The sequence below is a fragment of the Zeus faber genome (assembly GCF_960531495.2).
Source record: "Zeus faber genome assembly, chromosome: 4".
Classification (NCBI taxonomy): Eukaryota; Metazoa; Chordata; class Actinopteri; order Zeiformes; family Zeidae; genus Zeus; species Zeus faber.
In genome coordinates, this window is record NC_137191.1 from 776,877 (window position 1) to 1,065,234 (window position 288,358).

Sequence of the window (288,358 nt, forward strand, 5' to 3'; positions counted from 1 at the left end):
CTGCCATTTGGGGTTCGGGGGAGGCCGATAGCCACTGGCCCCCTTCTGTCAGGGCATGGCCGCAGGCCAGTTCCGTTCCATCAGGGAGAGTCACAATTAGTCCATCTGTAGAGCACAACACGCTGGCCCCCAATCGTATTAGTAGATCACGGCCCATGAGGTTAACGGGCACTTGGGGAGACATGACATACGGGTGGAGTAGTTTTTGATTCCCCAGTCTGGTTGATAATGGCTTGGTAACGGGCAGTTGTTGTCCTATCCCAGAGAAACCCACAACTTTCACGGTGTTGCGCGACATATGGTGAGGCGACAGAGGCCGGTTCAGAGTCGAATGGGTGGCCCCTGTGTCTACCAAGAACGGCAGTGATTCGCCTAGCACTTCCATCGAGAGCATGGGGTCTGCCTGGCCCCCCCTGCTGTTGGCTTTCTCTGTGGGGTGTGTCACTGCTGGTTCTCAGGGTCTTCCCATCCGTTGTCCCGGAGCGGGAAGGCTCCTGCCGGAGGGCCAGGCGCCCGATGTGGGTTGGGGGCCACTCGACCCCCTCGGTAAGGTCCTCTGGACCATCCGTCTCCGTCACTGCCCCTTCGTGGGCTCCGAACGTCCCTCCCTTTTTTTTTTTTCTTCTCGGTTCCCCATCGTCAGTGTCCTTTGTGTCGTCATAAATGCCTGTCAAAACTCCTCGAACAGTGACTTGCCGGCCTCCTGTTTTAATCCCTCCCATGGGGCGATATTTGCGACACGCCCCCTCACGGTCCGCAACTTCCCATTGTTGTTCCCGTGTCTCATTCCTAATTCTGTGTAACTCCGTTTGCTCCCACGTCACAGTGCATGCAGGGGCCCCTGGGGAAAAACCCCCGGCCGGCCTTGGTCCACACGGTGGACAGTCCTCGGCCCTCATCGGCGGAGTCCCTGTCCCACACCCGTCAGACCCCCTTTCGGCCCATTCTCTACCCCAATTTGGAATCTGCCCGAGTCTATTTCCAATATTGGATACATCCCACTGGGCAACGGAGGCGCAGTCGGAGCCGCTTCGGCCTTCTGCTGCAAAGAGGCCTCTACCTCCATTTTACTCTGTTTCTTATTCCTAATCTGATGATCCATCCCCTGCCAAAACATGGCCCACGAAAACCACTTGCGTCTGTGTCCCTCTTCCTTGTCTCTGACCTTATGCACCTTCTTTTGTGACAACCACAACTTGCCCTGGGCGGCCTCCTCCGCTTCTTCTACCGCTTTCTTATCCTCTTTTTCCTCTCTTTCCTCCTTTTCTTCCACTACACTGGCCCCAACGGCAATTTGTCATCTTGGTTTACTCCCTGACGCCGCAATGCAAGATTTAACTCGTCTTTCATGTCCTTCCTAGGTCCCCATTCCGTCTTTTTGGCCCCTTCCAGAGCCGTCAACAACAACTCCACTTGTACACTAATCGGTTTATATCCTGCCGTCGACATATTGTCAAACCTCACCTCTCTGTCCTCACTACCGAAAAACCAGGGGTGCTCTACACACACGCACACGCCTGTTTTATCGAAACAATTTTAACAGTATAACGGTATCCGTTGTCTGCCTGTAAAAGTATTTGTCCTGCTACAGTATAACGATTTCTGTTGTCCGCCTGTTTTATCGAAACAATTTTAACAGTATAACGGTATCTGTTGTCGGCCTGCCACAGTATAACGGTGTCTTTGTTGTCCGCCTGTAACAGTATAACGATGTCTGTTGTCCGCCTGTTCTATTTAAACAATTTTGACAGTATAACGGCATCTGTTGTCCGCCTGCTACAGTATAACGGTGTCTTTGTTGTCCGCCTGTAACAGTATAACGATGTCTGTTGTCCGCCTGTTCTATTTAAACAATTTTAACAGTATAACGGTATCTGTTGTCGGCCTGCCACAGTATAACGGTGTCTTTGTTGTCCGCCTGTAACAGTATAACGATGTCTGTTGTCCGCCTGTTCTATTTAAACAATTTTGACAGTATAACGGCATCTGTTGTCCGCCTGCTACAGTATAACGGTGTCTTTGTTGTCCGCCTGTAACAGTATAACGATGTCTGTTGTCCGCCTGTTCTATTTAAACAATTTTAACAGTATAACGGCATCTGTTGTCCGCCTGCTACAGTATAACGGTATCTAATGTCCGCCTGTAACAGTAAAATGATGTCTGTTGTCCGCCTGTCCTATTACCCGGCCGGGATTTGAGAGACCCCAAATTCTCCGTAACTCAGATCAAAAGGCCAAGTTCAGCCACACGTACGCGCTACGCCCATGCGCACATGCAGACGAGACCCCCCCCAATCCTCCGCAACGCGGACAAAAACGCCAAGTTCCTTGTACCCATATATGTTTTCATAAATGTCCTGTAAAACGGCTCATATACTTATCAATTAAATTTATAAACGTCCTGGGCAAGGCTCATAGATTTTTATCAATCGATTAGGGGGCAACTTTATAAACATCCTATAAAAGGCTCATAGATTTTATCAAGGTATCAGGTATCAGCCGGCTACCATTTCACCACATATGTACTAACCGCCACAAAATTCAAAATTCTTACACGTGATCAACAGATCATGTATGGACGTAATGCCCTATTTTGGGACCTAATCTGCAAGCTTCTACAGCTTTCTAGAGAAAACTGCGGCCGACTACTGGGGGTTCTATCCAAGTCCCACAAATAGTTTTTATACATGTCCGTGTGTTTCACAACCAGCGCACAGCATTGCATAAAAACGTACATTGCATACATTGCATCCACCTCAATCGTTGCTTAGCTTTAATTTCTCTCCCGGACCCCCTTTCACTTCCAACTCAAAATTTGACAAAGTCCAATTTGCACAGGTTCGATGTAACAGGCCAGTGCTTACCTTTAGATGTGGTCGACCAGAGTCATCCGTAGGCAAAGGTTCGGGGCAACTTTCGGTCCGTCAATCTCTAGAATCTCCTCGACATCCCGGACGAGCCCCCAAAACTGTTGGGAACGGGAAAACTGGATCCCTCCCAGGTTGGTTGATGTCGGGATATTCTTCAATAAGATGGAGACGGATGCGATGCAGAATGGATCCTTTATTGCCATAATGACAAAGACCAGGAGACAAGCTCAAAGCAAGAGCGACCAAGCGAGAGAGAGGGAATAGACACACTCCTATATAGTTCCTCCTAGGCCAGTCGTCATATAGGCTATTTGGCAAGTCGTCATAAAGGCTATTTCGATGAGAGATGTCATAAAGAGACATATTCTATGTTGGGCGCCATTTTAAGTAAAATGCCTTGTCATTTCTATCAGCCGCCATTTTGTGCGCTATACTACATCCAACAATGTCTTAAATAAAGTGATAGACAGTTGTGGTTTTACTTGTACAAGGTTCGGATCAGAGATTAGGTTTAGGGAGCACCTCTCTTGAGTCGAACAGTTTATTTTCAGGGAGTCAGCGAATATATGATCAGCTTGAACTCACAGGGGCAGAAAATAATTAGTCAGGCCAAGATAAGACAAGTTTTGAGGATGGGCAAGTGTGTGTGTGTGTGTGTGTGTGTGTGTGTAACATCGAGATGCCCCGCGCTGGGCACACGGTGCTACGAGTATGTGCACTTGGCACTCATGCCAGGTGGGTCTGCTGCGGTGGGGCGGCCTCCCCCTTGTGCGGGGCGTGGATGAGCATGGGGGTCCTGCCGGCTCGGGCGGGGTGTTGGTCTGCTGCCATGGGCCTGCGGTCCGTGCCTTGTGCCCATGGCCCGGGTTCTGTGCCGGCGGCTGCGTCGTGTTCCTGCACCTGGGGTTGGTTGTATGTGTGCGCCCCTGAGGTGCAGGGTCTCCTCGTGCTGCCTGGGACTGGGTCATGCTCCTCTGGGCTGGGTGTGGGGTTTGCTCCACGGCCCTCTGGCTTGTCTGGGGGCCCGGGGGTCTTCTCTGGCCGCAGGGCAGGGTACTCAGGGCTTCCTTGCAGCCGTAGGGTGTCTGTAAGCTGCGGAGTTCGGGGGGCTTCTGGGCTCCTTCCGCTGCTTGGAGGCGCCGTGACATAATACCGACCTTCTACACCAAAACCAACTGGGATAAGTCATGTACACTCACCGGTGGACATCTTACACACACACATACAGGCGGTCCCATCACACACGTACACACACACCTGCTTCGATTGCACCCCAGCACCATCCTGGTTGCATTCCTCTCCTTTCCTCCCTAATTTACTGCCATATTATGAAAGGAAGAGGCCATGTGACCAGTTGTAGTTCCAGTTTTCTTGGACCTCATTCACTGTTTTTCAATACATGTTGTCGTCCAATGTCCTTGTTTTTGTGTAATGTGTTTGTTTCTATGTTTATTTGTTTCACCCGTGGTGATTCTTCCCCTCTTGGAGTAGTGATCAGTTGCTTATAGACTCAAACATGATAAATATTTCTCTAAAGGGGGGGGTTGGTGGTGGTTCTCTATAACAAAAACTGTGCTCTTGTCATTCTATAGGTCATCCACAGGACAGAGTTATTGCCAGAAGTTCTTGATGATTTTAGAATTAATAAAGAGTTGCATTGCGGGTTGAAAACTTAAACTCATCTTGCAGACTAACTCTGTCCTGGATGCAATGGCATACAAATACTGTGTTCTTTCGCAGCATTCTGACAGCACAGGTTAAGAAAAATAAATATAATTAAGTGTGTGACTGGAAGCTACATGAAGTTGTGTTCTCCATTATGTGTGTGCATTATGTTTCTGTGATTACATGGATTTAGATATATTACAGGGAAAAGTGCAAAGTAATGGATAATATAGACCGAATCATTGAGGTTCTCCCCATTTCCCTCAAAATAGTACATCAGGAGAAATACCTTGTGACCCGATCATCTGCCTCGATGGATATCAAACCAAGGGGATGTACCTGTAACTACAGAGACTCAACTTATCAATATTATTATAGATGGTGTGAACGAAACTAATGATATTTTCACCAAATCCAAAGTGAATCAGAGATTCATGAATAAAGGGGTGTTCTTATGTGTCAGAAGCTTTGTTGAAACCAGCAATAATAAATGAAAGTGCTTCATTATTTATTTGTTTGGAGTCGTCTAATAGATCTAGAAGCAGGTGAATGTTTGTAGAATTATTTGGGCTTTTAACTTTCAATGCCTCCCTGACCTCGAATCGGCACAGAAACCAACAGAGGACGCGAGACAACTCCACTTTTTTCTTTCTTTAATTAGTAAATCAGAGAATCAAATGTGTTTGGTTGATAACCTTAAAATAAAAAACAAAAACAAGAGAACATAGTTTCCTGTTAGTCAACATGAAATGGTCACCACATTCTTTCCTCCCCTCTCATTCATCATGTCACTGTCTATTCTCCAAATGTACATATATCATTGATTACTTATCATTAATAGTTATTTTTTAAACTATTAATATTACATTTATCTTCAAAACATTTCAACTGTTTAGCACGTTCATCTTTCTGCCTCTTTTAAATACTAACCCTAACCCTAACCCTAATATCATTTGATGATGGCAAAGTTTCAAAGTTAGCAGCAGCGTTCCTCCACGTCACAAGTAGTTTGCTAATGAGTGTGAGGAAATGGAGATAATTAAAATCACATATTGCTTATTATTGTTGATAATATTGAAGTAATAGAAAACTCACTGCAAGGAGTGTATATAGTAGAATGTGCCAATCTTGAGGTTTCACACATCTGTCTCTGTCTGTATTTCTGTGTTGCCTCCAGAGCTCCAGCAGCTCTCTGTCTGTAAAGAGGAGTTTCCCACTGAGCAGCAGGAGTGGAGCCCCAGTCTGGTCAAGGTGGAGCCAGAGCCTCCACATATTAAAGAGGAAGAGGAGGAACTCCGTGTCGGTCAGGACGCTGGTATCTCCCAGTTCCCCTTCACTCCTGTCCCTGTGAAGAAGCCAGTAGCTCAGGTCCAGCTGCTGCCTTAGAAACAGCTGGTGCTGAGCAGCTCCTCTCTTCAGACACTTCTGAGACTGAATACAGTGATGAGGAGTGGAAGGTGACCAGACAACCTCAGTCAGGTAAGTTTTTTTTGTTTTTTTTTCTTTCTTTCTTCCCTCCAACCAAGCTGTCCTGTCCAGGTTGGCCTGACTAAGCTGTCCTGTCCTGGTTGGCTGGATGAAGGTTAGCAGGTAATATCTTCCCAATAGTTGATGCCCCATTTCATAACAAATAAACAGAAATATAGCTGCAGGCAGCCATGCACTGTCTCATTCCCTTGTTTTGACCCCTGCCTGCTCTACAATAAACCCCTGTCATATTCCCTACCGTGTGTCTGCAATTGGGTTCTTTCCCCTGACCATCCCATACGTGACAGGACAAACCGACCTGCAATTTACCCAGCGGACCTGGTTGTCAGGGATTTTTTTTCGTTCCTCACCCGGGGCCAATCTCAAGCCCCTTCCCCTAGCGGTAAGCCTGCTGGTTGCCGTTCCCCAGTCTCCGCAGCCTGCCGCTCCCCAGTCTCCGCTGCCGGGCAATTCCCAGTCTCTGCAGGCGAGCACTCCCCAGTCTCCGCTGCCGCGTGCTCCCCAGTGTCCGCTGCCAACCGCCTCACCCGAGGCCCAGTCTGTTCCCGCCACCGGTCCCGGTCTGCCAGCCACTGCCGCCGAGGTGCTGCCAGCCCCTGCAGCCAGCCCCTGCAGCCGCTGCCGCCGAGGTGCTGCCAGCCCCTGCAGCAGTCTCATCCAAGGTCCTGCCCATCCCTGCCCCCGCCTCATCCGAGGTCCAGCCCGGCTCTGCCCTGAGGCCGGGCAGACCCCCCCGACTTGTCCAGCTCCCGGTCTCACTCACCGTACTGTATACGCTGTGCAACACAGGATGCTCGTTAGTTCCATCATCATCCATCACAGAGTTCTGTAAAACCCGGTGTACTGAGATCAGACACACCACGGGGGACACACACATGACTCTACCAAAATAACAGACCTGGGGACTATCAACACGAAATACAGTTTTCAGAGTTCCGGTGCAACACAGCAACACTTCCTGCTCGTCTCCACCCGAGACACACTTGAGCCCTATCTTAACTTTTGATTGTGGGGGCACTGATCAAGCACACACCTTGAGCGACACAGATGCTGCGGTGATGCGATGTTGGAGAAATTCTACTCCGTGGTTGGGGAGGTTAATCTGCCCGCTACAAGGAAACAAAACTGAGAATATTAAATATATTTATTCTGCAGAATAAGGAGACCAAGTGTTTTGTACCAAAGAGAGGTTGTAGGCTATTGGTCAGATGTCATTTACAAGACTATGCCCCTCAATTGTCTCCCGGGGTGTTACCTTCAAACAGTGATTTCACAGGTACTTTCACGCAGCCTAATATCCCTTACAATGATCTTTCAAGCTCCCCTGGGGTTATCTTTATCTCCATACAAGGTATAATGAAGATTAAATGTGATCTGGTTATTTAATATTAGAATTGACATTGTAGAGAAAGAACAGTCTCTTTACATAAACTCTGGGGGGAGGAGGGCTCCTTAAAAACCCAGAACGCCCATCAACAGGAAAAGGCTATTTAAAAGGCATTTAAATAGTTGAACATATGCATTTTTCTCTCACAGCGACCAATATACACCAATGGAGTTCAGAGCGCAGCACACACTTTTACACCACGTATTGTGGGGAAGCCCCTCCAGAGTCATACCCTGCACAAATATACCAAATTGGATGATGTGAAGTGGCGCTCTACTCCCCCACTCCCTGCACTCCACCACTTCCGTTTCCTTCCAATCTCGTCTTTTGTCTTTTTTTTTGTTGCTGACTCCTCGGACCACAGTCCATGTCTGGACAGCCCTGAGTACCACCTTAAATATGGGCAAACTTTTATCCCATATGAATGTATTCATGTCCTGTATGCTGTGGTTATAATATGTGGTTGATTGTATTTGACATGTTATTTTGATAGATAAATTTCCCTCAGGACATGTCCTTCATACATTTAGACCCACTGCAGCAAAACCTGCTATCTCGCGCATTTCTAAAATCGGCTGGAGTAGCCAAATATCTTGAAAAAATGTTTCTTGAAAGAAAATGAGATTGTTCTCAGATTCGTGTTCCTTTGTGTTTTTTAAGTTTGAGTTATAAATAGTAGAAAAATGTTTAACCGTGGAGTTAAATATTCCCGTTAGATTACATGGGAAACACAGTTCACTTACTGAGACGCTGAATAGTGCTGAATAACGCCGATCGATCGTTTCCTTTAAAAAGACCGTCCAGGTCAAGATCATTCATCCATATTCCATGTGATGTGAAGTCACAATGTGAAACCGTTTTAATAAATTCAACCTTTAAATCATCCTAATTTTACACACAAACAGAGACGTGCAGGTGGCACGGAGGGGGCGTGTAGGAAGGAATAATATTGCGGCCCTGAATCTGACCAGTGCGATAGATCCAAGTCAGTGTTAGCAGCACGTGCTGGACCACATTTTCCACAATGATAGTCAGTTCTCCCACAGTGACGCTGAGAATGACACTCCTCATCTGTAATATTGTATATCTGTTCAATAAATGTCAGATATCAACTAACTTCACATTTACTGAAAGCGGGCTGTTTTATATTATTTTTTGGTCAAATGGATCGCTATGTAGTTGCAGCATTATGTACATTGTTGGGGACTCATTTTCTTAGTTCAAGCTAAATAGCGGAAGATTTGCAGTTGCCGGGCACGCCTCTGTGCGAGGTATATTAGTTATGAAATAATTTCAAGTCAATAAGTGGGATCTTGGCATAATGCAGACAGCTCGAAATTAACCCTCTTTTTCCATGATAAGCCTTTCTCAACATGCTAAATTCTTCGTGCCCTCTTGGACGTGTTTTATATAATCCACTTTTGTCTTTCATTTCCTCCTCTCTTAGGTTATCACAGAAAACATCATCCTACTCACAGAGGAAAGAAGCTACACCATTGTGAGCAGTGTGAGAAGAGCTTCAAGGCAAGGGCTTATTGAAAAATACATCAGCGTACACACACAGGAGAAAAACCTTACTCCTGTGAGCAGTGTGAGAAGAGCTTCAAGGCAAGGGCTTATTTAAAAAAACATCAGCGTACACACACAGGAGAAAAACCTTACTCCTGTGAGCAGTGTGAGAAGAGCTTCAAGACAAGGGCTTATTTAAAATTACATCAGCATAGCCACACAGAAGAGAAAGCTTACTCCTGTGAGCAGTGTGAGAAGAGCTTCAAGACAAGGGCTTGTTTAAAATTACATCAGCATAGCCAGACAGAAGAGAAAGCTTACTCCTGTGAGCAGTGTGAGAAGCGCTTCAAGACAAGGTCTGAATTAAAAAAACATCAGCATAGGCACACAGGAGTAAAAGCTTACTCCTGTGAGCAGTGTGAGAAGAGCTTCATGGCAAGGTCTGAATTAAAATTACATCAGCATAGCCACACAGAAGAGAAAGCTTACTCCTGTGAGCAGTGTGAGGAGCGCTTCAAGACAAGGGCTTGTTTAAAACAACATCAGCATAGGCACACAGGAGTGAAAGCTTACTCCTGTGAGCAGTGTGAGAAGCGCTTCAAGACAAGGGATGAATTAAAAAAACATCAGCATAGCCACACAGGAGTGAAAGCTTACTCCTGTGAGCAGTGTGAGAAGCGCTTCAAGACAAGGCCTGAATTAAAACAACATCAGCATAGGCACACAGGAGTGAAAGCTTACTCCTGTGAGCAGTGTGAGAAGAGCTTCAAGACAAGGGCTTATGTAAAAATACATAAGTGTAGGCACACGAGAGAAAGCTTTCTCCTGTGAGCAAAGATTCAAGATAAGGTTAACATTACATTTAGCAGACGGTTTTATCCAAAGTGACTTACAATTATTCAAACACGGACGGACGCAGCCATCAGGAGCAATTAGGGGTTAAGTGTCTTGCTCAAGGATACTACAGCATGCAAGCAGGAGGAGCCTGGGATCCAACCAGCAACGTTTAGATCACTAGATGACCAGCTCTACCTCCTGAGCTACCATCCCCACAAGGTCCCACTTGCTGTGAGGCAGCAATGCATTGCACTGCTGCCTCACAGCAAGAAGGTCCTAGGTTCGATTCCCGCCTGGGGCGCTTTTGGCACCGTGCTCCTGCGGGTTATCTCCCAAATAGGAGCCTTTCTGTGTGGAGTTTGCATGTTCTCCCCGTGCTCACATGGGGTTTCCTCCACCTCACGTCACTAAGGACCCCCACCAAAAACATGCACACATCATCGTCTGACCAGCAATGGACACTTATCACCTGGTCCCCGGGCACCTCTACTTATCCTGCCCACTGCTCCTGGCTGTGCCCCCAGAGGAAGGACAAGCCAGGATGGGTTAAATGCAGAGGAACCATTTCACCGGCCACCATCAAAGCATGTGTGTGTGTGTGTGTGCAAGCATGTGTTGTTGTGTGACAAATAAAGTCTGTTTCTTTCTTTCAGTGTGGGAAGAGCTTCAAGAAAAGGTCTTATTTAAAAAAAAACATCAGTGTAGTCTTCATAGTCAAAAATCTTCATCCTGTGAACAGTGCATTAAGATATTTTGTCAATTTGGGAATCTCAAAAGACATCATCTTACACACACAGGAGAGAAAACCCTACTCTTTTTTAACATTGTGGGAAAAGATTCAGTCAATCAGCCCATCGCAAGATTAATCATCGTACACACGCAGGAGATAAACCACACCTCTGTCAAGAGTGTGCCAAGAGCTTTACAACAAGGTTTAAATAAAAAGTACATCAGTGTATTCACACAAGAGAGACACCTTACTGTGATTCTGTCAAGAAGGCCGCTCCGAAGCCATCTGCAGTATTGTATACAAGAGGATTTTTAAATCAGTTCTAAAGGAAACTGCGTAACTACATGTACAGTAGCTACCATTGGGGTGATGTGCTCTCACTTTCTCATGCCTGCCGAACCCCTGCCTCATACTGAGAACCTTGTCCCCGGGACAGAGTCCTGAGTTGAGGTCCCACCATGATTTCCTTTTTGTTAAAGAGTCTGAATTGATGTGAATCCATGTCAAATCAGTCAGTTACAAGACCCCATTTAATGTATACATTTTCACGTGGCCATACAGCCACCTAATGACCAATGCATAGAAACTAGCAACCACTAAGTGCAATCTTAGTGGTAAATTTGTGCTTTGTAGTCAGACTAAGAATGACTGATGATGACTTTATGCCATTTATTATTAGTATTAGAAATTGTTTAATAGTTAATAATTAAAAATTGACTAAACAGTTAACTAGTCACAAATTGTTCCTGATGGAATGGCTTTGAAAGTTGACTGATGTCTGATGAGAATTTTATAAATTACTTTGCTATGTTGTGTACATGCATTACAAACTCCTTCCTATGTCATAACGCGAACCATGACCATATAAACTTGTGTGTGTAACACCCAACAATATGTCTAAATCTATGTAATCACATATGTACACACATAATGAAGAACACAACCTCATATATCCTCAGTAAGATATCTTTATTGCAGCAAAGTGTTAGTGTAGGAGCCATGAATTGGTTTGCTATTAATTGATTTATTATTATCAGGTTTATTGTATATGAATTTATTATGAATTATTATGATTATGTTTTGGGTTATATTTGGTCAATGAATGAATTTACTATCACGTGTGTGGGATGAATGATTGACAGGCATATGGGCGTCACTTTAAAAGGCACCAGCTGATCTCCTGCTGGTAATCAGAGTGAGAGGGGGTGTTTGGGGAACCCACACTTTCGTTGAGCGCTTTAGTTTGAACGCTTTAGTTTGAACGCTTTAGTTTGGTTTCGTTTATTTGTTTTCATCGCTGTATTATGAGTTAAAGGCACCGTTTATTTAAGTTTCCTTATGTTGATTTAATAAACACCCTTAAACGCATTCGTTGGATTCAGCGCATCAACATTTGTTTGTTTAGAAGCGCGTCGGACAATAGGCCCCTTATCATCGCCTCTCAGCGGCTTATTTAGTTCGTTTTGGAGTCGCATACAATTGTCAACGAAAACGTACGGTATTATCGACGGCATCAAGGCAACATCAGCAGAAGAAATCAAACACGGATCAAGCGGACAGGAATGAACGAAAGCCGGGCGGCGATACAGACAGAGGAACAGCTGACAACAAACTTTCCTGAGCCCACGGTCAAAGTCATCCTTGAAAGTCAGGTACAATTGTAAGCTGTTTAATGGAAGGAACACTGCATATATAGTCCATTGGGGACGAAGTAAATACCTGATCAAGGGTTGAGTTGACGCTCAGAGAGTTAAAGTTGGCTAAGATACTCTGCTGCAGCTAAATCAAAGGAATCTCCGCTTGTCTCTTTAACTCCGCTGGTCTCTTTAACTGCGCTGCTGCGCTGATGTGTGAATACCGAAAATGATGATTTCTGAATAAGTGTCCTTTCTCTGTGGAATGTGGATGTGTTGTTTAATGGCACAAATAGCCTAAATTGGAAAGGAAAAACGAGTGCACAGTTGGAACCTGAAAGTGTGGATGAACAGGCCAGGCCCGCATCAGCGGCATCAGTAATCATAATGCATGATGATGATGATGTGCACCCAAATGACAGTGTGTCAAATGTCGGGAGAAAATCTACTGCCTCCAAAGTTTCATCTGTCTCAAAAGTTTCATCTGCATGTTTGAAGGCTCAAGCTGACTTGGCAGCATTACAGATCAAACAGAAACTGTTAAAGGACAAACATGCGCTGGAAGCCGAGGAGGAAATGTTGCGAAAAAGGAAAGAGCAACAGCAACTGGATGAGGGGATTGCAGCACAAATGGCCAAATTAAATGTGTTGAAAACGCAAAGTGTCATTAGTGGAAAATCTTCGAAAGCAAAGCATGGGGATGGAATGACTTCTTATGTGGAAAAGGCACAAGGAAAACTACAAACCCTCAGTGCCAATGCAAATCCATTCACACCAAAAATGTCACAAAATCATGCAAACACAGGAACAAAGCCTAAAGACTCTCAGCTCATTCATTCAAAATCACAGCCTCTGACAGCTATGGGCTCGGATCCTAAGTCACGCCCACTTCAGCAAAGCTCTCATGAATATGCACCAATGCAATGTTCAAGATTCAAGATTTTTATTTGTCACATACATATACATACTTCCATACATATATGCAGTGAAATGTAATGCAACGCACCCGGTGATAGCACACATTATGTCATAGGAAAAAAAATAAAAAATAAAATAAAAAGTAGAAAATTCCTTTCTAATAGACCGACTAACTGACTCCTAAAACGTGTTAATTCTTTCTTTCAATCTTTCTTTCATTCAATCTTTCAATCTTTCTTTCATTCTTTCTTTCAATCTTTCAATCTTTCTTTAATTCTTTCTTTCATTCTTTCTTACTTTCAATTTTTCTATCTTTCAATATTTCTTCCAATCTTTCAATCTTTCTTTTGTTATTCTTTCAATCTTTCTTTCTTTCAATCTTTCTATCCATCTATCTTTCAATCTTTCTTTCATTCTTTCTTTCAATCTTTCCTTTTTCAAACTTTCTTGCAAACTTTCTTTCAATTGTTTAATCTTTCAATCTTTCTTTCATTCTTTCTTTCAGTCTTTCAATCTTTTTTTCATTCTTTCTTTCAATATTTCAATCTTTCAATCTTTCTTTCATTCTTTCTTTCAATCTTTCAATCTTTCTTTCATTCTTTCTTGCAATCTTTCTTTCAATTGTTTAATCTTTCAATCTTTCTTTCATTCTTTCCTTCAGTCTTTCAATCTTTTTTTCAATCTTTCTTTCATTCTTTCTTTCAATCGTTCTTTCTTTCGTTTAGTCTTTCTTTCAATCTTTCAATTTTTCAATCTTTCTTTCATTCTTTCTTTTAATCTTTCAATCTTTCTTTCAATCTTTCTTTCATTCTTTCTTTCAATCTTTCTTTCAATCATTCTTTCTTTCTTTTAGTCTTTCTTTCAATCTTTCAATTTTTCAATCTTTCTTTTAATCTTTCAATCTTTCTTTCATTGTTTCTTTCAATCTTTCTGTCCATCTTTCTTTCATTCTTTCTTTCAATCGTTCTTTCTTTCGTTTAGTCTTTCTTTCAATCTTTCAATTTTTCAATCTTTCTTTCATTCTTTCTTTTAATCTTTCAATCTTTCTTTCATTGTTTCTTTCAATCTTTCTTTCATTCTTTCTTTCATTCTTTCTTTCAATCATTCTTTCTTTCTTTTAGTCTTTCTTTCAATCTTTCAATTTTTCAATCTTTCTTTCATTCTTTCTTTTAATCTTTCAATCTTTCTTTCATTGTTTCTTTCAATCTTTCTGTCCATCTTAATTTCATTCTTTCCTTCAGTCTTTCATTCTTTCTTTCAATCTTTCTTTTTTCAATCATTCTTGCAATCATTCTTTCAATTGTTTAATCTTTCAATCTTTCTTTCATTCTTTCTTTCAGTCTTTCAATCTTTTTTTCAATCTTTCTTTCATTCTTTCTTTCAATCTTTCTGTCCGTCATTCTTTCTTTCAGTCTTTCTTTCAATCATTCAATCTTTCAATCTTTCCTTCTATCTTTCTTTCAATCTTTCTTTCATTCTTTCTTTCAATCTTTGTTTCATTCAATCTTTCTTTCAATCTTTCATTCAATCTTTCATTCAATCTTTCTTTCAATCTTTCTTTCAATCTTTCTTTCAATCTTTCTTTCATTCTTTATTTTAATCTTTCAATCTTTCTTTAATTGTTTCTTTCAATCTTTCTGTCTTTCAATATTTCTTTCAATCTTTCAATCTTTCTTTTTTTTTCAATCTTTCTTTCAATCTTTCTTTTATTCTATCTTTAAATCTTTGTTTTTTCAATCTTTCTTGCAATCTTTCTTTCAGTCTTTCAATCTGTCTTTCAAACTTTCAATCTTTCTTTCAATCTTTCAATCTTTCTTTCAATTTTTCTTTCAATCTTTCAGTCTTTCTTTCATTCTTTCTTTCAATCTTTCAATCTTTCAATCTTTCTTTCATTCTTTCTTTCAATCTTTCTTTCAATATTTCTTTCAATCTTTCTTTCTGTCAATCTTTCTATCCATCTTTCTTTCCATCTTTCTTTCATTCTTTCCTTCAGTCTTTCAATCTTTCTTTCAATTTTTCTTTCAATCTTTCTTTCATTCTTTCCTTCAATCTTTCAATCTTTCTTAGGGGATGGTAGCTCAGGAGGTAGAGCTGGTGGTCTAGTGATCCAAAGGTTGCTGGTTCGATCCCAGGCTCCTCCTGCTAGCATGCTGTAGTGTCCTTGAGCAAGAAACTTAACCCCTAATTGCTCCTGATGGCTGCGTCCGTCGGTGTTTGAACAATTGTAAGTCGCTTTGGTTAAAAGCGTCTGCTAAATGTAATAGAATAGAATTTCTTTCAATCTTTCTTTCAATATTTCTTTCAATCTTTTTTACTTTCAATCTTTCTTTCTTTAAATCTTTCTTTCATTCTTTATTTCAATATTTCAATCGTTCAATCTTTCATTCATTCTTTCTTTCAATCTTTCTTTCATTCTTTCTTTCAATCTTTCAATCTTTCTTTCAATCTTTCTTTCAATCTTTCTTTCTTTAAATCTTTCTTTCAATCTTTCTTTCAATCTTTCTTTCTTTAAATCTTTCTTTCAATCTTTCAATCTTTCTTTCATTCTTTCTTTCAATATTTCAATCTTTCAATCTTTCTTTCATTCTTTCTTTCAATCTTTCAATCTTTCTTTAATTGTTTCTTTCAATCTTTCTGTCTTTCAATATTTCTTTCAATCTTTCAATCTTTCTTTTTTTTTCAATCTTTCTTTCAATCTTTCTTTTATTCTATCTTTAAATCTTTGTTTTTTCAATCTTTCTTGCAATCTTTCTTTCAGTCTTTCAATCTTTCTTTTGTTATTCTTTCAATCTTTCTTTCTTTCAATCTTTCTTTCCATCTATCTTTCAATCTTTCTTTCATTCTTTCTTTCAATCTTTCTTTTTTCAATCTTTCTTGCAAACTTTCTTTCAATTGTTTAATCTTTCAATCTTTCTTTCATTCTTTCTTTCAGTCTTTCAATCTTTTTTTCAATATTTCTTTCAATCTTTCAATCTTTCTTTCTATCTTTCTTTCAATCTTTCTTTCATTCTTTATTTCAATCTTTGTTTCATTCTTTCTTTCAATCTTTCTTTCTTTCAATCTTTCTTTCAATCTTTCTTTTAATCTTTCAATCTTTCTTTCATTGTTTCTTTCAATCTTTCTGTCTTTCAATATTTCTTTCAATCTTTCTTTCTTTTTTCAATCTTTCTTTCAATCTGTCTTTTATTCTATCTTTAAATCTTTCTTTTTTTTCAATCTTTCTTGCAATCTTTCTTTCAGTCTTTCAATCTGTCTTTCAAACTTTCAATCGTTCTTTCAATCTTTCTTTCAATTTTTCTTTCAATCTTTCAGTCTTTCTTTCATTCTTTCTTTCAATCTTTCAATCTTTCAATCTTTCAATCTTTCTTTCAATATTTCTTTCAATCTTTCTTTCTGTCAATCTTTCTTTCCATCTTTCTTTCCATCTTTCTTTCATTCTTTCCTTCAGTCTTTCAATCTTTCTTTCAATCTTTCTTTCAATTTTTCTTTCAATCTTTCTTTCATTCTTTCCTTCAGTCTTTCAATCTTTCTTTCAATCTTTTTTACTTTCAATCTTTCTTTCTTTAAATCTTTCTTTCAAACTTTCAATCTTTATTTCAATCTTTCAATCTTTCTTTCATTCTTTCTTTCAATATTTCAATCTTTCAATCTTTCTTTCATTCTTTCTTTCAATATTTCTTTCATTCTTTCTTTCAATCTTTCTTACTTTCAATTTTTCTATCTTTCAATATTTCTTCCAATTGTTCAATCTTTCTTTCATTATTTCTTTCAAACTTTCTTTCTTTCAATCTTTCTTTCCATCTTTCTTTCAATCTTTCTTTCATTCTTTCTTTTAATCTTTCTTTTTTCAATCTTTCTTGCAATCTTTCTTTCAATTGTTTAATCATTCAATCTTTCTTTCATTCTTTCTTTTAATCTTTCAATATTTCTTTCATTATTTCTTTCAATCTTTCTGTCTTTCAATATTTCTTTCAATCTTTCATTCTTTTTTCAATCTTTCTTTCAATCTTTCTTTTTTCAATCTTTCTTTCAATCTTTCTTTCATTCTTTCTTTCAATCTTTCATTCTTTCTTTCAATCTTTCAATCTTTCTTTCAATCTTTCTTTCAATCCTTCTTTTTTTCAATCTTTTTTTCAATCTTTCTTTCATTCTTTCTTTCAATCTTTCAATCTTTCTTTCAATATTTCTTTCAATCTTTCTTTCTTTCAATCTGTCTTTCAATCTTTCTTTCAATCTTTCTTTTTCTCAATCTTTCTTTCATTCTTTTTTTTCATTCTTACTTTTAGTCTTTCAATCTTTCTTTAAATCTTTCATTCTTTATATCTTTCTTTCTTTCAATCTTTTTTTCAATCTTTCAATCTTTCAATCTTTCTTTAAATCTTTCTTTCAATCTTTCAATCTTTCAATTTATCTTTTTTTTCTTTCTTTCAATCTTTCTTACTTTCATTCTCTCTTTCTTTCAATCTTTCTTTCAAGCTTTCAATCTTTCTTTCCATCTTTCTTTCAATCGTTCTTTCTATCGTTCTTACTTTCAATCTTTCTTTCTTTCAATATATCTTACAATCTTTCTTTCTTACTTTCATTCTTTCTTACAATCTTTCTTTCATTCTTTCTTTCAATCTTTCTTTCATTCAATCTTTCAATCTATCTTTCAATATTTCTTTCTTCTAAGTTTTTCATTTTTTCTTTCAATCTTTCAATCTTTCTTTCATTCTTTCTTTCAATCTTCATAACTTTAAATCTTTCTTTCAATCTTTTATTTTTTCAATCTCTCTTTCTTACAATATTTCTTTCAATCTGTCAATTTTTCTTTCATTCTTTCATTTTTTCTTTCAATCGTTCTTTCATTCTTTCTTTCAATCTTTCTTTAAATATTTCAATCTTTCAATCTTTCTTTCAATCTTTCAATCTTTCTTTCATTATTTCTTTCAATATTTCAATCTTTCAATCTTTATTTCATTCTTTCTTTCAATCTTTCTGTCTTTCAATATTTCTTTCAAACTTTCAATCTTTCTTTCAATCTTTCAATCTTTCTTTCAATTTTTCTTTCAATCTTTCAATCTTTCTTTCATTCTTTCTTTCAATCTTTCAATCTTTCTTTCAATATTTCTTTCAACCTTTCTTTCTTTCAATCTTTCTTTCTTTCAATATTTCTTTCAATCTTTCAATCTTTCTTTAAATCTTTTATTCATTCTTTTTTTCAGTCTTTCAATCTTTCTTTAAATCTTTCTTTCAATCTTTCTTTCAATCTTTCATTCTTTCAATTTTTCTTTTTTTCAATCTTTCTTTCATTCTTTCTTTCAATCTTTCTTTCAATATTTCAATCTTTCAATCTTTCTTTCAATCTTTCAATCTGTCTTTCATTCTTTCTTTCAATATTTCAATCTTTCAATCTTTCTTTCATTCTTTCTTTCAATCTTTCAATCTTTCTTTCATTCTTTCTTTCAATCTTTCTTACTTTCAATTTTTCTATCTTTCAATATTTCTTCCAATCGTTCAATCTTTCTTTCATTATTTCTTTCAATCTTTCTTTTGTTATTTCTTTCAATCTTTCTTTCAATCTTTCGTTCATTCTTTCTTTCAATCTTTCTGTCTTTCAATATTTCTTTCAAACTTTCAATCTTTCTTTCATTCTTTCTTTCAATCTTTCAATCTTTCTTTCAATATTTCTTTCAACCTTTCTTTCTTTCAATCTTTCTTTCTTTCAATCTTTCTTTCAATCTTTCAATTTTTCTTTCAATCTTTCAATCTTTCTTTCATTCTTTCTTTCAATCTTTCAATCTTTCTTTCAATATTTCTTTCAACCTTTCTTTCTTTCAATCTTTCTTTCTTTCAATCTTTCAATCTTTCTTTAAATCTTTTATTCATTCTTTCAATCTATCTTTAAATCTTTCTTTCAATCTTTCAATCTTTCAATTTTTGTTTTTTCAATCTTTTTTTCAATCTTTCTTTCATTCTTTCTTTCAATCTTTCTTTAAATATTTCAATCTTTCTTTCAATCTTTCTTTCAATCTTTCAATCTGTCTTTCATTCTTTCTTTCAATATTTCAATCTTTCTTTCATTCTTTCAATCTTTCTTTCATTCTTTCTTTCAATCTTTCTTACTTTCAATTTTTCTATCTTTCAATATTTCTTCCAATCGTTCAATCTTTCTTTCATTATTTCTTTCAATCTTTCTTTTGTTATTTCTTTCAATCTTTCTTTCTTTCAATCTTTCTTTCCATCTTTCTTTCAATCTTTCTTTCAATCTTTCTTTTTTCAATCTTTCTTGCAATCTTTCTTTCAATTGTTTAATCTTTCAATCTTTCTTTCATTCTTTCTTTCAATATTTCTTTCAATCTTTCTTTAATTCTTTCATTCTTTCTTTCAAACTTTCAATCTTTCTTTCATTCTTACTTTCAGTCTTTCAATTTTTTTTTTAAATCTTTCTTTCAATCTTTCTTTCAATCTTTCAATCTTTAAATCTTTCAATTTTTCTTTTATTCTTTCTTTCAATCTTTCTTACTTTCAATCTTTCTTTCAATCTTTCTTACTTTCAAATTCTCTTTCTTTCAATATTTCTTTCAATCTTTCTTTCATTCTTTCTTTCAGTCTTTCTACCTTTCCTAAAATCTTTCTTTCAATATTTCATTCTTACTTCAAATCTTTCTTTCTTTCTTTTTTCAATCTTTCTTTCATTCTTTCTATAAATCTTTCTTTCTTTGAATCTTTCTTTCAATCTTTCTTTAAATCTTTTATTCATTCTTTCTTTCAGTCTTTCAATCTTTCTTTAAATCTTTCTTTCAATCTTTCTTTCAATCTTTAAATTTTTCTATCTTTTTTCAATCTTTCTTTCATTCTTTCTTTCATTCTTTCTTTCAATCTTTCAATCTTTCTTTCAATCTTTCTTTCAATCTTTCAATCTTTAAATCTTTCAATTTTTCTTTTATTCTTTCTTTCAATCTTTCTTACTTTCAATCTTTCTTTCAATCTTTCTTACTTTCAAATTCTCTTTCTTTCAATATTTCTTTCAATCTTTCTTTCATTCTTTCTTTCAGTCTTTCTACCTTTCCTAAAATCTTTCTTTCAATATTTCATTCTTACTTCAAATCTTTCTTTCTTTCTTTTTTCAATCTTTCTTTCATTCTTTCTATAAATCTTTCTTTCTTTCAATCTTTCTTTCAATCTTTCAATCTTTCTTTAATTCTTTTATTCATTCTTTCTTTCAGTCTTTCAATCTTTCTTTAAATCTTTCTTTCAATCTATCAATCTTTCAATTTTTCTTTCATTCTTTCTTTCAATCTTTATTACTTTCAATCTTTCTTTCAATTTTTCTTACTTTCATTCTCTCTTTCTTTCAATATTTCTTTCAATCTTTCAATCTTTCTTTCATTCTTTCTTTCAATCGTTCTTTCATTCTTTCTTTCAATCTTTCAGTCTTTCAACCTTTCTTAAAATCTTTCTTTCAATCTTTCTTTCATTCTTTCATTCTTTCTTTCAATCGTTCTTTCATTCTTTCTTTCAATCTTTCATTCTTTCTTTCAGTCTTTCAACCTTTCTTAAAATCTTTCTTTCAATCTTTCTTTCAAGCTTTCAATCTTTCTTTCAATCATTCAATCTTTCAATCTTTCTTTTAGTCTTTCTTTCAATCTTTCAATTTTTCAATCTTTCTTTCATTCTTTCTTTTAATCTTTCAATCTTTCTTTCATTGTTTCTTTCAATCTTTCTGTCTTTCAATATTTCTTTCAATCTTTCAATCTTTCTTTCTTTTTTCAATCTTTCTTTCAATCTTTCTTTTATTCTATCTTTAAATCTTTCTTTTTTTTCGATCTTTCTTTCAATCTTTCTTTCAATATTTCTTTCAATCTTTCTTTCTTTCAATCTTTCTTTCAATCTTTCATTCTTTTTTCAATCGTTCTTTCATTCTTTCTATAAATCTTTCTTTCTTTCAATCTTTCTTTTCTTTCAATCTTTCTTTCATTCTTTCCTTCAATCTTTCAATCTTTCTTTCAATCTTTCATTCATTCTTTCTTTCAATCTTTTTTACTTTCAATCTTTCTTTCTTTAAATCGTTCTCTCAATCTTTCTTTCAAACTTTCATTATTTATTTCAATATTTCAATCGTTCAATCTTTCTTTCATTCTTTCTTTCAATCTTTCTTTCAATCTTTCAATCTTTCTTTCAATATTTCTTTCAATCTTTCTTTCTTTAAATCTTTCTTTCAATCTTTCTTTCAAACTTTCAATCTTTATTTCAATCTTTCAATCTTTCAATCTTTCTTTCAATCTTTCTTTCAATCTTTCTTTCATTCTTTCTTTCAATATTTCAATCTTTCAACCTCTCTTTCATTCTTTCTTTCAATCTTTGAATCTTTCTTTAATTTTTTCTTTCAATCTTTCTTACTTTCAATTTTTCTATCTTTCAATATTTCTTCCAATCTTTCAATCTTTCTTTTGTTATTCTTTCAATCTTTCTTTCTTTCAATCTTTCTATCCATCTATCTATCAATCTTTTTTTCATTCTTTCTTTCAATCTTTCTTTTTTCAATCTTTCTTGCAAACTTTCTTTCAATTGTTTAATCTTTCAATCTTTCTTTCATTCTTTCTTTCAGTCTTTCAATCTTTTTTTCATTCTTTCTTTCAATATTTCAATCTTTCAATCTTTCTGTCATTCTTTCTGTCAATCTTTCAATCTTTCTTTCATTCTTTCTTTCAATCTTTCTTACTTTCAATTTTTCTATCTTTCAATATTTCTTCCAATCGTTCAATCTTTCTTTTATTATTTCTTTCAATCTTTCTTTCTTTCAATCTTTCTTTCCATCTTTCTTTCAATCTTTCTTTTATTCTTTCTTTCAATCTTTCAATCTTTCTTTCAATATTTCTTTCAATCTTTCTTTCTTTAAATCTTTCTTTCAATCTTTCTTTCAAACTTTCAATCTTTATTTCAATCTTTCAATCTTTCTTTCATTCTTTCTTTCAATATTTCAATTTTTCAATCTTTCTTTCATTCTTTCTTTTAATCTTTCAATCTTTCTTTCATTGTTTCTTTCAATCTTTCTGTCTTTCAATATTTCATTCAATCTTTCTTTCATTCCTTCTTTCAATCTTTCTTTCATTCCTTCTTTCAATCTTTCTTTTTTCAATATTTCTTTCAATCGTTCTTTCATTCTTTCTTTCAGTCTTTCAAAATTTGTTTCAAACTTTCAATCTTTCTTTCAATCTTTCAGTCGTTCAATCTTTCTTTCAATCTTTCAATCTTCAATCTTTCAATCTATCTTTCAGTCTTTCTTTCAATCATTCAATCTTTCAATCCTTCTTTCAATCTTTCTTTCTTTCAATCTTTCTTTCAATCTTTCTTTCATTCTTTCCTTCAGTCTTTCAATCTTTCTTTCAATCTTTCTTTCAATCTTTCTTTCTTTAAATCTTTCTTTCAATCTTTCTTTCAAACTTTCAATCTTTATTTCAATCTTTCAATCTTTCTTTCATTCTTTCTTTCAATATTTCAATCTTTCAACCTTTCTTTCATTCTTTCTTTCAATCTTTGAATCTTTCTTTAATTTTTTCTTTCAATCTTTCTTACTTTCAATTTTTCTATCTTTCAATATTTCTTCCAATCTTTCAATCTTTCTTTTGTTATTCTTTCAATCTTTCTTTCTTTCAATCTTTCTATCCATCTATCTATCAATCTTTTTTTCATTCTTTCTTTCAATCTTTCTTTTTTCAATCTTTCTTGCAAACTTTCTTTCAATTGTTTAATCTTTCAATCTTTCTTTCATTCTTTCTTTCAGTCTTTCAATCTTTTTTTCATTCTTTCTTTCAATATTTCTTTCAATCTTTTTTACTTTCAATCTTTCTTTCTTTAAATCTTTCTCTCAATCTTTCTTTCAAACTTTCATTATTTATTTCAATATTTCAATCGTTCAATCTTTCTTTCAATCTTTCTTTCAATCTTTCAATCTTTCTTTCAATATTTCTTTCAATCTTTCTTTCTTTAAATCTTTCTTTCAATCTTTCTTTCAAACTTTCAATCTTTATTTCAATCTTTCAATCTTTCAATCTTTCTTTCATTCTTTCTTTCAATATTTCAATTTTTCAATCTTTCTTTCATTCTTTCTTTTAATCTTTCAATCTTTCTTTCATTGTTTCTTTCAATCTTTCTGTCTTTCAATATTTCATTCAATCTTTCTTTCATTCCTTCTTTCAATCTTTCTTTAATTTTTTCTTTCAATCTTTCTTACTTTCAATTTTTCTATCTTTCAATATTTCTTCCAATCTTTCAATCTTTCTTTTGTTATTCTTTCAATCTTTCTTTCTTTCAATCTTTCTATCCATCTATCTATCAATCTTTTTTTCATTCTTTCTTTCAATCTTTCTTTTTTCAATCTTTCTTGCAAACTTTCTTTCAATTGTTTAATCTTTCAATCTTTCTTTCATTCTTTCTTTCAGTCTTTCAATCTTTTTTTCATTCTTTCTTTCAATATTTCAATCTTTCAATCTTTCTGTCATTCTTTCTGTCAATCTTTCAATCTTTCTTTCATTCTTTCTTTCAATCTTTCTTACTTTCAATTTTTCTATCTTTCAATATTTCTTCCAATCGTTCAATCTTTCTTTTATTATTTCTTTCAATCTTTCTTTCTTTCAATCTTTCTTTCCATCTTTCTTTCAATCTTTCTTTCATTCTTTCTTTCAATCTTTCTTTTTTCAATATTTCTTTCAATCTGTCAATTTTTCTTTCATTCTTTCATTCTTTCTTTCAATTGTTCTTTCTTTCAATCTTTCTTTAAATATTTCAATCTTTCAATCTTTCTTTCAATCTTTCTTTCAATCTTTCAGTCTTTCTTTCATTCTTTCTTTCAATATTTCAATCTTTCAATCTTTCTTTCATTCTTTCTTTCATTCTTTCTTTCAATCTTTCAATCTTTCTTTCATTCTTTCTTTCAATCTTTCAATCTTTCAATTTTTCTATCTTTCAATATTTCTTCCAATCGTTCAATCTTTCTTTCATTAATTCTTTCAATCTTTCTTTTGTTATATCTTTCAATCTTTCTTTCTTTCAATCTTTCTTTCCGTCTTTCTTTCAATCTTTCTTTCATTCTTTCTTTCAATCTTTCTTTCATTATTTCTTTCAGTCTTTCAATCTTTCTTTCAAACTTTCAATCTTTCTTTCAATCTTTCATTCATTCTTTCTTTCAATCTTTCAATCTTTCTTTCAATATTTCTTTCAATCTTTTTTACTTTCAATCTTTCTTTCTTTAAATCGTTCTCTCAATCTTTCTTTCAAACTTTCATTATTTATTTCAATATTTCAATCGTTCAATCTTTCTTTCATTCTTTCTTTCAATCTTTCTTTCAATCTTTCAATCTTTCTTTCAATATTTCTTTCAATCTTTCTTTCTTTAAATCTTTCTTTCAATCTTTCTTTCAAACTTTCAATCTTTATTTCAATCTTTCAATCTTTCAATCTTTCTTTCATTCTTTCTTTCAATATTTCAATTTTTCAATCTTTCATTCTTTCTTTTAATCTTTCAATCCTTCTTTCATTGTTTCTTTCAATCTTTCTGTCTTTCAATATTTCATTCAATCTTTCTTTCATTCCTTCTTTCAATCTTTGAATCTTTCTTTAATTTTTTCTTTCAATCTTTCTTACTTTCAATTTTTCTATCTTTCAATATTTCTTCCAATCTTTCTTTTGTTATTCTTTCAATCTTTCTTTCTTTCAATCTTTCTATCCATCTATCTATCAATCTTTTTTTCATTCTTTCTTTCAATCTTTCTTTTTTCAATCTTTCTTGCAAACTTTCTTTCAATTGTTTAATCTTTCATTCTTTCTTTCAGTCTTTCAATCTTTTTTTCATTCTTTCTTTCAATATTTCAATCTTTCTGTCATTCTTTCTGTCAATCTTTCAATCTTTCTTTCATTCTTTCTTTCAATCTTTCTTACTTTCAATTTTTCTATCTTTCAATATTTCTTCCAATCGTTCAACCTTTCTTTTATTATTTCTTTCAATCTTTCTTTCTTTCAATCTTTCTTTCATTCTTTCTTTCAATCTTTCTTTTTTCAATATTTCTTTCAATCTGTCAATTTTTCTTTCATTCTTTCATTCTTTCTTTCAATTGTTCTTTCATTCTTTCTTTCAATCTTTCTTTAAATATTTCAATATTTCAATCTTTCAATCTTTCTTTCATTTTTTCTTTCAATCTTTCAATCTTTCTTTCATTCTTTCTTTCAATCTTTCAATCTTTCAATTTTTCTATCTTTCAATATTTCTTCCAATCGTTCAATCTTTCTTTCATTATTTCTTTCAATCTTTCTTTTGTTATATCTTTTAATCTTTCTTTCTTTCAATCTTTCTTTCCATCTTTCTTTCAATCTTTCTTTCATTCTTTCTTTCAATCTTTCTTTCATTATTTCTTTGTCTTTCAATCTTTCTTTCAAACTTTCAATCTTTCTTTCAATCTTTCAGTCGTTCAATCTTTCTCTCATTCTATCTTTCAATATTTCAATCTTTCAATCTTTCTTTCATTCTTTCTTTCAATCTTTCTTTCATTCTTTCTTTCAATCTTTCTTACTTTCAATTTTTCTATCTTTCAATATTTCTTCCAATCTTTCAATCTTTCTTTTGTTATATCTTTCAATCTTTCTTTCTATAAATCTTTCTTTCATCTATCTTTCAATCTTTCTTTCATTCTTTCTTTCAGTCTTTCAATCTTTTTTTCAATCTATCTTTCAATCTTTCTTTCATTCTTTCTTTCAATCTTTCAATCTTGCTTTCATTCTTTCTTACTTTCAATTTTTCTATCTTTCAATATTTCTTCCAATCGTTCAATCTTTCTTTCATTATTTCTTTCAATCTTTCTTTCTTTCAATCTTTCTTTCCAACTTTCTTTCAATCTTTCTTTCATTCTTTCTTTCAATATTTCTTTTTTCAATCTTTCTTCCAATCTTTCTTTCAATTGTTTAATCTTTCATTCTTTCTTTCAATCTTTCAATCTTTCTTTAAATATTTCTTTCGATCTTTAATACTTTCAATCTTTTTTCAAACATTCAATCTTTCTTTCAATATTTCAATCTTTCAATCTTTCTGTCATTCTTTCTTTCAATCTTTCTTTCATTCATTCTTTCTATCTTTCTTACTTTCAATCTTTCTTTGTTTAAATCTCTCTTTCAAACTTTCTTTCAAACTTTCAATCATTATTTCAATCTTTCATTCTTTCCATTTTTCTTGCAATCTTTCTTTCAATTGTTTAATCTTTCAATGTTTCTTTCATTCTTTCTTTCAGTCTTTCAATCTTTTTTTCAATCTTTCTTTCATTCTTTCTTTCAATCTTTCTGTCCGTCATTCTTTCTTTCAGTCTTTCTTTCAATCATTCAATCATTCAATCTTTCTTTCTTTCAATCTTTCTTTCATTCTTTAATTCAATCTTTGTTTCTTTCAGTCTTTCAATCTTTCTTTAAATCTTTCTTTCAATCTTTCTTTCAATCTTTCAATCTTTCTTTCATTCTTTCTTTCAATATTTCAATCTTTCAATCTTTCTTTCATTCTTTCTTTAAATCTTTCAATCTTTCTTTCATTCTTTCTTTCAATCTATCTTACTTTCAATCTATCTTTCTTTCAATATTTCTTCCAATCGTTCAATCTTTCTTTCATTCTTTCTTTCAATCTTTCTTTTGTTATTTCTTTCAATCTTTCTTTGAATATTTCTTTCAATCTTTCTTTCTTTAAATCTTTCTTTCAATCTTTCTTTCAAACTTTCAATCATTATTTCAATCTTTCATTCTTTCCATTTTTCTTGCAATCTTTCTTTCAATTGTTTAATCTTTCAATGTTTCTTTCATTCTTTCTTTCAGTCTTTCAATCTTTTTTTCAATCTTTCTTTCATTCTTTCTTTCAATCTTTCTGTCCGTCATTCTTTCTTTCAGTCTTTCTTTCAATCATTCAATCATTCAATCTTTCTTTCTTTCAATATTTCTTTCATTCTTTATTTCAATCTTTGTTTCTTTCAGTCTTTCAATCTTTCTTTAAATCTTTCTTTCAATCTTTCTTTCAATCTTTCAATCTTTCTTTCATTCTTTCTTTCAATATTCCAATCTTTCAATCTTTCTTTCATTCTTTCTTTAAATCTTTCATTCTTTCTTTCATTTTTTCTTTTAATCTATCTTACTTTCAATCTATCTTTCTTTCAATATTTCTTCCAATCGTTCAATCTTTCTTTCATTCTTTCTTTCAATCTTTCTTTTGTTATTTCTTTCAATCTTTCTTTCAATATTTCTTTCAATCTTTCTTTCTTTAAATCTTTCTTTCAATCTTTCTTTCAAACTTTATTTCAATCTTTCAATCTTTTAACCTTTCTTTCAATCGTTCTTTAGATCTTTCAATCTTTCTTTCATTCTTTCAATCTATAAATCTTTCAATCTTTCTTTAATTCTTTTATTCATTCTTTCTTTCAGTCTTTCAATCTTTCTTTAAATCTTTCTTTCAATCTTTCAATCTTTCAATTTTTCTTTCATTCTTTCTTTCAATCTTTATTACTTTCAATCTTTCTTTCAATCTTTCAATCTTTCATTCTCTCTTTCTTTCAATATTTCTTTCAATCGTTCAATCTTTCTTTCATTCTTTCATTCTTTCTTTCAATCGTTCTTTCATTCTTTCTTTCAATTTTTCATTCTTTCTTTCAATCGTTCTTTCATTCTTTCTTTCAATTTTTCATTCTTTCTTTCAATCTTTCTTTCAATCTTTCTTTTATTCTTTCCTTCAGTCTTTCAATCTTTCTTTCAATCTTTCTTTTTTTCAATCTTTCTTTCAATCTTTCTTTCATTCTTTCTTTCAATCTTTCTTTCAATCTTTCAATCTTTCTTTCAATATTTCTTTCAATCTTTCTTACTTTCAATCTTTCTTTCTTTAAATCGTTCTTTCAATCTTTCTTTCAAACTTTCAATCATTATTTCAATCTTTTAATCTTTCAATCTTTCTTTCAATCTTTCAATCTTTCTTTCAATATTTCTTTCAATCTTTCTTTCTTTAAATCTTTCTTTCAATCTTTCTTTCAATCTTTCAATCTTTCAATCTTTCTTTCAATCTTTCAATCTTTCTTTCATTCTATCTTTCAATATTTCAATCTTTCAATCTTTCTTTCATTCTTTCTTTCAATCTTTCAATCTTTCAATTTTTCTATCTTTCAATATTTCTTCCAATCTTTCAATCTTTCTTTTGTTATTTCTTTCAATCTTTTTTTCTTTCAATCTTTCTTTCATCTATCTTTCAATCTTTCTTTCATTCTTTCTTTCAATCTTTCTTTTTTCAATCTTTCTTGCAATCTTTCTTTCAATTGTTTAATCTATCAATCTTTCTTTCATTCTTTCTTTCATTCTTTCTTTCAATATTTCAATCTTTCAATCTTTCTTTCATTCTTTCTTTCAATCTTTCAATCTTGCTTTCATTCTTTCTTACTTTCAATTTTTCTATCTTTCAATATTTCTTCCAATCGTTCTATCTTTCTTTCATTATTTCTTTCAATCTTTCTTTCTTTCAATCTTTCTTTCCAACTTTCTTTCAATCTTTCTTTCATTCTTTCTTTCAATATTTCTTTTTTCAATCTTTCTTGCAATCTTTCTTTCAATTGTTTAATCTTTCATTCTTTCATTCATTCATTCATTCTTTCTTTCAATCGTTCTTTCATTCTTTCTTTCAATCTTTCAATCTTTCTTTAAATATTTCTTTCGATCTTTAATACTTTCAATCTTTTTTCAAACATTCAATCTTTCTTTCAATATTTCAATCTTTCAATCTTTCTTTCATTCATTCTTTCAATCTTTCTTACTTTCAATTTTTCTATCTTTCATTATTTCTTTCAATCTTGCTTTCCATCTTTCTTGCAATCTTTCTTTCAATTGTTTAATCTTTCAATCTTTCTTTCATTCTTTCTTTCATTCTTTCTTTCAATATTTCAATCTTTCAATCTTTCTTTCATTCTTTCTTTCAATCTTTCAATCTTGCTTTCATTCTTTCTTACTTTCAATTTTTCTATCTTTCAATATTTCTTCCAATCGTTCTATCTTTCTTTCATTATTTCTTTCAATCTTTCTTTCTTTCAATCTTTCTTTCCAACTTTCTTTCAATCTTTCTTTCATTCTTTCTTTCAATATTTCTTTTTTCAATCTTTCTTGCAATCTTTCTTTCAATTGTTTAATCTTTCATTCTTTCATTCATTCATTCATTCTTTCTTTCAATCGTTCTTTCATTCTTTCTTTCAATCTTTCAATCTTTCTTTAAATATTTCTTTCGATCTTTAATACTTTCAATCTTTTTTCAAACATTCAATCTTTCTTTCAATATTTCAATCTTTCAATCTTTCAATCTTTCTTTCATTCATTCTTTCAATCTTTCTTACTTTCAATTTTTCTATCTTTCATTATTTCTTTCAATCTTGCTTTCCATCTTTCTTGCAATCTTTCTTTCAATTGTTTAATCTTTCAATGTTTCTTTCATTCTTTCTTTCAGTCTTTCAATCTTTTTTTCAATCTTTCTTTCATTCTTTCTTTCAATCTTTCTGTCCGTCATTCTTTCTTTCAATCTTTCTTTCAATCTTTCTTTCATCTATCTTTCAATCTTTCTTTCATTCTTTCTTTCAATCTTTCTTTTTTCAATCTTTCTTGCAATCTTTCTTTCAATTGTTTAATCTATCAATCTTTCTTTCATTCTTTCTTTCATTCTTTCTTTCAATATTTCAATCTTTCAATCTTTCTTTCATTCTTTCTTTCAATCTTTTAATCTTGCTTTCATTCTTTCTTACTTTCAATTTTTCTATCTTTCAATATTTCTTCCAATCGTTCTATCTTTCTTTCATTATTTCTTTCAATCTTTCTTTCTTTCAATCTTTCTTTCCAACTTTCTTTCAATCTTTCTTTCATTCTTTCTTTCAATATTTCTTTTTTCAATCTTTCTTGCAATCTTTCTTTCAATTGTTTAATCTTTCATTCTTTCATTCATTCATTCATTCATTCTTTCTTTCAATCGTTCTTTCATTCTTTCTTTCAATCTTTCAATCTTTCTTTAAATATTTCTTTCGATCTTTAATACTTTCAATCTTTTTTCAAACATTCAATCTTTCTTTCAATATTTCAATCTTTCAATCTTTCAATCTTTCTTTCATTCATTCTTTCAATCTTTCTTACTTTCAATTTTTCTATCTTTCATTATTTCTTTCAATCTTGCTTTCCATCTTTCTTGCAATCTTTCTTTCAATTGTTTAATCTTTCAATGTTTCTTTCATTCTTTCTTTCAGTCTTTCAATCTTTTTTTCAATCTTTCTTTCATTCTTTCTTTCAATCTTTCTTTCATTCTTTATTTCAATCTTTGTTTCATTCTTTCTTTCAATCTTTCTTTCAATCTTTCTTTCTTTCTTTCAATCTTTCTTTCAATCTTTCTTTCAAACTTTCAATCTTTATTTCAATCTTTCAATCTTTCTATTAATATTTCTTTCATTCTTTCTTGCAATCTTTCAATCTTTCTTTCAATCTTTCTTACTTTCAATCTTTCTTTCATTCTTTCTTTCAATCTTTCTTACTTTCAATTTTTCTATCTTTCAATATTTCTTCCAATCTTTCTTTTGTTATTTCTTTCAATCTTTTTTTCTTTCAATCTTTCTTTCATCTATCTTTCAATTGTTTAATCTATCAATCTTTCTTTCATTCATTCTTTCAGTCTTTCAATCCTTTTTTCAATCTTTCTTTCAATCTTTCAATCTTTCTTTCATTCTTTCTTTCAATATTTCAATCTTTCAATCTTTCTTTCATTCTTTCTTTCAATCTTTCAATCTTGCTTTCATTCTTTCTTACTTTCAATTTTTCTATCTTTCAATATTTCTTCCAATCGTTCTATCTTTCTTTCATTATTTCTTTCAATCTTTCTTTCTTTCAATCTTTCTTTCCAACTTTCTTGCAATCTTTCTTTCAATTGTTTAATCTTTCATTCTTTCTTTCATTCATTCATTCTTTCTTTCAATCGTTCTTTCATTCTTTCTTTCAATCTTTCAATCTTTCTTTAAATATTTCTTTCGATCTTTAATACTTTCAATCTTTTTTCAAACATTCAATCTTTTTTTTAATATTTCAATCTTTCAATCTTTCAATCTTTCTTTCATTCATTCCTTCAATCTTTCTTACTTTCAATTTTTCTATCTTTCATTATTTCTTTCAATCTTTCTTTTGTTATTTCTTTCAATCTTTATTTCTTTCAATCTTGCTTTCCATCTTTCTTGCAATCTTTCTTTCAATTGTTTAATCTTTCAATGTTTCTTTCTTTCAGTCTTTCAATCTTTTTTTCAATCTTTCTTTCATTCTTTCTTTCAATCTTTCTGTCCGTCATTCTTTCTTTCAGTCTTTCTTTCAATCTTTGTTTAATTCTTTCTTTCAATCTTTCTTTCAATCTTTCTTTCTTTCTTAAAACCTGCTATCAATCTTTCTTTCATTCTTTCAATCTTTCTTACTTTCAATTTTTCTATCTTTCATTTTTTCTTTCAATCTTTCGTTTGTTATTTCTTTCAATCTTTATTTCTTTCAATCTTACTTTCCATCGTTCTTGCAATCTTTCTTTCAATTGTTTAATCTTTCAATGTTTCTTTCATTCTTTCTTTCAGTCTTTCAATCTTTTTTTCTATCTTTCTTTCATTCTTTCTTTCAATCTTTCTGTCCGTCATTCTTTCTTTCAGTCTTTCTTTCAATCATTCAATCTTTCAATCTTTCTTTCTTTCAATCTTTCTTTCAATCTTTCTTTCATTCTTTATTTCAATCTTTGTTTCATTCTTTCTTTCAATCTTTCTATCAATCTTTCTTTCAATCTTTCTTTCTTTCTTTAAATCTTTCTTTCAATCTTTCTTTCAAACTTTCAATCTTTATTTCAATCTTTCAATCTTTCTTTCAATTTTTCTTTCAATCTTTCAATCTTTCTTTCATTCTTTCTTTCAATATTTCAATCTTTCAATATTTCTTTCATTCTTTCTTGCAATCTTTCAATCTTTATCTCATTCTTTCTTTCAATCTTTCTTACTTTCAATCTTTCTTTCAATCTGCCTTTCATTCTTTCTTTCAGTCTTTCAATCTTTCTTTAAATCTTTCTTTCAATCTTTCTTTCAAACTTTCAATCTTTCTTTCATTCTTTCTTTCAATCTTTCTTTCATTCTTTCTTTCAATCTTTCTGTCTGTCAATCTTTCTATCAATCTTTCTTTCTTTCTTTAAATCTTTCTTTCAATCTTTCTTTCAAACTTTCAATCTTTATTTCAATCTTTCAATCTTTCTTTCAATCTTTCTTTCAATCTTTCAATCTTTCTTTCATTCTTTCTTTCAATATTTCAATCTTTCAATATTTCTTTCATTCTTTCTTGCAATCTTTCAATCTTTCTTTCATTCTTTCTTTCAATCTTTCTTACTTTCAATCTTTCTTTCAATCTGCCTTTCATTCTTTCTTTCAGTCTTTCAATCTTTCTTTAAATCTTTCTTTCAATCTTTCTTTCAAACTTTCAATCTTTCTTTCATTCTTTCTTTCAATCTTTCTTTCATTCTTTCTTTCAATCTTTCTGTCTGTCAATCTTTCTTTCAGTCTTTCTTTCAGTCATTCAATCTTTCCTTCAATATTTATTTCTTTCAATCTTTCTTTCAATCTTTCTTTCATTCTTTCCTTCAGTCGTTCAATCATTCTTTCAATCTTTCTTTTTTTCAATCTTTCTTTCAATCTTTCTTTCATCCTTTCTTTCAATCTTTCGTTCAATATTTCTTTCAATCTTTCTTACTTTCAATCTTTCTTTCTTTCAATTGTTTAATCTTTCAATGTTTCTTTCATTCTTTCTTTCAGCCTTTCAATCTTTTTTCAATCTTTCTTTCATTCTTTCTTTCAATCTTTCTGTCCGTCATTCTTTCTTTCAGTCTTTCTTTCAATTATTCAATCTTTCAATCTTTCTTTCTTTCAATCTTTCTTTCAATCTTTCTTTCTTTCTTTAAATCTTTCTTTCAATCTTTCTTTCAAACTTTCAATCTTTATTTCAATCTTTCAATCTTTCTTTCAATCTTTCAATCTTTCTTTAATTCTTTCTTTCAATATTTCAATCTTTCAATATTTCTTTCATTCTTTCTTGCAATCTTTCAATCTTTCTTTCATTCTTTCTTTCAATTTTTCTTACTTTCAATCTTTCTTTCAATCTGCCTTTCATTCTTTCTTTCAGTCTTTCAATCTTTCTTTCATTCTTTCTTTCAATCTTTCTTTTGTTATTTCTTTCAATCTTTCTTTCTTTCCATCTTTCTTTCAATCTTTCTTTTATTCTTTCTTGCAATCTTTCTTTTTTCAATCTTTCTTGCAATCTTTCTTTCAATTGTTTAATCTTTCAATCTTTCTTTCATTCTTTCTTTCAATCTTTCTTTCAATCTTTCTGTCGGTCAATCTTTCTTTCAGTCTTTCTTTCAATCATTCAATCTTTCAATCTTTCCTTCAATATTTCTTTCTTTCAATCTTTCTTTCAATCTTTCTTTCATTCTTTTCTTCAGTCGTTCAATCTTTCTTTCAATCTTTCTTTTTTTCAATCTTTCTTTCAATCTTTCTTTCATCCTTTCTTTCAATCTTTCGTTCAATATTTCTTTCAATCTTTCTTACTTTCAATCTTTCTTTGTTTAAATCTTTCTTTCAATCTTTCTTTCATCCTTTCTTTCAATCTTTCGTTCAATATTTCTTTCAATCTTTCTTACTTTCAATCTGAGTCGAGCTAACTCTGAGTCGAGCTCTAGTGCTGAGGTTGCTGTGTAGTGTATCACTGCTCGTATTGTAGTATTGCAACTTGGACTACTGGATTGACTCTGTACATTTCACTGCTATTTGCTGATCTGCCAACAAGCTTGTGTTCCAGACACACCCCCTATTCAGGTAAGTCCTCTCTTATGTGGGCGTGCTCTTAGCCAGGTGCAACCCTAATCACACGAGCAGCTGTATTCTATCACCTATTTATGGTCCTGCCCTTCAAGCGTTGGCCCATTTGTAGTCGCTCTCTTGTGAAGACGCTCTGTGTAAAGACGCACGTCTACCTCTGCACGTCAACCGAAGCAAGGACACCGAACAAGGCAAACCTGCCTTCTTTCTCTCACTCCATACAAAGTGTGCTACTACCGCATCCCTACAACTTCAAGGTCACCCAGAAAGCGTCGTTATACCATACGCCGATGCAATCCGGGTAACCTCAGGTCCCTGCAGCAAACATCTTCTGCAAAGACCTCCTTCTCTGTTGGCTTGTGGAATTGTCGATCTGCAGTTAACAAGGCAGACTTCATTTCTGGTCATGCCAACCAACTCTCCTTAGAGCTCCTTGCTCTCACTGAGACATGGATTAAACCGGAAGATAGCGCAACCCCGGCTGCACTCTCCACTAACTACTCATTCTCCCACACATCCAGACCATCTGGCCGTGGTGGTGGGACTGGCCTGCTAATTTCCAACACATGGAAATTTAATCCACTGCTGCCTTTAAACAACTTTGCCTCCTTTGAATATCACGCCGTCTTGGTGACTGCTCCGGTGAAAGCCTATGTGGTCGTCATCTACCGTCCACCAGGACAACTAGGTGACTTCCTACATGAGCTTGACACCCTGCTGTCATCAATCCCTGAGCACGAGTGTCCCATGCTCGTCCTCGGAGACATGAACATTCACTTGGACAGTGCGAGCTCGGCTGACTTCCTGTCTTTGGTTCGCTCGTTCGACCTAAGACAGATCCCGACTCCACCGACTCACAAGGCTGGCAAAGAGCTTGATCTCATTCTTGCTCGGAGCTGTACCACCGACAACCTATGGGTCACTCCTCTTCATCTCTCTGACCACTTCTTCATCCACTTCAATGTCCAGCTACCAAAACAACCCCCCACCTCCCCACCCATGGTTACTATCCGCAGCAATCTCCGCAACTTGTCTCCCACCCACTTCTCCTCTGTGCTCTCCTCTTCTCTTCCACCCCATGGCACTTTCTCCTCTCTGCAGGTTAATGATGCCACTGACTCCCTCTGCTCCACCTTGAGCTCATGTCTGGATATCCTGTGTCCACTATCCACCAGACCTGCTCGTTCAACCCAGTCGCACCCTTGGCTGACTGACACCCTCCGGACAACGCGCACTGACCTCAGAGCAGCCGAGAGGAAATGGCACAAATCCAAAACAACTGAGGATCTTGCTAGCTACCAGACACTGCTGTCCTCCTTCTCTTCCGGCATCACTGCTGCCAAGAAGGCCTTCTTCAACGATACGATCAACGGTGCCACAGACACATGTACGTTATTCACCACCTTCAAGTCTCTGCTTTACCCTCCACCACCTCCCCCAGCTACTAACCTCACTGCTGACTGCCTTGCCTCCTTTTTTACTAACAAAGTGGCAGCCATCAGCAGCCAATTCACTAAACAACTTACTCACAACCTGTCTTCTCCAGCCCTAGGCTCACCGTTCCCTGGTTTCGCCCCCCTCGCTGAAAGTGAGGTATCTAAACTACTAACATGTAGCCGTCCTACTACCTGTCCGCTAGATCCGATCCCATCCAACCTCCTTCAAGCCATATCACCGACTATCACCCCGGCAATCACACATGTGATAAATTCTTCCCTAACTTCCGGCACTTTACCTTCCGCTTTCAAAGCGGCTCGGGTCGCACCACTGCTCAAAAAACCCTCACTCGATCCCAATCAAGTAGGAAACTATCGGCCGGTCTCTCTCCTCCCATTCCTTTCCAAAACCTTAGAGAGGGCGGTCTCTAGACAGGTTACAGAGTACCTGTCAAGGAACAACCTTCTTGATACACTTCAATCTGGCTTCAAAAGTGGTCACTCCACTTAAACAGCCCTGTTGTCTGTGACAGAGGCCTTAAAAACTGCTAGAGCTGCTGCCAAATCCTCGGTCCTCATTCTGCTAGACTTATCAGCTGCTTTTGACACTGTCAATCATTGCATACTCCTGTCCATACTCTCAAGCATGGGCATAACGGGCAGTGCACTTTCCTGGTTCGAATCTTACCTTACTGGGCGCTCGTTCAGTGTGACATGGCGAGGCCAGCTGTCTGTGCCTCACAACCTCACCACAGGGGTGCCCCAAGGCTCGGTGCTAGGACCCCTCCTCTTTGCCATATACACCACCTCACTGGGCCCGATCATCCGCTCACAAGGCTTTTCATATCACTGCTATGCGGATGATACTCAACTCTATCTGTCCTTCCCGCCCGACGACCCTACTGTCTCGACGCGGATCTCGGATTGTCTCGCTGACATATCCACATGGATGAAGGATTATCATCTTCAACTAAATCTGGCGAAAACGGAACTGCTGGTCTTCCCGGCCAAACAAGGTATTTATCACAACATTGATATTAAAATCGACTCTCTATCTCTTGTTCCTACCAAGGCTGCAAGGAATCTTGGTGTCATTATTGATGACCAACTGACATTCTCGGACCATGTTGCCGCCGTCTCCCGGTCCTGCCGCTTCGCACCAGCCAAAGAGGGCACATGTCACTCCGCTGCTCATCGAGCTCCACTGGTTACCTGTAGCCGCCCGCATCAAGTTCAAGTCTCTTATGCTGGCCTACAGAGTGATTGTTGGGAATGCTCCCGCCTACTTAAATGCTCTTGTAAGAGCACATGTTGCCCCCCGGATGCTGCCCTCGTCTAATGAGTGTCGCCTGGCTCTGCGGGCCATACAGCCACGGCAATCCAGGCTATTCTCATTTGTAGTTCCACGTTGGTGGAACGAGCTGCCAAAAATGACCAGAGCGGGGACCTCCCTCTCTGTCTTTAAGAAGCACCTGAAGACCCAGCTCTTCAGCGAGTACCTCCTGTCCTAACCTACAATTACTGAGCACCACCTTGCAGTATTTATTGTTACACCAATGTTGTTGTTACACTAATCTCTGTCGCAATGTAGCTGAATGTTATTCTCCCTTGTAAGTCGCTTTGGATAAAAGCGTCTGCTAAATGACTAAATGTAAATGTAAATGTAATCTTTCTTTGTTTAAATCTTTCTTTCAATCATTCTTTCAAACTTTCAATCATTATTTCAATCTTTCATTCTTTCCATCTTTCTTGCAATCTTTCTTTCAATTGTTTAATCTTTCAATGTTTCTTTCATTCTTTCTTTCAGTCTTTCAATCTTTTTTTCAATCTTTCTTTCATCCTTTCTTTCAATCTTTCTGTCCGTCATTCTTTCTTTCAGTCTTTCTTTCAATCATTCAATCTTTCAATCTTTCTTTCTTTCAATCTTTCTTTCAATCTTTCTTTCATTCTTTATTTCAATCTTTGTTTCATTCTTTTTTTCAATCTTTCTTTCAATCTTTCTATCAATCTTTCTTTAAATCTTTCTTTCAAACTTTCAATCTTTATTTCAATCTTTCAATCTTTCTTTCAATCATTCTTTCAATCTTTCTTTCTTACTTTCAATCTTTCTTTCATTCTTTCTTTCAATATTTCAATCTTTCAATATTTCTTTCATTCTTTCTTGCAATCTTTCAATCTTTCTTTCATTCTTTCTTTCAATCTTTCTTACTTTCAATCTTTCTTTCAATCTGCCTTTCATTCTTTCTTTCAGTCTTTCAATCTTTCTTTAAATCTTTCTTTAAATCTCTCTTTCAATCATTCTTTCAAACTTTCAATCTTTATTTCAATCTTTCAATCTTTCAATCTTTCTTTCAATCTTTCAATCTTTCTTTCATTCTTTCTTTCAATATTTCAATCTTTCAATCTTTCTTTCATTCTTTCTTTAAATCTTTCAATCTTTCTTTCATTCTTACTTTCAATCTATCTTACTTTCAATCTTTCTTTCTTTCAATATTTCTTCCAATTGTTCAATCTTTCTTTCATTCTTTCTTTCAATCTTTCTTTTGTTATTTCTTTCCATCTTTCTTTCAATCTTTCTTTTATTCTTTCTTTCAATCTTTCTTTTTTCAATCTTTCTTGCAATCTGTCTTTCAATTGTTTAATCTTTCAATATTTATTTTATTCTTTCTTTCAATCTTTCTTTCATTCTTTCTTTCAATCTTTCTGTCTGTCAATCTTTCTTTCAGTCTTTATTTCAATCATTCAATCTTTCAATCTTTCCTTCAATATTTCATTCTTTCAATCTTTCTTTCAATCTTTCTTTCATTCTTTCCTTCAGTCGTTCAATCTTTCTTTCAATCTTTCTTTTTTTCAATCTTTCTTTCAATCTTTCTTTCATCCTTTCTTTCAATCTTTCGTTCAATATTTCTTTCAATCTTTCTTACTTTCAATCTTTCTTTGTTTAAATCTTTCTTTCAATCTTTCTTTCAAACTTTCAATCATTATTTCAATCTTTCATTCTTTCAATCTTTCTTTCAATCTTTCTTTCAATCTTTCAATCTTTCTTTCATTCTTTCTTTCAATATTTCAATCTTTCAATCTTTCTTTCAATCTTTCTTTCAATCTTTCAATCTTTCTTTCAGTCTTTCTTTCAATCTTTCTTTCAAACTTTCAATCTTTATTTCAATCTTTCAATCTTTCAATCTTTCTTTCAATCTTTCTTTCATTCTTTCTTTCAATCTTTCAATCTTTCTTTCATTCTTTCTTTCAATATTTCAATCTTTCAATCTTTCTTTCATTCTTTCTTGCAATCTTTCAATCTTTCTTTCATTCTTTCTTTCAATCCTTCTTACTTTCAATCTTTCTTTCAATCTGCCTTTCATTCTTTCTTTCAGTCTTTCAATCTTTCTTTAAATCTTTCTTTCAATCTTTCTTTCAAACTTTCAATCTTTATTTCAATCTTTCAATCTTTCAATCTTTCTTTCAATCTTTCAATCTTTCTTTCATTCTTTCTTTCAATCTTTCAATCTTTCTTTCATTCTTTCTTTCAATCTATCTTACTTTCAATCTTTCTTTCTTTCAATATTGTTTCCAATCGTTCAATCTTTCTTTCAATCTTTCTTTTGTTATTTCTTTCAATCTTTCTTTCTTTCCATCTTTCTTTCAATCTTTCTTTTATTCTTTCTTTCAATCTTTCTTTTTTCAATCTTTCTTTCAATTGTTTAATCTTTCAATCTTTCTTTCATTCTTTCTTTCAATCTTTCTTTCATTCTTTCTTTCAATCTTTCTGTCCGTCAATCTTTCTTTCAGTCTTTCTTTCAATCATTCAATCTTTCAATCTTTCCTTCAATATTTCTTTCTTTCAATCTTTCTTTCAATCTTTATTTCATTCTTTCCATCAGTCTTTCAATCTTTCTTTCAATCTTTCTTTCAATCTTTCTTTTTTTCAATCTTTCTTTCAATATTTCTTTCAATCTTTCTTACTTTCAATCTTTCTTTCTTTAAATCTTTCTTTCAATCTTTCTTTCAAACTTTCAATCTTTATTTCAATCTTTCAATCTTTCAATCTTTCAATCTTTCTTTCAATCTTTCTTTCATCTTTCAATCTTTCTTTCATTCGTTCTTTCAATATTTCAATCTTTCAATCCTTCTTTCATTCTTTCTTACTTTCAATTTTTCTATCTTTATTTCTTTCAATCTTTCTTACTTTCAATTTTTCTATCTTTATTTCTTTCAATCTTTCTTTCCATCTATCTTTCAATCTTTCTTTCATTCTTTCTTTCAATCTTTCTTTTGTTATTTCTTTCAATCTTTCTTTCTTTCAATATTTATTTCATTCTTTCTTTCAATCTTTCTTTTTTCAATCTTTCTTTCATTCTTTCTGTCAATCTTTCTTTCCATCTTTCTTTCCATCTTTCTTTCATTCTTTCCTTCAGTCTTTCAATCTTTCTTTCAATCTTTCTTTCAATTTTTCTTTCAATCTTTCTTTCATTCTTTCCTTCAATCTTTCAATCTTTCTTTCAATCTTTTTTTCAATCTTTCATTCATTCTTTCTTTCAATCTTTCAATCTTTCTTTCAATATTTATTTCAATTTTTTTTACTTTCAATCTTTCTTTCTTTAAATCTTTCTCTCAATCTTTCTTTCAAACTTTCATTATTTATTTCAATATTTCAATCGTTCAATCTTTCTTTCATTCTTTCTTTCAATCTTTCTTTCAATCTTTCAATCTTTCTTTCAATATTTCTTTCAATCTTTCTTACTTTAAATCTTTCTTTCAATCTTTCTTTCAAACTTTCAATCTTTATTTCAATCTTTCAATCTTTCAATCTTTCTTTCATTCTTTCTTTCAATATTTCAATTTTTCAATCTTTCTTTCATTCTTTCTTTTAATCTTTCAATCTTTCTTTCAATATTTCAATTTTTCAATCTTTCTTTCATTCTTTCTTTTAATCTTTCAATCTTTCTTTCAATCTTTCTTTCATTGTTTCTTTCAATCTTTCTGTCTTTCAATATTTCATTCAATCTTTCTTTCATTCCTTCTTTCAATCTTTCTTTCATTCCTTCTTTCAATCTTTCTTTCAAATTTTCTTTCAATCTTTCTTTTTTCAATATTTCTTTCAATCTTTCTTTCATTCTTTCTTTCAGTCTTTCAAAATTTGTTTCAAACTTTCAATCTTTCTTTCAATCTTTCAGTCGTTCAATCTTTCTTTCAATCTTTCTTTGAATCTTTCAATCTTCAATCTTTCAATCTATCTTTCAGTCTTTCTTTCAATCATTCAATCTTTCAATCTTTCTTTCAATCTTTCTTTCTTTCAATCTTTCTTTCAATCTTTCTTTCATTCTTTCCTTCAGTCTTTCAATCTTTCTTTCAATCTTTCTTTCAATCTTTCTTTCAATCTTTCTTTCATTCTTTCTTTCAATCTTTCTTTCAATCTTTCAATCTTTCTTTCAACATTTCTTTCAATCTTTCTTACTTTCAATCTTTCTTTCTTAAAATCTTTCTTTCAATCGTTCTTTCAAACTTTCATTCATTATTTCAATCTTTCAATCTTTCAATCTTTCTTTCATTCTTTCTTTCAATCTTTCTTTCAATCTTTCAATCTTTCTTTCAATATTTCTTTCAAACTTTCAATCTTTATTTCAATCTTTCAATCTTTCAATCTTTCTTTCATTCTTTCTTTCAATATTTCAATCTTTCAACCTTTCTTTCATTCTTTCTTTCAATCTTTGAATCTTTCTTTAATTTTTTCTTTCAATCTTTCTTACTTTCAATTTTTCTATCTTTCAATATTTCTTCCAATCTTTCAATCTTTATTTTGTTATTCTTTCAATCTTTCTTTCTTTCAATCTTTCTATCCATCTATCTATCAATCTTTTTTTCATTCTTTCTTTCAATCTTTCTTTTTTCAATCTTTCTTGCAAACTTTCTTTCAATTGTTTAATCTTTCAATCTTTCTTTCATTCTTTCTTTCAGTCTTTCAATCTTTTTTTCATTCTTTCTTTCAATATTTCAATCTTTCAATCTTTCTGTCATTCTTTCTGTCAATCTTTCAATCTTTCTTTCATTCTTTCTTTCAATCTTTCTTACTTTCAATTTTTCTATCTTTCAATATTTCTTCCAATCGTTCAATCTTTCTTTTATTATTTCTTTCAATCTTTCTTTCTTTCAATCTTTCTTTCCATCTTTCTTTCAATCTTTCTTTCATTCTTTCTTTCAATCTTTCTTTTTTCAATATTTCTTTCAATCTGTCAATTTTTCTTTCATTCTTTCATTCTTTCTTTCAATTGTTCTTTCATTCTTTCTTTCAATCTTTCTTTAAATATTTCAATCTTTCAATCTTTCTTTCAATCTTTCAGTCTTTCTTTCATTCTTTCTTTCAATATTTCAATCTTTCAATCTTTCTTTCATTCTTTCTTTCAATCTTTCAATCTTTCTTTCATTCTTTCTTTCAATCTTTCAATCTTTCAATTTTTCTATCTTTCAATATTTCTTCCAATCGTTCAATCTTTCTTTCATTATTTCTTTCAATCTGTCTTTTGTTATATCTTTCAATCTTTCTTTCTTTCAATCTTTCTTTCCATCTTTCTTTCAATCTTTCTTTCATTCTTTCTTTCATTCTTTCTTTCAATCTTTCTTTCATTATTTCTTTCAGTCTTTCAATCTTTCTTTCAAACTTTCAATCTTTCTTTCAATCTTTCAGTCGTTCAATCTTTCTTTCAATCTTTCAATCTTCAATCTTTCAACCTATCTTTCAGTCTTTCAATCTTTCTTTCAAACTTTCAATATTTCTTTCAATCTTTCTTGCAAACTTTCTTTCAATTGTTTAATCTTTCAATCTTTCTTTCATTCTTTCTTTCAGTCTTTCAATCTTTTTTTCATTCTTTCTTTCAATATTTCAATCTTTCAATCTTTCTGTCATTCTTTCTGTCAATCTTTATTTCAATCTTTCTTTGAATCTTTCAATCTTCTTTAAAGAAATCGTTATTTCTTTCAATCTTTTAAATCTTTCTTTCAAAATTTCTTCCAATCGTTCAATCTTTCTTTCAATCTTTCTTTCAATCTTTCTTTCAATCTTTCTTTCAATCTTTCAATCATTCAATCTTTCAATCATTCAATCTTTCAATCATTCAATCTTTCAATCTTTCTTTCTTTCAATCTTTCTTTCAATCTTTCCTTCAGTCTTTCAATCTTTCTTTCAATCTTTCTTTCATTCTTTCTTTCAATCTTTCTTTCAATCTTTCAATCTTTCTTTCAATATGTCTTTCAATCTTTCTTACTTTCAATCTTTCTTTTTTAAATCTCTCTTTCAATCTTTCTTTCAAACTTTCATTCTTTATTTCAATCTTTCAATCTTTCAATCTTTCTTTCATTCTTTATTTCAATCTTTCAATCTTTCAATCTTTCTTTCATTCTTTCTTTCAATCTTTCTTTCAATCTTTCAATCTTTCTTTCAATATTTCTTTCAATCTTTCTATCTTTAAATCTTTCTTTCAATCTTTCTTTCAAACTTTCAATCTTTATTTCAATCTTTCTTTCAATATTTCAATCTTTCTTTCATTCTTTCTTTCAATCTTTCAATCTTTCTTTAATTCTTTCTTTCAATCTTTCTTACTTTCAATTTTTCTATCTTTCAATATTTCTTCCAATCTTTCAATCTTTCTTTTGTCATTCTTTCAATCTTTCTTTCTTTCAATCTTTCTATCCATCTATCTTTCAATCTTTCTTTCATTCTTTCTTTCAATCTTTCTTTTTTCAAACTTTCTTGCAAACTTTCTTTCAATATTTCAATCGTTCAATCTTTCTTTCATTCTTTCTTTCAATCTTTCTTTAAATATTTCAATCTTTCAATCTTTCTTTCAATCTTTCTTTCAATCTTTCAGTCTTTCATTCTTTCTTTCAATATTTCAATCTTTCTTTCATTCTTTCTTTCAATCTTTCAATCTTTCTTTCATTCTTTCTTTCAATCTTTCAATCTTTCAATTTTTCTATCTTTCAATATTTCTTCCAATCGTTCAATATTTCTTTCATTATTTCTTTCAATCTTTCTTTCTATATATCTTTCAATCTTTCTTTCTTTCAATCTTTCTTTCCATCTTTCTTTCAATCTTTCTTTCATTCTTTCTTTCAATCTTTCTTTCATTCTTTCTTTCAGTCTTTCATTATTTCTTTCAGTCTTTCAATCTTTCTTTCAAACTTTCAATCTTTCTTTCAATCTTTCAGTCGTTCAATCTTTCTTTCAATCTTTCTTTCAATCTTTCAATCTTCAATCTTTCAATCTATCTTTCAGTCTTTCAATCTTTCTTTCAAACTTTCAATATTTCTTTCAATCTTTCAGTCGTTCAATCTTTCTTTCAATCTTTCTTTCAATCTTTCAATCATTCAATCTTTCAATCTTTCTTTCTTTAAATCTTTCTTTCAATCTTTCTTTCATTCTTTCCTTCAGTCTTTCAATCTTTCTTTCAATCTTTCTTTCATTCTTTCTTTCAATCTTTCTTTCAATCTTTCAATCTTTCTTTCAATATGTCTTTCAATCTTTCTTACTTTCAATCTTTCTTTTTTTAAATCTTTCTTTCAATCTTTCTTTCAAACTTTCATTCTTTATTTCAATCTTTCAATCTTTCTTTCATTCTTTATTTCAATCTTTCAATCTTTCAATCTTTCTTTCATTCTTTCTTTCAATCTTTCTTTCAATCTTTCAATCTTTCTTTCAATATTTCTTTCAATCTTTCTTTCTTTAAATCTTTCTTTCAATCTTTCTTTCAAACTTTCAATCTTTATTTCAATCTTTCTTTCAATATTTCAATCTTTCTTTCATTCTTTCTTTCAATCTTTCAATCTTTCTTTATTTCTTTCTTTCAATCTTTCTTACTTTCAATTTTTCTATCTTTCAATATTTCTTCCAATCTTTCAATCTTTCTTTTGTTATTCTTTCAATCTTTCTTTCTTTCAATCTTTCTATCCATCTATCTTTCAATCTTTCTTTCATTCTTTCTTTCAATCTTTCTTTTTTCAAACTTTCTTGCAAACTTTCTTTCAATTGTTTAATCTTTCAATCTTTCTTTCATTCTTTCTTTCAGTCTTTCAATCTTTTTTTCATTCTTTCTTTCAATATTTCAATCTTTCAATCTTTCTTTCATTCTTTCTTTCAATCTTTCAATCTTTCTTTCATTCTTTCTTTCAATCTTTCTTACTTTCAATTTTTCTATCTTTCAAAATTTCTTCCAATCGTTCAATCTTTCTTTCATTATTTCTTTCAATCTTTCTTTCTTTCAATCTTTCTTTCCATCTTTCTTTCAATCTTTCTTTCATTCTTTCTTTCAATCTTTCAATCTTTCAATCTTTCAATCTTTCTTTCATTCTTTCTTTCAATCTTTCAATCTTTCTTTCAATATTTCTTTCAATCTTTCTTTCTTTCAATCTTTCTTTCCATCTTTCTTTCATTCTTTCCTTCAGTCTTTCAATCTTTCTTTCAATCTTTCTTTCAATCTTTCTTTTTTTCAATCTTTTTTTAAATCTTTCTTTCATTCTTTCTTTCAATCTTTCAATCTTTCTTTCAATCTATCTTTCTTTTTTCAATCTTTCTTTCATTCTTTCTATAAATCTTTCTTTCTTTCAATCTTTCTTTCAGTCTTTCAATCTTTCTTTAAATCTATCTTTTATTCTTTCTTTCAATCTTTCAATCTTTCTTTCATTCTTTCTTACAATCTTTCTTACTTTCAATTTTTCTATCTTTCAATATTTCTTCCAATCGTTCAATCTTTCTTTCATTATTTCTTTCAATCTTTCTTTCTTTCAATCTTTCTTTCCATCTTTCTTTCAATCTTTCTTTCATTCTTTCTTTCAATGTTTCTTTTTTCAATATTTCTTTCAATCAGTCAATTTTTCTTTCATTCTTTCTTTCAATCGTTCTTTCATTCTTTCTTTCAATCTTTCAATCTTTCTTTAAATATTTCAATCATTCAATCTTTCTTTCAATCTTTCTTTCAATCGTTCAATCTTTCTTTCATTCTTTCTTTAAATATTTCAATCTATCAATCTTTCTTTCATTCTTTCTTTCAATCTTTCAATCTTTCTTTCATTCTTTCTTTCAATCTTTCTTACTTTCAATTTTTCTCTTTCAATATTTCTTCCAATCGTTCAATCTTTCTTTCATTATTTCTTTCAATCTTTCTTTTATCTCTTTCAATCTTTCTTTCTTTCAATCTTTCTTTCCATCTTTCTTTCAATCTTTCTTTCATTCTTTCTTTCAATCTTTCTTGCAATCTTTCTTTCAATTGTTTAATCTTTCAATCTTTCTTTCATTCATTCTTTCATTCTTTCTTTCAATCTTTCTTTCAATCATTCTCTCTTTCTTTTAGTCTTTCTTTCAATCTTTCAATTTTTCAATCTTTCTTTCAATCTTTCTTTTAATCTTTCAATCTTTCTTTCATTGTTTCTTTCAATCTTTCTTTCATTCTTTCTTTCATTCTTTCTTTCAATCTTTCTTTCAATCGTTCTTTCTTTCTTTTAGTCTTTCTTTCAATCTTTCAATTTTTCAATCTTTCTTTCATTCTTTCTTTTAATCTTTCAATCTGTCTTTCATTCTTTCCTTCAGTCTTTCATTCTTTCTTTCAATCTTTCTTTTTTCAATCTTTCATGCAATCGTTCTTTCAATTGTTTAATCTTTCAATCTTTCTTTCATTCTTTCTTTCAGTCTTTCAATCTTTTTTCAATCTTTCTTTCATTCTTTCTTTCAATCTTTCTGTCCGTCATTCTTTGTTTCAGTCTTTCTTTCAATCTTTCATTCAATCTTTCTTTCAATCTTTCTTTCAATCTTTCTTTCAATCTTTCTTTCAATCGTTCTTTCATTCTTTATTTTAATCTTTCAATCTTTCTTTAATTGTTTCTTTCAATCCGTCTGTCTTTCAATATTTCTTTCAATCTTTCAATCTTTCTTTTTTTTTCAATCTTTCTTTCAATCTTTCTTTTATTCTATCTTTAAATCTTTCTGTTTTTTCAATCTTTCTTGCAATCTTTCTTTCAGTCTTTCAATCTGTCTTTCAAACTTTCAATCTTTCTTTCAATCTTTCAATCTTTCAATCTTTCTTTCAATTTTTCTTTCAATCTTTCAGTCTTTCTTTCATTCTTTCTTTCAATCTTTCAGTCTTTCAATCTTTCTTTCATTCTTTCTTTCAATCTTTCAATCTTTCTTTCAATATTTCTTTCAATCTTTCTTTCTGTCAATCTTTCTTTCCATCTTTCTTTCCATCTTTCTTTCATTCTTTCCTTCAGTCTTTCAATCTTTCTTTCAATCTTTCTTTCAATTTTTCTTTCAATCTTTCTTTCATTCTTTCCTTCAATCTTTCAATCTTTCTTTCAATCTTTCTTTCAATTTTTCATTCATTCCTTCTTTCAATCTTTCAATCTTTCTTTCTTTAAATCTTTCTTTCAATCTTTCTTTCAAACTTTCATTCTTTATTTCAATATTTCAATCGTTCAATCTTTCTTTCATTCTTTCTTTCAATCTTTCTTTCAATCTTTCAATCTTTCTTTCAATGTTTCTTTCAATCTTTCTTTCTTTAAATCTTTCTTTCAATCTTTCTTTCAAACTTTCAATCTTTATGTCAATCTTTCAATCTTTCTTTCATTCTTTCTTTCAATATTTCAATCTTTCAATCTTTCTTTCATTCTTTCTTTCAATCTTTCAATCTTTCTTTAATTCTTTCTTTCAATCTTTCTTTCTTTCAATTTTTCTATCTTTCAATATTTCTTCCAATCTTTCAATCTTTCTTTTGTTATTCTTTCAATCTTTCTTTCTTTCAATCTTTCTTTCCATCTATCTTTCAATCTTTCTTTCTTTCAATCTTTCTTTCCATCTATCTTTCAATCTTTCTTTCATTCTTTCTTTCAATCTTTCTTTTTTCAATCTTTCTTGCAAACTTACTTTCAATTGTTTAATCTTTCAATCTTTCTTTCATTCTTTCTTTCAGTCTTTCAATCTTTTTTTCAATCTTTCTTTCTATCTTTCAATCTTTCTTTCTATCTTTCTTTCAATCTTTCTTTCATTCTTTATTTCAATCTTTGTTTCATTCTTTCTTTCAATCTTTCTTTCTTTCAATCTTTCTTTCAATCTTTCTTTCAATCTTTCTTTCAATCTTTCTTTCAATCTTTCTTTCATTCTTTCTTTTAATCTTTCAATCTTTATTTCATTGTTTCTTTCAATCTTTCTGTCTTTCAATATTTCTTTCAATCTTTCAATCTTTCTTTCTTGTTTCAATCTTTCTTTCAATCTTTCTTTTATTCTATCTTTAAATCTTTCTTTTTTTTCAATCTTTCTTGCAATCTTTCTTTCAGTCTTTCAATCTGTCTTTCAAACTTTCAATCGTTCTTTCAATCTTTCAATCTTTCAATCTTTCTTTCAATTTTTCTTTCAATCTTTCAGTCTTTCTTTCATTCTTTCTTTCAATCTTTCAATCTTTCAATCTTTCTTTCATTCTTTCTTTCAATCTTTCAATCTTTCTTTCAATATTTCTTTCAATCTTTCTTTCTGTCAATCTTTCTTTCCATCTTTCTTTCCATCTTTCTTTCATTCTTTCCTTCAGTCTTTCAATCTTTCTTTCAATCTTTCTTTCAATTTTTCTTTCAATCTTTCTTTCATTCTTTCCTTCAGTCTTTCAATCTTTCTTTCAATCTTTTTTACTTTCAATCTTTCTTTAAATCTTTCTTTCAATCTTTCTTTCAAACTTTCATTCTTTATTTCAATATTTCAATCGTTCAATCTTTCTTTCATTCTTTCTTTCAATCTTTCTTTCAATCTTTCAATCTTTCTTTCAATATTTCTTTCAATCTTTCTTTCTTTAAATCTTTCTTTCAATCTTTCTTTCAAACTTTCAATCTTTATTTCAATCTTTCAATCTTTCAATCTTTCTTTCATTCTTTCTTTCAATATTTCAATCTTTCAATCTTTCTTTCATTCTTTCTTTCAATATTTCTTTCATTCTTTCTTTCAATCTTTCTTACTTTCAATTTTTCTGTTTCAATATTTCTTCCAATCGTTCAATCTTTCTTTCATTATTTCTTTCAAACTTTCTTTCTATCAATCTTTCTTTCCATCTTTCTTTCAATCTTTCTTTCATTCTTTCTTTCAATCTTTCTTTTTTCAATCTTTCTTGCAATCTTTCTTTCAATTGTTTAATCTTTCAATCTTTCTTTCATTCTTTCTTTTAATCTTTCAATCTTTCTTTCATTATTTCTTTCAATCTTTCTGTCTTTCAATATTTCTTTCAATCTTTCAATCTTTCTTTCTTTTTTCAATCTTTCTTTCAATCTTTCTTTTTTCAATCTTTTTTTCAATCTTTCTTTCATTCTTTCTTTCAATCTTTCATTCTTTCTTTCAATCTTTCAATCTTTCTTTCAATCTTTCTTTCAATCTTTCTTTTTTTCTATCTTTTTTTCAATCTTTCTTTCATTCTTTCTTTCAATCTTTCAATCTTTCTTTCAATATTTCTTTCAATCTTTCTTTCTTTCAATCTGTCTTTCAATCTTTCTTTCAATCTTTCTTTTTCTCAATCTTTCTTTCATTCTTTTTTTTCATTCTTACTTTTAGTCTTTCAATCTTTCTTTAAATCTTTCATTCTTTATATCGTTCTTTCTTTCAATCTTTCTTTCAATCTTTCTTTCAATCTTTCAATCTTTCTTTAAATCTTTCTTTCAATCTTTCTTTAAATCTTTCAATCTTTCAATTTTTCTTTCATTCTTTCTTTCAATCTTTCTTACTTTCATTCTCTCTTTCTTTCAATATTTCTTTCAAGCTTTCAATCTTTCTTTCATTCTTTCTTTCAATCGTTCTTTCATTCTTTCAATCTTTCATTCTTTCTTTCAGTCTTTCAACCTTTCTTAAAATCTTTCTTTCAATCTTTCTTTCAAGCTTTCAATCTTTCTTTCCATCTTTCTTTCAATCGTTCTTTCAATCGTTCTTACTTTCAATCTTTCTTTCTTTCAATATATCTTTCAATCTTTCTTTCATTCTTTCTTACAATCTTTCTTTCATTCTTTCTTCAAATCTTTCTTTCATTCAATCTTTCAATCTATCTTTCAATATTTCTTTCTTCTAAGTTTTTCATTTTTTCTTTCAATCTTTCAATCTTTCTTTCATTCATTCTTTCAGTCTTTCAATCTTTCAGTTTTTCCTTCATTCTTTCTTTCAATCTTCATAACTTTCAATCTTTCTTTCAATCTTTTATTTTTTCAATATCTCTTTCTTACAATATTTCTTTCAATCTGTCAATTTTTCTTTCATTCTTTCATTTTTTCTTTCAATCGTTCTTTCATTCTTTCTTTCAATCTTTCTTTAAATATTTCAATCTTTCAATCTTTCTTTCAATCTTTCTTTCATTCAATCTTTCAATCTATCTTTCAATATTTCTTTCTTCTAAGTTTTTCATTTTTTCTTTCAATCTTTCAATCTTTCTTTCATTCATTCTTTCAGTCTTTCAATCTTTCAGTTTTTCCTTCATTCTTTCTTTCAATCTTCATAACTTTCAATCTTTCTTTCAATCTTTTATTTTTTCAATATCTCTTTCTTACAATATTTCTTTCAATCTGTCAATTTTTCTTTCATTCTTTCATTTTTTCTTTCAATCGTTCTTTCATTCTTTCTTTCAATCTTTCTTTAAATATTTCAATCTTTCAATCTTTCTTTCAAGCTTTCTTTCAATCTTTCAATCTTTCTTTCATTATTTCTTTCAATATTTCAATCTTTCAATCTTTATTTCATTCTTTCTTTCAATCTTTCTGTCTTTCAATATTTCTTTCAAACTTTCAATCTTTCTTTCAAACTTTCAATCTTTCTTTCAATCTTTCAATCTTTCTTTCAATTTTTCTTTCAATCTTTCAATCTTTCTTTCATTCTTTCTTTCAATCTTTCAATCTTTCTTTCAATATTTCTTTCAACCTTTCTTTCTTTCAATCTTTCTTTCTTTCAATATTTCTTTCAACCTTTTAATCTTTCAATCTTTCTTTAAATCTTTTATTCATTCTTTCTTTCAGTCTTTCAATCTTTCTTTAAATCTTTCTTTCATTCTTTCTTTCAATCTTTCAATCTTTCTTTCATTCTTTCTTTCAATCTTTCTTACTGTCAATTTTTCTATCATTCAATATTTCTTCCAATCGTTCAATCTTTCTTTCATTATTTCTTTCAATCTTTCTTTTGTTATTTCTTTCAATCTTTCTTTCTTTCAATCTTTCTTTCCATCTTTCTTTCAATCTTTCGTTCATTCTTTCTTTCAATCTTTCTGTCTTTCAATATTTCTTTCAAACTTTCAATCTTTCTTTCATTCTTTCTTTCAATCTTTCAATCTTTCTTTCAATATTTCTTTCAACCTTTCTTTCTTTCAATCTTTCTTTCTTTCAATCTTTCTTTCAATCTTTCAATCTTTCTTTCAATTTTTCTTTCAATCTTTCAATCTTTCTTTCATTCTTTCTTTCAATCTTTCAATCTTTCTTTCAATATTTCTTTCAAACTTTCTTTCTTTCAATCTTTCTTTCTTTCAATCTTTCTTTCAATCTTTCAATCTTTCAATCTTTCTTTAAATCTTTTATTCATTCTTTCTTTCAGTCTTTCAATCTTTCTTTAAATCTTTCTTTCAATCTTTCAATCTTTCAATTTTTCTTTTTTCAATCTTTTTTTCAATCTTTCTTTCATTCTTTCTTTCGATCTTTCTTTAAATATTTCAATCTTTCAATCTTTCTTTCAATCTTTCATTCTTTCTTTCAATCTTTCTTACTTTCAATTTTTCTATCTTTCAATATTTCTTCCAATCGTTCAATCTTTCTTTCATTATTTCTTTCAATCTTTCTTTTGTTATTTCTTTCAATCTTTCTTTCTTTCAATCTTTCTTTCCATCTTTCTTTCAATCTTTCGTTCATTCTTTCTTTCAATCTTTCTTTTTTCAATCTTTCTTGCAATCTTTCTTTCAATTGTTTAATCTTTCAATCTTTCTTTCATTCTTTCTTTCAATATTTCTTTCAAACTTTCTTTAATTCTTTCATTCTTTCTTTCAAACTTTCAATCTTTCTTTCATTCTTACTTTCAGTCTTTCAATTTTTTCTTTAAATCTTTCTTTCAGTCTTTCTTTCAATCTTTCAATCTTTCAATCTTTCAATTTTTCTTTTATTCTTTCTTTCAATCTTTATTACTTTCAATCTTTCTTTCAATCTTTCTTACTTTCAAATTCTCTTTCTTTCAATATTTCTTTCAATCTTTCAATCTTTCTTTCAATCATTCAATCTTTCTTTCAATCTTTCATTCTTTCTTTCAATCTTTCAATCTTTCAATCTTTCTTTCATTCTTTCTTTCATTCTTTCTTTCAGTCTTTCAACCTTTCCTAAAATCTTTCTTTCAATATTTCATTCTTACTTCAAATCTTTCTTTCTTTCTATTTTCAATCTTTCTTTCATTCTTTCTATAAATCTTTCTTTCTTTCAATCTTTCTTTCAATCTTTCAATCTTTCTTTAAATCTTTTATTCATTCTTTCTTTCAGTCTTTCAATCTTTCTTTAAATCTTTCTTTCAATCTTTCTTTCAATCTTTCAATCTTTCAATTTTTCTATTTTTCTATCTTTTTTCAATCTTTCTTTCATTCTTTCTTTCAATCTTTCAATCTTTCTTTCAATCTTTCTTTCTTTTTTCAATCTTTCTTTCATTCTTTCTATAAATCTTTCTTTCTTTCAATCTTTCTTTCAATCTTTCAATCTTTCAATCTTTCTTTAATTCTTTTATTCATTCTTTCTTTCAGTCTTTCAATCTTTCTTTAAATCTTTCTTTCAATCTTTCTTTCAATCTATCAATCTTTCAATTTTTCTTTCATTCTTTCTTTCAATCTTTATTACTTTCAATCTTTCTTTCAATCATTCAATCTTTCAATCTTTCTTTCTTTCAATCTTTCTTTCTATCTTTCTTTTAGTCTTTCTTTCAATCTTTCAATTTTTCAATCTTTCTTTCATTCTTTCTTTTAATCTTTCAATCTTTCTTTCATTGTTTCTTTCAATCTTTCTGTCTTTCAATATTTCTTTCAATCTTTCAATCTTTCTTTCTTTTTTCAATCTTTCTTCTTTCTTTTATTCTTTCTTTAAATCTTTCTTTTTTTTCAATCTTTCTTGCAATCTTTCTTTCAGTCTTTCTTTCAATCTTTCAATTTTTCAATCTTTCTTTCATTCTTTCTTTTAATCTTTCAATCTTTCTTTCATTGTTTCTTTCAATCTTTCTGTCTTTCAATATTTCTTTCAATCTTTCAATCTTTCTTTCTTTTTTCAATCTTTCTTTCAATCTTTATTTTATTCTATCTTTAAATCTTTCTTTTTTTTCAATCTTTCTTGCAATCTTTCTTACTTTCAGTCTTTCTTTCTTTCAATCTTTCTTTCCATCTTTCTTTCATTCTTTCCTTCAGTCTTTCAATATTTCTTTCAATCTTTCTTTCAATTTTTCTTTTTTTCAATCCTTTTTTCAATCTTTCTTTCGTTCTTTCTTTCAATCTTTCAATCTTTCTTTCAATCTTTCTTTCTTTTTTCAATCTTTCTTTCATTCTTTCTATAAATCTTTCTTTCTTTCAATCTTTCAATCTTTCAATCTTTCTTTAATTCTTTTATTCATTCTTTCTTTCAGTCTTTCAATCTTTCTTTAAATCTTTCTTTCAATCTTTCTTGCAATCCTTATTACTTTCAATCTTTCTTTCAATCTTTCTTACTTTCATTCTCTCTTTCTTTCAATATTTCTTTCAATCTTTCAATCTTTCTTTCATTCTTTCATTCTTTCTTTCAATCGTTCTTTCATTCTTTCTTTCAATCTTTCAGTCTTTCTTTCAGTCTTTCAACCTTTCTTAAAATCTTTCTTTCAATCTATCTTTCAAGCTTTCAATCTTTCTTTCAATCTTTCTTTCAATCATTCTATCTTTCAATCTTTCTTTCTTTCAATCTTTATTTCTATCTTTCTTTCAATCTTTCTTTCAATCTTTCTTTCATTCTTTATTTCAATCTTCGTTTCATTCTTTCTTTCAATCTTTCTTTCAATAGTTCCTTCTTTCTTTTAGTCTTTCTTTCAATCTTTCAATTTTTCAATCTTTCTTTCATTCTTTCTTTCAGTCTTTCAATCTTTCTTTCAAACTTTCAATCTTTCTTTCAATCTTTCAATCTTTCTTTCAATTTTTCTTTCAATCTTTCAGTCTTTCGTTCATTCTTTCTTTCAATCTTTCAATCTTTCAGTCTTTCAATCTTTCTTTCATTCTTTCTTTCAATCTTTCAATCTTTTTCAATATTTCTTTCAATCTTTCTTTCTTTCAATCTTTCTTTCATTCTTTCTTTCAATCTTTCAATCTTTCTTTCAATATTTCTTTCAATCTTTCTTTCTTTCAATCTTTCTTTCCATCTTTCTTTCAATCTTTCTTTCATTCTTTCCTTCAGTCTTTCAATCTTTCTTTCAATCTTTCTTTTTTTCAATCATTTTTTAAATCTTTCTTTCATTCTTTCTTTCAATCTTTCAATCTTTCTTTCAATCTTTCTTTTTTCAATCTTTCTTTCATTCTTTCTATAAATCTTTCTTTCTTTCAATCTTTCTTTCCATCTTTCTTTCAAACTTTCTTTCATTCTTTCTTTCAATCTTTCTTTTTTCAATATTTCTTTCAATCTGTCAATTTTTCTTTCATTCTTTCATTCTTTCTTTCAATCGTTCTTTCGTTCTTTCTTTCAATCTTTCAATCTTTCTTTAAATATTTCAATCTTTCAATCTTTCTTTCAATCTTTCAATCTTTCTTTCAATATTTCTTTCAATCTTTCTTTCTTTCAATCTTTCTTTCCATCTTTCTTTCATTCTTTCCTTCAGTCTTTCAATATTTCTTTCAATCTTTCTTTCAATTTTTCTTTTTTTCAATCTTTTTTTCAATCTTTCTTTCATTCTTTCTTTCAATCTTTCAATCTTTCTTTCAATCTTTCTTTCAATCTTTCTTTCAATCTATCAATCTTTCAATTTTTCTTTCATTCTTTCTTTCAATCTTTATTACTTTCAATCTTTCTTTCAATCTTTCTTACTTTCATTCTCTCTTTCTTTCAATATTTCTTTCAATCTTTCAATCTTTCTTTTATTCTTTCATTCTTTCTTTCAATCGTTCTTTCATTCTTTCTTTCAATCTTTCAGTCTTTCTTTCAGTCTTTCAACCTTTCTTAAAATCTTTCTTTCAATCTTTCTTTCAAGCTTTCAATCTTTCTTTCAATCTTTCTTTCAATCATTCAATCTTTCAATCTTTCTTTCTTTCAATCTTTCTTTCAATCTTTCTTTCATTCTTTATTTCAATCTTTGTTTCATTATTTCTTTCAATCTTTCTTTCAATCATTCAATCTTTCAATCTTTCTTTCTTTCAATATTTCTTTCTTTCTTTCTTTCAATCTTTCTTTCAAACATTTCTTTCATTCTTTATTTCAATCTTTGTTTCATTCTTTCTTTCAATCTTTCTTTCTTTCAATCTTTCTTTCAATCTTTCTTTCAATCGTTTTTCTTTCTTTTAGTCTTTCTTTCAATCTTTCAATTTTGCAATCTTTCTTTCATTCTTTCTTTTAATCTTTCAATCTTTCTTTCATTGTTTCTTTCAATCTTTCTGTCTTTCAATATTTCTTTCAATCTTTCAATCGTTCTGTCTTTTTTCAATCTTTCTTTCAATCTTTCTTTTATTCTATCTTTAAATCTTTCTTTTTTTCAATCTTTCTTGCAATCTTTCTTTCAGTCTATCAATCTGTCTTTCAAACTTTCAACCTTTCTTTAAATCTTTCAATCTTTCAATCTTATTTTCAATTTTTCTTTCAATCTTTCAGTCTTTCTTTCATTCTTTCTTTCAATCTTTCAATCTTTCTTTCAATATTTCTTTCAATCTTTCTTACTTTAAATCTTTCTTTCTTTCAATCTTTCTTTCCATCTTTCTTTCCATCTTTCTTTCATTCTTTCCTTCAGTCTTTCAATATTTCTTTCAATCTTTCTTTCATTCTTTCTTTCAATCTCTCAATCTTTCTTTCAATCTTTCTTTCTTTTTTCAATCTTTCTTTCATTCTTTCTATAAATCTTTCTTTCTTTCAATCTTTCTTTCAATCTTTCAATCTTTCAATCTTTCTTTAATTCTTTTATTCATTCTTTGTTTCAGTCTTTCAATCTTTCTTTAAATCTTTCTTTCAATCTTTCTTTCAATCTATCAATCGTTCAATTTTTCTTTCATTCTTGCTTTCAATCTTTATTACTTTCAATCTTTCTTTCAATCTTTCTTTCAATCTATCAATCGTTCAATTTTTCTTTCATTCTTGCTTTCAATCTTTATTACTTTCAATCTTTCTTTCAATCTTTCTTACTTTCATTCTCTCTTTCTTTCAATATTTCTTTCAATCTTTCAATCTTTCTTTTATTCTTTCATTCTTTCTTTCAATCGTTCTTTCATTCTTTCTTTCAATCTTTCAGTCTTTCTTTCAGTCTTTCAACCTTTCTTAAAATCTTTCTTTCAATCTTTCTTTCAAGCTTTCAATCTTTCTTTCAATCTTTCTTTCAATCATTCAATCTTTCAATCTTTCTTTCTTTCAATCTTTCTTTCAATCTTTCTTTCATTCTTTATTTCAATCTTTGTTTCATTATTTCTTTCAATCTTTCTTTCAATCATTCAATCTTTCAATCTTTCTTTCTTTCAATATTTCTTTCTTTCTTTCTTTCAATCTTTCTTTCAAACATTTCTTTCATTCTTTATTTCAATCTTTGTTTCATTCTTTCTTTCAATCTTTCTTTCTTTCAATCTTTCTTTCAATCTTTCTTTCAATCGTTTTTCTTTCTTTTAGTCTTTCTTTCAATCTTTCAATTTTGCAATCTTTCTTTCATTCTTTCTTTTAATCTTTCAATCTTTCTTTCATTGTTTCTTTCAATCTTTCTGTCTTTCAATATTTCTTTCAATCTTTCAATCGTTCTGTCTTTTTTCAATCTTTCTTTCAATCTTTCTTTTATTCTATCTTTAAATCTTTCTTTTTTTCAATCTTTCTTGCAATCTTTCTTTCAGTCTATCAATCTGTCTTTCAAACTTTCAACCTTTCTTTAAATCTTTCAATCTTTCAATCTTATTTTCAATTTTTCTTTCAATCTTTCAGTCTTTCTTTCATTCTTTCTTTCAATCTTTCAATCTTTCTTTCAATATTTCTTTCAATCTTTCTTACTTTAAATCTTTCTTTCTTTCAATCTTTCTTTCCATCTTTCTTTCCATCTTTCTTTCATTCTTTCCTTCAGTCTTTCAATATTTCTTTCAATCTTTCTTTCATTCTTTCTTTCAATCTCTCAATCTTTCTTTCAATCTTTCTTTCTTTTTTCAATCTTTCTTTCATTCTTTCTATAAATCTTTCTTTCTTTCAATCTTTCTTTCAATCTTTCAATCTTTCAATCTTTCTTTAATTCTTTTATTCATTCTTTGTTTCAGTCTTTCAATCTTTCTTTAAATCTTTCTTTCAATCTTTCTTTCAATCTATCAATCGTTCAATTTTTCTTTCATTCTTGCTTTCAATCTTTATTACTTTCAATCTTTCTTTCAATCTTTCTTTCAATCTATCAATCGTTCAATTTTTCTTTCATTCTTGCTTTCAATCTTTATTACTTTCAATCTTTCTTTCAATCTTTCTTACTTTCATTCTCTCTTTCTTTCAATATTTTTTTCAATCTTTCAATCTTTCTTTCATTCTTTCATTCTTTCTTTCAATCGTTCTTTCATTCTTTCTTTCAATCTTTCAGTCTTTCTTTCAGTCTTTCAACCTTTCTTAAAATCTTTCTTTCAATCTATCTTTCTAGCTTTCAATCTTTCATTCAATCTTTCTTTCAATCTTTCAATCTTTCTTTCTTTTAATCTTTCTTTCTATCTTTCTTTCAATCTTTCTTTCAATCTTTCTTTCATTCTTTCTTTCAATCATTGTTTCAATCGTTCTTTCTTTCTTTTAGTCTTTCTTTCAATCTTTCAATTTTTCAATCTTTCTTTCATTCTTTCTTTTAATCTTTCAATCTTTCTTTTATTGTTTCTTTCAATCTTTCTGTCTTTCAAAATTTCTTTCAATCTTTCAATCTTTCTTTCTTTTTTCAATCTTTCTTTCAATCTTTCTTTTATTCTATCTTTAAATCTTTCTTTTTTTTCAATCTTTCTTGCAATCTTTCTTTCAGTCTTTCAATCTATCTTTCAATCTTTCAATCATTCAATCTTTCTTTCAATCTTTATTTCAATCTTTGAATCTTTCTTTCATTCTTTCTTTCAATATTTCAATCTTTCAATCTTTCTTTCATTCTTTCTTTTAATCTTTCAATCTTTCTTTCATTGTTTCTTTCAATCTTTCTGTCTTTCAATATTTCTTTCAATCTTTCTTTCTTTTTTCAATCTTTCTTTCAATCTTTCTTTTATTCTATCTTTAAATCTTTCTTTTTTTTCAATCTTTCTTGCAATCTTTCTTTCAGTCTTTCAATCTTTCTTTCAAACTTTCAATCTTTCTTTCATTCTTTCAATCTTTCAATCTTTCTTTCAATCTTTCTTTCAATCTTTCTTTCATTCTTTCTTTCAATCTTTCAATCTTTCAATCTTTCTTTCATTCTTTCAATCTTTCAATCTTTCTTTCAATCTTTCTTTCAATCTTTCTTTCATTCTTTCTTTCAATCTTTCAATCTTTCTTTGAATATTTCTTTCAATCTTTCTTACTTTCAATCTTTCTTTCTTTAAATCTTTCTTTCAATCTTTCTTTCAAACTTTCAATCTTTATTTCAATCTTTCAATCTTTATTTCAATCTTTCTTTCAATCTTTCTTTCAATCTTTGAATCTTTCTTTCATTCTTTCTTTCAATATTTCAATCTTTCAATCTTTCTTTCATTCTTTCTTTCAATCTTTCAATCTTTCTTTAAATCTTTCTTTCAATCTTTCTTTCAATCTTTCAATCTTTCAATTTTTCTTTCATTCTTTCTTTCAACACAGTGGAACATGGACTCTCCGGATGTGGACGACACACGGCTGCCATCGCACACGCCCTACGAGAACCGACCACATTACTTTCTACCACCCCACCATCGTGCATACCACTCATGGAGTCAAATCCTACCTCGATCAAACGGATTTCACCTTTACCACACCAAAACACAAGATGCGCTTGCATGTCACCCTGGAAAGAGACAATGTCTTGTACACAGCCGATGGAATCAACTTGGCCGGCGGACTACAGTATGCAGATGGCACCCATGACTGCGTACAGCTCATGAAACTGGAAGCAAAGGGCCGCACAGACTTGGATGGAACATCTGACCCCGATGCAGAAATTGTCCTGTTTATAGATGGTTGTTGTTTCAAAGAAGAAGAGGGAAATAGAGCATCATACGCAGCCATTCAACAAATTAATGGACACCACGTCACCCTAAGAAGTGGGATGATAGAACAACCAGCATCAGCACAAAAAGCAGAACTCGACGCCTCGGTGAAAGCATTAAAAACTTCAAAAAACAAAAATGCAAACATATTCACCGACTCAGCATACGCACACGCTGCAGCTCACGTGGATGTAGCCATATGGATGAAAAGAGGACTCCAAACGTCAGCAGGAGCCCCGGTAAAACACAAAGACCTCATACTCGCCCTCCTGGAAGCTATACATCTCCCCCGAAAAATCCAGATCATCAAATGCAAAGGACACTCCAAAGGAAATTCAAACGCAGCCGACACAGCAGCAAAAGAAGCAGGAGGGAACCTAAAAGAAAGCGCAGCAATGATGATTGTATTTACTGAAGACAACGCCCTCAATTTGTCAGAGGAACATCTGAAAGAAGTGCAGAAAGAAGCGAAATGGAACGAACACTCGCAGTGGCAGAAGAAAGGAGCCACATGCACCAGCGGCCTATGGAGAAGCCACGATGGGCGCCCAGTAGCACCAGCCGCACTCCTGGTCTACCTCATCAAGGATGCACATGGACAGACTCATGAAGGACCCAAAAGAACCACCAACAGGCTCAAACAGGACTGGTGGCATCCCTACCTGGAGGAAATGGTGGCCAACCATATTGCAGAATGCGTCGTCTGTCACGAGCTAAATAAGAAGACAGTCTACCAAAGACCTTTGGGAACATTCTCAGTGCCCCCCTACCCCTTCAGAGAAATATGCATAGATTACACCGGCATGGGCAGGGACAACAGAGTACAAGGGTACAGATACCTACTCGTGATGGTAGATCGATTCTCCAAATGGGTAGAAGCAGTCCCTTGCAAAAGAGAGGATGCAGTATCTGTGATTAAATGGTTATGGAAAAAACGCATTCCTCGGTGGGGTTACCCCACAGTTATCTGCTCGGACAATGGATCTCATTTTACCAGCGATAAAAAACTCAGCCAGGTAGAACAGGCATTAGGTATCTCCCATAGATCTGGTTCAGTCTATCACCCCCAGTCAAAAGGCCTAGTTGAAAGTGCAAACCAGACGTTGAAAGAAAAAATGGCCAAGGTGCTGATAGAGACAAAACAGCAACTCAGTATGTCTCTACAGAACATCACAAAAACGACTAAACTAACGTGGGTAGATGCCCTACCCCTAGCATTAATGTCCATGCGAGACCTCTCCCCATAGTCAAACACATCTTAGCCCACACGAGATATTAACAGGCCGCCCCATGCCAGGTCCTCACAACCTACCAGCTAAATCACCCGCTTTTGATGATTTCCAGGAAGGTTTACCTGAATATGTCAAAGCACTAACCGCAGTATCTCGAGTTTTGTATTCACAGGTCAAGAACACTGCCCCAGACTGCCCCACACCCTGGTGGTCAGCCCCGGAGACTGGGTCCACATCAAGGTCCACAAACAGAAGTGGCCTGAGCCAAGGTGGACTGGACCTTGGGAGGTAGTGTTGGCCACCTCACATGCAGTAAAGCTCAAAAATAAAACTGGTGCTCCCTGTCACCACCTCTCCCACTGCGCCCCTGTCACCCCACCCGCAAGAACTCTCACAGAAACAAGGATCCAGCTGAAAGACGTAAGCATTCTGTAATTAACCATGTAAAAAAAAAATAATATTTTTTTTGTTTACCCTAGGAGAAGTCCTGGACCCTACACAGTATACATATTCTTACCAAGTGGGACCCCAATTATCGTATGACCAGTATATGACAAAGGTCAAAGAGTGGGGCCGAATGAAAGAAACAGTTCTTGTCATTTATGCCTATGAAGGACAAATCCTGGCATTCAATGTTGATTTCTGTTCCATAATAAAGTGTGATTCCACAGGGTAGGAGCAGTACCAGTGGAATGAGAAATATGCGTGGTCCACCAACCCTAGACTAACAAGTGACTGGTGGCTGGACGAGGTTTAAGGTACCCATATTGATTGTGGGGCATGGAGTAATGTGCTTATAAACACAGGAACCAGTAGGAGGAATTGCTACTCCACTCACGGAGCGTAGAACTAAAAGAAAATGCAGGAATGGATGATCACATCACTGGTTGGTTGGACTCTATGTTTTCCAAATGAAAAGGCCTCATTTTATCATGCATAATCAACGTTGCTATCATTGCTGCTCTGTTAATTGTATGTGGATGTTGTTGTATACCATGCATTTGTACTCTAGTGAAAAATGCATCATGACTGCGTTGGGAAAACCAGAAATACAAGCGTACATGGCATTGAGACAGAAGGAATGTGGCGACACCTATGTTGCTATAGGTATGGGCCTCCTTTCCCCAGCACCAGGACCCCGACATCCTCATCCACGATAACTGCATCTAGTTGATCATTTTGACACGCCCATGTATAGGACCCATAGAATATTAAATGCCACACTGGGACTGAAGAGTGTGCAAAGTTTTGCAATAATTTTGTAGTTTCTCAAGGCCCCAAAAGTCACGTAAACTGTTTTTTTGAACATAAAATTCAACGCGTTGCCACACCCGCATCGTGACGAAAAAAAAATGTTTTAATAACTTTTAATCCCCAATGAGTCTCAATCCAAAAAATCCCCCAGGAGAAGTTCACGAAAGTACAAAGCATAAAAAGTGGATAAAATATTACAAAAACACAGCTTTTTTTGGAACACGAAATCCAACGCTTTGCCACGGCCACATCGTGTGACAATTATTATTTTTTTTAATATCTTTTAATCGTGAAGGTGTCTTGTAGACACTCGCCAAGTTTGAAGCCAGATAAATGGCCTCGGAGGAGTTTACGAAAGTACAAAGCGAGAAAATGAACGGAAAGTGACTAAAATTACACATTTAATCCAAGAAGTTACAAAAGTGTCCCGAATTTTGTGAATTTCATGGTAAAAAGTGAATAGGTTTGATGTTTTGAAATTTTCAACAGGGTGTGTCGGGCCATTTTGCCACGCCCATGCAGGCAACTCATACAATATCAATTGCCACACTGGGACTAACAAGTGCGCAAAGTTTCGTGAATTAGTATCTTTGGAACATGAAATTTTACGTGTTGCCACGCCACCCTAGAAAATAAAATAATAATTTTCTGACCTATTCACCTTTTTCCACGTAAACTCCCAAAATTCGGTACACATTTGTAACCTCTCTAGACTTGGAAAAAATATATATTTCCGCCATGACGGAAACCCAACAGGAAGTCGGCCATTTTGAATTTTCCTGACTTTTTAGTCATATTTATGCTTTGTACTTTCGCGAAACTCCTCCTTGGCGATTTATCGGATCGACTTCAAACTTGACGAGTGTCTACAAGACACCTTCACAGCTAAAACTTATTAAAATACATATATATTTTGGCACACGGTGTGGGCGTGGCAACACGTACAATTTCATGTTCCAAAAGATACTTGGAAATTCACAAATCTTTGCACACTCGTCAGTCCCAGTGTGTCATTTGATATTCTAGTGGTGCCATGCATGGGCGTGTCAAAATGGCCGCCTATTATCTCCTACATATTAGACATTGTGATAATATTATTCTGTTGTTACACGAGTGTGCATACATTCATTTTTGTACTGAGCCTGTAGTCTGCTATTCAACTATTTAACGCCCATTTAACAATCTTGGACCTATACCAAACAATGTTGTCAAAATGTGTCTCTCACCCAAGTGTTTAAGTCTATGTGCCCAGGTCAAAGCAGCCCTACCCGTCCCACTTGAAGGACCTCTACACGGCCGCTGACCAGGTGAATGGGTGGTGATCGCGACTTACAGAGGAAAAGCTGGAACTCTGCCAGATTCCTAGGACCTTTCCAGCAGGGTTAGGGACCCGCACCACTGCAGCAGCAGTTAAGGTGGTAGAACGACCAATATGGATACACGTATCTCATCGCAAGAAAGTTCCTACTCCCCTCTAGGTACTCGTTGAGGAGACAACGTGAGTGTACGCTGAACGCTGCTCACCCTGCAACTGCGATGGAACCACTTCAACCATACCTACATAGGCTACTTGGGTTACTGCCATTCCCCTTACCACAGCCGAAGAAATGTGTGTTTTGGAAGCAGTTATCGAAGGGGCTTTCTACACCAACATTGGCGCCCCACAGACGGCTCCACCGCTGGACTTCTGCTCCACATTTGATTACACCTGGCCACTTCCCACCTTGTTATATGGTCATCATTTTCCTTGGCCCCTCCATCAAAAGGACACAGATAAAACTCTGTATAAATGTATTGTACTCAATTTATACATCATTTTCTGATCCCTTTGCCTCAGTTATATTATACTTAAGCATTATTGCATTTTCCTTTTGTATCATTCCACTGGGAACAACAGAAGGGAGTGTGAGAGAAAAATTATGATCAATGTTAATGAATGATATAATTCTACCACCAAGTGATGTCTGAATGCTGAGGCATATGTTTGTTTGGTGACGCCCGACTCTTTCACAGGAGATCTTACATTCCTGTATATCACTGTCACGAAAGTTTTAGTCGTTATCTCAGTTTTTCTAGATCGTAAAAGGACCATTTGTGTAAACACTCAACGTATGCTTTCCCGGCACTGAAAGTGTTCTACGTTTTTCTTTGTTAAAAAATGTTCTCAGCTATCACCTGTTCCGCTGATAGAAGTGACATCAATTGTTCCCATGACAGAACTACTAGCGTCAAGCTCTGCTGCAACATCAGAAAACACTGTAGCACTCTCCATATCAGGATAATAAGGAGCAGCATCACTCTGACCTTTGACAAATGTTTGAGAGCGCTGCTATTCCTTCACAAGAACTGGCACATCACTGGCAGGTGTGGCTTTGAAGACACCTCCACAACGGTTGGTGCTGCCTTCCCCTAAAAAAAAGCAAGAGAATGAAATGCATGGACAAAATAAAACTAAAATGAAGTACTACTATCAAAAATGTCATTGAAAAAAGAAGAAAAACAACGAACAAAGCAAACCTGCTCCGTTCCCAGTGTCCTCTTGGAGGCAGTAGCTTTCTGCCAATGTCCCACCGTGGCTTTCCCATGTAAGCAAAGCAAAATTTTCTTGATATAAAATTGATATACAATTGTTGATATAAAAACAATATAAAATTCTCCACACTGGACAGCGCTAGAAAGATGCGATGGAACAAGTTGATAACGGGATGGATCATTCCGGCGACGCTACTGGTGTTGTGTCCACCTGTGAAATCATAGAGCAAAATGTCGATTTAAGACAATGTCTTGACAAAAGGCCAACTAAAAGCACTAACTACTAAACTAAACTCAACTAAACTACTAACTAAAAAGAGAATAAAAAAACCAACAAACTGCAGAAAATCTCCTGGATACAAAACAATAGAGGACGGTTGAGGGGAGCCGACAGCAGAATCAACTGTAGCCCGGAGCGCTCACTGGTAAGTTGTTCAGTTAATTAAAGTGTGTTAGACATGTGTGTGTGTGTGTGTGTGTGTGTGTTAATGTCCATATGTTTCATAACAAACATATTCAAATTGTTTAATGAAAATCAGTACACTTTGAGTGAATATCAGAGACTATCACAGTTTCCAGAGGGTCTTACCCCAACAATAACAGTGTGCAACCGATTATCTTTCTGCCCCTTCCAACCAGTCTCCACTCAAAAGGGTTAGGTGAAGGATGAGGCACGATGAGCTCTCCCTTCACAACCACTTTTGGAGAGAATGTTGGAAGTGACCTGCCGGGAGAAACCTTTGACTTTCGTGCTGTTGGCGGCGCTGTTGTCTCCAGTTGGCGATAAGCAGCATTTCACAGCAATGTCACAGGGCCATGGTTTCACAACATAGCAAAGTTATTCATAAAATAGCCATCACGTGACATGACAACAAATTGTACAATTGTACTTACACCATCTGTGCTTCACAGCTCTGGGTGGTTCAATGGGAAGTGGTTGGCTGCAGAAAAGTACTTGATGCCTTAAAACAACGATTAGGACGAATAGAAATATGCATACATAGATGTCAACTTTGTTCATTAGAAATATTTATTGAATTGGTTTGTCTAAAAATATATACTCCGTTATACATTTAACTGTACTAAAATTAAAATATGCTTCCCATGCATGCCGCCACAGGATGGTATTCCTCACGGAGCAAATAGTCAGACGCGGAAGGAAGTCCAGGACAAACACCTATACAAACACACAAAAAAAAAAGGTGTTTATTACAGTACATTTGTTTTCAAAATGTAAAATATGTTCTGCAGAGCTCACAAAGCAAAAGTATTAATAGTACCAATACTACCAAAAATGTACTAAACATGAAGCGTAACTTTGGCCAGCGACTGCAGACACTGACCAGGAGGCTGCGAAAGTCTACTGCTGCCTCGTCGATGGTCCTGCTGGCCGTCAAGTCGCTGCTAGGGGCTACAACACAAACTGCGTCAGGTCTCCGAGACAAAAAAGCATTCAGTACCTCGGTCCCCTGGCATCTTCACAAATCCATCCACAATGCTCCGTAGATGGGAGTCACCAACAAGAAGTACAAACTAGAAACATAGAAAGTCTTTTTTTTTCATGAAAATCACAACTTTTGTCTTCAAGTATTGTTCATAAATAATCAAACAAAAATACCTTCTTATCTGGAGACTCTGCTGTAATGACCAGCTTGTGGCTTCGTCCAGTCACGGTGGAAATTGGCTACAGGCGCACTTTCTGGTGATCACCTGTTTCTTAACAGACAAAAACCCAAAATAAATACTACTGACTTTCCACGAGGCTTCTAAAAGTGTTGAGGCACAATAGATAAATAAGAACAGCACAAGACACTAATTCGACAATAACATTTTGAAATGGCTCCATAACTCAGAAACTGATCATTTTCTAGAACAAGTGTACTGCAATTTAAAGCATCCAAAAACCTTACTGCTGGCTGTAAAGGTGAAACTATTTTTTCTATTGATTGGTCTATAGACCATCATATCGGTTAGTCAATTAACTCTACAAGTACCAGCAGAATGTAGAGAAATAGCTGTAGCTTGAATGTTATTCTCCCTTGTAAGTCGCTTTGGATAAAAGCATCTGCTAAATGACTAAATGTAAATGTAAATGTAAATAACAAGAATATAAACAATTAACAAAATGCGGACAAATAATAGACAGGAATACGAAGGTACGCCCCCCATTGCATGCTGGGGTTTTCACGTGGCATACCCCATGCTAACGCGTCCTTGTGTCTCGTAAAATGTTTAGTGTTGAGTACATAAATCACGGATCATTTTTTGATGATACAAAAACTACTTTAAAAAATGATAACCCTCAAAAAGATTTTAGACCTGAATTTTTGAGCCTCATGGGAACCCCACCTGACTTTTTGATTACACAGGGGACCCACCATGTTATGGTCTATTGACATGCAAACTTTGACACTGAACACTTTTTTTAATCAATAGGTCAGATTCTGATTGAAAAATATAAACCTTCCAAAAGTATAATTATTAATTTGAAAGGATATACAACCAATTTAAGAAATCAGGCCTCAGGCCAACACCACTTAAACATATCAAAAATTGGAAAGTAAAGATTATTTTTCTACCTAAGCACGCTGTAAGTAAATGTAGTAAATTTGAGCATATTATGCAGATCATTTTCGACTTAAATACCGGTTCATCAATTGATTTCCAGATAAGTATGACAAATACCACATATACTTTAAAAGAGAGCACAGAATCAATTGTTATTGAATTTGATGGTTTTGACAGTATAATATTTTCTTCCAAACGTAATCGAACGGGGAATAAACCTACACCCACTGTACAAAAGGTAGATAAAAAATTACAATTATTTATTATAAAATAAAAAGGAGCAGATGGCACAAGAAAACAAACAAGGGCTCACACAGGGCTCAGTAAGTCTCCTGATATGCTTTGTAACAAAGAAAAAGTGCAATGTATTCACGCGGGGGAAGAGTAGTATGGTGGTAAACCCTGACCTTTGGCCTTTGCCTGCACCTAACTATCCATTTTCAATTAATCTGCTGATAAAAACCTACCCTACGGTGGTCGGCAGGAAAACTCACTGCAAATAGACAAAACACAAGCAAATTCAGAAAACATCATCATCAATTTGACAACACAGGCAAGAGATGCAAAACAATGGAAACATTTGCACAGAAACAAACTTAAAAGCAATTCACCACGGACACTTCATTTGGGGAATATATCAGATATGATTCTTGATGTTTTTATTTTAAGTTTGTTCCTTCGTGAACTTTTCCATTGTGTTGTTGCCTGTGTTGTCAAATTGATGATGACATTTTCTAAAATTTGCTTGCGTTTTGTCTATTTACATGTATTTTCTTTAGTTGCAGAGTTTTCCCGTTGGCCACCGTAGAGTCAGTTGTTATCAGCAGATGAATTGACTTGCGGCCTTTGACTGCACCTAACTACTAATTATCAATGTTTTCGCCTGATAAAATCAATAACTAGTTGAACTCCAGTGTATACCTGGGTACTCAGGATGCCAACGAACAACACAAACATCATCAAAAATGAAGTTGCATCAAATGAACCAACATTTTTGAGCAACGTGAACCAACATGTTTGAGCAAATGCTTTAACAACTCTATTAATAAATTCTTCTCGCACTTTCGCAATGGATGGCAGTGATACGATTTTTTACATAGTACTTCAATGCAGTCCAGCTTCGCTGGTTTAGAGCTTCAGGTGAAGCTCTAATACATGCATCACACTCAGTCCTTCCCGGCACTTTACCACTTTCAATGAAAGCCTTCAGGTTCTTTTCCACCGCATGGACCTCCTCAGGTAACCACCTCCTTCTCTCAGAGATTTCTAAGATAGAAATAGAAATGTAAAAGGACAAATACAATTAGGAGTGTAGACCAGGTCTTTCAATCGCTGTATCTTTTGGTTACTCTATTCTCAATTCAGAATCAGAAATGGAAAAAATGGGGTATGAGTGGTTTTCAAATTTTGCTTTTTTGGAGATACAAAAATCAAAATTGAAAAATTATTTTTCCATTTCATGACCAAAGGATGAGTGAAATTTAAAATCAGGTTTGACTTTCATTTTTTTTTATTTCAATAGGAAAAAATAAAATCACAACAACATCATACAACAACATACACACCGATCAGCCACAACATTAGAACCAGTTACAACTATTTAGGACTCCAAAATTCAGTGGTACATTTCTCATGCTGCTAAATCACCTCCATACAGCAATGTGTATGAACCAGCAAAATGGGATGCTGTGATTGTTCCAGATGTCCCACATGATCGCGACTTTATAAATGTTATCTTTTACTGTTTATCCTTAAAGTCAGGCACTGCCCGAGGATAACAGATATCATTGCAGAAAATATTCTATTTCAGCAGGCAACCACTTGTACAGCCGGCCCACCCAAATGACAGAGAGCACATATTGCTTTCATAAGTTAAAAAACAAAAAAACAAAATGCACAGCACAAACACAGTAAATATGAAAAAAAAATCGATAAGCCACGAACAACGTGCACACACGATGTAGGTCGCCCGCTGACTGACGCCGACGCGCCAACTACAAATTTCCACGGTCGTATCTTGGAGCAGTCAGTCGTAAGACGATGCTAATTTTCGCGACTATCGTATCTTGGATTAGTAAGTAGATGCAGTCATAAGTCGAGGTACCATTGTACCTTCAAATAAAGTCTAAACTGGCAAAAAACAGTCCGGACTCTCTCAGCACGCTTTGGTGGAGAACCGATCAAGTGAAACTTAGCTAGCGGGTCCGTCTGTCTGTTTGAAAACCGTCTCTCTCTCACAGTACCGTCTCCCTGCCCCAACACACAGTAAACTAAATCTAAATGCTAGTTAACACTCCACTCCAACACACATTTAACTAAAGCTAGATACTGTGCATGTTAAAAACGGCTTTATAAAATAAAACAAAGTCATTAACTTTTGCATGCATAATCTCTCCGTGTTATATCGTGTTATAACACAAAACCTGCTAGCATTTAACAGCAAAAACGTGTAACAATTGAAAAGTTAACTTTCTAAAACATTTTTTTTTCGTGCACTTACTCTATATCCATTTTATTGCCCCCGTTCTTCTTCTGCTGTTTCAATATTGGGCACAGTCACGGCATGAGGAGATAGGGTAAATATAGTGTGCTTCTCTCAGACGTTCTCCTCCCGCAATGCGGAAGCTTCTCCAAAAAATTACTCCATCCAAATAAATTATTTTAATATATTTTAATAATGCATTCCCAAAATTATTATTACATCATGCTAATGTGATCGTACAAAATATACCATTAAGATATTAAAAAAAACGTCTATAATGACGCATTTTGATAACCAAATTATTATTTATTATTATGAATACGTGGATTATTCTTTGTAAAGAAGAACGATTGGGCATTAATTTAATGAGATTAAGTTTATCGCTGTTCGGCATAATTATTAAAATTACTACTATTCATTGTAGGATAAGATAGTAATCTTTATTAATGAGGGCATCAGACTCCCTGGACTCCTGCCGAAACGCTGACGGAGGGAGAGCGAGGGGTAACGCAGGTAGCCGAGCTCGCTAATGATCCTTCCCCGTAAACACCCCGTGGAGGTGATTTAGCTACGTCGCCTTCAGCCGTGCGCCACATTTCCCGGCCCCGCTCCTTGTAAAGCTCTGAGTCTGCCTACCCCCACCACCCGACTCCACTACCGCCGCCAAGCTTGCACGTCAATGCCGGGCTTCGTCATCGTCGACAGGTGAACCCAACTTGGCCCCTGTAACCCGTGAGATTGTTCCGCCACACACACACTTTGTTTATCCCCCCTATTATAAAAAAAAAACAACACAACGGGCCGTGTCGGCCAGGGGATGTGTGCAGCGGTGGACTCTGGCCACACACAGAAGCAGGATGGCAAGCTCCCTGCTAAAGGGGGGGGGGGGGGGGGTCAGAAGGACCCTGGATGGCAGGGGAGCTCGGAGGGTGGGGGCAAACGAGCGTCCGCCCGCTGAACGTTGACAGCCTTTAGCAGCAGAACAACTGCACGGCAGCTCTGCTGGGACACGAGGAGCTGCTGGAGAGCTACTGGAGAGCTGAAGGCTGCGGCATGAGAGGAATTCATAACACAAGGCGGCTTCAGCTGTGTTGATATGACTTGCATCATTGTGTGTGTGTGTGTGTGTGTGTGTGTGCCGGGACGGTTTGTTATGTGAATGTGTGTGGTGGGAGAGGATATACACAGTGCTGTGAGTGCATATGGGTAGTACGTAGTCCTGTTTAAACCACAGTGTATAGGTTAACATGACTGTGTGTGTATACATACTGGATGTACTGTCACGACCAGAACAGGGAGGAACCCAAACGCACGACACAGGGACACGGGAGGCAGGCAAATAATAAAGTGATGTTTATTAACCGGGACGGTGGAGCTGGCTGGGGGGACCTGGTCGGGGGGGGATGGAGCAGGGCAGGACAGGGACGATGATGACCAGGAGATGGGGTCCAGGATCCGGGTGGAGAGACGGGGAACCAGGCTGGGTGGAGAGTCCTGGTCGACTAGCGGAGACAGACAGGTGAAGGGAAGGCGAGACAACAAGACATAAACTAGGAACTTGGAACTTGGAACTGGGAACTAGGAACTAGGAAGGGAGCCAATCGCTGACGCGGCTGACGCGGCTGACGCGGCTGACGCGGCGATGCAACTCGGGGAAAGCTAGTTGCTAACCTCCCGTTAATTAGGGCCTGGAAGACCGCTGGGGAATTTGACAGCCCAAAGGGCATAACAAGGTACTCAAAGTGTCCGAGCGGGGTGTTAAAGGCAGTCTTCCACTCATCCCCTTTGCGGATGCGGACCAGGTGGTAAGCGTTGCGGAGGTCCAGCTTGGAAAAGTGGGTGGCCCCCTGGATGGGGACGAAGACTGAATCCATCAGGGGCATCGGAGGCGTACGACGACAGCCGCTGTTGGAAAACCCAGCGGCGCACCCCGCAGCGGGGTTGGGGCCGAGCCGAGGCAGTGGGCATGACAGTGTGTGCTCCAGGAGCTCACGCTGCCCGAGCGCCAGTCCATCTGAGGGTTATCGGTCTGGAGCCAGGGGTACCCCAGCACCACGGGATTCAGTGGGGAATCAATAAGGAAGAACCTTAAAGACTCATGGTGGTTGCCGGAGAGTAGCAGCTTGAGGGGAGCTGTCTGGTGGGTAATCCGGGTCAGATGCGACCCATTCAGCTCCTTGACCTCGAGCGGTGCGGGGAGAGGAACGGGTGTCAGCCCTAGCTGGCGTGCTAGTCCCTAGTCGAGGAAACTCGCATCTGCCCCGGAATCTATGAGAGCAGAGGAAGAGAGTGTTATATTTCCCCAAGAGAGGGTAGCTGGGAGCAGCGGACGGGAGAGAGGTTCGGTGCTGGAGCGGCCGGAGCGTAGCCCTACCGAGGAGTCGCCCTCTCGTGGCCGGACCGGGCAGGTGGCTCAGAGGTGTCCCAGCCGACCGCAATACAGAGAGGCACCGGTCTGTAGGCGGCGTGCTCGCTCCTCTGGGTAGATCCGGGAGCGACCAAGCTGCATTGGCTCGGCATCGGAGAGAGTCGGGGGACTTGTGTGGCGCCCAAGAGTAGCGGGCGCTGGAGACTGGGGCGTGGCCGCCCAGGCGGGAGGCACGGACTGGAGGCTCGCCCCCTCCCTCTCGCGCTGGCGCTCCCGTGGATTGAGGTCTCCACTAGTTGGTCCAGGTCCATGGGCTCGTCCCGCCGTGCCAGCTCGTCCCGCAACTCGTCGTTCAGGGCACGCTGGAACACGTCCTGCAGGGCTCCGTCATTCCAGCCGCTTTCCGCGGCTAGAGTCCGGAAATCGACGACGAGGGAGGCGACGCTACGGGAACCCTGGCGGAGGGAGAGGAGTCTTCTGGCGGCCTCCTTGCCGCAAACTGGGTGGTCGAAGACTCTCCTCATTTCGCGGGTAAACAGATCGTAGGAGAGACTCACGGGACCCCCCTGACTCCAAACCGCGGAACCCCAGCCGAGAGCCGCCCCTCTCAGGCAGGAGATGAGGAACGCGATGTGGGCACTATCGGAGGCGTACGACGACAGCCGCTGTTGGAAAACCACCGCGCACTGCACAAGGAAGGCGCGGCAGGTGCCGAAATCGCCGTCGTAAGGCGCTGGAGCCGGAACGTGGGGCTCAGGGGGAACGAGAGAGGCGCTGGGAGCCCTGGTGGGGGAAGGAGGGCAGGTCGGAGGAGCAGGGGAGGCCACGGGGGCCGGAGGGCCCTGCAGGCTGCTGACGGCCGCAGAGATGGTCCGGAGGTGTTCCGCGATGTCCCGGAGGACCCGGTCATGTTGCCCAAGCAACACTCCTCTGTCCCGGAGTGCGCGGCGGAGCCCTTCTGTGTCGGCTGGGTCCATGTTTTCCTGGCCAGACCGTACTGTCACGACCCGAACAGGGAGGAACCCAAACACACGACACAGGGACACGGGAGGCAGGCAAGGGATGTTTATTAACCGGGACGGTGGAGCTGGCCGGGGGGACCTGGTCGGGAGGGGATGGAGCAGGGCAGGGCAGGGACGATGATGACCAGGAGATGGGGTCCAGTATCCGGGTGGAGAGACGGGGAACCAGGCTGGGTGGAGAGTCCTGGTCGACAAGCGGAGACAGACAGGTGAAGGGAAGGCGAGACAACAAGACATAAACTAGGAACTTGGAACTGGGAACTGGGAACTAGGAACTAGGAACTAGGAACTAGGAAGGGAGCCAATCGCGATGCAACTCGGGGAAAGCTAGTTGACGGTCTGGCAAGGAATGGCTAGGAAGCTGGGGCTAAATACAGTGCGGGTAATTGATCCCAGGTGTGTGCAATTGGGTCTGAGTAGGGAGCTGCAGATGGGGCAAGGGCGGCCTCTAGTGGCGCTGGGAGGCCGTGGGCCTAACATGTACGGGTACATTTATTCCTGTGCTAGTGTGTGTGTGTGTGTGTGTGTGTGTGTGTGTGTGCATGTACGCATGTGTGTGTGGGTGTTGGGAGGATTGGTCATGTGAATGTGTGTGGGGTGGGAGGGGAGAGATGCAAGTGTGTATGGCATTTAATCCATAGGACAAATGATTTTTTAAAAGTGACTAGTACTCATTTTTTTTAAATCTTTCTTTCAATCTTTGTTTCTTTCAATCTTATTTTCAATCTTTCTTTCAATCTTATCATAGAACAATAAACACAATGGGGTTGTGCTGATGTTAATGGATCAACCTTTCTTTCGTTCTCCTTTATTTCAATCGTTCTTTCAATCTTTCTTTCAATCTTTCAATCTTTCTTTCAATTTTTCTTTCTTTCTTTCAATCTTTCTTTCAATCTTTCTTTCATTCTTTCTTTCAGTCTTTCAATATTTCTTTCAATCTCTCTTTCAATCTATCTTTCAATCTTTCTTTCATTCTTTCTTTCAGTCGTTCAATCTTTCTTTCAATCTTTCTTTCAATCTTTCTTTTTTCAATCTTTCTTTCAATCTTTCAATCTTTCTTTCATTCTTTCTTTCAATCTTTCTTACTTTCAATCTTTCTTTCTTTCAATATTTCTTTCAATCTTTCTTTCAATCTTTCTTTCATTCTTTCTTTCATTCTTTCATTCTTTCTTTCAATCTTTCTTTCTTTCAATCTTTCTTTCAATCTTTCAATCATTCAATCTTTCTTTCATTCTTTCTTTCAATCTTTCTTACTTTTAATCTTTCTCTCTTTCAATATTTCTTTCAATATTTCAATCTTTCTTTAAATCTTTCTTTCAAACTTTCAATCTTTCTTTCAATCTTTCTTTCAATCTTTCAATCTTTCAATCGATCTTTCAATCTTTCATTCAATCTTTCAATCTCTCTTTCATTCTTTCTTTCAATCTTTCAATGTTTCTTTCAATGTTTCTTTCAATCTTTCATTCTTTCTTTCAATCTTTCAATCGTTCTTTCAATCTTTCTTTTATACTTTCTTTCAATCTTTCATTTTTTCAATCTTTCTTTCAATATTTCAATCTTTCTTTCAATCTTTCATTCTTTCTTTCAATCTTTCAATCGTTCTTTCTTTCAATATTTCTTTCAATCTTTCAATCTTTCTTTCATTCTTTCATTCCTTCTTTCAATCTTTCTTTCATTATTTATTTCAATCTTTCATTCTTTCAATCTTTCTTTTATTCTTTTTTTTAATCTTTCTTTCAATCTTTCAATCTTTCAATCTTTCTATCAATCTTTCTTTCAATCTTTCTTTCAATCTTTCTTACTTTCAATCTTTCTTTCATTCTTTCTTTAAATTTTTATTACTTTCAATCTTTCTTTCTTTCAATATTTCTTTCAATCTTTAAATCTTTTTTTCATTCTTTCATTCTTTCTTTCAATCTTTCTTTCATTCTTTCTTTCAATCTGTCTTTCAATATTTCTTTCAATCTTTCTTTCTTTCAATCTTTCTTTCAATCGTTCAATCTTTCTTTCATTCTTTCTTTCAATTTATATGACTTTCAATCTTTCTTTCTTTCAATCTTTCTTACAATCTTTCTTTCATTCTTTCATTCTTTCACTCTTTCTTTCAATCTTTCTTTCAGTCTTTCAATCTTTGTTTAAATTTTTCTTTCAATATTTCTTTAAATCTTTCTTTTTTTCAATCTTTCTTTCAATCTTTCTTTCATTCTTTTTTTCAATCTTTCTTACTTTCAATATTTCTTTCAATCTTTCTTTCATTCTTTCATTCCTTCTTTCATTATTTCTTTCAATCTTTCTTTCATTATTTCTTTCAATCTTTCTTTCATTATTTCTTTCAATCTTTTTTTCAATCTTTCAATCTTTCTTTTATTCTTTTTTTCAATCTTTCAATCTTTCTTACTTTCAATCTTTCTTTCTTTCAATATTTCTTTCAATCTTTCAATCTTTCTTTTCATTCTTTCATTCCTTCCTTTAATCTTTCTTTCATTATTTATTTCAATCTTTCTTTCAATCTTTCAATCTTTCTTTTATTCTTTTTTTCAATCTTTCTTTCAATCTTTCAATCTTTCAATCTTTCTATCAATCTTTCTTTCAATCTTTCTTTCAATCTTTCTTACTTTCAATCTTTCTTTCAGTCTTTCTTTCAATTTTTATTACTTTCAATCTTTCTTTCTTTCAATATTTCTTTCAATCTTTAAATCTTTTTTTCATTCTTTCATTCTTTCTTTCAATCTTTCTTTCATTCTTTCTTTCAATCTTTCTTTCATTCTTTCTTTCAATTTATATGACTTTCAATCTTTCTTTCTTTCAATCTTTCTTTCAATCTTTCTTTCATTCTTTCATTCTTTCATTCTTTCTTTCAATCTTTCAATCGTTCTTTCAATCTTTCTTTTATTCATTCTTTCAATCTTTCATTTTTTCAATCTTTCTTTCAATCTTTCAATCTTTCTTTCAATCTTTCATTCTTTCTTTCAATCTTTCAATCGTTCTTTCTTTCAATATTTCTTTCAATCTTTCAATCTTTCTTTCATTCTTTCATTCCTTCTTTCAATCTTTCTTTCAATCTTTCTTTCATTCTTTTTTTCAATCTTTCTTACTTTCAATATTTCTTTCAATCTTTCTTTCATTCTTTCATTCCTTCTTTCATTATTTCTTTCAATCTTTCTTTCATTATTTCTTTCAATCTTTTTTTCAATCTTTCAATCTTTCTTACTTTCAATCTTTCTTTCTTTCAATATTTCTTTCAATCTTTCAATCTTTCTTTCATTCTTTCATTCCTTCCTTTAATCTTTCTTTCATTATTTATTTCAATCTTTCTTTCAATCTTTCAATCTTTCTTTTATTCTTTTTTTCAATCTTTCTTTCAATCTTTCAATCTTTCAATCTTTCTTTAAATTTTTCTTTCAATATTTCTTTCAATCTTTCTTTTTTTCCATCTTTCTTTCAATCTTTCTTTCATTCTTCTTTTCAATCTTTCTTACTTTCAGTATTTCTTTCAATCTTTCTTTCATTCTTTCATTCCTTCTTCCATTATTTCTTTCAATCTTTCTTTCTTTATTTCTTTCAATGTTTCTTTCAATCATTTAATCTTTCAATCTTTCTTTCATTCTTTCTTTCAATTTATATGACTGTCAATCTTTCTTTCTTTCAATCTTTCTTTCATTCTTTCATTCCTTCTTTCATTATTTCTTTCAATCTTTCTTTCATTATTTCGTTCAATCTTTTTTTCAATCTTTCAATCTTTCTTTTATTCTTTTTTTTAATCTTTCAATCTTTCTTACTTTCAATCTTTCTTTCTTTCAATATTTCTTTCAATCTTTCAATCTTTCTTTCATTCTTTCATTCCTTCCTTTAATCTTTCTTTCATTATTTATTTCAATCTTTCTTTCAATCTTTCAATCTTTCTTTTATTATTTTTTTCAATCTTTCTTTCAATCTTTCAATCTTTCAATCTTTCTATCAATCTTTCTTTCAATCTTTCTTTCAATCTTTCTTACTTTCAATCTTTCTTTCAGTCTTTCTTTCAATTTTTATTACTTTCAATCTTTCTTTCTTTCAATATTTCTTTCAATCTTTAAATCTTTTTTTCATTCTTTCATTCTTTCTTTCAATCTTTCTTTCATTCTTTCTTTCAATCTGTCTTTCATCCTTTCTTTCAATCTTTCTTTATTTCAATCTTTCTTTCAATCGTTCAATCTTTCTTTCATTCTTTCATTCTATTTAAATGACTTTCAATCTTTCTTTCTTTCAATCTTTCTTTCAATCTTTCTTTCATTCTTTAAATCTATTTTTCATTCTTTCATTCTTTCTTTCAATCTTTCTTTCATTCTTTCTTTCAATCTTTCTTTCATTCTTTCTTTCAATTTATATGACTTTCAATCTTTCTTTCTTTCAATCTTTCTTTCAATCTTTCTTTCATTCTTTCATTCTTTCATTCTTTCTTTCAATCTTTCTTTCAGTCTTTCAATCTTTGTTTACATTTTTCTTTCAATATTTCTTTAAATCTTTCTTTTTTTCAATCTTTCTTTCAATCTTTCTTTCATTCTTTTTTTCAATCTTTCTTACTTTCAATATTTCTTTCAATCTTTCTTTCATTCTTTCATTCCTTCTTTCATTATTTCTTTCAATCTTTCTTTCATTATTTCTTTCAATCTTTTTTTCAATCTTTCAATCTTTCTTACTTTCAATCTTTCTTTCTTTCAATATTTCTTTCAATCTTTCAATCTTTCTTTCATTCTTTCATTCCTTCCTTTAATCTTTCTTTCATTATTTATTTCAATCTTTCTTTCAATCTTTCAATCTTTCTTTTATTCTTTTTTTCAATCTTTCTTTCAATCTTTCAATCTTTCAATCTTTCTTTAAATTTTTCTTTCAATATTTCTTTCAATCTTTCTTTTTTCCATCTTTCTTTCAATCTTTCTTTCATTCTTCTTTTCAATCTTTCTTACTTTCAGTAGTTCTTTCAATCTTTCTTTCATTCTTTCATTCCTTCTTCCATTATTTATTTCAATCTTTCTTTCATTATTTCTTTCAATCTTTCTTTCAATCATTTAATCTTTCAATCTTTCTTTCATTCTTTCTTTCAATTTATATGACTTTCAATCTTTCTTTCTTTCAATCTTTCTTTCAATCTTTCTTTCATTCTTTCATTCTTTCATTCTTTCTTTCAATCTTTCTTTCAGTCTTTCAATCTTTGTTTAAATTTTTCTTTCAATATTTCTTTAAATCTTTCTTTTTTTCAATCTTTCTTTCAATCTTTTATTCACTCTTTTTTTCAATCTTTCTTACTTTCAATATTTCTTTCAATCTTTCTTTCATTCTTTCATTCCTTCTTTCATTATTTCTTTCAATCTTTCTTTCATTATTTCATTCAATCTTTTTTTCAATCTTTCAATCTTTCTTTTATTCTTTTTTTTAATCTTTCAATCTTTCTTACTTTCAATCTTTCTTCCTTTCAATCTTTCTTTCAATATTTCAATCTTTCTTTCAATCTTTCATTCTTTCTTTCAATCTTTCAATCGTTCTTTCTTTCAATCTTTCTTTCATTCTTTCATTCCTTCTTTCAATCTTTCTTTCATTATTTATTTCAATCTTTCTTTCATTCTTTCAATATTTCTTTTATTCTTTTTTTCAATCTTTCAATCTTTCTTTCAATATTTCTTTCAATCTTTTTTACTTTCAATCTTTCTTTCATTAAAACTTTCTTTCAATCTTTCTTTCAAACTTTCATTTTTTATTTCAATATTTCAATCGTTCAATCTTTCTTTCATTCTTTCTTTCAATCTTTCTTTCAATCTTTCAATCTTTCTATCAATATTTCTTTCAATCTTTCTTTCTTTAAATCTTTCTTTCAATCTTTCTTTCAAACTTTCAATCTTTATTTCAATCTTTCAATCTTTCAATCTTTCTTTCATTCTTTCTTTCAATATTTCAATCTTTCAATCTTTCTTTCATTCTTTCTTTCAATCTTTCAATCTTTCTTTAATTCTTTTTTTCAATCTTTCTTTCTTTCAATTTTTCTATCTTTCAATATTTCTTCCAATCTTTCAATCTTTCTTTTGTTATTCTTTCAATCTTTCTTTCTTTCAATCTTTCTTTCCATCTATCTTTCAATCTTTCTTTCATTCTTTCTTTCAATCTTTCTTTCTTTCAATCTTTCTTTCAATCTATCTTTCAAACATTCAATCTTTCTTTCAATCTTTCAATCTTTCAATCTTTCTTTCAATCTTTCTTTCAATCTTTCAATCTTTCTTTCATTCTATCTTTCAATATTTCAATCTTTCAATCTTTCTTTCATTCTTTCTTTCAATCTTTCAATCTTTCTTTCATTATTTCTTTCAATCTTTCTTACTTTCAATTTTTCTATCTTTCAATATTTCTTCCAATCGTTCAATCTTTCTTTCATTATTTCTTTCAATCTTTCTTTTTTCAATCTTTCTTGCAATCTTTCTTTCAATTGTTTAATCTTTCAATCTTTCTTTCATTCTTTCTTTCAATATTTCTTTCAATCTTTCTTTAATGCTTTCATTCTTTCTTTCAAACTTTCAATCTTTCTTTCATTCTTTCTTTCAGTCTTTCAATCTTTCTTTCAATCTTTCTTTCAATCTTTCTTTCTTTCTTTATTTAAATCTTTTTTTCATTCTTTCTTACAATCTTTCTTCTTTCAATCTTTCTTTCAATCTTTCTTTCAATCGTTCTTTCTTTCTTTTAGTCTTTCTTTCAATCTTTCAATTTTTCAATCTTTCTTTCATTCTTTCTTTTAATCTTTCAATCTTTCTTTCATTGAATCTTTCAATCTTTCTTTCTTTTTTCAATCTTTCTTGCAATCTTTCTTTCAGTCTTTCAATATTTCTTTCAAACTTTCAATCTTTCTTTCAATCTTTCAATCTTTCAATCTTTCTTTCAATTTTTCTTTCAATCTTTCACTCTTTCTTTCATTCTTTCTTTCAATCTTTCAATCTTTCAATCTTTCAATCTTTCTTTCATTCTTTCTTTCAATCTTTCAATCTTTCTTTCAATATTTCTTTCAATCTTTCTTTCAATATTTCTTTCAATCTTTCTTACTTTCAATCTTTCTTTCATTCAATCTTTCTTTCCATCTTTCTTTCATTCTTTCCTTCAGTCTTTCAATATTTCTTTCAATCTTTCTTTCAAATTTTCTTTTTTTCAATCTTTTTTCAATCTTTCTTTCATTCTTTCTTTCAATCTTTCAATATTTCTTTCAATCTTTCTTTCTTTTTTCAATCTTTCTTTCATTCTTTCTATAAATCTTTCAATCTTTCAATCTTTCTTTCAATCTTTCAATCTTTCTTTCAATATTTCTTTCAATCTTTCATTCTTTAAATCTTTCTTTCAATCTTTCTTTCAAACATTCAATCTTTCTTTCAATCTTTCAATCTTTCAATCTTTCAATCTTTCTTTCAATCTTTCAATCTTTCTCTCATTCTATCTTTCAATATTTCAATCTTTCTTTCATTCTTTCTTTCAATCTTTCAATCTTTCTTTCATTCTTTCTTTCAATCTTTCTTACTTTCAATTTTTCTATCTTTCAATATTTCTTCCAATCTTTCAATCTTTCTTTTGTTATTTCTTTCAATCTTTCTTTCTATAAATCTTTCTTTCATCTATCTTTCAATCTTTCTTTCATTCTTTCTTTCAGTCTTTCAATCTTTTTTTCAATCTATCTTTCAATCTTTCTTTCATTCTTTCTTTCAATCTTTCAATCTTGCTTTCATTCTTTCTTACTTTCAATTTTTCTATCTTTCAATATTTCTTCCAATCGTTCAATCTTTCTTTCATTATTTCTTTCAATCTTTCTTTCTTTCAATCTTTCTTTCCAACTTTCTTTCAATCTTTCTTTCATTCTTTCTTTCAATATTTCTTTTTTCAATCTTTCTTCCAATCTTTCTTTCAATTGTTTAATCTTTCATTCTTTCTTTCAATCTTTCAATCTTTCTTTAAATATTTCTTTCGATCTTTAATACTATCAATCTTTTTTCAAACATTCAATCTTTCTTTCAATATTTCAATCTTTCAATCTTTCTGTCATTCTTTCTTTCAATCTTTCAATATTTCTTTCATTCATTCTTTCTATCTTTCTTACTTTCAATCTTTCTTTGTTTAAATCTCTCTTTCAAACTTTCTTTCAAACTTTCAATCATTATTTCAATCTTTCATTCTTTCCATTTTTCTTGCAATCTTTCTTTCAATTGTTTAATCTTTCAATGTTTCTTTCATTCTTTCTTTCAGTCTTTCAATCTTTTATTCAATCTTTCTTTCATTCTTTCTTTCAATCTTTCTGTCCGTCATTCTTTCTTTCAGTCTTTCTTTCAATCATTCAATCATTCAATCTTTCTTTCTTTCCATCTTTCTTTCAATCTTTCTTTCATTCTTTCATTCTTTCATTCTTTCTTTCAATCTTTCTTTCAGTCTTTCAATCTTTGTTTACATTTTTCTTTCAATATTTCTTTAAATCTTTCTTTTTTTCAATCTTTCTTTCAATCTTTCTTTCATTCTTTTTTTCAATCTTTCTTACTTTCAATATTTCTTTCAATCTTTCTTTCATTCTTTCATTCCTTCTTTCATTATTTCTTTCAATCTTTCTTTCATTATTTCTTTCAATCTTTTTTTCAATCTTTCAATCTTTCTTACTTTCAATCTTTCTTTCTTTCAATATTTCTTTCAATCTTTCAATCTTTCTTTCATTCTTTCATTCCTTCCTTTAATCTTTCTTTCATTATTTATTTCAATCTTTCTTTCAATCTTTCAATCTTTCTTTTATTCTTTTTTTCAATCTTTCTTTCAATCTTTCAATCTTTCAATCTTTCTTTAAATTTTTCTTTCAATATTTCTTTCAATCTTTCTTTTTTTCCATCTTTCTTTCAATCTTTCTTTCATTCTTCTTTTCAATCTTTCTTACTTTCAGTAGTTCTTTCAATCTTTCTTTCATTCTTTCATTCCTTCTTCCATTATTTATTTCAATCTTTCTTTCATTATTTCTTTCAATCTTTCTTTCAATCATTTAATCTTTCAATCTTTCTTTCATTCTTTCTTTCAATTTATATGACTTTCAATCTTTCTTTCTTTCAATCTTTCTTTCAATCTTTCTTTCATTCTTTCATTCTTTCATTCTTTCTTTCAATCTTTCTTTCAGTCTTTCAATCTTTGTTTAAATTTTTCTTTCAATATTTCTTTAAATCTTTCTTTTTTTCAATCTTTCTTTCAATCTTTTATTCATTCTTTTTTTCAATCTTTCTTACTTTCAATATTTCTTTCAATCTTTCTTTCATTCTTTCATTCCTTCTTTCATTATTTCTTTCAATCTTTCTTTCATTATTTCATTCAATCTTTTTTTCAATCTTTCAATCTTTCTTTTATTCTTTTTTTTAATCTTTCAATCTTTCTTACTTTCAATCTTTCTTCCTTTCAATATTTCTTTCAATCTTTCAATCCTTCTTTCATTCTTTCATTCCTTCCTTTAATCTTTCTTTCATTCTTTCTTTCAATCTTTCAATCGTTCTTTCAATCTTTCTTTTATTCTTTCTTTCAATCTTTCATTTTTTCAATCTTTCTTTCAATATTTCAATCTTTCTTTCAATCTTTCATTCTTTCTTTCAATCTTTCAATCGTTCTTTCTTTCAATCTTTCTTTCATTCTTTCATTCCTTCTTTCAATCTTTCTTTCATTATTTATTTCAATCTTTCTTTCATTCTTTCAATATTTCTTTTATTCTTTTTTTCAATCTTTCAATCTTTCTTTCAATATTTCTTTCAATCTTTTTTACTTTCAATCTTTCTTTCATTAAAACTTTCTTTCAATCTTTCTTTCAAACTTTCATTCTTTATTTCAATATTTCAATCGTTCAATCTTTCTTTCATTCTTTCTTTCAATCTTTCTTTCAATCTTTCAATCTTTCTTTCAATATTTCTTTCAATCTTTCTTTCTTTAAATCTTTCTTTCAATCTTTCTTTCAAACTTTCAATCTTTATTTCAATCTTTCAATCTTTCAATCTTTCTTTCATTCTTTCTTTCAATATTTCAATCTTTCAATCTTTCTTTCATTCTTTCTTTCAATCTTTCAATCTTTCTTTAATTCTTTTTTTCAATCTTTCTTTCTTTCAATTTTTCTATCTTTCAATATTTCTTCCAATCTTTCAATCTTTCTTTTGTTATTCTTTCAATCTTTCTGTCTTTCAATCTTTCTTTCCATCTATCTTTCAATCTTTCTTTCATTCTTTCTTTCAATCTTTCTTTCTTTCAATCTTTCTTTCAATCTTTCTTTCAAACATTCAATCTTTCTTTCAATCTTTCAATCTTTCAATCTTTCTTTCAATCTTTCTTTCTATCTTTCAATCTTTCTTTCATTCTATCTTTCAATATTTCAATCTTTCAATCTTTCTTTCATTCTTTCTTTCAATCTTTCAATCTTTCTTTCATTATTTCTTTCAATCTTTCTTACTTTCAATTTTTCTATCTTTCAATATTTCTTCCAATCGTTCAATCTTTCTTTCATTATTTCTTTCAATCTTTCTTTTTTCAATCTTTCTTGCAATCTTTCTTTCAATTGTTTAATCTTTCAATCTTTCTTTCATTCTTTCTTTCAATATTTCTTTCATTCTTTCTTTAATGCTTTCATTCTTTCTTTCAAACTTTCAATCTTTCTTTCATTCTTTCTTTCAGTCTTTCAATCTTTCTTTCAATCTTTCTTTCTTTCTTTATTTAAATCTTTGTTTCATTCTTTCTTACAATCTTTCTTCTTTCAATCTTTCTTTCAATCTTTCTTTCAATCGTTCTTTCTTTCTTTTAGTCTTTCTTTCAATCTTTCAATTTTTCAATCTTTCTTTCATTCTTTCTTTTAATCTTTCAATCTTTCTTTCATTGAATCTTTCAATCTTTCTTTCTTTTTTCAATCTTTCTTGCAATCTTTCTTTCAGTCTTTCAATATTTCTTTCAAACTTTCAATCTTTCTTTCAATCTTTCAATCTTTCAATCTTTCTTTCAATTTTTCTTTCAATCTTTCACTCTTTCTTTCATTCTTTCTTTCAATCTTTCAATCTTTCAATCTTTCAATCTTTCTTTCATTCTTTCTTTCAATCTTTCAATCTTTCTTTCAATATTTCTTTCAATATTTCTTTCAATCTTTCTTACTTTCAATCTTTCTTTCATTCAATCTTTCTTTCCATCTTTCTTTCATTCTTTCCTTCAGTCTTTCAATATTTCTTTCAATCTTTCTTTCAATTTTTCTTTTTTTCAATCTTTTTTCAATCTTTCTTTCATTCTTTCTTTCAATCTTTCAATATTTCTTTCAATCTTTCTTTCTTTTTTCAATCTTTCTTTCATTCTTTCTATAAATCTTTCAATCTTTCAATCTTTCTTTCAATCTTTCAATCTTTCTTTCAATATTTCTTTCAATCTTTCTTTCTTTAAATCTTTCTTTCAATCTTTCTTTCAAACATTCAATCTTTCTTTCAATCTTTCAATCTTTCAATCTTTCTTTCAATCTTTCTTTCAATCTTTCAATCTTTCTCTCATTCTATCTTTCAATATTTCAATCTTTCAATCTTTCTTTCATTCTTTCTTTCAATCTTTCAATCTTTCTTTCATTCTTTCTTTCAATCTTTCTTACTTTCAATTTTTCTATCTTTCAATATTTCTTCCAATCTTTCAATCTTTCTTTTGTTATTTCTTTCAATCTTTCTTTCTATAAATCTTTCTTTCATCTATCTTTCAATCTTTCTTTCATTCTTTCTTTCAGTCTTTCAATCTTTCTTTCAATCTATCTTTCAATCTTTCTTTCATTCTTTCTTTCAATCTTTCAATCTTGCTTTCATTCTTTATTTCAATCTTTGTTTCATTCTTTCTTTCAATCTTTCTTTCAATATTTCTTTCTTTCTTTAAATCTTTCTTTCAATCTTTCTTTCAAACTTTCAATCTTTATTTCAATCTTTCAATCTTTCTATCAATCTTTCTTTCATTATTTCAATCTTTCTTACTTTCAATTTTTCTATCTTTCATTTTTTCTTTCAATCTTTCTTTTGTTATTTCTTTCAATCTTTATTTCTTTCAATCTTACTTTCCATCTTTCTTGCAATCTTTCTTTCAATTGTTTAATCTTTCAATGTTTCTTTCATTCTTTCTTTCAGTCTTTCAATCTTTTTTTCAATCTTTCTTTCATTCTTTCTTTCAATCTTTCTGTCCGTCATTCTTTCTTTCAGTCTTTCTTTCAATCATTCAATCATTCAATCTTTCTTTCTTTCAATCTTTCTTTCAATCTTTCTTTCATTCTTTAATTCAATCTTTGTTTCTTTCAGTCTTTCAATCTTTCTTTAAATCTTTCTTTCAATCTTTCTTTCAATCTTTCAATCTTTCTTTCATTCTTTCTTTCAATATTGCAATCTTTCAATCTTTCTTTCATTCTTTCTTTAAATCTTTCAATCTTTCTTTCATTCTTTCTTTCAATCTATCTTACTTTCAATCTATCTTTCTTTCAATATTTCTTCCAATCTTTCAATCTTTCTTTTGTTATTCTTTCAATCTTTCTTACTTTCAATCTGAGTCGAGCTAACTCTGAGTCGAGCTCTAGTGCTGAGGTTGCTGTGTAGTGTATCACTGCTCGTATTGTAGTATTGCAACTTGGACTACTGGATTGACTCTGTACATTTCACTGCTATTTGCTGATCTGCCAACAAGCTTGTGTTCCAGACACACCCCCTATTCAGGTAAGTCCTCTCTTATGTGGGCGTGCTCTTAGCCAGGTGCAACCCTAATCACACGAGCAGCTGTATTCTATCACCTATTTATGGTCCTGCCCTTCAAGCGTTGGCCCATTTGTAGTCGCTCTCGTGTGAAGACGCTCTGTGTAAAGACGCACGTCTACCTCTGCACGTCAACCGAAGCAAGGACACCGAACAAGGCAAACCTGCCTTCTTTCTCTCACTCCATACAAAGTGTGCTACTACCGCATCCCTACAACTTCAAGGTCACCCAGAAAGCGTCGTTATACCATACGCCGATGCAATCCGGGTAACCTCAGGTCCCTGCAGCAAACATCTTCTGCAAAGACCTCCTTCTCTGTTGGCTTGTGGAATTGTCGATCTGCAGTTAACAAGGCAGACTTCATTTCTGGTCATGCCAACCAACTCTCCTTAGAGCTCCTTGCTCTCACTGAGACATGGATTAAACCGGAAGATAGCGCAACCCCGGCTGCACTCTCCACTAACTACTCATTCTCCCACACATCCAGACCATCTGGCCGTGGTGGTGGGACTGGCCTGCTAATTTCCAACACATGGAAATTTAATCCACTGCTGCCTTTAAACAACTTTGCCTCCTTTGAATATCACGCCGTCTTGGTGACTGCTCCGGTGAAAGCCTATGTGGTCATCATCTACCGTCCACCAGGACAACTAGGTGACTTCCTACATGAGCTTGACACCCTGCTGTCATCAATCCCTGAGCACGAGTGTCCCATGCTCGTCCTCGGAGACATGAACATTCACTTGGACAGTGCGAGCTCGGCTGACTTCCTGTCTTTGGTTCGCTCGTTCGACCTAAGACAGATCCCGACTCCACCGACTCACAAGGCTGGCAAAGAGCTTGATCTCATTCTTGCTCGGAGCTGTACCACCGACAACCTATGGGTCACTCCTCTTCATCTCTCTGACCACTTCTTCATCCACTTCAATGTCCAGCTACCAAAACAACCCCCCACCTCCCCACCCATGGTTACTATCCGCAGCAATCTCCGCAACTTGTCTCCCACCCACTTCTCCTCTGTGCTCTCCTCTTCTCTTCCACCCCATGGCACTTTCTCCTCTCTGCAGGTTAATGATGCCACTGACTCCCTCTGCTCCACCTTGAGCTCATGTCTGGATATCCTGTGTCCACTATCCACCAGACCTGCTCGTTCAACCCAGTCGCACCCTTGGCTGACTGACACCCTCCGGACAACGCGCACTGACCTCAGAGCAGCCGAGAGGAAATGGCACAAATCCAAAACAACTGAGGATCTTGCTAGCTACCAGACACTGCTGTCCTCCTTCTCTTCCGGCATCACTGCTGCCAAGAAGGCCTTCTTCAACGATACGATCAACGGTGCCACAGACACATGTACGTTATTCACCACCTTCAAGTCTCTGCTTTACCCTCCACCACCTCCCCCAGCTACTAACCTCACTGCTGACTGCCTTGCCTCCTTTTTTACTAACAAAGTGGCAGCCATCAGCAGCCAATTCACTAAACAACTTACTCACAACCTGTCTTCTCCAGCCCTAGGCTCACCGTTCCCTGGTTTCGCCCCCCTCGCTGAAAGTGAGGTATCTAAACTACTAACATGTAGCCGTCCTACTACCTGTCCGCTAGATCCGATCCCATCCAACCTCCTTCAAGCCATATCACCGACTATCACCCCGGCAATCACACATGTGATAAATTCTTCCCTAACTTCCGGCACTTTCCCTTCCGCTTTCAAAGCGGCTCGGGTCGCACCACTGCTCAAAAAACCCTCACTCGATCCCAATCAAGTAGGAAACTATCGGCCGGTCTCTCTCCTCCCATTCCTTTCCAAAACCTTAGAGAGGGCGGTCTCTAGACAGGTTACAGAGTACCTGTCAAGGAACAACCTTCTTGATACACTTCAATCTGGCTTCAAAAGTGGTCACTCCACTTAAACAGCCCTGTTGTCTGTGACAGAGGCCTTAAAAACTGCTAGAGCTGCTGCCAAATCCTCGGTCCTCATTCTGCTAGACTTATCAGCTGCTTTTGACACTGTCAATCATTGCATACTCCTGTCCATACTCTCAAGCATGGGCATAACGGGCAGTGCACTTTCCTGGTTCGAATCTTACCTTACTGGGCGCTCGTTCAGTGTGACATGGCGAGGCCAGCTGTCTGTGCCTCACAACCTCACCACAGGGGTGCCCCAAGGCTCGGTGCTAGGACCCCTCCTCTTTGCCATATACACCACCTCACTGGGCCCGATCATCCGCTCACAAGGCTTTTCATATCACTGCTATGCGGATGATACTCAACTCTATCTGTCCTTCCCGCCCGACGACCCTACTGTCTCGACGCGGATCTCGGATTGTCTCGCTGACATATCCACATGGATGAAGGATTATCATCTTCAACTAAATCTGGCGAAAACGGAACTGCTGGTCTTCCCGGCCAAACAAGGTATTTATCACAACATTGATATTAAAATCGACTCTCTATCTCTTGTTCCTACCAAGGCTGCAAGGAATCTTGGTGTCATTATTGATGACCAACTGACATTCTCGGACCATGTTGCCGCCGTCTCCCGGTCCTGCCGCTTCGCACCAGCCAAAGAGGGCACATGTCACTCCGCTGCTCATCGAGCTCCACTGGTTACCTGTAGCCGCCCGCATCAAGTTCAAGTCTCTTATGCTGGCCTACAGAGTGATTGTTGGGAATGCTCCAGCCTACTTAAATGCTCTTGTAAGAGCACATGTTGCCCCCCGGATGCTGCCCTCGTCTAATGAGTGTCGCCTGGCTCTGCCGGCCATACAGCCACGGCAATCCAGGCTATTCTCATTTGTAGTTCCACGTTGGTGGAACGAGCTGCCAAAAATGACCAGAGCGGGGACCTCCCTCTCTGTCTTTAAGAAGCACCTGAAGACCCAGCTCTTCAGTGAGTACCTCCTGTCCTAATCTACAATTACTGAGCACCACCTTGCAGTATTTATTGTTACACCAATGTTGTTGTTACACTAATCTCTGTCGCAATGTAGCTGAATGTTATTCTCCCTTGTAAGTCGCTTTGGATAAAAGCGTCTGCTAAATGACTAAATGTAAATGTAAATGTAATCTTTCTTTGTTTAAATCTTTCTTTCAATCATTCTTTCAAACTTTCAATCATTATTTCAATCTTTCATTCTTTCCATCTTTCTTGCAATCTTTCTTTCAATTGTTTAATCTTTCAATGTTTCTTTCATTCTTTCTTTCAGTCTTTCAATCTTTTTTTCAATCTTTCTTTCATTCTTTCTTTCAATCTTTCTGTCCGTCATTCTTTCTTTCAGTCTTTCTTTCAATCATTCAATCTTTCAATCTTTCTTTCTTTCAATCTTTCTTTCAATCTTTCTTTCATTCTTTATTTCAATCTTTGTTTCATTCTTTCTTTCAATCTTTCTTTCAATCTTTCTATCAATCTTTCTTTAAATCTTTCTTTCAAACTTTCAATCTTTATTTCAATCTTTCAATCTTTCTTTCAATCATTCTTTCAATCTTTCTTTCTTACTTTCAATCTTTCTTTCATTCTTTCTTTCAATATTTCAATCTTTCAATATTTCTTTCATTCTTTCTTGCAATCTTTCAATCTTTCTTTCATTCTTTCTTTCAATCTTTCTTACTTTCAATCTTTCTTTCAATCTGCCTTTCATTCTTTCTTTCAGTCTTTCAATCTTTCTTTAAATCTTTCTTTAAATCTCTCTTTCAATCATTCTTTCAAACTTTCAATCTTTATTTCAATCTTTCAATCTTTCAATCTTTCTTTCATTCTTTCTTTAAATCTTTCAATCTTTCTTTCATTCTTACTTTCAATCTATCTTACTTTCAATCTTTCTTTCTTTCAATATTTCTTCCAATTGTTCAATCTTTCTTTCATTCTTTCTTTCAATCTTTCTTTTGTTATTTCTTTCCATCTTTCTTTCAATCTTTCTTTTATTCTTTCTTTCAATCTTTCTTTTTTCAATCTTTCTTGCAATCTGTCTTTCAATTGTTTAATCTTTCAATATTTATTTTATTCTTTCTTTCAATCTTTCTTTCATTCTTTCTTTCAATCTTTCTGTCCGTCATTCTTTCTTTCAGTCTTTCTTTCAATCATTCAATCTTTCAATCTTTCTTTCTTTCAATCTTTCTTTCAATCTTTCTTTCATTCTTTATTTCAATCTTTGTTTCATTCTTTCTTTCAATCTTTCTTTCAATCTTTCTTTCAATCTTTCTTTCAATCTTTCCTTCTTTCTTTAAATCTTTCTTTCAAACTTTCAATCTTTATTTCAATCTTTCAATCTTTCTTTCAATCTTTCTTTCTTACTTTCAATCTTTCTTTCATTCTTTCTTTCAATATTTCAATCTTTCAATATTTCTTTCATTCTTTCTTGCAATCTTTCAATCTTTCTTTCATTCTTTCTTTCAATCTTTCTTTCAATCTGCCTTTCATTCTTTCTTTCAGTCTTTCAATCTTTCTTTAAATCTTTCTTTAAATCTCTCTTTCAATCATTCTTTCAAACTTTCAATCTTTATTTCAATCTTTCAATCTTTCTTTCAATCTTTCAATCTTTCTTTCATTCTTTCTTTAAATCTTTCAATCTTTCTTTCATTCTTACTTTCAATCTATCTTACTTTCAATCTTTCTTTCTTTCAATATTTCTTCCAATCGTTCAATCTTTCTTTCATTCTTTCTTTCAATCTTTCTTTTGTTATTTCTTTCAATCTTTCTTTCTTTCCATCTTTCTTTCAATCTTTCTTTTATTCTTTCTTTCAATCTTTCTTTTTTCAATCTTTCTTGCAATCTTTCTTTCAATTGTTTAATCTTTCAATATTTCTTTTATTCTTTCTTTCAATCTTTCTTTCATTCTTTCTTTCAATCTTTCTGTCTGTCAATCTTTCTTTCAGTCTTTCTTTCAATCATTCAATCTTTCAATCTTTCCTTCAATATTTCATTCTTTCAATCTTTCTTTTAATCTTTCTTTCATTCTATCCTTCAGTCGTTCAATCTTTCTTTCAATCTTTCTTTTTTTCAATCTTTCTTTCAATCTTTCTTTCATCCTTTCTTTCAATCTTTCGTTCAATATTTCTTTCAATCTTTCTTACTTTCAATCTTTCTTTGTTTAAATCTTTCTTTCAATCTTTCTTTCAAACTTTCAATCATTATTTCAATCTTTCATTCTTTCAATCTTTCTTTCAATCTTTCTTTCATTCTTTCTTTCAATATTTCAATCTTTCAATCTTTCTTTCAATCTTTCAATCTTTCTTTCAGTCTTTCTTTCAATCTTTCTTTCAAACTTTCAATCTTTATTTCAATCTTTCAATCTTTCAATCTTTCTTTCATTCTTTCTTTCAATCTTTCAATCTTTCTTTCATTCTTTCTTTCAATATTTCAATCTTTCAATCTTTCTTTCATTCTTTCTTGCAATCTTTCAATCTTTCTTTCATTCTTTCTTTCAATCCTTCTTACTTTCAATCTTTCTTTCAATCTGCCTTTCATTCTTTCTTTCAGTCTTTCAATCTTTCTTTAAATCTTTCTTTCAATCTTTCTTTCAAACTTTCAATCTTTTTTTCAATCTTTCAATCTTTCGTTCAATCTTTCAATCTTTCTTTCATTCTTTCTTTCAATCGTTCAATCTTTCTTTCATTCTTTCTTTCAATCTATCTTACTTTCAATCTTTCTTTCTTTCAATATTGTTTCCAATCGTTCAATCTTTCTTTCATTCTTTCTTTCAACCTTTCTTTTGTTATTTCTTTCAATCTTTCTTTCTTTCCATCTTTCTTTCAATCTTTCTTTTATTCTTTCTTTCAATCTTTCTTTTTTCAATCTTTCTTGCAATCTTTCTTTCAATTGTTTAATCTTTCAATCTTTCTTTCATTCTTTCTTTCAATCTTTCTTTCAATCTTTCTGTCCGTCAATCTTTCTTTCAGTCTTTCTTTCAATCATTCAATCTTTCAATCTTTCCTTCAATATTTCTTTCTTTCAATCTTTCTTTCAATCTTTCTTTCAATCTTTCTTTTTTTCAATCTTTCTTTCAATATTTCTTTCAATCTTTCTTACTTTCAATCTTTCTTTCTTTAAATCTTTCTTTCAATCTTTCTTTCAAACTTTCAATCTTTATTTCAATCTTTTAATCTTTCAATCTTTCAATCTTTCTTTCAATCTTTCTTTCATCTTTCAATCTTTCTTTCATTCTTTCTTTCAATATTTCAATCTTTCAATCTTTCTTTCATTCTTTCTTACTTTCAATTTTTCTATCTTTATTTCTTTCAATCTTTCTTTCCATCTATCTTTCAATCTTTCTTTCATTCTTTCTTTCAATCTTTCTTTTGTTATTTCTTTCAATCTTTCTTTCTTTCAATATTTCTTTCATTCTTTCTTTCAATCTTTCTTTTTTCAATCTTTCTTGCAATCTTTCTTTCAATTTTTGAATCTTTCATTCTCTCTTTCAGTCTTTCAGTCTGTAAATCTTTCTTTCAGTCTTTCTTTCAACCATTCAATCTTTCAATCTTTCTTTCTTTCAATCTTTCAATCTTTCTTTCATTCTTTCATTCTTTCTTTCAATCTTTCTTTTTTAAATCTTTCTTGCAATCTTTCTTTCAATTGTTGAATCTTTCAATCTTTCTTTCATTCTTTCTTCCAGTCTTTCAATCTTTTTTTCAATCTTTCTTTCAATCTTTCAATTTTTCAATCTTTCTTTCATTCTTTCTTTTAATCTTTCAATCTTTCTTTCAATCTTTCAATCTTTCTTTCATTCTTTCTTTCAATCTTTCTGTCTTTCAATTTTTCATTCAATCTTTCTTTCATTCCTTCTTCAATCTTTCTTTCAAATTTTCTTTCAATCTTTCTTTTTTCAATCTTTCTGCAATCATTCTTTCAATTGTTGAATCTTTCAATCTTTCTTTCATTCTTTCTTCCAGTCTTTCAATCTTTTTTTCAATCTTTCTTTCAATCTTTCTATTTTTCAATCTTTCTTTTATTCTTTCTTTTAATCTTTCAATCTTTCTTTCATTGTTTCTTTCAATCTTTCTGTCTTTCAATATTTCATTCAATCTTTCTTTCATTCCTTCTTTCAATCTTTCTTTCAAATTTTCTTTCAATCTTTCTTTTTTCAATCTTTCTTTCAATCTTTCTTTCATTCTTTCTTTCAGTCTTTCAAAATTTGTTTCAAACTTTCAATCTTTCTTTCAATCTTTCAGTCGTTCAATCTTTCTTTCAATCTTTCTTTGAATCTTTCAATCTTCAATCTTTCAATCTATCTTTCAGTCTTTCTTTCAATCATTCAATCTTTCAATCTTTCTTTCAATCTTTCTTTCTTTCAATCTTTCTTTCAATCTTTCTTTCATTCTTTCCTTCAGTCTTTCAATCTTTCATTCAATCTTTCTTTCAATCTTTCTTTCATTCTTTCTTTCAATCTTTCTTTCAATCTTTCAATCTTTCTTTCAATATTTCTTTCAATCTTTCTTACTTTCAATCTTTCTTTCTTTAAATCTTTCTTTCAATCTTTCTTTCAAACTTTCATTGTTTATTTCAATCTTCCAATCTTTCTTCCATTCTTTCTTTCAATCTTTCTTTCAATCTTTCAGTCTTTCTTTCAATATTTCTTTCAATCTTTCTTTCTTTAAATCTTTCTTTCAATCTTTCTTTCAAACTTTCAATCTTTATTTCAAACTTTCAATCTTTCTTTCAATCTTTCAATCTTTCTTTCAGTCTTTCTTTCAATCTTTCTTTCAAACTTTCAATCTTTCTTTCAGTCTTTCTTTCAATCTTTCTTTCAAACTTTCAATCTTTCTTTCAATCTTTCTTTCAATCTTTCAATCTTTCTTTCAGTCTTTCTTTCAATCTTTCTTTCAAACTTTCAATCTTTATTTCAATCTTTCAATCTTTCAATCTTTCTTTCAATCTTTCTTTCATTCTTTCTTTCAATCTTTCAATCTTTCTTTCATTCTTTCTTTCAATATTTCAATCTTTCAATCTTTCTTTCATTCTTTCTTGCAATCTTTCAATCTTTCTTTCATTCTTTCTTTCAATCCTTCTTACTTTCAATCTTTCTTTCAATCTGCCTTTCATTCTTTCTTTCAGTCTTTCAATCTTTCTTTAAATCTTTCTTTCAATCTTTCTTTCAAACTTTCAATCTTTTTTTCAATCTTTCAATCTTTCGTTCAATCTTTCAATCTTTCTTTCATTCTTTCTTTCAATCTTTCAATCTTTCTTTCATTCTTTCTTTCAATCTATCTTACTTTCAATCTTTCTTTCTTTCAATATTGTTTCCAATCGTTCAATCTTTCTTTCATTCTTTCTTTCAACCTTTCTTTTGTTATTTCTTTCAATCTTTCTTTCTTTCCATCTTTCTTTCAATCTTTCTTTTATTCTTTCTTTCAATCTTTCTTTTTTCAATCTTTCTTGCAATCTTTCTTTCAATTGTTTAATCTTTCAATCTTTCTTTCATTCTTTCTTTCAATCTTTCTTTCATTCTTTCTTTCAATCTTTCTGTCCGTCAATCTTTCTTTCAGTCTTTCTTTCAATCATTCAATCTTTCAATCTTTCCTTCAATATTTCTTTCTTTCAATCTTTCTTTCAATCTTTCTTTCAATCTTTTTTTTTTTCAATCTTTCTTTCAATATTTCTTTCAATCTTTCTTACTTTCAATCTTTCTTTCTTTAAATCTTTCTTTCAATCTTTCTTTCAAACTTTCAATCTTTATTTCAATCTTTTAATCTTTCAATCTTTCAATCTTTCTTTCAATCTTTCTTTCATCTTTCAATCTTTCTTTCATTCTTTCTTTCAATATTTCAATCTTTCAATCTTTCTTTCATTCTTTCTTACTTTCAATTTTTCTATCTTTATTTCTTTCAATCTTTCTTTCCATCTATCTTTCAATCTTTCTTTCATTCTTTCTTTCAATCTTTCTTTTGTTATTTCTTTCAATCTTTCTTTCTTTCAATATTTCTTTCATTCTTTCTTTCAATCTTTCTTTTTTCAATCTTTCTTGCAATCTTTCTTTCAATTTTTGAATCTTTCATTCTCTCTTTCAGTCTTTCAGTCTGTAAATCTTTCTTTCAGTCTTTCTTTCAACCATTCAATCTTTCAATCTTTCTTTCTTTCAATCTTTCAATCTTTCTTTCATTCTTTCATTCTTTCTTTCAATCTTTCTTTTTTAAATCTTTCTTGCAATCTTTCTTTCAATTGTTGAATCTTTCAATCTTTCTTTCATTCTTTCTTCCAGTCTTTCAATCTTTTTTTCAATCTTTCTTTCAATCTTTCAATTTTTCAATCTTTCTTTCATTCTTTCTTTTAATCTTTCAATCTTTCTTTCAATCTTTCAATCTTTCTTTCATTCTTTCTTTCAATCTTTCTGTCTTTCAATTTTTCATTCAATCTTTCTTTCATTCCTTCTTCAATCTTTCTTTCAAATTTTCTTTCAATCTTTCTTTTTTCAATCTTTCTGCAATCATTCTTTCAATTGTTGAATCTTTCAATCTTTCTTTCATTCTTTCTTCCAGTCTTTCAATCTTTTTTTCAATCTTTCTTTCAATCTTTCTATTTTTCAATCTTTCTTTTATTCTTTCTTTTAATCTTTCAATCTTTCTTTCATTGTTTCTTTCAATCTTTCTGTCTTTCAATATTTCATTCAATCTTTCTTTCATTCCTTCTTTCAATCTTTCTTTCAAATTTTCTTTCAATCTTTCTTTTTTCAATCTTTCTTTCAATCTTTCTTTCATTCTTTCTTTCAGTCTTTCAAAATTTGTTTCAAACTTTCAATCTTTCTTTCAATCTTTCAGTCGTTCAATCTTTCTTTCAATCTTTCTTTGAATCTTTCAATCTTCAATCTTTCAATCTATCTTTCAGTCTTTCTTTCAATCATTCAATCTTTCAATCTTTCTTTCAATCTTTCTTTCTTTCAATCTTTCTTTCAATCTTTCTTTCATTCTTTCCTTCAGTCTTTCAATCTTTCATTCAATCTTTCTTTCAATCTTTCTTTCATTCTTTCTTTCAATCTTTCTTTCAATCTTTCAATCTTTCTTTCAATATTTCTTTCAATCTTTCTTACTTTCAATCTTTCTTTCTTTAAATCTTTCTTTCAATCTTTCTTTCAAACTTTCATTGTTTATTTCAATCTTCCAATCTTTCTTCCATTCTTTCTTTCAATCTTTCTTTCAATCTTTCAGTCTTTCTTTCAATATTTCTTTCAATCTTTCTTTCTTTAAATCTTTCTTTCAAACTTTCAATCTTTATTTCAAACTTTCAATCTTTCAATCTTTCTTTCAATCTTTCTTTCAATCTTTCAATCTTTCTTTCATTCTTTCTTTCAATTTTTCTATCTTTCAATATTTCTTCCAATCTTTCAATCTTTCTTTTGTTATTCTTTCAATCTTTCTTTCTTTCAATCTTTCTATCCATCTATCTATCAATCTTTTTTTCATTCTTTCTTTCAATCTTTCTTTTTTCAATCTTTCTTGCAAACTTTCTTTCAATTGTTTAATCTTTCAATCTTTCTTTCATTCTTTCTTTCAGTCTTTCAATCTTTTTTTCATTCTTTCTTTCAATATTTCAATCTTTCAATCTTTCTGTCATTCTTTCTGTCAATCTTTCAATCTTTCTTTCATTCTTTCTTTCAATCTTTCTTACTTTCAATTTTTCTATCTTTCAATATTTCTTCCAATCGTTCAATCTTTCTTTTATTATTTCTTTCAATCTTTCTTTCTTTCAATCTTTCTTTCCATCTTTCTTTCAATCTTTCTTTCATTCTTTCTTTCAATCTTTCTTTTTTCAATATTTCTTTCAATCTGTCAATTTTTCTTTCATTCTTTCATTCTTTCTTTCAATTGTTCTTTCATTCTTTCTTTCAATCTTTCTTTAAATATTTCAATCTTTCAATCTTTCTTTCAATCTTTCAATCTTTCAATCTTTCTTTCATTCTTTCTTTCAATCTTTCAATCTTTCTTTCATTCTTTCTTTCAATCTTTCAATCTTTCAATTTTTCTATCTTTCAGTATTTCTTCCAATCGTTCAATCTTTCTTTCATTATTTCTTTCAATCTTTCTTTTGTTATTTCTTTCAATCTTTCTTTCCATCTTTCTTTCAATCTTTCTTTCATTCTTTCTTTCAATCTTTCTTTCATTATTTCTTTCAGTCTTTCAATCTTTCTTTCAAACTTTCAATCTTTCTTTCAATCTTTCAGTCGTTCAATCTTTCTTTCAATCCTTCTTTCAATCTATCAATCTTCAGTCTTTCAATCTTTCTTTCTATCTTTCAATCTTTCTTTCAATATTTCTTTCAATCTTTCTTTCTTTAAATCTTTCTTTCAATCTTTCTTTCAAACTTTCAATCTTTATTTCAATCTTTCAATCGTTCAATCTTTCTTTCAATCTTTCAATCTTTCTTTCATTCTTTCTTTCAATATTTCAATCTTTCTTTCATTCTTTCTTTCAATCTTTCAATCTTTCTTTCAATCTTTCTTACTTTCAATTTTTCTATCTTTCAATATTTCTTCCAATCTTTCAATCTTTCTTTTGTTATTCTTTCAATCTTTCTTTCTTTCAATCTTTCTATCCATCTATCTTTCAATCTTTCTTTCATTCTTTCTTTCAATCTTTCTTTTTTTCAAACTTTCTTGCAAACTTTCTTTCAATTGTTTAATCTTTCAATCTTTCTTTCATTCTTTCTTTCAGTCTTTCAATCTTTTTTTCATTCTTTCTTTCAATATTTCAATCTTTCAATCTTTCTTTTATTCTTTCTTTCAATCTTTCAATCTTTCTTTCATTCTTTCTTGCAATCTTTCTTTCAATTGTTTAATCTTTTAATCTTTCTTTCATTCTTTCCTTCAGTCTTTCAATCTTTTTTTCAATCTTTCTTTCATTCTTTCTTTCAATCGTTCTTTTTTTCGTTTAGTCTTTCTTTCAATCTTTCAATTTTTCAATCTTTCTTTCATTCTTTCTTTTAATCTTTCAATCTTTCTTTCATTGTTTCTTTCAATCTTTCTTTCATTCTTTCTTTCATTCTTTCTTTCAATCTTTCTTTCAATCATTCTTTCTTTCTTTTAGTCTTTCTTTCAATCTTTCAATTTTTCAATCTTTCTTTCATTGTTTCTTTCAATCTTTCTGTCCATCTTTCTTTCATTCTTTCCTTCAGTCTTTCATTCTTTCTTTCAATCTTTCTTTTTTCAATCATTCTTGCAATCATTCTTTCAATTGTTTAATCTTTCAATCTTCTTTCATTCTTTCTTTCAGTCTTTCAATCTTTTTTTCAATCTTTCTTTCATTCTTTCTTTCAATCTTTCTGTCCGTCATTCTTTCTTTCAGTCTTTCTTTCAATCATTCAATCTTTCAATCTTTCCTTCTATCTTTCTTTCAATCTTTCTTTCATTCTTTATTTCAATCTTTGTTTCATGCTTTCTTTCAATCTTTCATTCAATCTTTCTTTCAATCTTTCTTTCATTCTTTATTTTAATCTTTCAATCTTTCTTTAATTGTTTCTTTCAATCTTTCTGTCTTTCAATATTTCTTTCAATCTTTCAATCTTTCTTTTTTTTTCAATCTTTCTTTCAATCTTTCTTTTATTCTATCTTTAAATCTTTGTTTTTTCAATCATTCTTGCAATCTTTCTTTCAGTCTTTCAATCTGTCTTTCAAACTTTCAATCTTTCTTTCAATCTTTCAATCTTTCAATCTTTCTTTCAACTTTTCTTTCAATCTTTCAGTCTTTCTTTCATTCTCTCTTTCAATCTTTCAATCTTTCTTTTAATCTTTCAATCTTTCTTTCAATGTTTCTTTCAATCTTTCTTTCTGTCAATCTTTCTTTCCATCTTTCTTTCCATCTTTCTTTCATTCTTTCCTTCAGTCTTTCAATCTTTCTTTCAATCTTTCTTTCAATTTTTCTTTCAATCTTTCTTTCAATCTTTCCTTCAATCTTTCAATCTTTCTTTCAATCTTTCTTTCAATCTTTCATTCATTCTTTCTTTCAATCTTTCAATCTTTGTTTCAATCTTTCAATCTTTTAATCTTTCAATCTTTCTTTCAATCTTTCTTTCATCTTTCAATCTTTCTTTCATTCTTTCTTTCAATATTTCAATCTTTCAATCTTTCTTTCATTCTTTCTTACTTTCAATTTTTCTATCTTTATTTCTTTCAATCTTTCTTTCCATCTATCTTTCAATCTTTCTTTCATTCTTTCTTTCAATCTTTCTTTTGTTATTTCTTTCAATCTTTCTTTCTTTCAATATTTCTTTCATTCTTTCTTTCAATCTTTCTTTTTTCAATCTTTCTTGCAATCTTTCTTTCAATTTTTGAATCTTTCAATCTTTCTTTCATTCTCTCTTTCAGTCTTTCAGTCTGTCAATCTTTCTTTCAGTCTTTCTTTCAACAATTCAATCTTTCAATCTTTTCTTTCTTTCAATCTTTCAATCTTTCTTTCATTCTTTCATTCTTTCTTTCAATCTTTCTTTTTTAAATCTTTCTTGCAATCTTTCTTTCAATTGTTGAATCTTTCATTCTTTCTTCCAGTCTTTCAATCTTTTTTTCAATCTTTCTTTCAATCTTTCAATTTTCAATCCTTCTTTCATTCTTTCTTTTAATCTTTCAATCTTTCTTTCAATCTTTCAATCTTTCTTTCATTCTTTCTTTCAATCTTTCTGTCTTTCAATTTTTCATTCAATCTTTCTTTCATTCCTTCTTCAATCTTTCTTTCAAATTTTCTCTCAATCTTTCTTTTTTCAATCTTTCTGCAATCATTCTTTCAATTGTTGAATCTTTCAATCTTTCTTTCATTCTTTCTTCCAGTCTTTCAATCTTTTTTTCAATCTTTCTTTCAATCTTTCAATTTTTCAATCTTTCTTTTATTCTTTCTTTTAATCTTTCAATCTTTCTTTCATTGTTTCTTTCAATCTTTCTTTCAAATATTCTTTCAATCTTTCTTTTTTCAATCTTTCTTTCAATCTTTCTTTCATTCTTTCTTTCAGTCTTTCAAAATTTGTTTCAAACTTTCAATCTTTCTTTCAATCTTTCAGTCGTTCAATCTTTCTTTCAATCTTTCTTTGAATCTTTCAATCTTCAATCTTTCAATCTATCTTTCAGTCTTTCTTTCAATCTTTCTTTCTTTCAATCTTTCTTTCAATCTTTCTTTCATTCTTTCCTTCAGTCTTTCATTCAATCTTTCTTTCAATCTTTCTTTCAATCTTTCTTTCATTCTTTCTTTCAATCTTTCTTTCAATCTTTCAATCTTTCTTTCAATATTTCTTTCAATCTTTCTTACTTTCAATCTTTCTTTCTTTAAATCTTTCTTTCAATCTTTCTTTCAAACTTTCATTGTTTATTTCAATCTTTCAATCTTTCAATCTTTCTTTCATTCTTTCTTTCAATCTTTCTTTCAATCTTTCAGTCTTTCTTTCAATATTTCTTTCAATCTTTCTTTCTTTAAATCTTTCTTTCAAACTTTCTTTCAAACTTTCAATCTTTATTTCAAACTTTCAATCTTTCAATCTTTCTTTCAATCTTTCTTTCAATCTTTCTTTCAATCTTTCAATCTTTCTTTCATTCTTTCTTTCAATCTTTCAATCTTTCTTTAATTTTTTCTTTCAATCTTTCTTACTTTCAATTTTTCTATCTTTCAATATTTCTTCCAATCTTTCAATCTTTCTTTTGTTATTCTTTCAATCTTTCTTTCTTTCAATCTTTCTTTCCATCTTTCTTTCAATCTTTCTTTCATTCTTTCTTTCAATCTTTCTTTCATTATTTCTTTCAGTCTTTCAATCTTTCTTTCAAACCTTCAATCTTTCTTTCAATCTTTCAGTCGTTCAATCTTTCTTTCAATCTTTCTTTCAATCTTTCAATCTTCAGTCTTTCAATCTTTCTTTCAAACTTTCAATCTTTCTTTCAATCTTTCAGTCGTTCAATCTTTCTTTCAATCTTTCAATCATTCAATCTTTCAATCATTCAATCTTTCAATCTTTCTTTCTTTCAATCTTTCTTTCATTCTTTCCTTCAGTCTTTCAATCTTTTTTTCATTCTTTCTTTCAATCTTTCTTTTTTCAATCTTTCTTGCAAACTTTCTTTCAATTGTTTAATCTTTCAATCTTTCTTTCATTCTTTCTTTCAGTCTTTCAATCTCTTTTTCATTCTTTCTTTCAATATTTCAATCTTTCAATCTTTCTGTCATTCTTTCTGTCAATCTTTCAATCTTTCTTTCATTCTTTCTTTCAATCTTTCTTACTTTCAATTTTTCTATCTTTCAATATTTCTTCCAATCGTTCAATCTTTCTTTTATTATTTCTTTCAATCTTTCTTTCTTTCAATCTTTCTTTCCATCTATCTTTCAATCTTTCTTTCATTCTTTCTTTCAATCTTTCTTTTTTCAATCTTTCTTGCAAACTTTCTTTCAATTGTTTAATCTTTCAATCTTTCTTTCATTCTTTCTTTCAGTCTTTCAATCTTTTTTTCAATCTTTCTTTCAATCTTTCAATCTTTCTTTTTATCTTTCTTTCAATCTTTCTTTCATTCTTTATTTCAATCTTTGTTTCATTCTTTCTTTCAATCTTTCTTTCTTTCAATCTTTCTTTCAATCTTTCTTTCAATCTTTCTTTCAATCTTTCTTTCATTCTTTCTTTTAATCTTTCAATCTTTCTTTCATTGTTTCTTTCAATCTTTCTGTCTTTCAATATTTCTTTCAATCTTTCAATCTTTCTTTCTTTTTTCAATCTTTCTTTCAATCTTTCTTTTATTCTATCTTTAAATCTTTATTTTTTTCAATCTTTCTTGCAATCTTTCTTTCAGTCTTTCAATCTGTCTTTCAAACTTTCAATTGTTCTTTCAATCTTTCAATCTTTCAATCTTTCTTTCAATTTTTCTTTCAATCTTTCAGTCTTTCTTTCATTCTTTCTTTCAATCTTTCAATCTTTCAATCTTTCAATCTTTCTTTCATTCTTTCTTTCAATCTTTCAATCTTTCTTTCAATATTTCTTTCAATCTTTCTTTCCATCTTTCTTTCCATCTTTCTTTCATTCTTTCCTTCAGTCTTTCAATCTTTCTTTCAATCTTTCTTTGAATTTTTCTTTCAATCGTTCTTTCAATATTTCTTTCAATCTTTCTTACTTTAAATCTTTCTTTCTTTCAATCTTTCTTTCCATCTTTCTTTCATTCTTTCCTTCAGTCTTTCAATATTTCTTTCAATCTTTCTTTCAATTTTTCTTTTTTCAATCTTTTTTTCAATCTTTCTTTCATTCTTTCTTTCAATCTCTCAATCTTTCTTTCAATCTTTCTTTCTTTTTTCAATCTTTCTTTCTTTCTTTCTTTCAATCTTTCTTTCAATCTTTCAATCTTTCAATCTTTCTTTAATTCTTTTATTCATTCTTTCTTTCAGTCTTTCAATCTTTCTTTAAATCTTTCTTTCAATCTTTCTTTCAATCTATCAATCGTTAAATTTTTCTTTCATTCTTTCTTTCAATCTTTATTACTTTCAATCTTTCTTTCAATCTTTCTTACTTTCAATTTTTCTATCTTTCAATATTTCTTCCAATCTTTCAATCTTTCTTTTGTTATTCTTTCAATCTTTCTTTCTTTCAATCATTCTTTCCATCTATCTTTCAATCTTTCTTTCATTCTTTCTTTCAATCTTTCTTTTTTCAATCTTTCTCGCAAACTTTCTTTCAATTGTTTAATCTTTCAATCTTTCTTTCATTCTTTCTTTCAGTCTTTCAATCTTTTTTTCAATCTTTCTTTCAATCTTTCAATCTTTCTTTCTATCTTTCTTTCAATCTTTCTTTCATTCTTTATTTCAATCTTTGTTTCATTCTTTCTTTCAATCTTTCTTTCTTTCAATCTTTCTTTCAATCTTTCTATCAATCTTTCTTTCAATCTTTCTTTCAATCTTTCTTTCATTCTTTCTTTTAATCTTTCAATCTTTCTTTCATTGTTTCTTTCAATCTTTCTGTCTTTCAATATTTCATTCAATCTTTCAATCTTTCTTTCTTTTTTCAATCTTTCTTTCAATCTTTCTTTTATTCTATCTTTAAATCTTTATTTTTTTCAATCTTTCTTGCAATCTTTCTTTCAGTCTTTCAATCTGTCTTTCAAACTTTCAATCGTTCTTTCAATCTTTCAATCTTTCAATCTTTCTTTCAATTTTTCTTTCAATCTTTCAGTCTTTCTTTCATTCTTTCTTTCAATCTTTCAATCTTTCAATCTTTCAATCTTTCTTTCATTCTTTCTTTCAATCTTTCAATCTTTCTTTCAATATTTCTTTCAATCTTTCTTTCTGTCAATCTTTCTTTCCATCTTTCTTTCCATCTTTCTTTCATTCTTTCCTTCAGTCTTTCAATCTTTCTTTCAATCTTTCTTTCAATTTTTCTTTCAATCGTTCTTTCAATATTTCTTTAAATCTTTCTTACTTTAAATCTTTCTTTCTTTCAATCTTTCTTTCCATCTTTCTTTCATTCTTTCCTTCAGTCTTTCAATATTTCTTTCAATCTTTCTTTCAATTTTTCTTTTTTTCAATCTTTTTTTCAATCTTTCTTTCATTCTTTCTTTCAATCTCTCAATCTTTCTTTCAATCTTTCTTTCTTTTTTCAATCTTTCTTTCATTCTTTCTATAAATCTTTCTTTCTTTCAATCTTTCTTTCAATCTTTCAATCTTTCAATCTTTCTTTAATTATTTTATTCATTCTTTCTTTCAGTCTTTCAATCTTTCTTTAAATCTTTCTTTCAATCTTTCTTTCAATCTATCAATCGTTCAATATTTCTTTCATTCTTTCTTTCAATCTTTATTACTTTCAATCTTTCTTTCAATCTTTCTTACTTTCATTCTCTCTTTCTTTCAATATTTTTTTCAATCTTTCAATCTTTCTTTCATTCTTTCATTCTTTCTTTCAATCGTTCTTTCATTCTTTCTTTCAATCTTTCAGTCTTTCTTTCAGTCTTTCAACCTTCCTTAAAATCTTTCTTTCAATCAATCTTTCAAGCTTTCAATCTTTCATTCAATCTTTCTTTCAATCATTCAATCTTTCAATCTTTCTTTCTTTCTTTCTTTCAATCTTTCTTTCAATCTTTCTTTCATTCTTTATTTCAATCTTTGTTTCATTCTTTCTTTCAATCTTTCTTTCTTTCAATCTTTCTTTCAATCGTTCTTTCTTTCTTTAAGTCTTTCTTTCAATCTTTCAATTTTTCAATCTTTCTTTCATTCTTTCTTTTAATCTTTCAATCTTTCTTTCATTGTTTCTTTCAATCTTTCTGTCTTTCAAAATTTCTTTCAATCTTTCAATCTTTCTTTCTTTTTTCAATCTTTCTTTCAATCTTTCTTTTATTCTATCTTTAAATCTTTCTTTTTTTTCAATCTTTCTTGCAATCTTTCTTTCAGTCTTTCAATCTTTCTTTCAATCTTTCAATCATTCAATCTTTCTTTCAATCTTTATTTCAATCTTTGAATCTTTCTTTCATTCTTTCTTTCAATATTTCAATCTTTCAATCTTTCTTTCATTCTTTCTTTTAATCTTTCAATCTTTCTTTCATTGTTTATTTCAATCTTTCTGTCTTTCAATATTTCTTTCAATCTTTCAATCTTTCTTTCTTTTTTCAATCTTTCTTTCAATATTTATTTTATTCTATCTTTAAATCTTTCTTTTTTTTCAATCTTTCTTGCAATCTTTCTTTCAGTCTTTCAATCTTTCTTTCAAACTTTCAATCTTTCTTTCATTCTTTCAATCTTTCAATCTTTCTTTCAATCTTTCTTTCAATCTTTCTTTCATTCATTCTATCAATCTTTCAATCTTTCTTTAAATCTTTCTTTCAATCTTTCTTTCTTTCAATTTTTCTATCTTTCAATATTTCTTCCAATCTTTCAATCTTTCTTTTGTTATTCTTTCAATCTTTCTTTCTTTCAATCTTTCTTTCCATCTATCTTTCAATCTTTCTTTCATTCTTTCTTTCAATCTTTATTACTTTCAATCTTTCTTTCAATCTTTCTTTCAATCTTTCTTTCATTCTTTCTTTCAATCTTTCAATCTTTCTTTGAATATTTCTTTCAATCTTTCTTACTTTCAATCTTTCTTTCTTTAAATCTTTCTTTCAATCTTTCTTTCAAACTTTCATTCTTTATTTCAATCTTTCAATCTTTCAATCTTTCTTTCAATCTTTCTTTCAATCTTTCAATCTTTCTTTCATTCTTTCTTTCAATATTTCAATCTTTCAATCTTTCTTTCATTCTTTCTTTCAATCTTTCAATCTTTCTTTAATTCTTTCTTTCAATCTTTCTTTCTTTCAATTTTTCTATCTTTCAATATTTCTTCCAATCTTTCAATCTTTCTTTTGTTATTCTTTCAATCTTTATTTCTTTCAATCTTTCTTTCCATCTATCTTTCAATCTTTCTTTCATTCTTTTCAATCTTTATTTCAATCTTTCTTTCAATATTTCTTTCAATCTCTCTTTCTTTCAATCTTTCTTTCATTCTTTCTTTCAATCTTTCAATCTTTCTTTCAATCTTTCTTTCTTTTTTCAATCTTTCTTTCATTCTTTCTATAAATATTTCTTTCTTTCAATCTTTCTTTCAATCTTTCTTTCAATCTTTCTTTCTTTTTTCAATCTTTCTTTCATTCTTTCTATAAATATTTCTTTCTTTCAATCTTTCTTTCAATCTTTCAGTCTTTCAATCTTTCTTTAAATCTTTCTTTCAATCTTTCAATCTTTCAATTTTTCTTTCATTCTTTCTTTCAATCTTTATTACTTTCAATCTTTCTTTCAATCTTTCTTTCATTCTTTCTTTCATTCTTTCTTTCAATCTTTCAATCTTTCTTTGAATATTTCTTTCAATCTTTCTTTCTTTAAATATTTCTTTCAATCTTTCTTTCAAACTTTCAATCTTTCTTTCAATATTTCAATCTTTCTTTCTTTAAATCTTTCTTTCAAACTTTCTTTCAAACTTTCAATCTTTATTTCAATCTTTCAATCTTTCAATCTTTCTTTCAATCTTTCTTTCAATCTTTCAATCTTTCTTTCATTCTTTCTTCCAATATTTCAATCTTTCAATCTTTCTTTCATTCTTTCTTTCAATCTTTCAATCTTTCTTTAATTTTTTCTTTCAATCTTTCTTTCTTTCAATTTTTCTATCTTTCAATATTTCTTCCAATCTTTCAATCTTTCTTTCATTCTTTATTTCAATCTTTGTTTTTTCAATCTTTTTTGCAATCTTTCTTTCAATTGTTTTATCTTTCAATCTTTCTTTCATTCTTTCTTTCAGTCTTTCAATCTTTTTTTCAATCTTTCAATCTTTCTTTCATTCTTTCTTTCAATAATTCAATCTTTCAATCTTTCTTTCATTCTTTCTTTCAATCTTTCAATCTTTCTTTCATTCTTTCTTTCAATTTTTCTATCTTTCAATATTTCTTCCAATCGTTCAATCTTTCTTTCAATCTTTCTTTCCATCTTTCTTTCAATCTTTCTTTCATTCTTTCTTTCAATCTTTCTTTTTTCAATCTTTCTTTCAATCTTTCTTTCATTCTTTCTTTCAATCTTTCTTTAAATCTTTCTTTCAATCTTTCAATCTTTCAATTTTTCTTTCATTCTTTCTTTCAATCTTTATTACTTTCAATCTTTCTTTCAATCTTTCTTTCAATCTTTCTTTCATTCTTTCTTTCAATCTTTCAATCTTTCTTTGAATATTTCTTTCAATCTTTCTTACTTTCAATCTTTCTTTCTTTAAATCTTTCTTTCAATCTTTCTTTCAAACTTTCAATCTTTATTTCAATCTTTGAATCTTTCAATCTTTCTTTCAATCTTTCTTTCAATCTTTGAATCTTTCTTTCATTCTTTCTTTCAATATTTCAATCTTTCAATCTTTCTTTCATTCTTTCTTTCAATCTTTCAATCTTTCTTTAATTCTGTTTTTCAATCTTTCTTTCTTTCAATTTTTCTATCTTTCAATATTTCTTCCAATCTTTCAATCTTTCTTTTGTTATTCTTTCAATCTTTCTTTCTTTCAATCTTTCTTTCCATCTATCTTTCAATCTTTCTTTCATTCTTTCAATCTTTATTTCATTCTTTCTTTCAATCTTTCAATCTTTCTTTCAATATTTCTTTCAATCTTTCTTTCTTTCAATCTTTCTTTCCATCTTTCTTTCATTCTTTCCTTCAGTCTTTCAATCTTTATATCAATCTTTCTTTCAATCTTTCTTTCATTCTTTCTTTCAATCTTTCAATCTTTCTTTCAATCTTTCTTTCTTTTTTCAATCTTTCTTTAATTCTTTCTTTCAATCTTTCTTTCAATCTTTCAATCTTTCAATCTTTCTTTAAATCTTTTATTCATTCTTTCTTTCAGTCTTTCAATCTTTCTTTCAATCTTTCTTTCAATCTTTCTTTCAATCTTTCAATCTTTCTCTCATTCTTTCTTTCAATCTTTCTTTCAATCTTTCAATCTTTCATCTTTCTTTAAATCTTTTATTCATTCTTTCTTTCAGTCTTTCAATCTTTCTTTCAATCTTTCTTTCAATCTTTCTTTCAATCTTTCTTTCAATCTTTCTTTCATTCTTTCTTTCAATCTTTCAATCTTTCTTTGAATATTTCTTTCAATCTTTCTTACTTTCAATCTTTCTTTCTTTAAATCTTTCTTTCAATCTTTCTTTCAAACTTTCAATCTTTATTTCAATCTTTCAATCTTTCAATCTTTCTTTCAATCTTTATTTCAATCTATCAATCTTTCTTTCATTCTTTCTTTCAATATTTCAATCTTTCAATCTTTCTTTCAATCTTTCAATCTTTCTTTAATTCTTTCTTTCAATCTTTCTTTCTTTCAATTTTTCTATCTTTCAATATTTCTTCCAATCTTTCAATCTTTCTTTCATTCTTTATTTCAATCTTTGTTTTTTCAATCTTTTTTGCAATCTTTCTTTCAATTGTTTTATCTTTCAATCTTTCTTTCATTCTTTCTTTCAGTCTTTCTTTCAATCTTTCAATCTTTCAATTTTTCTTTCATTCTTTTCTTTCAATCTTTATTACTTTCAATCTTTCTTTCAATCTTTCTTTCATTCTTTCTTTCAATCTTTCAATCTTTCTTTGAATATTTCTTTCAATCTTTCTTACTTTTAATCTTTCTTTCTTTAAATATTTCTTTCAATCTTTCTTTCAAACTTTCAATCTTTATTTCAATATTTCAATCTATCTTTCTTTAAATCTTTCTTTCAATCTTTCTTTCAAACTTTCAATCTTTATTTCAATCTTTCAATCTTTCAATCTTTCTTTCAATCTTTCTTTCAATCTTTCAATCTTTCTTTCATTCTTTCTTTCAATATTTCAATCTTTCAATCTTTCTTTCATTCTTTCTTTCAATCTTTCAATCTTTCTTTCATTCTTTCTTTCAATCTTTCTTTCTTTCAAACTTTCTTTCTTTCAATCTTTCTTTCAATCTTTCTTTCATTCTTTCTTTCAATCTTTCTTTTTTCAATCTTTCTTGCAATCTTTCTTTCAATTGTTTAATCTTTCAATCTTTCTTTCATTCTTTCTTTCAATCTTTCAATCTTTCTTTCATTCTTTCTTTCAATCTTTCAATCTTTCTTTCAATCTTTCTTTCAATCTTTCTTTTTTTCAATATTTTTTCAATCTTTCTTTCATTCTTTCTTTCAATCTTTCAATCTTTCTTTCATTCTTTCTTTCAATCTTTCAATCTTTCTTGCAATCTTTCTATAAATCTTTCTTTCTTTCAATCTTTCTTTTTTTCTTTCATTCTTTTATTTCATTCTTACTTTTAGTCTTTCAATCTTTCTTTAAATCTTTCATTCTTTATATCTTTCTTTCTTTCAATCTTTCTTTCAATCTTTCTTTCAATATTTCAATCTTTCAATCTTTCTCTAAATCTTTCTTTCAATCTTTCTTTCAATCTTTCAATCTTTCAATTTTTCTTTCATTCTTTCTTTCAATCTTTCAATCTTTCAATTTTTCTTTCATTCTTTCTTTCAATCTTTCTTACTTTCATTCTCTCTTTCTTTCAATATTTCTTTCAAGCTTTCAATCTTTCTTTCATTCTTTCATTCATTCTTTCAATCGTTCTTTCATTCTTTCTTTCAATCTTTCATTCTTTCTTTCAGTCTTTCAACCTTTCTTAAAATCTTTCTATCAATCTTTCTTTCAAGCTTTCAATCTTTCTTTCCATCTTTCTTTCAATTTTTCTATCTTTCAATATTTCTTCCAATCTTTCAATCTTTCTTTTGTTATTCTTTCAATCTTTCTTTCTTTCATTCTTTCCTTCAGTCTTTCAATCTTTATTTCAATCTTTCTTTCAATCTTTCTTTTTTTCAATCTTTCTTTCAATCTTTCTTTCATTCTTTCTTTTAATCTTCCTTTCAATATTTCTTTCTTTTTTCAATCTTTCTTTCATTCTTTCTATTAATCTTTCTTTATTTCAATCTCTCTTTCAATCTTTCAATATTTCAATCTTTCTTTTATTCTTTTATTCATTCTTTCTTTCAGTCTTTCAATCTTTCTTTAAATCTTTCTTTCAATCTTTCTTTCAATCTATCAATCTTTCAATTTTTCTTTCATTCTTTCTTTCAATCTTTCTTACTTTCAATCTTTCTTTCCATCTTTCTTTCAATCTTTCTTTCATTCTTTCTTTCAATCTTTCTTTTTTCAATATTTCTTTCAATCTGTCAATTTTTCTTTCATTCTTTCATTCTTTCTTTCAATCGTTCTTTCATTCTTTCGTTCAATCTTTCAATCTTTCTTTAAATATTTCAATCTTTCAATCTTTCTTTCAATCTTTCTTTCAATCTTTCTTTCATTCTTTCTTTCAATCTTTCAATCTTTCTTTCATTCTTTCTTTCAATCTTTCTTACTTTCAATTTTTTTATCTTTCAATATTTCTTCCAATCGTTCAATCTTTCTTTCATTATTTCTTTCAATCTTTCTTTGTTATTTCTTTCAATCTTTCTTTCTTTCAATCTCTCTTTCAATCTTTCTTTCCTTCTTTCTTTCAGTCATTCAATCTTTTTTTCAATCTTTCTTTCATTCTTTCTTTCAATCTTTCTGTCTGTCATTCTTTCTTTCAGTCTTTCTTTCAATCATTCTATCTTTCAATCTTTCTTTCTTTCAATCTTTCTTTCTATCTTTCTTTCAATCTTTCTTTCATTTTTTATTTCAATCTTTCTTTCATTCTTTCTTTCAATCTTTCTTTCAATCTTTCTTTCAATCTTTCTTTCAATCGTTCTTTCAGTCTTTCATTCTTTCTTTCAATCTTTCAATCTTTCAATCTTTCAATCTTTCATTCATTCCTTCTTTCAATCTTTCAATCTTTCTTTCAATATTTCTTTCAATCTTTCTTTCTTTCAATCTTTCTTTAAATCTTTCTTTCATTCTTTCTTTCAATCTTTCAATCTTTCTTTCAATCTTTCTTTCTTTTTTCAATCTTTCTTTCATTCTTTCTATAAATCTTTCTTTCTTTCAATCTTTCTTTCAATCTTTCAACCTTTCAATCTTTCTTTAAATCTTTTATTCATTCTTTCTTTCAGTCTTTCAATCTTTCTTTAAATCTTTCTTTCAATCTTTCAATCTTAAAGTTTTTCTTTCATTCTTTCTTTCAATCTTTATTACTTTCAATCTTTCTTTCAATCTTTCTTACTTTCATTCTCTCCTTCTTTCAATATTTCTTTCAATCTTTCAATCTTTCTTTCATTCTATCATTCTTTCTTTCAATCGTTCTTTCATTCTTTCTTTCAATCTTTCATTCTTTCTTTCAGTCTTTTAACCTTTCTTAAAATCTTTCTTTCAATCTTTCTTTCAAGCTTTCAATCTTTCTTTCAATCTTTCTTTCAATCTTTCTTTCTTTCAATCTTTCTTTCTATCTTTCTTTCAATCTTTCTTTCATTCTTTATTTCAATCTTTCTTTCAATCTTTCAATCTTTCAATCTTTCTTTAAATCTTTTATTCATTCTTTCTTTCAGTCTTTCAATCTTTCTTTAAATCTTTCTTTCAATCTTTCAATCTTAAAGTTTTTCTTTCATTCTTTCTTTCAATCTTTATTACTTTCAATCTTTCTTTCAATCTTTCTTACTTTCATTCTCTCTTTCTTTCAATATTTCTTTCAATCTTTCAATCTTTCTTTCATTCTATCATTCTTTCTTTCAATCGTTCTTTCATTCTTTCTTTCAATCTTTCATTCTTTCTTTCAGTCTTTTAACCTTTCTTAAAATCTTTCTTTCAATCTTTCTTTCAAGCTTTCAATCTTTCTTTCAATCTTTCTTTCAATCATTCAATCTTTCAATCTTTCTTTCTTTCAATCTTTCTTTCTATCTTTCTTTCAATCTTTCTTTCATTCTTTATTTCAATCTTTGTTTCATTCTTTCTTTCAATCTTTCTTTCTTTCAGCTTTCTTTCAATCTTTCTTTCAATCGTTCTTTCTTTCTTTTAGTCTTTCTTTCAATCTTTAAATTTTTCAATCTTTCTTTCATTCTTTCTTTTAATCTTTCAATCTTTCTTTCATTGTTTCTTTCAATCTTTCTGTCTTTCAATATTTCTTTCAATCTATCTTTCAGTCTTTCAATCTTTCTTTCAAACTTTCAATCTTTCTTTCAATCTTTCAATCTTTCAATCTTTCTTTCAATTTTTCTTTCAATCTTTCAGTCTTTCTTTCATTCTTTCTTTCAATCTTTCAATCTTTCAGTCTTTCAATCTTTCTTTCATTCTTTCTTTCAATCTTTCAATCTTTCTTTCAATATTTCTTTCAATCTTTCTTTCTTTCAATCTTTCTTTCCATCTTTCTTTCATTCTTTCCTTCAGTCTTTCAATCTTTATTTCAATCTTTCTTTCAATCATTCTTTTTTCAATCTTTCTTTCAATCTTTCTTTCATTCTTTCTTTCAATCTTTCAATCTTTCTTTAAATCTTTCTTTCAATCTTTCTTTCAAACTTTCAATCTTTCAATTTTTCTTTCATTCTTTCTTTCAATCTTTATTACTTTCAATCTTTCTTTCAATCTTTCTTTCAATCTTTCTTTCATTCTTTCTTTCAATCTTTCAATCTTTCTTTGAATATTTCTTTCAATCTTTCTTACCTTCAATCTTTCTTTCTTTAAATCTTTCTTTCAATCTTTCTTTCAAACTTTCAATCTTTATTTCAATCTTTCAATCGTTCTTTCATTCTTTCTTTCAATATTTCAATATTTCAATCTTTCTTTCATTCTTTCTTTCAATCATTCAATCTTTCTTTTGTTATTCTTTCAATCTTTCATTCTTTCAATCTTTCTTTCCATCTATCTTTCAATCTTTCTTTCATTCTTTCAATCTTTCTTTCAATCTTTCTTTCAATCTTTCAATCTTTCTTTGAATATTTCTTTCAATCTTTCTTACTTTCATTCTTTCTTTCTTTAAATCTTTCTTTCAATCTTTCTTTCAAACTTTCAATCTTTATTTCAATCTTTCAATCTTTCAATCTTTCTTTCAATCTTTCTTTCATTCTTTCTTTCAATCTTTCAATCTTTCTTTAATTCTTTCGTTCAATCTTTCTTTCTTTTAATTTTTCTATCTTTTAATATTTCTTCCAATCTTTCAATCTTTCTTTCATTCTTTCTTTCAATCTTTCTTTCATTCTTTCTTTCAGTCTTTCAACCTTTTTTTCAATATTTCTTTCAATCTTTCAATCTTTCAATCTTTCTTTCATTCTTTCTTTCAATCTTTCAATCTTTCTTTCATTCTTTCTATAAATCTTTCTTTCTTTCAATCTTTCTTTAAATCTTTTATTCATTCTTTCTTTCAGTCTTTCAATCTTTCTTTAAATCTTTCTTTCAATCTTTCAATCTTTCAGTTTTTCTTTCATTCTTTCTTTCAATCTTTATTACTTTCAATCTTTCTTTCAATCTTTCTTACTTTCATTCTCTCTTTCTTTCAATATTTCTTTCAATCTTTCAATCTTTCAATCTTTCTTTCATTCTTTCATTCTTTCTTTCAATCGTTCTTTCATTCTTTCTTTCAATCTTTCAGTCTTTCTTTCAGTCTTTCAACCTTCCTTAAAATCTTTCTTTCAATCTATCTTTCAAGCTTTCAATCTTTCATTCAATCTTTCTTTCAATCATTCAATCTTTCAATCTTTCTTTCTTTCAATCTTTCTTTCTTTCTTTCTTTCAATCTTTCTTTCAATCTTTCTTTCATTCTTTATTTCAATCTTTGTTTCATTCTTTCTTTCAATCTTTCTTTCTTTCAATCTTTCTTTCAATCGTTCTTTCTTTCTTTTAGTCTTTCTTTCAATCTTTCAATTTTTCAATCTTTCTTTCATTCTTTCTTTTAATCTTTCAATCTTTCTTTCATTGTTTCTTTCAATCTTTCTGTCTTTCAAAATTTCTTTCAATCTTTCAATCTTTCTTTCTTTTTTCAATCTTTCTTTCAATCTTTCTTTTATTCTATCTTTAAATCTTTCTTTTTTTTCAATCTTTCTTGCAATCTTTCTTTCAGTCTTTCAATCTTTCTTTCAATCTTTCAATCATTCAATCTTTCTTTCAATCTTTATTTCAATCTTTGAATCTTTCTTTCATTCTTTCTTTCAATATTTCAATCTTTCAATCTTTCTTTCATTCTTTCTTTTAATCTTTCAATCTTTCTTTCATTGTTTATTTCAATCTTTCTGTCTTTCAATATTTCTTTCAATCTTTCAATCTTTCTTTCTTTTTTCAATCTTTCTTTCAATATTTATTTTATTCTATCTTTAAATCTTTCTTTTTTTTCAATCTTTCTTGCAATCTTTCTTTCAGTCTTTCAATCTTTCTTTCAAACTTTCAATCTTTCTTTCATTCTTTCAATCTTTCAATCTTTCTTTCAATCTTTCTTTCAATCTTTCTTTCATTCTTTCTATCAATCTTTCAATCTTTCTTTAAATCTTTCTTTCAATCTTTCTTTCTTTCAATTTTTCTATCTTTCAATATTTCTTCCAATCTTTCAATCTTTCTTTTGTTATTCTTTCAATCTTTCTTTCTTTCAATCTTTCTTTCCATCTATCTTTCAATCTTTCTTTCATTCTTTCTTTCAATCTTTATTACTTTCAATCTTTCTTTCAATCTTTCTTTCAATCTTTCTTTCATTCTTTCTTTCAATCTTTCAATCTTTCTTTGAATATTTCTTTCAATCTTTCTTACTTTCAATCTTTCTTTCTTTAAATCTTTCTTTCAATCTTTCTTTCAAACTTTCATTCTTTATTTCAATCTTTCAATCTTTCAATCTTTCTTTCAATCTTTCTTTCAATCTTTCAATCTTTCTTTCATTCTTTCTTTCAATATTTCAATCTTTCAATCTTTCTTTCATTCTTTCTTTCAATCTTTCAATCTGTCTTTAATTCTTTCTTTCAATCTTTCTTTCTTTCAATTTTTCTATCTTTCAATATTTCTTCCAATCTTTCAATCTTTCTTTTGTTATTCTTTCAATCTTTATTTCTTTCAATCTTTCTTTCCATCTATCTTTCAATCTTTCTTTCATTCTTTTCAATCTTTATTTCAATCTTTCTTTCAATCTTTCAATCTTTCTTTCAATATTTCTTTCAATCTCTCTTTCTTTCAATCTTTCTTTCATTCTTTCTTTCAATCTTTCAATCTTTCTTTCAATCTTTCTTTCTTTTTTCAATCTTTCTTTCATTCTTTCTATAAATATTTCTTTCTTTCAATCTTTCTTTCAATCTTTCTTTCAATCTTTCTTTCTTTTTTCAATCTTTCTTTCATTCTTTCTATAAATATTTCTTTCTTTCAATCTTTCTTTCAATCTTTTATTCATTCTTTCTTTCAGTCTTTCAATCTTTCTTTAAATCTTTCTTTCAATCTTTCAATCTTTCAGTTTTTCTTTCATTCTTTCTTTCAATCTTTATTACTTTCAATCTTTCTTTCAATCTTTCTTACTTTCATTCTCTCTTTCTTTCAATATTTCTTTCAATCTTTCAATCTTTCAATCTTTCTTTCATTCTTTCATTCTTTCTTTCAATCGTTCTTTCATTCTTTCTTTCAATCTTTCATTCTTTCTTTCAGTCTTTTAACCTTTCTTAAAATCTTTCTTTCAATCTTTCTTTCAAGCTTTCAATCTTTCTTTCAATCTTTCTTTCAATCATTCAATCTTTCAATCTTTCTTTCTTTCAATCTTTCTTTCATTCTTTATTTCAATCTTTGTTTCATTCTTTCTTTCAATCTTTCTTTCAATCTTTCTTTCAATCGTTCTTTCTTTCTTTTAGTCTTTCTTTCAATCTTTCAATTTTTCAATCTTTCTTTCATTCTTTCTTTTCATCTTTCAATCTCTCTTTCATTGTTTCTTTCAATCTTTCTGTCTTTCAATATTTCTTTCAATCTTTCAATCTTTCTTACTTTTTTCAATCTTTCTTTCAATCTTTATTTTATTCTATCTTTAAATCTTTATTTTATTCTATCTTTAAATCTTTCTTTTTTTCAATCTTTCTTGCAATCTTTCTTTCAATCTTTCTTTCAAACTTTCAATCTTTCTTTCAATCTTTCAATCTTTCAATCTTTCTTTCAATTTTTCTTTTCAATCTTTCAGTCTTTCTTTCATTCTTTCTTTCAATCTTTCAATCTTTCAGTCTTTCAATCTTTCTTTCATTCTTTCTTTCAATCTTTCAATCTTTCTTTAAAACTTTCTTTCAATCTTTCTTTCAATCTTTCAATCTTTCAATTTTTCTTTCATTCTTTCTTTCAATCTTTATTACTTTCAATCTGTCTTTCAATCTTTCTTTCATTCTTTCTTTCAATCTTTCTTTCGTTCTTTCTTTCAATCTTTCAATCTTTCTTTGAATATTTCTTTCAATCTTTCTTACTTTCAATCTTTCTTTCTTTAAATCTTTCTTTCAATCTTTCTTTCAAACTTTCAATCTTTATTTCAATATTTTAATCTTTCTTTCTTTAAATCTTTCTTTCAAACATTCAATCTTTATTTCAATCTTTCAATCTTTCAATCTTTCTTTCAATTTTTCTTCCGTTCTTTCTTTCAATCTTTCAATCTTTCTTTCAATCTTTCTTTCTTTTTTCAATCTTTCTTTCATTCTATCTATAAATCTTTCTTTCTTTCAATCTTTCTTTCAATTTTTCAATCTTTCAATCTTTCTTTAAATCTTTTATTCATTCTTTCTTTCAGTCTTTCAATCTTTCTTTCAATCTTTCTTTCAATCTTTCAATCTTTCAATTTTTCTTTCATTCTTTCTTTCAATCTTTCTTACTTTCAATCTTTCTTTCTTTAAATCTTTCTTTCAATCTTTCTTTCAAACTTTCAATCTTTATTTCAATATTTCAATCTTTCAATCTTTCAATCTTTCTTTTAATCTTTCTTTCAATATTTCAATCTTTCAATCTTTCTTTCATTCTTTCATTCAATCTTTCAATCTTTCTTTAATTCTTTCTTTCAATCGTTCTTTCTTTCAATTTTTCTATCTTTCAAAATTTCTTCCAATCTTTCAATCTTTCTTTTGTTATTCTTTCAATCTTTCTTTCTTTCAATCTTTCTTTCCATCTATCTTTCAATCTTTCTTTCATTCTTTCAATCTTTATTTCAATCTTTCTTTCAATCTTTCAATCTTTCTTTCAATATTTCTTTCAATCTTTCTTTCTTTCAATCTTTCTTTCCATCTTTCTTTCATTCTTTCCTTCAGTCTTTCCATTTTTATTTCAATATTTCTTTCAATCTTTCTTTTTTCAATCTTTCTTTCAATTTTTCTTCCGTTCTTTCTTTCAATCTTTCAATCTTTCTTTCTTTTTTCAATCTTTCTTTCATTCTTTCTATAAATCTTTCTTTCTTTCAATCTTTCTTTCAATCTTTCAATCTTTAAATCTTTCTTTAAATCTTTTATTCATTCTTTCTTTCAGTCTTTCAATCTTTCTTTAAATCTTTCTTTCAATCTTTCTTTCTTTCAATCTTTCTTTCCATCTATCTTTCAATCTTTCTTTCATTCTTTCAATCTTTATTTCAATCTTTCTTTCAATCTGTCAATCTTTCTTTCAATATTTCTTTCAATCTTTCTTTCTTTCAATCTTTCTTTCCATCTTTCTTTCATTCTTTCCTTCAGTCTTTCCATCTTTATTTCAATCTTTCTTTCAATCTTTCTTTTTTCAATCTTTCTTTCAATTTTTCTTCCGTTCTTTCTTTCAATCTTTCAATCTTTCTTTCTTTTTTCAATCTTTCTTTCATTCTTTCTATAAATCTTTCTTTCTTTCAATCTTTCTTTCAATCTTTCAATCTTTCAATCTTTCTTTAAATCTTTTATTCATTCTTTCTTTCAGTCTTTCAATCTTTCTTTAAATCTTTCTTTCAATCTTTCTTTCAATCTTTCAATCTTTCAATTTTTCTTTCATTCTTTCTTTCAATCTTTATTACTTTCAATCTTTCTTTCAATCTTTCTTTCATTCTTTCTTTCAATCTTTCAATCTTTCTTTGAATATTTCTTTCAATCTTTCTTACTTTCAATATTTCTTTCTTAAAATCTTTCTTTCAATCTTTCTTTCAAACTTTCAATCTTCATTTCAATATTTCAAACTTTCTTTCTTTAAATCTTTCTTTCAATCTTTCTTTCAAACTTTCAATCTTTATTTCAATCTTTCAATCTTTCAATCTTTCTTTCAATCTTTCAATCTTTCTTTCATTCTTACTTTCAATATTTCAATCTTTCAATCTTTCTTTCATTCTTTCTTTCAATCTTTCAATCTTTCTTTAATTCTTTCTTTCAATCTTTCTTTCTTTCAATTTTTCTATATTTCAATATTTCTTCCAATCTTTCAATCTTTATTTCAATCTTTGTTTTTTCAATCTTTTTTGCAATCTTTCTTTCAATTGTTTTATCTTACAATCTTTCTTTCATTCTTTCTTTCAGTCTTTCAATCTTTTTTTCAATCTTTCTTTCAATCTTTCAATCTTTCTTTGATTCTTTCTTTCAATATTTCAATCTTTCAATCTTTCTTTCATTCTTTCTTTCAATCTTTCAATCTTTCTTTCATTCTTTCTTTCAATCTTTCGTACTTTCAATTTTTCTATCTTTCAATATTTCTTCCAATCGTTCAATCTTTCTTTCAATCTTTCTTTCAATCTTTCTTTCATTTTTTATTTTAATCTTTCAATCTTTCTTTAATTGTTTCTTTCAATCTTTCTGTCTTTCAATATTTCTTTCAATCTTTCAATCTTTCTTTTTTTTTCAATCTTTCTTTCAATCTTTCTTTTATTCTATCTTTAAATCTTTGTTTTTTCAATCTTTCTTGCAATCTTTCTTTCAGTCTTTCAATCTGTCTTTCAAACTTTCAATCTTTCTTTCAATCTTTCAATCTTTCTTTCAATTTTTCTTTCAATCTATCAGTCTTTCTTTCATTCTTTCTTTCAATCTTTCAATCTTTCAATCCTTCTTTCATTCTTTCTTTCAATCTTTCAATCTTTTTTTCAATATTTCTTTCAATCTTTCTTTCTGTCAATCTTTCTTTCCATCTTTCTTTCATTCTTTCCTTCAGTCTTTCAATCTTTCTTTCAATCTTTCTTTCAATTTTTCTTTCAATCTTTCTTTCATTCTTTCCTTCAATCTTTCAATCTTTCTTTCAATCTTTCAATCTTTCAATTTTTCTTTCATTCTTTCTTTCAATCTTTATTACTTTCAATCTGTCTTTCAATCTTTCTTTCATTCTTTCTTTCAATCTTTCTTTCGTTCTTTCTTTCTTACTTTCAATCTTTCTTTGAATATTTCTTTCAATCTTTCTTACTTTCAATCTTTCTTTCTTTAAATCTTTCTTTCAATCTTTCTTTCAAACTTTCAATCTTTATTTCAATATTTTAATCTTTCTTTCTTTAAATCTTTCTTTCAATCTTTCTTTCAAACATTCAATCTTTATTTCAATCTTTCAATCTTTCAATCTTTCTTTCAATCTTTCTTTCAATATTTCAATCTTTCAATCTTTCTTTCATTCTTTCATTCAATCTTTCAATCTTTCTTTCATTCTTTCATTCAATCTTTCTTTCTTTCAATTTTTCTATCTTTCAAACTTTCAATCTTTCTTTCAATCTTTCAATCTTTCAATCTTTCTTTCAATTTTTCTTTTCAATCTTTCAGTCTTTCTTTCATTCTTTCTTTCAATCTTTCAATCTTTCAGTCTTTCAATCTTTCTTTCATTCTTTCTTTCAATCTTTCAATCTTTCTTTCAATATTTCTTTCAATCTTTCTTTATTTCAATCTTTCTTTCAATCTTTCTTTCATTCTTTCTTTCAATCTTTCAATATTTCTTTAAAACTTTCTTTCACTCTTTCTTTCAATCTTTCAATCTTTCAATTTTTCTTTCATTCTTTCTTTCAATCTTTATTACTTTCAATCTGTCTTTCAATCTTTCTTTCATTCTTTCTTTCAATCTTTCTTTCAATCTTTCTTTCGTTCTTTCTTTCAATCTTTCAATCTTTCTTTGAATATTTCTTTCAATCTTTCTTACTTTCAATCTTTCTTTCTTTAAATCTTTCTTTCAATCTTTCTTTCAAACTTTCAATCTTTATTTCAATATTTTAATCTTTCTTTCTTTAAATCTTTCTTTCAAACATTCAATCTTTATTTCAATCTTTCAATCTTTCAATCTTTCTTTCAATCTTTCTTTCAATATTTCAATCTTTCAATCTTTCTTTCATTCTTTCATTCAATCTTTCAATCTTTCTTTAATTCTTTCTTTCAATCTTTCTTTCTTTCAATCTTTCAATCTTTCAATCTTTCTTTAAATCTTTTATTCATTCTTTCTTTCAGTCTTTCAATCTTTCTTTAAATCTTTCTTTCAATCTTTCTTTCTTTCCATCTATCTTTCAATCTTTCTTTCATTCTTTCAATCTTTATTTCAATCTTTCTTTCAATCTTTCAATCTTTCTTTCAATATTTCTTTCAATCTTTCTTTCTTTCAATCTTTCTTTCCATCTTTCTTTCATTCTTTCCTTCAGTCTTTCCATCTTTATTTCAATCTTTCTTTCAATCTTTATTTTTTCAATCTTTCTTTCAATTTTTCTTCCGTTCTTTCTTTCAATCTTTCAATCTTTCTTTCAATCTTTCTTTCTTTTTTCAATCTTTCTTTCATTCTTTCTATAAATCTTTCTTTCAATCTTTCTTTCAATCTTTCAATCTTTCAATCTTTCTTTAAATCTTTTATTCATTCTTTCTTTCAGTCTTTCAATCTTTCTTTAAATCTTTCTTTCAATCTTTCTTTCAATCTTTCAATCTTTCAATTTTTCTTTCATTCTTTCTTTCAATCTTTATTACTTTCAATCTTTCTTTCAATCTTTCTTTCATTCTTTCTTTCAATCTTTCAATCTTTCTTTGAATATTTCTTTCAATCTTTCTTACTTTCAATATTTCTTTCTTAAAATCTTTCTTTCAATCTTTCTTTCAAACTTTCAATCTTCATTTCAATATTTCAAACTTTCTTTCTTTAAATCTTTCTTTCAATCTTTCTTTCAAACTTTCAATCTTTATTTCAATCTTTCAATCTTTCAATCTTTCTTTCAATCTTTCTTTCATTCTTTCTTTCAATATTTCAATCTTTCAATCTTTCTTTCATTCTTTCTTTCAATCATTCAATCTTTCTTTAATTCTTTCTTTCAATCTTTCTTTCTTTCAATTTTTCTATATTTCAATATTTCTTCCAATCTTTCAATCTTTATTTCAATCTTTGTTTTTCAATCTTTTTTGCAATCTTTCTTTCAATTGTTTTATCTTACAATCTTTCTTTCATTCTTTCTTTCAGTCTTTCAATCTTTTTTTCAATCTTTCTTTCAATCTTTCAATCTTTCTTTGATTCTTTCTTTCAATATTTCAATCTTTCAATCTTTCTTTCATTCTTTCTTTCAATCTTTCAATCTTTCTTTCATTCTTTCTTTCAATCTTTCGTACTTTCAATTTTTCTATCTTTCAATATTTCTTCCAATCGTTCAATCTTTCTTTCAATCTTTCTTTCATTTTTTATTTTAATCTTTCAATCTTTCTTTAATTGTTTCTTTCAATCTTTCTGTCTTTCAATATTTCTTTCAATCTTTCAATCTTTCTTTTTTTTTCAATCTTTCTTTCAATCTTTCTTTTATTCTATCTTTAAATCTTTGTTTTTTCAATCTTTCTTGCAATCTTTCTTTCAGTCTTTCAATCTGTCTTTCAAACTTTCAATCTTTCTTTCAATCTTTCAATCTTTCAATCTTTCTTTCAATTTTTCTTTCAATCTTTCGGTCTTTCTTTCATTCTTTCTTTCAATCTTTCAATCTTTCAATCCTTCTTTCATTCTTTCTTTCAATCTTTCAATCTTTCTTTCAATATTTCTTTCAATCTTTCTTTCCATCTTTCTTTCATTCTTTCCTTCAGTCTTTCAATCTTTCTTTCAATCTTTCTTTCAATTTTTCTTTCAATCTTTCTTTCATTCTTTCCTTCAATCTTTCAATCTTTCTTTCAATCTTTCAATCTTTCAATTTTTCTTTTATTCTTTCTTTCAATCTTTATTACTTTCAATCTGTCTTTCAATCTTTCTTTCATTCTTTCTTTCAATCTTTCTTTCAATCTTTCTTTCGTTCTTTCTTTCAATCTTTCAATCTTTCTTTGAATATTTCTTTCAATCTTTCTTACTTTCAATCTTTCTTTCTTAAAATCTTTCTTTCAATCTTTCTTTCAAACTTTCAATCTTTATTTCAATATTTTAATCTTTCTTTCTTTAAATCTTTCTTTCAATCTTTCTTTCAAACATTCAATCTTTATTTCAATCTTTCAATCTTTCAATCTTTCTTTCAATCTTTCTTTCAATATTTCAATCTTTCAATCTTTCTTTCATTCTTTCATTCAATCTTTCAATCTTTCTTTAATTCTTTCATTCAATCTTTCTTTCTTTCAATTTTTCTATCTTTCAAACTTTCAATCTTTCTTTCAATCTTTCAATCTTTCTTTCAATCTTTCTTTCAATTTTTCTTTTCAATCTTTCAGTCTTTCTTTCATTCTTTCTTTCAATCTTTCAATCTTTCAGTCTTTTAATCTTTCTTTCATTCTTTCTTTCAATCTTTCAATCTTTCTTTCAATATTTCTTTCAATCTTTTTTTATTTCAATCTTTCTTTCAATCTTTCTTTCATTCTTTCTTTCAATCTTTCAATCTTTCTTTAAAACTTTCTTTCAATCTTTCTTTCAATCTTTCAATCTTTCATTCATTCTTTCTTTCAATCTTTATTACTTCTCAATCTGTCTTTCAATCTTTCTTTCATTCTTTCTTTCAATCTTTCTTTCAATCTTTCTTTCGTTCTTTCTTTCAATCTTTCAATCTTTCTTTGAATATTTCTTTCAATCTTTCTTACTTTCAATCTTTCTTTCTTTAAATCTTTCTTTCAATCTTTCTTTCAAACTTTCAATCTTTATTTCAATATTTTAATCTTTCTTTCTTTAAATCTTTCTTTCAAACATTCAATCTTTATTTCAATCTTTCAATCTTTCAATCTTTCTTTCAATCTTTCTTTCAATATTTCAATCTTTCAATCTTTCTTTCATTCTTTCATTCAATCTTTCAATCTTTCTTTAATTCTTTCTTTCAATCTTTCTTTCTTTCAATTTTTCTATCTTTCAAAATTTCTTCCAATCTTTCAATCTTTCTTTTGTTATTCTTTCAATCTTTCTTTCTTTCAATCTTTCTTTCCTTCTATCTTTCAATCTTTCTTTCATTCTTTCAATCTTTATTTCAATCTTTCTTTCAATCTTTCAATCTTTCTTTCAATATTTCTTTCAATCTTTCTTTCTTTCAATCTTTCTTTCCATCTTTCTTTCATTCTTTCCTTCAGTCTTTCAATCTTTATTTCAATCTTTCTTTCAATCTTTCTTTCAATTTTTCTTCCGTTCTTTCTTTCAATCTTTCAATCTTTCTTTCAATCTTTCTTTCTTTTTTCAATCTTTCTTTCATTCTTTCTATAAATCTTTCTTTCTTTCAATCTTTCTTTCAATTTTTCAATCTTTCAATCTTTCTTTAAATCTTTTATTCATTCTTTCTTTCAGTCTTTCAATCTTTCTTTCAATCTTTCTTTCAATCTTTCAATCTTTCAATTTTTCTTTCAATCTTTCTTACTTTCAATCTTTCTTTCTTTAAATCTTTCTTTCAATCTTTCTTTCAAACTTTCAATCTTTATTTCAATATTTCAATCTTTCTTTCTTTAAATCTTTCTTTCAATCTTTCTTTCAAACATTCAATCTTTATTTCAATCTTTCAATCTTTCAATCTTTCTTTCAATCTTTCTTTCAATATTTCAATCTTTCAATCTTTCTTTCATTCTTTCATTCAATCTTTTAATCTTTCTTTAATTCTTTCTTTCAATCGTTCTTTCTTTCAATTTTTCTATCTTTCAAAATTTCTTCCAATCTTTCAATCTTTCTTTTGTTATTCTTTCAATCTTTCTTTCTTTCAATCTTTCTTTCCATCTATCTTTCAATCTTTCTTTCAATCTTTCAATCTTTCTTTCAATATTTCTTTCAATCTTTCTTTCTTTCAATCTTTCTTTCCATCTTTCTTTCATTCTTTCCTTCAGTCTTTCCATTTTTATTTCAATCTTTCTTTCAATCTTTCTTTTTTCAATCTTTCTTTCAATTTTTCTTCCGTTCTTTCTTTCAATCTTTCAATCTTTCTTTCAATCTTTCTTTCTTTTTTCAATCTTTCTTTCATTCTTTCTATAAATCTTTCTTTCTTTCAATCTTTCAATCTTTCAATCTTTCTTTAAATCTTTTATTCATTCTTTCTTTCAGTCTTTCAATCTTTCTTTAAATCTTTCTTTCAATCTTTCTTTCTTTCAATCTTTCTTTCCATCTATCTTTCAATCTTTCTTTCATTCTTTCAATCTTTATTTCAATCTTTCTTTCAATCTTTCAATCTTTCTTTCAATATTTCTTTCAATCTTTCTTTCTTTCAATCTTTCTTTCCATCTTTCTTTCATTCTTTCCTTCAGTCTTTCCATCTTTATTTCAATCTTTCTTTCAATCTTTCTTTTTTCAATCTTTCTTTCAATTTTTCTTCCGTTCTTTCTTTCAATCTTTCAATCTTTCTTTCATTCTTTCTATAAATCTTTCTTTCTTTCAATCTTTCTTTCAATCTTTCAATCTTTCAATCTTTCTTTAAATCTTTTATTCATTCTTTCTTTCAGTCTTTCTTTAAATCTTTCTTTCAATCTTTCTTTCAATCTTTCAATTTTTCTTTCAATCTTTATTACTTTCAATCTTTCTTTCAATCTTTCTTTCATTCTTTCTTTCAATCTTTCAATCTTTCTTTGAATATTTCTTTCAATCTTTCTTTCAAACTTTCAATCTTCATTTCAATATTTCAAACTTTCTTTCTTTAAATCTTTCTTTCAATCTTTCTTTCAAACTTTCAATCTTTATTTCAATCTTTCAATCTTTCAATCTTTCTTTCAATCTTTCAATCTTTCTTTCATTCTTTCTTTCAATATTTCAATCTTTCAATCTTTCTTTCATTCTTTCTTTCAATCTTTCAATCTTTCTTTAATTCTTTCTTTCAATCTTTCTTTCTTTCAATTTTTCTATATTTCAATATTTCTTCCAATCTTTCAATCTTTATTTCAATCTTTGTTTTTTCAATCTTTTTTGCAATCTTTCTTTCAATTGTTTTATCTTACAATCTTTCTTTCATTCTTTCTTTCAGTCTTTCAATCTTTTTTTCAATCTTTCTTTCAATCTTTCAATCTTTCCTTGATTCTTTCTTTCAATATTTCAATCTTTCAATCTTTCTTTCATTCTTTCTTTCAATCTTTCAATCTTTCTTTCATTCTTTCTTTCAATCTTTCGTACTTTCAATTTTTCTATCTTTCAATATTTCTTCCAATCGTTCAATCTTTCTTTCAATCTTTCTTTCATTTTTTATTTTAATCTTTCAATCTTTCTTTAATTGTTTCTTTCAATCTTTCTGTCTTTCAATATTTCTTTCAATCTTTCAATCTTTCTTTTTTTTTCAATCTTTCTTTTATTCTATCTTTAAATCTTTGTTTTTTCAATCTTTCTTGCAATCTTTCTTTCAGTCTTTCAATCTGTCTTTCAAACTTTCAATCTTTCTTTCAATCTTTCAATCTTTCAATCTTTCTTTCAATTTTTCTTTCAATCTTTCAGTCTTTCTTTCATTCTTTCTTTCAATCTTTCAATCTTTCAATCCTTCTTTCATTCTTTCTTTCAATCTTTCAATCTTTCTTTCAATATTTCTTTCAATCTTTCTTTCTGTCAATCTTTCTTTCCATCTTTCTTTCATTCTTTCCTTCAGTCTTTCAATCTTTCTTTCAATCTTTCTTTCAATTTTTCTTTCAATCTTTCTTTCATTCTTTCCTTCAATCTTTCAATCTTTCTTTCAATCTTTCAATCTTTCAATTTTTCTTTCATTCTTTCTTTCAATCTTTATTACTTTCAATCTTTCTTTCAATCTTTCTTTCAATCTTTCTTTCGTTCTTTCTTTCAATCTTTCAATCTTTCTTTGAATATTTCTTTCAATCTTTCTTACTTTCAATCTTTCTTTCTTTAAATCTTTCTTTCAATCTTTCTTTCAAACTTTCAATCTTTATTTCAATATTTTAATCTTTCTTTCTTTAAATCTTTCTTTCAATCTTTCTTTCAAACATTCAATCTTTATTTCAATCTTTCAATCTTTCAATCTTTCTTTCAATCTTTCTTTCAATATTTCAATCTTTCAATCTTTCTTTCATTCTTTCATTCAATCTTTCAATCTTTCTTTAATTCTTTCTTTCAATCTTTCTTTCTTTCAATTTTTCAATCTTTCAAAATTTCTTCCAATCTTTCAATCTTTCTTTTGTTATTCTTTCAATCTTTCTTTCCTTCTATCTTTCAATCTTTCTTTCATTCTTTCAATCTTTATTTCAATCTTTCTTTCAATCTTTCAATATTTCTTTCAATATTTCTTTCAATCTTTCTTTCTTTCAATCTTTCTTTCCATCTTTCTTTCATTCTTTCCTTCAGTCTTTCAATCTTTATTTCAATCTTTCTTTCAATCTTTCTTTTTTCAATCTTTCTTTCAATTTTTCTTCCGTTCTTTCTTTCAATCTTTCAATCTTTCTTTCAATCTTTCTTTCTTTTTTCAATCTTTCTTTCATTCTTTCTATAAATCTTTCTTTCTTTCAATCTTTCTTTCAATTTTTCAATCTTTCAATCTTTCTTTAAATCTTTTATTCATTCTTTCTTTCAGTCTTTCAATCTTTCTTTCAATCTTTCTTTCAATCTTTCAATCTTTCAATTTTTCTTTCATTCTTTCTTTCAATCTTTCTTACTTTCAATCTTTCTTTCTTTAAATCTTTCTATCAATCTTTCTTTCAAACTTTCAATCTTTATTTCAATATTTCAATCTTTCTTTCTTTAAATCTTTCTTTCAATCTTTCTTTAAAACATTCAATCTTTATTTCAATCTTTCAATCTTTCAATCTTTCTTTCAATCTTTCTTTCAATATTTCAATCTTTCAATCTTTCTTTCATTCTTTCATTCAATCTTTCAATCTTACTTTAATTCTTTCTTTCAATTGTTCTTTCTTTCAATTTTTCTATCTTTCAAAATTTCTTCCAATCTTTCAATCTTTCTTTTGTTATTCTTTCAATCTTTCTTTCTTTCAATCTTTCTTTCCATCTATCTTTCAATCTTTCTTTCATTCTTTCAATCTTTCTTTCAATCTTTCAATCTTTCTTTCAATATTTCTTTCAATCTTTCTTTCTTTCAATCTTTCTTTCATTCTTTCCTTCAGTCTTTCCATTTTTATTTCAATCTTTCTTTCAATCTTTCTTTTTTCAATCTTTCTTTCAATTTTTCTTCCGTTTTTTCTTTCAATCTTTCAATCTTTCTTTCTTTTTTCATTCTTTCTATAAATCTTTCTTTCTTTCAATCTTTCTTTCAATCTTTCAATCTTTCAATCTTTCTTTAAATCTTTTATTCATTCTTTCTTTCAGTCTTTCAATCTTTCTTTAAATCTTTCTTTCAATCTTTCTTTCTTTCAATCTTTCTTTCCATCTATCTTTCAATCTTTCTTTCATTCTTTCAATCTTTATTTCAATCTTTCTTTCAATCTTTCAATCTTTCTTACAATATTTCTTTCAATCTTTCTTTCTTTCAATCTTTCTTTCCGTCTTTCCTTCAGTCTTTCCATCTTTATTTCAATCTTTCTTTAAATCTTTCTTTCAATCTTTCTTTCAATCTTTCAATCTTTCAATTTTTCTTTCATTCTTTCTTTCAATCTTTATTACTTTCAATCTTTCTTTCATTCTTTCTTTCAATCTTTCAATCTTTCTTTGAATATTTCTTTCAATCTTTCTTACTTTCAATATTTCTTTCTTAAAATCTTTCTTTCAATCTTTCTTTCAAACTTTCAATCTTCATTTCAATATTTCAAACTTTCTTTCTTTAAATCTTTCTTTCAATCTTTCTTTCAAACTTTCAATCTTTATTTCAATCTTTCAATCTTTCAATCTTTCTTTCAATCTTTCAATCTTTCTTTCATTCTTTCTTTCAATATTTCAATCTTTCAATCTTTCTTTCATTCTTTCTTTCAATCTTTCAATCTTTCTTTAATTCCTTCTTTCAATCTTTCTTTCTTTCAATTTTTCTATATTTCAATATTTCTTCCAATCTTTCAATCTTTATTTCAATCTTTGTTTTTTCAATCTTTTTTGCAATCTTTCTTTCAATTGTTTTATCTTACAATCTTTCTTTCATTCTTTCTTTCAGTCTTTCAATCTTTTTTTCAATCTTTCTTTCAATCTTTCAATCTTTCTTTGATTCTTTCTTTCAATATTTCAATCTTTCAATCTTTCTTTCATTCTTTCTTTCAATCTTTCAATCTTTCTTTCATTCTTTCTTTCAATCTTTCGTACTTTCAATTTTTCTATCTTTCAATATTTCTTCCAATCGTTCAATCTTTCTTTCAATCTTTCTTTCAATCTTTCTTTCATTTTTTATTTTAATCTTTCAATCTTTCTTTAATTGTTTCTTTCAATCTTTCTGTCTTTCAATATTTCTTTCAATCTTTCAATCTTTCTTTTTTTTTCAATCTTTCTTTCAATCTTTCTTTTATTCTATCTTTAAATCTTTGTTTTTTCAATCTTTCTTGCAATCTTTCTTTCAGTCTTTCAATCTGTCTTTCAAACTTTCAATCTTTCTTTCAATCTTTCAATCTTTCAATCTTTCTTTCAATTTTTCTTTCAATCTTTCAGTCTTTCTTTCATTCTTTCTTTCAATCTTTCAATCTTTCAATCCTTCTTTCATTCTTTCTTTCAATCTTTCAATCTTTCTTTCAATATTTCTTTCAATCTTTCTTTCTGTCAATCTTTCTTTCCATCTTTCTTTCATTCTTTCCTTCAGTCTTTCAATCTTTCTTTCAATCTTTCTTTCAATTTTTCTTTCAATCTTTCTTTCATTCTTTCCTTCAATCTTTCAATCTTTCTTTCAATCTTTCAATCTTTCAATTTTTCTTTCATTCTTTCTTTCAATCTTTATTACTTTCAATCTGTCTTTCAATCTTTCTTTCATTCTTTCTTTCAATCTTTCTTTCAATCTTTCTTTCATTCTTTCTTTCAATCTTTCAATCTTTCTTTGAATATTTCTTTCAATCTTTCTTACTTTCAATCTTTCTTTCTTTAAATCTTTCTTTCAATCTTTCTTTCAAACATTCAATCTTTATTTCAATCTTTCAATCTTTCTTTCAATCTTTCTTTCAATATTTCAATCTTTCTTCATTCTTTCATTCAATCTTTCAATCTTTCTTTAATTCTTTCTTTCAATTTTTCTATCTTTCAAAATTTCTTCCAATCTTTCAATCTTTCTTTTGTTATTCTTTCAATCTTTCTTTCTTTCAATCTTCTTTCCTTCTATCTTTCAATCTTTCTTTCATTCTTTCTTTCAATCTTTCTTTTTTCAAACTTTCTTGCAAACTTTCTTTCAATTGTTTAATCTTTCAATCTTTCTTTCATTCTTTCTTTCAATCTTTCAATCTCTCTTTCATTCTTTCTTTCAATCTTTCTTACTTTCAATTTTTCTATCTTTCAAAATTTCTTCCAATCGTTCAATCTTTCTTTCATTATTTCTTTCAATCTTTCTTTCTTTCAATCTTTCTTTCCATCTTTCTTTCAATCTTTCTTTCATTCTTTCTTTCAATCTTTCAATCTTTCAATCTTTCTTTCATTCTTTCTTTCAATCTTTCAATCTTTCTTTCAATCTTTCTTTCCATCTTTCTTTCCATCTTTCTTTTATTCTTTCCTTCAGTCTTTCAATCTTTCTTTCAATCTTTCTTTCGTTCAATCTTTCTTTCATTATTTCTTTCAATCTTTCTTTCTTTCAATCTTTCTTTCCATCTTTCTTTCAATCTTTATTTCATTCTTTCTTTCAATGTTTCTTTTTTCAATATTTCTTTCAATCAGTCAATTTTTCTTTCATTCTTTCTTTCAATCGTTCTTTCATTCTTTCTTTCAATCTTTCAATCTTTCTTTAAATATTTCAATCATTCAATCTTTCTTTCAATCGTTCAATCTTTCTTTCATTCTTTCTTTAAATATTTCAATCTTTCAATCTTTCTTTCATTCTTTCTTTCAATCTTTCAATCTTTCTTTCATTCTTTCTTTAAAATCTTTCTTACTTTCAATTTTTCTCTTTCAATATTTCTTCCAATCGTTCAACCTTTCTTTCATTATTTCTTTCAATCTTTCTTTTATCTCTTCCAATCTTTCTTTCTTTCAATCTTTCTTTTATCTCTTTCAATCTTTCTTTCTTTCAATCTTTCTTTCCATCTTTCTTTCATTCTTTCTTTCAATCTTTCTTTTTTCAATCTTTCTTTCAATCTTTCTTTCATTCATTCTTTCATTCTATCTTTCTTTCAATCGTTCTTTCTTTCTTTTAGTCTTTCTTTCATTCTTTCTTTTAATATTTCAATCTTTCTTTCATTCTTTCTGTCAATCTTTCTTTCATTCTTTCTTTCATTCTTTCTTTTAATCTTTCTTTCAATCGTTCTTTCTTTCTTTTAGTCTTTCTTCCATTCTTTCCGTCAGTCTTTCATTCTTTCTTTCAATCTTTCTTTTTTCAATCTTTCTTGCAATCGTTCTTTCAATTGTTTAATCTTTCAATCTTTCTTTCATTCTTTCTTTCAGTCTTTCAATCTTTTTTTCAATCTTTCTTTCATTCTTTCTTTCAATCTTTCTGTCCGTCATTCTTTCTTTCAGTCTTTCTTTCATTCTTTATTTCAATCTTTGCTTCATTCTTTCTTTCAATCTTTGATTCAATCTTTCTTTCAATCTTTCTTTCAATCTTTCTTTCAATCTTTCTTTCAATTGTTCTTTCATTCTTTATTTTAATCTTTCAATCTTTCTTTAATTGTTTCTTTCAATCTTTCTGTCTTTCAATATTTCTTTCAATCTTTCAATCTTTCTTTTTTTTCAATCTTTCTTTCAATCTTTCTTTTATTCTATCTTTAAATCTTTCTGTTTTTTCAATCTTTCTTGCAATCTTTCTTTCAGTCTTTCAATCTGTCTTTCAAACTTTCAATCTTTCTTTCAATCTTTCAATTTTTCTTTCAATCTTTCAGTCTTTCTTTCATTCTTTCTTTCAATCTTTCAATCTTTCTTTCATTCTTTCTTTCAATCTTTCAATCTTTCTGTCAATCTTTCTTTCCATCTTTCTTTCCATCTTTCTTTCATTCTTTCCTTCAGTCTTTCAATCTTTCTTTCAATTTGTCTTTCAATCTTTCTTTCATTCTTTCCTTCAATCTTTCAATCTTTCTTTCAATCTTCCTTTCAATCTTTCATTCATTCCTTCTTTCAATCTTTCAATCTTTCTTTCATTATTTCTTTCAATCTTTTTTACTTTCAATCTTTCTTTCTTTCAATCTTTCTTTCAAACTTTCATTCTTTATTTCAATATTTCAATCGTTCAATCTTTCTTTCATTCTTTCTTTCAATCTTTCTTTCAATCTTTCAATCTTTCTTTCAAACTTTCATTCTTTATTTCAATATTTCAATCTTTCAATCTTTCTTTCATTCTTTCTTTCAATATTTCAATCTTTCAATCTTTCTTTCATTCTTTCTTTCAATCTTTCAATCTTTCTTTAATTCTTTCTTTCAATCTTTCTTTCTTTCAATTTTTCTATCTTTCAATATTTCTTCAAATCTTTCAATCTTTCTTTTGTTATTCTTTCAATCTTTCTTTCTTTCAATCTTTCTTTCCATCTATCTTTCAATCTTTCTTTCATTCTTTCTTTCAATCTTTCGTACTTTCAATTTTTCTATCTTTCAATATTTCTTCCAATCGTTCAATCTTTCTTTCAATCTTTCTTTCAATCTTTCTTTCATTCTTTATTTTAATCTTTCAATCTTTCTTTAATTGTTTCTTTCAATCTTTCTGTCTTTCAATATTTCTTTCAATCTTTCAATGTTTCTTTTTTTTTCAATCTTTCTTTAAATCTTTCTTTTATTCTATCTTTAAATCTTTGTTTTTTCAATCTTTCTTTCATTCTTTCTTTCAATCTTTCTTTCAATATTTCTTTCAATCTTTCTTTCTTTCCATCTTTCTTTCCATCTTTCTTTCATTCTTTCCTTCAGTCTTTCAATCTTTCTTTCAATTTTTCTTTCAATCTTTCTTTCATTCTTTCCTTCAATCTTTCAATCTTTCTTTCAATCTTTCATTCATTCTTTCTTTCAATCTTTCAATCATTCTTTCTATCTATCTTTCAATCTTTCTTTCATTCGTTCAATCTTTCTTTCAATCTTTCTTTCAAACTTTCAATCTTTATTTCAATCTTTCTTTTTTCAATCTTTCTTTCAATTTTTCTTCCGTTCTTTCTTTCAATCTTTCAATCTTTCTTTCTTTTTTCAATCTTTCTTTCATTCTTTCTATAAATCTTTCTTTCTTTCAATCTTTCTTTCAATTTTTCAATCTTTCAATCTTTCTTTAAATCTTTTATTCATTCTTTCTTTCAGTCTTTCAATCTTTCTTTCAATCTTTCTTTCAATCTTTCAATCTTTCAATTTTTCTTTCATTCTTTCTTTCAATCTTTCTTACTTTCAATCTTTCTTTCTTTAAATCTTTCTTTCAATCTTTCTTTCAAACTTTCAATCTTTATTTCAATATTTCAATCTTTCTTTCTTTAAATCTTTCTTTCAATCTTTCTTTCAAACATTCAATCTTTATTTCAATCTTTCAATCTTTCAATCTTTCTTTCAATCTTTCAATCTTTCAATCTTTCTTTCATTCTTTCATTCAATCTTTCAATCTTTCTTTAATTCTTTCTTTCAATCTTTCTTTCTTTCAATTTTTCTATCTTTCAAAATGTCTTCCAATCTTTCAATCTTTCTTTTGTTATTCTTTCAATCTTTCTTTCCTTCTATCTTTCAATCTTTCTTTCATTCTTTCAATCTTTATTTCAATCTTTCTTTCAATCTTTCAATATTTCTTTCAATATTTCTTTCAATCTTTCTTTCTTTCAATCTTTCTTTCCATCTTTCTTTCATTCTTTCCTTCAGTCTTTCAATCTTTATTTCAATCTTTCTTTCAATCTTTCTTTTTTCAATCTTTCTTTCAATTTTTCTTCCGTTCTTTCTTTCAATCTTTCAATCTTTCTTTCAATCTTTCTTTCTTTTTTCAATCTTTCTTTCATTCTTTCTATAAATCTTTCTTTCTTTCAATCTTTCTTTCAATTTTTCAATCTTTCAATCTTTCTTTAAATCTTTTATTCATTCTTTCTTTCAGTCTTTCAATCTTTCTTTCAATCTTTCTTTCAATCTTTCAATCTTTCAATTTTTCTTTCATTCTTTCTTTCAATCTTTCTTACTTTCAATCTTTCTTTCTTTAAATCTTTCTTTCAATCTTTCTTTCAAACTTTCAATCTTTATTTCAATATTTCAATCTTTCTTTCTTTAAATCTTTCTTTCAATCTTTCTTTCAAACATTCAATCTTTATTTCAATCTTTCAATCTTTCTTTCAATCTTTCTTTCAATATTTCAATCTTTCAATCTTTCTTTCATTCTTTCATTCAATCTTTCAATCTTTCTTTAATTCTTTCTTTCAATCGTTCTTTCTTTCAATTTTTCTATCTTTCAAAATTTCTTCCAATCTTTCAATCTTTCTTTTGTTATTCTTTCAATCTTTCTTTCTTTCAATCTTTCTTTCCATCTATCTTTCAATCTTTCTTTCATTCTTTCAATCTTTCAATCTTTCTTTCAATATTTCTTTCAATCTTTCTTTCTTTCATTCTTTCCTTCAGTCTTTCCATTTTTATTTCAATCTTTCTTTCAATCTTTCTTTTTTCAATCTTTCTTTCAATTTTTCTTCCGTTCTTTCTTTCAATCTTTCAATCTTTCTTTCAATCTTTCTTTCTTTTTTCATTCTTTCTATAAATCTTTCTTTCTTTCAATCTTTCTTTCAATCTTTCAATCTTTCAATCTTTCTTTAAATCTTTTATTCATTCTTTCTTTCAGTCTTTCAATCTTTCTTTAAATCTTTCTTTCAATCTTTCTTTCCATCTATCTTTCAATCTTTCTTTCATTCTTTCAATCTTTATTTCAATCTTTCTTTCAATCTTTCAATCTTTCTTACAATATTTCTTTCAATCTTTCTTTCTTTCAATCTTTCTTTCCATCTTTCCTTCAGTCTTTCCATCTTTATTTCAATCTTTCTTTAAATCTTTCTTTCAATCTTTCTTTCAATCTTTCAATCTTTCAATTTTTCTTTCATTCTTTCTTTCAATCTTTATTACTTTCAATCTTTCTTTCATTCTTTCTTTCAATCTTTCAATCTTTCTTTGAATATTTCTTTCAATCTTTCTTACTTTCAATATTTCTTTCTTAAAATCTTTCTTTCAATCTTTCTTTCAAACTTTCAATCTTCATTTCAATATTTCAAACTTTCTTTCTTTAAATCTTTCTTTCAATCTTTCTTTCAAACTTTCAATCTTTATTTCAATCTTTCAATCTTTCAATCTTTCTTTCAATCTTTCAATCTTTCTTTCATTCTTTCTTTCAATATTTCAATCTTTCAATCTTTCTTTCATTCTTTCTTTCAATCTTTCAATCTTTCTTTAATTCTTTCTTTCAATCTTTCTTTCTTTCAATTTTTCTATATTTCAATATTTCTTCCAATCTTTCAATCTTTATTTCAATCTTTGTTTTTTCAATCTTTTTTGCAATCTTTCTTTCAATTGTTTTATCTTACAATCTTTCTTTCATTCTTTCTTTCAGTCTTTCAATCTTTTTTTCAATCTTTCTTTCAATCTTTCAATCTTTCTTTGATTCTTTCTTTCAATATTTCAATCTTTCAATCTTTCTTTCATTCTTTCTTTCAATCTTTCAATCTTTCTTTCATTCTTTCTTTCAATCTTTCGTACTTTCAATTTTTCTATCTTTCAATATTTCTTTCAATCGTTCAATCTTTCTTTCAATCTTTCTTTCATTTTTTATTTTAATCTTTCAATCTTTCTTTAATTGTTTCTTTCAATCTTTCTGTCTTTCAATATTTCTTTCAATCTTTCAATCTTTCTTTTTTTTTCAATCTTTCTTTCAATCTTTCTTTTATTCTATCTTTAAATCTTTGTTTTTTCAATCTTTCTTGCAATCTTTCTTTCAGTCTTTCAATCTGTCTTTCAAACTTTCAATCTTTCTTTCAATCTTTCAATCTTTCTTTCAATTTTTCTTTCAATCTTTCAGTCTTTCTTTCATTCTTTCTTTCAATCTTTCAATCCTTCTTTCATTCTTTCTTTCAATCTTTCAATCTTTCTTTCAATATTTCTTTCAATCTTTCTTTCTGTCAATCTTTCTTTCCATCTTTCTTTCATTCTTTCCTTCAGTCTTTCAATCTTTCTTTCAATCTTTCTTTCAATTTTTCTTTCAATCTTTCTTTCATTCTTTCCTTCAATCTTTCAATCTTTCTTTCAATCTTTCAATCTTTCAATTTTTCTTTCATTCTTTCTTTCAATCTTTATTACTTTCAATCTGTCTTTCAATCTTTCTTTCATTCTTTCTTTCAATCTTTCTTTCAATCTTTCTTTCATTCTTTCTTTCAATCTTTCAATCTTTCTTTGAATATTTCTTTCAATCTTTCTTACTTTCAATCTTTCTTTCTTTAAATCTTTCTTTCAATCTTTCTTTCAAACATTCAATCTTTATTTCAATCTTTCAATCTTTCTTTCAATCTTTCTTTCAATATTTCAATCTTTCTTTCATTCTTTCATTCAATCTTTCAATCTTTCTTTAATTCTTTCTTTCAATTTTTCTATCTTTCAAAATTTCTTCCAATCTTTCAATCTTTCTTTTGTTATTCTTTCAATCTTTCTTTCTTTCAATCTTTCTTTCCTTCTATCTTTCAATCTTTCTTTCATTCTTTCTTTCAATCTTTCTTTTTTCAAACTTTCTTGCAAACTTTCTTTCAATTGTTTAATCTTTCAATCTTTCTTTCATTCTTTCTTTCAATCTTTCAATCTTTCTTTCATTCTTTCTTTCAATCTTTCTTACTTTCAATTTTTCTATCTTTCAAAATTTCTTCCAATCGTTCAATCTTTCTTTCATTATTTCTTTCAATCTTTCTTTCTTTCAATCTTTCTTTCCATCTTTCTTTCAATCTTTCTTTCATTCTTTCTTTCAATCTTTCAATCTTTCAATCTTTCTTTCATTCTTTCTTTCAATCTTTCAATCTTTCTTTCAATCTTTCTTTCCATCTTTCTTTTATTCTTTCCTTCAGTCTTTCAATCTTTCTTTCAATCTTTCTTTCGTTCAATCTTTCTTTCATTATTTCTTTCAATCTTTCTTTCTTTCAATCTTTCTTTCCATCTTTCTTTCAATCTTTATTTCATTCTTTCTTTCAATGTTTCTTTTTTCAATATTTCTTTCAATCAGTCAATTTTTCTTTCATTCTTTCTTTCAATCGTTCTTTCATTCTTTCTTTCAATCTTTCAATCTTTCTTTAAATATTTCAATCATTCAATCTTTCTTTCAATCGTTCAATCTTTCTTTCATTCTTTCTTTAAATATTTCAATCTTTCAATCTTTCTTTCATTCTTTCTTTCAATCTTTCAATCTTTCTTTCATTCTTTCTTTAAAATCTTTCTTACTTTCAATTTTTCTCTTTCAATATTTCTTCCAATCGTTCAACCTTTCTTTCATTATTTCTTTCAATCTTTCTTTTATCTCTTTCAATCTTTCTTTCTTTCAATCTTTCTTTTATCTCTTTCAATCTTTCTTTCTTTCAATCTTTCTTTCCATCTTTCTTTCATTCTTTCTTTCAATCTTTCTTTCAATCTTTCTTTCATTCATTCTTTCATTCTATCTTTCTTTCAATCGTTCTTTCTTTCTTTTAGTCTTTCTTTCATTCTTTCTTTTAATATTTCAATCTTTCTTTCATTCTTTCTGTCAATCTTTCTTTCATTCTTTCTTTCATTCTTTCTTTTAATCTTTCTTTCAATCGTTCTTTCTTTCTTTTAGTCTTTCTTTCATTCTTTCCGTCAGTCTTTCATTCTTTCTTTCAATCTTTCTTTTTTCAATCTTTCTTGCAATCGTTCTTTCAATTGTTTAATCTTTCAATCTTTCTTTCATTCTTTCTTTCAGTCTTTCAATCTTTTTTTCAATCTTTCTTTCATTCTTTCTTTCAATCTTTCTGTCCGTCATTCTTTCTTTCAGTCTTTCTTTCATTCTTTATTTCAATCTTTGCTTCATTCTTTCTTTCAATCTTTCATTCAATCTTTCTTTCAATCTTTCTTTCAATCTTTCTTTCAATTGTTCTTTCATTCTTTATTTTAATCTTTCAATCTTTCTTTAATTGTTTCTTTCAATCTTTCTGTCTTTCAATATTTCTTTCAATCTTTCAATCTTTCTTTTTTTTTCAATCTTTCTTTCAATCTTTCTTTTATTCTATCTTTAAATCTTTCTGTTTTTTCAATCTTTCTTGCAATCTTTCTTTCAGTCTTTCAATCTGTCTTTCAAACTTTCAATCTTTCTTTCAATCTTTCAATTTTTCTTTCAATCTTTCAGTCTTTCTTTCATTCTTTCTTTCAATCTTTCAATCTTTCAATCTTTCTTTCATTCTTTCTTTCAATCTTTCAATCTTTCTTTCAATATTTCTTTCAATCTTTCTTTCTGTCAATCTTTCTTTCCATCTTTCTTTCCATCTTTCTTTCATTCTTTCCTTCAGTCTTTCAATCTTTCTTTCAATTTTTCTTTCAATCTTTCTTTCATTCTTTCCTTCAATCTTTCAATCTTTCTTTCAATCTTTCTTTCAATCTTTCATTCATTCCTTCTTTCAATCTTTCAATCTTTCTTTCATTATTTCTTTCAATCTTTTTTACTTTCAATCTTTCTTTCTTTCAATCTTTCTTTCAAACTTTCATTCTTTATTTCAATATTTCAATCTTTCTTTCATTCTTTCTTTCAATCTTTCTTTCAATCTTTCAATCTTTCTTTCAAACTTTCATTCTTTATTTCAATATTTCAATCTTTCAATCTTTCTTTCATTCTTTCTTTCAATATTTCAATCTTTCAATCTTTCTTTCATTCTTTCCTTCAATCTTTCAATCTTTCTTTAATTCTTTCTTTCAATTTTTCTATCTTTCAATATTTCTTCAAATCTTTCAATCTTTCTTTTGTTATTCTTTCAATCTTTCTTTCTTTCAATCTTTCTTTCCATCTATCTTTCAATCTTTCTTTCAATCTTTCGTACTTTCAATTTTTCTATCTTTCAATATTTCTTCCAATCGTTCAATCTTTCTTTCAATCTTTCTTTCAATCTTTCTTTCATTCTTTATTTTAATCTTTCAATCTTTCTTTAATTGTTTCTTTCAATCTTTCTGTCTTTCAATATTTCTTTCAATCTTTCAATGTTTCTTTTTTTTTCAATCTTTCTTTCAATCTTTCTTTTATTCTATCTTTAAATCTTTGTTTTTTCAATCTTTTTTGCAATCTTTCTTTCAGTCTTTCAATCTGTCTTTCAAACTTTCAATCTTTCTTTCAATCTTTCAATCTTTCAATCTTTCAATCTTTCTTTCAATTTTTCTTTCAATCTTTCAGTCTTTCTTTCAATCTTTCAATCTTTCAATCTTTCTTTCATTCTTTCTTTCAATCTTTCAATCTTTCTTTCAATATTTCTTTCAATCTTTCTTTCTTTCCATCTTTCTTTCATTCTTTCCTTCAGTCTTTCAATCTTTCTTTCAATCTTTCTTTCAATTTTTCTTTCAATCTTTCTTTCATTCTTTCCTTCAATCTTTCAATCTTTCTTTCAATCTTTCATTCATTCTTTCTTTCAATCTTTCAATCTTTCTTTCTATCTATCTTTCAATCTTTCTTTCATTCGTTCAATCTTTATTTCAATCTTTCTTTCAATCGTTCAATCTTTCTTTCATTCTTTCTTTAAATATTTCAATCTTTCAATCTTTCTTTCAATCTTTCAATCTTTCTTTCATTTTTTCTTTCAATCTTTCTTACTTTCAATTTTTCTCTTTCAATATTTCTTCCAATCGTTCAATCTTTCTTTCAATCTTTCTTTTATCTCTTTCAATCTTTCTTTCTTTCAATCTTTCTTTCCATCTTTCTTTCATTCTTTCTTTCAATCTTTCTTTTTTCAATCTTTCTTGCAATCTTTCTTTCAATTGTTTAATCTTTCAATCTTTCTTTCATTCTTTCTGTCAATCGTTCTTTCTTTCTTTTAGTCTTTCTTTCATTCTTTCTTTTAATCTTTCAATCTTTCTTTCATTGTTTCTTTCAATCTTTCTTTCATTCTTTCTTTCAATCTTTCTTTCAATCGTTCTTTCTTTCTTTTAGTCTTTCTTTCAATCTTTCAATTTTTCAATCTTTCTTTCATTCTTTCTTTTAATCTTTCAATCTTTCTTTCATTCTTTCCGTCAGTCTTTCATTCTTTCTTTCAATCTTTCTTTTTTCAATCTTTCTTGCAATCGTTCTTTCAATTGTTTAATCTTTCAATCTTTCTTTCATTCTTTCTTTCAGTCTTTCAATCTTTTTTTCAATCTTTCTTTCATTCTTTCTTTCAATCTTTCTGTCCGTCATTCTTTCTTTCAGTCTTTCTTTCATTCTTTATTTCAATCTTTGTTTCATTCTTTCTTTCAATCTTTCATTCAATCTTTCTTTCAATCTTTCTTTCAATCGTTCTTTCATTCTTTATTTTAATCTTTCAATTTTTCTTTAATTGTTTCTTTCAATCTTTCTGTCTTTCAATATTTTTTCAATCTTTCAATCTTTCTTTTTTTTTCAATCTTTCTTTCAATCTTTCTTTTATTCTATCTTTAAATCTTTCTGTTTTTTCAATCTTTCTTGCAATCTTTCTTTCAGTCTTTCAATCTGTCTTTCAAACTTTCAATCTTTCTTTCAATCTTTCAATCTTTCTTTCAATTTTTCTTTCAATCTTTCATTCTTTCTTTCAATCTTTCAATCTTTCAATCTTTCAATCTTTCTTTCATTCTTTCTTTCAATCTTTCAATCTTTCAATCTTTCTTTCATTCTTTCTTTCAATCTTTCAATCTTTCTTTCATTCTTTCTTTCAATCTTTCAATCTTTCAATTTTTCTATCTTTCAATATTTCTTCCAATCGTTCAATCTTTCTTTCATTATTTCTTTCAGTCTTTCAATCTGTCTTTCAAACTTTCAATCTTTCTTTCAATCTTTCAATCTTTCTTTCAATTTTTCTTTCATTCTTTCTTTCTTTCTGTCAATCTTTCTTTCCATCTTTCTTTCCATCTTTCTTTCATTCTTTCCTTCAGTCTTTCAATCTTTCTTTCAATCTTTCTTTCAATTTTTCTTTCAATCTTTCTTTCATTCTTTCCTTCAATCTTTCAATCTTTCATTCAGTCCTTCTTTCAATCTTTCAATCTTTCTTTCATTATTTCTTTCAATCTTTTTTACTTTCAATCTTTCTTTCTTTAAATCTTTCTTTCAATCTTTCTTTCAAACTTTCATTCTTTATTTCAATATTTCAATCGTTCAATCTTTCTTTCATTCTTTCTTTCAATCTTTCTTTCAATCTTTCAATCTTTCTTTCAATGTTTCTTTAAATCTTTCTTTCAAACTTTCATTCTTTATTTCAATATTTCAATCGTTCAATCTTTCTTTCATTCTTTCTTTCAATCTTTCTTTCAATCTTTCTTTCAATCTTTCTTTCTTTAAATCTTTCTTTCAATCTTTCTTTCAAACTTTCAATCTTTATTTCAATCTTTCAATCTTTCAATATTTCTTTCATTCTTTCTTTCAATATTTCAATCTTTCTTTCATTCTTTCTTTCAATCTTTCAATCTTTCTTTAATTCTTTCTTTCAATTTTTCTATCTTTCAATATTTCTTCAAATCTTTCAATCTTTATTTCTTTAAATCTTTCTTTCAATCTTTCTTTCAAACTTTCAATCTTTATTTCAATCTTTCAATCTTTCAATATTTCTTTCATTCTTTCTTTCAATATTTCAATCTTTCTTTCATTCTTTCTTTCAATCTTTCAATCTTTCTTTAATTCTTTCTTTCAATTTTTCTATCTTTCAATATTTCTTCAAATCTTTCAATCTTTCTTTTGTTATTCTTTCAATCTTTCTTTCATTCTTTCTTTCAATCTTTCGTACTTTCAATTTTTCTATCTTTCAATATTTCTTCCAATTGTTCAATCTTTCTTTCAATCTTTCTTTCATTCTTTATTTTAATCTTTCAATCTTTCTTTAATTGTTTCTTTCAATCTTTCTGTCTTTCAATCTTTCTTTCAATCTTTCAATCTTTCTTTTTTTTTCAATCTTTCTTTCAATCTTTCTTTTATTCTATCTTTAAATCTTTGTTTTTTCAATCTTTCTTTTAGTCTTTCAATCTGTCTTTCAAACTTTCAATCTTTCTTTCAATCTTTCAATCTTTCAATTTTTCTTTCAATCTTTCAGTCTTTCTTTCATTCTTTCTTTCAATCTTTCAATCTTTCTTTCATTCTTTCTTTCAATCTTTCAATCTTTCTTTCAATATTTCTTTCAATCTTTCTTTCTGTCAATCTTTCTTTCCATCTTTCTTTCCATCTTTCTTTCATTCTTTCCTTCAGTCTTTCAATCTTTCTTTCAATCTTTCTTTCAATTTTTCTTTCAATCTTTCTTTCATTCTTTCCTTCAATCTTTCATTCATTCCTTCTTTCAATATTTCAATCTTTCTTTCATTATTTCTGTCAATCTTTTTTACTTTCAATCTTTCTTTCTTTAAATCTTTCTTTCAATCTTTCTTTCAAACTTTCATTCTTTATTTCAATATTTCAATCGTTCAATCTTTCTTTCATTCTTTCAATGTTTCTTTCAATCTTTCTTTCTTTAAATCTTTCTTTCAAACTTTCAATCTTTATTTCAATCTTTCAATCTTTCAATCTTTCATTCATTCTTTCTTTCAATATTTCAATCTTTCTTTCAATCTTTCTTTCAATCTTTCAATCTTTCTTTAATTCTTTCTTTCAATCTTTCTTTCATTCTTTCCTTCAATCTTTCAATCTTTCTTTCAATCTTTCATTCATTCTTTCTTTCAATCTTTCAATCTTTCTTTCTATTTATCTTTCAATCTTTCTTTCATTCGTTCAATCTTTATTTCAATCTTTCTTTCAATCTTTCAATCTTTCTTTCAATCTTTCTTTCTTTCAATCTTTCTTTCCATCTTTCAATATTTCTTTCAATCTTTCTTTTTTTCAATCTTTTTTAAAATCTTTCGTTTATTCTTTCTTTTATTCTTTCTTTCAATCTTTCAATCTTTCTTTCAATCTTTCTTTCTTTTTTCAATCTTTTTTTCATTCTTTCTATAAATCTTTCTTTCTTTCATTCTTTCTTTGAATCTTTCAATCTTTCAATCTTTCTTTAAATCTTTCTTTATATCTTTCTTTAAATCTTTCAATCTTTCAATTTTTCTTTCATTCTTTCTTTTAATCTTTCAATCTTTCTTTCATTCTTTCTTTCAATCTTTCTAACTTTCAATCTTTCTTTCATTCTTTCTTTCAATCTTTCTTTTTTCAATATTTCTTTCAATCTGTCAATTTTTCTTTCATTCTTTCATTCTTTTTTCAATCGTTCTTTCATTCTTTCTTTCAATCTTTCAATCTTTCTTTAAATATTTCAATCTTTCAATCTTTCTTTCAATATTTCAATCTTTCTTTTGTTATTTCTTTCAATCTTTCTTTCTTTCAATCTCTCTTTCCATCTTTCTTTCAATCTTTCTATTTTCAATCTTTCTTGCAATCTTTCTTTCAATTGTTTAATCTTTCAATCTTTCTTTCATTCTTTCTTTCAGTCATTCAATCTTTTTTTCAATCTTTCTTTCATTCTTTCTTTCAGTCTTTCTGTCTGTCATTCTTTCTTTCAGTCTTTCTTTCAATCATTCAATCTTTCAATCTTTCTTTCTTTCAATCTTTCTTTCTATCTTTCTTTCAATCTTTCTTTCATACTTTATTTCAATCTTTCTTTCATTCTTTCTTTCAATCTTTCTTTCAATCTTTCTATCAATCTTTCAATCTTTCTTTCAATATTTCTTTCAATCTTTCTTTCTTTCAATCTTTCTTTCTTTCAATCTTTCTTTCCATCTTTATTTCATTCTTTCCTTCAGTCTTTCAATCTTTATTTCAATCTTTCTTTTTTTCAATCTTTTTTTAAATCTTTCTTTCATTCTTTCTATAAATCTTTCTTTCTTTCAATCTTTCTTTCAATCTTTCAATCTTTCAATCTTTCTTTAAATCTTTTATTCATTCTTTCTTTCAGTCTTTCAAACTTTCTTTAAATCTTTCTTTCAATCTTTCAATCTTTCAGTTTTTCTTTCATTCTTTCTTTCAATCTTTATTACTTTCAATCTTTCTTTCAATCTTTCTTACTTTCATTCTCTCTTTCTTTCAATATTTCTTTCAATCTTTCAATCTTTCTTTCATTCTTTCATTCTTTCTTTCAATCGTTCTTTCATTCTTTCTTTCAATCTTTCATTCTTTCTTTCAGTCTTTTAACCTTTCTTAAAATCTTTCTTTCAATCTTTCTTTCAAGCTTTCAATCTATCTTTCAATCTTTCTTTCAATCATTCAATCTTTCAATCTTTCTTTCTTTCAATCTTTCTTTCTATCTTTCTTTCAATCTTTCTTTCATTCTTTATTTCAATCTTTGTTTCATTCTTTCTTTCAATCTTTCTTTCTTTCAGTCTTTCTTTCAATCATTCAATCTTTCAATCTTTCTTTCTTTCGATCTTTCTTTCAATCTTTCTTTCATTCTTTATTTCAATCGTTCTTTCAGTCTTTCATTCTTTCTTTCAATCTTTCAATCTTTCATTCATTCTTTCTTTCAATCTTTCTTTCTTTCCATCTTTATTTCATTCTTTCCTTCAGTCTTTCAATCTTTATTTCAATCTTTCTTTCAATCTTTCTTTTTTTCAATCTTTTTTTAATCTTTCTTTCATTCTTTCTTTCAATCTTTCAATCTTTCTTTCAATCTTTCTTTCTTTTTTCAATCTTTCTTTCATTCTTTCTATAAATCTTTCTTTCTTTCAATCTTTCAATCTTTCTTTAAATCTTTTATTCATTCTTTCTTTCAGTCTTTCAATCTTTCTTTAAATCTTTCTTTCAATCGTTCAATCTTTCAGTTTTTCTTTCATTCTTTCTTTCAATCTTTATTACTTTCAATCTTTCTTTCAATCTTTCTTACTTTCATTCTCTCTTTCTTTCAATATTTCTTTCAATCTTTCAATCTTTCAATCTTTCAATCTTTCTTTCATTCTTTCATTCTTTCTTTCAATCGTTCTTTCATTCTTTCTTTCAATCTTTCATTCTTTCTTTCAGTCTTTTAACCTTTCTTAAAATCTTTCTTTCAATCTTTCTTTCAAGCTTTCAATCTTTCTTTCAATCTTTCTTTCAATCATTCAATCTTTCAATCTTTCTTTCTTTCAATCTTTCTTTCTATCTTTCTTTCAATCTTTCTTTCATTCTTTATTTCAATCTTTCTTTCATTCTTTCTTTCAATCTTTCTTTCTTTCAATCTTTCTTTCAATCTTTCTTTCAATCGTTCTTTCTTTCATTTAGTCTTTCTTTCAATCTTTCAATTTTTCAATCTTTCTTTCATTCTTTCTTTTAATCTTTCAATCTTTCGGTCATTGTTTCTTTCAATCTTTCTGTCTTTCAATATTTCTTTCAATCTTTCAATCTTTCTCTCTTTTTTCAATCTTTCTTTCAATCTTTATTTTATTCTATCTTTAAATCTTTCTTTTTTTTCAATCTTTCTTGCAATCTTTCTTTCAGTCTTTCAATCTTTCTTTCAAACTTTCAATCTTTCTTTCAATCTTTCAATCTTTCAATCTTTCTTTCAATTTTTCTTTCAATCTTTCAGTCTTTCTTTCATTCTTTCTTTCAATCTTTCAATCTTTCAGTCTTTCAATCTTTCTTTCATTCTTTCTTTCAATCTTTCAATCTTTCTTTCAATATTTCTTTCAATCTTTCTTTCTTTCCATCTTTCTTTCATTCTTTCCTTCAGTCTGTCAATCTTTATTTCAATCTTTCTTTCAATCTTTCTTTCATTCTTTCTTTCAATCTTTCAATCTTTCTTTAAATCTTTCTTTCAATCTTTCTTTCAATCTTTCAATTTTTCTTTCATTCTTTCTTTCAATCTTTATTACTTTCAATCTTTCTTTCAATCTTTCTTTCAATCTTTCTTTCATTCTTTCTTTCAATCTTTCTTTCAATCTTTCTTTCATTCTTTCTTTCAATCTTTCAATCTTTCTTTGAATATTTCTTTCAATCTTTCTTACTTTCAATCTTTCTTTCTTTAAATCTTTCTTTCAATCTTTCTTTCAAACTTTCAATCTTTATTTCAATATTTTAATCTTTCTTTCTTTAAATCTTTCTTTCAATCTTTCTTTCAAACATTCAATCTTTATTTCAATCTTTCAATCTTTCAATCTTTCTTTCAATCTTTCTTTCAATATTTCAATCTTTCAATCTTTCTTTCATTCTTTCATTCAATCTTTCAATCTTTCTTTAATTCTTTCTTTCAATCTTTCTTTCTTTCAATTTTTCTATCTTTCAAAATTTCTTCCAATCTTTCAATCTTTCTTTTGTTATTCTTTCAATCTTTCTTTCTTTCAATCTTTCTTTCCATCTATCTTTCAATCTTTCTTTCATTCTTTCAATCTTTATTTCAATCTTTCTTTCAATCTTTCTTTCTTTCATACTTTCCTTCAGTCTTTCAATCTTTCTTTCAATCTTTCTTTTTTCAATCTTTCTTTCAATTTTTCTTCCGTTCTTTCTTTCAATCTTTCAATCTTTCTTTCTTTTTTCAATCTTTCTTTCATTCTTTCTATAAATCTTTCTTTCTTTCAATCTTTCTTTCAATCTTTCAATCTTTCAATCTTTCTTTAAATCTTTTATTCATTCTTTCTTTCAGTCTTTCAATCTTTCTTTCAATCTTTCAATCTTTCAATTTTTCTTTCATTCTTTCTTTCAATCTTTCTTTCTTTAAATCTTTCTATCAATCTTTCTTTCAAACTTTCAATCTTTATTTCAATATTTCAATCTTTCTTTCTTTAAATCTTTCTTTTAATCTTTCTTTCAAACATTCAATCTTTATTTCAATCTTTCAATCTTTCTTTCAATCTTTCTTTCAATATTTCAATCTTTCTTTCATTCTTTCATTCAATCTTTCAATCTTTCTTTAATTCTTTCTTTCAATCTTTCTTTCAATCTTTCTTTCTTTTTTCATTCTTTCTATAAATCTTTCTTTCTTTCAATCTTTCAATCTTTCAATTTTTCTTTCAATCTTTATTACTTTCAATCTTTCTTTCAATCTTTCTTTGAATATTTCTTTCAATCTTTCTTACTTTCAATCTTTCTTTCTTTAAATCTTTCTTTCAATCTTTCTTTCAAACTTTCAATCTTCATTTCAATATTTCAAACTTTCTTTCTTTAAATCTTTCTTTCAAACTTTCAATCTTTATTTCAATCTTTCAATCTTTCAATCTTTCTTTCAATCTTTCAATCTTTCTTTCATTCTTTCTTTCAATATTTCAATCTTTCAATCTTTCTTTCATTCTTTCTTTCAATCTTTCAATCTTTCTTTAATTCTTTCTTTCAATCTTACTTTCTTTCAATTTTTCTATATTTCAATATTTCTTCCAATCTTTCAATCTTTCTTTCATTCTTTCTTTCAATCTTTCAATCTTTCTTTCATTCTTTCTTTCAATCTTTCAATCTTTCTTTCAATATTTCTTTCAATCTTTCTTTCTGTCAATCTTCTTTCCATCTTTCTTTCATTCTTTCCTTCAGTCTTTCAATCTTTCTTTCAATCTTTCTTTCAATTTTTCTTTCAATCTTTCTTTCATTCTTTCCTTCAATGTTTCAATCTTTCATTCATTCTTTCTTTCAATCTTTCTTTCAATATTTCTTTCAATCTTTTTTACTTTCAATCTTTCTTTCTTTAAATCTTTCTCTCAATCTTTCTTTCAAACTTTCATTATTTATTTCAATATTTCAATCGTTCAATCTTTCTTTCATTCTTTCTTTCAATCTTTCTTTCAATCTTTCAATCTTTCTTTCAATCTTTCTTTCTTTAAATCTTTCTTTCAATCTTTCAATCTTTCTTTCAATATTTCTTTCAATCTTTCTTTCTTTAAATCTTTCTTTCAATCTTTCTTTCAAACTTTCAATCTTTATTTCAATCTTTCAATCTTTCTTTCATTCTTTCTTTCAATATTTCAATCTTTCTTTCATTCTTTCTTTCAATCTTTCAATCTTTCTTTAATTCTTTCTTTCAATCTTTCTTTCTTTCAATTTTTCTATCTTTCAATATTTCTTCAAATCTTTCAATCTTTCTTTTGTTATTCTTTCAATCTTTCTTTCCATCTATCTTTCAATCTTTCTTTCATTCTTTCTTTCAATCTTTCGTACTTTCAATTTTTCTATCTTTCAATATTTCTTCCAATCGTTCAATCTTTCTTTCAATCTTTCTTTAATTGTTTCTTTCAATCTTTCTGTCTTTCAATATTTCTTTCAATCTTTTAATCTTTCTTTTTTTTTCAATCTTTCTTTCAATCTTTCTTTTATTCTATCTTTAAATCTTTGTTTTTTCAATCTTTCTTGCAATCTTTCTTTCAGTCTTTCAATCTGTCTTTCAAACTTTCAATCTTTCTTTCAATCTTTCAATCTTTCAATCTTTCTTTCAATTTTTCTTTCAATCTTTCAGTCTTTCTTTCATTCTTTCTTTCAATCTTTCAATCTTTCAATCTTTCTTTCATTCTTTCTTTCAATCTTTCAATCTTTCTTTCAATATTTCTTTCAATCTTTCTTTCTGTCAATCTTCTTTCCATCTTTCTTTCATTCTTTCCTTCAGTCTTTCAATCTTTCATTCATTCTTTCTTTCAATCTTTCAATCTTTCTTTCAATATTTCTTTCAATCTTTTTTACTTTCAATCTTTCTTTCTTTAAATCTTTCTCTCAATCTTTCTTTCAAACTTTCATTATTTATTTCAATATTTCAATCGTTCAATCTTTCTTTCATTCTTTCTTTCAATCTTTCAATCTTTCTTTCAATATTTCTTTCAATCTTTCTTTCTTTAAATCTTTCTTTCTATCTTTCTTTCAATCTTTCAATCTTTCTTTCATTCTTTCTTTCAATATTTCAATTTTTCAATCTTTCTTTCATTCTTTCTTTTAATCTTTCAATCTTTCTTTCATTGTTTCTTTCAATCTTTCTGTCTTTCAATATTTCATTCAATCTTTCTTTCATTCCTTCTTTCAATCTTTCTTTCAAATTTTCTTTCAATCTTTCTTTTTTCAATATTTCTTTCAATCTTTCTTTCATTCTTTCTTTCAGTCTTTCAAAATTTGTTTCAAACTTTCAATCTTTCTTTCAATCTTTCTTTCAATCTTTCAATCTTCAATCTTTCAATCTATCTTTCAGTCTTTCTTTCAATCATTCAATCTTTCAATCCTTCTTTCAATCTTTCTTTCTTTCAATCTTTCTTTCAATCTTTCTTTCATTCTTTCCTTCAGTCTTTCAATCTTTCTTTCAATCTTTCTTTCATTCTTTCTTTCAATCTTTCTTTCAATCTTTCAATATTTCTTTCAATCTTTCTTACTTTCAATCTTTCTTACTTTCAATCTTTCTTTCTTAAAATCTTTCTTTCAATCTTTATTTCAAACTTTCATTCTTTATTTCAATCTTTCAATCTTTCTTTCATTCTTTCTTTCAATCTTTCAATCTTTCTTTCAATATTTCTTTCAATCTTTCTTTCTTTCAATCTTTCTTTCAAACTTTCAATCTTTATTTCAATCTTTCAATCTTTCTTTCAATCTTTCAATCTTTCTTTCATTCTTTCTTTCAATATTTCAATCTTTCAACCTTTCTTTCATTCTTTCTTTTAATCTTTGAATCTTTCTTTAATTTTTTCTTTCAATCTTTCTTACTTTCAATTTTTCTATCTTTCAATATTTCTTCCAATCTTTCAATCTTTCTTTTGTTATTCTTTCAATCTTTCTTTCTTTCAATCTTTCTATCCATCTATCTATCAATCTTTTTTTCATTCTTTCTTTCAATCTTTCTTTTTTCAATCTTTCTTGCAAACTTTCTTTCAATTGTTTAATCTTTCAATCTTTCTTTCATTCTTTCTTTCAGTCTTTCAATCTTTTTTTCATTCTTTCTTTCAATATTTCAATCTTTCAATCTTTCTGTCATTCTTTTTGTCAATCTTTCAATCTTTCTTTCATTCTTTCTTTCAATCTTTCTTACTTTCAATTTTTCTATCTTTCAATATCTCTTCCAATCGTTCAATCTTTCTTTTATTATTTCTTTCAATCTTTCTTTCTTTCAATCTTTCTTTCCATCTTTCTTTCAATCTTTCTTTCATTCTTTCTTTCAATCTTTCTTTTTTCAATATTTCTTTCAATTTGTCAATTTTTCTTTCATTCTTTCTTTCAATTGTTCTTTCATTCTTTCTTTCAATCTTTCTTTAAATATTTCAATCTTTCCATCTTTCTTTCAATCTTTCAGTCTTTCTTTCATTCTTTCTTTCAATATTTCAATCTTTCAATCTTTCTTTCATTCTTTCTTTCAATCTTTCATTCTTTCTTTCAATCTTTCAATCTTTCAATTTTTCAATCTTTCAATATTTCTTCCAATCGTTCAATCTTTCTTTCATTATTTCTTTCAATCTTTCTTTTGTTATATCTTTCAATCTTTCTTTCTTTCAATCTTTCTTTCCATCTTTCTTTCAATCTTTCTTTCATTCTTTCTTTCAATCTTTCTTTCATTATTTCTTTCAGTCTTTCAATCTTTCTTTCAAACTTTCAATCTTTCTTTCAATCTTTCAGTCGTTCAATCTTTCTTTCAATCTTTCTTTCAATCTTCAATCTTTCAATCTATCTTTCAGTCTTTCAATCTTTCTTTCAAACTTTCAATATTTCTTTCAATCTTTCAGTCGTTCAATCTTTCTTTCAATCTTTCAATCATTCAAACTTTCAATCATTCAATCTTTCAATCTTTCTTTCTTTCAATCTTTCTTTCAATCATTCTTTCATTCTTTCCTTCAGTCTTTCAATCTTTCTTTCATTCTTTCTTTCAATCTTTCTTTCAATCTTTCAATCTTTCTTTCAATATGTCTTTCAATCTTTCTTACTTTCAATCTTTCTTTTTTTAAATCTTTCTTTCAATCTTTCTTTCAAACTTTCATTCTTTATTTCAATCTTTCAATCTTTCAATCTTTCTTTCATTTTTTATTTCAATCTTTCAATCTTTCAATCTTTCTTTCAATCTTTCTTTTTTCAATATTTCTTTCAATCTTTCTTTCATTCTTTCTTTCAGTCTTTCAAAATTTGTTTCAAACTTTCAATCTTTCTTTCAATCTTTCTTTCAATCTTTCAATCTTCAATCTTTCAATCTATCTTTCAGTCTTTCTTTCAATCATTCAATCTTTCAATCCTTCTTTCAATCTTTCTTTCTTTCAATCTTTCTTTCAATCTTTCTTTCATTCTTTCCTTCAGTCTTTCAATCTTTCTTTCAATCTTTCTTTCATTCTTTCTTTCAATCTTTCTTTCAATCTTTCAATATTTCTTTCAATCTTTCTTACTTTCAATCTTTCTTACTTTCAATCTTTCTTTCTTAAAATCTTTCTTTCAATCTTTATTTCAAACTTTCATTCTTTATTTCAATCTTTCAATCTTTCTTTCATTCTTTCTTTCAATCTTTCAATCTTTCTTTCAATATTTCTTTCAATCTTTCTTTCTTTCAATCTTTCTTTCAAACTTTCAATCTTTATTTCAATCTTTCAATCTTTCAATCTTTCTTTCATTCTTTCTTTCAATATTTCAATCTTTCAACCTTTCTTTCATTCTTTCTTTTAATCTTTGAATCTTTCTTTAATTTTTTCTTTCAATCTTTCTTACTTTCAATTTTTCTATCTTTCAATATTTCTTCCAATCTTTCAATCTTTCTTTTGTTATTCTTTCAATCTTTCTTTCTTTCAATCTTTCTATCCATCTATCTATCAATCTTTTTTTCATTCTTTCTTTCAATCTTTCTTTTTTCAATCTTTCTTGCAAACTTTCTTTCAATTGTTTAATCTTTCAATCTTTCTTTCATTCTTTCTTTCAGTCTTTCAATCTTTTTTTCATTCTTTCTTTCAATATTTCAATCTTTCAATCTTTCTGTCATTCTTTTTGTCAATCTTTCAATCTTTCTTTCATTCTTTCTTTCAATCTTTCTTACTTTCAATTTTTCTATCTTTCAATATCTCTTCCAATCGTTCAATCTTTCTTTTATTATTTCTTTCAATCTTTCTTTCTTTCAATCTTTCTTTCCATCTTTCTTTCAATCTTTCTTTCATTCTTTCTTTCAATCTTTCTTTTTTCAATATTTCTTTCAATTTGTCAATTTTTCTTTCATTCTTTCTTTCAATTGTTCTTTCATTCTTTCTTTCAATCTTTCTTTAAATATTTCAATCTTTCCATCTTTCTTTCAATCTTTCAGTCTTTCTTTCATTCTTTCTATCAATATTTCAATCTTTCAATCTTTCTTTCATTCTTTCTTTCAATCTTTCTTTCTTTCAATCTTTCTTTCCATCTTTCTTTCAATCTTTCTTTCATTCTTTCTTTCAATCTTTCTTTCATTATTTCTTTCAGTCTTTCAATCTTTCTTTCAAACTTTCAATCTTTCTTTCAATCTTTCAGTCGTTCAATCTTTCTTTCAATCTTTCTTTCAATCTTCAATCTTTCAATCTATCTTTCAGTCTTTCAATCTTTCTTTCAAACTTTCAATATTTCTTTCAATCTTTCAGTCGTTCAATCTTTCTTTCAATCTTTCAATCATTCAAACTTTCAATCATTCAATCTTTCAATCTTTCTTTCTTTCAATCTTTCTTTCAATCATTCTTTCATTCTTTCCTTCAGTCTTTCAATCTTTCTTTCATTCTTTCTTTCAATCTTTCTTTCAATCTTTCAATCTTTCTTTCAATATGTCTTTCAATCTTTCTTACTTTCAATCTTTCTTTTTTTAAATCTTTCTTTCAATCATTCTTTCAAACTTTCATTCTTTATTTCAATCTTTCAATCTTTCAATCTTTCTTTCATTTTTTATTTCAATCTTTCAATCTTTCAATCTTTCTTTCATTCTTTCTTTCAATCTTTCTTTCAATCTTTCAATCTTTCTTTCAATATTTCTTTCAATCTTTCTTTCTTTCAATCTTTCTTTCAAACTTTCAATCTTTATTTCAATCTTTCTTTCAATATTTCAATCTTTCTTTCATTCTTTCTTTCAATCTTTCAATCCTTCTTTAATTCTTTCTTTCAATCTTTCTTACTTTCAATTTTTCTATCTTTCAATATTTCTTCCAATCTTTCAATCTTTCTTTTGTTATTCTTTCAATCTTTCTTTCTTTCAATCTTTCTATCCATCTATCTATCAATCTTTTTTTCATTCTTTCTTTCAATCTTTCTTTTTTCAATCTTTCTTGCAAACTTTCTTTCAATTGTTTAATCTTTCAATCTTTCTTTCATTCTTTCTTTCAGTCTTTCAATCTTTTTTTCATTCTTTCTTTCAATATTTCAATCTTTCAATCTTTCTGTCATTCTTTTTGTCAATCTTTCAATCTTTCTTTCATTCTTTCTTTCAATCTTTCTTACTTTCAATTTTTCTATCTTTCAATATCTCTTCCAATCGTTCAATCTTTCTTTTATTATTTCTTTCAATCTTTCTTTCTTTCAATCTTTCTTTCCATTTTTCTTTCAATCTTTCTTTCATTCTTTCTTTCAATCTTTCTTTTTTCAATATTTCTTTCAATCTGTCAATTTTTCTTTCATTCTTTCATTCAATTGTTCTTTCATTCTTTCTTTCAATCTTTCTTTAAATATTTCAATCTTTCAATATTTCTTCCAATCTTTCAATCTTTCTTTTGTTATTCTTTCAATCTTTCTTTCTTTCAATCTTTCTATCCATCTATCTTTCAATCTTTCTTTCATTCTTTCTTTCAATCTTTCTTTTTTCAAACTTTCTTGCAAACTTTCTTTCAATTGTTTAATCTTTCATTCTTTCTTTCAGTCTTTCAATCTTTTTTTCATTCTTTCTTTCAATATTTCAATCTTTCTTTCATTCTTTCTTTCAATCTTTCTTTCATTCTTTCTTTCAATCTTTCTTACTTTCAATCTTTCTTTCTTTCAATCTTTCTTTCCATCTTTCTTTCAATCTTTCTTTCATTCTTTCTTTCAATCTTTCAATCTTTCAATCTTTCAATCTTTCTTTCATTCTTTCTTTCAATCTTTCAATCTTTCTTTCAATATTTCTTTCAATCTTTCTTTCCATCTTTCTTTCCATCTTTCTTTCATTCTTTCCTTCAGTCTTTCAATCTTTCTTTCAATCTTTCTTTTTTTTAATCTTTTTTAAAATCTTTCTTTCATGCTTTCTTTCAATCTTTCAATCTTTCTTTCAATCTATCTTTCTTTTTTCAATCTTTATTTCATTCTTTCCATAAATCTTTCTTTCTTTCAATCTTTCTTTCAGTCTTTCAATCTTTCTTTAAATCTATCTTTCATTCTTTCTTTCAATCTTTCAGTCTTTCTTTCATTCTTTCTTTCAATCTTTCTTACTTTCAATTTTTCTATCTTTCAATATTTCTTCCAATCGTTCAATCTTTCTTTCATTATTTCTTTCAATCTTTCTTTCTTTCAATCTTTCTTTCCATCTTTCTTTCAATCTTTCTTTCATTCTTTCTTTCAATGTTTCTTTTTTCAATATTTCTTTCAATCAGTCAATTTTTCTTTCATTCTTTCTTTCAATCGTTCTTTCATTCTTTCTTTCAATCTTTCAATCTTTCTTTAAATATTTCAATCATTCAATCTTTCTTTCAATCTTTCTTTCAATCGTTCAATCTTTCTTTCATTCTTTCTTTAAATATTTCATACTTTCAATCTTTCTTTCATTCTTTCTTTCAATCTTTCAATCTTTCTTTCATTCTTTCTTTCAATCTTTCTTACTTTCAATTTTTCTCTTTCAATATTTCTTCCAATCGTTCAATCTTTCTTTCATTATTTCTTTCAATCTTTCTTTTATCTCTTTCAATCTTTCTTTCTTTCAATCTTTCTTTCCATCTTTCTTTCAATCTTTCTTTCATTCTTTCTTTCAATCTTTCTTTTTTCAATCTTTCTTGCAATCTTTCTTTCAATTGTTTAATCTTTCAATCTTTCTTTCATTCATTCTTTCATTCTTTCTATCAATCTTTCTTTCAATCGTTCTTTCTTTCTTTTAGTCTTTCTTTCATTCTTTCTTTTAATCTTTCAATCTTTCTTTCATTGTTTCTTTCAATCTTTCTTTCATTCTTTCTTTCATTCTTTCTTTCAATCTTTCCTTCAATCGTTCTTTCTTTCTTTTAGTCTTTCTTTCAATCTTTCAATTTTTCAATCTTTCTTTCATTCTTTCTTTTAATCTTTCAATCTTTCTTTCATTCTTTCCTTCAGTCTTTCATTCTTTCTTTCAATCTTTCTTTTTTCAATCTTTCTTGCAATCGTTCTTTCAATTGTTTAATCTTTCAATCTTTCTTTCTTTCAGTCTTTCAATCTTTTTTTCAATCTTTCTTTCATTCTTTCTTTCAATCTTTCTGTCCGTCATTCTTTCTTTCAGTCTTTCTTTCATTCTTTATTTCAATCTTTGTTTCATTCTTTCTTTCAATCTTTCATTCAATCTTTCTTTCAATCTTTCTTTCAATCTTTCTTTCAATCTTTCTTTCAATCGTTCTTTCATTCTTTATTTTAATCTTTCAATCTTTCTTTAATTGTTTCTTTCAATCTTTCTGTCTTTCAATATTTCTTTCAATCTTTCAATCTTTCTTTTTTTTTCAATCTTTCTTTCAATCTTTCTTTTATTCTATCTTTAAATCTTTCTGTTTTTCAATCTTTCTTGCAATCTTTCTTTCAGTCTTTCAATCTGTCTTTCAAACTTTCAATCTTTCTTTCAATCTTTCAATCTTTCAATCTTTCTTTCAATTAATCTTTCAATCTTTCAGTCTTTCTTTCATTCTTTCTTTCAATCTTTCTTTCATTCTTTCTTTCAATCTTTCAATCTTTCTTTCAATATTTCTTTCAATCTTTCTTTCTGTCAATCTTTCTTCCCATCTTTCTTTCATTCATTCCTTCAATCTTTCAATCTTTCTTTCAATCTTTCTTTCAATCTTTCATTCATTCCTTCTTTCAATCTTTCAATCTTTCTTTCAATATTTCTTTCAATCTTTTTTACTCTCAATCTTTCTTTCTCTAAATCTTTCTTTCAATCTTTCTTTCAAACTTTCATTCTTTATTTCAATATTTCAATCGTTCAATCTTTCTTTCATTCTTTCTTTCAATCTTTCTTTCAATCTTTCAATCTTTCTTTCAATGTTTCTTTCAATCTTTCTTTCTTTAAATCTTTCTTTCAATCTTTCTTTCAAACTTTCAATCTTTATTTCAATCTTTCAATCTTTCAATCTTTCTTTCATTCTTTCTTTCAATATTTCAATCTTTCAATCTTTCTTTCATTCTTTCTTTCAATCTTTCAATCTTTCTTTAATTCTTTCTTTCAATCTTTCTTTCTTTCAATTTTTCTATCTTTCAATATTTCTTCCAATCTTTCAATCTTTCTTTTGTTATTCTTTCAATCTTTCTTTCTTTCAATCTTTCTTTCCATCTATCTTTCAATCTTTCTTTCATTCTTTCTTTCAATCTTTCTTTTTTCAATCTTTCTTGCAAACTTTCTTTCAATTGTTTAATCTTTCAATCTTTCTTTCATTCTTTCTTTCAGTCTTTCAATCTTTTTTTCAATCTTTCTTTCAATCTTTCAATCTTTCTTTCTATCTTTCTTTCAATCTTTCTTTCATTCTTTATTTCAATCTTTGTTTCATTCTTTCTTTCAATCTTTCTTTCTTTCAATCTTTCTTTCAATCTTTCTTTCAATCTTTCTTTCAATCTTTCTTTCATTCTTTCTTTTAATCTTTCAATCTTTCTTTCATTGTTTCTTTCAATCCTTCTGTCTTTCAATATTTCTTTCAATCTTTCAATCTTTCTTTCTTTTTTCAATCTTTCTTTCAATCTTTCTTTTATTCTATCTTTAAATCTTTCTTTTTTTTGTAACATGTATTTGTCGAGTTAAGATCATTTTCATCATTGTGTGCACATGTGGGAAAAAACGCATTTTCAGCCGATTTAAACGTCGAAAAGGGGAATTGGTTAAACGCTTCAGTCATTACTCTGTGTGACAGTGTCAGACAGTTTAAATACAATGAATAACTAGTATGTGCTGCTAAAGCGTTGTTTGTCAAACAGTTTTAGGCCCAAACAACATGTATTTGTCGAGGTATGAGCATTTTCAGAACATTGGACGGTTTGCTGTCTAGCTGAATTAGAGAAACACCGAACCATTGTCTCTTCAGAGGTGAATGATTCAGAATGCTGCAGTACAGCATTGAAATTTAATTAATATGATGAACTATTATGTGCTTCCTAAGTTTTTCTCTCAGATTTCTATGCCCATCTAACATGTATTTCTGGAGTTATGATCATTTTCATCATAGTGTGCACACGTGGGAAAAAAATGCATTTTCAGCCGATTTAAACGTCGAAAAGGCGAATTGGTCAAAAGCTTTAGTCATTACTTTGAGTGACAGAGTCAGACAGTTCAAATACAATGATGAACTAGTATATGCTGCTAAAGTGTTGTTTGTCAACCAGTTTTAGGCCCATATAAAATGTATTTGTCGAGTTATGATCATTTTCATCATAGTGTGCACATCTGGGAAAAAACGCATTTTCAGCCGATTTAAACGTCGAAAAGGGGAATTGGTTAAACGCTTCAGTCATTACTCTGTGTGACAGTGTCAGACAGTTTAAATACAATGGTGAACTAGTATATGCTGCTAAAGCGTTGTTTGTCAAACAGTTTTAGGCCCATACAACATGTATTTGTTGAGGTATGAGCATTTTCAGAACTTGTGACGGTTTGCTGTCTAGCTGAATTAGAGAAACACCGAACCATTGTCTCTTCAGCGGTGAATGATTCAGAATGCTGCAGTACAGCATAGAAATTTAATTAATATGATGAACTATTATGTGCTTCTTAAGTGTTTCTCACAGATTTCTAGGCCCATCTAACATGTATTTGTGGAGTTATGATCATTTTCATCATTGTGTGCACATGTGGGAAAAAACGCATTTTCAGCCGATTTAAACGTCGAAAAGGGGAATTGGTTAAACGCTTCAGTCATTAGTCTGTGTGACAGTGTCAGACAGTTTAAATACAATGGTGAACTAGTATATGCTGCTAAAGTGTTGTTTGTCAAACAGTTTTAGGCCCATGTAAAATGTATTTGTCGAGTTATGGTCATTTTCATCATTATGTGCACATGTGGGAAAAAACGCATTTTCAGCCGATTTAAACGTCGAAAAGGGGAATTGGTTAAACGCTTCAGTCATTACTCTGTGTGACAGTGTCAGACAGTTTAAATACAATGGTGAACTAGTATATGCTGCTAAAGCGTTGTTTGTCAAACAGTTTTAGGCCCAAACAACATGTATTTGTCGAGGAATGAGCATTTTCAGAACATTGGACGGTTTGCTGTCTAGCTGAATTAGAGAAACACCGAACCATTGTCTCTTCAGAGGTGAATGATTCAGAATGCTGCAGTACAGCATTGAAATTTAATTAATATGATGAACTATTATGTGCTTCCTAAGTTTTTCTCTCAGATTTCTATGCCCATCTAACATGTATTTCTGGAGTTATGATCATTTTCATCATAGTGTGCACACGTGGGAAAAAATGCATTTTCAGCCGATTTAAACGTCGAAAAGGCGAATTGGTCAAAAGCTTTAGTCATTACTTTGAGTGACAGAGTCAGACAGTTCAAATACAATGATGAACTAGTATATGCTGCTAAAGTGTTGTTTGTCAGCCAGTTTTAGGCCCATATAAAATGTATTTGTCGAGTTATGATCATTTTCATCATAGTGTGCACATCTGGGAAAAAAAGCATTTGCAGCCGATTTAAACGTCGAAAAGGGGAATTGGTTAAACGCTTCAGTCATTACTCTGTGTGACAGTGTCAGACAGTTTAAATACAATGATGACCTAGTATGTGCTGCTAAAGTGTTGTTTGTCAACCAGTTTTAGGCCCAAACAACATGTATTTGTCGAGGAATGAGCATTTTCAGAACATTGGACGGTTTGCTGTCTAGCTGAATTAGAGAAACACCGAACCATTGTCTCTTCAGAGGTGAATGATTCAGAATGCTGCAGTACAGCATTGAAATTTAATTAATATGATGAACTATTATGTGCTTCCTAAGTTTTTCTCTCAGATTTCTATGCCCATCTAACATGTATTTCTGGAGTTATGATCATTTTCATCATAGTGTGCACACGTGGGAAAAAATGCATTTTCAGCCGATTTAAACGTCGAAAAGGCGAATTGGTCAAAAGCTTTAGTCATTACTTTGAGTGACAGAGTCAGACAGTTCAAATACAATGATGAACTAGTATATGCTGCTAAAGTGTTGTTTGTCAACCAGTTTTAGGCCCATATAAAATGTATTTGTCGAGTTATGATCATTTTCATCATTGTGTGCACATGTGGGAAAAAACGCATTTTCAGCCGATTTAAACGTCGAAAAGGGGAATTGGTTAAACGCTTCAGTCATTACTCTGTGTGACAGTGTCAGACAGTTTAAATACAATGGTGAACTAGTATATGCTGCTAAAGCGTTGTTTGTCAAACAATTTTAGGCCCATACAACATGTATTTGTCGAGGTATGAGCATTTTCAGAACATTGGACGGTTTGCTGTCTAGCTGAATTAGAGAAACACCGAATCATTGTCTCTTCAGAGGTGAATGATTCAGAATGCTGCAGTACAGCATAGACATTTTATTAATATGATGAACTATTATGTGCTTCCTAAGTTTTTCTCTCAGATTTCTATGCCCATCTAACATGTATTTCTGGAGTTATGATCATTTTCAGAACTTGTGACGGTTTGCTGTCTAGCTGAATTAGAGAAACACCGAACCATTGTCTCTTCAGAGGTGAATGATTCAGAATGCTGCAGTACAGCATAGAAATTTAATTAATATGATGAACTATTATGTGCTTCTTAAGTGTTTCTCACAGATTTCTAGGCCCATCTAACATGTATTTGTGGAGTTAGGATCATTTTCATCATAGTGTGCACATGTGGGAAAAAACGCATTTTCAGCCGATTTAAACTTCGAAAAGGGGAATTGGTTAAACGCTTCAGTCATTACTCTGTGTGACAGTGTCAGACAGTTTAAATACAATGGTGAACTAGTATATGCTGCTAAAGTGTTGTTTGTCAACCAGTTTTAGGCCCATCTAACATGTATTTGTCGAGTTATGATCATTTTCATCATTTTGTGTACATGTGGGAAAAAACGCATTTTCAGCCGATTTAAACGTCGAAAAGGGGAATTGCTTAAACGCTTCAGTCATTACTCTGTGTGACAGTGTCAGACAGTTTAAATACAATGGTGAACTAGTATATGCTGCTAAAGTGTTGTTTGTCAACCAGTTTCAGGCCCATCTAACATGTATTTGTCGAGTTATGATCATTTTCATCATTATGTGGGAAAAAACGCATTTTCAGCCGATTTAAACATCGAAAAGGGGAATTGCTTAAACGCTTCAGTCATTACTCTGTGTGACAGTGTCAGACAGTTTAAATACAATGGTGAACTAGTATATGCTGCTAAAGTGTTGTTTGTCAAACAGTTTTAGGCCCATGTAAAATGTATTTGTCGAGTTATGATCATTTTCATCATTGTGTGCACATGTGGGAAAAAACGCATTTTCAGCCGATTTAAACGTCGAAAAGGGGAATTGGTTAAACGCTTCAGTCATTACTCTGTGTGACAGTGTCAGACAGTTTAAATACAATGGTGAACTAGTATATGCTGCTAAAGTGTTGTTTGTCAAACAGTTTTAGGCCCATCTAACATGTATTTGTCGAGTTATGATCATTTTCATCATTATGTGTACATGTGGGAAAAAACGCATTTTCAGCCGATTTAAACATCGAAAAGGGGAATTGCTTAAACGCTTCAGTCATTACTCTGTGTGACAGTGTCAGACAGTTTAAATACAATGGTGAACTAGTATATGCTGCTAAAGTGTTGTTTGTCAAACAGTTTTAGGCCCATGTAAAATGTATTTGTCGAGTTATGATCATTTTCATCATTGTGTGCACATGTGGGAAAAAACGCATTTTCAGCCGATTTAAATGTCGAAAAGGGGAATTGCTTAAACGCTTCAGTCATTACTCTGTGTGACAGTGTCAGACAGTTAAAATACAATGGTGAACTAGTATATGCTGCTAAAGCGTTGTTTGTCAAACAGTTTTAGGCCCATACAACATGTATTTGTCGAGGTATGAGCATTTTCAGAACATTGGACGGTTTGCTGTCTAGCTGAATTAGAGAAACACCGAACCATTGTCTCTTCAGAGGTGTATGATTCAGAATGCTGCAGTACAGCATTGAAATTTAATTAATATGATGAACTATTATGTGCTTCCTAAGTTTTTCTCTCAGATTTCTATGCCCATCTAACATGTATTTCTGGAGTTATGATCATTTTCATCATTGTGTGCACATGTGGGAAAAAACGCATTTTCAGCCGATTTAAACGTCGAAAAGGGGAATTGGTTAAACGCTTCAGTCATTACTCTGTGTGACAGTGTCAGACAGTTTAAATACAATGGTGAACTAGTATATGCTGCTAAAGCGTTGTTTGTCAAACAGTTTTAGGCCCATACAACATGTATTTGTTGAGGTATGAGCATTTTCAGAACTTGTGACGGTTTGCTGTGTAGCTGAATTAGAGAAACACCGAACCATTGTCTCTTCAGAGGTGAAGGATTCAGAATGCTGCAGTACAGCATAGAAATTATGTGCTTCTTAAGTGTTTCTCACAGATTTCTAGGCCCATCTAACATGTATTTGTGGAGTTATGATCATTTTCATCATTGTGTGCACATGTGGGAAAAAACGCATTTTCAGCCGATTTAAACGTCGAAAAGGGGAATTGGTTAAACGCTTCAGTCATTACTCTGTGTGACAGTGTCAGACAGTTTAAATACAATGGTGAACTAGTATATGCTGCTAAAGTGTTGTTTGTCAAACAGTTTTAGGCCCATCTAACATGTATTTGTCGAGTTATGGTCATTTTCATCATTATGTGCACATGTGGGAAAAAACGCATTTTCAGCCGATTTAAACGTCGAAAAGGGGAATTGCTTAAACGCTTCAGTCATTACTCTGTGTGACAGTGTCAGACAGTTTAAATACAATGGTGAACTAGTATATGCTGCTAAAGTGTTGTTTGTCAACCAGTTTTAGGCCCATCTAACATGTATTTGTCGAGTTATGATCATTTTCATCATTATGTGTACATGTGGGAAAAAACGCATTTTCAGCCGATTTAAACGTCGAAAAGGGGAATTGCTTAAACGCTTCAGTCATTACTCTGTGTGACAGTGTCAGACAGTTTAAATACAATGGTGAACTAGTATATGCTGCTAAAGTGTTGTTTGTCAAACAGTTTAAGGCCCATGTAAAATGTATTTGTCGAGTTATGATCATTTTCATCATTGTGTGCACATGTGGGAAAAAACGCATTTTCAGCCGATTTAAACGTCGAAAAGGGGAATTGGTTAAACGCTTCAGTCATTACTCTGTGTGACAGTGTCAGACAGTTTAAATACAATGGTGAACTAGTATATGCTGCTAAAGTGTTGTTTGTCAAACAGTTTTAGGCCCATCTAACATGTATTTGTCGAGTTATGATCATTTTCATCATTATGTGTACATGTGGGAAAAAACGCATTTTCAGCCGATTTAAACATCGAAAAGGGGAATTGCTTAAACGCTTCAGTCACTACTCTGTGTGACAGTGTCAGACAGTTTAAATACAATGGTGAACTAGTATATGCTGCTAAAGTGTTGTTTGTCAAAAAGTTTTAGGCCCATGTAAAATGTATTTGTCGAGTTATGATCATTTTCATCATTGTGTGCACATGTGGGAAAAAACGCATTTTCAGCCGATTTAAACGTCGAAAAGGGGAATTGGTTAAACGCTTCAGTCATTACTCTGTGTGACAGTGTCAGACAGTTTAAATACAATGGTGAACTAGTATATGCTGCTAAAGCGTTGTTTGTCAAACAGTTTTAGGCCCATACAACATGTATTTGTTGAGGTATGAGCATTTTCAGAACTTGTGACGGTTTGCTGTCTAGCTGAATTAGAGAAACACCGAACCATTGTCTCTTCAGAGGTGAAGGATTCAGAATGCTGCAGTACAGCATAGAAATTATGTGCTTCTTAAGTGTTTCTCACAGATTTCTAGGCCCATCTAACATGTATTTGTGGAGTTATGATCATTTTCATCATTGTGTGCACATGTGGGAAAAAACGCATTTTCAGCCGATTTAAACATCGAAAAGGGGAATTGCTTAAACGCTTCAGTCATTACTCTGTGTGACAGTGTCAGACAGTTTAAATACAATGGTGAACTAGTATATGCTGCTAAAGTGTTGTTTGTCAACCAGTTTTAGGCCCATCTAACATGTATTTGTCGAGTTATGATCATTTTCATCATTATGTGTACATGTGGGAAAAAACGCATTTTCAGCCGATTTAAACGTCGAAAAGGGGAATTGCTTAAACGCTTCAGTCATTACTCTGTGTGACAGTGTCAGACAGTTTAAATACAATGGTGAACTAGTATATGCTGCTAAAGTGTTGTTTGTCAAACAGTTTTAGGCCCATGTAAAATGTATTTGTCGAGTTATGATCATTTTCATCATTGTGTGCACATGTGGGAAAAAACGCATTTTCAGCCGATTTAAACGTCGAAAAGGGGAATTGGTTAAACGCTTCAGTCATTACTCTGTGTGACAGTGTCAGACAGTTTAAATACAATGGTGAACTAGTATATGCTGCTAAAGTGTTGTTTGTCAAACAGTTTTAGGCCCATCTAACATGTATTTGTCAAGGTATGATCATTTTCATCATTATGTGTACATGTGGGAAAAAACGCATTTTCAGCCGATGCAAACATCGAAAAGGGGAATTGGTTAAACGCTTCAGTCATTACTCTGTGTGACAGTGTCAGACAGTTTAAATACAATGGTGAACTAGTATATGCTGCTAAAGTGTTGTTTGTCAAACAGTTTTAGGCCCATTCAACATGTATTTGTCGAGGTATGAGCATTTTCAGAACATTGGACGGTTTGCTGTCTAGCTGAATTAGAGAAACACCGAACCATTGTCTCTTCAGAGGTGTATGATTCAGAATGCTGCAGTACAGCATTGAAATTTAATTAATATGATGAACTATTATGTGCTTCCTAAGTTTTTCTCTCAGATTTCTATGCCCATCTAACATGTATTTCTGGAGTTATGATCATTTTCAGAACTTGTGACGGTTTGCTGTCCAGCTGAATTAGAGAAACACCGAACCATTGTCTCTTCAGAGGTGAATGATTCAGAATGCTGCAGTACAGCATAGAAATTTAATTAATATGATGAACTATTATGTGCTTCTTAAGGGTTTCTCACAGATTTCTATGCCCATCTAACATGTATTTGTGGAGTTATGATCATTTTCATCATTGTGTGCACATGTGGGAAAAAACGCATTTTCAGCCGATTTAAACGTCGAAAAGGGGAATTGCTTAAACGCTTCAGTCATTACTCTGTGTGACAGTGTCAGACAGTTTAAATACAATGGTGAACTAGTATATGCTGCTAAAGCGTTGTTTGTCAAACAGTTTTAGGCCCATACAACATGTATTTGTCGAGGTATGAGCATTTTCAGAACATTGGACGGTTTGCTGTCTAGCTGAATTAGAGAAACACCGAACCATTGTCTCTTCAGAGGTGAATGATTCAGAATGCTGCAGGACAGCATAGAAATTTTATTAATATGATGAACTATTATGTGCTTCCTAAGTTTTTCTCTCAGATTTCTATGCCCATCTAACATGTATTTCTGGAGTTATGATCATTTTCAGAACTTGTGACGGTTTGCTGTCTAGCTGAATTAGAGAAACACCGAACCATTGTCTCTTCAGAGGTGAATGATTCAGAATGCTGCAGTACAGCATAGAAATTTAATTAATATGATGAACTATTATGTGCTTCTTAAGTGTTTCTCACAGATTTCTAGGCCCATCTAGAAAAACTCTGTGTGACAGTGTCAGACAGTTTAACATGGGCCTAAAACTGTTTGACAAACAACACTTTAGCAGCATATACTAGTTCACCATTGTATTTAAACTGTCTGACACTGTCACACAGAGTAATGACTGAAGCGTTTAACCAATTCCCCTTTTCGACGTTTAAATCGGCTGAAAATGCGTTTTTTCCCACATGTACACACAATGATGAAAATAATCATAACTCGACAAATACATTTTACATGGGCCTAAAACTGTTTGACAAACAACACTTTAGCAGCATATACTAGTTCACCATTGTATTTAAACTGTCTGACACTGTCACACAGAGTAATGACTGAAGCGTTTAACCAATTCCCCTTTTCGACGTTTAAATCGGCTGAAAATGCGTTTTTTCCCACATGTGCACACAATGATGAAAATGATCATAACTCCACAAATACATGTTAGATGGGCCTAGAAATCTGTGAGAAAAACTTAGGAAGCACATAATAGTTCATCATATTAATAAAATTTCTATGCTGTACTGCAGCATTCTGAATCATTCACCTCTGAAGAGACAATGGTTCGGTGTTTCTCTAATTCAGCTAGACAGCAAACCGTCCAATGTTCTGAAAATGCTCATACCTCGACAAATACATGTTGTATGGGCCTAAAACTGTTTGACAAACAACACTTTAGCAGCATATACTAGTTCACCATTGTATTTAAACTGTCTGACACTGTCACACAGAGTAATGACTGAAGCGTTTAAGCAATTCCCCTTTTCGACGTTTAAATCGGCTGAAAATGTGTTTTTTCCCACATGTGCACACAATGATGAAAATGATCCTAACTCCACAAATACATGTTAGATGGGCCTAGAACTCTGTGAGAAACACATAAGAAGGACATAATAGTTCATCATATTAATTCAATTTCTATTCTGTACTGCAGCATTCTGAATCATTCACCTCTGAAGAGACAATGGTTCGGTGTTTCTCTAATTCAGCTAGACAGCAAACCGTCAAAAGTTCTGAAAATGATCATAACTCCACAAATACATGTTAGATGGGCATAGAAATCTGAGAGAAACACTTAGGAAGCACATAATAGTTCATCATATTAATTAAATTTCAATGCTGTACTGCAGCATTCTGAATCATTCACCTCTGAAGAGACAATTGTTCGGTGTTTCTCTAATTCAGCTAGACAGCAAACCGTCCAATGTTATGAAAATGCTCATACCTCGACAAATACATTTTATATGGGCCTAAAACTGGTTGACAAACAACACTTTAGCAGCACATACTAGTTTATCATTGTATTTAAACTGTCTGACACTGTCACACAGAGTAATGACTGAAGCTTTTAACCAATTCGCCTTTTCGACGTTTAAATCGGCTGAAAATGCGTTTTTTCCCACATGTGCACACTATGATGAAAATGATCATAACTCGACAAATACATTTTCTATGGGCCTAAAACTGTTTGACAAACAACACTTTAGCAGCATATACTAGTTCATCATTGTATTTAAACTGTCTGTCACTGTCACACAGAGTAATGACTGAAGCGTTTAACCAATTCGCCTTTTCGACGTTTAAATCGGCTGAAAATGCGTTTTTTCCCACATGTGCACACTATGATGAAAATGATCATAACTCCACAAATACATGTTAGATGGGCCTATAATTCTGTGAGAAACACTTAAGAAGGACATAATAGTTCATCATATTAATTAAATTTCAATGCTGTACTGCAGCATTCTGAATCATTCACCTCTGAAGAGACAATGGTTCGGTGTTTCTCTAAATCAGCTACACAGCAAACCGTCCAATGTTCTGAAAATGCTCATACCTCGACAAATACATGTTGTATGGGCCTAAAACTGTTTGACAAACAACACTTTTACAGCATATACTAGTTCACCATTGTATTTAAACTGTCTGACACTGTCACACAGAGTACTGACTGAAGTGTTTAACCAATACGCCTTTTCGACGTTTAAATCGGCTGAAAATGCGTTTTTTCCCACATGTGCACACTATGATGAAAATGATCATAACTCAACAAATACATTTTAAATGGGCCTAAAACTGTTTGACAAACAACACTTTAGCAGAACATACTAGTTTATCATTGTATTTAAACTGTCTGACACTGTCACATAGAGTAATGACTGAAGCGTTTAACCGTTCCGCCAAATCGACGTTAAAATCGGCTGAAAATGCGTTTTTTCCCACGTGTAGACTTTGATGAAAATTATCAGAACTCGAAAAATACATTTTATATGGGCCTAAAACTGGTTGACAAACAAGACATAAGCAGCACATACTAGTTCATCATTGTATTTAAACTGTCTTTGAGAAAGACTTAAGAAGCAAAATAATTGTTCCTCATATTAATTAAAGTTATATGGTGTACTGCAGCATTCTGAATCATTCACCTACAAAGAGACAATGGTTCTGTGTTTCTCTAATTCAGCTCGACAGCAAATCGTCCAAAGTTCTGAAAATGATCATAACTCCACAAATACATGTTAGATGGGCCTAGAACTCTGTGAGAAAGACATAAGAAGCACATAATAGTTCATCATATTAATTAAATTTCTATGCTGTACTGCAGTATTCTGAATCATGCACCTACAAAGAGACAATGGTTCGGTGTTTCTCTAATTCAGCTATACAGCAAATCGTCCAAATTTCTGAAAATGATCAGAACTCGAAAAATACATTTTATATGGGCCTAAAACTGGTTGACAAACAACACTTTAGCAGCACATACTAGTTCATCATTGTATTTAAACTGTCTGACACTGTCACATGGAGTAATGACTGAAGCGTTTAACCGATTCGCCTTTTCGACGTTTAAATCGACTGAAAATGCGTTTTTTCCCACATGTGTAGACTTTGATGAAAATTATCAGAACTCGAAAAATACATTTTATATGGGCCTAAAACTGGTTGACAAACAAGACTTTAGCCGCACATACTAGTTTATCATTGTATTTAAACTGTCTTTGAGAAAGACTTAAGAAGCACATAATAGTTCCTCATATTCATTAAAGTTATATGGTGTACTGCAGCATTCTAAATCATGCGCCTACAAAGAGACAATGGTTCGGTGTTTCTCTAATTCAGCTAGACAGCAAATCGTCCAAAGTTCTGAAAATGATCATAACTCGAAAAATACATTTTATATGGGCCTAAAACTGGTTGACAAACAACACTTTAGCAGCACATACTAGTTTATCATTGTATTTAAACTGTCTGACACTGTCACATAGAGTAATGACTGAAGCGTTTAACCGTTCCGCCAAATCGACGTTTAAATCGGCTGAAAATGCGTTTTTTCCCACGTGTAGACTTTGATGAAAATTATCAGAACTCGAAAAATACATTTTATATGGGCCTAAAAATGGTTGACAAACAAGACATTAGCAGCACATACTAGTTCATCATTGTATTTAAACTGTCTTTGAGAAAGACTTAAGAAGCAAAATAATTTTTCCTCATATTAATTAAAGTTATATGGTGTACGGCAGCATCCTGAATCATTCACCTACAAAGAGACAATGGTTCGGTGTCTCTCAAATTCAGCTCGACAGCAAATCGTCCAAAGTTCTGAAAATGATCATAACTCGAAAAATACATTTTATATGGGCCTAAAACTGGCTGACAAACAACACTTTAGCAGCACATACTAGTTTATCATTGTATTTAAACTGTCTGACACTGTCACATAGAGTAATGACTGAAGCGTTTAACCGTTCCGCCAAATCGACGTTAAAATCGGCTGAAAATGCGTTTTTTCCCACGTGTAGACTTTGATGAAAATTATCAGAACTCGAAAAATACATTTTATATGGGCCTAAAACTGGTTGACAAACAAGACATAAGCAGCACATACTAGTTCATCATTGTATTTAAACTGTCTTTGAGAAAGACTTAAGAAGCAAAATAATTGTTCCTCATATTAATTAAAGTTATATGGTGTACTGCAGCATTCTGAATCATTCACCTACAAAGAGACAATGGTTCTGTGTTTCTCTAATTCAGCTCGACAGCAAATCGTCCAAAGTTCTGAAAATGATCATAACTCCACAAATACATGTTAGATGGGCCTAGAACTCTGTGAGAAAGACATAAGAAGCACATAATAGTTCATCATATTAATTAAATTTCTATGCTGTACTGCAGTATTCTGAATCATGCACCTACAAAGAGACAATGGTTCGGTGTTTCTCTAATTCAGCTATACAGCAAATCGTCCAAATTTCTGAAAATGATCAGAACTCGAAAAATACATTTTATATGGGCCTAAAACTGGTTGACAAACAACACTTTAGCAGCACATACTAGTTCATCATTGTATTTAAACTGTCTGACACTGTCACATGGAGTAATGACTGAAGCGTTTAACCGATTCGCCTTTTCGACGTTTAAATCGACTGAAAATGCGTTTTTTCCCACATGTGTAGACTTTGATGAAAATTATCAGAACCTCGAAAAATACATTTTATATGGGCCTAAAACTGGTTGACAAACAAGACTTTAGCCGCACATACTAGTTTATCATTGTATTTAAACTGTCTTTGAGAAAGACTTAAGAAGCACATAATAGTTCCTCATATTCATTAAAGTTATATGGTGTACTGCAGCATTCTAAATCATGCGCCTACAAAGAGACAATGGTTCGGTGTTTCTCTAATTCAGCTAGACAGCAAATCGTCCAAAGTTCTGAAAATGATCATAACTCGAAAAATACATTTTATATGGGCCTAAAACTGGTTGACAAACAACACTTTAGCAGCACATACTAGTTTATCATTGTATTTAAACTGTCTGACACTGTCACATAGAGTAATGACTGAAGCGTTTAACCGTTCCGCCAAATCGACGTTTAAATCGGCTGAAAATGCGTTTTTTCCCACGTGTAGACTTTGATGAAAATTATCAGAACTCGAAAAATACATTTTATATGGGCCTAAAACTGGTTGACAAACAAGACATTAGCAGCACATACTAGTTCATCATTGTATTTAAACTGTCTTTGAGAAAGACTTAAGAAGCAAAATAATTTTTCCTCATATTAATTAAAGTTATATGGTGTACGGCAGCATCCTGAATCATTCACCTACAAAGAGACAATGGTTCGGTGTCTCTCTAATTCAGCTCGACAGCAAATCGTCCAAAGTTCTGAAAATGATCATAACTCGAAAAATACATTTTATATGGGCCTAAAACTGGCTGACAAACAACACTTTAGCAGCACATACTAGTTTATCATTGTATTTAAACTGTCTGACACTGTCACATAGAGTAATGACTGAAGCGTTTAACCGTTCCACCAAATCGACGTTAAAATCGGCTGAAAATGCATTTTTTCCCACATGTGTAGACTTTGATGAAAATTATCAGAACTCGAAAAATACATTTTATATGGGCCTAAAACTGGTTGACAGACAAGACATAAACAGCACATACTAGTTCATCATTGTATTTAAACTGTCTTTGAGAAAGACTTAAGAAGCAAAATAATTGTTCCTCATATTAATTAAAGTTATATGGTGTACTGCAGCATTCTGAATCATTCACCTACAAAGAGACAATGTTTCGGTGTTTCTCTAATTCAGCTCGACAGCAAATCGTCCAAAGTTCTGAAAATGATCAGAACTCGAAAAATACATTTTATATGGGCCTAAAACTGGTTGACAAACAACACTTTAGCAGCACATACTAGTTCATCATTGTATTTAAACTGTCTGACACTGTCACATGGAGTAATGACTGAAGCGTTTAACCGATTCGCCTTTTCGACGTTTAAATCGACTGAAAATGCGTTTTTTCCCACATGTGTAGACTTTGATGAAAATTATCAGAACTCGAAAAATACATTTTATATGGGCCTAAAACTGGTTGACAAACAAGACTTTAGCCGCACATACTAGTTTATCATTGTATTTAAACTGTCTTTGAGAAAGACTTAAGAAGCACGTAATAGTTCCTCATATTCATTAAAATTATATGGTGTACTGCAGCATTCTAAATCATGCGCCTACAAAGAGACAATGGTTCGGTGTTTCTCTAATTCAGCTAGACAGCAAATCGTCCAAAGTTCTGAAAATGATCATAACTCGAAAAATACATTTTATATGGGCCTAAAACTGGTTGACAAACAACACTTTAGCAGCACATACTAGTTTATCATTGTATTTAAACTGTCTGACACTGTCACATAGAGTAATGACTGAAGCGTTTAACCGTTCCGCCAAATCGACGTTTAAATCGGCTGAAAATGCGTTTTTTCCCACGTGTAGACTTTGATGAAAATTATCAGAACTCGAAAAATACATTTTATATGGGCCTAAAACTGGTTGACAAACAAGACATTAGCAGCACATACTAGTTCATCATTGTATTTAAACTGTCTTTGAGAAAGACTTAAGAAGCAAAATAATTTTTCCTCATATTAATTAAATTTATATGGTGGACGGCAGCATCCTGAATCATTCACCTACAAAGAGACAATGGTTCGGTGTCTCTCTAATTCAGCTCGACAGCAAATCGTCCAAAGTTCTGAAAATGATCATAACTCGAAAAATACATTTTATATGGGCCTAAAACTGGCTGACAAACAACACTTTAGCAGCACATACTAGTTTATCATTGTATTTAAACTGTCTGACACTGTCACATAGAGTAATGACTGAAGCGTTTAACCGTTCCACCAAATCGACGTTAAAATCGGCTGAAAATGCATTTTTTCCCACATGTGTAGACTTTGATGAAAATTATCAGAACTCGAAAAATACATTTTATATGGGCCTAAAACTGGTTGACAGACAAGACATAAGCAGCACATACTAGTTCATCATTGTATTTAAACTGTCTTTGAGAAAGACTTAAGAAGCAAAATAATTGTTCCTCATATTAATTAAAGTTATATGGTGTACTGCAGCATTCTGAATCATTCACCTACAAAGAGACAATGTTTCGGTGTTTCTCTAATTCAGCTCGACAGCAAATCGTCCAAAGTTCTGAAAATGATCAGAACTCGAAAAATACATTTTATATGGGCCTAAAACTGGTTGACAAACAACACTTTAGCAGCACATACTAGGTCATCATTGTATTTAAACTGTCTGACACTGTCACATGGAGTAATGACTGAAGCGTTTAACCGATTCGCCTTTTCGACGTTTAAATCGACTGAAAATGCGTTTTTTCCCACATGTGTAGACTTTGATGAAAATGATCAGAACTCGAAAAATACATTTTATATGGGCCTAAAACTGGTTGACAAACAAGACTTTAGCAGCACATACTAGTTTATCATTGTATTTAAACTGTCTTTGAGAAAGACTTAAGAAGCACATAATAGTTCCTCATATTCATTAAAGTTATATGGTGTACTGCAGCATTCTAAATCATGCGCCTACAAAGAGACAATGGTTCGGTGTTTCTCTAATTCAGCTAGACAGCAAACGGTCCAAAGTTCGGAAAATGATCATAACTCGAAAAATATATTTTATATGGGCCTAAAACTGGTTGGCAAACAACACATTAGCAGCACATACTAGTTTATCATTGTATTTACACTTTCTGACACTGTCACATAGAGTAATGACTGAAGCGTTCAACCGATTCGCCTTTTCGACGTTTAAATCGGCTGAAAATGCGTTTTTTCTCACGTGTAGACTTTGATGAAAATTATCAGAACTCAAAAAATACATTTTATTTGGGCCTAAAACTGGTTGACAAACAAGACTTTAGCAGCACATACTAGTTTATCATTGTATTTAAACTGTCTGACACTGTCACATAGAGTAATGACTGAAGTGTTTAACCGTTCCGCCAAATCGACGTTTAAATCGACTGAAAATGCGTTTTTTCCCACGTGTAGACTTTGATGAAAATTATCTGAACTCGAAAAATACATTTTATATGGGCCTAAAACTGGTTGACAAACAAGACTTTAGCAGCACATACTAGTTCATCATTGTATTTAAACTGACTGACACTGTCACATAGAGTAATGACTGAAGCGTTTAACCGTTCCGCCAAATCGACGTTTAAATCGACTGAAAATGCGTTTTTTCCCACGTGTAGACATTGATGAAAATTATCAGAACTCGAAAAATACATTTTATATGGGCCTAAAACTGGTTGACAAACAAGACTTTAGCTGCACATACTAGTTTATCATTGTATTTAAACTGTCTTTGAGAAAGACTTAAGAAGCAAAATAATTTTCTCATATTAATTAAAGTTATATGGTGTACTGCAGCATTCTGAATCATTCACCTACAAAGAGACAATGGTTCGGTGTTTCTCTAATTCAGCTCGACAGCAAATCGTCCAAAGTTCTGAAAATGATCATAACTCCACAAATACATGTTAGATGGGCCTAGAACTCTGTGAGAAACACTTAAGAAGCACATAATAGTTCATCATATTAATTAAATTTCTATGCTGTACTGCAGTATTCTGAATCATGCGCCTACAAAGAGACAATGTTTCGGTGTTTCTCTAATTCAGCTAGACAGCAAACGGTCCAAAGTTCGGAAAATGATCATAACTCGAAATATACATTTTATATGGGCCTAAAACTGGTTGACAAACAACACTTTAGCAGCACATACTAGTTTATCATTGTATTTAAACTGTCTTTGAGAAAGACTTAAGCACATAATTGTTCCTCATATTAATTAAAATTATATGGTGTACGGCAGCATTCTGAATCATTCACCTATAAAGAGACATTGGTTCGGTGTTTCTCTAATTCAGCAAGGCAGCAAACCGTCCAAAATTCTGAAAATACTCATAACTCGAAAAACACATTTTATATGAGCCTAAAACTCGTTGACAGACAACACTTTAGCAGCACATACTAGTTCATCATAGTATTTAAACTGTCTGACACTGTCGCACAGAGTAATGACTGTAGCGTTTAACCGATCCGCCTTTTCGGCGTTTAAATCGGCTGAAAATGCGTTTTTTCCCACATGTGCAGACGTTGATAAAAATAATCATTAATCGAAAAATAAATGTTAGAAGGACCTACAACTGTTTGACAAACAACACTTTAGCAGCACATACTAGTTCATCATAGTATTTAAACTGCCTGACACTGTCACACAGAGTAATGACTGTAGCGTTTAACCGATCCGCCTTTTCGACGTTTAAATGGGCTGAAAATGCGTTTTTTAACTCGACAAATACATGTTTGACCTTTTGTCTGATCCTGCCACACAGAGTAATTCGTGGAGATTTTATTTTTTATTTATTTATTTTCAACCCATCCTGTCAGCATGCTGGGCATACAACAAAGAGTATTTGCATGCCATTGCATCTAGGACGGAGTTAGTCCGCAAGTGTAGCTCAAGTTCTCCACCTGCAATGCAACACTTTATTAATTCTTAAATCATCAAGAACTGCTGCAATAATTCTGTCCAGTGGATGAACTGTAGGATGACAAGAGCACAGTTTTTGGTCAAAGAGAACCACCACCAACCCCCCTCTTTGGAAAACTATTTATCATGTTTGGGTCTATAAACAACTGATCACTACCCCAAGAGGGAGAGAATCATGGCCGGTGAGACAATTAAACATAGAACCTGAAAACATTTACACAAAAAAATTAACATTGGACGACAACATGTAATGAAAAACAGTTGATTAGGTCCAGGAAAACTGGAATGACAAATGGTCACCTGGCCTCTTCCTGTCATAGTTATGGCAGTAAATGAGGGAGAAAAGGAGAGTAATGCAACCAGAAGGCTGCTGGGGTGCATTCAAAGAAGGTGTGGTGGTGTGTGCATGTGTGTGTGTGTGTGATAGGACCGCCTGTCTGTCCATCCCGGAAAACCCCAGTGCTAAATGTGTACTGTTGCCTATTGCAGTCAAAATTGCGGGGTTGGGGATGCAAGTCCTTCAGGCAAGTCGACCCTGAATCACTCACACCCCTCCTGCCCCGCAGACCCTGGTCTGGTGGAGTGTTGCTTGGAGTAGGATTCGTGTGCGAGTGTATGCATTCTAAGCCAATATGAGTCGGATTAACATTTCGTAACGGACGAGAAGCACGCTGGGGCAGGAGCGTGACAGGCAAGATGGCAGCTGCCCGCTGCATCCCCACCTATATAGCTTGCACCCCACCCATCCCGCAAGCCCTAGGCCTATTGTGTGGTGTATTTGTGAATATAAGTTTTGGCACTGGGAGAGATAGGCGAATCGCGACCAGATCGATGCAGGGGCGCGGCGCCCAAACACACAACCACGCCCCACACCAACACAGTGTGGGGCGCACATACAAGCTTTTAACCTAACCGCCTTTTCAGCATTTTAAATCGTCTGACAATACGTTATCTTCTATCTTCTCTCTTCTATCCTCCTTTCCCTCATGAAAATGAGGGAGTGGATGAAGGTAGAGTGTACAGCTCGATCCGGCGTAGTAAGTTGAGTAAGTAAAGGACGTTTATGAAAATGAAAGATGAAGTTGGTTAAAACCCATCCCCCCATCCCCAATTGGTTAAAACCAATTAGGATTTTTATTGGAAGAAAACAAAGAAAATAAAAGGAGTTTATTCCAAAAAATGGGTGGAGCTATGCCCCATAAATTCAGATGTGCCGAGGAGCTAACTTCATTCTGAACCTACAGAAGACCCTGACACAAAGTAGGAACACAAGACACCTCTAAATACTTACCTATTAAACGTAACCTTTTATTTTTTTTTTATAATTTACCATACCAACCTTGACATGGCATAATTGCATGAAGCATTAGTAAATTGGTCATTCAAAATTAATGTTTAGCAAAACTCTTAACATAAATCATTCTAAATTAATGCTTAGCAAAACTCTTTGCCTACCCACAATCGAGCATAACCCAAATTGAACTCCAATTGGCTATGGGACACACTCCGAGGCTTGATCAACCACGGGAGGGCCTTCCTCAGGCGAGGGTGTCTAGTGATAATGGTCAAACACCTCATGGTCCTGGGGTCCACTACTGATGATGTGTCCCAAAAATTCAGACCCAATCCTGATACAGAAATACAGTTTCAAAACTGATTTAAAAGCCACATTAAAAAAATCAGTTCCAATACAAACACAGAAATACAGTTAAAAACCAACTTAAAAGCCATACTAAAAAATTTAGATGCAACCAAAACACGGTTGTTCTGCCTCCCGGTGCGCCCCCCGCGCAGTCAGTATTGCAACATCATAGCATTTGGATGATAGTATAATAATATAATAGTAAAATCAGAACAGGCATAAACAGATCAAGGCACACTCAGCCAATCTGATCATGTCCCAGACCCGGATTAACATCTCTTCCATCAGCCTCTTCACTGCCCTTGAGAAAGCACAATTTGTGAGATAATTCATGTTATTGTTGTATGTATACAATGTGGGAGCTATGACAACGTATTAACACGTTATCTACATCTGCATAGAGATTGATCGTTTATCTGCATATTTCTCTACTGTTCCACAGTTTTACACCGCTTTCATTAACGATACCAAAAGTGCGCTCCTGTCTCTGGGTACTTATTGCAAGAGTGTTTAGCTCGCTGTATAGCCAAGTACAGCTACATGTGGTGAGGGCTTAAGAGTAAAAAGATTGGCCTCACCTCAAGGCATTGCTGAGAGCAATGATGTCAGAACACCCAGGGCCCACGGAACCCTCAGACCCCTCGGAAGGCTGAGGCTCCACAGAACTCGTGGGCCCAAACAGACAGCCAGGCTTGGAGGAACGGGCAAAAGGCCTGGACCGCAGTGGCAGTACAACTTTGAGTGCGCAAAGCGGGCTTGGCAACGCATCCAGCAGGTCCTTCAAGTCGGCCAACAAGGCCATTAAGTCGGGCCAATAAGACCCTTAAATTAGCCAGCAGGTCTATCAAGTCCAGAAGGTGAAACGTCAGTGCAATCACAGTGGCATGCGCTAGAGCCGCAGTTGCACGTATGTAGGCTGTGAGAGAAAAATGCACATGATCAACTATTTGAATGAGGTTTTACATGTTTTATACAGGACAATAGCCTTTTGTATGTTACTTAGTTATAAAACTCATTGTCTATGGGTTTTTATGAGTCACTCAGAGTTAATATAAAGAGACAAAAAAATTGTCTGTGTGTGTCTGTGTGTAAAAACTGTCTAAAACATTTCAGTTGTAGTATTGGAAAAACCAGACCACATTCCATCCTTCACTTAACCTTGTGTGGAGATAAGGATAAGGACAAGAGGGACTTAAAAGAGCGTTGTGTGTTTGTTTTATGGTACAGTAGGATTGTGTCTGTGACCGAAGTTTGACTGTTAAATCACTGTTTGGGGGAACACCCAGGGATATGACTGAGGATCAGAGTTGTAAATGACACCTGACACACAACCTCTCTTTGGTATAAAGCCCTCTTCGTCAGTAATAGGGGTAGACTGATCAGAACACTGCTTTGAAGCATGACGGTATCTTTCTCTTTATTTTGCAGAATAAATATCTTTAATACTCTCAGTTTTGTTTTCCTGTAGCGGGCAGATTAACCTCACCGACCACCTAGGATAATTTATCCAACAATCTGGCGACGATGATGAGACTCTCTTCATGTCCAGGTTGTGTGCCCAGCGGCAGTCAGAGACCGGCCGTAAGATATCCAACAAGGAGTCGTCTGGACAGGTCCAGCAAAGGCAACACAAGATTCCCGAAAAGTGAAGGTGACGACTCACTGAGATATTGTTCCGATCAGGGAAGATCTGAGTAAGCTTAAAGATTGAATCAATCTAGAGCAGGGGTCGGGAACCTATGGCTCGCGAGCCAATTACGGCTCTTTTGATGACGGTATATGGCTCGCATACAATTTTGAGCTAAAATTTTTCATCACAATTAACAAGTAATAAATTATTATTCTGTGTCATTTTAAAGTAAAACAGGTAAGAGAAATTACAACTTGAAAATAAAATTCAAAATATAAATGTGGCGGACAAAGTAGTCAAGCACCGGCTGCGGACAACATAAAGACTCCGGGGCGCCATTTACTCGGCGCCCTGCCCCTACCGGGTCTCTGCTCAGGCGCAACTTGTGGAAGTCTCTGCCCACAGGTAAGGGCTTAGGGAAGGAGATGGCTGTGGTGCGCCGACATGGCGAAAGTTTTACTGTTCATTTCAACTTGCAGGCCACAATTATATGTATCACTGAGGATCATTATAATAATTGTGGATAATAATGATCCTCTTGGGAGCAGGAGGAATGGCGTTCCACTGCTGGACTGCTTACGAGCCCATGCGCCGATCCCCTCTGTAAGACAGACAAACATTAAGAAAACTCCCTGCCTCGAGTCGGACCAATCATCTGAACAAAAGTGGACAGAAGTCGAAAAAACTTCAATATGTATGTGACAAATAATCTCTTGAACTTGAACTTGAACTTGAAACTGAAGACCAGCTGATTCTTAAAACTTGGAACGAGCGTCCCGTCACACAGCACACAATGCAGCGTGTGAGTAATGCCGTATTGACCATGTTTGGCTTTACAAATGCATGTGAGCAGTCTTTCTCGCATCTGAGAAACATTAAGACCATCCTACGCTTAAGTTTAACTGATGGAAGCCTCAACGCCTGCATTAAGCTTAACCTCACAACGTATGATCCAGACTAGAAGGCCATCAGCAAAACGAAGGAGCACCAGAAGTTGCATTAATGGTAAAAAGTATTTCATTTATTATTGGTTAGCTACAGTATAAGAACAATATTATGAAGAAGAATAAAGAGAAATGTATTATATAGAGGGCTTTTTTAAGTACTCAGAGATGTGTTGTACATTAAAAATGTATGCCTTACTTATGAAGTAGCCAATTTTGCATTGATCAAGAGAATCGTGGTTTTTGTCTGTTTATTTGCTTTATGTTATCCAATAATAAAATCGACATTATTAAATACATGATTATTATAGATTATTCTTGACCCATCCTAGCAAAAGCGTTGAATGAATGAATCCTTGGGTGATTGAAATGGTGTTTGAGGCGTGTGACCGCCTGGCCGATGGATCACTCTGGAGCACGTATGGATGAGATGAGTTCGGAGACATTTTATCAGTGTCTCGGGGTATGTTTAGCTACATGGCTGATGAAAATCGCGATTAAAAACAAGCAAATGTATAAATGTGAGATACAGTAAGCATAGTATGTGTGTTGTACACAACATGTCAAACTAGTTTCCCACATGAGTCCTTGGTTTAAAAGTAGCGTTATAATCTAAATATCTGGTAGGATTTCTGGAAAGGATACTGTAAGGCTTTAAATTTATTTGAAAAAAATATAACAAGGCGAGAGAGCTGTAAAGTTAGTTGACAGGCTGAAATGATTATGGAAGTTGATGTGAAAGACAATGAAAGTGGGAAAGTTAGCAAATGATGCATTTGGGATTCTTTGTTAAGGATGGAAGTTGGAGCAAAGAGAGTTGTAAAAGTCATTTTAGTAAAATATTGGTTCAGCAGAGGAAGCTAGCTAACTTATGAGTTAACCCGGACTAACTTCCGGGTGCGCCGTAGTATGGACACACCGGCTCTGCATTCAACTCTTAGTTTTGTGTTTATTACTATTTGTATTGTTCTTATTTTTGCATGCAGTGCACTGTCGCTATTACAATATGAACGACAAGCACTCCTGGACGTCTGTTCGACACCTCATACGGACTTTTTCGCAACTTACCGGAGTACGTACTAAGATCTCTTTGTCCTGCCGCCACTGTGTTTACCAATACGCCGACGGAGGAGAAAGACAAGAGGAAAACCTGCCGGAATTCTATGCAGATCTCGGAGGAGATACTAAAAAAGTGAATAGGTTTTATCTTGAGTGTGTAAAGTTTTGTGATTTTTCGAGTTTCTTAAGGCCCCAAAAGTCAGGTTAACACTTCAATTCAACACAGTGCCATGCCCACATTGTGTGACGAAAACCCAATGTTTTAATAAATTTAATCCCCAAAGTGTCTTGTAGACACTCGTGAACTTTGAAGTCGATCTGATGAATCCCCTAGGAGTTTGCGCACATTAAATCCAATATGGCCACCTTCCTGTTGGTTGGGTGTCGGTCATGGCGGCAATATAATTTTTTTCGAGTCTAGTGATGTTACATTAATATACCCAATTTCATGTTAAAAAGTGAATAGGTTTGATGTTTTGAAATTTTCAACAGGGCGTGTCCGGTCATTTTGCCATGCCCAAGCACGGAACCCATAGAATATCAATTGCCACACTGGGACTGACGAGTGCACAAAGTTTCGTGAATTTCCAAGTATCTTTTGGAACATGAAATTTAACGTGTTGCCACGCCCACACCGTGTGCCAAAAAATATATATATTTTGATAATGTTAAGCTGTGAAGGTGTCTTGTAGACACTCGTCAAGTTTGAAGCCGATCCGATAAATCGCCAAGGAGGAGTTTCGCTAAAGTACAAAACATAAATATGACTAAAAAGTCAGGAAAATTAAAAATGGCCGACTTCCTGTTGGGTTTTGTGAGAAAGAAAAAAAATTATATATATATACATATACTATAACTATTACGTACTACATATAACTATACTACTATAACTATAACATTACAGATTGAACTAATCCTCGATAGCAAAACTATATGTGTGTATACTACAGTATACATTACATAAATTTATTCATGTACATTACTATCATTCATATAGTGGGTAATTATGAAATACAGTTTTATTGATCAGTCAGAGCCAAAATTAAAACATGTCTAAAGACACTGGGTGTAACTACGCAACCAGTTAGAAACCGGCACTGAAACGGTTAATCTGGCGCACACACAGCGGGGAGTCTGAAACTAGATACTCGGGAGATGGGAAATAACAAAGGCGGGACCGCCTCGCAAAGGGGGGTCTGTCGTTTGTAACAAAGTGACGAGGAAACAAAGTTTCTGCAGACTCCTGGGTGAAATGTATGCTAGATGAGACAAGCAGCTTAGGACTAACCACGTCGACGTAAAACGTTTTTTATTTTTTGGTAGATTCTCAAACTGTCCTATAAACTCTCCGTAGCTCAAAGTTCCAGTTTCATCCCATCATTCCGGATTTGGAAATTTTGAACACGACAAATTGGTGACCCCGACGTGATCCCATTACAAGACTGCAGAGGAGTTCCGAAAGCCTGAACGGTTGCGATACTTCCATGGGTACCCGCTAAAAGGTGAGCAGAGCCATTTCATGAAGTCTGCATAGATTAGATAGGAATATTTTAGGTGGAAGTGTTGTACTGTTTATGGCTGGACGAACAACTTTGTGGTTTTGGGGATGTATTGTTGAATGATGCATGAATAATAATTGTTAAATATTGTGGAGAGGAGATATTGGATTGTTTGATGAGAACGGTAGTAAGGTAAGTTAAGGGAACGGGTTAGGAAACCCCCCTTCGAAGCGGCTGTGTGTTTAAATTGCGTAGTAATTCCACGTAACGTTTGGGCCCGTGTGTAGAGAATACATCCAGTATGCCTAAACTGAGCGACGTTTTGGTGATGAACAATGTTTAACTCGTGAAGTAATTCCGAATCCCGTTTAGGCCCGGTTGTTGAAAAGACCTCCGAAATGCCTAAACTAAGTGATGTCTGGCGATGAAAAATGTTAAACTCAGCCTTCAGAAGGGTAGTCGATAGTCGGTAATTTCATTTAAGGGTGAAAGGCCCGGAATCATTTTTAAAGTAAAAAGGAAGCCAAGCATTTAGGGGTTAAAGGCCCGGTTCTTAGAGAAACCAAATATTAAAGGGTTAAAGGCCCAATTCACGTGACTTAGCGTAAAATTGTATTGCCGGCTGTGTGAGTGAGAGTGTGCGCAACGAGGTACCTTGTGTGTGTGGAAAGAGAGGTACCATGCGTGTGTGTGAATGTGAGAGAGACCGCGGGCGTGTGTGTGTTTGAGACAGTCTTTGTGTTTAAGAGAGTGTGTGTTTGATAGAGTCTGTGCATGTGTGATAGAGGTTTTGTGTGTGTATGTGTATGAACAACCTCCTCAAATTGCCCTAGATAAAAGGGCAATATATTCAAAAAAAATACAAATAAAAAAAAAAAGTTGACCTGTAATAACCTAAAAGACCACTAGTGGCGTAGCTGCACCAGAAACACATTGAGATCCGAACATTTGAGGTTTCCCCCTCCCACTTCTTCCCATGTCTTTTGTTCTCCTGCCATTCAAAAACATAATGGAAAAGACCCCATCCCCCAGACCCGGCACCAGTGAGATTCGTATTGAAGCTGTAGCTGAGCTCAAGAACAGAACAGAGCCAAAGTTCCATGCTTGAGAAACTTGGAAATTCCATAAATATGAACAAAAATGGATCAAAGCAGGGTGGTGGTCGAAAGACACTACCCCGACAGCAGAAAACCGCACCAAGGTGATAGAGGAAGAAAAAAGACTGCTGGCTGAAGCAGGAGTGGATGCAAAAAACAACCCTGGATTAATGGGGGCTTGAAAGCGCAAGTTAAACAAGCAGCGTGCACAATGGGCGCTGGTTCAGCACATAATGACGGCATGGATTCGAGCGGAAATGATTGTCGAACGTCGCAATAAAATCAGAAATGCCGCAACCAAGGCAGTGGTAGAAGCCCAGAAGGAACCCTACCCCCCACAAGAAGACAAGTTACCACCCCTCCCCGAACCCATCCCCCAAGGTCACACCCCACTCCAACCACACACCACCCCATCCCTCTACCCCTCCCTGCTGGCCGATGAAGAAACACATCGGCACCCCCCCTCTCCGTACAACCCTAAGACCGAGCACACACCTGAAGCAACAGCGCCCCCTGTGCTGAGCAACCAGAAAATAGCCACCCCACCCCCGCCAGAAATACAAGCACCCGTATTAGTAATGGAAGGCCCGATCCAAATCCATTTCCGAGTACAGCCCTCCCCAAAGCCATCTGACAGTGAGAACAAGGACAATGATCAGACATCGCCCCCTAACGATCAAACAGACACAAAGAGTTTCTCTCCTCTAATACAGAGGACGACGAATGCACTTGCCAGTCCTACAAACCACAAAAAGACATCAAGAAAGGAAAAAGAAATGTACCACAAGGGTTAGCCACGCAACTGTCACACTGACTGGACAATGTGGCCCACTACCAGAGGATGCCAACACAACCCATGTTCATCTCATAGCACCTCCTGCAGACGCTACAGCCAAACAACAACCCAAAGAAAAACAAAAGACCCGAAGCCAGCCCACACCTTCACCTACCCCTGTAGTCCACAAATACACCTTTAAGAAAACAAAACAAAGACACCCCACCCCCCTCCGCTCCTGGGAAGAAGAACCCATGTCAGACCACGAGACTAAGACAAAAAAGTGGTCATTCAAAAACAGTGGCAGCTCCCGGGGAGAGTACACAAACGACAACAGAAGAAAAGGAACCCTTATAGCATCATCCAAAAGCCAGGCCAGAAGATCGTCAGCAATAGGGATAGTTACCCGCTCGAAAATTAGACAACGAGAGGAGGAACAAAAGCAGTCCGCCAAAAGAGAAACATTTGTTCCCTGGTACCACCGCGACATGCAGGCCCTCAAAGGCAACCTATCAGCGTTGGACAAAGGAGCTGCAGCATGGATCCGAATCTTCGAAAACCACACAGCGGCTGACACACTAGCCCTAAGAGATGTGCGAGCCATTCTCCGCGCCACAGCAGGAAACATCACCCTGACCTCCCTGGAAAGAGAAGTTAGAACCCTCACCATGGCCCACGAGCACCCATTCGACCACATGCGGAATGACATATGGACAGCCATAGGAGAAACCTGGCCGACCAGACGCAACACAGTGGCCCTGGCAGGCCTGAGATTTAAAAATGGGGAAGAACCACACGCCTATCTCACATGAGCAAAGGAGCTCTGGAGTGATAGCACTGTAGAACGTCATGACCCCTGCCTAGTGGGTCTCCCCATGTACATGCAGATGCCAAATGCCAAAATGGCCTCCCAGGAGATGTCAGGCTGTAGCTCGCAGACACAGTTTGACTGTCAGACATGACCGAGAGACAGTGGGAGAGCCATCTCATCCATCACCTGGAAAGACACATCAAAAAGCAAGAAGACGAATTCCTGGAGAAAGATTCCATACAAACCAGACTACTAAAAATGCAGGTAAAAAAACTGGAAGATGAAGTCAATACGGACAAAAAGAAGAAAGCAACTGTGCAAGCAGTAGTCACCACCCCTGAAGCACAGGCCCCGCCCCAAACCGCGCCACTACAATGGACAGGACCACAGCCCCTAACTGTAACCCCCGCCTACCCACCAGCCCAGCACCTACCCCAATGGCAGCAGGCCTGGACTCCCTATGAATATCCCCAGCGGCAGTATCCAGGGGCCCCCGCACCCTCATACCCCCAAGGCCCCCCCCAATGGCAGCAACTGAGAGGGAGAGGACAATTCCAATCCTCTAGAGGATGGGGAGGACCCGAGAAAACTACAGGATGTTTCATCTGTGGCCAAAGTGACCACTGGGCAAGGGAATGCCCCCAGAACCAACAACCCCAGCAATTATATAGAGGATCCTACCGCCCCCCTCAGAGAGGAAGAGGAGCTTCCTCGAGAGGAAAGGGAGGACCCCGCATGGACACCCCGCCATGGCATGGAGCATAGAGGCGCCCAGGGGACATGGAAGTGGTGGTACAGACAAAAATAAATGCCGAACCAGTAGTGCCATGTACAATCCAAGGAATCACTGTCACTCCAAGGAATTACTGTCACTGTCACTGTCACGTGTCTTGCTTGAAGAACCTGGCCGGCAACATACTACATACTACATACAACTATCCACTCGGAAATTACGTACTGTTGGATTCTCTGGGACGACACAAGTCCTTCACCGCACCCCTCCCTACCAAGATAGGTCCTCACAAAGTCAGACACCAATACCTCTACTCACCAAGCTGCCCCACCAACCTAATGGGAAGGGACCTTCTCCGAAGAACAGGGGCATCTGTGATATGTAACCTCCACGGTCTGGAAGTTAGTTTCTCTGAGCCAAAAGAAGAGCTAATACCCCTCGAACGTATACTCGTCTTAGGTGGAACTCCTGATACCACCCCCGACCCCACACTCACCGGCTGGTGGCATTTTGTAAACCTACCAACTCTGGAAAAAGTCGATGCTGGACCTGTACACTGCACTCTCTGTTTCACACGCCACCGTGATGACATCTATGACGAAGGCTGGGAAGCGAAAAAGGAGGGACGACAAGAACGACTCCAGACAACAGACTTCTATCTGGGCCAGGAAGGAGTTGCAGCAGCGGTCCGCCTGACACCAGACCAACAATCCTGGTATCTACTTCACGACACCGCAGTTCCACATGTGACCCTAGCCGTAGAAGCCAACCATGCAGCCAAACAATTGGGCCCCATGGTCAAAAGAGCCCTCGCCAACCCACCTGGGTCCCCACAACGAACCCCCTGTTGCAACACACGCCAGACAAATCGGTTTGGAGAATAGGACACAACAGCTACGAACAAGGCATATATGAAAGAAATGTCCTGGAAAGAACTTATCAAGGAAGCATCGAAGAACACCCCCTGGCAGCAGAAATGTTCGCCCAACTACCGCCAACCCTCTGGACCACCGGCCCCTATCACGTTGGCTGCACACCACACCACAATATACACATCAAAGTGAAAGCCCACGCTGTGCCCATTTGGCAAGGTCAGTACAAGGTCAAGCCCGAGGCAGCTGCTCGAATAGCCTCCACCATTGAAGGCCTCTTACAAGCAGGAGTTCTACGACCAGCGGATTCACCGTGGAACACACAAATTCTACCAGTACCCAAGGCTGGAGGACACTCATGGCGCCTGGTCCACGATCTGCGACGTATCAACCAGGTGGTCCAACCCATTACTGAAAAAGTGCCCAACCCCCATGTCGCCCTGCATGCAGGCTCCCCGAGTCATCAATTTTTCACCGTCATCGACCTGGCCAACGCATTTTTTTGCCTCCCCTTGGCCAAAGAAAGTCAAGATATGTTTGCATTCACATTTAAAAAATGCTCTTAGACCTACACAAGAATGCTACGAGGATTCACATGCACGCCAACCATATTCAACGCCTGCCTGAAGGCAGATCTCAAGGAACTCCTACTCATCCAGTATGTCGACGACATCCTCATGGACATCGCCACAGTAGAAAATTGCCTCACGGCCACCAAATCCCTGCTACGGCGCATCGCAAAATGTGGCTACAAAATCAGGAAGGAAAAAGCACAGGTCTGCCGCACAGAAGTGGTATTCCTGGGAAAAAGGATCACGGGAGATAAGAGATATATCAACCAGGAAAGACAACAGGCAATGCTCCAGTACCCTAAACCCACCACCGTGCAGCAAATGCTAGCATTCCTGGGACTCACTGGCTATAGCAGACACCACATAGCTGATTATGTGGACCACACTGTTCCCCCACGCGAACCCATTGCGGAAGCTGGCCATCGGAACGTCAAGGCACCACTCAACTGGACCACAAGTGCGGAGGAAGCGTTCATAAGATTGAAACAACTCATGGGGAAGGCCGAACACCTATGCACCCCAGACATCTCTTCCTCGTTCCATTTGGACGTTACTGAAAAGCACGGAATTGTCAAGCTGTGCTCTGGCAGCCTCGACACGGTGAGCGCGCGATCCTGGCTCACCACAGTTGCAAACTCGACACAGTGGAACATGGACTCTCCGGATGTGGACGACACACGGCTGCCATCGCACACGCCCTACGAGAACCGACCACATTACTTTCTACCACCCCACCATCGTGCATACCACTCATGGAGTCAAATCCTACCTCGATCAAACGGATTTCACCTTTACCACACCAAAACACAAGATGCGCTTGCATGTCACCCTGGAAAGAGACAATGTCTTGTACACAGCCGATGGAATCAACTTGGCCGGCGGACTACAGTATGCAGATGGCACCCATGACTGCGTACAGCTCATGAAACTGGAAGCAAAGGGCCGCACAGACTTGGATGGAACATCTGACCCCGATGCAGAAATTGTCCTGTTTATAGATGGTTGTTGTTTCAAAGAAGAAGAGGGAAATAGAGCATCATACGCAGCCATTCAACAAATTAATGGACACCACGTCACCCTAAGAAGTGGGATGATAGAACAACCAGCATCAGCACAAAAAGCAGAACTCGACGCCTCGGTGAAAGCATTAAAAACTTCAAAAAACAAAGATGCAAACATATTCACCGACTCAGCATACGCACACGCTGCAGCTCACGTGGATGTAGCCATATGGATGAAAAGAGGACTCCAAACGTCAGCAGGAGCCCCGGTAAAACACAAAGACCTCATACTCGCCCTCCTGGAAGCTATACATCTCCCCCGAAAAATCCAGATCATCAAATGCAAAGGACACTCAAAAGGAAATTCAAACGCAGCCGACACAGCAGCAAAAGAAGCAGGAGGGAACCTAAAAGAAAGCGCAGCAATGATGATTGTATTTACTGAAGACAACGCCCTCAATTTGTCAGAGGAACATCTGAAAGAAGTGCAGAAAGAAGCGAAATGGAACGAACACTCGCAGTGGCAGAAGAAAGGAGCCACATGCACCAGCGGCCTATGGAGAAGCCACGATGGGCGGCCAGTAGCACCAGCCGCACTCCTGGTCTACCTCATCAAGGATGCACATGGACAGACTCATGAAGGACCCAAAAGAACCACCAACAGGCTCAAACAGGACTGGTGGCATCCCTACCTGGAGGAAATGGTGGCCAACCATATTGCAGAATGCGTCGTCTGTCACGAGCTAAATAAGAAGACAGTCTACCAAAGACCTTTGGGAACATTCTCAGTGCCCCCCTACCCCTTCAGAGAAATATGCATAGATTACACCGGCATGGGCAGGGACAACAGAGTACAAGGGTACAGATACCTACTCGTGATGGTAGATCGATTCTCCAAATGGGTAGAAGCAGTCCCTTGCAAAAGAGAGGATGCAGTATCTGTGATTAAATGGTTATGGAAAAAACGCATTCCTCGGTGGGGTTACCCCACAGTTATCTGCTCGGACAATGGATCTCATTTTACCAGCGATAAAAAACTCAGCCAGGTAGAACAGGCATTAGGTATCTCCCATAGATCTGGTTCAGTCTATCACCCCCAGTCAAAAGGCCTAGTTGAAAGTGCAAACCAGACGTTGAAAGAAAAAATGGCCAAGGTGCTGATAGAGACAAAACAGCAACTCAGTATGTCTCTACAGAACATCACAAAAACGACTAAACTAACGTGGGTAGATGCCCTACCCCTAGCATTAATGTCCATGCGAGACCTCTCCCCATAGTCAAACACATCTTAGCCCACACGAGATATTAACAGGCCGCCCCATGCCAGGTCCTCACAACCTACCAGCTAAATCACCCGCTTTTGATGATTTCCAGGAAGGTTTACCTGAATATGTCAAAGCACTAACCGCAGTATCTCGAGTTTTGTATTCACAGGTCAAGAACACTGCCCCAGACTGCCCCACACCCTGGTGGTCAGCCCCGGAGACTGGGTCCACATCAAGGTCCACAAACAGAAGTGGCCTGAGCCAAGGTGGACTGGACCTTGGGAGGTAGTGTTGGCCACCTCACATGCAGTAAAGCTCAAAAATAAAACTGGTGCTCCCTGTCACCACCTCTCCCACTGCGCCCCTGTCACCCCACCCGCAAGAACTCTCACAGAAACAAGGATCCAGCTGAAAGACGTAAGCATTCTGTAATTAACCATGTAAAAAAAAAATAATATTTTTTTTGTTTACCCTAGGAGAAGTCCTGGACCCTACACAGTATACATATTCTTACCAAGTGGGACCCCAATTATCGTATGACCAGTATATGACAAAGGTCAAAGAGTGGGGCCGAATGAAAGAAACAGTTCTTGTCATTTATGCCTATGAAGGACAAATCCTGGCATTCAATGTTGATTTCTGTTCCATAATAAAGTGTGATTCCACAGGGTAGGAGCAGTACCAGTGGAATGAGAAATATGCGTGGTCCACCAACCCTAGACTAACAAGTGACTGGTGGCTGGACGAGGTTTAAGGTACCCATATTGATTGTGGGGCATGGAGTAATGTGCTTATAAACACAGGAACCAGTAGGAGGAATTGCTACTCCACTCACGGAGCGTAGAACTAAAAGAAAATGCAGGAATGGATGATCACATCACTGGTTGGTTGGACTCTATGTTTTCCAAATGAAAAGGCCTCATTTTATCATGCATAATCAACGTTGCTATCATTGCTGCTCTGTTAATTGTATGTGGATGTTGTTGTATACCATGCATTTGTACTCTAGTGAAAAATGCATCATGACTGCGTTGGGAAAACCAGAAATACAAGCGTACATGGCATTGAGACAGAAGGAATGTGGCGACACCTATGTTGCTATAGGTATGGGCCTCCTTTCCCCAGCACCAGGACCCCGACATCCTCATCCACGATAACTGCATCTAGTTGATCATTTTGACACGCCCATGTATAGGACCCATAGAATATTAAATGCCACACTGGGACTGAAGAGTGTGCAAAGTTTTGCAATAATTTTGTAGTTTCTCAAGGCCCCAAAAGTCACGTAAACTGTTTTTTTGAACATAAAATTCAACGCGTTGCCACACCCGCATCGTGACGAAAAAAAAATGTTTTAATAACTTTTAATCCCCAATGACTCTCAATCCAAAAAATCCCCCAGGAGAAGTTCACGAAAGTACAAAGCATAAAAAGTGGATAAAATATTACAAAAACACAGCTTTTTTTGGAACACGAAATCCAACGCTTTGCCACGGCCACATCGTGTGACAATTATTATTTTTTTTAATATCTTTTAATCGTGAAGGTGTCTTGTAGACACTCGCCAAGTTTGAAGCCAGATAAATGGCCTCGGAGGAGTTTACGAAAGTACAAAGCGAGAAAATGAACGGAAAGTGACTAAAATTACACATTTAATCCAAGAAGTTACAAAAGTGTCCCGAATTTTGTGAATTTCATGGTAAAAAGTGAATAGGTTTGATGTTTTGAAATTTTCAACAGGGTGTGTCGGGCCATTTTGCCACGCCCATGCAGGCAACTCATACAATATCAATTGCCACACTGGGACTAACAAGTGCGCAAAGTTTCGTGAATTAGTATCTTTGGAACATGAAATTTTACGTGTTGCCACGCCACCCTAGAAAATAAAATAAAAATTTTCTGACCTATTCACCTTTTTCCACGTAAACTCCCAAAATTCGGTACACATTTGTAACCTCTCTAGACTTGGAAAAAATATATATTTCCGCCATGACGGAAACCCAACAGGAAGTCGGCCATTTTGAATTTTCCTGACTTTTTAGTCATATTTATGCTTTGTACTTTCGCGAAACTCCTCCTTGGCGATTTATCGGATCGACTTCAAACTTGACGAGTGTCTACAAGACACCTTCACAGCTAAAACTTATTAAAATACATATATATTTTGGCACACGGTGTGGGCGTGGCAACACGTACAATTTCATGTTCCAAAAGATACTTGGAAATTCACAAATCTTTGCACACTCGTCAGTCCCAGTGTGTCATTTGATATTCTAGTGGTGCCATGCATGGGCGTGTCAAAATGGCCGCCTATTATCTCCTACATATTAGACATTGTGATAATATTATTCTGTTGTTACACGAGTGTGCATACATTCATTTTTGTACTGAGCCTGTAGTCTGCTATTCAACTATTTAACGCCCATTTAACAATCTTGGACCTATACCAAACAATGTTGTCAAAATGTGTCTCTCACCCAAGTGTTTAAGTCTATGTGCCCAGGTCAAAGCAGCCCTACCCGTCCCACTTGAAGGACCTCTACACGGCCGCTGACCAGGTGAATGGGTGGTGATCGCGACTTACAGAGGAAAAGCTGGAACTCTGCCAGATTCCTAGGACCTTTCCAGCAGGGTTAGGGACCCGCACCACTGCAGCAGCAGTTAAGGTGGTAGAACGACCAATATGGATACACGTATCTCATCGCAAGAAAGTTCCTACTCCCCTCTAGGTACTCGTTGAGGAGACAACGTGAGTGTACGCTGAACGCTGCTCACCCTGCAACTGCGATGGAACCACTTCAACCATACCTACATAGGCTACTTGGGTTACTGCCATTCCCCTTACCACAGCCGAAGAAATGTGTGTTTTGGAAGCAGTTATCGAAGGGGCTTTCTACACCAACATTGGCGCCCCACAGACGGCTCCACCGCTGGACTTCTGCTCCACATTTGATTACACCTGGCCACTTCCCACCTTGTTATATGGTCATCATTTTCCTTGGCCCCTCCATCAAAAGGACACAGATAAAACAATATCTCTGTATAAATGTATTGTACTCAATTTATACATCATTTTCTGATCCCTTTGCCTCAATTATATTATACTTAAGCATTATTGCATTTTCCTTTTGTATCATTCCACTGGGAACAACAGAAGGGAGTGTGAGAGAAAAATGATGATCAATGTTAATGAATGATATAATTCTACCACCAAGTGATGTCTGAATGCTGAGGCATATGTTTGTTTGGTGACGCCCGACTCTTTCACAGGAGATCTTACATTCCTGTATATCACTGTCACGAAAGTTTTAGTCGTTATCTCAGTTTTTCTAGATCGTAAAAGGACCATTTGTGTAAACACTCAACGTATGCTTTCCCGGCACTGAAAGTGTTCTACGTTTTTCTTTGTTAAAAAATGTTCTCAGCTATCACCTGTTCCGCTGATAGAAGTGACATCAATTGTTCCCATGACAGAACTGCTAGCGTCAAGCTCTGCTGCAACATCAGAAAACACTGTAGCACTCTCCATATCAGGATAATAAGGAGCAGCATCACTCTGACCTTTGACAAATGTTTGAGAGCGCTGCTATTCCTTCACAAGAACTGGCACATCACTGGCAGGTGTGGCTTTGAAGACACCTCCACAACGGTTGGTGCTGCCTTCCCCTAAAAAAAAGCAAGAGAATGAAATGCATGGACAAAATAAAACTAAAATGAAGTACTACTATCAAAAATGTCATTGAAAAAAGAAGAAAAACAACGAACAAAGCAAACCTGCTCCGTTCCCAGTGTCCTCTTGGAGGCAGTAGCTTTCTGCCAATGTCCCACCGTGGCTTTCCCATGTAAGCAAAGCAAAATTTTCTTGATATAAAATTGATATACAATTGTTGATATAAAAACAATATAAAATTCTCCACACTGGACAGCGCTAGAAAGATGCGATGGAACAAGTTGATAACGGGATGGATCATTCCGGCGACGCTACTGGTGTTGTGTCCACCTGTGAAATCATAGAGCAAAATGTCGATTTAAGACAATGTCTTGACAAAAGGCCAACTAAAAGCACTAACTACTAAACTAAACTAAACTAAACTACTAACTAAAAAGAGAATAAAAAAACCAACAAACTGCAGAAAATCTCCTGGATACAAAACAATAGAGGACGGTTGAGGGGAGCCGACAGCAGAATCAACTGTAGCCCGGAGCGCTCACTGGTAAGTTGTTCAGTTAATTAAAGTGTGTTAGACATGTGTGTGTGTGTGTGTGTGTGTGTGTGTTAATGTCCATATGTTTCATAACAAACATATTAAAATTGTTTAATGAAAATCGGTACACTTTGAGTGAATATCAGAGACTATCACAGTTTCCAGAGGGTCTTACCCCAACAATAACAGTGTGCAACCGATTATCTTTCTGCCCCTTCCAACCAGTCTCCACTCAAAAGGGTTAGGTGAAGGATGAGGCACGATGAGCTCTCCCTTCACAACCACTTTTGGAGAGAATGTTGGAAGTGACCTGCCGGGAGAAACCTTTGACTTTCGTGCTGTTGGCGGCGCTGTTGTCTCCAGTTGGCGATAAGCAGCATTTCACAGCAATGTCACAGGGCCATGGTTTCACAACATAGCAAAGTTATTCATAAAATAGCCATCACGTGACATGACAACAAATTGTACAATTGTACTTACACCATCTGTGCTTCACAGCTCTGGGTGGTTCAATGGGAAGTGGTTGGCTGCAGAAAAGTACTTGATGCCTTAAAACAACGATTAGGACGAATAGAAATATGCACACATAGATGTCAACTTTGTTCATTAGAAATATTTATTGAATTGGTTTGTCTAAAAATATATACTCCGTTATACATTTAACTGTACTAAAATTAAAATATGCTTCCCATGCATGCCGCCACAGGATGGTATTCCTCACGGAGCAAATAGTCAGACGCGGAAGGAAGTCCAGGACAAACACCTATACAAACACACAAAAAAAAAAAGGTGTTTATTACAGTACATTTGTTTTCAAAATGTAAAATATGTTCTGCAGAGCTCACAAAGCAAAAGTATTAATAGTACCAATACTACCAAAAATGTACTAAACATGAAGCGTAACTTTGGCCAGCGACTGCAGACACTGACCAGGAGGCTGCGAAAGTCTACTGCTGTCGATGGTCCTGCTGGCCGTCAAGTCGCTGCTAGGGGCTACAACACAAACTGCGTCAGGTCTCCGAGACAAAAAAGCATTCAGTACCTCGGTCCCCTGGCATCTTCACAAATCCATCCACAATGCTCCGTAGATGGGAGTCACCAACAAGAAGTACAAACTAGAAACATAGAAAGTCTTTTTTTTTCATGAAAATCACAACTTTTGTCTTCAAGTATTGTTCATAAATAATCAAACAAAAATACCTTCTTATCTGGAGACTCTGCTGTAATGACCAGCTTGTGGCTTCGTCCAGTCACGGTGGAAATTGGCTACAGGCGCACTTTCTGGTGATCACCTGTTTCTTAACAGACAAAAACCCAAAATAAATACTACTGACTTTCCACGAGGCTTCTAAAAGTGTTGAGGCACAATAGATAAATAAGAACAGCACAAGACACTAATTCGACAATAACATTTTGAAATGGCTCCATAACTTAGAAACTGATCATTTTCTAGAACAAGTGTACTGCAATTTAAAGCATCCAAAAACCTTACTGCTGGCTGTAAAGGTGAAACTATTTTTTCTATTGATTGGTCTATAGACCATCATATCGGTTAGTCAATTAACTCTACAAGTACCAGCAGAATGTAGAGAAATAGCTGTAGCTTGAATGTTATTCTCCCTTGTAAGTCGCTTTGGATAAAAGCATCTGCTAAATGACTAAATGTAAATGTAAATGTAAATAACAAGAATATAAACAATTAACAAAATGCGGACAAATAATAGACAGGAATACGAAGGTACGCCCCCCATTGCATGCTGGGGTTTTCACGTGGCATACCCCATGCTAACGCGTCCTTGTGTCTCGTAAAATGTTTAGTGTTGAGTACATAAATCACGGATCATTTTTTGATGATACAAAAACTACTTTAAAAAATGATAACCCTCAAAAAGATTTTAGACCTGAATTTTTGAGCCTCATGGGAACCCCACCTGACTTTTTGATTACACAGGGGACCCACCATGTTATGGTCTATTGACATGCAAACTTTGACACTGAACACTTTTTTTAATCAATAGGTCAGATTCTGATTGAAAAATATAAACCTTCCAAAAGTATAATTATTAATTTGAAAGGATATACAACCAATTTAAGAAATCAGGCCTCAGGCCAACACCACTTAAACATATCAAAAATTGGAAAGTAAAGATTATTTTTCTACCTAAGCACGCTGTAAGTAAATGTAGTAAATTTGAGCATATTATGCAGATCATTTTCGACTTAAATACCGGTTCATCAATTGATTTCCAGATAAGTATGACAAATACCACATATACTTTAAAAGAGAGCACAGAATCAATTGTTATTGAATTTGATGGTTTTGACAGTATAATATTTTCTTCCAAACGTAATCGAACGGGGAATAAACCTACACCCACTGTACAAAAGGTAGATAAAAAATTACAATTATTTATTATAAAATAAAAAGGAGCAGATGGCACAAGAAAACAAACAAGGGCTCACACAGGGCTCAGTAAGTCTCCTGATATGCTTTGTAACAAAGAAAAAGTGCAATGTATTCACGCGGGGGAAGAGTAGTATGGTGGTAAACCCTGACCTTTGGCCTTTGCCTGCACCTAACTATCCATTTTCAATTAATCTGCTGATAAAAACCTACCCTACGGTGGTCGGCAGGAAAACTCACTGCAAATAGACAAAACACAAGCAAATTCAGAAAACATCATCATCAATTTGACAACACAGGCAAGAGATGCAAAACAATGGAAACATTTGCACAGAAACAAACTTAAAAGCAATTCACCACGGACACTTCATTTGGGGAATATATCAGATATGATACACAAACATTTCTTGATGTTTTTATTTTAAGTTTGTTCCTTCGTGAACTTTTCCATTGTGTTGTTGCCTGTGTTGTCAAATTGATGATGACATTTTCTAAATTTGCTTGCGTTTTGTCTATTTACATGTATTTTCTTTAGTTGCAGAGTTTTCCCGTTGGCCACCGTAGAGTCAGTTGTTATCAGCAGATGAATTGACTTGCGGCCTTTGACTGCACCTAACTACTAATTATCAATGTTTTCGCCTGATAAAATCAATAACTAGTTGAACTCCAGTGTATACCTGGGTACTCAGGATGCCAACGAACAACACAAACATCATCAAAAATGAAGTTGCATCAAATGAACCAACATTTTTGAGCAACGTGAACCAACATGTTTGAGCAAATGCTTTAACAACTCTATTAATAAATTCTTCTCGCACTTTCGCATTGGATGGCAGTGATACGATTTTTTACATAGTACTTCAATGCAGTCCAGCTTCGCTGGTTTAGAGCTTCAGGTGAAGCTCTAATACATGCATCACACTCAGTCCTTCCCGGCACTTTACCACTTTCAATGAAAGCCTTCAGGTTCTTTTCCACCGCATGGACCTCCTCAGGTAACCACCTCCTTCTCTCAGAGATTTCTAAGATAGAAATAGAAATGTAAAAGGACAAATACAATTAGGAGTGTAGACCAGGTCTTTCAATCGCTGTATCTTTTGGTTACTCTATTCTCAATTCAGAATCAGAAATGGAAAAAATGGGGTATGAGTGGTTTTCAAATTTTGCTTTTTTGGAGATACAAAAATCAAAATTGAAAAATTATTTTTCCATTTCATGACCAAAGGATGAGTGAAATTTAAAATCAGGTTTGACTTTCATTTTTTTTTATTTCAATAGGAAAAAATAAAATCACAACAACATCATACAACAACATACACACCGATCAGCCACAACATTAGAACCAGTTACAACTATTTAGGACTCCAAAATTCAGTGGTACATTTCTCATGCTGCTAAATCACCTCCATACAGCAATGTGTATGAACCAGCAAAATGGGATGCTGTGATTGTTCCAGATGTCCCACATGATCGCGACTTTATAAATGTTATCTTTTACTGTTTATCCTTAAAGTCAGGCACTGCCCGAGGATAACAGATATCATTGCAGAAAATATTCTATTTCAGCAGGCAACCACTTGTACAGCCGGCCCACCCAAATGACAGAGAGCACATATTGCTTTCATAAGTTAAAAAACAAAAAAACAAAATGCACAGCACAAACACAGTAAATATGAAAAAAAAATCGATAAGCCACGAACAACGTGCACACACGATGTAGGTCGCCCGCTGACTGACGCCGACGCGCCAACTACAAATTTCCACGGTCGTATCTTGGAGCAGTCAGTCGTAAGACGATGCTAATTTTCGCGACTATCGTATCTTGGATTAGTAAGTAGATGCAGTCATAAGTCGAGGTACCATTGTACCTTCAAATAAAGTCTAAACTGGCAAAAAACAGTCCGGACTCTCTCAGCACGCTTTGGTGGAGAACCGATCAAGTGAAACTTAGCTAGCGGGTCCGTCTGTCTGTTTGAAAACCGTCTCTCTCTCACAGTACCGTCTCCCTGCCCCAACACACAGTAAACTAAATCTAAATGCTAGTTAACACTCCACTCCAACACACATTTAACTAAAGCTAGATACTGTGCATGTTAAAAACGGCTTTATAAAATAAAACAAAGTCATTAACTTTTGCATGCATAATCTCTCCGTGTTATATCGTGTTATAACACAAAACTGCTAGCATTTAACAGCAAAAACGTGTAACAATTGAAAAGTTAACTTTCTAAAACATTTTTTTTTCGTGCACTTACTCTATATCCATTTTATTGCCCCCGTTCTTCTTCTGCTGTTTCAATATTGGGCACAGTCACGGCATGAGGAGATAGGGTAAATATAGTGTGCTTCTCTCAGACGTTCTCCTCCCGCAATGCGGAAGCTTCTCCAAAAAATAACTCCATCCAAATAAATTATTTTAATATATTTTAATAATGCATTCCCAAAATTATTATTACATCATGCTAATGTGATCGTACAAAATATACCATTAAGATATAAAAAAAACGTCTATAATGACGCATTTTGATAACCAAATTATTATTTATTATTATGAATACGTGGATTATTCTTTGTAAAGAAGAACGATTGGGCATTAATTTAATGAGATTAAGTTTATCGCTGTTCGGCATAATTATTAAAATTACTACTATTCATTGTAGGATAAGATAGTAATCTTTATTAATGAGGGCATCAGACTCCCTGGACTCCTGCCGAAACGCTGACGGAGGGAGAGCGAGGGGTAACGCAGGTAGCCGAGCTCGCTAATGATCCTTCCCCGTAAACACCCCGTGGAGGTGATTTAGCTACGTCGCCTTCAGCCGTGCGCCACATTTCCCGGCCCCGCTCCTTGTAAAGCTCTGAGTCTGCCTACCCCCACCACCCGACTCCACTACCGCCGCCAAGCTTGCACGTCAATGCCGGGCTTCGTCATCGTCGACAGGTGAACCCAACTTGGCCCCTGTAACCCGTGAGATTGTTCCGCCACACACACACTTTGTTTATCCCCCCTATTATAAAAAAAAAACAACACAACGGGCCGTGTCGGCCAGGGGATGTGTGCAGCGGTGGACTCTGGCCACACACAGAAGCAGGATGGCAAGCTCCCTGCTAAAGGGGGGGGGGGGGGGGTCAGAAGGACCCTGGATGGCAGGGGAGCTCGGAGGGTGGGGGCAAACGAGCGTCCGCCCGCTGAACGTTGACAGCCTTTAGCAGCAGAACAACTGCACGGCAGCTCTGCTGGGACACGAGGAGCTGCTGGAGAGCTACTGGAGAGCTGAAGGCTGCGGCATGAGAGGAATTCATAACACAAGGCGGCTTCAGCTGTGTTGATATGACTTGCATCATTGTGTGTGTGTGTGTGTGTGTGTGTGTGTGTGTGCCGGGACGGTTTGTTATGTGAATGTGTGTGGTGGGAGAGGATATACACAGTGCTGTGAGTGCATATGGGTAGTACGTAGTCCTGTTTAAACCACAGTGTATAGGTTAACATGACTGTGTGTGTATACATACTGGATGTACTGTCACGACCAGAACAGGGAGGAACCCAAACGCACGACACAGGGACACGGGAGGCAGGCAAATAATAAAGTGATGTTTATTAACCGGGACGGTGGAGCTGGCCGGGGGGACCTGGTCGGGGGGGATGGAGCAGGGCAGGACAGGGACGATGATGACCAGGAGATGGGGTCCAGGATCCGGGTGGAGAGACGGGGAACCAGGCTGGGTGGAGAGTCCTGGTCGACCAGCGGAGACAGACAGGTGAAGGGAAGGCAAGACAACAAGACATAAACTAGGAACTTGGAACTTGGAACTGGGAACTAGGAACTAGGAAGGGAGCCAATCGCTGACGCGGCTGACGCGGCTGACGCAGCGATGCAACTCGGGGAAAGCTAGTTGCTAACCTCCCGTTAATTAGGGCCTGGAAGACCGCTGGGGCATTTGACAGCCCAAAGGGCATAACAAGGTACTCAAAGTGTCCGAGCGGGGTGTTAAAGGCAGTCTTCCACTCGTCCCCTTTGCGGATGCGGACCAGGTGGTAAGCGTTGCGGAGGTCCAGCTTGGAAAAGTGGGTGGCCCCCTGGATGGGGACGAAGACTGAATCCATCAGGGGCAAGGGGTACTTGTCTTTGATCGTGATATCGTTCAGTCCCCTGAAATCGACGCAAGGACGGAGGGTCTTGTCCTTCTCCGCAACAAAGAAGAACCCTGCGCCTAGCGGAGAAAACGAGGGACGAGTAATCCTGGCAGCGAGAGAGTCGCGGATGTGAGTCTCCATGGCCTCCTGTTCAGACCGGGAGACGTTATACAGGCGACTGCAGGGGAGGGGGGCGCCTGGCAGGAGGTTGATTGCGCAGTCATAGGGGCGATGAGGTGGTAAGGATAGCGCCTCCTGCTTGCTGAAGACCGGGGCTAGGTCCAGATATTGCGATTGGACCGAGGGCAGGTCAGGGCTCCTGGGGACCCCCGGCGGCGCGCCCAGCGGCGCACCCCGCAGCGGGGTTGGGGCCGAGCCGAGGCAGTGGGCATGACAGTGTGTGCTCCAGGAGCTCACGCTGCCCGAGCGCCAGTCCATCTGAGGGTTATCGGTCTGGAGCCAGGGGTACCCCAGCACCACGGGATTCAGTGGGGAATCAATAAGGAAGAACCTTAAAGACTCATGGTGGTTGCCGGAGAGTAGCAGCTTGAGGGGAGCTGTCTGGTGGGTAATCCGGGTCAGATGCGACCCATTCAGCTCCTTGACCTCGAGCGGTGCGGGGAGAGGAACGGGTGTCAGCCCTATCTGGCGTTCTAGTCCCTAGTCGAGGAAACTCGCATCTGCCCCGGAATCTATGAGAGCAGAGGAAGAGAGTGTTATATTTCCCCAAGAGAGGGTAGCTGGGAGCAGCGGACGGAAGAGAGGGTCGGTGCTTGAGCGGCCGGAGCGTAGCCCTACCGAGGAGTCGCCCTCTCGTGGCCGGACCGGGCAGGTGGCTCAGAGGTGTCCCAGCCGACCGCAATACAGAGAGGCACCGGTCTGTAGGCGGCGTGCTCGCTCCTCTGGGTAGATCCGGGAGCGACCAAGCTGCATTGGCTCGGCATCGGAGAGAGTCGGGGGACTTGTGCGGCGCCCAAGAGTAGCGGGCGCTGGAGACTGGGGCGTGGCCGCCCAGGCGGGAGGCACGGACTGGAGGCTCGCCCCCTCCCTCTCGCGCTGGCGCTCCCGTAGCCGGATGTCCAGGCGGATTGAGGTCTCCACTAGTTGGTCCAGGTCCGTGGGCTCGTCCCGCCGTGCCAGCTCGTCCCGCAACTCGTCGTTCAGGGCACGCTGGAACACGTCCTGCAGGGCTCCGTCATTCCAGCCGCTTTCCGCGGCTAGAGTCCGGAACTCGACGACGAGGGAGGCGACGCTACGGGAACCCTGGCGGAGGGAGAGGAGTCTTCTGGCGGCCTCCTTGCCGCAAACTGGGTGGTCGAAGACTCTCCTCATTTCGCGGGTAAACAGATCGTAGGAGAGACTCACGGGACCCCCCTGACTCCAAACCGCGGAACCCCAGCCGAGAGCCGCCCCTCTCAGGCAGGAGATGAGGAACGCGATGTGGGCACTATCGGAGGCGTACGACGACAGCCGCTGTTGGAAAACCACCGCGCACTGCACAAGGAAGGCGCGGCAGGTGCCGAAATCGCCGTCGTAAGGCGCTGGAGCCGGAACGTGGGGCTCAGGGGGAACGAGAGAGGCGCTGGGAGCCCTGGTGGGGGAAGGAGGGCAGGTCGGAGGAGCAGGGGAGGCCACGGGGGCCGGAGGGCCCTGCAGGCTGCTGACGGCCGCAGAGATGGTCCGGAGGTGTTCCGCGATGTCCCGGAGGACCCGGTCATGTTGCCCAAGCAACACTCCTCTGTCCCGGAGTGCGCGGCGGAGCCCTTCTGTGTCGGCTGGGTCCATGTTTTCCTGGCCAGACCGTACTGTCACGACCCGAACAGGGAGGAACCCAAACACACGACACAGGGACACGGGAGGCAGGCAAGGGATGTTTATTAACCGGGACGGTGGAGCTGGCCGGGGGGACCTGGTCGGGAGGGGATGGAGCAGGGCAGGGCAGGGACGATGATGACCAGGAGATGGGGTCCAGGATCCGGGTGGAGAGACGGGGAACCAGGCTGGGTGGAGAGTCCTGGTCGACAAGCGGAGACAGACAGGTGAAGGGAAGGCGAGACAACAAGACATAAACTAGGAACTTGGAACTGGGAACTGGGAACTAGGAACTAGGAACTAGGAACTAGGAAGGGAGCCAATCGCGATGCAACTCGGGGAAAGCTAGTTGACGGTCTGGCAAGGAATGGCTAGGAAGCTGGGGCTAAATACAGTGCGGGTAATTGATCCCAGGTGTGTGCAATTGGGTCTGAGTAGGGAGCTGCAGATGGGGCAAGGGCGGCCTCTAGTGGCGCTGGGAGGCCGTGGGCCTAACATGTACGGGTACATTTATTCCTGTGCTAGTGTGTGTGTGTGTGTGTGTGTGTGTGTGTGTGTGCATGTACGCATGTGTGTGTGGGTGTTGGGAGGATTGGTCATGTGAATGTGTGTGGGGTGGGAGGGGAGAGATGCAAGTGTGTATGGCATTTAATCCATAGGACAAATGATTTTTTAAAAGTGACTAGTACTCATTTTTTTTAAATCTTTCTTTCAATCTTTGTTTCTTTCAATCTTATTTTCAATCTTTCTTTCAATCTTATCATAGAACAATAAACACAATGGGGTTGTGCTGATGTTAATGGATCAACCTTTCTTTCGTTCTCCTTTATTTCAATCTTTCTTTCAATCTTTCAATCTTTCTTTCAATTTTTCTTTCTTTCTTTCAATCTATCTTTCAATCTTTCTTTCATTCTTTCTTTCAGTCGTTCAATCTTTCTTTCAATCTTTCTTTCAATCTTTCTTTTTTCAATCTTTCTTTCAATCTTTCAATCTTTCTTTCATTCTTTCTTTCAATCTTTCTTACTTTCAATCTTTCTTTCTTTCAATATTTCTTTCAATCTTTCTTTCAATCTTTCTTTCATTCTTTCTTTCATTCTTTCATTCTTTCTTTCAATCTTTCTTTCTTTCAATCTTTCTTTCAATCTTTCAATCATTCAATCTTTCTTTCATTCTTTCTTTCAATCTTTCTTACTTTTAATCTTTCTCTCTTTCAATATTTCTTTCAATATTTCAATCTTTCTTTAAATCTTTCTTTCAAACTTTCAATCTTTCTTTCAATCTTTCTTTCAATCTTTCAATCTTTCAATCGATCTTTCAATCTTTCATTCAATCTTTCAATCTCTCTTTCATTCTTTCTTTCAATCTTTCAATGTTTCTTTCAATGTTTCTTTCAATCTTTCATTCTTTCTTTCAATCTTTCAATCGTTCTTTCAATCTTTCTTTTATACTTTCTTTCAATCTTTCATTTTTTCAATCTTTCTTTCAATATTTCAATCTTTCTTTCAATCTTTCATTCTTTCTTTCAATCTTTCAATCGTTCTTTCTTTCAATATTTCTTTCAATCTTTCAATCTTTCTTTCATTCTTTCATTCCTTCTTTCAATCTTTCTTTCATTATTTATTTCAATCTTTCATTCTTTCAATCTTTCTTTTATTCTTTTTTTTAATCTTTCTTTCAATCTTTCAATCTTTCAATCTTTCTATCAATCTTTCTTTCAATCTTTCTTTCAATCTTTCTTACTTTCAATCTTTCTTTCATTCTTTCTTTAAATTTTTATTACTTTCAATCTTTCTTTCTTTCAATATTTCTTTCAATCTTTAAATCTTTTTTTCATTCTTTCATTCTTTCTTTCAATCTTTCTTTCATTCTTTCTTTCAATCTGTCTTTCAATATTTCTTTCAATCTTTCTTTCTTTCAATCTTTCTTTCAATCGTTCAATCTTTCTTTCATTCTTTCTTTCAATTTATATGACTTTCAATCTTTCTTTCTTTCAATCTTTCTTACAATCTTTCTTTCATTCTTTCATTCTTTCACTCTTTCTTTCAATCTTTCTTTCAGTCTTTCAATCTTTGTTTAAATTTTTCTTTCAATATTTCTTTAAATCTTTCTTTTTTTCAATCTTTCTTTCAATCTTTCTTTCATTCTTTTTTTCAATCTTTCTTACTTTCAATATTTCTTTCAATCTTTCTTTCATTCTTTCATTCCTTCTTTCATTATTTCTTTCAATCTTTCTTTCATTATTTCTTTCAATCTTTCTTTCATTATTTCTTTCAATCTTTTTTTCAATCTTTCAATCTTTCTTTTATTCTTTTTTTCAATCTTTCAATCTTTCTTACTTTCAATCTTTCTTTCTTTCAATATTTCTTTCAATCTTTCAATCTTTCTTTTCATTCTTTCATTCCTTCCTTTAATCTTTCTTTCATTATTTATTTCAATCTTTCTTTCAATCTTTCAATCTTTCTTTTATTCTTTTTTTCAATCTTTCTTTCAATCTTTCAATCTTTCAATCTTTCTATCAATCTTTCTTTCAATCTTTCTTTCAATCTTTCTTACTTTCAATCTTTCTTTCAGTCTTTCTTTCAATTTTTATTACTTTCAATCTTTCTTTCTTTCAATATTTCTTTCAATCTTTAAATCTTTTTTTCATTCTTTCATTCTTTCTTTCAATCTTTCTTTCATTCTTTCTTTCAATCTTTCTTTCATTCTTTCTTTCAATTTATATGACTTTCAATCTTTCTTTCTTTAAATCTTTCTTTCAATCTTTCTTTCATTCTTTCATTCTTTCATTCTTTCTTTCAATCTTTCAATCGTTCTTTCAATCTTTCTTTTATTCATTCTTTCAATCTTTCATTTTTTCAATCTTTCTTTCAATCTTTCAATCTTTCTTTCAATCTTTCATTCTTTCTTTCAATCTTTCAATCGTTCTTTCTTTCAATATTTCTTTCAATCTTTCAATCTTTCTTTCATTCTTTCATTCCTTCTTTCAATCTTTCTTTCAATCTTTCTTTCATTCTTTTTTTCAATCTTTCTTACTTTCAATATTTCTTTCAATCTTTCTTTCATTCTTTCATTCCTTCTTTCATTATTTCTTTCAATCTTTCTTTCATTATTTCTTTCAATCTTTTTTTCAATCTTTCAATCTTTCTTACTTTCAATCTTTCTTTCTTTCAATATTTCTTTCAATCTTTCAATCTTTCTTTCATTCTTTCATTCCTTCCTTTAATCTTTCTTTCATTATTTATTTCAATCTTTCTTTCAATCTTTCAATCTTTCTTTTATTCTTTTTTTCAATCTTTCTTTCAATCTTTCAATCTTTCAATCTTTCTTTAAATTTTTCTTTCAATATTTCTTTCAATCTTTCTTTTTTTCCATCTTTCTTTCAATCTTTCTTTCATTCTTCTTTTCAATCTTTCTTACTTTCAGTATTTCTTTCAATCTTTCTTTCATTCTTTCATTCCTTCTTCCATTATTTCTTTCAATCTTTCTTTCTTTATTTCTTTCAATCTTTCTTTCAATCATTTAATCTTTCAATCTTTCTTTCATTCTTTCTTTCAATTTATATGACTTTCAATCTTTCTTTCTTTCAATCTTTCTTTCATTCTTTCATTCCTTCTTTCATTATTTCTTTCAATCTTTCTTTCATTATTTCGTTCAATCTTTTTTTCAATCTTTCAATCTTTCTTTTATTCTTTTTTTTAATCTTTCAATCTTTCTTACTTTCAATCTTTCTTTCTTTCAATATTTCTTTCAATCTTTCAATCTTTCTTTCATTCTTTCATTCCTTCCTTTAATCTTTCTTTCATTATTTATTTCAATCTTTCTTTCAATCTTTCAATCTTTCTTTTATTATTTTTTTCAATCTTTCTTTCAATCTTTCAATCTTTCAATCTTTCTATCAATCTTTCTTTCAATCTTTCTTTCAATCTTTCTTACTTTCAATCTTTCTTTCAGTCTTTCTTTCAATTTTTATTACTTTCAATCTTTCTTTCTTTCAATATTTCTTTCAATCTTTAAATCTTTTTTTCATTCTTTCATTCTTTCTTTCAATCTTTCTTTCATTCTTTCTTTCAATCTGTCTTTCATCCTTTCTTTCAATCTTTCTTTATTTCAATCTTTCTTTCAATCGTTCAATCTTTCTTTCATTCTTTCATTCTATTTAAATGACTTTCAATCTTTCTTTCTTTCAATCTTTCTTTCAATCTTTCTTTCATTCTTTAAATCTATTTTTCATTCTTTCATTCTTTCTTTCAATCTTTCTTTCATTCTTTCTTTCAATCTTTCTTTCATTCTTTCTTTCAATTTATATGACTTTCAATCTATCTTACTTTCAATCTTTCTTTCTTTCAATATTTCTTTCAATCTTTCAATCTTTCTTTCATTCTTTCATTCCTTCCTTTAATCTTTCTTTCATTATTTATTTCAATCTTTCTTTCAATCTTTCAATCTTTCTTTTATTCTTTTTTTCAATCTTTCTTTCAATCTTTCAATCTTTCAATCTTTCTTTAAATTTTTCTTTCAATATTTCTTTCAATCTTTCTTTTTTTCCATCTTTCTTTCAATCTTTCTTTCATTCTTCTTTTCAATCTTTCTTACTTTCAGTAGTTCTTTCAATCTTTCTTTCATTCTTTCATTCCTTCTTCCATTATTTATTTCAATCTTTCTTTCATTATTTCTTTCAATCTTTCTTTCAATCATTTAATCTTTCAATCTTTCTTTCATTCTTTCTTTCAATTTATATGACTTTCAATCTTTCTTTCTTTCAATCTTTCTTTCAATCTTTCTTTCATTCTTTCATTCTTTCATTCTTTCTTTCAATCTTTCTTTCAGTCTTTCAATCTTTGTTTAAATTTTTCTTTCAATATTTCTTTAAATCTTTCTTTTTTTCAATCTTTCTTTCAATCTTTTATTCATTCTTTTTTTCAATCTTTCTTACTTTCAATATTTCTTTCAATCTTTCTTTCATTCTTTCATTCCTTCTTTCATTATTTCTTTCAATCTTTCTTTCATTATTTCATTCAATCTTTTTTTCAATCTTTCAATCTTTCTTTTATTCTTTTTTTTAATCTTTCAATCTTTCTTACTTTCAATCTTTCTTCCTTTCAATCTTTCTTTCAATATTTCAATCTTTCTTTCAATCTTTCATTCTTTCTTTCAATCTTTCAATCGTTCTTTCTTTCAATCTTTCTTTCATTCTTTCATTCCTTCTTTCAATCTTTCTTTCATTATTTATTTCAATCTTTCTTTCATTCTTTCAATATTTCTTTTATTCTTTTTTTCAATCTTTCAATCTTTCTTTCAATATTTCTTTCAATCTTTTTTACTTTCAATCTTTCTTTCATTAAAACTTTCTTTCAATCTTTCTTTCAAACTTTCATTCTTTATTTCAATATTTTAATCGTTCAATCTTTCTTTCATTCTTTCTTTCAATCTTTCTTTCAATCTTTCAATCTTTCTTTCAATATTTCTTTCAATCTTTCTTTCTTTAAATCTTTCTTTCAATCTTTCTTTCAAACTTTCAATCTTTATTTCAATCTTTCAATCTTTCAATCTTTCTTTCATTCTTTCTTTCAATATTTCAATCTTTCAATCTTTCTTTCATTCTTTCTTTCAATCTTTCAATCTTTCTTTAATTCTTTTTTTCAATCTTTCTTTCTTTCAATTTTTCTATCTTTCAATATTTCTTCCAATCTTTCAATCTTTCTTTTGTTATTCTTTCAATCTTTCTTTCTTTCAATCTTTCTTTCCATCTATCTTTCAATCTTTCTTTCATTCTTTCTTTCAATCTTTCTTTCTTTCAATCTTTCTTTCAATCTTTCTTTCAAACATTCAATCTTTCTTTCAATCTTTCAATCTTTCAATCTTTCTTTCAATCTTTCTTTCAATCTTTCAATCTTTCTTTCATTCTATCTTTCAATATTTCAATCTTTCAATCTTTCTTTCATTCTTTCTTTCAATCTTTCAATCTTTCTTTCATTATTTCTTACAATCTTTCTTACTTTCAATTTTTCTATCTTTCAATATTTCTTCCAATCGTTCAATCTTTCTTTCATTATTTCTTTCAATCTTTCTTTTTTCAATCTTTCTTGCAATCTTTCTTTCAATTGTTTAATCTTTCAATCTTTCTTTCATTCTTTCTTTCAATATTTCTTTCAATCTTTCTTTAATGCTTTCATTCTTTCTTTCAAACTTTCAATCTTTCTTTCATTCTTTCTTTCAGTCTTTCAATCTTTCTTTCAATCTTTCTTTCAACCTTTCTTTCTTTCTTTATTTAAATCTTTTTTTCATTCTTTCTTACAATCTTTCTTCTTTCAATCTTTCTTTCAATCTTTCTTTCAATCGTTCTTTCTTTCTTTTAGTCTTTCTTTCAATCTTTCAATTTTTCAATCTTTCTTTCATTCTTTCTTTTAATCTTTCAATCTTTCTTTCATTGAATCTTTCAATCTTTCTTTCTTTTTTCAATCTTTCTTGCAATCTTTCTTTCAGTCTTTCAATATTTCTTTCAAACTTTCAATCTTTCTTTCAATCTTTCAATCTTTCAATCTTTCTTTCAATTTTTCTTTCAATCTTTCACTCTTTCTTTCATTCTTTCTTTCAATCTTTCAATCTTTCAATCTTTCAATCTTTCTTTCATTCTTTCTTTCAATCTTTCAATCTTTCTTTCAATATTTCTTTCAATCTTTCTTTCAATATTTCTTTCAATCTTTCTTACTTTCAATCTTTCTTTCATTCAATCTTTCTTTCCATCTTTCTTTCATTCTTTCCTTCAGTCTTTCAATATTTCTTTCAATCTTTCTTTCAATTTTTCTTTTTTTCAATCTTTTTTCAATCTTTCTTTCATTCTTTCTTTCAATCTTTCAATATTTCTTTCAATCTTTCTTTCTTTTTTCAATCTTTCTTTCATTCTTTCTATAAATCTTTCAATCTTTCAATCTTTCTTTCAATCTTTCAATCTTTCTTTCAATATTTCTTTCAATCTTTCTTTCTTTAAATCTTTCTTTCAATCTTTCTTTCAAACATTCAATCTTTCTTTCAATCTTTCAATCTTTCAATCTTTCTTTCAATCTTTCTTTCAATCTTTCAATCTTTCTCTCATTCTATCTTTCAATATTTCAATCTTTCAATCTTTCTTTCATTCTTTCTTTCAATCTTTCTTACTTTCAATTTTTCTATCTTTCAATATTTCTTCCAATCTTTCAATCTTTCTTTTGTTATTTCTTTCAATCTTTCTTTCTATAAATCTTTCTTTCATCTATCTTTCAATCTTTCTTTCATTCTTTCTTTCAGTCTTTCAATCTTTTTTTCAATCTATCTTTCAATCTTTCTTTCATTCTTTCTTTCAATCTTTCAATCTTGCTTTCATTCTTTCTTACTTTCAATTTTTCTATCTTTCAATATTTCTTCCAATCGTTCAATCTTTCTTTCATTATTTCTTTCAATCTTTCTTTCTTTCAATCTTTCTTTCCAACTTTCTTTCAATCTTTCTTTCATTCTTTCTTTCAATATTTCTTTTTTCAATCTTTCTTCCAATCTTTCTTTCAATTGTTTAATCTTTCATTCTTTCTTTCAATCTTTCAATCTTTCTTTAAATATTTCTTTTGATCTTTAATACTATCAATCTTTTTTCAAACATTCAATCTTTCTTTCAATATTTCAATCTTTCAATCTTTCTGTCATTCTTTCTTTCAATCTTTCAATATTTCTTTCATTCATTCTTTCTATCTTTCTTACTTTCAATCTTTCTTTGTTTAAATCTCTCTTTCAAACTTTCTTTCAAACTTTCAATCATTATTTCAATCTTTCATTCTTTCCATTTTTCTTGCAATCTTTCTTTCAATTGTTTAATCTTTCAATGTTTCTTTCATTCTTTCTTTCAGTCTTTCAATCTTTTATTCAATCTTTCTTTCATTCTTTCTTTCAATCTTTCTGTCCGTCATTCTTTCTTTCAGTCTTTCTTTCAATCATTCAATCATTCAATCTTTCTTTCTTTCCATCTTTCTTTCAATCTTTCTTTCATTCTTTCATTCTTTCATTCTTTCTTTCAATCTTTCTTTCAGTCTTTCAATCTTTGTTTACATTTTTCTTTCAATATTTCTTTAAATCTTTCTTTTTTTCAATCTTTCTTTCAATCTTTCTTTCATTCTTTTTTTCAATCTTTCTTACTTTCAATATTTCTTTCAATCTTTCTTTCATTCTTTCATTCCTTCTTTCATTATTTCTTTCAATCTTTCTTTCATTATTTCTTTCAATCTTTTTTTCAATCTTTCAATCTTTCTTACTTTCAATCTTTCTTTCTTTCAATATTTCTTTCAATCTTTCAATCTTTCTTTCATTCTTTCATTCCTTCCTTTAATCTTTCTTTCATTATTTATTTCAATCTTTCTTTCAATCTTTCAATCTTTCTTTTATTCTTTTTTTCAATCTTTCTTTCAATCTTTCAATCTTTCAATCTTTCTTTAAATTTTTCTTTCAATATTTCTTTCAATCTTTCTTTTTTTCCATCTTTCTTTCAATCTTTCTTTCATTCTTCTTTTCAATCTTTCTTACTTTCAGTAGTTCTTTCAATCTTTCTTTCATTCTTTCATTCCTTCTTCCATTATTTATTTCAATCTTTCTTTCATTATTTCTTTCAATCTTTCTTTCAATCATTTAATCTTTCAATCTTTCTTTCATTCTTTCTTTCAATTTATATGACTTTCAATCTTTCTTTCTTTCAATCTTTCTTTCAATCTTTCTTTCATTCTTTCATTCTTTCATTCTTTCTTTCAATCTTTCTTTCAGTCTTTCAATCTTTGTTTAAATTTTTCTTTCAATATTTCTTTAAATCTTTCTTTTTTTCAATCTTTCTTTCAATCTTTTATTCATTCTTTTTTTCAATCGTTCTTACTTTCAATATTTCTTTCAATCTTTCTTTCATTCTTTCATTCCTTCTTTCATTATTTCTTTCAATCTTTCTTTCATTATTTCATTCAATCTTTTTTTCAATCTTTCAATCTTTCTTTTATTCTTTTTTTTAATCTTTCAATCTTTCTTACTTTCAATCTTTCTTCCTTTCAATATTTCTTTCAATCTTTCAATCCTTCTTTCATTCTTTCATTCCTTCCTTTAATCTTTCTTTCATTCTTTCTTTCAATCTTTCAATCGTTCTTTCAATCTTTCTTTTATTCTTTCTTTCAATCTTTCATTTTTTCAATCTTTCTTTCAATATTTCAATCTTTCTTTCAATCTTTCATTCTTTCTTTCAATCTTTCAATCGTTCTTTCTTTCAATCTTTCTTTCATTCTTTCATTCCTTCTTTCAATCTTTCTTTCATTATTTATTTCAATCTTTCTTTCATTCTTTCAATATTTCTTTTATTCTTTTTTTCAATCTTTCAATCTTTCTTTCAATATTTCTTTCAATCTTTTTTACTTTCAATCTTTCTTTCATTAAAACTTTCTTTCAATCTTTCTTTCAAACTTTCATTCTTTATTTCAATATTTCAATCGTTCAATCTTTCTTTCATTCTTTCTTTCAATCTTTCTTTCAATCTTTCAATCTTTCTTTCAATATTTCTTTCAATCTTTCTTTCTTTAAATCTTTCTTTCAATCTTTCTTTCAAACTTTCAATCTTTATTTCAATCTTTCAATCTTTCAATCTTTCTTTCATTCTTTCTTTCAATATTTCAATCTTTCAATCTTTCTTTCATTCTTTCTTTCAATCTTTCAATCTTTCTTTAATTCTTTTTTTCAATCTTTCTTTCTTTCAATTTTTCTATCTTTCAATATTTCTTCCAATCTTTCAATCTTTCTTTTGTTATTCTTTCAATCTTTCTGTCTTTCAATCTTTCTTTCCATCTATCTTTCAATCTTTCTTTCATTCTTTCTTTCAATCTTTCTTTCTTTCAATCTTTCTTTCAATCTTTCTTTCAAACATTCAATCTTTCTTTCAATCTTTCAATCTTTCAATCTTTCTTTCAATCTTTCTTTCTATCTTTCAATCTTTCTTTCATTCTATCTTTCAATATTTCAATCTTTCAATCTTTCTTTCATTCTTTCTTTCAATCTTTCAATCTTTCTTTCATTATTTCTTTCAATCTTTCTTACTTTCAATTTTTCTATCTTTCAATATTTCTTCCAATCGTTCAATCTTTCTTTCATTATTTCTTTCAATCTTTCTTTTTTCAATCTTTCTTGCAATCTTTCTTTCAATTGTTTAATCTTTCAATCTTTCTTTCATTCTTTCTTTCAATATTTCTTTCATTCTTTCTTTAATGCTTTCATTCTTTCTTTCAAACTTTCAATCTTTCTTTCATTCTTTCTTTCAGTCTTTCAATCTTTCCTTCAATCTTTCTTTCTTTCTTTATTTAAATCTTTGTTTCATTCTTTCTTACAATCTTTCTTCTTTCAATCTTTCTTTCAATCTTTCTTTCAATCGTTCTTTCTTTCTTTTAGTCTTTCTTTCAATCTTTCAATTTTTCAATCTTTCTTTCATTCTTTCTTTTAATCTTTCAATCTTTCTTTCATTGAATCTTTCAATCTTTCTTTCTTTTTTCAATCTTTCTTGCAATCTTTCTTTCAGTCTTTCAATATTTCTTTCAAACTTTCAATCTTTCTTTCAATCTTTCAATCTTTCAATCTTTCTTTCAATTTTTCTTTCAATCTTTCACTCTTTCTTTCATTCTTTCTTTCAATCTTTCAATCTTTCAATCTTTCAATCTTTCTTTCATTCTTTCTTTCAATCTTTCAATCTTTCTTTCAATATTTCTTTCAATATTTCTTTCAATCTTTCTTACTTTCAATCTTTCTTTCATTCAATCTTTCTTTCCATCTTTCTTTCATTCTTTCCTTCAGTCTTTCAATATTTCTTTCAATCTTTCTTTCAATTTTTCTTTTTTTCAATCTTTTTTCAATCTTCCTTTCATTCTTTCTTTCAATCTTTCAATATTTCTTTCAATCTTTCTTTCTTTTTTCAATCTTTCTTTCATTCTTTCTATAAATCTTTCAATCTTTCAATCTTTCTTTCAATCTTTCAATCTTTCTTTCAATATTTCTTTCAATCTTTCTTTCTTTAAATCTTTCTTTCAATCTTTCTTTCAAACATTCAATCTTTCTTTCAATCTTTCAATCTTTCAATCTTTCTTTCAATCTTTCTTTCAATCTTTCAATCTTTCTCTCATTCTATCTTTCAATATTTCAATCTTTCAATCTTTCTTTCATTCTTTCTTTCAATCTTTCAATCTTTCTTTCATTCTTTCTTTCAATCTTTCTTACTTTCAATTTTTCTATCTTTCAATATTTCTTCCAATCTTTCAATCTTTCTTTTGTTATTTCTTTCAATCTTTCTTTCTATAAATCTTTCTTTCATCTATCTTTCAATCTTTCTTTCATTCTTTCTTTCAGTCTTTCAATCTTTTTTTCAATCTATCTTTCAATCTTTCTTTCATTCTTTCTTTCAATCTTTCAATCTTGCTTTCATTCTTTCTTACTTTCAATTTTTCTATCTTTCAATATTTCTTCCAATCGTTCAATCTTTCTTTCATTATTTCTTTCAATCTTTCTTTCTTTCAATCTTTCTTTCCAACTTTCTTTCAATCTTTCTTTCATTCTTTCTTTCAATATTTCTTTTTTCAATCTTTCTTCCAATCTTTCTTTCAATTGTTTAATCTTTCATTCTTTCTTTCAATCTTTCAATCTTTCTTTAAATATTTCTTTCGATCTTTAATACTATCAAACTTTTTTCAAACATTCAATCTTTCTTTCAATATTTCAATCTTTCAATCTTTCTGTCATTCTTTCTTTCAATCTTTCAATATTTCTTTCATTCATTCTTTCTATCTTTCTTACTTTCAATCTTTCTTTGTTTAAATCTCTCTTTCAAACTTTCTTTCAAACTTTCAATCATTATTTCAATCTTTCATTCTTTCCATTTTTTCTTGCAATCTTTCTTTCAATTGTTTAATCTTTCAATGTTTCTTTCATTCTTTCTTTCAGTCTTTCAATCTTTTATTCAATTTTTCTTTCATTCTTTCTTTCAATCTTTCTGTCCGTCATTCTTTCTTTCAGTCTTTCTTTCAATCATTCAATCATTCAATCTTTCTTTCTTTCAATCTTTCTTTCAATCTTTCTTTCATTCTTTAATTCAATCTTTGTTTCTTTCAATCTTTCAATCTTTCTTTAAATCTTTCTTTCAATCTTTCAATCTTTCTTTCATTCTTTCTTTCAATATTTCAATCTTTCAATCTTTCTTTCATTCTTTCTTTAAATCTTTCAATCTTTCTTTCATTCTTTCCTTCAATCTATCTTACTTTCAATCCATCTTTCTTTCAATATTTCTTCCAATCGTTCAATCTTTCTTTCATTCTTTCTTTCAATTTTTCTTTTGTTATTTCTTTCAATCTTTTTTTCTTTCAATCTTTCTTTCATCTATCTTTCAATCTTTCTTTCATTCCTTCTTTCAATCTTTCTTTTTTCAATCTTTCTTGCAATCTTTCTTTCAATTGTTTAATCTATCAATCTTTCTTTCATTCTTTCTTTCAGTCTTTCAATCCTTTTTTCAATCTTTCTTTAAATCTTTCAATCTTTCTTTCATTCTTTCTTTCAATATTTCAATCTTTCAATCTTTCTTTCATTCTTTCTTTCAATCTTTCAATCTTGCTTTCATTCTTTCTTACTTTCAATTTTTCTATCTTTCAATATTTCTTCCAATCGTTCTATCTTTCTTTCATTATTTCTTTCAATCTTTCTTTCTTTCAATCTTTCTTTCCAACTTTCTTTCAATCTTTCTTTCATTCTTTCTTTCAATATTTCTTTTTTCAATCTTTCTTGCAATCTTTCTTTCAATTGTTTAATCTTTCATTCTTTCTTTCATTCATTCATTCTTTCTTTCAATCGTTCTTTCATTCTTTCTTTCAATCTTTCAATCTTTCTTTAAATATTTCTTTCGATCTTTAATACTTTCAATCTTTTTTCAAACATTCAATCTTTCTTTCAATCTTTCAATATTTCTTTCATTCATTCTTTCTATCTTTCTTACTTTCAATCTTTCTTTGTTTAAATCTCTCTTTCAAACTTTCTTTCAAACTTTCAATCATTATTTCAATCTTTCATTCTTTCCATTTTTCTTGCAATCTTTCTTTCAATTGTTTAATCTTTCAATGTTTCTTTCATTCTTTCTTTCAGTCTTTCAATCTTTTATTCAATCTTTCTTTCATTCTTTCTTTCAATCTTTCTGTCCGTCATTCTTTCTTTCAGTCTTTCTTTCAATCATTCAATCATTCAATCTTTCTTTCTTTCAATCTTTCTTTCAATCTTTCTTTCATTCTTTAATTCAATCTTTGTTTCTTTCAATCTTTCAATCTTTCTTTCAATCTTTCTTACAATCTTTCTTTCAATCTTTCAATCTTTCTTTCATTCTTTCTTTCAATATTTCAATCTTTCAATCTTTCTTTCATTCTTTCTTTAAATCTTTCAATCTTTCTTTCATTCTTTCCTTCAATCTATCTTACTTTCAATCCATCTTTCTTTCAATATTTCTTCCAATCGTTCAATCTTTCTTTCATTCTTTCTTTCAATCTTTCTTTTGTTATTTCTTTCAATCTTTCTTTCAATATTTCTTTCAATCTTTCTTTCTTAAATCTTTCTTTCAATCTTTCTTTCAAACTTTCAATCATTATTTCAATCTTTCATTCTTTCCATTTTTCTTGCAATCTTTCTTTCAATTGTTTAATCTTTCAATGTTTCTTTCATTCTTTCTTTCAGTCTTTCAATCTTTTTCTCAATCTTTCTTTCATTCTTTCTTTCAATATTTCAATCTTTCAATCTTTCTTTCATTCTTTCTTTAAATCTTTCATTCTTTCTTTCAATCTATCTTACTTTCAATCTATCTTTCTTTCAATATTTCTTCCAATCGTTCAATCTTTCTTTCATTATTTCTTTCAATCTTTCTTTTGTTATTTCTTTCAATCTTTCTTTCAATATTTCTTTCAATCTTTCTTTCTTTAAATCTTTCTTTCAATCTTTCTTTCAAACTTTCAATCTTTATTTCAATCCTTCAATCTTTCAATCTTTCTTTCAATCGTTCTTTAGATCTTTCAATCTTTCTTTCATTCTTTCTTTCAATCTATAAATCTTTCAATCTTTCTTTAATTCTTTTATTCATTCTTTCTTTCAGTCTTTCAATCTTTCTTTAAATCTTTCTTTAAATCTTTCTTTCAATCTTTCAATCTTTCAATTTTTCTTTCATTCTTTCTTTCAATCTTTATTACTTTCAATCTTTCTTTCAATCTTTCAATCTTTCATTCTCTCTTTCTTTCAATATTTCTTTCAATCTTTCAATCTTTCTTTCATTCTTTCATTCTTTCTTTCAATCGTTCTTTCATTCTTTCTTTCAATTTTTCATTCTTTCTTTCAATCTTTCAATCTTTCAATCTTTCTTTCAATCTTTCTTTCTTTCAATCTTTCTTTCAATCTTTCTTTCAATCTTTCTTTTATTCTTTCCTTCAGTCTTTCAATCTTTCTTTCAATCTTTCTTTTTTTCAATCTTTCTTTCAATCTTTCTTTCATTCTTTCTTTCAATCTTTCTTTCAATCTTTCAATCTTTCTTTCAATATTTCTTTCAATCTTTCTTACTTTCAATCTTTCTTTCTTTAAATCGTTCTTTCAATCTTTCTTTCAAACTTTCAATCATTATTTCAATCTTTTAATCTTTCAATCTTTCTTTCAATCTTTCAATCTTTCTTTCAATATTTCTTTCAGTCTTTCTTTCTTTAAATCCTTCTCTCAATCTTTCTTTCAAACATTCAATCTTTCTTTCAATCTTTCAATCTTTCAATCTTTCTTTCAATCTTTCTTTCAATCTTTCAATCTTTCTTTCATTCTATCTTTCAATATTTCAATCTTTCAATCTTTCTTTCATTCTTTCTTTCAATCTTTCAATCTTTTTATCATTCTTTCTTTCAATCTTTCTTACTTTCAATTTTTCTATCTTTCAATATTTCTTCCAATCTTTCAATCTTTCTTTTGTTATTTCTTTCAATCTTTTTTTCTTTCAATCTTTCTTTCATCTATCTTTCAATCTTTCTTTCATTCCTTCTTTCAATCTTTCTTTTTTCAATCTTTCTTGCAATCTTTCTTTCAATTGTTTAATCTATCAATCTTTCTTTCTTTCAGTCTTTCAATCCTTTTTTCAATCTTTCTTTAAATCTTCCAATCTTTCTTTCATTCTTCCTTTCAATATTTCAATCTTTCAATCTTTCTTTCATTCTTTCTTTCAATCTTTCAATCTTGCTTTCATTCTTTCTTACTTTCAATTTTTCTATCTTTCAATATTTCTTCCAATCGTTCTATCTTTCTTTCATTATTTCTTTCAATCTTTCTTTCTTTCAATCTTTCTTTCCAACTTTCTTTCAATCTTTCTTTCATTCTTTCTTTCAATATTTCTTTTTTCAATCTTTCTTGCAATCTTTCTTTCAATTGTTTAATCTTTCATTCTTTCTTTCATTCATTCATTCTTTCTTTCAATCGTTCTTTCATTCTTTCTTTCAATCTTTCAATCTTTCTTTAAATATTTCTTTCGATCTTTAATACTTTCAATCTTTTTTCAAACATTCAATCTTTCTTTCAATATTTCAATCTTTCAATCTTTCAATCTTTCTTTCATTCATTCTTTCAATCTTTCTTACTTTCAATTTTTCTATCTTTCATTATTTCTTTCAATCTTTCTTTTGTTATTTCTTTCAATCTTTATTTCTTTCAATCTTGCTTTCCATCTTTCTTGCAATCTTTCTTTCAATTGTTTAATCTTTCAATGTTTCTTTCATTCTTTCTTTCAGTCTTTCAATCTTTTTTTCAATCTTTCTTTCATTCTTTCTTTCAATCTTTCTTTCATTCTTTCTTTCAATCTTTCTGTCCGTCATTCTTTCTTTCAATCTTTCTTTCAATCTTTCTTTCATTCTTTATTTCAATCTTTGTTTCATTCTTTCTTTCAATCTTTCTTTCAATATTTCTTTCTTTCTTTAAATCTTTCTTTCAATCTTTCTTTCAAACTTTCAATCTTTATTTCAATCTTTCAATCTTTCTATCAATCTTTCTTTCATTATTTCAATCTTTCTTACTTTCAATTTTTCTATCTTTCATTTTTTCTTTCAATCTTTCTTTTGTTATTTCTTTCAATCTTTATTTCTTTCAATCTTACTTTCCATCTTTCTTGCAATCTTTCTTTCAATTGTTTAATCTTTCAATGTTTCTTTCATTCTTTCTTTCAGTCTTTCAATCTTTTTTTCAATCTTTCTTTCATTCTTTCTTTCAATCTTTCTGTCCGTCATTCTTTCTTTCAGTCTTTCTTTCAATCATTCAATCATTCAATCTTTCTTTCTTTCAATCTTTCTTTCAATCTTTCTTTCATTCTTTAATTCAATCTTTGTTTCTTTCAGTCTTTCAATCTTTCTTTGAATCTTTCTTTCAATCTTTCTTTCAATCTTTCAATCTTTCTTTCATTCTTTCTTTCAATATTTCAATCTTTCAATCTTTCTTTCATTCTTTCTTTAAATCTTTCAATCTTTCTTTCATTCTTTCTTTCAATCTATCTTACTTTCAATCTATCTTTCTTTCAATATTTCTTCCAATCTTTCAATCTTTCTTTTGTTATTCTTTCAATCTTTCTTACTTTCAATCTGAGTCGAGCTAACTCTGAGTCGAGCTCTAGTGCTGAGGTTGCTGTGTAGTGTATCACTGCTCGTATTGTAGTATTGCAACTTGGACTACTGGATTGACTCTGTACATTTCACTGCTATTTGCTGATCTGCCAACAAGCTTGTGTTCCAGACACACCCCCTATTCAGGTAAGTCCTCTCTTATGTGGGCGTGCTCTTAGCCAGGTGCAACCCTCATCACACGAGCAGCTGTATTCTATCACCTATTTATGGTCCTGCCCTTCAAGCGTTGGCCCATTTGTAGTCGCTCTCGTGTGAAGACGCTCTGTGTAAAGACGCACGTCTACCTCTGCACGTCAACCGAAGCAAGGACACCGAACAAGGCAAACCTGCCTTCTTTCTCTCACTCCATACAAAGTGTGCTACTACCGCATCCCTACAACTTCAAGGTCACCCAGAAAGCGTCGTTATACCATACGCCGATGCAATCCGGGTAACCTCAGGTCCCTGCAGCAAACATCTTCTGCAAAGACCTCCTTCTCTGTTGGCTTGTGGAATTGTCGATCTGCAGTTAACAAGGCAGACTTCATTTCTGGTCATGCCAACCAACTCTCCTTAGAGCTCCTTGCTCTCACTGAGACATGGATTAAACCGGAAGATAGCGCAACCCCGGCTGCACTCTCCACTAACTACTCATTCTCCCACACATCCAGACCATCTGGCCGTGGTGGTGGGACTGGCCTGCTAATTTCCAACACATGGAAATTTAATCCACTGCTGCCTTTAAACAACTTTGCCTCCTTTGAATATCACGCCGTCTTGGTGACTGCTCCGGTGAAAGCCTATGTGGTCGTCATCTACCGTCCACCAGGACAACTAGGTGACTTCCTACATGAGCTTGACACCCTGCTGTCATCAATCCCTGAGCACGAGTGTCCCATGCTCGTCCTCGGAGACATGAACATTCACTTGGACAGTGCGAGCTCGGCTGACTTCCTGTCTTTGGTTCGCTCGTTCGACCTAAGACAGATCCCGACTCCACCGACTCACAAGGCTGGCAAAGAGCTTGATCTCATTCTTGCTCGGAGCTGTACCACCGACAACCTATGGGTCACTCCTCTTCATCTCTCTGACCACTTCTTCATCCACTTCAATGTCCAGCTACCAAAACAACCCCCCACCTCCCCACCCATGGTTACTATCCGCAGCAATCTCCGCAACTTGTCTCCCACCCACTTCTCCTCTGTGCTCTCCTCTTCTCTTCCACCCCATGGCACTTTCTCCTCTCTGCAGGTTAATGATGCCACTGACTCCCTCTGCTCCACCTTGAGCTCATGTCTGGATATCCTGTGTCCACTATCCACCAGACCTGCTCGTTCAACCCAGTCGCACCCTTGGCTGACTGACACCCTCCGGACAACGCGCACTGACCTCAGAGCAGCCGAGAGGAAATGGCACAAATCCAAAACAACTGAGGATCTTGCTAGCTACCAGACACTGCTGTCCTCCTTCTCTTCCGGCATCACTGCTGCCAAGAAGGCCTTCTTCAACGATACGATCAACGGTGCCACAGACACATGTACGTTATTCACCACCTTCAAGTCTCTGCTTTACCCTCCACCACCTCCCCCAGCTACTAACCTCACTGCTGACTGCCTTGCCTCCTTTTTTACTAACAAAGTGGCAGCCATCAGCAGCCAATTCACTAAACAACTTACTCACAACCTGTCTTCTCCAGCCCTAGGCTCACCGTTCCCTGGTTTCGCCCCCCTCGCTGAAAGTGAGGTATCTAAACTACTAACATGTAGCCGTCCTACTACCTGTCCGCTAGATCCGATCCCATCCAACCTCCTTCAAGCCATATCACCGACTATCACCCCGGCAATCACACATGTGATAAATTCTTCCCTAACTTCCGGCACTTTACCTTCCGCTTTCAAAGCGGCTCGGGTCGCACCACTGCTCAAAAAACCCTCACTCGATCCCAATCAAGTAGGAAACTATCGGCCGGTCTCTCTCCTCCCATTCCTTTCCAAAACCTTAGAGAGGGCGGTCTCTAGACAGGTTACAGAGTACCTGTCAAGGAACAACCTTCTTGATACACTTCAATCTGGCTTCAAAAGTGGTCACTCCACTTAAACAGCCCTGTTGTCTGTGACAGAGGCCTTAAAAACTGCTAGAGCTGCTGCCAAATCCTCGGTCCTCATTCTGCTAGACTTATCAGCTGCTTTTGACACTGTCAATCATTGCATACTCCTGTCCATACTCTCAAGCATGGGCATAACGGGCAGTGCACTTTCCTGGTTCGAATCTTACCTTACTGGGCGCTCGTTCAGTGTGACATGGCGAGGCCAGCTGTCTGTGCCTCACAACCTCACCACAGGGGTGCCCCAAGGCTCGGTACTAGGACCCCTCCTCTTTGCCATATACACCACCTCACTGGGCCCGATCATCCGCTCACAAGGCTTTTCATATCACTGCTATGCGGATGATACTCAACTCTATCTGTCCTTCCCGCCCGACGACCCTACTGTCTCGACGCGGATCTCGGATTGTCTCGCTGACATATCCACATGGATGAAGGATTATCATCTTCAACTAAATCTGGCGAAAACGGAACTGCTGGTCTTCCCGGCCAAACAAGGTATTTATCACAACATTGATATTAAAATCGACTCTCTATCTCTTGTTCCTACCAAGGCTGCAAGGAATCTTGGTGTCATTATTGATGACCAACTGACATTCTCGGACCATGTTGCCGCCGTCTCCCGGTCCTGCCGCTTCGCACCAGCCAAAGAGGGCACATGTCACTCCGCTGCTCATCGAGCTCCACTGGTTACCTGTAGCCGCCCGCATCAAGTTCAAGTCTCTTATGCTGGCCTACAGAGTGATTGTTGGGAATGCTCCCGCCTACTTAAATGCTCTTGTAAGAGCACATGTTGCCCCCCGGATGCTGCCCTCGTCTAATGAGTGTCGCCTGGCTCTGCCGGCCATACAGCCACGGCAATCCAGGCTATTCTCATTTGTAGTTCCACGTTGGTGGAACGAGCTGCCAAAAATGACCAGAGCGGGGACCTCCCTCTCTGTCTTTAAGAAGCACCTGAAGACCCAGCTCTTCAGCGAGTACCTCCTGTCCTAACCTACAATTACTGAGCACCACCTTGCAGTATTTATTGTTACACCAATGTTGTTGTTACACTAATCTCTGTCGCAATGTAGCTGAATGTTATTCTCCCTTGTAAGTCGCTTTGGATAAAAGCGTCTGCTAAATGACTAAATGTAAATGTAAATGTAATCTTTCTTTGTTTAAATCTTTCTTTCAATCATTCTTTCAAACTTTCAATCATTATTTCAATCTTTCATTCTTTCCATCTTTCTTGCAATCTTTCTTTCAATTGTTTAATCTTTCAATGTTTCTTTCATTCTTTCTTTCAGTCTTTCAATCTTTTTTTCAATCTTTCTTTCATCCTTTCTTTCAATCTTTCTGTCCGTCATTCTTTCTTTCAGTCTTTCTTTCAATCATTCAATCTTTCAATCTTTCTTTCTTTCAATCTTTCTTTCAATCTTTCTTTCATTCTTTATTTCAATCTTTGTTTCATTCTTTTTTTCAATCTTTCTTTCAATCTTTCTATCAATCTTTCTTTAAATCTTTCTTTCAAACTTTCAATCTTTATTTCAATCTTTCAATCTTTCTTTCAATCATTCTTTCAATCTTTCTTTCTTACTTTCAATCTTTCTTTCATTCTTTCTTTCAATATTTCAATCTTTCAATATTTCTTTCATTCTTTCTTGCAATCTTTCAATCTTTCTTTCATTCTTTCTTTCAATCTTTCTTACTTTCAATCTTTCTTTCAATCTGCCTTTCATTCTTTCTTTCAGTCTTTCAATCTTTCTTTAAATCTTTCTTTAAATCTCTCTTTCAATCATTCTTTCAAACTTTCAATCTTTATTTCAATCTTTCAATCTTTCAATCTTTCTTTCAATCTTTCAATCTTTCTTTCATTCTTTCTTTCAATATTTCAATCTTTCAATCTTTCTTTCATTCTTTCTTTAAATCTTTCAATCTTTCTTTCATTCTTACTTTCAATCTATCTTACTTTCAATCTTTCTTTCTTTCAATATTTCTTCCAATTGTTCAATCTTTCTTTCATTCTTTCTTTCAATCTTTCTTTTGTTATTTCTTTCCATCTTTCTTTCAATCTTTCTTTTATTCTTTCTTTCAATCTTTCTTTTTCAATCTTTCTTGCAATCTGTCTTTCAATTGTTTAATCTTTCAATATTTATTTTATTCTTTCTTTCAATCTTTCTTTCATTCTTTCTTTCAATCTTTCTGTCCGTCATTCTTTCTTTCAGTCTTTCTTTCAATCATTCAATCTTTCAATCTTTCTTTCTTTCAATCTTTCTTTCAATCTTTCTTTCATTCTTTATTTCAATCTTTGTTTCATTCTTTCTTTCAATCTTTCTTTCAATCTTTCTTTCAATCTTTCTTTCAATCTTTCCTTCTTTCTTTAAATCTTTCTTTCAATCTTTCTTTCAAACTTTCAATCTTTATTTCAATCTTTCAATCTTTCTTTCAATCTTTCTTTCTTACTTTCAATCTTTCTTTCATTCTTTCTTTCAATATTTCAATCTTTCAATATTTCTTTCATTCTTTCTTGCAATCTTTCAATCTTTCTTTCATTCTTTCTTTCAATCTTTCTTTCAATCTGCCTTTCATTCTTTCTTTCAGTCTTTCAATCTTTCTTTAAATCTTTCTTTAAATCTCTCTTTCAATCATTCTTTCAAACTTTCAATCTTTATTTCAATCTTTCAATCTTTCAATCTTTCTTTCAATCTTTCAATCTTTCTTTCATTCTTTCTTTAAATCTTTCAATCTTTCTTTCATTCTTACTTTCAATCTATCTTACTTTCAATCTTTCTTTCTTTCAATATTTCTTCCAATCGTTCAATCTTTCTTTCATTCTTTCTTTCAATCTTTCTTTTGTTATTTCTTTCAATCTTTCTTTCTTTCCATCTTTCTTTCAATCTTTCTTTTATTCTTTCTTTCAATCTTTCTTTTTTCAATCTTTCTTGCAATCTTTCTTTCAATTGTTTAATCTTTCAATATTTCTTTTATTCTTTCTTTCAATCTTTCTTTCATTCTTTCTTTCAATCTTTCTGTCTGTCAATCTTTCTTTCAGTCTTTCTTTCAATCATTCAATCTTTCAATCTTTCCTTCAATATTTCATTCTTTCAATCTTTCTTTTAATCTTTCTTTCATTCTATCCTTCAGTCGTTCAATCTTTCTTTCAATCTTTCTTTTTTCAATCTTTCTTTCAATCTTTCTTTCATCCTTTCTTTCAATCTTTCGTTCAATATTTCTTTCAATCTTTCTTACTTTCAATCTTTCTTTGTTTAAATCTTTCTTTCAATCTTTCTTTCAAACTTTCAATCATTATTTCAATCTTTCATTCTTTCAATCTTTCTTTCAATCTTTCTTTCATTCTTTCTTTCAATATTTCAATCTTTCAATCTTTCTTTCAATCTTTCAATCTTTCTTTCAGTCTTTCTTTCAATCTTTCTTTCAAACTTTCAATCTTTATTTCAATCTTTCAATCTTTCAATCTTTCTTTCAATCTTTCTTTCATTCTTTCTTTCAATCTTTCAATCTTTCTTTCATTCTTTCTTTCAATATTTCAATCTTTCAATCTTTCTTTCATTCTTTCTTGCAATCTTTCAATCTTTCTTTCATTCTTTCTTTCAATCCTTCTTACTTTCAATCTTTCTTTCAATCTGCCTTTCATTCTTTCTTTCAGTCTTTCAATCTTTCTTTAAATCTTTCTTTCAATCTTTCTTTCAAACTTTCAATCTTTTTTTCAATCTTTCAATCTTTCGTTCAATCTTTCAATCTTTCTTTCATTCTTTCTTTCAATCTTTCAATCTTTCTTTCATTCTTTCTTTCAATCTATCTTACTTTCAATCTTTCTTTCTTTCAATATTGTTTCCAATCGTTCAATCTTTCTTTCATTCTTTCTTTCAACCTTTCTTTTGTTATTTCTTTCAATCTTTCTTTCTTTCCATCTTTCTTTCAATCTTTCTTTTATTCTTTCTTTCAATCTTTCTTTTTTCAATCTTTCTTGCAATCTTTCTTTCAATTGTTTAATCTTTCAATCTTTCTTTCATTCTTTCTTTCAATCTTTCTTTCATTCTTTCTTTCAATCTTTCTGTCCGTCAATCTTTCTTTCAGTCTTTCTTTCAATCATTCAATCTTTCAATCTTTCCTTCAATATTTCTTTCTTTCAATCTTTCTTTCAATCTTTCTTTCAATCTTTCTTTTTTTCAATCTTTCTTTCAATATTTCTTTCAATCTTTCTTACTTTCAATCTTTCTTTCTTTAAATCTTTCTTTCAATCTTTCTTTCAAACTTTCAATCTTTATTTCAATCTTTTAATCTTTCAATCTTTCAATCTTTCTTTCAATCTTTCTTTCATCTTTCAATCTTTCTTTCATTCTTTCTTTCAATATTTCAATCTTTCAATCTTTCTTTCATTCTTTCTTACTTTCAATTTTTCTATCTTTATTTCTTTCAATCTTTCTTTCCATCTATCTTTCAATCTTTCTTTCATTCTTTCTTTCAATCTTTCTTTTGTTATTTCTTTCAATCTTTCTTTCTTTCAATATTTCTTTCATTCTTTCTTTCAATCTTTCTTTTTTCAATCTTTCTTGCAATCTTTCTTTCAATTTTTGAATCTTTCATTCTCTCTTTCAGTCTTTCAGTCTGTAAATCTTTCTTTCAGTCTTTCTTTCAACCATTCAATCTTTCATCTTTCTTTCTTTCAATCTTTCAATCTTTCTTTCATTCTTTCATTCTTTCTTTCAATCTTTCTTTTTTAAATCTTTCTTGCAATCTTTCTTTCAATTGTTGAATCTTTCAATCTTTCTTTCATTCTTTCTTCCAGTCTTTCAATCTTTTTTTCAATCTTTCTTTCAATCTTTCAATTTTTCAATCTTTCTTTCATTCTTTCTTTTAATCTTTCAATCTTTCTTTCAATCTTTCAATCTTTCTTTCATTCTTTCTTTCAATCTTTCTGTCTTTCAATTTTTCATTCAATCTTTCTTTCATTCCTTCTTCAATCTTTCTTTCAAATTTTCTTTCAATCTTTCTTTTTTCAATCTTTCTGCAATCATTCTTTCAATTGTTGAATCTTTCAATCTTTCTTTCATTCTTTCTTCCAGTCTTTCAATCTTTTTTTCAATCTTTCTTTCAATCTTTCTATTTTTCAATCTTTCTTTTATTCTTTCTTTTAATCTTTCAATCTTTCTTTCATTGTTTCTTTCAATCTTTCTGTCTTTCAATATTTCATTCAATCTTTCTTTCATTCCTTCTTTCAATCTTTCTTTCAAATTTTCTTTCAATCTTTCTTTTTTCAATCTTTCTTTCAATCTTTCTTTCATTCTTTCTTTCAGTCTTTCAAAATTTGTTTCAAACTTTCAATCTTTCTTTCAATCTTTCAGTCGTTCAATCTTTCTTTCAATCTTTCTTTGAATCTTTCAATCTTCAATCTTTCAATCTATCTTTCAGTCTTTCTTTCAATCATTCAATCTTTCAATCTTTCTTTCAATCTTTCTTTCTTTCAATCTTTCTTTCAATCTTTCTTTCATTCTTTCCTTCAGTCTTTCAATCTTTCATTCAATCTTTCTTTCAATCTTTCTTTCATTCTTTCTTTCAATCTTTCTTTCAATCTTTCAATCTTTCTTTCAATATTTCTTTCAATCTTTCTTACTTTCAATCTTTCTTTCTTTAAATCTTTCTTTCAATCTTTCTTTCAAACTTTCATTGTTTATTTCAATCTTCCAATCTTTCTTCCATTCTTTCTTTCAATCTTTCTTTCAATCTTTCAGTCTTTCTTTCAATATTTCTTTCAATCTTTCTTTCTTTAAATCTTTCTTTCAATCTTTCTTTCAAACTTTCAATCTTTATTTCAAACTTTCAATCTTTCAATCTTTCTTTCAATCTTTCTTTCAATCTTTCAATCTTTCTTTCATTCTTTCTTTCAATTTTTCTATCTTTCAATATTTCTTCCAATCTTTCAATCTTTCTTTTGTTATTCTTTCAATCTTTCTTTCTATCCATCTATCTATCAATCTTTTTTTCATTCTTTCTTTCAATCTTTCTTTTTTCAATCTTTCTTGCAAACTTTCTTTCAATTGTTTAATCTTTCAATCTTTCTTTCATTCTTTCTTTCAGTCTTTCAATCTTTTTTTCATTCTTTCTTTCAATATTTCAATCTTTCAATCTTTCTGTCATTCTTTCTGTCAATCTTTCAATCTTTCTTTCATTCTTTCTTTCAATCTTTCTTACTTTCAATTTTTCTATCTTTCAATATTTCTTCCAATCGTTCAATCTTTCTTTTATTATTTCTTTCAATCTTTCTTTCTTTCAATCTTTCTTTCCATCTTTCTTTCAATCTTTCTTTCATTCTTTCTTTCAATCTTTCTTTTTTCAATATTTCTTTCAATCTGTCAATTTTTCTTTCATTCTTTCATTCTTTCTTTCAATTGTTCTTTCATTCTTTCTTTCAATCTTTCTTTAAATATTTCAATCTTTCAATCTTTCTTTCAATCTTTCAATCTTTCAATCTTTCTTTCATTCTTTCTTTCAATCTTTCAATCTTTCTTTCATTCTTTCTTTCAATCTTTCAATCTTTCAATTTTTCTATCTTTCAGTATTTCTTCCAATCGTTCAATCTTTCTTTCATTATTTCTTTCAATCTTTCTTTTGTTATTTCTTTCAATCTTTCTTTCCATCTTTCTTTCAATCTTTCTTTCATTCTTTCTTTCAATCTTTCTTTCATTATTTCTTTCAGTCTTTCAATCTTTCTTTCAAACTTTCAATCTTTCTTTCAATCTTTCAGTCGTTCAATCTTTCTTTCAATCTTTCTTTCAATCTTTCAATCTTCAGTCTTTTAATCTTTCTTTCTATCTTTCAATCTTTCTTTCAATATTTCTTTCAATCTTTCTTTCTTTAAATCTTTCTTTCAATCTTTCTTTCAAACTTTCAATCTTTATTTCAATCTTTCAATCGTTCAATCTTTCTTTCAATCTTTCAATCTTTCTTTCATTCTTTCTTTCAATATTTCAATCTTTCTTTCATTCTTTCTTTCAATCTTTCAATCTTTCTTTCAATCTTTCTTACTTTCAATTTTTCTATCTTTCAATATTTCTTCCAATCTTTCAATCTTTCTTTTGTTATTCTTTCAATCTTTCTTTCTTTCAATCTTTCTATCCATCTATCTTTCAATCTTTCTTTCATTCTTTCTTTCAATCTTTCTTTTTTTCAAACTTTCTTGCAAACTTTCTTTCAATTGTTTAATCTTTCAATCTTTCTTTCATTCTTTCTTTCAGTCTTTCAATCTTTTTTTCATTCTTTCTTTCAATATTTCAATCTTTCAATCTTTCTTTTATTCTTTCTTTCAATCTTTCAATCTTTCTTTCATTCTTTCTTGCAATCTTTCTTTCAATCTTTCTTTCATTCTTTCTTGCAATCTTTCTTTCAATTGTTTAATCTTTCAATCTTTCTTTCATTCTTTCCTTCAGTCTTTCAATCTTTTTTTCAATCTTTCTTTCATTCTTTCTTTCAATCGTTCTTTTTTTCGTTTAGTCTTTCTTTCAATCTTTCAATTTTTCAATCTTTCTTTCATTCTTTCTTTTAATCTTTCAATCTTTCTTTCATTGTTTCTTTCAATCTTTCTTTCATTCTTTCTTTCATTCTTTCTTTCAATCTTTCTTTCAATCATTCTTTCTTTCTTTTAGTCTTTCTTTCAATCTTTCAATTTTTCAATCTTTCTTTCATTGTTTCTTTCAATCTTTCTGTCCATCTTTCTTTCATTCTTTCCTTCAGTCTTTCATTCTTTCTTTCAATCTTTCTTTTTTCAATCATTCTTGCAATCATTCTTTCAATTGTTTAATCTTTCAATCTTCTTTCATTCTTTCTTTCAGTCTTTCAATCTTTTTTTCAATCTTTCTTTCATTCTTTCTTTCAATCTTTCTGTCCGTCATTCTTTCTTTCAGTCTTTCTTTCAATCATTCAATCTTTCAATCTTTCCTTCTATCTTTCTTTCAATCTTTCTTTCATTCTTTATTTCAATCTTTGTTTCATTCTTTCTTTCAATCTTTCATTCAATCTTTCTTTCAATCTTTCTTTCATTCTTTATTTTAATCTTTCAATCTTTCTTTAATTGTTTCTTTCAATCTTTCTGTCTTTCAATATTTCTTTCAATCTTTCAATCTTTCTTTTTTTTTCAATCTTTCTTTCAATCTTTCTTTTATTCTATCTTTAAATCTTTGTTTTTTCAATCATTCTTGCAATCTTTCTTTCAGTCTTTCAATCTGTCTTTCAAACTTTCAATCTTTCTTTCAATCTTTCAATCTTTCAATCTTTCTTTCAACTTTTCTTTCAATCTTTCAGTCTTTCTTTCATTCTCTCTTTCAATCTTTCAATCTTTCTTTTAATCTTTCAATCTTTCTTTCAATGTTTCTTTCAATCTTTCTTTCTGTCAATCTTTCTTTCCATCTTTCTTTCCATCTTTCTTTCATTCTTTCCTTCAGTCTTTCAATCTTTCTTTCAATCTTTCTTTCAATTTTTCTTTCAATCTTTCTTTCAATCTTTCCTTCAATCTTTCAATCTTTCTTTCAATCTTTCTTTCAATCTTTCATTCATTCTTTCTTTCAATCTTTCAATCTTTATTTCAATCTTTCAATCTTTTAATCTTTCAATCTTTCTTTCAATCTTTCTTTCATCTTTCAATCTTTCTTTCATTCTTTCTTTCAATATTTCAATCTTTCAATCTTTCTTTCATTCTTTCTTACTTTCAATTTTTCTATCTTTATTTCTTTCAATCTTTCTTTCCATCTATCTTTCAATCTTTCTTTCATTCTTTCTTTCAATCTTTCTTTTGTTATTTCTTTCAATCTTTCTTTCTTTCAATATTTCTTTCATTCTTTCTTTCAATCTTTCTTTTTTCAATCTTTCTTGCAATCTTTCTTTCAATTTTTGAATCTTTCAATCTTTCTTTCATTCTCTCTTTCAGTCTTTCAGTCTGTCAATCTTTCTTTCAGTCTTTCTTTCAACAATTCAATCTTTCAATCTTTCTTTCTTTCAATCTTTCAATCTTTCTTTCATTCTTTCATTCTTTCTTTCAATCTTTCTTTTTTAAATCTTTCTTGCAATCTTTCTTTCAATTGTTGAATCTTTCATTCTTTCTTCCAGTCTTTCAATCTTTTTTTCAATCTTTCTTTCAATCTTTCAATTTTTCAATCCTTCTTTCATTCTTTCTTTTAATCTTTCAATCTTTCTTTCAATCTTTCAATCTTTCTTTCATTCTTTCTTTCAATCTTTCTGTCTTTCAATTTTTCATTCAATCTTTCTTTCATTCCTTCTTCAATCTTTCTTTCAAATTTTCTCTCAATCTTTCTTTTTTCAATCTTTCTGCAATCATTCTTTCAATTGTTGAATCTTTCAATCTTTCTTTCATTCTTTCTTCCAGTCTTTCAATCTTTTTTTCAATCTTTCTTTCAATCTTTCAATTTTTCAATCTTTCTTTTATTCTTTCTTTTAATCTTTCAATCTTTCTTTCATTGTTTCTTTCAATCTTTCTTTCAAATTTTCTTTCAATCTTTCTTTTTTCAATCTTTCTTTCAATCTTTCTTTCATTCTTTCTTTCAGTCTTTCAAAATTTGTTTCAAACTTTCAATCTTTCTTTCAATCTTTCAGTCGTTCAATCTTTCTTTCAATCTTTCTTTGAATCTTTCAATCTTCAATCTTTCAATCTATCTTTCAGTCTTTCTTTCAATCATTCAATCTTTCAATCTTTCTTTCAATCTTTCTTTCTTTCAATCTTTCTTTCAATCTTTCTTTCATTCTTTCCTTCAGTCTTTCAATCTTTCTTTCATTCTCTCTTTCAGTCTTTCAGTCTGTCAATCTTTCTTTCAGTCTTTCTTTCAACAATTCAATCTTTCAATCTTTCTTTCTTTCAATCTTTCAATCTTTCTTTCATTCTTTCATTCTTTCTTTCAATCTTTCTTTTTTAAATCTTTCTTGCAATCTTTCTTTCAATTGTTGAATCTTTCATTCTTTCTTCCAGTCTTTCAATCTTTTTTTCAATCTTTCTTTCAATCTTTCAATTTTTCAATCCTTCTTTCATTCTTTCTTTTAATCTTTCAATCTTTCTTTCAATCTTTCAATCTTTCTTTCATTCTTTCTTTCAATCTTTCTGTCTTTCAATTTTTCATTCAATCTTTCTTTCATTCCTTCTTCAATCTTTCTTTCAAATTTTCTCTCAATCTTTCTTTTTTCAATCTTTCTGCAATCATTCTTTCAATTGTTGAATCTTTCAATCTTTCTTTCATTCTTTCTTCCAGTCTTTCAATCTTTTTTTCAATCTTTCTTTCAATCTTTCAATTTTTCAATCTTTCTTTTATTCTTTCTTTTAATCTTTCAATCTTTCTTTCATTGTTTCTTTCAATCTTTCTTTCAAATTTTCTTTCAATCTTTCTTTTTTCAATCTTTCTTTCAATCTTTCTTTCATTCTTTCTTTCAGTCTTTCAAAATTTGTTTCAAACTTTCAATCTTTCTTTCAATCTTTCAGTCGTTCAATCTTTCTTTCAATCTTTCTTTGAATCTTTCAATCTTCAATCTTTCAATCTATCTTTCAGTCTTTCTTTCAATCATTCAATCTTTCAATCTTTCTTTCAATCTTTCTTTCTTTCAATCTTTCTTTCAATCTTTCTTTCATTCTTTCCTTCAGTCTTTCATTCAATCTTTCTTTCAATCTTTCTTTCAATCTTTCTTTCATTCTTTCTTTCAATCTTTCTTTCAATCTTTCAATCTTTCTTTCAATATTTCTTTCAATCTTTCTTACTTTCAATCTTTCTTTCTTTAAATCTTTCTTTCAATCTTTCTTTCAAACTTTCATTGTTTATTTCAATCTTTCAATCTTTCAATCTTTCTTTCATTCTTTCTTTCAATCTTTCTTTCAATCTTTCAGTCTTTCTTTCAATATTTCTTTCAATCTTTCTTTCTTTAAATCTTTCTTTCAATCTTTCTTTCAAACTTTCAATCTTTATTTCAAACTTTCAATCTTTCAATCTTTCTTTCAATCTTTCTTTCAATCTTTCTTTCAATCTTTCAATCTTTCTTTCATTCTTTCTTTCAATCTTTCAATCTTTCTTTAATTTTTTCTTTCAATCTTTCTTACTTTCAATTTTTCTATCTTTCAATATTTCTTCCAATCTTTCAATCTTTCTTTTGTTATTCTTTCAATCTTTCTTTCTTTCAATCTTTCTTTCCATCTTTCTTTCAATCTTTCTTTCATTCTTTCTTTCAATCTTTCTTTCATTATTTCTTTCAGTCTTTCAATCTTTCTTTCAAACCTTCAATCTTTCTTTCAATCTTTCAGTCGTTCAATCTTTCTTTCAATCTTTCTTTCAATCTTTCAATCTTCAGTCTTTCAATCTTTCTTTCAAACTTTCAATCTTTCTTTCAATCTTTCAGTCTTTCAATCTTTCTTTCAATCTTTCAATCATTCAATCTTTCAATCATTCAATCTTTCAATCTTTCTTTCTTTCAATCTTTCTTTCAATCTTTCTTTCATTCTTTCCTTCAGTCTTTCAATCTTTTTTTCATTCTTTCTTTCAATCTTTCTTTTTTCAATCTTTCTTGCAAACTTTCTTTCAATTGTTTAATCTTTCAATCTTTCTTTCATTCTTTCTTTCAGTCTTTCAATCTCTTTTTCATTCTTTCTTTCAATATTTCAATCTTTCAATCTTTCTGTCATTCTTTCTGTCAATCTTTCAATCTTTCTTTCATTCTTTCTTTCAATCTTTCTTACTTTCAATTTTTCTATCTTTCAATATTTCTTCCAATCGTTCAATCTTTCTTTTATTATTTCGTTCAATCTTTCTTTCTTTCAATCTTTCTTTCCATCTATCTTTCAATCTTTCTTTCATTCTTTCTTTCAATCTTTCTTTTTTCAATCTTTCTTGCAAACTTTCTTTCAATTGTTTAATCTTTCAATCTTTCTTTCATTCTTTCTTTCAGTCTTTCAATCTTTTTTTCAATCTTTCTTTCAATCTTTCAATCTTTCTTTTTATCTTTCTTTCAATCTTTCTTTCATTCTTTATTTCAATCTTTGTTTCATTCTTTCTTTCAATCTTTCTTTCTTTCAATCTTTCTTTCAATCTTTCTTTCAATCTTTCTTTCAATCTTTCTTTCATTCTTTCTTTTAATCTTTCAATCTTTCTTTCATTGTTTCTTTCAATCTTTCTGTCTTTCAATATTTCTTTCAATCTTTCAATCTTTCTTTCTTTTTTCAATCTTTCTTTCAATCTTTCTTTTATTCTATCTTTAAATCTTTATTTTTTTCAATCTTTCTTGCAATCTTTCTTTCAGTCTTTCAATCTGTCTTTCAAACTTTCAATTGTTCTTTCAATCTTTCAATCTTTCAATCTTTCTTTCAATTTTTCTTTCAATCTTTCAGTCTTTCTTTCATTCTTTCTTTCAATCTTTCAATCTTTCAATCTTTCAATCTTTCTTTCATTCTTTCTTTCAATCTTTCAATCTTTCTTTCAATATTTCTTTCAATCTTTCTTTCCATCTTTCTTTCCATCTTTCTTTCATTCTTTCCTTCAGTCTTTCAATCTTTCTTTCAATCTTTCTTTGAATTTTTCTTTCAATCGTTCTTTCAATATTTCTTTCAATCTTTCTTACTTTAAATCTTTCTTTCTTTCAATCTTTCTTTCCATCTTTCTTTCATTCTTTCCTTCAGTCTTTCAATATTTCTTTCAATCTTTCTTTCAATTTTTCTTTTTTTCAATCTTTTTTTCAATCTTTCTTTCATTCTTTCTTTCAATCTCTCAATCTTTCTTTCAATCTTTCTTTCTTTTTTCAATCTTTCTTTCTTTCTTTCTTTCAATCTTTCTTTCAATCTTTCAATCTTTCAATCTTTCTTTAATTCTTTTATTCATTCTTTCTTTCAGTCTTTCAATCTTTCTTTAAATCTTTCTTTCAATCTTTCTTTCAATCTATCAATCGTTCAATTTTTCTTTCATTCTTTCTTTCAATCTTTATTACTTTCAATCTTTCTTTCAATCTTTCTTACTTTCAATTTTTCTATCTTTCAATATTTCTTCCAATCTTTCAATCTTTCTTTTGTTATTCTTTCAATCTTTCTTTCTTTCAATCATTCTTTCCATCTATCTTTCAATCTTTCTTTCATTCTTTCTTTCAATCTTTCTTTTTTCAATCTTTCTCGCAAACTTTCTTTCAATTATTTAATCTTTCAATCTTTCTTTCATTCTTTCTTTCAGTCTTTCAATCTTTTTTTCAATCTTTCTTTCAATCTTTCAATCTTTCTTTCTATCTTTCTTTCAATCTTTCTTTCATTCTTTATTTCAATCTTTGTTTCATTCTTTCTTTCAATCTTTCTTTCTTTCAATCTTTCTTTCAATCTTTCTATCAATCTTTCTTTCAATCTTTCTTTCAATCTTTCTTTCAATCTTTCTTTCATTCTTTCTTTTAATCTTTCAATCTTTCTTTCATTGTTTCTTTCAATCTTTCTGTCTTTCAATATTTCATTCAATCTTTCAATCTTTCTTTCTTTTTTCAATCTTTCTTTTATTCTATCTTTAAATCTTTATTTTTTTCGTTCTTTCATGCAATCTTTCTTTCAGTCTTTCAATCTGTCTTTCAAACTTTCAATCGTTCTTTCAATCTTTCAATCTTTCATTCAATTTTTCTTTCAATCTTTCAGTCTTTCTTTCATTCTTTCTTTCAATCTTTCAATCTTTCAATCTTTCAATCTTTCTTTCATTCTTTCTTTCAATCTTTCAATCTTTCTTTGAATATTTCTTTCAATCTTTCTTACTTTCAATCTTTCTTTCTTTAAATCTTTCTTTCAATCTTTCTTTCAAACTTTCATTCTTTATTTCAATCTTTCAATCTTTCAATCTATCTTTCAATCTTTCTTTCAATCTTTCAATCTTTCTTTCATTCTTTCTTTCAATATTTCAATCTTTCAATCTTTCTTTCATTCTTTCCTTCAGTCTTTCAATATTTCTTTCAATCTTTCTTTCAATTTTTCTTTTTTTCAATCTTTTTTTCAATCTTTCTTTCATTCTTTCTTTCAATCTCTCAATCTTTCTTTCAATCTTTCTTTCTTTTTTCAATCTTTCTTTCATTCTTTCTATAAATCTTTCTTTCTTTCAATCTTTCTTTCAATCTTTCAATCTTTCAATCTTTCTTTAATTATTTTATTCATTCTTTCTTTCAGTCTTTCAATCTTTCTTTAAATCTTTCTTTCAATCTTTCTTTCAATCTATCAATCGTTCAATATTTCTTTCATTCTTTCTTTCAATCTTTATTACTTTCAATCTTTCTTTCAATCTTTCTTACTTTCATTCTCTCTTTCTTTCAATATTTTTTTCAATCTTTCAATCTTTCTTTCATTCTTTCATTCTTTCTTTCAATCGTTCTTTCATTCTTTCTTTCAATCTTTCAGTCTTTCTTTCAGTCTTTCAACCTTCCTTAAAATCTTTCTTTCAATCTATCTTTCAAGCTTTCAATCTTTCATTCAATCTTTCTTTCAATCATTCAATCTTTCAATCTTTCTTTCTTTCAATCTTTCTTTCTTTCTTTCTTTCAATCTTTCTTTCAATCTTTCTTTCATTCTTTATTTCAATCTTTGTTTCATTCTTTCTTTCAATCTTTCTTTCTTTCAATCTTTCTTTCAATCGTTCTTTCTTTCTTTTAGTCTTTCTTTCAATCTTTCAATTTTTCAATCTTTCTTTCATTCTTTCTTTTAATCTTTCAATCTTTCTTTCATTGTTTCTTTCAATCTTTCTGTCTTTCAAAATTTCTTTCAATCTTTCAATCTTTCTTTCTTTTTTCAATCTTTCTTTCAATCTTTCTTTTATTCTATCTTTAAATCTTTCTTTTTTTTCAATCTTTCTTGCAATCTTTCTTTCAGTCTTTCAATCTTTCTTTCAATCTTTCAATCATTCAATCTTTCTTTCAATCTTTATTTCAATCTTTGAATCTTTCTTTCATTCTTTCTTTCAATATTTCAATCTTTCAATCTTTCTTTCATTCTTTCTTTTAATCTTTCAATCTTTCTTTCATTGTTTATTTCAATCTTTCTGTCTTTCAATATTTCTTTCAATCTTTCAATCTTTCTTTCTTTTTTCAATCTTTCTTTCAATATTTATTTTATTCTATCTTTAAATCTTTCTTTTTTTTCAATCTTTCTTGCAATCTTTCTTTCAGTCTTTCAATCTTTCTTTCAAACTTTCAATCTTTCTTTCATTCTTTCAATCTTTCAATCTTTCTTTCAATCTTTCTTTCAATCTTTCTTTCATTCTTTCTATCAATCTTTCAATCTTTCTTTAAATCTTTCTTTCAATCTTTCTTTCTTTCAATTTTTCTATCTTTCAATATTTCTTCCAATCTTTCAATCTTTCTTTTGTTATTCTTTCAATCTTTCTTTCTTTCAATCTTTCTTTCCATCTATCTTTCAATCTTTCTTTCATTCTTTCTTTCAATCTTTATTACTTTCAATCTTTCTTTCAATCTTTCTTTCAATCTTTCTTTCATTCTTTCTTTCAATCTTTCAATCTTTCTTTGAATATTTCTTTCAATCTTTCTTACTTTCAATCTTTCTTTCTTTAAATCTTTCTTTCAATCTTTCTTTCAAACTTTCATTCTTTATTTCAATCTTTCAATCTTTCAATCTTTCTTTCAATCTTTCTTTCAATCTTTCAATCTTTCTTTCATTCTTTCTTTCAATATTTCAATCTTTCAATCTTTCTTTCATTCTTTCTTTCAATCTTTCAATCTTTCTTTAATTCTTTCTTTCAATCTTTCTTTCTTTCAATTTTTCTATCTTTCAATATTTCTTCCAATCTTTCAATCTTTCTTTTGTTATTCTTTCAATCTTTATTTCTTTCAATCTTTCTTTCCATCTATCTTTCAATCTTTCTTTCATTCTTTTCAATCTTTATTTCAATCTTTCTTTCAATCTTTCAATCTTTCTTTCAATATTTCTTTCAATCTCTCTTTCTTTCAATCTTTCTTTCATTCTTTCTTTCAATCTTTCAATCTTTCTTTCAATCTTTCTTTCTTTTTTCAATCTTTCTTTCATTCTTTCTATAAATATTTCTTTCTTTCAATCTTTCTTTCAATCTTTCTTTCAATCTTTCTTTCTTTTTTCAATCTTTCTTTCATTCTTTCTATAAATATTTCTTTCTTTCAATCTTTCTTTCAATCTTTCAGTCTTTCAATCTTTCTTTAAATCTTTCTTTCAATCTTTCAATCTTTCAATCTTTCAATCTTTCTTTCAATTTTTCTTTCAATCTTTCAGTCTTTCTTTCATTCTTTCTTTCAATCTTTCAATCTTTCAATCTTTCAATCTTTCTTTCATTCTTTCTTTCAATCTTTCAATCTTTCTTTCAATATTTCTTTCAATCTTTCTTTCCATCTTTCTTTCCATCTTTCTTTCATTCTTTCCTTCAGTCTTTCAATCTTTCTTTCAATCTTTCTTTGAATTTTTCTTTCAATCGTTCTTTCAATATTTCTTTCAATCTTTCTTACTTTAAATCTTTCTTTCTTTCAATCTTTCTTTCCATCTTTCTTTCATTCTTTCCTTCAGTCTTTCAATATTTCTTTCAATCTTTCTTTCAATTTTTCTTTTTTTCAATCTTTTTTTCAATCTTTCTTTCATTCTTTCTTTCAATCTCTCAATCTTTCTTTCAATCTTTCTTTCTTTTTTCAATCTTTCTTTCTTTCTTTCTTTCAATCTTTCTTTCAATCTTTCAATCTTTCAATCTTTCTTTAATTCTTTTATTCATTCTTTCTTTCAGTCTTTCAATCTTTCTTTAAATCTTTCTTTCAATCTTTCTTTCAATCTATCAATCGTTCAATTTTTCTTTCATTCTTTCTTTCAATCTTTATTACTTTCAATCTTTCTTTCAATCTTTCTTACTTTCAATTTTTCTATCTTTCAATATTTCTTCCAATCTTTCAATCTTTCTTTTGTTATTCTTTCAATCTTTCTTTCTTTCAATCATTCTTTCCATCTATCTTTCAATCTTTCTTTCATTCTTTCTTTCAATCTTTCTTTTATTCTATCTTTAAATCTTTATTTTTTTCGTTCTTTCATGCAATCTTTCTTTCAGTCTTTCAATCTGTCTTTCAAACTTTCAATCGTTCTTTCAATCTTTCAATCTTTCATTCAATTTTTCTTTCAATCTTTCAGTCTTTCTTTCATTCTTTCTTTCAATCTTTCAATCTTTCAATCTTTCAATCTTTCTTTCATTCTTTCTTTCAATCTTTCAATCTTTCTTTCAATATTTCTTTCAATCTTTCTTTCTGTCAATCTTTCTTTCCATCTTTCTTTCCATCTTTCTTTCATTCTTTCCTTCAGTCTTTCAATCTTTCTTTCAATCTTTCTTTCAATTTTTCTTTCAATCGTTCTTTCAATATTTCTTTAAATCTTTCTTACTTTAAATCTTTCTTTCTTTCAATCTTTCTTTCCATCTTTCTTTCATTCTTTCCTTCAGTCTTTCAATATTTCTTTCAATCTTTCTTTCAATTTTTCTTTTTTTCAATCTTTTTTTCAATCTTTCTTTCATTCTTTCTTTCAATCTCTCAATCTTTCTTTCAATCTTTCTTTCTTTTTTCAATCTTTCTTTCATTCTTTCTATAAATCTTTCTTTCTTTCAATCTTTCTTTCAATCTTTCAATCTTTCAATCTTTCTTTAATTATTTTATTCATTCTTTCTTTCAGTCTTTCAATCTTTCTTTAAATCTTTCTTTCAATCTTTCTTTCAATCTATCAATCGTTCAATATTTCTTTCATTCTTTCTTTCAATCTTTATTACTTTCAATCTTTCTTTCAATCTTTCTTACTTTCATTCTCTCTTTCTTTCAATATTTTTTTCAATCTTTCAATCTTTCTTTCATTCTTTCATTCTTTCTTTCAATCGTTCTTTCATTCTTTCTTTCAATCTTTCAGTCTTTCTTTCAGTCTTTCAACCTTCCTTAAAATCTTTCTTTCAATCTATCTTTCAAGCTTTCAATCTTTCATTCAATCTTTCTTTCAATCATTCAATCTTTCAATCTTTCTTTCTTTCAATCTTTCTTTCTTTCTTTCTTTCAATCTTTCTTTCAATCTTTCTTTCATTCTTTATTTCAATCTTTGTTTCATTCTTTCTTTCAATCTTTCTTTCTTTCAATCTTTCTTTCAATCGTTCTTTCTTTCTTTTAGTCTTTCTTTCAATCTTTCAATTTTTCAATCTTTCTTTCATTCTTTCTTTTAATCTTTCAATCTTTCTTTCATTGTTTCTTTCAATCTTTCTGTCTTTCAAAATTTCTTTCAATCTTTCAATCTTTCTTTCTTTTTTCAATCTTTCTTTCAATCTTTCTTTTATTCTATCTTTAAATCTTTCTTTTTTTTCAATCTTTCTTGCAATCTTTCTTTCAGTCTTTCAATCTTTCTTTCAATCTTTCAATCATTCAATCTTTCTTTCAATCTTTATTTCAATCTTTGAATCTTTCTTTCATTCTTTCTTTCAATATTTCAATCTTTCAATCTTTCTTTCATTCTTTCTTTTAATCTTTCAATCTTTCTTTCATTGTTTATTTCAATCTTTCTGTCTTTCAATATTTCTTTCAATCTTTCAATCTTTCTTTCTTTTTTCAATCTTTCTTTCAATATTTATTTTATTCTATCTTTAAATCTTTCTTTTTTTTCAATCTTTCTTGCAATCTTTCTTTCAGTCTTTCAATCTTTCTTTCAAACTTTCAATCTTTCTTTCATTCTTTCAATCTTTCAATCTTTCTTTCAATCTTTCTTTCAATCTTTCTTTCATTCTTTCTATCAATCTTTCAATCTTTCTTTAAATCTTTCTTTCAATCTTTCTTTCTTTCAATTTTTCTATCTTTCAATATTTCTTCCAATCTTTCAATCTTTCTTTTGTTATTCTTTCAATCTTTCTTTCTTTCAATCTTTCTTTCCATCTATCTTTCAATCTTTCTTTCATTCTTTCTTTCAATCTTTATTACTTTCAATCTTTCTTTCAATCTTTCTTTCAATCTTTCTTTCATTCTTTCTTTCAATCTTTCAATCTTTCTTTGAATATTTCTTTCAATCTTTCTTACTTTCAATCTTTCTTTCTTTAAATCTTTCTTTCAATCTTTCTTTCAAACTTTCATTCTTTATTTCAATCTTTCAATCTTTCAATCTTTCTTTCAATCTTTCTTTCAATCTTTCAATCTTTCTTTCATTCTTTCTTTCAATATTTCAATCTTTCAATCTTTCTTTCATTCTTTCTTTCAATCTTTCAATCTGTCTTTAATTCTTTCTTTCAATCTTTCTTTCTTTCAATTTTTCTATCTTTCAATATTTCTTCCAATCTTTCAATCTTTCTTTTGTTATTCTTTCAATCTTTATTTCTTTCAATCTTTCTTTCCATCTATCTTTCAATCTTTCTTTCATTCTTTTCAATCTTTATTTCAATCTTTCTTTCAATCTTTCAATCTTTCTTTCAATATTTCTTTCAATCTCTCTTTCTTTCAATCTTTCTTTCATTCTTTCTTTCAATCTTTCAATCTTTCTTTCAATCTTTCTTTCTTTTTTCAATCTTTCTTTCATTCTTTCTATAAATATTTCTTTCTTTCAATCTTTCTTTCAATCTTTCTTTCAATCTTTCTTTCTTTTTTCAATCTTTCTTTCATTCTTTCTATAAATATTTCTTTCTTTCAATCTTTCTTTCAATCTTTCAGTCTTTCAATCTTTCTTTAAATCTTTCTTTCAATCTTTCAATCTTTCAATTTTTCTTTCATTCTTTCTTTCAATCTTTCAATCTTTCTTTGAATATTTCTTTCAATCTTTCTTTCTTTCAATCTTTCTTTCTTTAAATATTTCTTTCAATCTTTCTTTCAAACTTTCAATCTTTCTTTCAATATTTCAATCTTTCTTTCTTTAAATCTTTCTTTCAAACTTTCTTTCAAACTTTCAATCTTTATTTCAATCTTTCAATCTTTCAATCTTTCTTTCAATCTTTCTTTCAATCTTTCAATCTTTCTTTCATTCTTTCTTTCAATATTTCAATCTTTCAATCTTTCTTTCATTCTTTCTTTCAATCTTTCTTAAATTTTTTCTTTCAATCTTTCTTTCTTTCAATTTTTCTATCTTTCAATATTTCTTCCAATCTTTCAATCTTTCTTTCATTCTTTATTTCAATCTTTGTTTTTTCAATCTTTTTTGCAATCTTTCTTTCAATTGTTTTATCTTTCAATCTTTCTTTCATTCTTTCTTTCAGTCTTTCAATCTTTTTTTCAATCTTTCAATCTTTCTTTCATTCTTTCTTTCAATAATTCAATCTTTCAATCTTTCTTTCATTCTTTCTTTCAATCTTTCAATCTTTCTTTCATTCTTTCTTTCAATTTTTCTTCTTTCAATATTTCTTCCAATCGTTCAATCTTTCTTTCAATCTTTCTTTCAATCTTTCTTTCATTCTTTCTTTCAATCTTTCTTTCAATCTTTCTTTCATTCTTTCTTTCAATCTTTCTTTAAATCTTTCTTTCAATCTTTCTTTCAATCTTTCAATCTTTCAATTTTTCTTTCATTCTTTCTTTCAATCTTTATTACTTTCAATCTTTCTTTCAATCTTTCTTTCAATCTTTCTTTCATTCTTTCTTTCAAACTTTCAATCTTTCTTTGAATATTTCTTTCAATCTTTCTTACTTTCAATCTTTCTTTCTTTAAATCTTTCTTTCAATCTTTCTTTCAAACTTTCAATCTTTATTTCAATCTTTGAATCTTTCTTTCATTCTTTCTTTCAATATTTCAATCTTTCAATCTTTCTTTCATTCTTTCTTTCAATCTTTCAATCTTTCTTTAATTCTGTTTTTCAATCTTTCTTTCTTTCAATTTTTCTATCTTTCAATATTTCTTCCAATCTTTCAATCTTTCTTTTGTTATTCTTTCAATCTTTCTTTCTTTCAATCTTTCTTTCCATCTATCTTTCAATCTTTCTTTCATTCTTTCAATCTTTATTTCATTCTTTCAATCTTTCTTTCAATATTTCCTTCAATCTTTCTTTCTTTCAATCTTTCTTTCCATCTTTCTTTCATTCTTTCCTTCAGTCTTTCAATCTTTATATCAATCTTTCTTTCAATCTTTCTTTTTTTCAATCTTTCTTTCAATCTTTCTTTCATTCTTTCTTTCAATCTTTCTTTCTTTTTTCAATCTTTCTTTAATTCTTTCTTTAAATCTTTCTTTCTTTCAATCTTTCTTTCAATCTTTCAATCTTTCTTTAAATCTTTTATTCATTCTTTCTTTCAGTCTTTCAATCTTTCTTTCAATCTTTCTTTCAATCTTTCAATCTTTCTCTCATTCTTTCTTTAAATCTTTCTTTCTTTCAATCTTTCTTTCAATCTTTCAATCTTTCATCTTTCTTTAAATCTTTTATTCATTCTTTCTTTCAGTCTTTCAATCTTTCAATTTTTCTTTCATTCTTTCTTTCAATCTTTATTACTTTCAATCTTTCTTTCAATCTTTCTTTCAATCTTTCTTTCATTCTTTCTTTCAATCTTTCAATCTTTCTTTGAATATTTCTTTCAATCTTTCTTACTTTCAATCTTTCTTTCTTTAAATCTTTCTTTCAATCTTTCTTTCAAACTTTCAATCTTTATTTCAATCTTTCAATCTTTCAATCTTTCTTTCAATCTTTATTTCAATCTATCAATCTTTCTTTCATTCTTTCTTTCAATATTTCAATCTTTCAATCTTTCTTTCATTCTTTCTTTCAATCTTTCAATCTTTCTTTAATTCTTTCTTTCAATCTTTCTTTCTTTCAATTTTTCTATCTTTCAATATTTCTTCCAATCTTTCAATCTTTCTTTCATTCTTTATTTCAATCTTTGTTTTTTCAATCTTTTTTGCAATCTTTCTTTCAATTGTTTTATCTTTCAATCTTTCTTTCATTCTTTCTTTCAGTCTTTCTTTCAATCTTTCAATCTTTCAATTTTTCTTTCATTCTTTTCTTTCAATCTTTATTACTTTCAATCTTTCTTTCAATCTTTCTTTCAATCTTTCTTTCATTCTTTCTTTCAATCTTTCAATCTTTCTTTGAATATTTCTTTCAATCTTTCTTACTTTTAATCTTTCTTTCTTTAAATATTTCTTTCAATCTTTCTTTCAAACTTTCAATCTTTATTTCAATATTTCAATCTATCTTTCTTTAAATCTTTCTTTCAATCTTTCTTTCAAACTTTCAATCTTTATTTCAATCTTTCAATCTTTCAATCTTTCTTTCAATCTTTCCTTCAATCTTTCAATCTTTCTTTCATTCTTTCTTTCAATATTTCAATCTTTCAATCTTTCTTTCATTCTTTCTTTCAATCTTTCAATCTTTCTTTAATTCTTTCTTTCAATCTTTCTTTCTTTCAAACTTTCTTTCTTTCAATCTTTCTTTCCATCTTTCTTTCAATCTTTCTTTCATTCTTTCTTTCAATCTTTCTTTTTTCAATCTTTCTTGCAATCTTTCTTTCAATTGTTTAATCTTTCAATCTTTCTTTCATTCTTTCTTTCAATCTTTCAATCTTTCTTTCATTCTTTCTTTCAATCTTTCAATCTTTCTTTCAATCTTTCTTTCAATCTTTCTTTCAATCTTTCTTTTTTTCAATATTTTTTCAATCTTTCTTTCATTCTTTCTTTCAATCTTTCAATCTTTCTTTCATTCTTTCTTTCAATCTTTCAATCTTTCTTGCAATCTTTCTATAAATCTTTCTTTCTTTCAATCTTTCTTTTTTTCAATCTTTCTTTCATTCTTTTATTTCATACTTACTTTTAGTCTTTCAATCTTTCTTTAAATCTTTCATTCTTTATATCTTTCTTTCTTTCAATCTTTCTTTCAATCTTTCTTTCAATATTTCAATCTTTCAATCTTTCTCTAAATCTTTCTTTCAATCTTTCTTTCAATCTTTCAATCTTTCAATTTTTCTTTCATTCTTTCTTTCAATCTTTCAATCTTTCAATTTTTCTTTCATTCTTTCTTTCAATCTTTCTTACTTTCATTCTCTCTTTCTTTCAATATTTCTTTCAAGCTTTCAATCTTTCTTTCATTCTTTCATTCATTCTTTCAATCGTTCTTTCATTCTTTCTTTCAATCTTTCATTCTTTCTTTCAGTCTTTCAACCTTTCTTAAAATCTTTCTATCAATCTTTCTTTCAAGCTTTCAATCTTTCTTTCCATCTTTCTTTCAATTTTTCTATCTTTCAATATTTCTTCCAATCTTTCAATCTTTCTTTTGTTATTCTTTCAATCTTTCTTTCTTTCATTCTTTCCTTCAGTCTTTCAATCTTTATTTCAATCTTTTTTTCAATCTTTCTTTCAATCTTTCTTTCATTCTTTCTTTTAATCTTCCTTTCAATATTTCTTTCTTTTTTCAATCTTTCTTTCATTCTTTCTATAAATCTTTCTTTATTTCAATCTCTCTTTCAATCTTTCAATATTTCAATCTTTCTTTTATTCTTTTATTCATTCTTTCTTTCAGTCTTTCAATCTTTCTTTAAATCTTTCTTTCAATCTTTCTTTCAATCTATCAATCTTTCAATTTTTCTTTCATTCTTTCTTTCAATCTTTCTTACTTTCAATCTTTCTTTCCATCTTTCTTTCAATCTTTCTTTCATTCTTTCTTTCAATCTTTCTTTTTTCAATATTTCTTTCAATCTATCAATTTTTCTTTCATTCTTTCATTCTTTCTTTCAATCGTTCTTTCATTCTTTCGTTCAATCTTTCAATCTTTCTTTAAATATTTCAATCTTTCAATCTTTCTTTCAATCTTTCTTTCAATCTTTCAATCTTTCTTTCATTCTTTCTTTCAATCTTTCAATCTTTCTTTCATTCTTTCTTTCAATCTTTCTTACTTTCAATTTTTTTATCTTTCAATATTTCTTCCAATCGTTCAATCTTTCTTTCATTATTTCTTTCAATCTTTCTTTGTTATTTCTTTCAATCTTTCTTTCTTTCAATCTCTCTTTCAATCTTTCTTTCATATTTTCTTTCAGTCATTCAATCTTTTTTTCAATCTTTCTTTCATTCTTTCTTTCAATCTTTCTGTCTGTCATTCTTTCTTTCAGTCTTTCTTTCAATCATTCTATCTTTCAATCTTTCTTTCTTTCAATCTTTCTTTCTATCTTTCTTTCAATCTTTCTTTCATTTTTTATTTCAATCTTTCTTTCATTCTTTCTTTCAATCTTTCTTTCAATCTTTCTTTCAATCTTTCTTTCAATCGTTCTTTCAGTCTTTCATTCTTTCTTTCAATCTTTCAATCTTTCAATCTTTCAATCTTTCATTCATTCCTTCTTTCAATCTTTCAATCTTTCTTTCAATATTTCTTTCAATCTTTCTTTCTTTCAATCTTTCTTTAAATCTTTCTTTCATTCTTTCTTTCAATCTTTCAATCTTTCTTTCAATCTTTCTTTCTTTTTTCAATCTTTCTTTCATTCTTTCTATAAATCTTTCTTTCTTTCAATCTTTCTTTCAATCTTTCAACCTTTCAATCTTTCTTTAAATCTTTCTTTCAATCTTTCAATCTTAAAGTTTTTCTTTCATTCTTTCTTTCAATCTTTATTACTTTCAATCTTTCTTTCAATCTTTCTTACTTTCATTCTCTCCTTCTTTCAATATTTCTTTCAATCTTTCAATCTTTCTTTCATTCTATCATTCTTTCTTTCAATCGTTCTTTCATTCTTTCTTTCAATCTTTCATTCTTTCTTTCAGTCTTTTAACCTTTCTTAAAATCTTTCTTTCAATCTTTCTTTCAAGCTTTCAATCTTTCTTTCAATCTTTCTTTCAATCATTCAATCTTTCAATCTTTCTTTCTTTCAATCTTTCTTTCTATCTTTCTTTCAATCTTTCTTTCATTCTTTATTTCAATCTTTCTTTCAATCTTTCAATCTTTCAATCTTTCTTTAAATCTTTTATTCATTCTTTCTTTCAGTCTTTCAATCTTTCTTTAAATCTTTCTTTCAATCTTTCAATCTTAAAGTTTTTCTTTCATTCTTTCTTTCAATCTTTATTACTTTCAATCTTTCTTTCAATCTTTCTTACTTTCATTCTCTCTTTCTTTCAATATTTCTTTCAATCTTTCAATCTTTCTTTCATTCTATCATTCTTTCTTTCAATCGTTCTTTCATTCTTTCTTTCAATCTTTCATTCTTTCTTTCAGTCTTTTAACCTTTCTTAAAATCTTTCTTTCAATCTTTCTTTCAAGCTTTCAATCTTTCTTTCAATCTTTCTTTCAATCATTCAATCTTTCAATCTTTCTGTCTTTCAATCTTTCTTTCTATCTTTCTTTCAATCTTTCTTTCATTCTTTATTTCAATCTTTGTTTCATTCTTTCTTTCAATCTTTCTTTCTTTCAGCTTTCTTTCAATCTTTCTTTCAATCGTTCTTTCTTTCTTTTAGTCTTTCTTTCAATCTTTAAATTTTTCAATCTTTCTTTCATTCTTTCTTTTAATCTTTCAATCTTTCTTTCATTGTTTCTTTCAATCTTTCTGTCTTTCAATATTTCTTTCAATCTTTCAATCTTTCTTTCTTTTTTCAATCTTTCTTGCAATCTATCTTTCAGTCTTTCAATCTTTCTTTCAAACTTTCAATCTTTCTTTCAATCTTTCAATCTTTCAATCTTTCTTTCAATTTTTCTTTCAATCTTTCAGTCTTTCTTTCATTCTTTCTTTCAATCTTTCAATCTTTCAGTCTTTCAATCTTTCTTTCATTCTTTCTTTCAATCTTTCAATCTTTCTTTCAATATTTCTTTCAATCTTTCTTTCTTTCAATCTTTCTTTCCATCTTTCTTTCATTCTTTCCTTCAGTCTTTCAATCTTTATTTCAATCTTTCTTTCAATCATTCTTTTTTCAATCTTTCTTTCAATCTTTCTTTCATTCTTTCTTTCAATCTTTCAATCTTTCTTTAAATCTTTCTTTCAATCTTTCTTTCAAACTTTCAATCTTTCAATTTTTCTTTCATTCTTTCTTTCAATCTTTATTACTTTCAATCTTTCTTTCAATCTTACTTTCAATCTTTCTTTCATTCTTTCTTTCAATCTTTCAATCTTTCTTTGAATATTTCTTTCAATCTTTCTTACTTTCAATCTTTCTTTCTTTAAATCTTTCTTTCAATCTTTCTTTCAAACTTTCAATCTTTATTTCAATCTTTCAATCGTTCTTTCATTCTTTCTTTCAATATTTCAATCTTTCAATCTTTCTTTCATTCTTTCTTTCAATCTTTCAATCTTTCTTTTGTTATTCTTTCAATCTTTCATTCTTTCAATCTATCTTTCAATCTTTCTTTCATTCTTTCAATCTTTCTTTCAATCTTTCTTTCAATCTTTCAATCTTTCTTTGAATATTTCTTTCAATCTTTCTTACTTTCATTCTTTCTTTCTTTAAATCTTTCTTTCAATCTTTCTTTCAAACTTTCAATCTTTATTTCAATCTTTCAATCTTTCAATCTTTCTTTCAATCTTTCAATCTTTCTTTCATTCTTTCTTTCAATCTTTCAATCTTTCTTTAATTCTTTCGTTCAATCTTTCTTTCTTTTAATTTTTCTATCTTTTAATATTTCTTCCAATCTTTCAATCTTTCTTTCATTCTTTCTTTCAATCTTTCTTTTTTCATTCTTTTTTGCAATCTTTCTTTCAATTGTTTAATCTTTCAATCTTTCTTTCATTCTTTCTTTCAGTCTTTCAACCTTTTTTTCAATATTTCTTTCAATCTTTCAATCTTTCAATCTTTCTTTCATTCTTTCTTTCAATCTTTCAATCTTTCTTTCATTCTTTCTATAAATCTTTCTTTCTTTCAATCTTTCTTTCAATCTTTCAATCTTTCAATCTTTCTTTAAATCTTTTATTCATTCTTTCTTTCAGTCTTTCAATCTTTCTTTAAATCTTTCTTTCAATCTTTCAATCTTTCAGTTTTTCTTTCATTCTTTCTTTCAATCTTTATTACTTTCAATCTTTCTTTCAATCTTTCTTACTTTCATTCTCTCTTTCTTTCAATATTTCTTTCAATCTTTCAATCTTTCAATCTTTCTTTCATTCTTTCATTCTTTCTTTCAATCGTTCTTTCATTCTTTCTTTCAATCTTTCATTCTTTCTTTCAGTCTTTTAACCTTTCTTAAAATCTTTCTTTCAATCTTTCTTTCAAGCTTTCAATCTTTCTTTCAATCTTTCTTTCAATCATTCAATCTTTCAATCTTTCTTTCTTTCAATCTTTCTTTCATTCTTTATTTCAATCTTTGTTTCATTCTTTCTTTCAATCTTTCTTTCTTTCAATCTTTCTTTCAATCTTTCTTTCAATCGTTCTTTCTTTCTTTTAGTCTTTCTTTCAATCTTTCAATTTTTCAATATTTCTTTCATTCTTTCTTTTCATCTTTCAATCTCTCTTTCATTGTTTCTTTCAATCTTTCTGTCTTTCAATATTTCTTTCAATCTTTCAATCTTTCTTTCTTTTTTCAATCTTTCTTTCAATCTTTATTTTATTCTATCTTTAAATCTTTCTTTTTTTTCAATCTTTCTTGCAATCTTTCTTTCAGTCTTTCAATCTTTCTTTCAAATTTTCAATCTTTCTTTCAATCTTTCAATCTTTCAATCTTTCTTTCAATTTTTCTTTTCAATCTTTCAGTCTTTCTTTCATTCTTTCTTTCAATCTTTCAATCTTTCAGTCTTTCAATCTTTCTTTCATTCTTTCTTTCAATCTTTCAATCTTTCTTTCAATATTTCTTTCAATCTTTCTTTATTTCAATCTTTCTTTCAATCTTTCTTTCATTCTTTCTTTCAATCTTTCAATCTTTCTTTAAAACTTTCTTTCAATCTTTCAATCTTTCTTTGAATAATTCTTTCAATCTTTCTTACTTTCAATCTTTCTTTCTTTAAATATTTCTTTCAATCTTTCTTTCAAACTTTCAATCTTTATTTCAATATTTTAATCTTTCTTTCTTTAAATCTTTCTTTCAAACATTCAATCTTTATTTCAATCTTTCAATCTTTCAATCTTTCTTTCAATTTTTCTTCCGTTCTTTCTTTCAATCTTTCAATCTTTCTTTCAATCTTTCTTTCTTTTTTCAATCTTTCTTTCATTCTTTCTATAAATCTTTCTTTCTTTCAATCTTTCTTTCAATTTTTCAATCTTTCAATCTTTCTTTAAATCTTTTATTCATTCTTTCTTTCAGTCTTTCAATCTTTCTTTCAATCTTTCTTTCAATCTTTCAATCTTTCAATTTTTCTTTCATTCTTTCTTTCAATCTTTCTTACTTTCAATCTTTCTTTCTTTAAATCTTTCTTTCAATCTTTCTTTCAAACTTTCAATCTTTATTTCAATATTTCAATCTTTCAATCTTTCAATCTTTCTTTCAATCTTTCTTTCAATATTTCAATCTTTCAATCTTTCTTTCATTCTTTCATTCAATCTTTCAATCTTTCTTTAATTCTTTCTTTCAATCGTTCTTTCTTTCAATTTTCTATCTTTCAAAATTTCTTCCAATCTTTCAATCTTTCTTTTGTTATTCTTTCAATCTTTCTTTCTTTCAATCTTTCTTTCCATCTATCTTTCAATCTTTCTTTCATTCTTTCAATCTTTATTTCAATCTTTCTTTCAATCTTTCAATCTTTCTTTCAATATTTCTTTCAATCTTTCTTTCTTTCAATCTTTCTTTCCATCTTTCTTTCATTCTTTCCTTCAGTCTTTCCATTTTTATTTCAATATTTCTTTCAATCTTTCTTTTTTCAATCTTTCTTTCAATTTTTCTTCCGTTCTTTCTTTCAATCTTTCAATCTTTTTTTCAATCTTTCTTTCTTTTTTCAATCTTTCTTTCATTCTTTCTATAAATCTTTCTTTCTTTCAATCTTTCTTTCAATCTTTCAATCTTTAAATCTTTCTTTAAATCTTTTATTCATTCTTTCTTTCAGTCTTTCAATCTTTCTTTAAATCTTTCTTTCAATCTTTCTTTCTTTCAATCTTTCTTTCCATCTATCTTTCAATCTTTCTTTCATTCTTTCAATCTTTATTTCAATCTTTCTTTCAATCTTTCAATCTTTCTTTCAATATTTCTTTCAATCTTTCTTTCTTTCAATCTTTCTTTCCATCTTTCTTTCATTCTTTCCTTCAGTCTTTCCATCTTTATTTCAATCTTTCTTTCAATCTTTCTTTTTTCAATCTTTCTTTCAATTTTTCTTCCGTTCTTTCTTTCAATCTTTCAATCTTTCTTTCAATCTTTCTTTCTTTTTTCAATCTTTCTTTCATTCTTTCTATAAATCTTTCTTTCTTTCAATCTTTCTTTCAATCTTTCAATCTTTCAATCTTTCTTTAAATCTTTTATTCATTCTTTCTTTCAGTCTTTCAATCTTTCTTTAAATCTTTCTTTCAATCTTTCAATCTTTCAATTTTTCTTTCATTCTTTCTTTCAATCTTTATTACTTTCAATCTTTCTTTCAATCTTTCTTTCATTCTTTCTTTCAATCTTTCAATCTTTCTTTGAATATTTCATTCAATCTTTCAATCTTTCTTTCATTCTTTCATTCAATCTTTCTTTCTTTCAATTTTTCTATCTTTCAAACTTTCAATCTTTCTTTCAATCTTTCAATCTTTCAATCTTTCTTTCAATTTTTCTTTTCAATCTTTCAGTCTTTCTTTCATTCTTTCTTTCAATCTTTCAAACTTTCAGTCTTTCAATCTTTCTTTCATTCTTTCTTTCAATCTTTCAATCTTTCTTTCAATATTTCTTTCAATCTTTCTTTATTTCAATCTTTCTTTCAATCTTTCTTTCATTCTTTCTTTCAATCTTTCAATCTTTCTTTAAAACTTTCTTTCACTCTTTCTTTCAATCTTTCAATCTTTCAATTTTTCTTTCATTCTTTCTTTCAATCTTTATTACTTTCAATCTGTCTTTCAATCTTTCTTTCATTCTTTCTTTCAATCTTTCTTTCAATCTTTCTTTCGTTCTTTCTTTCAATCTTTCAATCTTTCTTTGAATATTTCTTTCAATCTTTCTTACTTTCAATCTTTCTTTCTTTAAATCTTTCTTTCAATCTTTCTTTCAAACTTTCAATCTTTATTTCAATATTTTAATCTTTCTTTCTTTAAATCTTTCTTTCAAACATTCAATCTTTATTTCAATCTTTCAATCTTTCAATCTTTCTTTCAATCTTTCTTTCAATATTTCAATCTTTCAATCTTTCTTTCATTCTTTCATTCAATCTTTCAATCTTTCTTTAATTCTTTCTTTCAATCTTTCTTTCTTTCAATCTTTCAATCTTTCAATCTTTCTTTAAATCTTTTATTCATTCTTTCTTTCAGTCTTTCAATCTTTCTTTAAATCTTTCTTTCAATCTTTCTTTCTTTCAATCTTTCTTTCCATCTATCTTTCAATCTTTCTTTCATTCTTTCAATCTTTATTTCAATCTTTCTTTCAATCTTTCAATCTTTCTTTCAATATTTCTTTCAATCTTTCTTTCTTTCAATCTTTCTTTCCATCTTTCTTTCATTCTTTCCTTCAGTCTTTCCATCTTTATTTCAATCTTTCTTTCAATCTTTATTTTTTCAATCTTTCTTTCAATTTTTCTTCCGTTCTTTCTTTCAATCTTTTAATCTTTCTTTCAATCTTTCTTTCTTTTTTCAATCTTTCTTTCATTCTTTCTATAAATCTTTCTTTCTTTCAATCTTTCTTTCAATCTTTCAATCTTTCAATCTTTCTTTAAATCTTTTATTCATTCTTTCTTTCAATCTTTCAATCTTTCTTTGAATATTTCTTTCAATCTTTCTTACTTTCAATATTTCTTTCTTAAAATCTTTCTTTCAATCTTTCTTTCAAACTTTCAATCTTCATTTCAATATTTCAAACTTTCTTTCTTTAAATCTTTCTTTCAATCTTTCTTTCAAACTTTCAATCTTTATTTCAATCTTTCAATCTTTCAATCTTTCTTTCAATCTTTCTTTCATTCTTTCTTTCAATATTTCAATCTTTCAATCTTTCTTTCATTCTTTCTTTCAATCATTCAATCTTTCTTTAATTCTTTCTTTCAATTTTTCTATATTTCAATATTTCTTTAAATCTTTTATTCATTCTTTCTTTCAGTCTTTCAATCTTTCTTTAAATCTTTCTTTCAATCTTTCTTTCTTTCAATCTTTCTTTCCATCTATCTTTCAATCTTTCTTTCATTCTTTCAATCTTTATTTCAATCTTTCTTTCAATCTTTCAATCTTTCTTTCAATATTTCTTTCAATCTTTCTTTCTTTCAATCTTTCTTTCCATCTTTCTTTCATTCTTTCCTTCAGTCTTTCCATCTTTATTTCAATCTTTCTTTCAATCTTTATTTTTTCAATCTTTCTTTCAATTTTTCTTCCGTTCTTTCTTTCAATCTTTCAATCTTTCTTTCAATCTTTCTTTCTTTTTTCAATCTTTCTTTCATTCTTTCTATAAATCTTTCTTTCTTTCAATCTTTCTTTCAATCTTTCAATCTTTCAATCTTTCTTTAAATCTTTTATTCATTCTTTCTTTCAGTCTTTCAATCTTTCTTTAAATCTTTCTTTCAATCTTTCTTTCAATCTTTCAATCTTTCAATTTTTCTTTCATTCTTTCTTTCAATCTTTATTACTTTCAATCTTTCTTTCAATCTTTCTTTCATTCTTTCTTTCAATCTTTCAATCTTTCTTTGAATATTTCTTTCAATCTTTCTTACTTTCAATATTTCTTTCTTAAAATCTTTCTTTCAATCTTTCTTTCAAACTTTCAATCTTCATTTCAATATTTCAAACTTTCTTTCTTTAAATCTTTCTTTCAATCTTTCTTTCAAACTTTCAATCTTTATTTCAATCTTTCAATCTTTCAATCTTTCTTTCAATCTTTCTTTCATTCTTTCTTTCAATATTTCAATCTTTCAATCTTTCTTTCATTCTTTCTTTCAATCATTCAATCTTTCTTTAATTCTTTCTTTCAATTTTTCTATATTTCAATATTTCTTCCAATCTTTCAATCTTTATTTCAATCTTTGTTTTTTCAATCTTTTTTGCAATCTTTCTTTCAATTGTTTTATCTTACAATCTTTCTTTCATTCTTTCTTTCAGTCTTTCAATCTTTTTTTCAATCTTTCTTTCAATCTTTCAATCTTTCTTTGATTCTTTCTTTCAATATTTCAATCTTTCAATCTTTCTTTCATTCTTTCTTTCAATCTTTCAATCTTTCTTTCATTCTTTCTTTCAATCTTTCGTACTTTCAATTTTTCTATCTTTCAATATTTCTTCCAATCGTTCAATCTTTCTTTCAATCTTTCTTTCATTTTTTATTTTAATCTTTCAATCTTTCTTTAATTGTTTCTTTCAATCTTTCTGTCTTTCAATATTTCTTTCAATCTTTCAATCTTTCTTTTTTTTTCAATCTTTCTTTCAATCTTTCTTTTATTCTATCTTTAAATCTTTGTTTTTTCAATCTTTCTTGCAATCTTTCTTTCAGTCTTTCAATCTGTCTTTCAAACTTTCAATCTTTCTTTCAATCTTTCAATCTTTCAATCTTTCTTTCAATTTTTCTTTCAATCTTTCGGTCTTTCTTTCATTCTTTCTTTCAATCTTTCAATCTTTCAATCCTTCTTTCATTCTTTCTTTCAATCTTTCAATCTTTCTTTCAATATTTCTTTCAATCTTTCTTTCTGTCAATCTTTCTTTCCATCTTTCTTTCATTCTTTCCTTCAGTCTTTCAATCTTTCTTTCAATCTTTCTTTCAATTTTTCTTTCAATCTTTCTTTCATTCTTTCCTTCAATCTTTCAATCTTTCTTTCAATCTTTCAATCTTTAAATTTTTCTTTTATTCTTTCTTTCAATCTTTATTACTTTCAATCTGTCTTTCAATCTTTCTTTCATTCTTTCTTTCAATCTTTCTTTCAATCTTTCTTTCGTTCTTTCTTTCAATCTTTCAATCTTTCTTTGAATATTTCTTTCAATCTTTCTTACTTTCAATCTTTCTTTCTTTAAATCTTTCTTTCAATCTTTCTTTCAAACTTTCAATCTTTATTTCAATATTTTAATCTTTCTTTCTTTAAATCTTTCTTTCAATCTTTCTTTCAAACATTCAATCTTTATTTCAATCTTTCAATCTTTCAATCTTTCTTTCAATATTTCAATCTTTCAATCTTTCTTTCATTCTTTCATTCAATCTTTCAATCTTTCTTTAATTCTTTCATTCAATCTTTCTTTCTTTCAATTTTTCTATCTTTCAAACTTTCAATCTTTCTTTCAATCTTTCAATCTTTCAATCTTTCTTTCAATTTTTCTTTTCAATCTTTCAGTCTTTCTTTCATTCTTTCTTTCAATCTTTCAATCTTTCAGTCTTTTAATCTTTCTTTCATTCTTTCTTTCAATCTTTCAATCTTTCTTTCAATATTTCTTTCAATCTTTCTTTATTTCAATCTTTCTTTCAATCTTTCTTTCATTCTTTCTTTCAATCTTTCAATCTTTCTTTAAAACTTTCTTTCAATCTTTCTTTCAATCTTTCAATCTTTCAATTTTTCTTTCATTCTTTCTTTCAATCTTTATTACTTTCAATCTGTCTTTCAATCTTTCTTTCATTCTTTCTTTCAATCTTTCTTTCAATCTTTCTTTCGTTCTTTCTTTCAATCTTTCAATCTTTCTTTGAATATTTCTTTCAATCTTTCTTACTTTCAATCTTTCTTTCTTTAAATCTTTCTTTCAATCTTTCTTTCAAACTTTCAATCTTTATTTCAATATTTTAATCTTTCTTTCTTTAAATCTTTCTTTCAAACATTCAATCTTTATTTCAATCTTTCAATCTTTCAATCTTTCTTTCAATCTTTCTTTCAATATTTCAATCTTTCAATCTTTCTTTCATTCTTTCATTCAATCTTTCAATCTTTCTTTAATTCTTTCTTTCAATCTTTCTTTCTTTCAATTTTTCTATCTTTCAAAATTTCTTCCAATCTTTCAATCTTTCTTTTGTTATTCTTTCAATCTTTCTTTCTTTCAATCTTTCTTTCCTTCTATCTTTCAATCTTTCTTTCATTCTTTCAATCTTTATTTCAATCTTTCTTTCAATCTTTCAATCTTTCTTTCAATATTTCTTTCAATCTTTCTTTCTTTCAATCTTTCTTTCCATCTTTCTTTCATTCTTTCCTTCAGTCTTTCAATCTTTATTTCAATCTTTCTTTCAATTTTTCTTCCGTTCTTTCTTTCAATCTTTCAATCTTTCTTTCAATCTTTCTTTCTTTTTTCAATCTTTCTTTCATTCTTTCTATAAATCTTTCTTTCTTTCAATCTTTCTTTCAATTTTTCAATCTTTCAATCTTTCTTTAAATCTTTTATTCATTCTTTCTTTCAGTCTTTCAATCTTTCTTTCAATCTTTCAATCTTTCAATTTTTCTTTCATTCTTTCTTTCAATCTTTCTTACTTTCAATCTTTCTTTCTTTAAATCTTTCTTTCAAACTTTCAATCTTTATTTCAATCTTTCTTTCAATCTTTCTTTTTTCAATCTTTCTTTCAATTTTTCTTCCGTTCTTTCTTTCAATCTTTCAATCTTTCTTTCAGTCTTTCTTTCTTTTTTCAATCTTTCTTTCATTCTTTCTATAAATCTTTCTTTCTTTCAATCTTTCTTTCAATCTTTCTTTCAAACATTCAATCTTTATTTCAATCTTTCAATCTTTCAATCTTTCTTTCAATCTTTCTTTCAATATTTCAATCTTTCAATCTTTCTTTCATTCTTTCATTCAATCTTTCAATCTTTCTTTAATTCTTTCTTTCAATCGTTCTTTCTTTCAATTTTTCTATCTTTCAAAATTTCTTCCAATCTTTCAATCTTTCTTTTGTTATTCTTTCAATCTTTCTTTCTTTCAATCTTTCTTTCCATCTATCTTTCAATCTTTCTTTCATTCTTTCAATCTTTATTTCAATCTTTCTTTCAATCTTTCAATCTTTCTTTCAATATTTCTTTCAATCTTTCTTTCTTTCATTCTTTCCTTCAGTCTTTCCATTTTTATTTCAATCTTTCTTTCAATCTTTCTTTTTTCAATCTTTCTTTCAATTTTTCTTCCGTTCTTTCTTTCAATCTTTCAATCTTTCTTTCAATCTTTCTTTCTTTTTTCAATCTTTCTTTCATTCTTTCTATAAATCTTTCTTTCTTTCAATCTTTCTTTCAATCTTTCAATCTTTCAATCTTTCTTTAAATCTTTTATTCATTCTTTCTTTCAGTCTTTCAATCTTTCTTTAAATCTTTCTTTCAATCTTTCTTTCTTTCAATCTTTCTTTCCATCTATCTTTCAATCTTTCTTTCATTCTTTCAATCTTTATTTCAATCTTTCTTTCAATCTTTCAATCTTTCTTTCAATATTTCTTTCAATCTTTCTTTCTTTCAATCTTTCTTTCCATCTTTCTTTCATTCTTTCCTTCAGTCTTTCCATCTTTATTTCAATCTTTCTTTCAATCTTTCTTTTTTCAATCTTTCTTTCAATTTTTCTTCCGTTCTTTCTTTCAATCTTTCAATCTTTCTTTCAATCTTTCTTTCATTCTTTCTATAAATCTTTCTTTCTTTCAATCTTTCTTTCAATCTTTCAATCATTCAATCTTTCTTTAAATCTTTTATTCATTCTTTCTTTCAGTCTTTCTTTAAATCTTTCTTTCAATCTTTCTTTCAATCTTTCAATTTTTCTTTCAATCTTTATTACTTTCAATCTTTCTTTCAATCTTTCTTTCATTCTTTCTTTCAATCTTTCTTTGAATATTTCTTTCAATCTTTCTTACTTTCAATATTTCTTTCTTAAAATCTTTCTTTCAATCTTTCTTTCAAACTTTCAATCTTCATTTCAATATTTCAAACTTTCTTTCTTTAAATCTTTCTTTCAATCTTTCTTTCAAACTTTCAATCTTTATTTCAATCTTTCAATCTTTCAATCTTTCTTTCAATCTTTCAATCTTTCTTTCATTCTTTCTTTCAATATTTCAATCTTTCAATCTTTCTTTCATTCTTTCTTTCAATCTTTCAATCTTTCTTTAATTCTTTCTTTCAATCTTTCTTTCTTTCAATTTTTCTATATTTCAATATTTCTTCCAATCTTTCAATCTTTATTTCAATCTTTGTTTTTTCAATCTTTTTTGCAATCTTTCTTTCAATTGTTTTATCTTACAATCTTTCTTTCATTCTTTCTTTCAGTCTTTCAATCTTTTTTTCAATCTTTCTTTCAATCTTTCAATCTTTCCTTGATTCTTTCTTTCAATATTTCAATCTTTCAATCTTTCTTTCATTCTTTCTTTCAATCTTTCAATCTTTCTTTCATTCTTTCTTTCAATCTTTCGTACTTTCAATTTTTCTATCTTTCAATATTTCTTCCAATCGTTCAATCTTTCTTTCAATCTTTCTTTCATTTTTTATTTTAATCTTTCAATCTTTCTTTAATTGTTTCTTTCAATCTTTCTGTCTTTCAATATTTCTTTCAATCTTTCAATCTTTCTTTTTTTTTCAATCTTTCTTTCAATCTTTCTTTTATTCTATCTTTAAATCTTTGTTTTTTCAATCTTTCTTGCAATCTTTCTTTCAGTCTTTCAATCTGTCTTTCAAACTTTCAATCTTTCTTTCAATCTTTCAATCTTTCAATCTTTCTTTCAATTTTTCTTTCAATCTTTCAGTCTTTCTTTCATTCTTTCTTTCAATCTTTCAATCTTTCAATCCTTCTTTCATTCTTTCTTTCAATCTTTCAATCTTTCTTTCAATATTTCTTTCAATCTTTCTTTCTGTCAATCTTTCTTTCCATCTTTCTTTCATTCTTTCCTTCAGTCTTTCAATCTTTCTTTCAATCTTTCTTTCAATTTTTCTTTCAATCTTTCTTTCATTCTTTCCTTCAATCTTTCAATCTTTCTTTCAATCTTTCAATCTTTCAATTTTTCTTTCATTCTTTCTTTCAATCTTTATTACTTTCAATCTGTCTTTCAATCTTTCTTTCAATCTTTCTTTCAATCTTTCTTTCGTTCTTTCTTTCAATCTTTCAATCTTTCTTTGAATATTTCTTTCAATCTTTCTTACTTTCAATCTTTCTTTCTTTAAATCTTTCTTTCAATCTTTCTTTCAAACTTTCAATCTTTATTTCAATATTTTAATCTTTCTTTCTTTAAATCTTTCTTTCAATATTTCTTTCAAACATTCAATCTTTATTTCAATCTTTCAATCTTTCAATCTTTCTTTCAATCTTTCTTTCAATATTTCAATCTTTCAATCTTTCTTTCATTCTTTCATTCAATCTTTCAATCTTTCTTTAATTCTTTCTTTCAATCTTTCTTTCTTTCAATTTTTCTATCTTTCAAAATTTCTTCCAATCTTTCAATCTTTCTTTTGTTATTCTTTCAATCTTTCTTTCCTTCTATCTTTCAATCTTTCTTTCATTCTTTCAATCTTTATTTCAATCTTTCTTTCAATCTTTCAATATTTCTTTCAATATTTCTTTCAATCTTTCTTTCCATCTTTCTTTCATTCTTTCCTTCAGTCTTTCAATCTTTATTTCAATCTTTCTTTCAATCTTTCTTTTTTCAATCTTTCTTTCAATTTTTCTTCCGTTCTTTCTTTCAATCTTTCAATCTTTCTTTCTTTTTTCAATCTTTCTTTCATTCTTTCTATAAATCTTTCTTTCTTTCAATCTTTCTTTCAATTTTTCAATCTTTCAATCTTTCTTTAAATCTTTTATTCATTCTTTTTTTCAGTCTTTCAATCTTTCTTTCAATCTTTCTTTCAATCTTTCAATCTTTCAATTTTTCTTTCATTCTTTCTTTCAATCTTTCTTACTTTCAATCTTTCTTTCTTTAAATCTTTCTTTCAATCTTTCTTTCAAACTTTCAATCTTTATTTCAATATTTCAATCTTTCTTTCTTTAAATCTTTCTTTCAATCTTTCTTTCAAACATTCAATCTTTATTTCAATCTTTCAATCTTTCAATCTTTCTTTCAATCTTTCTTTCAATATTTCAATCTTTCAATCTTTCTTTCATTCTTTCATTCAATCTTTCAATCTTTCTTTAATTCTTTCTTTCAATCGTTCTTTCTTTCAATTTTTCTATCTTTCAAAATTTCTTCCAATCTTTCAACCTTTCTTTTGTTATTCTTTCAATCTTTCTTTCTTTCAATCTTTCTTTCCATCTATCTTTCAATCTTTCTTTCATTCTTTCAATCTTTCTTTCAATCTTTCAATCTTTCTTTCAATATTTCTTTCAATCTTTCTTTCTTTCAATCTTTCTTTCCATCTTTCTTTCATTCTTTCCTTCAGTCTTTCCATTTTTATTTCAATCTTTCTTTCAATCTTTCTTTTTTCAATCTTTCTTTCAATTTTTCTTCCGTTCTTTCTTTCAATCTTTCAATCTTTCTTTCTTTTTTCAATCTTTCTTTCATTCTTTCTATAAATCTTTCTTTCTTTCAATCTTTCTTTCAATCTTTCAATCTTTCAATCTTTCTTTAAATCTTTTATTCATTCTTTCTTTCAGTCTTTCAATCTTTCTTTAAATCTTTCTTTCAATCTTTCTTTCTTTCAATCTTTCTTTCCATCTATCTTTCAATCTTTCTTTCATTCTTTCAATCTTTATTTCAATCTTTCAATCTTTCTTACAATATTTCTTTCAATCTTTCTTTCTTTCAATCTTTCTTTCCATCTTTCCTTCAGTCTTTCCATCTTTATTTCAATCTTTCTTTCAATCTTTCTTTTTTCAATCTTTCTTTCAATTTTTCTTCCGTTCTTTCTTTCAATCTTTCAATCTTTCTTTCAAACTTTCTTTCTTTTTTCAATCTTTCTTTCATTCTTTCTATAAATCTTTCTTTCTTTCAATCTTTCTTTCAATCTTTCAATCTTTCAATCTTTCTTTAAATCTTTTATTCATTCTTTCTTTCAGTCTTTCAATCTTTCTTTAAATCTTTCTTTCAATCTTTCTTTCAATCTTTCAATCTTTCAATTTTTCTTTCATTCTTTCTTTCAATCTTTATTACTTTCAATCTTTCTTTCAATCTTTCTTTCATTCTTTCTCTCAATCTTTCAATCTTTCTTTGAATATTTCTTTCAATCTTTCTTACTTTCAATATTTCTTTCTTAAAATCTTTCTTTCAATCTTTCTTTCAAACTTTCAATCTTCATTTCAATATTTCAAACTTTCTTTCTTTAAATCTTTCTTTCAATCTTTCTTTCAAACTTTCAATCTTTATTTCAATCTTTCAATCTTTCAATCTTTCTTTCAATCTTTCAATCTTTCTTTCATTCTTTCTTTCAATATTTCAATCTTTCAATCTTTCTTTCATTCTTTCTTTCAATCTTTCAATCTTTCTTTAATTCTTTCTTTCAATCTTTCTTTCTTTCAATTTTTCTATATTTCAATATTTCTTCCAATCTTTCAATCTTTATTTCAATCTTTGTTTTTTCAATCTTTTTTGCAATCTTTCTTTCAATTGTTTTATCTTACAATCTTTCTTTCATTCTTTCTTTCAGTCTTTCAATCTTTTTTTCAATCTTTCTTTCAATCTTTCAATCTTTCTTTGATTCTTTCTTTCAATATTTCAATCTTTCAGTCTTTCTTTCATTCTTTCTTTCAATCTTTCAATCTTTCTTTCATTCTTTCTTTCAATCTTTCGTACTTTCAATTTTTCTATCTTTCAATATTTCTTCCAATCGTTCAATCTTTCTTTCAATCTTTCTTTCAATCTTTCTTTCATTTTTTATTTTAATCTTTCAATCTTTCTTTAATTGTTTCTTTCAATCTTTCTGTCTTTCAATATTTCTTTCAATCTTTCAATCTTTCTTTTTTTTTCAATCTTTCTTTCAATCTTTCTTTTATTCTATCTTTAAATCTTTGTTTTTTCAATCTTTCTTGCAATCTTTCTTTCAGTCTTTCAATCTGTCTTTCAAACTTTCAATCTTTCTTTCAATCTTTCAATCTTTCAATCTTTCTTTCAATTTTTCTTTCAATCTTTCAATCCTTCTTTCATTCTTTCTTTCAATCTTTCAATCTTTCTTTCAATCTTTCTTTCTGTCAATCTTTCTTTCCATCTTTCTTTCATTCTTTCCTTCAGTCTTTCAATCTTTCTTTCAATCTTTCTTTCAATTTTTCTTTCAATCTTTCTTTCATTCTTTCCTTCAATCTTTCAATCTTTCTTTCAATCTTTCAATCTTTCAATTTTTCTTTCATTCTTTCTTTCAATCTTTATTACTTTCAATCTGTCTTTCAATCTTTCTTTCATTCTTTCTTTCAATCTTTCTTTCAATCTTTCTTTCATTCTTTCTTTCAATCTTTCAATCTTTCTTTGAATATTTCTTTCAATCTTTCTTACTTTCAATCTTTCTTTCTTTAAATCTTTCTTTCAATCTTTCTTTCAAACATTCAATCTTTATTTCAATCTTTCAATCTTTCAATCTTTCTTTCAATCTTTCTTTCAATATTTCAATCTTTCTTTCATTCTTTCATTCAATCTTTCAATCTTTCTTTAATTCTTTCTTTCAATTTTTCTATCTTTCAAAATTTCTTCCAATCTTTCAATCTTTCTTTTGTTATTCTTTCAATCTTTCTTTCTTTCAATCTTTCTTTCCTTCTATCTTTCAATCTTTCTTTCATTCTTTCTTTCAATCTTTCTTTTTTCAAACTTTCTTGCAAACTTTCTTTCAATTGTTTAATCTTTCAATCTTTCTTTCATTCTTTCTTTCAATCTTTCAATCTTTCTTTCATTCTTTCTTTCAATCTTTCTTACTTTCAATTTTTCTATCTTTCAAAATTTCTTCCAATCGTTCAATCTTTCTTTCATTATTTCTTTCAATCTTTCTTTCTTTCAATCTTTCTTTCCATCTTTCTTTCAATCTTTCTTTCATTCTTTCTTTCAATCTTTCAATCTTTCAATCTTTCTTTCATTCTTTCTTTCAATCTTTCAATCTTTCTTTCAATATTTCTTTCAATCTTTCTTTCCATCTTTCTTTCCATCTTTCTTTTATTCTTTCCTTCAGTCTTTCAATCTTTCTTTCAATCTTTCTTTCAATCTTTCTTTCGTTCAATCTTTCTTTCATTATTTCTTTCAATCTTTCTTTCTTTCAATCTTTCTTTCCATCTTTCTTTCAATCTTTATTTCATTCTTTCTTTCAATGTTTCTTTTTTCAATATTTCTTTCAATCAGTCAATTTTTCTTTCATTCTTTCTTTCAATCGTTCTTTCATTCTTTCTTTCAATCTTTCAATCTTTCTTTAAATATTTCAATCATTCAATCTTTCTTTCAATCTTTCTTTCAATCGTTCAATCTTTCTTTCATTCTTTCTTTAAATATTTCAATCTTTCAATCTTTCTTTCATTCTTTCTTTCAATCTTTCAATCTTTCTTTCATTCTTTCTTTAAAATCTTTCTTACTTTCAATTTTTCTCTTTCAATATTTCTTCCAATCGTTCAACCTTTCTTTCATTATTTCTTTCAATCTTTCTTTTATCTCTTTCAATCTTTCTTTCTTTCAATCTTTCTTTTATCTCTTTCAATCTTTCTTTCTTTCAATCTTTCTTTCCATCTTTCTTTCATTCTTTCTTTCAATCTTTCTTTTTTCAATCTTTCTTTCAATCTTTCTTTCATTCATTCTTTCATTCTATCTTTCTTTCAATCGTTCTTTCTTTCTTTTAGTCTTTCTTTCATTCTTTCTTTTAATATTTCAATCTTTCTTTCATTCTTTCTTTCAATCTTTCTTTCATTCTTTCTTTCATTCTTTCTTTTAATCTTTCTTTCAATCGTTCTTTCTTTCTTTTAGTCTTTCTTTCAATCTTTCTTTCATTCTTTCCGTCAGTCTTTCATTCTTTCTTTCAATCTTTCTTTTTTCAATCTTTCTTGCAATCGTTCTTTCAATTGTTTAATCTTTCAATCTTTCTTTCATTCTTTCTTTCAGTCTTTCAATCTTTTTTTCAATCTTTCTTTCATTCTTTCTTTCAATCTTTCTGTCCGTCATTCTTTCTTTCAGTCTTTCTTTCATTCTTTATTTCAATCTTTGCTTCATTCTTTCTTTCAATCTTTCATTCAATCTTTCTTTCAATCTTTCTTTCAATCTTTCTTTCAATCTTTCTTTCAATTGTTCTTTCATTCTTTATTTTAATCTTTCAATCTTTCTTTAATTGTTTCTTTCAATCTTTCTGTCTTTCAATATTTCTTTCAATCTTTCAATCTTTCTTTTTTTTTCAATCTTTCTTTCAATCTTTCTTTTATTCTATCTTTAAATCTTTCTGTTTTTTCAATCTTTCTTGCAATCTTTCTTTCAGTCTTTCAATCTGTCTTTCAAACTTTCAATCTTTCTTTCAATCTTTCAATTTTTCTTTCAATCTTTCAGTCTTTCTTTCATTCTTTCTTTCAATCTTTCAATCTTTCAATCTTTCAATCTTTCTTTCATTCTTTCTTTCAATCTTTCAATCTTTCTTTCAATATTTCTTTCAATCTTTCTTACAATATTTCTTTCAATCTTTCTTTCTTTCAATCTTTCTTTCCATCTTTCCTTCAGTCTTTCCATCTTTATTTCAATCTTTCTTTCAATCTTTCTTTTTTCAATCTTTCTTTCAATTTTTCTTCCGTTCTTTCTTTCAATCTTTCAATCTTTCTTTCAAACTTTCTTTCTTTTTTCAATCTTTCTTTCATTCTTTCTATAAATCTTTCTTTCTTTCAATCTTTCTTTCAATCTTTCAATCTTTCAATCTTTCTTTAAATCATTTATTCATTCTTTCTTTCAGTCTTTCAATCTTTCTTTAAATCTTTCTTTCAATCTTTCTTTCAATCTTTCAATCTTTCAATTTTTCTTTCATTCTTTCTTTCAATCTTTATTACTTTCAATCTTTCTTTCAATCTTTCTTTCATTCTTTCTTTCAATCTTTCAATCTTTCTTTGAATATTTCTTTCAATCTTTCTTACTTTCAATATTTCTTTCTTAAAATCTTTCTTTCAATCTTTCTTTCAAACTTTCAATCTTCATTTCAATATTTCAAACTTTCTTTCTTTAAATCTTTCTTTCAATCTTTCTTTCAAACTTTCAATCTTTATTTCAATCTTTCAATCTTTCAATCTTTCTTTCAATCTTTCAATCTTTCTTTCATTCTTTCTTTCAATATTTCAATCTTTCAATCTTTCTTTCATTCTTTCTTTCAATCTTTCTTTAATTCTTTCTTTCAATCTTTCTTTCTTTCAATTTTTCTATATTTCAATATTTCTTCCAATCTTTCAATCTTTATTTCAATCTTTGTTTTTTCAATCTTTTTTGCAATCTTTCTTTCAATTGTTTTATCTTACAATCTTTCTTTCATTCTTTCTTTCAGTCTTTCAATCTTTTTTTCAATCTTTCTTTCAATCTTTCAATCTTTCTTTGATTCTTTCTTTCAATATTTCAATCTTTCAATCTTTCTTTCATTCTTTCTTTCAATCTTTCAATCTTTCTTTCATTCTTTCTTTCAATCTTTCGTACTTTCAATTTTTCTATCTTTCAATATTTCTTCCAATCGTTCAATCTTTCTTTCAATCTTTCTTTCAATCTTTCTTTCATTTTTTATTTTAATCTTTCAATCTTTCTTTAATTGTTTCTTTCAATCTTTCTGTCTTTCAATATTTCTTTCAATCTTTCAATCTTTCTTTTTTTTTCAATCTTTCTTTCAATCTTTCTTTTATTCTATCTTTAAATCTTTGTTTTTTCAATCTTTCTTGCAATCTTTCTTTCAGTCTTTCAATCTGTCTTTCAAACTTTCAATCTTTCTTTCAATCTTTCAATCTTTCAATCTTTCTTTCAATTTTTCTTTCAATCTTTCAGTCTTTCTTTCATTCTTTCTTTCAATCTTTCAATCTTTCAATCCTTCTTTCATTCTTTCTTTCAATCTTTCAATCTTTCTTTCAATATTTCTTTCAATCTTTCTTTCTGTCAATCTTTCTTTCCATCTTTCTTTCATTCTTTCCTTCAGTCTTTCAATCTTTCTTTCAATCTTTCTTTCAATTTTTCTTTCAATCTTTCTTTCATTCTTTCCTTCAATCTTTCAATCTTTCTTTCAATCTTTCAATCTTTCAATTTTTCTTTCATTCTTTCTTTCAATCTTTATTACTTTCAATCTGTCTTTCAATCTTTCTTTCAATCTTTCTTTCAATCTTTCTTTCGTTCTTTCTTTCAATCTTTCAATCTTTCTTTGAATATTTCTTTCAATCTTTCTTACTTTCAATCTTTCTTTCTTTAAATCTTTCTTTCAATCTTTCTTTCAAACTTTCAATCTTTATTTCAATATTTTAATCTTTCTTTCTTTAAATCTTTCTTTCAATATTTCTTTCAAACATTCAATCTTTATTTCAATCTTTCAATCTTTCAATCTTTCTTTCAATCTTTCTTTCAATATTTCAATCTTTCAATCTTTCTTTCATTCTTTCATTCAATCTTTCAATCTTTCTTTAATTCTTTCTTTCAATCTTTCTTTCTTTCAATTTTTCTATCTTTCAAAATTTCTTCCAATCTTTCAATCTTTCTTTTGTTATTCTTTCAATCTTTCTTTACTTCTATCTTTCAATCTTTCTTTCATTCTTTCAATCTTTATTTCAATCTTTCTTTCAATCTTTCAATATTTCTTTCAATATTTCTTTCAATCTTTCTTTCCATCTTTCTTTCATTCTTTCCTTCAGTCTTTCAATCTTTCTTTCAATCTTTCTTTCAATTTTTCTTTCAATCTTTCTTTCATTCTTTCCTTCAATCTTTCAATCTTTCTTTCAATCTTTCAATCTTTCAATTTTTCTTTCATTCTTTCTTTCAATCTTTATTACTTTCAATCTGTCTTTCAATCTTTCTTTCATTCTTTCTTTCAATCTTTCTTTCAATCTTTCTTTCATTCTTTCTTTCAATCTTTCAATCTTTCTTTGAATATTTCTTTCAATCTTTCTTACTTTCAATCTTTCTTTCTTTAAATCTTTCTTTCAATCTTTCTTTCAAACATTCAATCTTTATTTCAATCTTTCAATCTTTCTTTCAATCTTTCTTTCAATATTTCAATCTTTCTTTCATTCTTTCATTCTTTCATTCAATCTTTCAATCTTTCTTTCAATTTTTCTATCTTTCAAAATTTCTTCCAATCTTTCAATCTTTCTTTTGTTATTCTTTCAATCTTTCTTTCTTTCAATCTTTCTTTCCTTCTATCTTTCAATCTTTCTTTCATTCTTTCTTTCAATCTTTCTTTTTTCAAACTTTCTTGCAAACTTTCTTTCAATTGTTTAATCTTTCAATCTTTCTTTCATTCTTTCTTTCAATCTTTCAATCTTTCTTTCATTCTTTCTTTCAATTTTTCTTACTTTCAATTTTTCTATCTTTCAAAATTTCTTCCAATCGTTCAATCTTTCTTTCATTATTTCTTTCAATCTTTCTTTCTTTCAATCTTTCTTTCCATCTTTCTTTCAATCTTTCTTTCATTCTTTCTTTCAATCTTTCAATCTTTCAATCTTTCAATCTTTCTTTCATTCTTTCTTTCAATCTTTCAATCTTTCTTTCAATATTTCTTTCAATCTTTCTTTCCATCTTTCTTTTATTCTTTCCTTCAGTCTTTCAATCTTTCTTTCAATCTTTCTTTCAATCTTTCTTTCGTTCAATCTTTCTTTCATTATTTCTTTCAATCTTTCTTTCTTTCAATCTTTCTTTCCATCTTTCTTTCAATCTTTATTTCATTCTTTCTTTCAATGTATCTTTTTTCAATATTTCTTTCAATCAGTCAATTTTTCTTTCATTCTTTCTTTCAATCGTTCTTTCATTCTTTCTTTCAATCTTTCAATCTTTCTTTAAATATTTCAATCATTCAATCTTTCTTTCAATCTTTCTTTCAATCGTTCAATCTTTCTTTCATTCTTTCTTTAAATATTTCAATCTTTCAATCTTTCTTTCATTCTTTCTTTCAATCTTTCAATCTTTCTTTCATTCTTTCTTTAAAATCTTTCTTACTTTCAATTTTTCTCTTTCAATATTTCTTCCAATCGTTCAACCTTTCTTTCATTATTTCTTTCAATCTTTCTTTTATCTCTTTCAATCTTTCTTTCTTTCAATCTTTCTTATATCTCTTTCAATCTTTCTTTCTTTCAATCTTTCTTTCCATCTTTCTTTCATTCTTTCTTTCAATCTTTCTTTTTTCAATCTTTCTTTCAATCTTTCTTTCATTCATTCTTTCATTCTATCTTTCTTTCAATCGTTCTTTCTTTCTTTTAGTCTTTCTTTCATTCTTTCTTTTAATATTTCAATCTTTCTTTCATTCTTTCTTTCAATCTTTCTTTCATTCTTTCTTTCATTCTTTCTTTTAATCTTTCTTTCAATCGTTCTTTCTTTCTTTTAGTCTTTCTTTCAATCTTTCTTTCATTCTTTCCGTCAGTCTTTCATTCTTTCTTTCAATCTTTCTTTTTTCAATCTTTCTTGCAATCGTTCTTTCAATTGTTTAATCTTTCAATCTTTCTTTCATTCTTTCTTTCAGTCTTTCAATCTTTTTTTCAATCTTTCTTTCATTCTTTCTTTCAATCTTTCTGTCCGTCATTCTTTCTTTCAGTCTTTCTTTCATTCTTTATTTCAATCTTTGCTTCATTCTTTCTTTCAATCTTTCATTCAATCTTTCTTTCAATCTTTCTTTCAATCTTTCTTTCAATTGTTCTTTCATTCTTTATTTTAATCTTTCAATCTTTCTTTAATTGTTTCTTTCAATCTTTCTGTCTTTCAATATTTCTTTCAATCTTTCAATCTTTCTTTTTTTTTCAATCTTTCTTTCAATCTTTCTTTTATTCTATCTTTAAATCTTTCTGTTTTTTCAATCTTTCTTGCAATCTTTCTTTCAGTCTTTCAATCTGTCTTTCAAACTTTCAATCTTTCTTTCAATCTTTCAATTTTTCTTTCAATCTTTCAGTCTTTCTTTCATTCTTTCTTTCAATCTTTCAATCTTTCAATCTTTCAATCTTTCTTTCATTCTTTCTTTCAATCTTTCAATCTTTCTTTCAATATTTCTTTCAATCTTTCTTTCTGTCAATCTTTCTTTCCATCTTTCTTTCCATCTTTCTTTCATTCTTTCCTTCATTCTTTCCTTCAGTCTTTCAATCTTTCTTTCAATTTTTCTTTCAATCTTTCTTTCATTCTTTCCTTCAATCTTTCAATCTTTCTTTCAATCTTTCATTCATTCCTTCTTTCAATCTTTCAATCTTTCTTTCATTATTTCTTTCAATCTTTTTTACTTTCAATCTTTCTTTCTTTCAATCTTTCTTTCAAACTTTCATTCTTTATTTCAATATTTCAATCGTTCAATCTTTCTTTCATTCTTTCTTTCAATCTTTCTTTCAATCTTTCAATCTTTCTTTCAATCTTTCTTTCAAACTTTCATTCTTTATTTCAATATTTCAATCTTTCAATCTTTCTTTCATTCTTTCTTTCAATATTTCAATCTTTCAATCTTTCTTTCATTCTTTCTTTCAATCTTTCAATCTTTCTTTAATTCTTTCTTTCAATCTTTCTTTCTTTCAATTTTTCTATCTTTCAATATTTCTTCAAATCTTTCAATCTTTCTTTTGTTATTCTTTCAATCTTTCTTTCTTTCAATCTTTCTTTCCATCTATTTTTCAATCTTTCTTTCATTCTTTCTTTCAATCTTTCGTACTTTCAATTTTTCTATCTTTCAATATTTCTTCCAATCGTTCAATCTTTCTTTCAATCTTTCTTTCAAGCTTTCAATCTATCTTTCAATCTTTCTTTCAATCATTCAATCTTTCAATCTTTCTTTCTTTCAATCTTTCTTTCTATCTTTCTTTCAATCTTTCTTTCATTCTTTATTTCAATCTTTGTTTCATTCTTTCTTTCAATCTTTCTTTCTTTCAGTCTTTCTTTCAATCATTCAATCTTTCAATCTTTCTTTCTTTCAATCTTTCTTTCAATCTTTCTTTCATTCTTTATTTCAATCGTTCTTTCAGTCTTTCATTCTTTCTTTCAATCTTTCAATCTTTCATTCATTCTTTCTTTCAATCTTTCTTTCTTTCCATCTTTATTTCATTCTTTCCTTCAGTCTTTCAATCTTTATTTCAATCTTTCTTTCAATCTTTCTTTTTTTCAATCTTTTTTTAATCTTTCTTTCATTCTTTCTTTCAATCTTTCAATCTTTCTTTCAATCTTTCTTTCTTTTTTCAATCTTTCTTTCATTCTTTCTATAAATCTTTCTTTCTTTCAATCTTTCTTTCAATCTTTCAATCTTTCTTTAAATCTTTTATTCATTCTTTCTTTCAGTCTTTCAATCTTTCTTTAAATCTTTCTTTCAATCGTTCAATCTTTCAGTTTTTCTTTCATTCTTTCTTTCAATCTTTATTACTTTCAATCTTTCTTACTTTCATTCTCTCTTTCTTTCAATATTTCTTTCAATCTTTCAATCTTTCAATCTTTCTTTCATTCTTTCATTCTTTCTTTCAATCGTTCTTTCATTCTTTCTTTCAATCTTTCATTCTTTCTTTCAGTCTTTTAACCTTTCTTAAAATCTTTCTTTCAATCTTTCTTTCAATCTTTCTTTCAATCAATCAATCTTTCAATCTTTCTTTCTTTCAATCTTTCTTTCTATCTTTCTTTCAATCTTTCTTTCATTCTTTATTTCAATCTTTCTTTCATTCTTTCTTTCAATCTTTCTTTCTTTCAATCTTTCTTTCAATCTTTCTTTCAATCGTTCTTTCTTTCATTTAGTCTTTCTTTCAATCTTTCAATTTTTCAATCTTTCTTTCATTCTTTCTTTTAATCTTTCAATCTTTCGGTCATTGTTTCTTTCAATCTTTCTGTCTTTCAATATTTCTTTCAATCTTTCAATCTTTCTTTCTTTTTTCAATCTTTCTTTCAATCTTTATTTTATTCTATCTTTAAATCTTTCTTTTTTTTCAATCTTTCTTGCAATCTTTCTTTCAGTCTTTCAATCTTTCTTTCAAACTTTCAATCTTTCTTTCAATCTTTCAATCTTTCTTTCAATTTTTCTTTCAATCTTTCAGTCTTTCTTTCATTCTTTCTTTCAATCTTTCAATCTTTCAGTCTTTCAATCTTTCTTTCATTCTTTCTTTCAATCTTTCAATCTTTCTTTCAATATTTCTTTCAATCTTTCTTTCTTTCAATCTTTCTTTCCATCTTTCTTTCATTCTTTCCTTCAGTCTGTCAATCTTTATTTCAATCTTTCTTTCAATCTTTCTTTCATTCTTTCTTTCAATCTTTCAATCTTTCTTTAAATCTTTCTTTCAATCTTTCTTTCAATCTTTCAATCTTTCAATTTTTCTTTCATTCTTTCTTTCAATCTTTATTACTTTCAATCTTTCTTTCAATCTTTCTTTCAATCTTTCTTTCATTCTTTCTTTCAATCTTTCTTTCAATCTTTCTTTCATTCTTTCTTTCAATCTTTCAATCTTTCTTTGAATATTTCTTTCAATCTTTCTTACTTTCAATCTTTCTTTCTTTAAATCTTTCTTTCAATCTTTCTTTCAAACTTTCAATCTTTATTTCAATATTTTAATCTTTCTTTCTTTAAATCTTTCTTTCAATCTTTCTTTCAAACATTCAATCTTTATTTCAATCTTTCAATCTTTCAATCTTTCTTTCAATCTTTCTTTCAATATTTCAATCTTTCAATCTTTCTTTCATTCTTTCATTCAATCTTTCAATCTTTCTTTAATTCTTTCTTTCAATTTTTCTATCTTTCAAAATTTCTTCCAATCTTTCAATCTTTCTTTTGTTATTCTTTCAATCTTTCTTTCTTTCAATCTTTCTTTCCATCTATCTTTCAATCTTTCTTTCATTCTTTCAATCTTTATTTCAATCTTTCTTTCAATCTTTCAATCTTTCTTTCAATCTTTCTTTCTTTCCATCTTTCTTTCATACTTTCCTTCAGTCTTTCAATCTTTATTTCAATCTTTCTTTCAATCTTTCTTTTTTCAATCTTCCTTTCAATTTTTCTTCCGTTCTTTCTTTCAATCTTTCAATCTTTCTTTCTTTTTTCAATCTTTCTTTCATTCTTTCTATAAATCTTTCTTTCTTTCAATCTTTCTTTCAATCTTTCAATCTTTCTTTAAATCTTTTATTCATTCTTTCTTTCAGTCTTTCAATCTTTCTTTCAATCTTTCAATCTTTCAATTTTTCTTTCATTCTTTCTTTCAATCTTTCTTACTTTCAATCTTTCTTTCTTTAAATCTTTCTATCAATCTTTCTTTCAAACTTTCAATCTTTATTTCAATATTTCAATCTTTCTTTCTTTAAATCTTTCTTTTAATCTTTCTTTCAAACATTCAATCTTTATTTCAATCTTTCAATCTTTCAATCTTTCTTTCAATCTTTCTTTCAATCTTTCTTTCAATATTTCAATCTTTCAATCTTTCTTTCATTCTTTCATTCAATCTTTCAATATTTCTTTAATTCTTTCTTTCCATCTTTCTTTCAATCTTTCTTTCTTTTTTCATTCTTTCTATAAATCTTTCTTTCTTTCAATCTTTCTTTCAATCTTTCAATCTTTCAATTTTTCTTTCAATCTTTATTACTTTAAATCTTTCTTTCATTCTTTCTTTCATTCTTTCTTTCAATCTTTCTTTGAATATTTCTTTCAATCTTTCTTACTTTCAATCTTTCTTTCTTTAAATCTTTCTTTCAATCTTTCTTTCAAACTTTCAATCTTCATTTCAATATTTCAAACTTTCTTTCTTTAAATCTTTCTTTCAAACTTTCAATCTTTATTTCAATCTTTCAATCTTTCAATCTTTCTTTCAATCTTTCAATCTTTCTTTCATTCTTTCTTTCAATATTTCAATCTTTCAATCTTTCTTTCATTCTTTCTTTCAATCTTTCAATCTTTCTTTAATTCTTTCTTTCAATCTTACTTTCTTTCAATTTTTCTATATTTCAATATTTCTTCCAATCTTTCAATCTTTCTTTCATTCTTTCTTTCAATCTTTCTTTCATTCTTTCTTTCAATCTTTCAATCTTTCTTTCAATATTTCCTTCAATCTTTCTTTCTGTCAATCTTCTTTCCATCTTTCTTTCATTCTTTCCTTCAGTCTTTCAATTTTTCTTTCAATCTTTCTTTCATTCTTTCCTTCAATGTTTCAATCTTTCAATCTTTCTTTCAATATTTCTTTCAATCTTTTTTACTTTCAATCTTTCTTTCTTTAAATCTTTCTCTCAATCTTTCTTTCAAACTTTCATTATTTATTTCAATATTTCAATCGTTCAATCTTTCTTTCATTCTTTCTTTCAATCTTTCTTTCAATCTTTCAATCTTTCTTTCAATATTTCTTTCAATCTTTCTTTCTTTAAATCTTTCTTTCAATCTTTCAATCTTTCTTTCAATATTTCTTTAAATCTTTCTTTCTTTAAATCTTTCTTTCAATTTTTCTTTCAAACTTTCAATCTTTATTTCAATCTTTCAATCTTTCAATCTTTCTTTCATTCTTTCTTTCAATATTTCAATCTTTCTTTCATTCTTTCTTTCAATCTTTCAATCTTTCTTTAATTCTTTCTTTCAATCTTTCTTTCTTTCAATTTTTCTATCTTTCAATATTTCTTCAAATCTTTCAATCTTTCTTTTGTTATTCTTTCAATCTTTCTTTCTTTCAATCTTTCTTTCCATCTATCTTTCAATCTTTCTTTCATTCTTTCTTTCAATCTTTCGTACTTTCAATTTTTCTATCTTTCAATATTTCTTCCAATCGTTCAATCTTTCTTTCAATCTTTCTTTCAATCTTTCTTTCATTCTTTATTTTAATCTTTCAATCTTTCTTTAATTGTTTCTTTCAATCTTTCTGTCTTTCAATATTTCTTTCAATCTTTCAATCTTTCTTTTTTTTTCAATCTTTCTTTCAATCTTTCTTTTATTCTATCTTTAAATCTTTGTTTTTTCAATCTTTCTTGCAATCTTTCTTTCAGTCTTTCAATCTGTCTTTCAAACTTTCAATCTTTCTTTCAATCTTTCAATCTTTCAATCTTTCTTTCAATTTTTCTTTCAATCTTTCAGTCTTTCTTTCATTCTTTCTTTCAATCTTTCAATCTTTCAATCTTTCTTTCATTCTTTCTTTCAATCTTTCAATCTTTCTTTCAATATTTCTTTCAATCTTTCTTTCTGTCAATCTTCTTTCCATCTTTCTTTCCATCTTTCTTTCATTCTTTCCTTCAGTCTTTCAATCTTTCATTCATTCTTTCTTTCAATCTTTCAATCTTTCTTTCAATATTTCTTTCAATCTTTTTTACTTTCAATCTTTCTTTCTTTAAATCTTTCTCTCAATCTTTCTTTCAAACTTTCATTATTTATTTCAATATTTCAATCGTTCAATCTTTCTTTCATTCTTTCTTTCAATCTTTCAATCTTTCTTTCAATATTTCTTTCAATCTTTCTTTCTTTAAATCTTTCTTTCTATCTTTCTTTCAATCTTTCAATCTTTCAATCTTTCTTTCATTCTTTCTTTCAATATTTCAATTTTTCAATCTTTCTTTCATTCTTTCTTTTAATCTTTCAATCTTTCTTTCATTGTTTCTTTCAATCTTTCTGTCTTTCAATATTTCATTCAATCTTTCTTTCATTCTTTCTTTCAGTCTTTCAAAATTTGTTTCAAACTTTCAATCTTTCTTTCAATCTTTCAGTCGTTCAATCTTTCTTTCAATCTTTCTTTGAATCTTTCAATCTTCAATCTTTCAATCTATCTTTCAGTCTTTCTTTCAATCATTCAATCTTTCAATCTTTCTTTCTTTCAATCTTTCTTTCAATCTTTCTTTCATTCTTTCCTTCAGTCTTTCAATCTTTCTTTCAATCTTTCTTTCATTCTTTCTTTCAATCTTTCTTTCAATCTTTCAATATTTCTTTCAATCTTTCTTACTTTCAATCTTTCTTACTTTCAATCTTTCTTTCTTAAAATCTTTCTTTCAATCTTTATTTCAAACTTTCATTCTTTATTTCAATCTTTCAATCTTTCTTTCATTCTTTCTTTCAATCTTTCTTTCAATCTTTCAATCTTTCTTTCAATATTTCTTTCAATCTTTCTTTCTTTAAATCTTTCTTTCAATCTTTCTTTCAAACTTTCAATCTTTATTTCAATCTTTCAATCTTTCTTTCAATCTTTCAATCTTTCTTTCATTCTTTCTTTCAATATTTCAATCTTTCAACCTTTCTTTCATTCTTTCTTTTAATCTTTGAATCTTTCTTTAATTTTTTCTTTCAATCTTTCTTACTTTCAATTTTTCTATCTTTCAATATTTCTTCCAATCTTTCAATCTTTCTTTTGTTATTCTTTCAATCTTTCTTTCTTTCAATCTTTCTATCCATCTATCTATCAATCTTTTTTTCATTCTTTCTTTCAATCTTTCTTTTTTCAATCTTTCTTGCAAACTTTCTTTCAATTGTTTAATCTTTCAATCTTTCTTTCATTCTTTCTTTCAGTCTTTCAATCTTTTTTTCATTCTTTCTTTCAATATTTCAATCTTTCAATCTTTCTGTCATTCTTTTTGTCAATCTTTCAATCTTTCTTTCATTCTTTCTTTCAATCTTTCTTACTTTCAATTTTTCTATCTTTCAATATCTCTTCCAATCGTTCAATCTTTCTTTTATTATTTCTTTCAATCTTTCTTTCTTTCAATCTTTCTTTCCATCTTTCTTTCAATCTTTCTTTCATTCTTTCTTTCAATCTTTCTTTTTTCAATATTTCTTTCAATCTGTCAATTTTTCTTTCATTCTTTCTTTCAATTGTTCTTTCATTCTTTCTTTCAATCTTTCTTTAAATATTTCAATCTTTCCATCTTTCTTTCAATCTTTCAGTCTTTCTTTCATTCTTTCTTTCAATATTTCAATCTTTCAATCTTTCTTTCATTCTTTCTTTCAATCTTTCATTCTTTCTTTCAATCTTTCAATCTTTCAATTTTTCTATCTTTCAATATTTCTTCCAATCGTTCAATCTTTCTTTCATTATTTCTTTCAATCTTTCTTTTGTTATATCTTTCAATCTTTCTTTCTTTCAATCTTTCTTTCCATCTTTCTTTCAATCTTTCTTTCATTCTTTCTTTCAATCTTTCTTTCATTATTTCTTTCAGTCTTTCAATCTTTCTTTCAAACTTTCAATCTTTCTTTCAATCTTTCAGTCGTTCAATCTTTCTTTCAATCTTTCTTTCAATCTTCAATCTTTCAATCTATCTTTCAGTCTTTCAATCTTTCTTTCAAACTTTCAATCTTTCAGTCGTTCAATCTTTCAGTCGTTCAATCTTTCTTTCAATCTTTCAATCATTCAAACTTTCAATCATTCAATCTTTCAATCTTTCTTTCTTTCAATCTTTCTTTCAATCATTCTTTCATTCTTTCCTTCAGTCTTTCAATCTTTCTTTCATTCTTTCTTTCAATCTTTCTTTCAATCTTTCAATCTTTCTTTCAATATGTCTTTCAATCTTTCTTACTTTCAATCTTTCTTTTTTTAAATCTTTCTTTCAATCTTTCTTTCAAACTTTCATTCTTTATTTCAATCTTTCAATCTTTCAATCTTTCTTTCATTTTTTATTTCAATCTTTCAATCTTTCAATCTTTCTTTCATTCTTTCTTTCAATCTTTCTTTCAATCTTTCAATCTTTCTTTCAATATTTCTTTCAATCTTTCTTTCTTTAAATCTTTCTTTCAATCTTTCTTTCAAACTTTCAATCTTTATTTCAATCTTTCTTTCAATATTTCAATCTTTCTTTCATTCTTTCTTTCAATCTTTCAATCCTTCTTTAATTCTTTCTTTCAATCTTTTTTACTTTCAATTTTTCTATCTTTCAATATTTCTTCCAATCTTTCAATCTTTCTTTTGTTATTCTTTCAATCTTTCTTTCTTTCAATCTTTCTATCCATCTATCTTTCAATCTTTCTTTCATTCTTTCTTTCAATCTTTCTTTTTTCAAACTTTCTTGCAAACTTTCTTTCAATTGTTTAATCTTTCATTCTTTCTTTCAGTCTTTCAATCTTTTTTTCATTCTTTCTTTCAATATTTCAATCTTTCAATCTTTCTTTCATTCTTTCTTTCAATCTTTCAATCTTTCTTTCATTCTTTCTTTCAATCTTTCTTACTTTCAATTTTTCTATCTTTCAAAATTTCTTCCAATCGTTCAATCTTTCTTTCATTATTTCTTTCAATCTTTCTTTCTTTCAATCTTTCTTTCCATCTTTCTTTCAATCTTTCTTTCATTCTTTCTTTCAATCTTTCAATCTTTCAATCTTTCAATCTTTCTTTCATTCTTTCTTTCAATCTTTCAATCTTTCTTTCAATATTTCTTTCAATCTTTCTTTCCATCTTTCTTTCCATCTTTCTTTCATTCTTTCCTTCAGTCTTTCAATCTTTCTTTCAATCTTTCTTTTTTTTAATCTTTTTTAAAATCTTTCTTTCATGCTTTCTTTCAATCTTTCAATCTTTCTTTCAATCTATCTTTCTTTTTTCAATCTTTATTTCATTCTTTCCATAAATCTTTCTTTCTTTCAATCTTTCTTTCAGTCTTTCAATCTTTCTTTAAATCTATCTTTCATTCTTTCTTTCAATCTTTCAATCTTTCTTTCATTCTTTCTTTCAATCTTTCTTACTTTCAATTTTTCTATCTTTCAATATTTCTTCCAATCGTTCAATCTTTCTTTCATTATTTCTTTCAATCTTTCTTTCATTCTTTCTTTCAATGTTTCTTTTTTCAATATTTCTTTCAATCAGTCAATTTTTCTTTCATTCTTTCTTTCAATCGTTCTTTCATTCTTTCTTTCAATCTTTCAATCTTTCTTTAAATATTTCAATCATTCAATCTTTCTTTCAATCTTTCTTTCAATCGTTCAATCTTTCTTTCATTCTTTCTTTAAATATTTCATACTTTCAATCTTTCTTTCATTCTTTCTTTCAATCTTTCAATCTTTCTTTCATTCTTTCTTTCAATCTTTCTTACTTTCAATTTTTCTCTTTCAATATTTCTTCCAATCGTTCAATCTTTCTTTCATTATTTCTTTCAATCTTTCTTTTATCTCTTTCAATCTTTCTTTCTTTCAATCTTTCTTTCCATCTTTCTTTCAATCTTTCTTTCATTCTTTCTTTCAATCTTTCTTTTTTCAATCTTTCTTGCAATCTTTCTTTCAATTGTTTAATCTTTCAATCTTTCTTTCATTCATTCTTTCATTCTTTCTATCAATCTTTCTTTCAATCGTTCTTTCTTTCTTTTAGTCTTTCTTTCATTCTTTCTTTTAATCTTTCAATCTTTCTTTCATTGTTTCTTTCAATCTTTCTTTCATTCTTTCTTTCATTCTTTCTTTCAATCTTTCCTTCAATCGTTCTTTCTTTCTTTTAGTCTTTCTTTCAATCTTTCAATTTTTCAATCTTTCTTTCATTCTTTCTTTTAATCTTTCAATCTTTCTTTCATTCTTTCCTTCAGTCTTTCATTCTTTCTTTCAATCTTTCTTTTTTCAATCTTTCTTGCAATCGTTCTTTCAATTGTTTAATCTTTCAATCTTTCTTTCTTTCAGTCTTTCAATCTTTTTTTCAATCTTTCTTTCATTCTTTCTTTCAATCTTTCTGTCCGTCATTCTTTCTTTCAGTCTTTCTTTCATTCTTTATTTCAATCTTTGTTTCATTCTTTCTTTCAATCTTTCATTCAATCTTTCTTTCAATCTTTCTTTCAATCTTTCTTTCAATCTTTCTTTCAATCGTTCTTTCATTCTTTATTTTAATCTTTCAATCTTTCTTTAATTGTTTCTTTCAATCTTTCTGTCTTTCAATATTTCTTTCAATCTTTCAATCTTTCTTTTTTTTTCAATCTTTCTTTCAATCTTTCTTTTATTCTATCTTTAAATCTTTCTGTTTTTCAATCTTTCTTGCAATCTTTCTTTCAGTCTTTCAATCTGTCTTTCAAACTTTCAATCTTTCTTTCAATCTTTCAATCTTTCAATCTTTCTTTCAATTAATCTTTCAATCTTTCAGTCTTTCTTTCATTCTTTCTTTCAATCTTTCAATCTTTCTTTCATTCTTTCTTTCAATCTTTCAATCTTTCTTTCAATATTTCTTTCAATCTTTCTTTCTGTCAATCTTTCTTTCCATCTTTCTTTCCATCTTTCTTTCATTCATTCCTTCAATCTTTCAATCTTTCTTTCAATCTTTCTTTCAATCTTTCATTCATTCCTTCTTTCAATCTTTCAATCTTTCTTTCAATATTTCTTTCAATCTTTTTTACTTTCAATCTTTCTTTCTCTAAATCTTTCTTTCAATCTTTCTTTCAAACTTTCATTCTTTATTTCAATATTTCAATCGTTCAATCTTTCTTTCATTCTTTCTTTCAATCTTTCTTTCAATCTTTCAATCTTTCTTTCAATGTTTCTTTCAATCTTTCTTTCTTTAAATCTTTCTTTCAATCTTTCTTTCAAACTTTCAATCTTTATTTCAATCTTTCAATCTTTCAATCTTTCTTTCATTCTTTCTTTCAATATTTCAATCTTTCAATCTTTCTTTCATTCTTTCTTTCAATCTTTCAATCTTTCTTTAATTCTTTCTTTCAATCTTTCTTTCTTTCAATTTTTCTATCTTTCAATATTTCTTCCAATCTTTCAATCTTTCTTTTGTTATTCTTTCAATCTTTCTTTCTTTCAATCTTTCTTTCCATCTATCTTTCAATCTTTCTTTCATTCTTTCTTTCAATCTTTCTTTTTTCAATCTTTCTTGCAAACTTTCTTTCAATTGTTTAATCTTTCAATCTTTCTTTCATTCTTTCTTTCAGTCTTTCAATCTTTTTTTCAATCTTTCTTTCAATCTTTCAATCTTTCTTTCTATCTTTCTTTCAATCTTTCTTTCATTCTTTATTTCAATCTTTGTTTCATTCTTTCTTTCAATCTTTCTTTCTTTCAATCTTTCTTTCAATCTTTCTTTCAATCTTTCTTTCAATCTTTCTTTCATTCTTTCTTTTAATCTTTCAATCTTTCTTTCATTGTTTCTTTCAATCCTTCTGTCTTTCAATATTTCTTTCAATCTTTCAATCTTTCTTTCTTTTTTCAATCTTTCTTTCAATCTTTCTTTTATTCTATCTTTAAATCTTTCTTTTTTTTGTAACATGTATTTGTGGAGTTATGATCATTTTCATCATTGTGTGCACATGTGGGAAAAAACGCATTTTCAGCCGATTTAAACGTCGAAAAGGGGAATTGGTTAAACGCTTCAGTCATTACTCTGTGTGACAGTGTCAGACAGTTTAAATACAATGAATAACTAGTATGTGCTGCTAAAGCGTTGTTTGTCAAACAGTTTTAGGCCCAAACAACATGTATTTGTCGAGGTATGAGCATTTTCAGAACATTGGACGGTTTGCTGTCTAGCTGAATTAGAGAAACACCGAACCATTGTCTCTTCAGAGGTGAATGATTCAGAATGCTGCAGTACAGCATTGAAATTTAATTAATATGATGAACTATTATGTGCTTCCTAAGTTTTTCTCTCAGATTTCTATGCCCATCTAACATGTATTTCTGGAGTTATGATCATTTTCATCATAGTGTGCACACGTGGGAAAAAATGCATTTTCAGCCGATTTAAACGTCGAAAAGGCGAATTGGTCAAAAGCTTTAGTCATTACTTTGAGTGACAGAGTCAGACAGTTCAAATACAATGATGAACTAGTATATGCTGCTAAAGTGTTGTTTGTCAACCAGTTTTAGGCCCATATAAAATGTATTTGTCGAGTTATGATCATTTTCATCATAGTGTGCACATCTGGGAAAAAACGCATTTTCAGCCGATTTAAACGTCGAAAAGGGGAATTGGTTAAACGCTTCAGTCATTACTCTGTGTGACAGTGTCAGACAGTTTAAATACAATGGTGAACTAGTATATGCTGCTAAAGCGTTGTTTGTCAAACAGTTTTAGGCCCATACAACATGTATTTGTTGAGGTATGAGCATTTTCAGAACTTGTGACGGTTTGCTGTCTAGCTGAATTAGAGAAACACCGAACCATTGTCTCTTCAGCGGTGAATGATTCAGAATGCTGCAGTACAGCATAGAAATTTAATTAATATGATGAACTATTATGTGCTTCTTAAGTGTTTCTCACAGATTTCTAGGCCCATCTAACATGTATTTGTGGAGTTATGATCATTTTCATCATTGTGTGCACATGTGGGAAAAAACGCATTTTCAGCCGATTTAAACGTCGAAAAGGGGAATTGGTTAAACGCTTCAGTCATTACTCTGTGTGACAGTGTCAGACAGTTTAAATACAATGGTGAACTAGTATATGCTGCTAAAGTGTTGTTTGTCAAACAGTTTTAGGCCCATCTAACATGTATTTGTCGAGTTATGGTCATTTTCATCATTATGTGCACATGTGGGAAAAAACGCATTTTCAGCCGATTTAAACGTCGAAAAGGGGAATTGGTTAAACGCTTCAGTCATTACTCTGTGTGACAGTGTCAGACAGTTTAAATACAATGGTGAACTAGTATATGCTGCTAAAGCGTTGTTTGTCAAACAGTTTTAGGCCCAAACAACATGTATTTGTCGAGGAATGAGCATTTTCAGAACATTGGACGGTTTGCTGTCTAGCTGAATTAGAGAAACACCGAACCATTGTCTCTTCAGAGGTGAATGATTCAGAATGCTGCAGTACAGCATTGAAATTTAATTAATATGATGAACTATTATGTGCTTCCTAAGTTTTTCTCTCAGATTTCTATGCCCATCTAACATGTATTTCTGGAGTTATGATCATTTTCATCATAGTGTGCACACGTGGGAAAAAATGCATTTTCAGCCGATTTAAACGTCGAAAAGGCGAATTGGTCAAAAGCTTTAGTCATTACTTTGAGTGACAGAGTCAGACAGTTCAAATACAATGATGAACTAGTATATGCTGCTAAAGTGTTGTTTGTCAACCAGTTTTAGGCCCATATAAAATGTATTTGTCGAGTTATGATCATTTTCATCAAAGTGTGCACATCTGGGAAAAAAAGCATTTGCAGCCGATTTAAACGTTGAAAAGGGGAATTGGTTAAACGCTTCAGTCATTACTCTGTGTGACAGTGTCAGACAGTTTAAATACAATGGTGAACTAGTATATGCTGCTAAAGCGTTGTTTGTCAAACAGTTTTAGGCCCATACAACATGTATTTGTTGAGGTATGAGCATTTTCAGAACTTGTGACGGTTTGCTGTCTAGCTGAATTAGAGAAACACCGAACCATTGTCTCTTCAGCGGTGAATGATTCAGAATGCTGCAGTACAGCATAGAAATTTAATTAATATGATGAACTATTATGTGCTTCTTAAGTGTTTCTCACAGATTTCTAGGCCCATCTAACATGTATTTGTGGAGTTATGATCATTTTCATCATTGTGTGCACATGTGGGAAAAAACGCATTTTCAGCCGATTTAAACGTCGAAAAGGGGAATTGGTTAAACGCTTCAGTCATTACTCTGTGTGACAGTGTCAGACAGTTTAAATACAATGGTGAACTAGTATATGCTGCTAAAGCGTTGTTTGTCAAACAATTTTAGGCCCATACAACATGTATTTGTCGAGGTATGAGCATTTTCAGAACATTGGACGGTTTGCTGTCTAGCTGAATTAGAGAAACACCGAATCATTGTCTCTTCAGAGGTGAATGATTCAGAATGCTGCAGTACAGCATAGACATTTTATTAATATGATGAACTATTATGTGCTTCCTAAGTTTTTCTCTCAGATTTCTATGCCCATCTAACATGTATTTCTGGAGTTATGATCATTTTCAGAACTTGTGACGGTTTGCTGTCTAGCTGAATTAGAGAAACACCGAACCATTGTCTCTTCAGAGGTGAATGATTCAGAATGCTGCAGTACAGCATAGAAATTTAATTAATATGATGAACTATTATGTGCTTCTTAAGTGTTTCTCACAGATTTCTAGGCCCATCTAACATGTATTTGTGGAGTTAGGATCATTTTCATCATAGTGTGCACATGTGGGAAAAAACGCATTTTCAGCCGATTTAAACTTCGAAAAGGGGAATTGGTTAAACGCTTCAGTCATTACTCTGTGTGACAGTGTCAGACAGTTTAAATACAATGGTGAACTAGTATATGCTGCTAAAGTGTTGTTTGTCAACCAGTTTTAGGCCCATCTAACATGTATTTGTCGAGTTATGATCATTTTCATCATTATGTGTACATGTGGGAAAAAACGCATTTTCAGCCGATTTAAACGTCGAAAAGGGGAATTGCTTAAACGCTTCAGTCATTACTCTGTGTGACAGTGTCAGACAGTTTAAATACAATGGTGAACTAGTATATGCTGCTAAAGTGTTGTTTGTCAACCAGTTTCAGGCCCATCTAACATGTATTTGTCGAGTTATGATCATTTTCATCATTATGTGTACATGTGGGAAAAAACGCATTTTCAGCCGATTTAAACATCGAAAAGGGGAATTGCTTAAACGCTTCAGTCATTACTCTGTGTGACAGTGTCAGACAGTTTAAATACAATGGTGAACTAGTATATGCTGCTAAAGTGTTGTTTGTCAAACAGTTTTAGGCCCATGTAAAATGTATTTGTCGAGTTATGATCATTTTCATCATTGTGTGCACATGTGGGAAAAAACGCATTTTCAGCCGATTTAAACGTCGAAAAGGGGAATTGGTTAAACGCTTCAGTCATTACTCTGTGTGACAGTGTCAGACAGTTTAAATACAATGGTGAACTAGTATATGCTGCTAAAGTGTTGTTTGTCAAACAGTTTTAGGCCCATCTAACATGTATTTGTCGAGTTATGATCATTTTCATCATTATGTGTACATGTGGGAAAAAACGCATTTTCAGCCGATTTAAACATCGAAAAGGGGAATTGCTTAAACGCTTCAGTCATTACTCTGTGTGACAGTGTCAGACAGTTTAAATACAATGGTGAACTAGTATATGCTGCTAAAGTGTTGTTTGTCAAACAGTTTTAGGCCCATGTAAAATGTATTTGTCGAGTTATGATCATTTTCATCATTGTGTGCACATGTGGGAAAAAACGCATTTTCAGCCGATTTAAATGTCGAAAAGGGGAATTGCTTAAACGCTTCAGTCATTACTCTGTGTGACAGTGTCAGACAGTTAAAATACAATGGTGAACTAGTATATGCTGCTAAAGCGTTGTTTGTCAAACAGTTTTAGGCCCATACAACATGTATTTGTCGAGGTATGAGCATTTTCAGAACATTGGACGGTTTGCTGTCTAGCTGAATTAGAGAAACACCGAACCATTGTCTCTTCAGAGGTGTATGATTCAGAATGCTGCAGTACAGCATTGAAATTTAATTAATATGATGAACTATTATGTGCTTCCTAAGTTTTTCTCTCAGATTTCTATGCCCATCTAACATGTATTTCTGGAGTTATGATCATTTTCATCATTGTGTGCACATGTGGGAAAAAACGCATTTTCAGCCGATTTAAACGTCGAAAAGGGGAATTGGTTAAACGCTTCAGTCATTACTCTGTGTGACAGTGTCAGACAGTTTAAATACAATGGTGAACTAGTATATGCTGCTAAAGCGTTGTTTGTCAAACAGTTTTAGGCCCATACAACATGTATTTGTTGAGGTATGAGCATTTTCAGAACTTGTGACGGTTTGCTGTGTAGCTGAATTAGAGAAACACCGAACCATTGTCTCTTCAGAGGTGAAGGATTCAGAATGCTGCAGTACAGCATAGAAATTATGTGCTTCTTAAGTGTTTCTCACAGATTTCTAGGCCCATCTAACATGTATTTGTGGAGTTATGATCATTTTCATCATTGTGTGCACATGTGGGAAAAAACGCATTTTCAGCCGATTTAAACGTCGAAAAGGGGAATTGGTTAAACGCTTCAGTCATTACTCTGTGTGACAGTGTCAGACAGTTTAAATACAATGAATAACTAGTATGTGCTGCTAAAGCGTTGTTTGTCAAACAGTTTTAGGCCCAAACAACATGTATTTGTCGAGGTATGAGCATTTTCAGAACATTGGACGGTTTGCTGTCTAGCTGAATTAGAGAAACACCGAACCATTGTCTCTTCAGAGGTGAATGATTCAGAATGCTGCAGTACAGCATTGAAATTTAATTAATATGATGAACTATTATGTGCTTCCTAAGTTTTTCTCTCAGATTTCTATGCCCATCTAACATGTATTTCTGGAGTTATGATCATTTTCATCATAGTGTGCACACGTGGGAAAAAATGCATTTTCAGCCGATTTAAACGTCGAAAAGGCGAATTGGTCAAAAGCTTTAGTCATTACTTTGAGTGACAGAGTCAGACAGTTCAAATACAATGATGAACTAGTATATGCTGCTAAAGTGTTGTTTGTCAACCAGTTTTAGGCCCATATAAAATGTATTTGTCGAGTTATGATCATTTTCATCATAGTGTGCACATCTGGGAAAAAACGCATTTTCAGCCGATTTAAACGTCGAAAAGGGGAATTGGTTAAACGCTTCAGTCATTACTCTGTGTGACAGTGTCAGACAGTTTAAATACAATGGTGAACTAGTATATGCTGCTAAAGCGTTGTTTGTCAAACAGTTTTAGGCCCATACAACATGTATTTGTTGAGGTATGAGCATTTTCAGAACTTGTGACGGTTTGCTGTCTAGCTGAATTAGAGAAACACCGAACCATTGTCTCTTCAGCGGTGAATGATTCAGAATGCTGCAGTACAGCATAGAAATTTAATTAATATGATGAACTATTATGTGCTTCTTAAGTGTTTCTCACAGATTTCTAGGCCCATCTAACATGTATTTGTGGAGTTATGATCATTTTCATCATTGTGTGCACATGTGGGAAAAAACGCATTTTCAGCCGATTTAAACGTCGAAAAGGGGAATTGGTTAAACGCTTCAGTCATTACTCTGTGTGACAGTGTCAGACAGTTTAAATACAATGGTGAACTAGTATATGCTGCTAAAGTGTTGTTTGTCAAACAGTTTTAGGCCCATCTAACATGTATTTGTCGAGTTATGGTCATTTTCATCATTATGTGCACATGTGGGAAAAAACGCATTTTCAGCCGATTTAAACGTCGAAAAGGGGAATTGGTTAAACGCTTCAGTCATTACTCTGTGTGACAGTGTCAGACAGTTTAAATACAATGGTGAACTAGTATATGCTGCTAAAGCGTTGTTTGTCAAACAGTTTTAGGCCCAAACAACATGTATTTGTCGAGGAATGAGCATTTTCAGAACATTGGACGGTTTGCTGTCTAGCTGAATTAGAGAAACACCGAACCATTGTCTCTTCAGAGGTGAATGATTCAGAATGCTGCAGTACAGCATTGAAATTTAATTAATATGATGAACTATTATGTGCTTCCTAAGTTTTTCTCTCAGATTTCTATGCCCATCTAACATGCATTTCTGGAGTTATGATCATTTTCATCATAGTGTGCACACGTGGGAAAAAATGCATTTTCAGCCGATTTAAACGTCGAAAAGGCGAATTGGTCAAAAGCTTTAGTCATTACTTTGAGTGACAGAGTCAGACAGTTCAAATACAATGATGAACTAGTATATGCTGCTAAAGTGTTGTTTGTCAACCAGTTTTAGGCCCATATAAAATGTATTTGTCGAGTTATGATCATTTTCATCATAGTGTGCACATCTGGGAAAAAAAGCATTTGCAGCCGATTTAAACGTCGAAAAGGGGAATTGGTTAAACGCTTCAGTCATTACTCTGTGTGACAGTGTCAGACAGTTTAAATACAATGGTGAACTAGTATATGCTGCTAAAGCGTTGTTTGTCAAACAGTTTTAGGCCCATACAACATGTATTTGTTGAGGTATGAGCATTTTCAGAACTTGTGACGGTTTGCTGTCTAGCTGAATTAGAGAAACACCGAACCATTGTCTCTTCAGCGGTGAATGATTCAGAATGCTGCAGTACAGCATAGAAATTTAATTAATATGATGAACTATTATGTGCTTCTTAAGTGTTTCTCACAGATTTCTAGGCCCATCTAACATGTATTTGTGGAGTTATGATCATTTTCATCATTGTGTGCACATGTGGGAAAAAACGCATTTTCAGCCGATTTAAACGTCGAAAAGGGGAATTGGTTAAACGCTTCAGTCATTACTCTGTGTGACAGTGTCAGACAGTTTAAATACAATGGTGAACTAGTATATGCTGCTAAAGCGTTGTTTGTCAAACAATTTTAGGCCCATACAACATGTATTTGTCGAGGTATGAGCATTTTCAGAACATTGGACGGTTTGCTGTCTAGCTGAATTAGAGAAACACCGAATCATTGTCTCTTCAGAGGTGAATGATTCAGAATGCTGCAGTACAGCATAGACATTTTATTAATATGATGAACTATTATGTGCTTCCTAAGTTTTTCTCTCAGATTTCTATGCCCATCTAACATGTATTTCTGGAGTTATGATCATTTTCAGAACTTGTGACGGTTTGCTGTCTAGCTGAATTAGAGAAACACCGAACCATTGTCTCTTCAGAGGTGAATGATTCAGAATGCTGCAGTACAGCATAGAAATTTAATTAATATGATGAACTATTATGTGCTTCTTAAGTGTTTCTCACAGATTTCTAGGCCCATCTAACATGTATTTGTGGAGTTAGGATCATTTTCATCATAGTGTGCACATGTGGGAAAAAACGCATTTTCAGCCGATTTAAACTTCGAAAAGGGGAATTGGTTAAACGCTTCAGTCATTACTCTGTGTGACAGTGTCAGACAGTTTAAATACAATGGTGAACTAGTATATGCTGCTAAAGTGTTGTTTGTCAACCAGTTTTAGGCCCATCTAACATGTATTTGTCGAGTTATGATCATTTTCATCATTATGTGTACATGTGGGAAAAAACGCATTTTCAGCCGATTTAAACGTCGAAAAGGGGAATTGCTTAAACGCTTCAGTCATTACTCTGTGTGACAGTGTCAGACAGTTTAAATACAATGGTGAACTAGTATATGCTGCTAAAGTGTTGTTTGTCAACCAGTTTCAGGCCCATCTAACATGTATTTGTCGAGTTATGATCATTTTCATCATTATGTGTACATGTGGGAAAAAACGCATTTTCAGCCGATTTAAACATCGAAAAGGGGAATTGCTTAAACGCTTCAGTCATTACTCTGTGTGACAGTGTCAGACAGTTTAAATACAATGGTGAACTAGTATATGCTGCTAAAGTGTTGTTTGTCAAACAGTTTTAGGCCCATGTAAAATGTATTTGTCGAGTTATGATCATTTTCATCATTGTGTGCACATGTGGGAAAAAACGCATTTTCAGCCGATTTAAACGTCGAAAAGGGGAATTGGTTAAACGCTTCAGTCATTACTCTGTGTGACAGTGTCAGACAGTTTAAATACAATGGTGAACTAGTATATGCTGCTAAAGTGTTGTTTGTCAAACAGTTTTAGGCCCATCTAACATGTATTTGTCGAGTTATGATCATTTTCATCATTATGTGTACATGTGGGAAAAAACGCATTTTCAGCCGATTTAAACATCGAAAAGGGGAATTGCTTAAACGCTTCAGTCATTACTCTGTGTGACAGTGTCAGACAGTTTAAATACAATGGTGAACTAGTATATGCTGCTAAAGTGTTGTTTGTCAAACAGTTTTAGGCCCATGTAAAATGTATTTGTCGAGTTATGATCATTTTCATCATTGTGTGCACATGTGGGAAAAAACGCATTTTCAGCCGATTTAAATGTCGAAAAGGGGAATTGCTTAAACGCTTCAGTCATTACTCTGTGTGACAGTGTCAGACAGTTAAAATACAATGGTGAACTAGTATATGCTGCTAAAGCGTTGTTTGTCAAACAGTTTTAGGCCCATACAACATGTATTTGTCGAGGTATGAGCATTTTCAGAACATTGGACGGTTTGCTGTCTAGCTGAATTAGAGAAACACCGAACCATTGTCTCTTCAGAGGTGTATGATTCAGAATGCTGCAGTACAGCATTGAAATTTAATTAATATGATGAACTATTATGTGCTTCCTAAGTTTTTCTCTCAGATTTCTATGCCCATCTAACATGTATTTCTGGAGTTATGATCATTTTCATCATTGTGTGCACATGTGGGAAAAAACGCATTTTCAGCCGATTTAAACGTCGAAAAGGGGAATTGGTTAAACGCTTCAGTCATTACTCTGTGTGACAGTGTCAGACAGTTTAAATACAATGGTGAACTAGTATATGCTGCTAAAGCGTTGTTTGTCAAACAGTTTTAGGCCCATACAACATGTATTTGTTGAGGTATGAGCATTTTCAGAACTTGTGACGGTTTGCTGTGTAGCTGAATTAGAGAAACACCGAACCATTGTCTCTTCAGAGGTGAAGGATTCAGAATGCTGCAGTACAGCATAGAAATTATGTGCTTCTTAAGTGTTTCTCACAGATTTCTAGGCCCATCTAACATGTATTTGTGGAGTTATGATCATTTTCATCATTGTGTGCACATGTGGGAAAAAACGCATTTTCAGCCGATTTAAACGTCGAAAAGGGGAATTGGTTAAACGCTTCAGTCATTACTCTGTGTGACAGTGTCAGACAGTTTAAATACAATGGTGAACTAGTATATGCTGCTAAAGTGTTGTTTGTCAAACAGTTTTAGGCCCATCTAACATGTATTTGTCGAGTTATGGTCATTTTCATCATTATGTGCACATGTGGGAAAAAACGCATTTTCAGCCGATTTAAACGTCGAAAAGGGGAATTGCTTAAACGCTTCAGTCATTACTCTGTGTGACAGTGTCAGACAGTTTAAATACAATGGTGAACTAGTATATGCTGCTAAAGTGTTGTTTGTCAACCAGTTTTAGGCCCATCTAACATGTATTTGTCGAGTTATGATCATTTTCATCATTATGTGTACATGTGGGAAAAAACGCATTTTCAGCCGATTTAAACGTCGAAAAGGGGAATTGCTTAAACGCTTCAGTCATTACTCTGTGTGACAGTGTCAGACAGTTTAAATACAATGGTGAACTAGTATATGCTGCTAAAGTGTTGTTTGTCAAACAGTTTAAGGCCCATGTAAAATGTATTTGTCGAGTTATGATCATTTTCATCATTGTGTGCACATGTGGGAAAAAACGCATTTTCAGCCGATTTAAACGTCGAAAAGGGGAATTGGTTAAACGCTTCAGTCATTACTCTGTGTGACAGTGTCAGACAGTTTAAATACAATGGTGAACTAGTATATGCTGCTAAAGTGTTGTTTGTCAAACAGTTTTAGGCCCATCTAACATGTATTTGTCGAGTTATGATCATTTTCATCATTATGTGTACATGTGGGAAAAAACGCATTTTCAGCCGATTTAAACATCGAAAAGGGGAATTGCTTAAACGCTTCAGTCACTACTCTGTGTGACAGTGTCAGACAGTTTAAATACAATGGTGAACTAGTATATGCTGCTAAAGTGTTGTTTGTCAAAAAGTTTTAGGCCCATGTAAAATGTATTTGTCGAGTTATGATCATTTTCATCATTGTGTGCACATGTGGGAAAAAACGCATTTTCAGCCGATTTAAACGTCGAAAAGGGGAATTGGTTAAACGCTTCAGTCATTACTCTGTGTGACAGTGTCAGACAGTTTAAATACAATGGTGAACTAGTATATGCTGCTAAAGCGTTGTTTGTCAAACAGTTTTAGGCCCATACAACATGTATTTGTTGAGGTATGAGCATTTTCAGAACTTGTGACGGTTTGCTGTCTAGCTGAATTAGAGAAACACCGAACCATTGTCTCTTCAGAGGTGAAGGATTCAGAATGCTGCAGTACAGCATAGAAATTATGTGCTTCTTAAGTGTTTCTCACAGATTTCTAGGCCCATCTAACATGTATTTGTGGAGTTATGATCATTTTCATCATTGTGTGCACATGTGGGAAAAAACGCATTTTCAGCCGATTTAAACGTCGAAAAGGGGAATTGGTTAAACGCTTCAGTCATTACTCTGTGTGACAGTGTCAGACAGTTTAAATACAATGGTGAACTAGTATATGCTGCTAAAGTGTTGTTTGTCAAACAGTTTTAGGCCCATGTAAAATGTATTTGTCGAGTTATGATTATTTTCATCATTGTGTGTACATGTGGGAAAAAACGCATTTTCAGCCGATTTAAACGTCGAAAAGGGGAATTGGTTAAACGCTTCAGTCATTACTCTGTGTGACAGTGTCAGACAGTTTAAATACAATGGTGAACTAGTATATGCTGCTAAAGTGTTGTTTGTCAAACAGTTTTAGGCCCATGTAAAATGTATTTGTGGAGTTAGGATCATTTTCATCATTGTGTGCACATGTGGGAAAAAACGCATTTTCAGCCGATTTAAACGTCGAAAAGGGGAATTGCTTAAACGCTTCAGTCATTACTCTGTGTGACAGTGTCAGACAGTTTAAATACAATGGTGAACTAGTATATGCTGCTAAAGCGTTGTTTGTCAAACAGTTTTAGGCCCATACAACATGTATTTGTCGAGGTATGAGCATTTTCAGAACATTGGACGGTTTGCTGTCTAGCTGAATTAGAGAAACACCGAACCATTGTCTCTTCAGAGGTGAATGATTCAGAATGCTGCAGTACAGCATTGAAATTTAATTAATATGATGAACTATTATGTGCTTCCTAAGTTTTTCTCTCAGATTTCTATGCCCATCTAAAATGTATTTCTGGAGTTATGATCATTTTCAGAACTTGTGACGGTTTGCTGTCCAGCTGAATTAGAGAAACACCGAACCATTGTCTCTTCAGAGGTGAATGATTCAGAATGCTGCAGTACAGCATAGAAATTTAATTAATATGATGAACTATTATGTGCTTCTTAAGGGTTTCTCACAGATTTCTAGGCCCATCTAACATGTATTTGTGGAGTTATGATCATTTTCATCATTGTGTGCACATGTGGGAAAAAACGCATTTTCAGCCGATTTAAACGTCGAAAAGGGGAATTGCTTAAACGCTTCAGTCATTACTCTGTGTGACAGTGTCAGACAGTTTAAATACAATGGTGAACTAGTATATGCTGCTAAAGTGTTGTTTGTCAACCAGTTTTAGGCCCATCTAACATGTATTTGTCGAGTTAGGATCATTTTCATCATAGTGTGCACATGTGGGAAAAAACGCATTTTCAGCCGATTTAAACGTCGAAAAGGGGAATTGGTTAAACGCTTCAGTCGTTACTCTGTGTGACAGTGTCAGACAGTTTAAATACAATGGTGAACTAGTATATGCTGCTAAAGCGTTGTTTGTCAAACAGTTTTAGGCCCATACAACATGTATTTGTCGAGGTATGAGCATTTTCAGAACATTGGACGGTTTGCTGTCTAGCTGAATTAGAGAAACACCGAACAATTGTCTCTTCAGAGGTGAATGATTCAGAATGCTGCAGGACAGCATAGAAATTTTATTAATATGATGAACTATTATGTGCTTCCTAAGTTTTTCTCTCAGATTTCTATGCCCATCTAACATGTATTTCTGGAGTTATGATCATTTTCAGAACTTGTGACGGTTTGCTGTCTAGCTGAATTAGAGAAACACCGAACCATTGTCTCTTCAGAGGTGAATGATTCAGAATGCTGCAGTACAGCATAGAAATTTAATTAATATGATGAACTATTATGTGCTTCTTAAGTGTTTCTCACAGATTTCTAGGCCCATCTAACATGTATTTGTGGAGTTATGATCATTTTCATCATTGTGTGCACATGTGAGAAAAAACGCATTTTCAGCCGATTTAAACGTCGAAAAGGGGAATTGGTAAAACGCTTTAGTCATTAATCTGTGTGACAGTGTCAGACAGTTTAAATACAATGGTGAACTAGTATATGCTGCTAAAGTGTTGTTTGTCAAACAGTTTTAGGCCCATGTTAAACTGTCTGACACTGTCACACAGAGTAATGACTGAAGCGTTTAACCAATTCCCCTTTTCGACGTTTAAATCGGCTGAAAATGCGTTTTTTTCCCACATGTGCACACAATGATGAAAATGATCATAACTCCACAAATACATGTTAGATGGGCCTAGAAATCTGTGAGAAAAACTTAGGAGGCACATAATAGTTCATCATATTAATAAAATTTCTATGCTGTACTGCAGCATTCTGAATCATTCACCTCTGAAGAGACAATGGTTCGGTGTTTCTCTAATTCAGCTAGACAGCAAACCGTCCAATGTTCTGAAAATGCTCATACCTCGACAAATACATGTTGTATGGGCCTAAAACTGTTTGACAAACAACGCTTTAGCAGCATATACTAGTTCACCATTGTATTTAAACTGTCTGACACTGTCACACAGAGTAATGACTGAAGCGTTTAAGCAATTCCCCTTT